Raw genomic sequence first — 250,000 nt, 5'->3', positions numbered from 1 at the left:
CAGTGATGTACTGGGCCGTACGCAGTACCCTCTGAAGTGCCTTGCAGTCGGAGGCCGAGCAATTGCCGTACCAGGCAGTGATGCAACCAGTCAGGATGCTCTCGATGTTGCAGCTCTAGAACCTTTTGAGGATCTCAGGACCCATGCCAAATCTTTTTAGTTTCCTGAGGGGGAGTAGGCTTTGTCGTGCCCCTCTTCACGACTGTCTTGTTGTATTTGGACCATTCTAATTTGTTGTTGATGTGAACACCAAGGAATTTGAAGCTCTCAACCTGCTCCACTACAGCCCCGTCGATGAGAATGGGGACGTGCTCAGTGCTCCTTTTCCTGTAGTCCACAATCATCTCCTTAGTCTTGGTTACATTGAGGGATAGGTTGTTATTCTGGCACCACCTGGCCAGGTCTCTGACCTCCTCCCCTATAGGCTGTCTTGTCGTTGTCGTTGATCAGGCCTACCACTGTTGTGTCGTCAGCAAACTTAATGATGGTGTTGGAGTCGTGCCTGGCCATGCAGTAGTGGGTGAACAGGGAGTACAGGAGGGGACTGAGCACGCACCCCTGGGGAGCTCCACTGTTGAGGATCAGCATGGCAGATGTGTTGCTACCTACCCTCACCACCTGGGGGCGGCCCGTAAGGAAGTCCAGGATCCAGTTGCAGAGGGAGGTGTTTAGTCCCAGGTTCCTTAGCTTAGTGATGAGCTTTGAGGGTACTATGGTGTTGAATGCTGCGCTGTAGTCAATGAATAGCATTCTCACATAGGTGTTCCTTTTGGCCAGGTGGGAAAGGGCAGTGTGGAGTGCAATAGAGATTGCATCATCTGTGGATCTGTTTGGGCGGTATGCAAATTGGAGTGGGTCTAGGGTTTCTGGAATAATGGTGTTGATGTGAGCCATTACCAGCCTTTCAAAGCACTTCATGGCTACGGACGTGAGTGCTATGGGTCTGTAGTCATTTAGCCAGGTTGCCTTTGTGTTCTTGGCACAGGGACTATGGTGGTCTGCTTGAAGCATGTTGGTATTACAGACTCAATCAGGGACATGTTGAAAATGTCAGTGAAGACACTTGCCAGTTGGTCAGCACATGCCCGGAGCACACGTCCTGGTAATCCATCTGGCCCTGCAGCCTTGTGAATGTTGACCTGTTTAAAGGTCTTACTCACGTCGGCTATGGAGAGCGTGATCACACGGTCGTCCGGAACAGCTGATGCTCTCATGCATGCCTCAGTGTTGCTTGCATAGAAGTGATTTAGCTCGTCTGGTATGCTAGTGTCACTGGGCAGCTCGCGGCTGTGCTTCCCTTTGTAGTCTGTAATAGTTTGCGAACCCTGCCACATCCGACGAGCGTCGGAGCCGGTGTAGTATGATTCAATCTTAGCCCTGTATTGACGCTTTGCCTGTTTGATGGTTCGTCGCAGGGCATAGCGGGATTTCTTGTAAGCGGCAGCTCTACACTTTAGTTCAGTGCGAATGTTGCCTGTAATCCACGGCTTCTGGATGGGGTATGTATGTACAGTCACTGTGGGGACAACGTCCTCAATGCATTTATTGATAAAGCCAGTGACTGATGTGGTGTATTCCTCAATGCCATCGGAAGAATCCCGGAACATGTTCCAGTCTGTGATAGCAAAACAGTCCTGTAGTTTAGCATCTGCTTCATCTGACCATTTTGTTATAGACCGAGTCACTGGTGCTTCCTGCTTTAATTTTTGCTTGTAAGCAGGAATCAGGAGGATAGAGTTTATGCTATAAGAGTATGTTGAAGGCTAGCTGTACTGTGTGCAGATGAATGAACTGCTCACTTTTGTGTCTGCAGGTATACAGACGAGAGGGCATGCAAAGTTATGTCAATTGGTATTGGTATGTTATGCAGATGACATGTACCATCCTCCTCCCTTACCTCTTCAGTGAAAATATGAAACGATAGATGGTATCATCATCAAACAATATAAACTTAGATCATACAAGGGACAAACCTTATCTTAAATTGAGTAGGTCTTTACATTTTTCAGTTGACTGCCTGGACCTGCACCAGCTGTGCTTTGAAATTCAAATGTTTCAATTGGGCAGTTAGGTTCCTGCAAGAACCACCACCAATTAAGGAGGTTCCTTGATGAACCCCACCTCCTATGGGGTTCTTGGAAGAACCTTTTGTGGGCAATGTTCAGTGCCAAGAACACTAAGGTTCTTCGAAGATATTTGAGGATTTTAGAAGAACCCTTGTTGAAGCCCTAATTTTTTAGAGTGATTGGAAGTACTTGGCCTGCTACTCGGAAATGTAGCAAAGTGTTTTCTTTCTTTACATCCGTTGCGAATGATAACATATTCAAACTTTAGTTCCTCACAGTAAGCTACAGTATTTTAAAAGTATTTTCAACAATCGGCCCCTCGATAATCACCAATCCTTGGTGTGAAAGAGCAATGGAAGTTATTGGCTTACTGCTGCATTGGCCTATAAGGTTATAAGTTCCATGCGCTCATTTCTTTAGTCGCCAATGGATCACGGTGTATCAATGTGTCCATGTGGCGCATTTACATTTTGATTAAGATTTTTATGATTAATCACGTGAAAATGATTTTGAGAAACGAAACCGTTATTATTGAAATGAAACTGTTCCATGAAAATTTGCATATGAAAGTGATGACTTGCATGCAGAACGGTAGAAATGATTTGATAAATTGTAAGCTTCCACAAACTTGACACTCCTGTGCTGCCTATGAAGTCTTTTATAATAAAATAATTGCCTCCACGTTTCCATGGTCGGATTTTACCTATAGGCTACTTTGAAGCAAGGTACGACATGCCTCAATATGAAATAAAACATTCGGGTTTCAACCAATTAAGTATGTTTTCAAAATGCATCAAGCCCCCTGGCTCACTTTGTAAAGTGGTGGGTGATGCGCTGATAGCCTGTTCCCTGCACTTGAATTGTGAATGGGAGGTGCGCTTCAGTTACCATTTGAGAAAATACACACATAGGCCAATTTAATTCCATTGAATTATGCAAATTAACCTATAGACTGATAAGCATGACGGTCAAATGTATTTACATCGATTTGGTGTTTCAATCAATTATTTAACAATGAAATAATTTTTCTCCTGGTTGTTTTGGCGGCAACAGGCCCAATTGCCTGCTTACAGAAACCCTGGTGTATGTGAAGCCTGTGTTTGTGTGTGTCTAAGTATACACAACACATAATCAGTGTGTGTGTATTGGTGTTATGCGCTTAACGGCACATACCTTAATATATGTAATGCGCCAGAGTGTGTGTGTGTGTTCTCTGACTGTGTGTGTCTAAGTAAACATATGGAGGTGTGCTGGCTGAGCTGAGCAGAAAGCGCCGATTCAGCACAGCTCCTCCGTCTTGCAGCAGCAGCCTGGCGGGTGGTGTTCTCAGAGACACTCTCATCATGGAGCTTGTCAACCACTGTTTGCCTGCCTGCCTCCACGTCTCCCTAGATGTACCTGCGCTTATTTTGTTAAAGCCCTTTTATCGCTGGCCTGCCTTGTAGTAATCCTTAATCCTGCACCATCATTACACCTGCTGCTGATGCTGTGTGTGTGTGTGTGTGTGTGTGTGTGTGTGTGTGTGTGTGTGTGCTGAGACTCCTCTACACAGCCTGGGGATAACACACTATGTATGTGTCATCCAGTGTTTCTCTGCCAGTGTGTCTGTCAGCATGTCTGTAGAAGCAGCAACGTGATAATTCTAGTTTATTATGAAACAGGGAGGGCTGGGAACAATCAAACAGTTTCTATCAACAACAGCTATCAGCTGTAACACCTCCCTGAACTACAGTACAGTACTGTCGTCCTCTAGGACTGGAACTACAGTACTGTCGTCCTCTAGGACTGGAACTACAGTACTGTCATCCTCTAGGACTGGAACTACAGTACCATCATCCTCTAGGACTGGAACTACAGTACAGTACTGTCATCCTCTAGGACTGGAACTACAGTGCAGTACTGTCGTCCTCTAGGACTGGAACTACAGTACTGTCATCCTCTAGGACTGGAACTACAGTACAGTACTGTCATCCTCTAGGACTGGAACTACAGTGCAGTACTGTAATCCTCTAGGACTGGAACTACAGTGCAGTACTGTAATCCTCTAGGACTGGAACTACAGTGCAGTACTGTAATCCTCTAGGACTGGAACTACAGTACAGTACTGTCATCCTCTAGGACTGGAACTACAGTGCAGTACTGTCATCCTCTAGGACTGGAACTACAGTGTAGTACTGTCATCCTCTAGGACTGGAATTACAGTACGGTACTGTCATCCTCTAGGACTAGAACTACAGTGGAACTACAGTACTGTCATCCTCTAGGACTGGAACTACAGTACAGTACTGTCATCCTCTAGGACTAGAACTACAGTGGAACTACAGTACTGTCATCCTCTAGGACTGGAACTACAGTACAGTACTGTCATCCTCTAGGACTGGAACTACAGTACAGTACTGTCATCCTCTAGGACTGGAACTACAGTACAGTACTGTCATCCTCTAGGACTGGAACTACAGTACAGTACTGTCATCCTCTAGGACTGAAAGTACAGTACAGTACTGTCATCCTCTAGGACTAGAACTACAGTGGAACTACAGTACTGTCATCCTCTAGGACTGGAACTACAGTACTGTCATCCTCTAGGACTGGAACTACAGTACTGCCATCCTCTAGGACTGGAACTACAGTACTGTCATCCTCTAGGACTGGAACTACAGTACCGTCATCCTCTAGGACTGGAACTACAGTACCGTCATCCTCTAGGACTGGAACTACAGTACCGTCATCCTCTAGGACTGGAACTACAGTACCGTCATCCTCTAGGACTGGAACTACAGTACCGTCATCCTCTAGGACTGGAACTACAGTGCAGTACTGTCATTCTCTAGGACTGGAACTACAGTGCAGTACTGTCATCCTCTAGGACTGGAACTACAGTGCAGTACTGTCATCCTCTAGGACTGGAACTACAGTGCAGTACTGTCATCCTCTAGGACTGGAACTACAGTACAGTACTGTCATCCTCTAGGACTGGAACTACAGTACAGTACTGTCATCCTCTAGGACTGGAACTACAGTACAGTCATCCTCTAGGACTGGAACTACAGTACAGTACTGTCATCCTCTAGGACTGGAACTACAGTACAGTACTGTCATCCTCTAGGACTGGAACTACAGTACAGTACTGTCATCCTCTAGGACTGGAACTACAGTACAGTACTGTCATCCTCTAGGACTGGAACTACAGTACAGTACTGTCATCCTCTAGGACTGGAACTACAGTACAGTACTGTCATCCTCTAGGACTGGAACTACAGTACTGTCATCCTCTAGGACTGGAACTACAGTACAGTACTGTCATCCTCTAGGACTGGAACTACAGTACAGTACTGTAATCCTCTAGGACTGGAACTACAGTACAGTACTGTCATCCTCTAGGACTGGAACTACAGTACTGTCATCCTCTAGGACCTGGAACTACAGTGCAGTACTGTCATCCTCTAGGACTGGAACTAGCTAGCTATCTGTTCGTCCAGGTTCAGGGCCTTTTAGAGTAAGTAGTAGGAGTGCTGATCTGGGATCCCTGTCCATGCAATCATATTCATTTTGATCTATAAAGCGAAACTGATCCTAGATCAGCACTCCTCCTCTGAGACACTTTATGAATAGGGGCCCAGAAGAGCTTCTGAGCTTCTATGTTTTTGGAATGTGCTTTAATGTGAATTCCTCTTGGATACCATACCATGTAATTCATGGATGTCATTCCCATTCAATGGAGTTTGGCCCTGCAGTGTCCTTGAGTACTGATTCAGATGTGGAGGACTCAAGTGGGGGAGAAGAGAAGCATCCTTCCTGTCCATCAAGGGAAGATGTGGCCTTGTTTAGAAATATGATCTTCCACAAAAAGCTTTAGATACCAGGGGAGGCTGGTGGAAGGAGCTATAGGAGGATTACAATGAGCCCGCCCTCACAAAGCTCTTCCCACCAGCCTCCTCTGTTAGATACGCTGAGTTTACACAAGCAGCCCAATTATATTTGTTTTTACTAATTGGTCTTTTGACAATAATTTGCCAATGTATCCATAAAGACGTTACCATTCCAAGTAAATAGGCCTGTATTCAATGTATCTGTTCCTATTGGTAGGTGTTATGTCACCATTATAGCTGATGGCACTGGTGTGTGTGTGTGTGTGTGTGTGTGTGTGTGTGTGTGTGTGTGTGTGTGTGTGTGTGTGTGCTCACATGTCTGTCAGTGCCTATAGGTTGGTTTGGACCACAACAGAACAGTAAGTGTTTGATTCCTCTAGCCTTGAGGCCCTGAGACACCTGCTGACAAACTAGCATTGTACCCCCTCCTCTACGCCTGGTGCCAAATGAACACTGCCACCACCCATCCTCCACATACACACACACACAGTCCTCCCAGCCCCATCACCCCTGACATTGAGCTCTGTGTGACTGTCCTGGGAGGACGACAGATCTCCTGGGACTACCACGCCATCTCTGGGCAGATGACACCACAGCCTCTCTTTCTCTTCCTCCCCCCAATAGCACTTATACCTAGAATGACGCTGTATATCCATTCACATCGTTCTAAGGATTCTAATCCGATACAACGTAGCACAAAGCGCTGTTAACCATCTGCTTCCAACAGATATGTTTACTTGCATTGTCATGCATTGATGTTATAATGTTGATATTATGACGGTAATGCATTGATATTATATTATGGCCTTTCTCTTGCATTTCAAAGATGATTAAAATAGAAAACGCATGCTTTTTTGTTTTGTATTATCTTTTATCAGATCTAATGTGTTATATTCTCCTACATTAAGTTCACATTTCCACAAACTTCAAAGTGTTTCCTTTCAAATGGTATCAAGAATATGCATATCCTTGCTTTAGATCCTGAGTTACAGGCAGTTAGATTTGGGTATGTCATTTTAGGAGAACATTTAAAAAAAGGGTCCGATCGCAAAACTTTTAAGTAACACTGACAGTAAGGCTGTGTTTACACAGCCACCCTAAGAACGCAAATCAGATTTTCTTTCTATATCCAATCTTTTTTTTTCTGACTGTCAGTCAATGACTCAATCAAATGTATTTATAAAGCCCTTTTTCCAACAGCAGTTGTCACAAAGTGCTTATACAGAAACCGATCCTAAAACCCCAGAGAGCAAGCAATGCAGATGTAGAAAGGCAGGAACCTAGGAAGAAACCTAGAGAGGAACCTGGCTCTGAGGGGTGGCCAGTCCTCTTCTGGCTGGAGATTATAAGAATGCATGACCTTTAAGGCCAGAATGCTCTGCAAGATGTTCAAATGTTCATAAATAATAATAATCAGTGGTTGTAGATTGTGCAAGCGGTCAGCACCTTGGGAGTTAATGTCAGTTGGCTTTTCATAGCTGAGCATTTAGAGGTCAAGACAGCAGGGTGGTCTGGTGAACAGGTAAGGCTTCCATAGCCCCATGCAGAAACTGTCAGCTGCATGACCAGTTGGACTAGGGATGGGGACAGCCAGGAGTCGTCAGGCCAGGTACTCCTGAGGCGAGGGAGAGAGTGTGGCCCTGTCCTAAGTTACCCCCAGACAGGGACAACCAGGCAGGATACAACGCCACCCACTTTGGCAAAGCACAGCCCCCACACCCCTAAAAGGATATCAACAGGCCACTAACTTATTACCCTGAGACAAGACCGAGTATAGCCCACAAAGATCTCCCCACCACACGAGCCCGAGGACAGGAAGGATGGAAGAGCGCGAGCAAGCCATTGACTTAGCCTCGTAATAGGGTCAGAAGCAAGGAATCCCACTGGAGATAGGGGAGCTGGTCAAGCAGAGACAGCAAGGGTGGTTCGTCACTCCAGTGCCTTGCCATTCTCCTTCGCACCCCTAGGCCAGAAGGAAGGAAGAGCGAGTGCTAGCAAGCCAGTGACTCAGCCCCTGTAATAGGGTCAGAGGCAGAGAATCCCAGTTAAGGTCAATCATAGGACTTACTGAAGAGATGAGTCTTCAGTAAAGACCTAAAGGTTGAGAACGAGTCTGCGTCTCACATGTATCAGCAGACCATTCCACAAAAATGTAGCTCTATAGGAGAAGGCCTTGCCTCCAGCTGTTTGCTCAGAAATTCTAGGGGAAAAAAGGAGGCCTGGGTCTTGTGACCATAGCGTACGTGTAGTTATGTACAGCAGAACCAAATTGACGAGATAGGTAGGAGCAAGTCCATGTACTGCTTTGTAGGTTAGCAGTAAAACCTCAGTCCAAGCCTTAACAGGAAGCCAGTGTAGGGAGGCTAGCACTGGGGTAATATGATACTTTTGGGGGATTCTAGTCAAGATTCTAGCAGCAGTATTTGGCACTAGCTGAAGTTTATTTAGTCCCTTATCCGCGTATCCGGAGAGTAGAGCATTGCAGTAGTCCAATCTTGAAGTGACAAAAGCATGGATTAGCTTTTCTGCATCAAATTTGGACAAGTTTAAGATTTTTGCAATGTAAAGAAGATGAATAAAGTCTCCTTTTAAAATATTTTTAATATGGTCGTCGAAGGAGTAACACCGAGGTCCTTCACAATTTTACTTCTGACGACTGTACAACCATCGAGATTCATTGTCAGATCTGACATCTTTGTGTCCTGGGACCTAGAACTAGCGTCTGTTTTGTCTGAGTTTAAAAGTTAAACAAATTATGGCATCCACTTCCTTATGTCTGAAACACAGGCTTCCAGGGTAGGCACTTTTGGGGCTTCACCATGTTTCATCAATGTATAGCTGTGTGTCGTCTGCATAGCAGTAAAAGTTGACATTGTGTTTCCAAATGACATTACTAAGAGGTAGAATATATAGCGAAAACAATAGTACTCCTAGAATGGAACCTTGAGGTACACCAAAATGTACCATTGATTTGTCAGATGACAAACCATCCACAGAGACTGATTCCTTTGCAACAGATAAGATCTAAACCAGGCAAAAACCAATTACGGTTTCCAATCTTTCCAAAATAATGTGGTGATTGATAGTGTTGAAAGCGGCACTAAGGTCTAGTAGCATGAGAATAGACGCAGAGCCTTGGTCTGAGGCCATTAAAGGTCATTTACTGTCTTCACGAGTGCGGTTTCAGTACTATGATGCGGTTTAAAATCAGACTGCCGAGCAACAGGTTTTTCAAAAAAGATTGAGAGGAATGGGAGATTTGATATAGGACGATTTTCCGGGTCAAGGTTTGGCTTTTTCAGGAAAGGTTTTACTGCCACTTTAAGTGAGTTTGGTACACATCTGGAGGATAGGGAGTAGTTTTATTATGTTCAACATAGCAGGGCCAAGCTCTTTCAGTAGTTTAGTTGGAGACGGCTTGAATGTTTAGAGGCCATTACAGTTTTCATTAATATTTTGAGGGATACATCATTAAAAAACTTGTTTACATTTATGCGAGATCCTGGCAGTTCTGTGCAGACTTAGGACAACTGCGTTTTGGAGAAATAGCCATATTCAAGGAGGAGTCTGTAATTTGTTTTCTAATGATCGTGATCTTTTCGTCAAAGAAGTTCATGAATTAATCACTGCTGAAGTGAAAGCCGACCTCATTTGGGGAATGCTGTTTTTATTTAGCTTCGCGACAGTGTCTCAAAATGTATTTTTGATTTGTTTTTATTCACCTCAATCAGGATGAAAAAAATAGGCTGATTGGGTAGAAGTGAGTTATTTTCGACATTGCACGGTACTGTATTTCAATGCTAGTTGGAAGACTTCCAATTTGGTGGAGCGCCATTTCCGTTCCAAATTTCTGGAAACTTTCTTCAGGGCTCTGTATACCAGGAAGTTTGTTTCTTGTGGTACATTTTTGTTTTTAGCGGTGCGACTGCATCTAGGGTATTACGCAAGTTAAGTTTAGATCCTCGGTTAACCAATTTTTATACATGGACGTCCTTCGGTAGGTGGAGGGATTCTGGAAGGGCATCAAGGAATCTTTGGGTTGTTTGAGGATTTATAACGCTTTTTGATAATCCTTGGTTGGGGTCTAAGTAAATTATTTGTTGCGATTGCAAAAGTAATAAGATGGTGGTCCGATAGTCCAAAAACTAAATCCAGGTTATGATTGTGGCAATGCGTAGGTCCCAAGACATGTTGGAAAAAACTCCAAAAGCCTTTTGGAATGGGTCTTTTTCACTTCTCCATGTGAATATTGAGGTCACCAAAAATGTGAATATTATCTGCCATGACTATAAGATCTGATTGGGAATTCAGGGAACGCTGTATATGAACAAGGAGGCCTGTAAACAGTAGCTATAAAAAAAGTGATTGGGTAGGCTACGTGACTAGAGCCTCAAAAGACAAACATTTTTTCATAAATTGACATTTGGTATCAAATAAATGTGCAACACCTCTGAATTTGCAGGATGCGCAGGTGATATGGTCACTAATGTAACCAGGAGGAGAGGCCTCATTTAACTCTGAAAATTCATCAGGCTTAATTAAGCCATGTTTCACTCAGGACAATCACATCAAGTTTATGATCAGTGGTTAGTTAATTGACTATGACTGCCTTGGAAGTGAGGGATCAAACATTAAGTAGTCCTATTCTGTGTTGTGAGGTATTATCACGGTCTCTTTTAAAAATGACAGGGGTGGAGGTCGTCTTTGTTCCAGTGAGATTGCTAAGGCGAACACCGCCATTTTTAGATTTTCCCGACCTAGATCAAGGCACAGACACGGTCTCAATGGGGACACTAAGCTGACTACACTGACTGTGCTATTGGCAGACTCCACTAAGCTGGCAAGCTGGCTAACAGCCTGCTGCCTGACCTGCACCATATCTCATTGTGGAGCTAGAGGAGTTAGACAGGGATCTATGTTGATAGATAAGATAAGCGCACCCCTCCAGCAAGGATGCAGTCCGTCACTCCTCAGCAGGCCAGGCTTGGTCCTGTTTGTGTGTGAGTCCCAGAAAGAGGGCCAACTATCTACAAAATCAATCTTTTGGGAGGGGCAGAAAACACTTTTCAACTCTGCTGTAGAGCTCATCACTCCCCCTAACTGGGAGGGGGCCAGAGACAATTACTCGATGCCGACACATCTTTCTGGCTAATTTACACGCTGAAGCTATGTTGCGCTTGGTGACCTCTGACTGTTTCATCCTAACATCGTTGGTGCTGTCGTGTCTTTGGCTATGCCAGATTAAATGATAGGACATGCTATTCTATAAAATCCTTTCTCTGTAATTAATATTACCTGATTAAGCTAATCATGTAAATGTAATTAACTAGAAAGTCGGGGCACCACGGAAGAACGTTTATAGAGCCGTTATCTTCCGAATAAACTCTTAAAATACTTAATAATATTTTACATTGATAGCCGTCATCTTAATCATCTTATTTTCAGTCTCATAATGAAAGTTGTAAATTCTTGGTTATCTTCACGAACCCTGGCTAACAAGTTGAATCAGCAATACAAAATTGGGTTTAATTATTTATTTACTTAATACCTAAACTAATCACACAAAATTACATATACACAAAAGACAAATGATGTCATACAGAAAACGTCCCTGGTGGACGGAGCCGACATTTGTTACACAAAGGAAGGGGGTTGGCTTAAATGAAAGAGCGGGAAGACTTAGGAAGAAAGAAACAGCAGCTATGCTATCGTAAATACATTATCTTATGCATTCTAAATTACCGCCCATTTGGAAAAGGAAAATGCAATAAATATTTACTCTGAGCTGTGCTTCGGTAGATTGGTCGTAGATGCTGGCCGGGTTGGCCAACAGATCTTCCTGTCCTCGGAAGAATGTCAATGGTGGTAAAGTGGATACGTGGTGGTATCTTCGTCTGTGGTTGTTAGACTGAATCCGTCGTCCGTCCTTTCCTAGCCCACGTCTACAGCGGCCGCTGCTAACTCAACGGCTAGGAAGTATCACTTCTGTAGTGAATAAGCTCAAAGTTCATACCATTCGCCACCAAAGCTCACACCGAGGTTGGCTTAGTTCTGTACTTGACATGTGTGTCCTTCTAACATAGAGGCTGCAGACCTCACGTACTGGAACATGTGGTTATCTTTTCGTCAAAGGCTTATATAGTGGAGAGGGGGAAGGATGTGTTTCATCGTTTATAACCCCTGTCTCTTCACAGGGGCGGGCCACTGATCAAGCAGGGCACTTTCCTTATGAAAACCCAATTCTCTCATTTGGAAGCTAAAATGACATTTAATCTCCTAACAAACAATTTCAATATCTAACATTTCAATTGCATAACAATTCCATGTGACTCTGATAACTAGAGGGTGTATACTTTCCCAGGTACAGTTTATGTTGTCCTGTCATCAGTCATAATGTCTCAGATGACAACCAAACTGACATCCATACTCATTACGTTCCAAAGCATATTTCCAACTGATTTTATTACCAAAATATGGTTCCTTTTCCCCATTTGTTTGATGTTCCCAGACTCTCTATATTTAACACAGGCTATTCAACAGTCCTTCAGTAGGGTCAGAAAGAGAGGGGAAGGGAGATAGGTATTTATGGGGGGGTCATAAACATTACCCACAGGCCAACGTCATGACAGTGCCGATGTACATAACAATATCCCTATACTCTCTACACTCGGCAGTTTTTGCTTCACCCAGCACCATCTTCAGATCAGCCTTTACGTCGGTAGCTCTGCACCCTGGTAAACAGCGTATGATCGCTGGATGATTATTTTTTTTAAGTCTAATATTGCGGGTAATGGAGTCGCCAATGACTAGGGTTTTCAATTTGTCAGAGCTAATGGTGGGAAGCTTCAGCGACTCAGACCCTGTAACGGGTGGAGGAGAGACCTGAGAAGGCTCCACCTCTGGCTCCAACTCATTGGTTAGTAGGGAAAACCGGTTGAAAGTTTCTGTCAGCTGAATGACACTGGTTGAGCATGCCAACAGCATTTCTTTCCAGAAGCCTTGAGAAAATTGTCTGGCTGCATGGACTGTGCGTGGGGGATTAATAGTACTATCTGTACTTACTGGTGGCAGAGACACTGAATCATCCTTTCCTACACTTAAATTGCCCTTGCCTAACGATTGCGTCTAAAGTTTGGCTTGCAACTCGGCTATCCTCACCATAAGGCGATAGTTCTCCTGTATATTATGAGTACAGCGACTGCAATTAGATGGCATAATGTTACTACTTAGCTTTTTTGGTTGGTGGAGGTCCCATAGAACCATGTCCAGATATAATGTCTGGGGTGAAATAGTTGAATGACAGAAGTTGAGAAAGGACAAAACTAAGACCTTGGTCAATTTTGATTTAAACGTTATTAAAAGTCAAAAACGCAAAATCTGGCATGTAGCCAAGTTACAACAATCAGCTCAGCAGCACGGAGGCAACATGGAATTGAAGTTCGTCACACTCAGTTTTACATGTGAACCAGATCAGGTTTGCGCTGTCACACTGATGTAGCCTCTGAAGTACAGTAGCACACAGATGCAATGCTCATTTCCTGTCACTGTTCCTTTAGATTTTGGGTGGTTGTCATGGTAACAGCAGGTCATGTGCATTAAAAACACTTGGAGGATCGGGTTTGTATCAGGATTCAGATCCACATGGAGGTGGTATTAACTGGAAATTCCAGGTGTTTTTTTGCTGTAAATGTTTTGGGAAAAGCTCAGATAGGTATCAGATATGCAAATAATTGGGAAAAGATCTGAATTGGACTGCCTGTGTAAACGTAGCCTAACAATGTCTCAGTCGTCTTAGGCTGCGTTTACACAGGCAGCCCAATTCTGATATTTTTTTCACAAATTGGTCTTTTGGCCAATCAGATCTGCTCTGAAAAAGATATGATGTGAAAAGATATGTGATTGGTCAAAATCCAAATTAGTGGAAAAAGATCAGAATTGAGCTGCCTGTGTAAACAAAGCCATTATGGTATTGGTTGGTGGTTGTTGTTTGTGATGATGCATTTATTCAGCCCCCTGCTGAAACGCCAGATTGAATCTTAGCAAGGTGTTCTGGTCTCCATTCCTTCTCTCAAACCACCCCTCTCTTCCGCTATCTCTCTCTTCCTCCCTCTCTCCATCCTCATTAGAAGGATTTTAGAGCGAGACAGATGAGCCAGCTGAGTCCTGCCCTATCTGTTAGCCTCTTAAGATAACCATTATCATCTCTCTCTTTCAATTACATTTAATTTAAAATGCTTTATTGCCATAACAAAGATACTTGTGTTGCCAAAGCAATCATTTCACACGATATGTGTGTTGCCAAAGCAACAAGGTTATACAATTCAAGATAAAATACATTTCAGTCTTGGTTTCTTTCTCTCTCTTACATTTTAGTCATTTAGCAAGACACTCTTATCCAGAGCGATTTAGTGAGTGCATACATTTTTGGATTTTTCCATGCTAGTCCCCTGTGGGAATCGAACCAACAACCCTGTTGCAAGCATCATGCTCTACCAACTGAGCCACACACTACCTCTAACTATCTCGACCTCGATCTCTCTTTCTCCCTCTCTCCATAGCATTAATATTGTCTGTCTTGTTTTCACTGCGCTTTCACCTGACATGTTCATCCCTGGAGTTACAATAACACATTCATGATTACCTCTTATACCTCAAAGTTTTTATAGTTTACTTTTCTCCTTTTGATATTAATGTGTTGTATCTCTCATATTCTACACATGTTCTCCTGAAGCGACGTTTGGCAACTCAAATCAAACATCCACTACTTCAAGAGGAATTCACAATTTCCTCCCTCAGACTTTCTCAGACAGAAGCCCCCTAAGAGGCTTTAGTTGTGGAGCTCAGCTGAAGGAGAGAATTAACAGAAAAGAGAGAGGGAGAGTGGTAGAAGTGGAGAAAGAGAGAAGGGTGACTGAATGAAAGAGAGGAAGAGGGAAAAGAAGAGAGGGAGCAAAAGAGGAAGGGAGAAATAGAGGAGTGAAGGTCTGTCTGTTTTCAGCACCAGACCAGACTTGAACCTTTTAGACTGCTTCTTTGTGCACTGGGGTCATGGCTATGCCCTCACTTGTATGACTTGACTGGGAAGGCAACGTGTGTGTGTGTGTGTGTGTGTGTGTGTGTGTGTGTGTGTGTGTGTGTGTGTGTGTGTGTGTGTGTGTGTGTGTGTGTGTGTGTGTGTGTGTGTGTGTGCGTGCATGTGTTTGTTTGAATTGTACGTGTGTGTGTGTGGGCCATCACGTTTGCACATGAGTGTGTGAACTAGCAATGCTCTGCAGGTATAAATCTGCCCTTGCAGTGACCTGAGCATGTTTCATATACAGGGATGAAACGATGAATGCTCTGAAAGAGGAAAGGGAGAGGAGAGAAACAGTTCTTTCCACTGTGAGGGTAATGGGAAAAGTTTGCACACAGAATACACAGTAGTACAGCTAACTCTATTCTTCTGGTTGGATGTTGCACACACACGTATGCACACACAAACACACACACACTAAATGTGTATGCTAAACCATAACCTTGTACCTCAAATTGATTTCCCAGTGGAATGCGGTTACTCGCGGGTGGACTTACCATTAGGTAGAAGAGGCAATTGCCTCAGGCCTTACATCATCAAGGGGCTTCATGAGCTGGGCATTAAAAAAATATATCTAAAAAAATGTCTGCTTGAGGCCTCCCCATGCTCCACTCAAGGCATAATAAATAATAAAAAAATCCCCATCAAAATGTGTCAGTTTAAGCTAGAGATATCTGTTTGTTTGCATGGGCTGCATCTCAATCCACCACATTCGCCAATGTCGGATTTCCTCATCTGCGGTGGAAGGTGGCCGAGCTACAGCAGTGTTTGTCAGAACAGGAGACATCCCAAAAATGTCACGGGACTCATCTGAAGGTTACCTGTTACTGGGCCAAAACATGTATGGAAGTGAATAGATAATTTCCAAGTACGGGTAATTCCACAGGAAAAAAGAACACTCAAAGAGTCCAGCATTTTCTCAAAAGGAAGTATATCTGTTTTTCCATGTAGTGAATCTGTTATTCAATGCATTTCTATGGGCTAATGGCAGTAATGCCAAATTCAATGTTTCATCAAATACATTTTGTATGTTTTTTGTAATACCTAGAGGGGTCCTAAAATTCTAAAACAACTGGCTAAATGATGCTTGAAATGACCATCTTAAAAATCCATATGTTTGCTTAGTAGAAACACTTCCCTGGCTCTTAGACTCTAGAGGAAGACAATGCACATTTCTTTAGTAAAAACACAGGTGCGTTGATTATACTGACATCGTCTTTGAGGCAGAGGACATGTATGTGTAGCCAATGTATCTGATGCTGTCTGGCCAAAAAGATGATGGCATGTCATACTCTTTTTGGCCAGACAGCATCAGATACATGGGCTACATACAGTAAGAAAGAGTGGCGCTGTTTCGCTCGCTTGTATGCTTTCTCCGGTGATTACCTAGTTTTTTAAAGGGATTTGTTTGACAATCAGATTAAAACCACATGACTCCTTGTGTTCATGGCATAATAACAAATTTTTCAACAGGAAAATGACCCAACACACCTCCAGGCTGTGTAAGGGCTATTTGACCATGAAGGAGAGTGATGGAGTGCTACATCAGATCACCTGGCCTCCACAATCACCGGACTTCAACCCAATTGAGATGGTTTGGGATGAGTTGGACTGCATAGTGAAGGAAAAGTAGCCAACAAGTGCTCAGTATATGTGGGAACTCTTACAAGACTGTTGAAAAGCATTCCAGGTGAAGCTGGTTGAGAGAATGCCAGGAGTGTGCAAAGGGTAGCTACTTTGAAGAAGCTAATATATCTTGAGTTTAACTATTTTTTTGGTTACTACATGATTCTATTTGTGTTATTTCATAGTTTTGATGTCTTCACTAGTCAAAATAAAGAAAAACTCTTGAACGAGTAGGCGTGTCCAAACTTTTGATTGTTACTGTACACACACAAATAGGATCAATGTGTAGACTACGTTATCAATACAAAATGGGTCACCCTCAGTAGGTACAAAATGTAAGAAAAATATTTTCTAACGTGTTATACAGTATTGGATCTACTATAATAAGGACGCTTGTCCAACGTGTCTTCTAAGAGCTTGTCATCACTAGTTTCGCACTGCTTGTTAGCACTTTTCCCTCATCTGTTTACATCACGTACTGTATACTGATGGATATTGGTTATTGATGTTACGACTGTTCTGGAGGATTCCCAGTTTGTTGACTATCAGACGACCAAAGACAGGAGAAAAACGTACCGAGATAATATGCAGGGTTATGAGGTAATTGAGGTAGATATGTAGATTTAATTAGAAATAAAGTGACTGATAATGAACAGTAGTAGCAGCGTGTGTGATGAGACCAACAAGTTAGTACAAAAAGGTTCAATGCAGATAGTCCGGGTAGCTATTTATTTGGTTAACTATTTAACTAACTATTTAGCAGTCTTTTGGCTTTGGAGTAGAAGCTGTTCAGGGTCTAGTTGGTTCCAGACTTGGTGCATCAGTACCGTTGCCGTGCGGTAGCAGAGAGAACAGTCTATGACTTGGGTGGTTGGAGTCTGACTATTTTTAGGGCTGGAGTCTTTTTAGGGCCTTCCTCTGTCACCGCTTGGTCCCAATGATGTACTGGGCTGTACACTCTACCCTCTGTAGCGCCTTCCGATCGGATGCCAGGCAGTTGCCAAACCAAGCGCTGATGTAGCCAGTCAAGATGCTCTTAATGGTGCAGCTGTAGAACTTTTTGAGGATCTAAGGACCCATGATAAATCTTTTCAGCCTCCTGAGGGGGAAGAGGAATTGTCGTGCCCTCTTCACGATTGGGTTTGTGTGAGTGGGCCATGATAGATCCTTAGTGATGAGGACACAGGAACTTGAAGCTCTCGACCCGCTCCACTACAGCTCTGTCAATGTGAATGGGGGCTTGCTTGGCCCTCCGTTTCCTGTAGTCCACGATCAGCTCCTTTGTCTTGCTGACATTGAGGGTTAGTTTGTTGTTCTGGCACCACTCTGACAGGACTCTAACCACCTCCCTATAGGCTGTCTAATCGTCATCGGTGTTCAGGCCTACCACCGTTGTGTCGTCGGCAAACTTAATGATGGTGGAGTTGTGCGCGGCCACGCGGTTGTGGTTGAACAAGAAGTACAGGAGGGGATTAGGCACACACCCCTGAGGGGCCCACGTGTTGAGGGTCAGTGTGGCGGATGTATTGTTGCCTATCCTCACCACCCGGGGCAGCCTGTCAGGAAGTCCAGAATCCAGTTGCATAGGGAGGGTCCCAGGGTTGTTAGCTTAGTGATGAGCTTGGATGGCACTATGGTGTTGAACGCTGAGCTGTACTCAATAAACAGCATTTGCACATAGGTGTTCCTCTTGTCCAGGTGTTAAAAGGGCAGTGTGGAGTGCATTAGAGGTTGCGTAGTCTGTGGATCTGTTGGGGCGGTATGCGAATTGGAGTAGGTCCAGGGTGTGTGGGATGATGGTGTTGATGTGAGAGATGACCATCCTTTCAAAGCATTTCATGGATAAAGATGTGAGTGTTACGAGGCGATAGTCATTTAGACAGGCTACCTTGGCGTTCTTGGGACTATGGTGGTCTGCTTGAAACATGTAGGTATTACAGACTGGGTCAGGGAGAGGTTGAAAATGTCAGTGAAGACACTTGTCAGCTGGTCAGCGCATGTTCTGAGTATGCATCCTGGTAATCCGTTTGACCCTGCGGCCTTGTGAATGTTAACCTGTTTAAAATTCTTATTCACATCGGCGACGGAGAGTGAGATCACACAGTTGTCCAGAACAGCTGGTGATATCATGCAAGGTTCTGTGTTGCTTGCCTCGATGACAGCATAGAAGGCATTTAGCTTGTCTGGTAGGCTCATGTCACTGGGCAGCTTACGGCTGGTTTTCCCTTTGTAATCCGTGATTGTTTGCGAGCGTCAGGGCGGTGTAGTAGGATTCGATCTTACTCCTGTATTGACGCTTTGCCTGTTTGATGGTTCGTTGGAGGGTGTAGCGTGATTTCTTATAAGTGGCCAGATTAGTGTCAATGTACTCGTTAATAAAGCTGGTGACTGATGTGGTAAACTCCTCAATGCCATCTGATGAATCCCGGGAACATATTCCAGTCTGCGCTAGCGAAACAGTCCTGTACCCTAGCAGCCGCTTCATTGGACCACTTCTGCATTGAGCGCGTCATTAGTACTTCCTGTTTTTGCTTGTAAGGAGAAATCAGAAGGATAGAGTTATGGTCAGATTTTCCAAATGGAGAGCGAGGGAGAGCTTTGTATGCGTTTCTGTCTGTGGAGTAAAGGTGATCTAGAGTTTTCTTGCCTCTAGTTGCACATGTGACATGCTGGTAGAAATGAGCAAAGACAGATTTCAGTTTTCCTGCATTAAATTCGCCGGCTACTAGGAGCGCCACCTCTGGATGAGCTTTTTCTTGTTTTCTTAAAGGCCTTTACAGCTTGTTTAGTGCAGTTTTAGTGCCAGCATCGGTTTGTGGTGGTAAATAGACAGCTATGAAAATATAGATGGAAACTCTCTTGGTAAATAGTATGGTCTACAGCTTATCATGAGGTATTCTAACTCAGGCGAGCAGAACCCTCAAGACTTCCTTAACATTAGAGATTGCGCACCAGCTGTGGTTAACAAAGAGACACACACCTCCTCCCTTTGAGCTTACCTGACGCTGCCGTTCTTTCCTGCCGATGCATAGAAAAACCAGCTAGATGTACAGTATGTTATACATGTCCTTGTTCAGCCGCGAGTCTGTGAAACAGAACAGTTCTTCAGGTCCCGTTGATAGGATATTCACAAACGGAGCTCGTCCAGTTTGTTCTCCAGTGATTGTACGTTTGCCGATAGAACGGAGGGTAGAGGCGGTTTATGTATTCGCCGACGTAGTTTCGTCAGGGTTCCCGCACATCGGTCTCTCATACGCCGCCGCCTTCTTTTCTGTGTCTCGAGGATAGAAAGGAGCGATCAGGAGAGGGATGTAAAGACATGAGATGGAGAGGGAATAAAAGGGAAAGGTGAAAAGTGCGAGACGTTGAGAAAGGACAAACATTGAGAGTGAGAGGAAGAGGGGAAGTGTTACAGAAAGGAAAATAAAGGAAGTGAGGGATTAGGGCAGTTGAGAGAGAACTCTTCATTCAGACAGCTTTGGCTCACAATGAGCTGATGTCAGCAGGAAAGTGGAACCTGTGTGTGTGACCAGGATGGACTAGGTGGCTGGTGCCCAGTCTGCCCCCCCCTCCCCAAATCAGGCTGATTTATCTGTGATTGGCTGTAATGACATTCTGAGGGTTGTCCATCATTAGGTGCTGGAGATTAGACAGCTAGTCACCCCTCAATCAGTGTGTGTGGTGGAGTTGGGGGAGGGATGGGGTTATGTACAGTATATTTGTATAGGTGTGTGGGGTTGTGTGGTTGCATAGAGGCCTACAGTACATTTCAATTAATCATTACACTTCCATTCAACTAAGGTTAGGAATGAGCGCTGGTGATTGACAAAGTTAAAAACGACTGTGAATGTCTTACCTTGACTTATCTTGTTCTCTCTCTGTCTCTCTCTCTCTTCCTCTCCCTTTCCCTCCCTCTCTCCTCCAGTCACTGATGGTCGACCAGGGGGGTCCAACAATGATAAGCCTATAGGCAGTAACCCAGGAGGTCGTGCTCCCCCGGTGGTGAGGGTGAGGGGTGCAGGGTGCCCCCCTGCCTGCCTGTCTCTACCCATGGCCCTCACCTTGCTCCTGGCCATTCTGGCTCTACAGTGGACCCTGCTCTGAAAACACAGCATAATGCCCCTACTGGCCTGGCCCCCTCTACACACACAGTACAGTCTAGTCTGGTGGGGGGGGGGGGGGGGGGGGGGGGCAGTGTGGATAAGGACATTTGTGGGGGCGGAAAGGGATTGTGTTTCCCCATAGAGACGTGAGTGTGTGACACACACTCATGCACAGGCAGATTGTGCTGGTACTCTGCCTGCTGCTTCCTGTGTGTGTATGCTGTGGACTGGAGTGTGTGTGTCCAGGCACTAGCCTCCCTCCACAGCTCTATTGCTCTCTGCTTTAACAATGCACTCATATCTCTATCAGAGGATGGACTACCACGCAGGACTTCTGGGCCTCAATATACAACACACTCATGCGCATGCTTGCACACACAAACACTAACACAGGCAAGCATGTATACACACACACACACACACACACACACACACACACACACACACACACACACACACAAAAGACACACACACAAAAGACACGCTGGCACCCTTTAACACACACACACAACTTTAACCTTTCTGCTGCTGGTTTTTATGTGGTCAGCTACAGAACTTGCCTCTGTAGACACTTTGCCTCTTTAGCCAATCTTGTCCTGGGTTTTAAAGTCATTGGGCAGAGTTCACTTAATTTTAAAACTCTCAACTGTTTATTTGAATACATTTAACGAATGCATGTTAGTTTATTTTAATACATTTAAGCAATGCATGCTGGATTAATAAAACAATCACCTTTTACCAGGCCAGCATATCTGATTGGATACGCTCTAATGATCATACAAGTGCCTTCAGAAAATATTCACACCCCTTTACTTTTTACACATGTTGTGTTACAACCTGAATTTAAAGTTGATTAAATTGAGATGTTGTGTCACTGGTCTACACACAATACCCCATAATGTCAAAGTGGAATGATGTTTTTAGACATTTTTACAAATTCATAAAAAATGAAAAGCTGAAATTTCTTGAGTCAATAAGTATTCAAACCCTTTTGTTATGCAAGTCTAAATAAGTTCAGGAGTAAACATTTTCTTAACAAGTCACATAAGTTGCATGGACACTAATAGTGTTTAACATGATTTTGTACTGACTACCTCATATCTGTACCCCACGCATACAATTATCTGTAAGGTCCCTCAGTCGAGCAGTGAATTTCAAATACAGATTCAACCACAAATACCAGGGAGGTTTTCCAATGCCTCGCAATGAAGGGTAGATCGCAAAAAAAGCAGACATTGAATATCACTTTGAGAAAACTGAGGAAGGATTAACAACATTGTAGTTACTCCACAATACTAATCTAAATAACAGAGTGAAAAGAAGGAAGCCTGTACAGAATAAACATTTTCCAAAACATACATCCTGTTTTCAATAAGGCACTAAAGTAAAACTTTAGTCCTGAATACAAAGTGTTGGATTTAGGGCAAATCTGACACCACACATCACTGAGTACCACTCTTCATATTTTCAATCATGGTGGTGGCTGCATCATGTTATGGGTGTGCTTGTCATTGGCAAGGACAAGGGATTTTAAAAAAAGAAAAATGGAATAGAGCTAAGCACAGGCATAATCCTAGAGGAAAACCTAGTTCAGTCTGATTTCCAACAGACAACCTTTAGACAAATTCACCTTTCAGCAGGACAATAACCTAACACACAAGGCCAAATATACACTGGAGTTGCTTACCAAGACACCGTTGAATGTTGCTGAGTGTCCTAGTTACAGTTTTGACTTAAATCGTCTTGAAAACCTATGACAACACTTGTACAATCCAGATGTGCAAAGCTCTTGGAGACTTACCCAGAAAGAGACACAGCTGTGAACGTTGCAAAAGTTGATTCTAACATGTATTGACTCGGGTGTGAATACTTATGTAAATTATATATTTCTGTATTTCATTATTAATGTATGTGCAAAAATATCTAAAAACATGTTTTCACTTTGTCATTATGGGGTATTGTGTGTAGATGGGTGAGAAAAAAGTATAATTTAACAAATTTTGAATTCGGGTTGTAACAACAAAATGTGGAATAAGTCAAGGGGTATGAATACTTTCTGATGGCACTATGTCTATGCAACCCTAGAATATATGGATTTCTTAGGTAGAGAAGGACACACAAACACACACGTTCATCAAACGAGGTGTGTGTGGTATGTACAGTATATAGATTGACTGATTTGAGTATATTTAGATATCGTTATATTAAACTCTCCCAACAGAAGCCCTTTATCGATAGAGTTGAATGGATGAACTGTGCTTGTCACCCTATTGTATGAAAAGCAATGCAATAATATCAGAGATGTATTTTGTATAACGACTATAGCAGGAATGTACGAGCATCTTTTTATAATGCTATATGAAGTGTTAACTTTTTTTCACCAGAAATCATTGGTCAAAGCCTGTTTGTACGTTGTTGATTTACTATTGTTTATCATTTTGTCCAGTTTTGTGTGATTTGCTCTTTTGAATTGCGCATTTGCATGCATAGCCATGATAGTCATCGTTGTTTTGTTACGTTAGTAACTTGAGAATGTATTATTATACTGTATTACATTACGACATTCTGTTACATCTTAATGCTTTTACCCTGAATCTCTCTTTCTCTCTTGCTCTCTCGCTCGGTCTATCGCTCTCTTTTCTATAACCCAATCAATCACTTTATTCCTGTTTTGACAATGTGATCAAAGGATGTTCTAGACTAGAATTCTGGGCCTAAACATGAGCAACCAACAGCACAGCTAACTATCTGAAGAAAAAGCAACAACGATGTAATCAGCTTATTCTACAGTTATCATATTAACCCATATTAAGCATAATAACTGTTTAGCTCTACATTATATCACTAATTAAGAAATATACACAATATGGTTACATACATGGCAGTGCATTTCTCTCAGTTCTTCAAAACATAGGCCATCACAAAAATAGCTATGTTGTGTGTGTGTGTGTGTATATCTGTGTAAGATGGATGTATTTTTGGTTTGTAGAACAGAATGTTTCTTTGGTTTGTACGGTAGAGGTGTGTACAGTTGTAGTAAGTTAAATGAGGAGAATGAATGTATAAAAACACATATGTATACTGCAGAAGATGCTGGTGGGAGAAGCTATAGGAGGACAGGCTAATTGTAAAGACTAATGGAATAAATTAAATGGAGTCAAACGTGGTTTCCATATGTATGATGGGTTCCATACCATTCCATTTATTCCATTAGACTTTACAATTAGCCTGTCCTCCTATAGCTCATCCCACCAGCCTACTCTGGTAAACTGTTTATGCCTATAGGCCCAGGAGTATTTCCTGGTCACAGGATCTGACCAGGAACAAGTAGGGCCTGAAGTATTCTGGGTAATACGATGTAACTAAGGTCCAGAGTTTTTACTGGTCACGAAACATGGTAAGAAAAAACTCCTGGCCAATTATGCTTACACATAACTCCCTCTTTCTGCTGAAAAGGACTTTTCCTACATGGGGCGATACACTAGAAGACCATAATCACCATCACCTGCACAGACTGGGAAGGCACAACTAGTCTACAAGGGTCATACTAACTACCAGTTGTCTTCTCTCCATGGCACTTGATCAACTAGTCTTAGACTATAGTCCATTGACCTAAATGGCTTTTGGATACATGAAGTGGCCTTTGACCTAATTCAGGAAGTGAAATGCGATAAAGCTTGCATTTGCTGTGGCTCTGGACTTGGATATGCCCACCGGAGTTGTTCAATGGTTCCACAGTTTCTGTATTGAACTGAGTTGGCCTACTATAGAGTTGAACTCCAGACATGTTGATCTCTGACCACGTTAAGAACTGTACTGTCTACGTCGCCTGGCCACTGTCCTCCCTCTTGCCTTTCTCATGTATCAAGTTCTGTGTATAAATGTACATATTTTAAGTCACTCTCTGTTTTAGTGTTTTATTTCCTTTATTTTTATTGGAAACATCACAGTGCAGGTAATGTGATGTAGTAAAGGTATATTAGTATTCTCCTATAATCCTGTACTGAAAATTGGCCCTATCAGAAAGATTAGTGTCATAATAACCTTTTGATTCTCCATGCCTCATTCTCAGAACGTTTTAGAGAAGAAGGCCAGAGAGGGGCGTTGGACCTTCTCTTCCAATACGGTTGAGAAGAAGGTGAGGAATCACGGAAAGACTCATTCAAATAAAGCCATTGTTTTCATCCAATATGGCTTCCTCCCTATAAAAGGGCTCCCACATTGTCCAAGCTTCAAAGTCAAGTGTCACCTGTAAAATATCATGAACACCAGGAGTCATTTCCAGGTGTGTGTGTACATCTGCGTGCGTGTGTGTGTGTGTGTGTGTGTGTCTACACTGTCTGAAAATGTAAGCATGCATACAACTATTCCCCCATAACCGATGCAGGTTTTTAATTGTAAATGAATGAAATTAGGCCAGGGTAGGCGGTGTGTCACCCATGGCAGCTGGGGGGTGTTGAGACTTGTTGGATTGTGTGTTAGTAAGGACTCTCTCCTCATCACTCACACGCATGCATGGTTATGCGCGCACACACACACACACACACAGAACATCCTCACACTGTTTACCTTCCCTCTGCCAGCACACAGCATGATGGGAAATAGAACTGACAAGTGAGACATTTTAGCCAATCAGTGAAGTGAAAAGAAAGGGAAGATGTCAGAAAAGGAGGAGAGTTTCCTCTGAGACTGTTTCAATGACAAAGTGTCACAATATTATGTAGGCATTTCCAGACATAATGAGACTTAGTGAAGCTTTCTGTCTGAGATTAGTATGATTTGCCATTTTTGCATAATTCCCATTGCACAGAGGACGCAGATACACTGTACAGGGAAGCACAGAAACCTAAGAGACATTCAGGTCAGGAGAGTTGTGGATGTGTGTGGGGACCCTGTAAAGGAAACACCATTGCTGGCACCCACCTAATTTCTTCAGACAACGTTAGGTTGGTTATCCCCCCGGGTAACTCTCAGATAGGGTTATACTATCTGAGACTGTCTTTTTCCACTGCTGTGGACCTGAGCCCTCCGCTTCCTCTCTGAAGAGTCTACCAAGAAGAGGACTGCTTGAGTCCACTGACTTGTTGACCTGATCTTATTTCACAGACATTTCCAGTTCTCCCCGTCTCTTGATCCCCCTTTCTCTTTCTCTGCAACCCCTTTCCCCATCCGTTTGGTAGTGGAAGAGTACAGTCTTTCATTGCGTGTATACTTTGCGTGTGTGTAACCAGGCCACAGGCTAATATAACTGGTGCCATTGAAGCGCTGCTGTGGGCTGGAGTTTAAATTGACCAGACAGACCAGGCAGGGAGCAGCTGTGACCCTGGATCCCCCACATGCTGTACCTGTATATACTGTGTGTGTGGGGGGGTCTTTTGTTTTCACTCTATTGGTTCAGGCCTGAAGAGTCAGCACTGCAGAAACCCAGCAGGTCAACAAATAATGTCTTTAATTTCATTATACTTTGATCATCTCACAGACTAACTGAACTGTTTATGTACACATAATGCATTCACTTGCGTCAGTATCAAGCTCAACCCTCATAGAAAGCCAGTCTCTAGTCTCTCAATCCTGTCAGAGACCAGTCTGAGTACTCATCCAGATATCTAATACTCATCCTTACAGATCATCATCCTTGTGCATCAGTGTGGCACTCTGGACTAATTAAGTCTGTTCTCATCCTTTTTTCAATCTCCCTATCTCCCCCCTCTTTCTCTCGTTCTCTCTCTCCTTCACTCTCCCTCTCTCTTTCTCCAGAGATAAGTATTCATGCACACACACACACACACAGACACACACAAATCAGCTATTCATCCGTCAGTGCGTCAGTGCGTTAGTGTAGCTGATATGACAGACGTCTGTGCAGGCTCAATTCCCGACGTCTGTGCAGGCTCAATTCCCGACGTCTGTGCAGGCTCAATTCCCAACGTCTGTGCAGGCTCAATTCCTGACGTCTGTGCAGGCTCAATTCCTGACGTCTGTGCAGGCTCAATTCCTGACGTCTGTGCAGGCTCAATTCCCAATGTCTGTCCAGGCTCAATTCCCAACATCTGTGCAGGCTCAATTCCCAACGTCTGTCCAGGCTCAATTCCCAACATCTGTGCAGGCTCAATTCCCAACGTCTGTGCAGGCTCAATTCCCAACGTCTGTGCAGGCTCAATTCCCAACGTCTGTCCAGGCTCAATTCCCAACGTCTGTGCAGGCTCAATTCCCAACGTCTGTGCAGGCTCAATTCCCAACGTCTGTGCAGGCTCAATTCCCAACGTCTGTGCAGGCTCAATTCCCAACGTCTGTGCAGGCTCAATTCCCAACATCTGTGCAGGCTCAATTCCCAACGTCTGTGCAGGCTCAATTCCAAATGTCTGTGCAGATGTTCCCAGACACAATGTAGTCCAATGAATGTTGAGGCAGAGAAGTGTCAGAACGTGGCCTTGGGCTGTAGACTACTCTCTCTCTCCTCTCTTCATTCCTAGCCAGACACTGACTCACTGTCTCTCAGTAAGAACCGTGAAATAGAGGCCAGGGCTGAAATAGAGTTGGTGTGTGTGTGCGTCTGTGTGTGTCTTGTCTCAGTGCAGGCCAGAAAACTACCATTAGGGATCTTTTCCCACCCTGATGGTTTTAACAGTGGGACGTGTGGTCAGAGTAGTGTTGCTGGACCATCTAAATGCTTTCACAGTTACAGTGGAACGTTGATGATCACTGACATTACCAATTTCTTTGTTTCATTCAAGGGTAGTTATGTACAGTGCATTTGTAAAGTATTCAGACCCCTTGGCCTTTTCCACATTTGTTACATTACAGCTTTATTCTAAAATGGATGAAATAAAACATGTTCTCCATCAATCTACACACAATATCCCATAATGACAAGTGAAATAACATAACTTATATACAAACTCTTTGCTATGACACACGAAATTGAGCTCAGGTGCGTCCTGTTTCCATTGATCATCCCTTGAGATGTTTCTACAATGTGATTGGCGTCCACCTGTGGTAAATTCAATTAATTGGCCATGATTTGGAAAGGCACACATCTGTCCATATAAGGTCCCACAGTTGACCGTGCATGTCAGAGCAAAAACCAAACCATTAGGTCAAAGGAATTGTCCGTAGACCTCCTAGACAGGAATGTGTCGAGCCACAAATCTGGGGAAGGGTATCAAAACATTTCTGCAGCATTGAAGGTCCCCAAGAACACAGTGGCCTCCATCATTCTTAAATGGAAGAAATTTGGAACCACCAAGACTCTTCCTAGTGCTTGCCGCCCGGCCAAACTGAGCAATCTACTGCAGAGATAGTCTGCAGAGTTCTGTCCTACTATCCAGGTCTGTACCCAAACAATTTGAACTTCTACTTTTAAAAATGCACCTCTCTAAAAAAAAGTCTCTCACCGTTGCCGTTTGCTATAGAACACCCTCTGCCCCCAGCTGTGCTCTGGACACCATATGTGAACTGATTGCCCCCCATCTATCTTCAGAGCTCGTGCTGCTAGGTGACCTAAACTGGGACATGCTTAACACCCCGGCCATCCTACAATCTAAGCTTGATGCCCTCAATCTCACACAAATTATCAATGCCCCTACCAGGTACAACCCCAAAGCCGTAAACACGGGCACCCTCATAGATATCATCCTAACCAACTTGCCCTCTAAATACACCTCTGCTGTTTTCAACCAAGATCTCAGCGATCACTGCCTCATTGTCTGCATCGGTAATGGGTCAGCGGTCAAACGACCTCCACTCATCACTGTCAAACGCTCCCTGAAACACTTCAGCGAGCAAGCCTTTCTAATCAACCTGGCCCGAGTATCCTGGAAGAATATTGACCTCATCCCGTCAGTAGAGGATGCCTGGTTATTTTTTTTAAATGCCTTCATCGGCATCTTAAATAAGCGTGCCCCATTCAAGAAATTTAGAACCAGGAACAGATATTGCTCTTGGTTCTCTCCAGACCTGACTGCCCTTAACCAACACAAAAGCATCCTGTGGCGTTCTGCATTAGCATCAAACAGCCCCCGTGATATGCAACTTTTCAGGGAAGTTAGAAACCAATATACACAGGCAGTTAGAAAAGCCAAGGCTAGCTTTTTCAAGCAGAAATTTGCTTCCTGCAACACAAACTCAAAAAAGTTCTGGGACACTAAAGTCCATGGAGAATAAGAGCACCTCCTCCCAGCTGCCCACTGCACTGAGGATAGGAAACTCTGCCACCACCAATAAATCCACTATAATTGAGAATTTCAATAAGCATTTTTCTACGGCTGGCCATGCTTTCCGCCTGGCTACCCCTACCCCGGTCAACAGCACTGCACCCCCCACAGCAACCCGCCCAAGCCTTCCCCATTTCTCCGTCTCCCAAATCCAGTCAGCTGCTGTTCTGAAAGAGCTGCAAAATCTGGACCCCTATAAATCAGCCGAGCTAGACAATCTGGACCCTTTCTTTCTAAAATTATCTGTCGAAATTGTTGCAACCCCTATTACTAGCCTGTTCAACCTCTCTTTCGTGTCGTCTGAAATTCCCAAAGATTGGAAAGCAGCTGCGTTCATCCCCCTCTTCAAAGGGGGGGGGACACTCTTGACCCAAACTGCTACAGATCTATATCTATCCTACCCTGCCTTTCTAAGGTCTTCGAAAGCCAAGTTAACAAACAGATTACCGACCATTTCGAATCCCACCGTACCTTCTCCACTATGCAATCTGGTTTCAGAGCTGGTCATGGGTGCACCTCAGCCACGCTCAAGGTCCTAAACGATATCTTAACCGCCATCGATAAGAAACAATACTGTGCAGCCGTATTCATTGACCTGGCCAAGGCTTTCGACTCTGTCAATCACCACATCCTCATCGGCAGACTCAACAGCCTTGGTTTCTCAAATGATTGCCTCGCCTGGTTCACCAACTACTTCTCTGATAGAGTTCAGTGTGTCAAATCGGAGGGCCTGTTGTCCGGGCCTCTGGCAGTCTCTATGGGGGTGCCACAGGGTTCAATTCTTGGGCCGACTTTCTTCTCTGTATACATCAATGATGTCGCTCTTGCTGCTGGTGAGTCTCTGACCCACCTCTACGCAGACGACACCATTATGTATACTTCTGGCCCTTCTTTGGACACTGTGTTATTAACAACCCTCCAGGCGAGTTTCAATGCCATACAACTCTCCTTCCGTGGCCTCCAACTGCTCTTAAATACAAGTAAAACTAAATGCATGCACTTCAACCGATCGCTGCCTGCACCTGCTCACCCGTCCAGCATCACTACTCTGGACGGTTCTGACTTAGAATATGTGGACGACTACAAATACTTAGGTGTCTGGTTAGACTGTAAACTCTCCTTCCAGACTCATATCAAACATCTCCAATCCAAAGTTAAATCTAGAATTGGCTTCCTATTTCACAACAAAGCATCCTTCACTCATGCTGCCAAACATACCCTCGTAAAACTGACCATCCTACCTATCCTCGACTTCGGCGATGTCATTTACAAAATAGCCTCCAATACCCTACTCAATAAATTGGATGCAGTCTATCACAGTGCCATCTGTTTTTACCTGTACGCTTTCATTGGCTGGCCCTCGCGTCATACTCGTCGCCAAACCCACTGGCTCCAGGTCATCTACAAGACCCTGCTAGGTAAAGTCCCCCCTTATCTCAGCTCGCTGGTCACCATAGCAGCACCCACCTGTAGCACACGCTCCAGCAGGTATATCTCACTGGTCACCCCCAAAGCCAATTCCTCCTTCGGCCACCTCTCCTTCCGGTTCTCTGCTGCCAATGACTGGAACGAACTATAAAAATCTCAAACTGGAAACACATATCTCCCTCACTAGCTTTAAGCACCAGCTGTCAGAGCAGCTCACAGATCACTGCACCTGTACATAGCCCATCTTTAAATAGCCCAAACAACTACCCCTTCCCCTACTGTATTTATTTATTTTGCTCCTTCGCACCCCAGTATTTCTACTTTGCACATTCATCTAGTGCAAATCTACCATTCCAGTGTTTTACTTGCTATATTGTATTTACTTTACCACCATGGCCTATTTATTGCCTTTACCTCCCTTATCTCACCTCATTTGCTCACATTGTATATAGACTTATTTTTGTACTGTATTATTGACTGTATGTTTGTTTTACTCCATGTGTAACTCTGTGTTGTTGTATGTGTCGAACTGCTTTGCTTTGTATTGGCCAGGTCACAGTTGTAAATGAGAACTTGTTCTCAACTTGCCTACCTGGTTAAATAAAGGTGAAATAAAAACAAAGAAATAAAAATTGGGGGAGAAGGGCCTTGGTCAGGGAGGTGACCAAGAACCTGATGGTCAATTTGATAGAGCTCCAGAGTTCCTCTGTGGAGATGGGAGAACCTTCCAGAAGTACAACCATCTCTTTGCCAAAAGGCACCTAATGGACTCACAGACCATGAGAAACAAGATTGTCTGGTCTGATGAAACCAAGATTGAACTCTATGGCCTGAATGCCAAGCGTCACGTCTAGAGGAAACCTTGCACCAACCCTACGGTGAAGCATGGTGGTAGCAGCATCATGGTGTGGGGATGTTTTTCAGCGGCAGGGAATGTGAGACTAGTCAGGATCGAGGGAAAGATGAACGGAGCAAAGTACAAAGAGATCCTTGATGAAAACCTGCTCCAGAGAGCTGAGGACCTCAGACTGGGGCGAAGGTTTACCTTCCAACATGATAACGACCCTAAGCACACAGCCAAGACAACGCAGGAGTGGCATCGGGACAAGTCTCTGTATGTCCTTGAGTGGCCCAACCAGAGCCCAGACTTGAATCCGATTGATCATCTGCGGAGAGACCTGAAAATAGCTGTGCAGCGACACTCCCCATCCAACCTGACAGAGCTTGAGACGATCTGCAGAGAAAAAAGGGAGAAACTCCCAAATACAGGTGTGCCAAGCTTGTAGCGTCATACCCAAGAAGACACGAGGCTGTAATTGCTGCAAAAGGTGCTCCAACATAGTAATGAGTAAAGGGTCTGAATACTTATGTAAATGTGCTATTTCCGTGTTTTTTATAAATGTTGAAATATTTTTAAAAACCTGTTTGTCATTAAGGTTTATTGTGTGTAGATTGATAAGGGAAATAAGCTGTTTAATCCATTGTAGAATAAGGCTGTAATTTAACAAACTGTGGAAAAAGTCAAGGGGTCTGAATACTTTCTGAATGCACTGTATGTATTGTATGTACAGGATGTAACTAGAGGTGTGGGATCTTAATTTGATCACCCTGTTGCAGGAGAACGTTCGTTAATTGCAGGAAATGTAAAACTTGGAGTGTATTGAGGTTTAAAAAGGCTTTTGAATTTCAACTTTGAAATTTCAGACTTGATTTTCCCTTACGAAAATTGCATCAACCACTACACAAATGTTGATTCATTATAATCCACATAATCATTCAAATTTCCTGTTGCAGAAGGATTATTGTGTGGTTGCGTGTAAAGCGAACACTACTGGCTAATTCTGGGCAATTATCTTCCATAAATAGCTACATTTCCTCCATCCGAACTTCCAGTCAGCCAACCAGTCAGTCAGTCACCCTAGAGTCATACAGTCTGAACCAGTCAGCCAGTTAGCCACACATCACTTGAGAGAGCTACTGTAGCTGTCACCATCGAAGGCACTACTACTAAGTTGTGACTGTCCTTCCAGCAGTAGCAGTGACTGTCCCAGCCAGCAGTGTCTCTAAACTATTCCTGGTGCTGTTGACAAAAGTGGCATTCTGCTCTGTTGTCACACAGATAAGTTTAACCAGAGGCTCCCTGGATGCAAATAGAGAGAAGGTCAGACTCTACAACTCTGCCCTTCTCCAAAGTCCTCTTAGTGTCATAACCTTCGTCGTCTGAAGAGGAGAAATCATCGGACCAATATGCAGCGGTTATATTGCTCATCTTCTTTTTATTAGAAGGAAAAAAACAACTCATACAAAAACAAACGACGAAAACAGTCCTGTAAGGTGCTCAGACTATACACGGAAACAACCACCCACAAACACAAGAGAAAACTACCCCACTTAAATATGGCCTCCAATTAGAGGCAACGACAACCAGCTTCCTCTAATTGGAGGACGTTCCAAAACCCCAACATAGAAATAGAAAAACTAGATAAACACATAGAAATTGAAAATATAGAACATAAACCAAAAACCCCGAAACACACAAAACAAACACCCCCTGCCACGCCCTGACCACACTACAATAACAAACAACCCCTTTTACTGGTCAGGACGTGACACTTAGGTCCCCCTTAGATGGAGGAAACAGGGCTGGGACTTGAGCATTGAGAGTTACTGCTACACTATCTAGGACATAAAAGGATTCTCCAGCTGTCCCCGTGGGAGAACCCTTGTTGGTTCCAGGTAGAACCCTTTTGGTTACAAGTAGAACTGTTTTGGGTTCCATGTAGAATCCTTTCGACAGAGGGTTCTACATGTAACCAAAAAGGGTTTTACTTGGAACCAAAAAGGGTTCTCTTATGGGGCAGCCAAATAACCTTTTTGGAATCCTTACTGCTCAAGACCAAACAACCAATTTCCTCAAACTAGCGTACTGTGACATTCTCCAAACATTCCCTTTTCTCAGTATATAAAGAAAAAGATCATACATATGTATTAAGAACGCTACAATGAATTCATGGGCTTTGTAGTCAAAGGTGGCATTGCCAAAAGGAGATGGGAACAGGAAAGAGAACAGGTCACCTTGTATATGTGCCTTTCTTTCTTGAGGCACACACAGAAACACACACACAGGCCATTTTTAATACCACAGAATCCAAAAGGCACCTTGGTCCAATACCCAGCAGAGCCCTTTGGCTAGTCATTGGAATGCATGTTCAGGAGGACAAACAGAGATGAATATGAACACAAAAAGGCAGAGCTACACACACACACTTAGGCATGCACACACAGACACACTCCGCTCCACAATAAAGCAAGATCCCAAAGGAATCCACAGTTATACTGTAGGTTATTAAAGAAAAATAGAGAGGCACAAGCAGCTCTGAAACCAAAAGGCTAGAGTCTGTGGACAGGTGACTGACAGACCGAGGCAAGGACTGAGAGGGAACAGAGCGGTGAGGAGGTCCCCACTTCAGGGCCTACGGGTGGGTCAAGGCAAGGGGACAGAGGAGCATAAGAGTAGAGGGGGAGGTTGGGGCATCAGGTAGCCTAGCGGTTAAGAGCATTGGACCAGTAATCAAAAGGTTGCTGGTTCAAGTCCCTGAGCCAACTAGGTGAAGAATCTGTTGATGTGCCCTTGAGCAATGCACTTAACCCTAACTTCTCCTGTAAGTCACTCTGGATAAGAGTTTAACAATGACTCAAATTCAACATAAGGTTTAAATCACTTGCCATTAATTGTGTGTGCATGCACGTATGTACACACACACCCCAACCCACCTAATGCACACACATTACATCCCAATGCTCCTCTCCTAGTGGAGTGTAAAGTGAGCTAGTTGTCATTAGAATGTATTGTGTCTTAATAAGGTGGAGAGCAGTAGGCCAGGGGTATTACTCACAGTGAAAGGCTGGCTGACCCGTTAGGGAAACAGATTAGTCGTATTCCCCCGATGACAACGGCCCTACCGCAGAGATACGTGGCGTGCTTACCCATTCCAATTAAACAGTAGACTACATTAGTTAAAGGTCCAATGCAGACATTTTTATCTCAATATCAAATAATTTCTGGGTAAACAATTATTTATTATTAACAGCCTTATATTCAATTAAAATGGTTAAAAAACAAATGTTTAAATAGCTTTTTATCAAAGAGCAATTTCTCAAGCAAGAATTTTGCTAGGACTGCCTGGAAGAGGTCTGAGTGGGGAGGGGAAAACTAAAAAGTAGTTGTTGGCAGAGAGATTTGAAACTCTTTCTTATTGGTTTAAATTAATAGCTAATTTACCACCTGGTGATGTCACCAGGGTGGCCAAAAGTCCATCCCACCAAAACAGGCTGAAATTCCAGGCAGTCTTTTCAAACCAGCTCTGACACTGAAAGGCCAGTATTATTATTTTCACAATTTCACATTTTTATTCCAATTTCATAGTGTTGAAATATATATAAAGCACAGGATAATCATATTTTTGACTGCACTGGGCCTTTAAAGGAGGGTGGTGGTGTGTGTGTGTGTGTGTGTGTGTGTGTGTGTGTGTGTGTGTGTGTGTGTGTGTGTGTGTGTGTGTGTGTGTGAGGATGGGGGATGGGGGGGTCTGCTGGGGTCTTGGCATCGAGTATTACTCTAGCCCACCATCCCCATCGTGAGCTGAATCACTGAGGAAATGGTCCAAGGTTATTTTTCAGTGTCTCTTCATTAAAACGTCTCGTCTCGTGAGACACCATGTTTTAAGTCAAGGAAACATTTAGTTGCATAGTTGTAAATGAAGAACTTGTTGTTTATACATATGAGACTCCTGTTGGTACTCATTTCTGAACCAACCAGCGCAAGTAATCCACAAAATATGCAGGCATTAGGCTGTATGCAGCACAAGGGAAGGAACAGAAGTCTGCAGTACACGGTCGCCAAAATAGGGCAAGTAAGTTCTTCTTGTCACTAAATCACCAGCCTTAGCGGTGTTGGCAGAAAACTGACGTTTCTGATTCTCGGCGATAGACTTTTCAACCTAACTTCAGTTTCCCATGAAAAACGGAAGTGGGGACTCCGCTCAGGCGTCTTTCTTACGCCTGCTACATTAGGTTAATAAATCACAAAGGATACTACCGGTCCATACAAAGACCAACAAAACAACAACCAGTAGATCGGCCGTACAGATGAAGTGATGGTTGTTTCTCATCTTCTATCCATCCTCTCTCAGACAGAACAGACATGCTCTGTCTGGCATTCTGCCCGTCCTTCCTCCTCCATGTCCAAAATCCATGGATGCTCCTGTGAATGTTCCTCCCTCGCTCCTGCCTTGCTCCTTTGGGTGCTATTCCTTCGCCTAGATCACTCTTTCTGTCTCTTCCACCTTTTATTAGGGTGTATTCTATCTATTCTGTCTATCAGGTTGTATAGTTGTGTGGTCTCCCCCTTGTTCTGTTAGCTGTATCAACACATTTCCCCAGTATAAAAAGAGTTAATACATTTACATGTGTCCAGCCCCATTGGCACCATTGTGCGTCTCTCTACCTTTCACTCCATCTTTCCCACTCTCACCCTCGTCCTCTCTCTCTCTCTCTCTCGCTCACCCTCTCTCTCTCACCCTCGTCCTCTCTCTCCCTCACCCTTGTCCCCTCTCTCTCTCTTACCCTCGTCCTCTCTTTCCCTCGTCCTCTCTCTCTCTCTCTCGCTCACCCTCTCTCTCTCTTACCCTCGTCCTCTCTTTCCCTCGTCCTCTCTTTCTTGCTCTCACCCTCATCCTCTCTCTCTCACCCTCATCCTCTCTCTCCCTCACCCGTGTCCCCTCTCTCTCTCTTACCCTCGTCCTCTCTCTCTCTCCCTCACCCTTGTCCTCGCTTACCCTCGTCCTCTCTCTCTCTCACACATACACACCTTCTCTCCCTCTCCTCACCCCCTCCCTCTTTTTTCTCTCTTGACTCTCATCTCAAAGGGTAGAGATCAAAGGGGTGTGTCAGAACCTTGATAGATGTGTTTGTGTGGACGTGTGTATTTGTATATGTGTGTGTGTGTGTGTGCAGTGTGTGGGGGGTCATTGATCCAGTGTGTGACCGTCCCATGCTGCATGACCAGTGAGGAGATTGATGCTGCTGTGGCTCTCACCTCTGACTCATAGCAAGGGCCAGGAGCTTTATCCTGATTACTTGACTTGATCTGGAAAAACTCTGGGCCCTATAGGTAAAGCATCAATAGCCATAGTAGGACAAGGATAAAGAGGGGAATATGGATTGACGTGCTAAGCCACAGCCGAGATTTGGGCAGTGGTCAGTTTTAGATCTGTCTACATAAAGTCTCTCCAATGCCCATGCAGAACATCTACAGAAAAAAACATGTATTGCTGGTATGAAGAATAACTCAGTGTTATAGACATCCAGGTTCCATGTAATTGCCCATAGCTGCATTACTAAATATAGCTCCAGTCAAGTGTTCCCTCTTGTAAAGTTATTTGTTTATTATTTAACATGTCGAGTACCAAAACATTGATACACTGATAGACAAGGACAGTCACACACATTTAAAACACAACAATATACAAACAATGCATCAAAACAATTATACAAACAAAACAAAAAATGATGTGTGTGTTAGAGTGGTTATCAAAAAGGCTACTACTGGTCCATACAAAGATACATCCGTATCCAGTCCTCCCCTGCCTGCAGGAAATGTACCCATGAATTACAGCTTCATTCGAAACTCCACCAAAAGACAGACTGTTTTCCCTCTAGACAGCTTTACAAGATAGATTTGTTTTACAATGAAGTTTACAACACCATGTGAGGAGTGTGCTAAAACGACCATTAATCCAAATGCCAAATCACCATTAGCCAGGCCCTGCTGTGATCACAGAGGAGGCTGGTGGCAGAGTTGACTGTATGCCAGGCCCCATGCCCAGATTACTGACACCACTGGAACTAAGAAGGGGGGAGGGGGGAGGCTCAAATTAAGAGAGAGGACTAAAAGAAAGCAAGTCAGAGAGAGAAATGTCCATTTGTTAAATGAAGAGAGAGAGAGAGATGAAAGAGACACTACCCCTACCACTAACAGGGGAGGTAGGGAGAAAGAGACACTACCCCTACCACTAACAGGGGAGGTAGGGAGAAAGAGACACTACCCCTACCACTAACAGGGGAGGTAGGGAGAAAGAGACACTACCCCTACCACTAACAGGGGAGGTAGGGAGAAAGAGACACTACCCCTACCACTAACAGGGGAGACGGGGAGAAAGAGACACTACCCCTACCACTAACAGGGGAGGTAGGGAGAAAGAGACACTACCCCTACCCAGGGGCGGAAATCCCGGGGGGGACGGGGGGACGACGACCCCCCATCCTTGGAAAAATATGATTTGTCCCCCCCAATATATCACTGAAACATAACTATGTAATTTAAATAATATGAATAATACGCAATGAAAGCAATTGTGCTGATTATAGACACTTAATAGCGCGTTTTTAAGTTTCAAAAGATTGCGACTTCCCCACCCTTTGCCTCACAATGTTTTGATCCACTGCCAGTTCCTTAGTTGGCAAGGTAACAGAGGGGTCGTATCTACTGTCTGAAAGGCACTCAATGAACGTAACTGAAGTGAGGTTAATCCAGTCAATCGCGCACACACACTAGCTGAATATGCAGAGCTAGCGTGCAAATATTAACTATTAAGCTAGCTAGTACCTATTCCATTTATGTGGCCTCGTCAAAGATGGAATCTTTGCTATCGTCAATTTATTCCAAGATCAGCATGCAGATGATGTAAGTTAGTGCTTCAAAGTCCCTGCGATAAGGTTAGCGATAAACTGAAGTCCAAACTGAACAGAACTACACTCTCTTCTACCATTGTCTAAAATATATTTAATGGTCTCGTTGCAAAAGCTAAATTGTCGCAAGGGAACTTTTATTTATTTATTTTATTTCACCTTTATTTAACCCGGATAGCAAAGATTATAGCAAACACCACTGAAACGGAATTGGTGCTCGCTAGCTTTGCAAATTCAGCTATTGTTGGAAGCCAGCCAATATGAAACAAACTATTAAAATTACAAGTTGGTTGCAGCATATGTTGTGTAAATGGTGAACTCATACAGCTGTCAACTCTTGTCATTTTAATCCGTTTCACATTTGCTAGCTACCTTCTAGATCGAAGCCCAAATAGAATGATAAAAGATAAGATGATAGAAGCCCATCTCCTACTGTAAATAACCTACACACTGTGTGTGTGTGTAGCCAGCCAGGTAGAAAAATGGCAGAAAAATAAAAGACGGACATCAGAGTATTTTTCAGTACACCAAAACGCAAAGTAAGAACCCTAGTAGCCTAATATCTCAAAGACTAGTTGATAAAATGTTCATAAGAAAGAAATGAAATTCTATTGGAAATGTTTCACAATGATGTCATTAGGCAGAGCAGGCAACAGATGGCACACAGACAGCAGAGTTGGGGACAGATATGCAGGGACAGACTGGCAGAGACAGGGAGTCTCAGGTAAGTTTGTTGAGTCTTTGTTTGGCAACATTATGAAAGGTTCTCCATTTTTTTCACTTGTAAAATAGGAACATAATTGGAAAATGCCATGGATGCCCCCAATCTCAACTTAAACTGGTGACTGAACTAAGATTTGTTAAAGGCAATGGTATTGTTGTTGTGATTAGTTGTGTAGTTTTGGGTACCGGTAGTTAGGAGTACGGCAAACACCTTATTTCTTTGGTTCCTCAATATACATTTACCATATTACAATGTAGGCTATGTGTTACAGCACTACTTTTGGTGTCCCCCTCAGGAATTGCTCTTGAGAAAATATAATGTAATTGTCCCCTCCAAAGTTGATATCAGATTTTCGCCCCTGCCCCTACCACTAACAGGGGAGGTAGGGAGAAAGAGACACTACCCCTACCACTAACAGGGGAGGTAGGGAGAAAGAGACACTACCCCTACCACTAACAGGGGAGGTTTGAGAAAGAGACACTACCCCTACCACTAACAGGGGAGGTAGGGAGAAAGAGACACTACCCCTACCACTAACAGGGGAGGTAGGGAGAAAGAGACACTACCCCTACCACTAACAGGGGAGGTAGGGAGAAAGAGACACTACCCCTACCACTAACAGGGGAGGAAGGGAGAAAGAGACACTACCCCTACCACTAACAGGGGAGGTAGGGAGAAAGAGACACTACCCCTACCACTAACAGGGGAGGTAGGGAGAAAGAGACACTACCCCTACCACTAACAGGGAGGTAGGGAGAAAGAGACACTACCCCTACCACTAACAGGGGAGGTAGGGAGAAAGAGACACTACCCCTACCACTAACAGGGGAGGTAGGGAGAAAGAGACACTACCCCTACCACTAACAGGGGAGGTAGGGAGAAAGAGACACTACCCCTACCACTAACAGGGAGTTAGGGAGAAAGAGCACTACCCCTACCACTAACAGGGGAGGTAGGGAGAAAGAGACACTACCCCTACCACTAACAGGGGAGGTAGGGAGTAAGAGACACTACCCCTACCATTAACAGGGGAGGTAGGGAGAAAGAGACACTACCCCTACCACTAACAGGGGAGGCAGGGAGTAAGAGACACTACCCCTACCACTAACAGGGGAGGAAGGGAGAAAGAGACACTACCCCTACCACTAACAGGGGAGGTAGGGAGAAAGAGACACTACCCCTACCACTAACAGGGGAGGTAGGGAGAAAGAGACACTACCCCTACCACTAACAGGGGAGGTAGGGAGTAAGAGACACTACCCCTACCACTAACAGGGGAGGTAGGGAGAAAGAGACACTACCCCTACCACTAACAGGGGAGGTAGGGAGAAAGAGACACTACCCTTACCACTAACAGGGGAGGTAGGGAGAAAGAGACACTACCCCTACCACTAACAGGGGAGGAAGGGAGAAAGAGACACTACCCCTACCACTAACAGGGGAGGTAGGGAGACAGAGACACTACCCCTACCACTAACAGGGGAGGTAGGGAGAAAGAGACACTACCCCTACCACTAACAGGGGAGGTAGGGAGAAAGAGACACTACCCCTACCACTAACAGGGGAGGTAGGGAGAAAGAGACACTACCCCTACCACTAACAGGGGAGGTAGGGAGACAGAGACACTACCCCTACCACTAACAGGGGAGGTAGGGAGAAAGAGACACTACCCCTACCACTAACAGGGGAAGTAGGGAGAAAGAGACACTACCCCTACCACTAACAGGGGAGGTAGGGAGAAAGAGACACTACCCCTACCACTAACAGGGGAGGTTGGAGAAAGAGCCACTACCCCTACCACTAACAGGGGAGTTAGGGAGAAAGAGACACTACCCCTACCACTAACAGGGGAGGTAGGGAGAAAGAGACACTACCCCTACCACTAACAGGGGAGGTAGGGAGAAAGAGACACTACCCCTACCACTAACAGGGGAGGTAGGGAGAAAGAGACACTACCCCTACCACTAACAGGGGAGGTAGGGAGAAAGAGACACTACCCTTACCACTAACAGGGGAGACGGGGAGAAAGAGACACTACCCCTACCACTAACAGGGGAGACGGGGAGAAAGAGACACTACCCCTACCACTAACAGGGGAGGTAGGGAGAAAGAGACACTACCCCTACCACTAACAGGGGAGGTAGGGAGAAAGAGACACTACCCCTACCACTAACAGGGGAGGAAGGGAGAAAGAGACACTACCCCTACCACTAACAGGGGAGGTAGGGAGAAAGAGACACTACCCCTACCACTAACAGGGGAGGTAGGGAGAAAGAGACACTACCCCTACCACTAACAGGGGAGGTAGGGAGAAAGAGACACTACCCCTACCACTAACAGGGGAGGTAGGGAGTAAGAGACACTACCCCTACCATTAACAGGGGAGGTAGGGAGAAAGAGACACTACCCCTACCACTAACAGGGGAGGTAGGGAGAAAGAGACACTACCCCTACCACTAACAGGGGAGGTAGGGAGAAAGAGACACTACCCCTACCACTAACAGGGGAGGCAGGGAGAAAGAGACACTACCCCTACCACTAACAGGGGAGGTAGGGAGAAAGAGACACTACCCCTACCACTAACAGGGGAGGTAGGGAGAAAGAGACACTACCCCTACCACTAACAGGGGAGGTAGGGAGAAAGAGACACTACCCCTACCACTAACAGGGGAGGCAGGGAGTAAGAGACACTACCCCTACCACTAACAGGGGAGGTAGGGAGAAAGAGACACTACCCCTACCACTAACAGGGGAGGTAGGGAGAAAGAGACACTACCCCTACCACTAACAGGGGAGGTAGGGAGAAAGAGACACTACCCTTACCACTAACAGGGGGCTCAAATGAAGACGATCTCTCCTAGATGGTAAATTCATCATGAAAACAAAGCGACAGAGACAGAGGAGAGGAAGAGCAATTTGGTAAATGTTTTTCTATGAAGTGTAAGGGAATTTTGTAGAACTGTTCTGGCGTTCCTTGGAGTCTGCGGGAACATAATTAGGAGTTCCACACAGGGGTCTGAGAAGCTCCCAGTGATGTGAACCCCCCACAGTGTCCAGAACTCGGTTAGATGGTGCCAATCTAACCCATTAGTTTAGGATTGAGGACTGGAGGTTACTCCTAATATTTATAGCTGAACACAACAGATGGCATGGGATATGGACCTGGAGCATGACTTTACATCTCTTTGGAGGTATGGAAATGTATGAGAAGGTTTGAATTTAGGGTGAAATACCCCTCTAACCTATCTCTATAGTGAAGACATGCAGGCACAGAACCTTTGTAATGGCAATAGGTTATTACACATTAACAAGCACTTCATTGCAGCTTCTTAAGCTCTGCATTAACGTTCATAAACGCTCCTGTCAACAAGGCAGGATGGCAAAACGGTGTCATTACCCACCTGACATCAACCTGCAGTTTTTCTCCTCAGCATTCATTGTAATCTTGTTGTTCCTATTCATGCTGTATGTTGTCCCAAAGCTGTTGTTACCAACAGGTTACAAGAAGCTTGTAATGAGAAGACCCAGAGGGTGGTGTATTTCCCATGACTCCCCAGCCTGCTGTACCCTCCACACTACCTTCCCAGGACTTTATGAGTTCTCAGTAATTATCACGACTCTGAGGCAGCCAACAAGAGAGGTTAATTTATCCACTAAGACACATGACAAATGGAGGAGCCAAAATATTTAAATGGGAACAGCATGGAAGCCAATGAAAAGACTAATTGGATGAAGGTGTCGGAGAAGAGAAGTGTAGAGCCAGATAGTGTCTGTACGTTAATGTATAAGGAAAGACAAAGGAAGAGTGAGAGTGGGGTATACTATCAATGGGAGATAGACGCCAGTGCTTTACAGGGCATTGTATTTCCTGTACTAGTCCATCACCTCTCTCTAACCAAACAGCTTACCTCCATACATTCTCACCCATTCCTAACCTCTTTCATTCCATCCTCTCTGTCATCCCTCCTCTCTGTCTCTCAGCAACCTCTCTCCATCCATTACTTTAGTCTTGTTCCTTACCTGCATTAATTTCTCCGCTCTTTGTCTCATAGACTCTAGCTTCCAACACAGGAAGACCTAGTAGAGCTGATGATGTGAATGATTGAAATATTTATAGCCTGGAAGCCGGTGTAATGGGATGTGTGGAGTGTGTTCAGATTGGTATTTGCCTATAGGAGACGTGGTGGTGCCAGACTACCAGGCTACCCACAGGGATAGGGAATGGTAAACAGACCTCTAGCCCCCCCCCCCCCCCCCCCCAACGAGAGATCGCTCAGCCCCAACAATGGCCCTCCCACTAGGACGATGGCAGAATATCTTGGAAAGGAGTATTGGTTGGTATTGGCTTCTACTCCTCTCCTTTCCCTCTTCTCTCCTCCCGCTGTTTTTTTCTCCCTCTTCTGTCTCTCTTTCTTCTTTCTCACCCTCTCTGTCATACCTCTTTCTCTCCTTTTCTCTGCCTTCTATTTCTTCTCCCTCCTCTTTCATCGAGATTTCGCCCTTTCTGTCTCTCTCAGGACTCTGTGTGGAGGATAATTCAGACGTGGTATTAGTGTAGACGCTGTGTTTGCACAGACAGACACTGTGCAAATGGTATCAGCAAGTGATATAGTGAGAGAGGGAGAGAGAGAGAGAGGTTGAGAGAGAGAGTTAGAGAGAGAGAGAGAGAGTTCTCTTTAGGGTGAAAGAACCAGTCATTAGGCACCTGTCAGCCTTTGTCTCTGGGGTATGTGGAGCTAAGCCATTGCTTCACTGAAGGAGAGAGTGACTCTATCTCTCACTCTGCTGCACACACACACACAGAGCAGCAGGTATGGCCAACTGACAGCGCCTACCACAGTGCCTCAGTGGGGTTTCTATGTAAATACCTGTGTGCTGCCTTAACAGATCCAAACAGCCTTAGTACAGAGTGAAAACAGTGTGTGTGTGTGTGTGTGTGTGTGTGTGTGTGTGTGTGTGTGTGTGTGTGTGTGTGTGTGTGTGTGTGTGTGTGTGTGCGCACTCATCTGTGTGCATGTGTGTCTGACTAACTCTATGATTTGAGTTCAATAGAACAGTATCATTTTCCTATTCACAGCAGTATCACGCCCTGAAAATGCCTGTCATGTAATAGCAGTATGGTGTGGAAGATGAGTTCCCTCTCACCCTCTCACCCCCTCAGCTTCTCTCTCCTCCCCCTCTTCCCCCTCACCTCACCTCTCCCTCAAACCAAACACACACACATACACACACACACACTCACATACTTCCTGCAGCCTGCTACTCGTTAGGAAAGCTTTCATGGTCAGGCCCAATAAAACTTAAATGGTGGAGCCTGCAGACAAAATGGCAGCGTTGTGGCTTTAGCCCGCGTTAATTGCATAATCTCCATACCAGACACCGGAGAGCTTGCCCATCAGGCTACCCTTATATACCACAACCAAGGGCCAACATAGAGCCACATGTGTTTAAATATACACAGACACTCACACACATGCATGCAAGGATGTACAAAAGTGAGGGAAAGGGAAAAAAGAAAGAATTTCACATTTTTCTCTGTCTACTGCATGTGGTAGGAGGAGGAGTCTGTAAGGCTGTGCCCTTGTGACACAGAACATCTAACTGCGCTACTAAAGTATAACAATACAATTAGCCGCAAGAATGCAGAACAGTTAATAGTACAGTACTGTAGCAATGTTGTAAAATATCCACTATTCATTTCTTCTCAGAATAACTATTATGTGTGATAAGAGAGGGTGTGAGCGGGTGGGTGTGTCTATATAGTTGAGGGTGTACTGTGTGATAGGTGAGAGGACAGTAGCTAATGTTAGGAATGATCTAGTCACATGGATCAGCTAATACGAATAGAGTGACAGTAGCTAATGCATTCATGAACAATATTGTGTGATTACAAATAGATGCATGAAGCAGGATGATATGACCATTTATGGCGTAGAGCACACTTTTTCTTTCTCTCTTGTTCTTTTTCTCTCTTTCTCTACCTCACTCACCCTCTCTCAATCTTTCCGTTCTTCCCTTAGTCTCCATCTTTCTCCTCCCTCCCTCCCTCCCTCCCTCCCTCCCTCCCTCCCTCCCTCCCTCCCTCCCTCCCTCCCTCCCTCCCTCCCTCCCTCCCTCCCTCCCTCCCTCCCTCCGTCGTTTGTCCCTACTCCTCTTTATCTGGCCCCCCTTCCTCTGTCTCTTGTCCCCTGCTCTCTCTCTCTCTCTCTCTCCCTCCCTCTCTCTCTGAGCGAGGGCCAGTTTTCAGAATAGAAAACTTCAATGACACATCTCCATCAGGAATTCTGAGATCAAACAAGGAAAAGCATCTTCACGTTCACTGATAGACATACACATCACTATACAGTGTGCGTCACATTACGGTTTTATGCCAGTAAGTCAGTAGAGGTGCATTTTGTATGTAGTCCTGCACTGACATTGAGTTTGTTAAAAAATATAAAACCCAGAAAGAGATGTAGGGTTGCTTGAGTACAGACAGGCTTTAGAGAGGAAGGTGTGAGAGGAACGAAGGACAGTTAAAGAACTGAAGTGTGTGAATACACAGCGGGCTGGTGAGAAAACCAGTGGGACGCTCTGTCACTGACGCATTCGCTCAAATGCGTAGGAAACCATAGCCCATAAAATACAAGGACCCCACACTTACAGTACGAGAGAGAGAGAGAATTGGAAACAAGTACAAATCTGTGAAACCCAAATGCACAAGACTCTTCTGTCAGGTGAGTATACACAACTGGCAATGTTCCAATGTTTCCCCCCACCCCAAGACACACACAGCAAAGACAAGGGAGACAGTCAGAAGGGTACAGAACAGATAGACAGTGTTTGGGCAGGTAGCAGCATGCTCCCAGTCTGTAATTGCACCTTGAGGAGTGATGACACAGATAGGCGCATGCACAAGGACGCTAGCTGATGATTGGTGGACTGGTACCTGAGGGCAGCTGCTGATCCACCTGTGACACCTGAGGCCTTCAAGCTGTCAAGACACATTGTACACATTCCTTTAGAAATAAGTATGGATAAGTCTACATGTGCACGGTAGCCTTAAGGTATTTTCAGTGATGCATTAAATCATTCAAAAGATCATATACTGTGTAAACATCTCTAAAAACAAACGTTATATATCTAATTAACCAAATTAAACTAGACAGGTGAGTAAGATTAGTGTCCCAAGGAACAGCTATATTCTCTCTCTCTCTCTCTCATCTTTCTCTTTCTCTGCCCATTTGTTCTTGTCTCTTACATTCTGTCCACCCCCTTCTCTCTCTGGCGCTCTCTCTCTCCGCCTCCTCCTCATTCGACCGAGTAGCAGCGCTGGGAGAGCATCATTACCTTTACCGCCGTTTTACCGCTCACTCATCTGCTGACAGCTGCCATATCCGGTAATACCATACAGAGACGTTCTTTTTCATTAATGTTCACCTGTCCATTTTCTGGAATTTTGTAGATTCATGATTTTTCTGCTAAATATGTTTATATTGCCTTTCCTCAGGTGACTGCACAGTGTTTACCGACTTGTCTTCCCAGAGGTGCAGATAAATTGTGTGAAATTGATACAGTGGTTGATGTATCTACATTGAAACCAAAAAGCCCCTCGAGGTGCCCTGAGAAGAAACCGGACTGCTCTCCCCCTCCACACACACGCTTCCCGTGCAGCACTGCGCAGAAACGGGGCGCAGCGAACCAACAGGAGAGCGACAGTAGCGAAGCCCAACGTAACAGAGGAGTTTGGACAAACGGCTGGCAATAGATGAATCCCGTTATTTAGGACTTAGCTCAATCACACGACACCCCTCTTTCGGATTTGCACTTGGCCGTGTGACGGTAATAGAGTAGGATGGATTTCCCCGTGTTTATGGCTCTGTTGATTTGCGCGCTGACTATCCCGGGATTCGGGGATATGGGGAGCGGAAAAGCTCAGAGTTGTTCGGATATCCGACAGTTCTACAATGGCAAGGGATTCAGTCTGAACGGAGTGCCTCAATCAGAAATATCAGGTAGGGTACTGTGTCTATCACTATAATGCTGCTTTGTGCATCCAATTGACTTTGCGTTCACGGAGATCATAACTTTATTTGTGTATGAAATAAATTGTTACTGTAACACCTGAGTCCTTGATAATAGGCTAAGCAACTGTAGATTGTTTACAGTTCTGAGAATAAGATAGGTTGGCTTGTAAGTAGTCTACCTATCAGATTAAAAGTATGTTCCAATAACATGTTCTTTGCAGCACGAACTCTGCTTCCCCTGCAAATAGACTAGACTACTTAGGTTTTCAGGTTCAACTGATATATATATATATATATATTGTGCTTCAGCATTACTTGGCATCCCCTCAGAAACTAGGCTATATTAAACATGCCATATCTGGTCCTTTACAATTTGTAACCTACTGAAAATATTTTGTAGTGAAACAGAAAATCTCACTTTCAAGTGGAACCTTGGATTTCAAAAACACTAAGTCAAAATAACCCATTATTGACTTCTTATTGTAATCTGTTTCATCAGCGTGTAGGCTACTTCTAGCCAGTAGTGATCATGCATATCCTTCGTGTCTGAGTGTCCCACGCTGCTCTGCCTTTCCACCAGTCTAATAATTATCCTTGCAGTGAAACCTCAGACCGCCCCCCCCTCCTCTCTCTCTCTCTCTCTCTTGCTCTCTCTCTCTCTCATTTTCTTCTCTCTCCCATTCTCTTTCATTCTCTCTCTCTCTCACCCATTCTCTCCCTGGTCATTCGCTAGAAACTCCTGCTAGCCAGACGATCACTTTACCAGCATAACCATGCAAAGATGATACTGCACACAGGCGCGTACACTCACACATTACCCCCCCCCCACCCCAAGCACTCACACACACTGACTGTGTTCTTCCAGCTCTTTTCATAGAAACGGTTCAAATCAGAAATCAGCATGCCCAGAATACAGCACAGTAGAGCACAGCTGATTATATGTATGCCTTCCCAGGAATTCACCATGCTGGTCAAAAGTAGTGTACTATATAGGGAATAAGGTGCCATTGGGTATGTAACCATGGTGGTTAGTTCAGCTTTAACAAGCCTTGAGACTACATGATGATTGTTGATAGAAAATTGGCGTGTTGTTTTAATAATTTTGTTGTAGCCCTTTACTGCTATCAAATGACCAAATCGCCCTCTAGTGGCCTCTTCGGTGGAATGTTATTAATATTATTCAGCATTTTTTAATGAATAAACAGATCTTTTTTAAATGGTTTTGTTATATTTCAGTCTTCTGTGATGTATATAGTGTAATATTGGGATGCAAACTCAAAATTGAATACATTTCAACTCTATATATGATATGGTACAGGTGTCTTTGTGTGTTAGGTATATACTTTTGTTTCAAAGTAGATTTGTTTAAGACTACCAAGAAACACTCTGTGTGACCCTGATTTAGCCCACTGTAGTAAGACTAAGCCTTCCCAAAACCGTAGCCCTAACCTTAACCACTCAGAATTAATGCCTCAACTTAACCCTTTGAGTTGTTTCTGTTTTAACCCTGTAACCACGCAGAAATTGAGGTTCATCCATAATACATCACATTTTGAAGGGAAACTATGAGATCTTGTTACCACACTATGCTGGTTCCCAGTCTACACTCCAGCACAGTGAGAAAGCAATCACATAGTTACAGTATATAGGCCAGCCAGGTCCCGAAGACATCGAGAGATGTCTTCAAAACCCTCCTGTAGGGGCAACAGTGAGCACTATTACCATCAAGTAGGCTGCAGTAAGCATTGAGCTCTGTCTCCGAGGGTTGCGGGTTTACTCCCAGTGCTAGATATTTGTTTTTTATTTTAACCCTATCCCAAACCTTGACCCTTAACTTAATGCCTAAACTTAATTTAACCCTATCCCAAACCTTAACCCTTAACTTAATGACTAAACTTAATTTAACCCTATCCCAAACCTTAACCCTTAATTTAATGCCTAAACTTAATTTAACCCTATCCCAAACCTTAACCCTTAACTTAATGCCTAAACTTAATTTAAACCTATCCCAAACTTTAACCCTTAACTTAATGCCTAAACTTAATTTAATCTTATCCCAAACCTTAACCCTTAACTTAACCATTCGTAATTAAAGCCTACTTTTAACCAGCCGTGAGGCGCCTTGCCAGGAGGCTCAACCCTGGCAACTCAGGGTGTCAAAAACAACTTCGAAATTTGACATTTGGAGTAACTTCGAAATGTGACTTTAGGAGAAATGTGGATAAATGTCAGAATGTGAAGTCAAATTTGTCCAACCGTCAGCAAAAAAAGAAACGTCCCTTTTCAGGACCCTGTCTTTCAAAGAAAATTCGTAAAAATCCAAATTACTTCACAGATCTTCATTGTAAAGGGTTTAAACACTCTTTCCCATGCTTGTTCAATGAACCGTAAACAATTAATGAACATGCACCTGTGGAACGGTCATTAAGACACTAACGGCTTACAGACGGTAGGCAATTAAGGTCACAGTTATGAAAACTTAGGACACTAGAGAGGCATTTCTACTGACTCTGAAAAACACCAAAAGAAAGATGCCCAGGGACCCTGCTCATCTGTGTGCTGCAAGGAGGCATGAGGACTGCAGATGTGGCCAGGGTAATAAATTGCAATGTTCGTACTGTGAGCCATCTAAGACAGCGCTACAGGGAGACAGGACAGACAGCTGATCATCCTCGCAGTGGCAGATCACGTGTAACAACACCTGCACAGGATCGGTACATCTGAACATCACACCTGCGGGACAGGTACAGGATGGCAACAACAACTCCCCGAGTTACACCAGGAACGCACAATCCCTCCATCAGTGCTCAGACTGTCCGCAATAGGCTGGACTGAGGGCTTGTAGGCCTGTTGTAAGGCAGGTCCTCACCAGACATCACCGGCAACAACGTCGCCTATGGGCACAAACCCACCGTCGCTGAACCAGACAGGACTGGCAAAAAGTGCTCTTCACTGACGAGTTGCGGTTTTGTCTCACCAGGGGTGATGGTCGGATTTGCGTTTATTGTTGAAGGAATGAGCGTTACACTGAGGCCTGTACTCTGGAGCAGGATCGATTTGGAGGTGGAGGGTCCGTCATGGTCTGGGGCGGTGTGTCACAGCATCATCGGACTGAGCTTGTTGTCATTGCAGGCAATCTCAACGCTGTGCGTTACAGGGAAGACATCCTCCTCCCTCATGTGGTACCCTTCCTGCTGGCTCATCCTGACATGACCCTCCAGCATGACAATGCCACCAGCCATACTGCTCGTTCTGTGCGTGATTTCCTGCAAGACAGGAATGTCAGTGTTCTGCCATGGCCAGCGAAGAGCCCGGATCTCAATCCCATTGAGCTCGTCTGGGACCTGTTGGATCGGAGGGTGAGGGCTAGGGCCATTCCCCCCAGAAATGTCCGGGAACTTGCAGGTGCCTTGGTGGAAGAATGGAGTAACATCTCACAGCAAGAACTGGCAAATCTGGTGCAGTCCATAAGGAGGAGATGCACTGCAGTACTTAATGCAGCTAGTGGCCACACCAGATACTGACTGCTACTTTTGATTTTGACCCCCCCTTTGTTCAGGCACACATTATTCCATTTCTGTTAGTCACATGTCTGTGGAACTTGTTCAGTTTATGTCTCAGTTGTTGAATCTTGTTATGTTCATACAAATATTTACACATGTTAAGTTTGCTGAAAATAAACGCAGTTGACAGTGAGAGGACATTTCTTTTTCTGCTGAGTTTACTATAGTCAGCTCCCGGAGGGAGCAATACATTCGTTTTATGTACAGACCTACTATTTACTACTATTGGGGGCTCCCGAGTGGCGCAGTGGTCTAAGGCACTGAATCTCAGTGCTAGAGGCGTCACTACAGACACCCTGGTTTGAATCCAAGCTGTATCACAGCCGGCCGTGATTTGGAGTCCAATAGGGCGGCGCACAATTGGCCCAGCGTCATCCGGGTTTGGCCGGAGTAGGCCGTCATTGTAAGTAAGAATTTGTTCTTAACTGACTTGCCTCGTTAAATAAATGTTAAATAAATAAAATACTAATTTACAATGATATAAGGGCAGAAGAATGGCCATGCAATATGGCACTTTACATCAGTAAGGTGCAGGAGACTTGAGTGACTCATTGTTCTGTTAACTGTGTTTAAATGCAACACTGTTCAAGCTACTACAGATACAGTACTGTATATTCAAGAAACAATGTGGTGTAATGCAGGACAATTGCAATAATAATGTAGGCTATTGGCACATACAGTATACAATATACACTGATACCCATAGTTTACAGTAGTATTAGTATTATAGAAGTAATAGTACAGTATGTACTTTCTTCCCATACTACTATGTGTTCAAGCACTTCTTTTCCCAAAGACGTCTTTACCACTATGCTTAATCCATAGCCTACTACTAAAGTGAATCACTATGTGATTGTGATTGCTAAAATGAGTCATGATGTGATTACAAAAACAAGTCATGTGACTGCTAAAATGTGACAGACAACCTCGATTCGGTCTTGTGTTTTTTCCATTGGATAAAAGTAGAGCTACAAAATTGTATTTCATACACTGCAGTTGAGGAACCATGGGAAAGTAATTCTGCTTTGATAGTAATTCTGCTTGTAACTCCACTTTTGAGATCTTCTATGTCTACACCTATTCAGCATCATTCACACCCTCTTAAAATACATGTGATTTAGTCCTTGGCTGATATCCTAATCCAGGGTTCCCCAATTGATGGCCCACAGGCCGAATTTGGCCCGTGGGTGGTTTTATTTACCTCCCAAGTTTTCTGAGCCCTCCCACATTTTTTTTTCATTTTTTAAAATATTTTTTATTGTTGGACACATTTGACTAAAAAGACCAGGAAATCATCTCCAAGTGATTTTAATTCCCAAATATTCGCATGCATAATAGAGAGAAACATGATCATATCCAAATGTAAGCATGGTTTGAAATTATTATGTTTTAGTCAAACATTATATCTGCAGTCTACAAATGATTTGTAATTATATTCCGGCCCCCGACCATCCACTTAAGAAAAAAATCGGCCCGCGTCTGAATCTAGTTGATGATCCTTGTCCTAATCTGACTTTGGTGCAGGTCATGTTGTTCTTCACGTTACTGTTTCTGGTAAACACAAATTATTTCAAATAAAATCGAAGTTTATTGTCACATGCACAGGACACAGGATGTGTAAACGGTACAGAGAAATGGTTATTTGCACATTTGCATAGTAGCAATTTAAAAAATTGAAAGTGTCCAAAAAAATGATATTTATATATGTTATAATTATTAGATGATGCTTACCCAGACACACTTGTCTAAATTGAATGGTCACGTGAAAGAAATGCTATAACCACCCCCCCAGCCACATCTAGCTAAGTAGATGGGTCACTATTGTCTAGACATGTACACATGTTCATGAAATACAATAGATGGCTGTAATCACCCCCAGACACATCTAGCTAAGTGGATGGGTCACTATTGTCTAGACATGTACACATGTTCATGAAATACAATAGATGGCTGTAATCACCCCCAGACACACCTGGCTAGCTTAATGGGTCATGTAATCATCTGGTGAAATCATCATTGTTTAGCTAGCAATCTAGCTACATGTTTAGACATGTAGCTAGATTGCTAGCTAAACAATGAACCATAATCCCAACCCATACAGTATTAATACAAACGGATTGTCATAGCTAGCCACCATGCATTAAATTCTGTAGTATGAATCTGCAGGTAGCTAAAACTAACCAAATAAGTTCAATGTTAGCTAGCTAGCTAACATTAGGTTATAACTAGCAACGCACATGTATCTCTGAGTTATGAATAATATTACTACACAGACCATACATGTAACTTTAGCTAGCGAGCCAGCAAGCTAACGTTCGCAAGCTAGCTAACAGTACGTTTTCACTTGCAATGAAAACGACTTTCTGACAATATTAGAAACGTATAATATCTGAAAATGTAGCTAGACTCTTAACCATATACATGGATGAACACTTCATGGCAGACTAGAACCCCTTCAGCTAACTAAGTAAGACGTCCTGTGTCATTTCCATTTTCTTTGTACAGCTTGTTTGGCCCGTGTTGTGTCAGGTCACTCCGGTTCACACTGACCGTGTGTAGAAAGTAGTCCACAACTTTTTCCCACTCATCTTTGTCGATAGCGCCTGCTATATTCAGGGCAGCAATGTTGTTGAGAGCTGTAGCAACACTTTTGCATTTCTCCATGGCTAACGTTATATCTTTCAAATATCTTTGGATTATCTACACCTACTGGACAGCTCATGTCATAGACAGACGCATGATACATGGCAGACAAATCCAAACTCATCTCTCGGCATGTCCAGCCGATCTATTATCTCAGCCAATCATCGCTAGTGGGAAGGTTCCTGCCTTTTTCCGTGGCTAAACCACCTAGGCTTGTAATTTAACAATTTTATTCGTATTTACAGATGGCATAGAAGTTTGTTATTAAGGCACATTTCTAACAACAACAACATTTTGATAAAAAAAACAGTACATTCAAATTCCTCTCCTGCGAAGTAGTGATGTGCGACATACGCCTAGCTTCCTGAAACAGGTCACAAATGTGATTGTGAAGTGATTGAAAAGTACCTGTATTAACATGAGTAGAAGGGGATGTAAATGTGATAAAAGTGTCAGGGTCACTAAGCCATACATCATAAACTTGGGAGGTCCCTGTGCTAATGGGACAGTCCTTATCAAATTGATTATCCTGCTGTGGACCTTAGAAATGTGCAGGGCTCATTTCTAAAAGAGACAGTCTCAATATGACTTCCCTGTTGAAATAAAGGTAAATAAATAATAACGAGAGAGAGAGAGAGAGAGAGAGAGAGAGAGAGAGAGAGAGAGAGAGAGAGAGAGAGAGAGTGTCTGTGTGTGTGTGTGAGAGAGAGAGAGAGAGAGAGAGAGTGTCTGTGTGTGTGAGAGAGAGAGAGAGAGAGAGAGTGTCTGTGTGTGAGAGAGAGAGAGAGAGAGAGAGAGAGAGAGAGAGTGTCTGTGTGTGTGAGAGAGAGAGAGAGAGAGAGAGAGAGAGACAGAGAGAGAGAGAGAGAGAGAGAGAGAGAGAGAGACAGAGAGAGAGACAGACAGAGAGAGAGAGCGAGAGAGAGAGAGAGATTATATCAGTCATATCTCTGTACCCTCTATGCTAACATAAATAACATCTTGGTCTGGCATATTAAACAGCTCAGTAATGTAGCCACCATTTAGATTTACAGTATGTCTCCCAATTATGAGACAGCTGAATGTTGCATCTGACCTGTGACATTTCTTCCCGATCATTCTTTCTTCCCCTGGAGGGACTTTAAGGACTGTGGGCTTGATCAGACTAATGTATTGGCTAAGACTGGCTCAAGGTCTTATGCCCAGTCCATCATTGTGATTCACTCTGGGAGAGAGAGAGGAGAGTTGGAAGAGTGGTTAGATGAGCTGGTGGCTGCATCTCAATACTTTTAATGGGCGCCTTTGCTTTCATAGTATTTTTGTTTGTCATCATCAGGGCCTTGTGTTTTTCCTAGTCAGGTCAGGGTGTGGGGACAGGGAACACAGCCACTCGCTTCTTAGTTTTGATTGGAAGGGGCATCGTCAGAAGATAGGATAGGCAGATTAGTCATTAGCAGCGGGCTAGCAGAGCTCTTATGGATTTCACTTTCCATTACATACCTAGTAAAAACACATATCAATAAATCATACTTAAGTGGGTATTTCCAGTGTTACTAGCCTACTGTGTAAGATTTATGTAATGTAAAGTGCACCTTGTCATGCCTGATAATCATCACACGTTTCCACTGTGTTTACTGTGAGTGGAGGAAATGATTTTGTTTGCATCATTCCACGTCACATGCGCCCGCCCGCTTGCACATATGCGTGCGCACACACACACACACACACACACACACACACACACACACACACACACACACACACACACACACACACACACACACACACACACACACACACACACACACACACACACACACACACACACAGTGCCTCTTCAACCTCAGGAGGCTGAAGAAATTTGGCTTGTCACCAAAATCACTCACAAACTTTTACAGATGCACAATCGAGAGCATCCTGTCGGGCTGTATCACCGCTTGGTACGGCAACTGCTCCGCCCATAACCGTAAGGCTCTCCAGAGGGTGGTGAGGTCTGCACAACACATCACCGGGGGCAAACTACCTGCCCTCCAGGACACCTACAGCACCCGATGTCACAGGAAGGCCAAAAAGATCAAGGACAACAACCACCCGAGCCACTGCCTGTTCACCCTGCTATCATCCAGAAGGCGAGGTCAGTACAGGTGGATCAAAGCTGGGACCGAGAGATTGAAAAACAGCTTCTATTTCAAAGCTAAACAGCAATCACTAACTCAGAGAGGCTGCTGCCTACATAGAGATTCAAATCACTGGCCACTTTAATAAATGGATCACTCGTCACTTTAAACAAATCTACTTTAGTAATTTTAACATATCTTACATTACTCATCTCATATGTACATACTATACCTTATACTATACCTTGTAGGCTACTTTTTAAAAATGTATGTAGTTCTGTTCTTGTCTAATGATGTTCTGTATTATGTCATTCTGTATTATGTAAAACATTTTGTGTGGACCCCTGGAAGAGTAGCTGCTGCTTTTGCAACAGCTAATGGGGATCCTAATAAAATACCAAATACCATCTACTGCACCTTGCCTATGCTGCTCGGCCATCGCTCAGCCATATATTTATATGTCCATATTCTTATTCCACCCCTTTAGATTAGTGTGTATTAGGGAGTTGTTGGGGAATTGTTCGATTACTTGTTAGATATTACTGCACTGTCAGAACCAGAAGCACAAGCATTTCGCTACACTTGCATTAACATCTGCTAATCATGTGTATGCGACCAATAAAATGTGATTTGATCTGATTTGAACTACATACACTCTCAGTGGCTCAATGTCACCTCTTACTGGGACTAATGACATGCTAATAGTGACTGTGTATATGCTGCCCTACACACTGCTCTCAGCCCAGAGGTTAAATGCAGACAGATACTTTGTCCCTCCATTGGAACACTGGCACAACACTGTGGACCAGCTGACAACTCAGAGATAGTCAACTATCACGTGCTTTGAGGCTAAGCTATATGACATTGTTTGTAGAAAGTCATACCAAGGATCATTTAGCCGTTTGATTTAAAATTTGAAGACCCATTGAAGTATCCTCAAATAACATTTATTAGCCCATACAAACGCATTGAACAAAAGATATTATAAGAAAGATCAGGAAATGTTTTTAGATCTTTTTTTACACACATTTAACCCCTTGTTTTTGGAAGTAAACAGTCTCCATATACAGTGCCTTCGGGAAATTATTCAGACCCCTTGACTTTCACATTTTGTTACGTTACAGCCTTATTTTAAAATGTATTAAATTGTTTTTTCCCCTCATCAATCTACACACAATGCCTCATAATGTCAAAGCAAATAGGGTATTCAGCCCCTTTACTCAGTACTTTGTTGAAGCACGTTTGGCAGTGATTACAGAACCGAGTCTTCTTGGGTATGACGCTACAAGCTTGGCGTACCTGTATTTGGGGAGTTTCTCCCATTCTTCTCTGCAGATCCTCTCAAGCTCTGTCAGGTTGGATGGGGAGTGTTGCTGCACAGCTATTTTCAGGTCTCTCCAGACATGTTAGATCGGGTTCAAGTCCGGGCTCAAGGACATTCAGAGACTTGTCCCAAAGACACTCCTGCGTTGTCTTGGCTGTGTGCTTAGGGTCTTGTCTTATTGGAAGGTGAACGTTGGCCCCAGTCTGAGGTCCTGAGTGCTCTGGATCAGGTTTAAATCAAGGATCTCTCTGTACTTTGCTCCGTTCATCTTTGCCTTGATCCTGATTAATCTCCCAGTCCCTGCCACTGGAAAACATCTCCACAGCATGATGCTGCCACCATGTTTCACCGTAGGGATGGTGCCCGGTTTCCTCTAGATGTGACGCTTGGCATTCAGGCCAGAGAGTTCAATCTTGGTTTCATCAGACCAGAGAATCTTGTTTCTCATGGTCTGAGAGGCTTTAGGTGACTTTTGGCAAACTCCAAGCGGGCTGTCATGTGCCTTTTACTGAGGAGTGTCTTCCGTCGGGCCGCTCTACCATAAAGGCCTGATTGGTGGAGTGCTGCAGAGATGGTTGACGTTGTCTGCCAGATCAGAGGCAGTAGGGATGACCAGGGATGTTTTCTTGATAAGTGTGTGAATTGGAGAATTTTCCTGTCAAAGTGTAATGAATACTTTTGCCTGTCAGGGAAAATGTATGGCGTAAAAAGTACATTATTTTCTTTAGGAATGTAGTGAAGTAAAAGTAAAAGTTGTCAAAAATATAAATAGTGAAGTAAAGTACAGATACCCCAAAAAATGATTTTTGCTTAAGTACTTTACACCACTGGACAATGCCCCCGTGCACATAGCAAGGTCCATACAGAAATGGTTTGTCGAGATCTGTGTGGAAGAACTTGACTGGCCTGCACAAGCCCTGACCTCAACTCCATCAAACACCTTTGGGATGAATTGGAACGCCAACTGCGAGCCAGGCCTAATCGCCCAACAGCATTGCCCAACCTCATTAATGCTCTTTTGGCTGAATGGAAGCAAATCCCCGCTACAATGTTCCAACATCTAGTGGAAAACCTTCCCAGAAGAGTTGAGGCTGTTATAGCAGCAAAGGGGGGACCAACTCCATATGAATATCACATTTCGAGAATGAGCTCTCTGGAACTTTTAGTGATATGTGATATGACCCATTTTATATGTAGAAATTGACATTCTAGGTCTTCATAGCCCTCCTTTAGCATTGCACAGTCAGCAAATCACCAGCAGAGGGAGTTTCCTTAGAATCAATTTCCTCTTCACTGTATTGATTGATGGTGCTCATAAAATGTATCATATCTTCATTTCTAGTAGAGAGCCAACTCTGGAAATGTGATGTACTTGTATAGTGTATTGTTCAAAACATGTCTTAAAATAAACAAAACCAAAAAGGGTAGTTTTGGTTGCTAAAATTCTAATAGTTCACCTAATTTCAGTTTATGTGACAAAACAAGCAAGTATAGTGTAGATAATCATTGCACCATCTAAACTGCTGGGAAATATATTTTCCATAACCAAAAAGATTGTATTTTCTGCTGTTTGAAGCTGGTGTACAAAACCGAAAGACGCAAAAACGAAACTTAAGAATAGGACGCATAGAAATATTGCACATAGAACAGATCTATCGCTTCTTAGACTTGCTTTCAACGAGAAAACAGATCTATAACACACATTTCTTTGTGAATTTTGTTGGGTCACCCAACAGGTTAAATATTGCAGCTTTAATATCTTTAATGTTGAATAGATTAATGTGGCTTTTTTTCCCTTCAGAATCTGGACATACTCCATATTTTAGTGCACAAAATAGAGAGTATAAAGACACCAAGATGTCTGTATAGTGTACGGTTCACAGATCATAGGGTCTTACATGTATCGTTATAAAAAGGGCCTAAAATGGCCACTTTCATCATGATTTTCCCCCTCAAAAATGTGATGCATATGTAAAAGCATGCTAAACATCCTTCCCCCCAATGAAGTTCCTAAGTGAGAATTGCCACATAAATCTGAGAAACAGCTGGAGGGGAATTGCCCTGGCAGTTGAAAGTCTGTGAGCTGTGCATTGATGTGTGTGTGTGTGTGTGTGTGTGTGTGTGTGTGTGTGTGTGTGTGTGTGTGTGTGTGTGTGTGTGTGTTTGTTTGTGTGTCTGTGTGTGTGTTGGCCTACACAAGTGGACATGTTTAACTATACTTTTGGGGATCACAAGTCCCCACAAGAATATTAAACTAACAAAAATTTGACCAACTCGGGATTAGTCCCCACAAGGAAAAAGGCTATTTGTAGGGGGTTTGGGGTTAAAGTTAGAATTAGTGTTAGGGTTAGAATTAGGGTTAGGGGTTAAAGGGTTAGGTTAGGAGATAGATCGTGTAGGGTTGGGTTAGGCTTTAGGTTAGGTTTTAAAGTTAAGGTTAGAGTTAGGGTTAGGGGTTAGGGAAAATAGGATTTTGAATGGGAATCAATTGTGTATCCCCACATGATTAGTTAAAAAAGACTGTGTGTGTGTGCATGTGCGAGTGTGTGGGTGTTTGTCTTTTCTAGGGAGTTTTTCCTAGCCACCGTGCTTCTTCATCTGCATTGCTTGCTGTTTGGGGTTTTAGGCTGGGTTTCTGTACAGCACTTTGTGACATCAACTGATGTAAGAAGGGCTTTATAAATACATTTGATTGATTGATTGATTGATTGATTGATTGTCTGTCTCATAATTCATCCTCAGCAGTTGAAAGTCAGCGTGCTGCTGTGAATTGGTTTGTGTTTATGTGGTGGATGTGCAGGCGTTGTTATAATGCTGATGTCAGTCTGTTGAAGCATTAAACTGTGATGGTGTCCTGGGAGCATGAAACAGACCACTGTGTGTTTGGTCTTCTCCAGGGGGGAACAGAGGAGGCAGGGAGCTGTGCTCGGCCCTGCAGGTTGGGCAGGCTCTGGCCTGCATATTGAGGAAGAAAAGACAGGAGGAAGAGAGGATGAAGGGGGGATGGAGGAGGGTGAAGGATGGAGGAGGAGGAGGACGATCCTTGATTGTTCCTGCTCTATGTTCCACATTGGGAAAGAGAGAGGATAGGGGGATAGATAAAGTCGAGGGGGGAAGAAATGCTGTTTGCCGTTATTCTCAGCCAGGTCACCCGAGTGCTGTTACGTACCGTTAATGTCTAAACTTAATTCTAAACTTAAAAATTCTGAGATAATGCCTAAACTTAACCTTAAACACTTCAAATTGTTGACGTTTGCAGCAACTTTGAAATTTGTTGTTTGAGAATCATGGATGAACGTCTAATTTTGATGTGAGAGTGTGAGACTGGTTACTTTGTGGGTTCTTTGACAAAAGAGACACTGAATCTGGACATTTATCCTGCACTGTTCAAATGAAGTGCTTTGTAACACTAAAACTAGTGGAATCTGAGCTGCCACCAACTTTAAGGAGACCAAACCTTGACTATGCTGTTCCGTGCCGGGTAACTGTACCAGGCGGGTAACTGTGTATTTTCTGACGACTGTCAATTCCTTCTCACCCTATTTATTTTGTCTTCTTTTTCCTTCATTGTTGCTTTTCAGATGTGAGAGTGGCAGTTCACAGATTCGGTTATCCCCCCTGCAGATGCAGATACAGACACAAACAAGCACACACACACACACACACACACACACACACACACACACACACACACACACACACACACACACACACACACACACACACACACACACACACAGCAGCATTGCAGTGACATTGACCATGGTGACCCAGCACAGATCAGCCTCCTGGAGGGCCACAGCAGTTCAGAGGAGAGCTGCCCAGCATGGTTCACTTTGTGTGTGGGTGTCAGTGTGTGTGTGTGTGTATGTGTGTACGTGTGACTGTGTGTGTGTGTCTGCAGGGTTGGCAATGTGTCTCAGTTTTTGTTTTCAGAGGAATGGATTCTGTCAAATGCAGAATTGCACACTCAGAGTGTGTGTGTGTGTGTGTGTGTGTGTGTGTGTGTGTGTGTGTATGTGTGTGTGTGTGTGTGTGTGTGTGTGTGTGTGTGTGTGTGTGTGTGTGTGTGTGTGTGTGTGTGTGTGTGTGTGTGTGTGTGTGTGTGTGTGTATGCGTGTGCGTGTGTGCTTGCGTGTGTGACTGTAAGCCAGCCAAGGCAATCTTTTTTGGATCATGTCCTTGCTAGCAATATTCTCAGTAGAATAGCTGAAAATCTAAAGTGACAAGAAGTAATATTACTTTTCTTTATGACAGAATTACTTTTCTCTATGACAGAATTACTTTTCTCTATGACAGAATTACTTTTCTTTATGACAGAATTACTTTTCTCTATGACAGAATTACTTTTCTCTATGATAGAATTACTTTTATTTTACTAGTCTGGCATCTGGCAGTCCACGAACGTCATTCACTTCTAAACCCTACCTGATCAACCTTCACCTAGTTACTGCTTCCCCCATGTCTAAACCACATGGCAGCAAGTCTTTCCATGGAAAATGTCAGCCCTGAAGGTTGCCTTGGAGCACGTGGCGCCCCGCCTTAAACAGTGCTCTAGCGGAAACACTGAGAGCAAAGTAGGTCCACTGAGAAGGTGTGTAATTTATGCTCACACACACACACACACACAAACACGCACACACACACACGAACACACACACACAAACACACACACACACACACACACACACACACACACACACACACACACACACACACACACACACACACACACACACACACACACACACACACAGCAGCAGTGTAGTGACATTGACCATGGTGAACCAGCATGGCTCAACCCCTCACATGTGTGATGTTTGACGGATCTCCTCCGGATTGTGACAGCCTTCAGGCCCTAAGTTTCACTGGAGATAGAGAGGGAGGGAGAGGGAGAGAGAGGGGTTGAAAGAGAGAGAGAGAGGGAGGATGAGGTTAGAGATAGAGGGAGAAAGAGGGTGGAGATACAGTAAGAGAGATTCAGAGAGAGAGAGAGAGGGGGAGAAAGAGGGTGGAGATAAGGACCCTGGGACTAAACACCTCCCCCTGCAACTGGATCCTGGACTTCCTGACGGGCCGCCCCCAGGTGTTAAGGGTAGGTAACAACACATCTGCCACGCTGATCCTCAACACGGGGGCCCCTCAGGGCTGCGTGCTCAGTCCCCTCCTGTACTCCCTGTTCACCTATGACTGCATGGCCAAGCATGACTCCAACACCATCATTAAGTTTGCCGACGACACAACAGTGATAGGCCTGATCCCAATGAGACAGCCTATAGGGAGGAGGTAAAAAGATCTGGCAGTGTGGTGCTAGGAAAACAACCTCTCCCTCAACGTGATCAAGACAAAAGAGATGATTGTGGACTACAGGAAAAGGAGGACCGAGCACGCCCCCATTCTCATCAACGGGGCTGTAGTGGATCAGGTTGAGAGCTTCAAGTTCCTTGGTGTCCACATCACCAACAAGCTAACATGGTCCAAACACACCAAGACAGTCATGAAGAGGGCACAACAATGCCTATTCCCCCTCAGAAGATTTGGCATGGGTCCTCAGACCCTCAAAAAGCTCTACAGCTGCACCATCGAGAGCATCCTGACTGGTTGCATCACCGCCTAGGAATGGTAACTGCTCGGCCTCCGACCGCAAGGCACTACAGATGGTAGTGCGTACGGACCAGTACATCACTAGGGCCAAGCTTCCTGACATCCAGGACCTCAATACCAGGCGGTGTCAGAGGAAGGCCCTAAAAATTGCCAAAGACTCCAGCCACCCTAGTCATAGACTGTTCTCTCTGCTACCGAACGGCAAGTGGTACCAAAGCGCCAAGTCTAGGTCCAAAAGGAATCTTCACAGCTTCTACCCCCAAGTCATAAGACTCCTAAACAGCTAATCAAATGGCTACCTGGACTATTTGCTGCTGCTACTCTCTGTTTATTATCTATGCGTAGTCACTTTACCTACATGTACATATTACCTCAATTACCTCGACTAACCTCTGCCCCCGCACATTGACTCTGTACCAGTACCCCATGTATATAGCCTCCACATTGACTCTGTACCAGTACCCCATGTATATAGCCTCCACATTGACTCTGTACCAGTACCCCATGTATATAGCCTCCACATTGACTCTGTAAAAGTACCCCATGTATATAGCCTCCACATTGACTCTGTACCAGTACCCCATGTATATAGCCTCCACATTGACTCTGTACCAGTACCCCATGTATATAGCCTCCACATTGACTCTGTACCAGTACCCCATGTATATAGCCTCCACATTGACTCTGTACCGGTACCCCATGTATATAGCCTCCACATTGACTCTGTACCAGTACCCCATGTATATAGCCTCCACATTGACTCTGTACCAGTACCCCATGTATATAGCCTCCACATTGACTCTGTACCAGTACCCCATGTATATAGCCTCGCTACTGTTATTTTATTGTTGCTCTATTTTTCTTCTTTATTTACATTTTTTGCTTCAGGTTATTTTAGTAAATACTTTCTTAAAACGTATTTTTCTTAAAACTGCATTGTTAGTGGCTTGTAAGTAAGCGCTTCACTGTATTCGGCGCGTGTGACAAACAACATTTGATTTGATTTGATTTCATACAGAGAGAGAGAGATACAGAGAGAATGGGAGAAAGAGGGTGGAGATACAGAAAGAGAGATACAGACAGAGAGAGAGTGAGAGGGTGGAGATACAGAAAGAGAGATACAGAGGGAGAGAGAGAGAGAGAGGGTAGAGATACAGAGAGAGAGAGAGATAAAGAGGGTGGAGATACAGAGAGAGAGAGAGAGAGATAAAGAGGGGGGAGATACAGAGAGAGAGATACAGAGAGAGAGAGAGAGATAAAGAGGGTGGAGATACAGAGAGAGAGAGAGAGATAAAGAGGGGGGAGATACAGAGAGAGAGATACAGAGAGAGAGAGAGATAAAGAGGGTGGAGATACAGAGAGAGAGAGATACAGAGAGAGAGAGAGAGAGATAAAGAGGGTGGAGATACAGAGAGAAAGAGATACAGAGAGAGAGATACAGAGAGAGCACACAAAAAAATATACATACATACATCCACAGCTGTGAACGATTTGAGAGACGAGGCAAGAAGGGCATTCTATGCCATCAAAAGGAACATAAAATTTCACATACCAATTAGGATTGGGTGAAAAATACTTGAATCAGTTATAGAAGCCATTGCTCCCAGGACAGCAACACAATTAGACCCAACCAAATCATGAGAAAGCAAAAATATAATTACTTGACACATTGGGAAGAATTTACCAAAAAAATAGAATACCTGACCACTGTGATTTACCAAACATTAAGGAAATATTTGACTGTGTACAGACTCAGTGAATATAGCCTTGCTATTGAGAAAGGCTGCCATAGGCAGACCTGGCTCTCAAGAGAAGACAGGCTATGTGCACACTGCCCACAAAATGAGGTGGAAACGGAGCTGCACTTCCTAACCTCCTGCCAAATGTATGACCATATTAGAGACACATATTTCCCTCACATTACACAGACCCACAAAGAATTCAAAAACAAATCCAATTTTGATGAACTCCCATATCTATTGGGTGAAATACCACAGTGTTCCATCACCGCAGCAATATTTGGGACCTGCTGCCACAAGAAAAGGGCAACCAGTGAAGAACAAACACCACTGTAAATATAACCTATATTTATGTTTATTTATTTTCCCTTTTGTACTTTAACTATTTGCACATCATTGTATATATACATAATATGACATTTGAAATGTCTTTATTCTTTTGAAACTTTTGTAAGTGTAATGTTTACTGTTTTTATTGTTTATTTCACTTTAGTTTATTATCTGTTTCACCTGCTTTGGCAATGTAAACATATGTTTCCCATACCAATAAAGCCCCTTAAATTGAAATCAAATTGAATTGAGCGAGAGGGAGAAAGAGGGTGGAGATACAAAAAGAGAGATACTGTACAGAGAGAGAGAGATACTGTACAGAGAGAGAGAGAGATGCTGTACAGAGAGAGAGAGAGATACTGTACAGAGAGAGAGAGAGAGAGAGAGAGAGAGAGAGAGAGAGAGAGAGAGAGAGAGAGAGAGAGAGAGAGAGAGAGAGAGAGGGTGTAAGGAGAATGAGATGGAGAGAAAAAGCAAAGGAGAGATAAAATACAGGGTGGGAAAGAGAATAAAAACAGAATGATGGAGAGACAAAGGTAGAGAGAGTGGGAGATAGAAGAAGGAAAAATAAACAGTGGCAGATAGCTAGAGGTGGAGACCTGTACATCAGACTGCATGGTGTCTGTGGTTGTATTAGGGTTTGGTCTGTGCTATGTGATCTGATTTGCTAACTGACAGGATGATTGAGTGTGTCGGCCAAATCCCCCCTCTGTGAATATATACGCACTCCTGCTTAGCCCTACAGACCTCCTTTAGGTCTCTCTCTCTCTCTCTCTCTCTCTCTCTGTCTCTCTCTCTCTCGCTCTCTTTCTGTCTCTCTGTCTCTCTGTCTCTCTCTGTCTCTCTCTCTCTCTCTCTGTCTCTCTCTCTCTCTGTCTGTCTGTCTCTCTCTCTCTATTTGCATTGCCCTAGATCTCCTTAGCTCACTCTCACTGACTCTCCGCTTTCCCCTCTACTTCACTATCCCCCTGCTCTCTCTCTCTCTCTCCGTCCCGCTCTCTCTCCCCTCCTCTCTCTGTCCCTCTTCAGTGCAGACTGATTAAATTGAATCAGATTCTAGTTCATTGTTCTGGGGACAATAATGATGCCTGTGTGAATGATGATCTAATGGATCCCCTCTCTTCTTATTCTGTTCTACCTGTATTGAACACCTTAGGTTGTAGCTACATGAATGAAAACAGGGCTGTTTGATGGCCTACTACATTTAATGTGTAGACTACTCGCCAGAGTGAAAGTGCTGATCAAGGATCACTTCAGATCATAATATATGGACAGGGGGAACCTGATCAGCACTCCTAATTTACTTTACCCAACCCCTGATCCCATAGTCTAGAGGTGTATATTTTACCAAGTAAGTTGACTGAGAACACATTCTCATTTACCACAATGACCTGGGGAATAGTTAGTGATGAATGCTGAGGTGACCGTGATGTATGAGGGCCAGATTGGGAATTTAGCCAGGATACCGGGGTTAACATCCCTACTCTTACAATAAGTGCCATGGGATCTTTAATGACCTCAGAGAGTCAGGACACCCATTTATCATCCCATCGGAAAGACAGCACCCTACACAGGGCAATATTTTTTTAGACCAGAGGAAAGGGTGCCTCCTACTGGCCCTCCAACACCACACCACTGGCCCTCCAATACCACTGGCCCTCCAACACCAAAAGAGGAGGGAAAACAAACTCAATCTACTTTAAAATTACTAAAGCCAAATGGAAACTGTGTAGGAATGTTAATGGACTTATATTCATACAGTTTCAGCTCGCTAATAATCACTAGTATCGAAAATTCCAAAAAACGGATCTTGTTGAAGACTGAATACGCCACCGGGGCAAAATTAGTTTGACACCCCTGGTCTAGACAGAGCATGTATACTGTTCAATATATAGCGAAGACCCTGTCTCCACAGATTACATCACACACACACACACACACACACACACACACACACGCACACACACACACACACACACACACACACACACACACACACACGCACACACACACACACACACACACACACACACACACACACACACACACACACACATACACACACACCATCTCTTCTTTCCTCTAATGGTTTCACAAACTCTCTTAATTAGGCCTCTTCAGACATGCAGATGTTCTCCCTCTGTCGTTAGGGAGACACTGGGGAACGTGTGTGTGTGTGTGTGTGTGTGTGTGTTGCGACGGCTGACGAGGCACCTACAGTACCAGTTGTCTCAAGGGAAGCTCAGTATGAGGAGGCAGTATGAAACAACAAGGTGTTTAACCCCACCTTTATAGAAAAGCAAACCTTTCTGGGTCACAGTAGCCTACTGGGTCATATCACTTGAATTCTTAGTCACAAGGGTTACATAAGGCTACAAATGGCTAATACTGTTATAATAGTGATACAATTGGTGAATATGTAATGAACGTTTCCTCACACACACACACACACGCATGCATGTACACGCGCGCGCACACACACTTCTTTATGTTTACCAGTAAGGCCCTGGCTTCATTTCCTTCTCAATGCCTCATTTCTACCATCTATATGTAACCTAATGAAGTGAACACTACAGCAGAGCTACAGTACCTCAGGCTGTAGGGACTGTCCCTGGCCTGGAGGGGTTGTACTGTATGGCTGAGATGGGAATGTGTTGAAGGTTTGGAAGTGTCAGTTTGTAGTTTGTTTTCAACGACCAGTACCCCCTCTATAACCTTGGGAGACTGGTGCGCACACACTCTCATTCATTCACATACACACAAATGCATGCAATTGCACACACATACACGCACACACCATCATTACAGGAGTAAGTTCCTAACTAGTACTCCCTCCCCTCTAGGAAGACCAAGGTCACCCCCCAGTCTGAGTCTCCTCACTTCGTTTAGTGAGGTTGTGTATGCCATACCAACCAGCTCTACTCATTTGATTGAGTGCAGTCAATGTGATCTACTCTCCATCTCTCTCTCTCTCTCTCTCTCTCTCTCTCTCTCTCTATCTCTCTCTGTCTCTCTCTCTGTCTCTCTCTGTCTCTCTCTCGCTCTCTGTCTCTCTCTCGCTCTCTGTCTCTCTCTCTCTGTCTCTCTCTCTCTGTCGCTCTCTCTCTCTGTCTCTCTCTCTCTGTCTCTCTCTCTCTGTTGCTCTGTCTCTCTCTCTCTCTGTCTCTCTCTCTCTGTCTCTCTGTCTCTCTCTCTCTCTCAGATATGGGAGTTTATCAACGTTTGATTTATTTTCAAATTCTTTGTGGCTCTGTGTAATCTGAGGGAAATATGTGTCTCTAATATGGTCATACATTTGGTCGGAGGTTAGGAAGTGCAGCTCAGTTTCCACCTCATTTTGTGGGCAGTGTGCACATAGCCTGTCTTCTCTTGAGAGCCAGGTTTGCCTATGGCGGCCTCTCAATAGAAGGCTATGCTCACTGAGTCTGTACACAGTCAAGGATTTTCTTAATCCCCTCCCTCCTTCCCCATCTCTATTTTCATCTCCTCTTCCCTCTCCTGCAGAGTTGTCTCTCATACATATTTTACATATCTAAAATAAACATGCTCAACTCAAGCTTTGTGCACAGCTGGATGGCCCGTGTGATTTTGGTATCACTGTGTGCGTGCGTGTGTGCTTTCGATGTGAATGTGTTCATTTCTACTTCATTTATTTGTATGCCTGTGGGTGCATGTAGTTTGTGTTTGCCCTGTATGTATCTATGTGCCACTTCACATTTGTGTATGCAGTGTGTATGCCATAGGAGTAGTGGTAGAGCATCCAGGGAATGTGTGCGTGCGTTTGTGTGCATGTGAGCGCGCATGTACAGTATACTGTATGTGTGTCCATGTGTGTGCAGTCATGTGACCCTCACCTCTCTCAGTTCATGAGTATCTCCTCAGTGACTAGGTCTTTATTTGGGGGGGGGGGGGGTTCCAGCAGTGTGTTATCAAGAGTTTAGCACTCTGTCTCTCAGCCAGCCCTGCCCTTTGTGTGTGTCAGTGTATTAGAGGCCTTAATTCATAAAAACCTGTCTCTGTAAATCTCTCATGCTCTCGCTGCCTCCCTCCTGAGACACATGGAGCGAGGGAGGGATGGAGGGAGAGAGAGATAGAGTGTTGCAGCTTGCGTTCCTAAGCTTTCTCTCTTTCATGCTCTCGAACTTTCCCTATTTTTTCCCCTATTTTTTTCTTTCTTTCTTTCCCTTGTTTTTGTCTGTCACATTCTGTTCATTCTTCCTCTCACAACCCCTCCTCAACCTAGAGCATGGGTGTCAAACTAATTTTGCCACAGGGGCCGCATCCGGTCATCAATGAGGTCCAGAGGGCTGCACTGAAAATGTGTTATATTTCCTCACATTCAAAATGTGCAAAAGATACTCCTCCATCCATCGTTTTTTGGATTCTCCTGGACTGTCTGGCTTTCATTTTGGTGATTATTAGCATTTCTACAGGGTTTCGTTTAGTGTATTGAAGTATATTAAAATATATATATTTTTTTTGGTTTATCTGTCGGGCCTAGCCCCGAACTCAGGCCCTGTGTGTAGTTAACCGACCCTCTCTGCCCATTCATCGCCATTTTACCTGTTGTTGTTGTCTTAGCTGATTAGCTGTTGCTGTCTTACCCGTTGTTGTCTTAGCTAGCTCTCCCAATCAACACCTGTGATTGCTTTATGCCTCGCTTTATGTCTCTCTCTAATGTCAATATGCCTTGTATACTGTTGTTTAGGGTAGTTATCATTGTTTTAGTTTACAGTGAAGCCCCTAGTACCACTCTACATGCCTGATTCCTCCTTTGTCCCACCCCCCACACATGCGGTGACCTCACCCAGTATAACCAGCACGTCCAGAGATACAACCTCTCTTATCATCACTCAGTGCCTGGGCTTACCTCCACTGTACCCGCACCCCACCATACCCCTGTCTGCACATTATGCCATGAATCTATTCTACCACGCCCAGAAATCTGCTCCTTTTATTCTTTGTCCCCAACGCTCTAGGCGACCAGTTTTGATAGCCTTTAGTCGTGCCCTCATCCTACTCCTCCTCTGTTCCATGTGATGTGGAGGTAAACCCAGGCCCTGCGTTCCCCCAGGCACTCTCATTTGTTGACTTCTGTAATCTAAAAAGCCTTGGTTTCATGCACGTCAACATCAGAAGCCTCCTCCCTAAGTTTGCTTTATTCACTGCTTTAGCACACTCCGCCATCACTGATGTCCTTGCCATGTCTGAATCCTGGCTTAGGAAGGCCACCAAAAATTCTGAGATTTCCATGCCCAACTACAACATTTTACGTCAAGATAAAACTGCCAAAGGGGGAAGAGTTGCAATCTACTGCAGAGATAGCCTGCAAAGTTCTGTCATTCTTTCCAGGTATTTGCCCAAACAGTTCAAACTTCTAATTTTAAAAGTTGTTCTCTCCAGAAATAAGTCTCTCACTGTTGCCGCCTGTTATAGTCCCCCCTCAGCTCCCAGCTGTGCCCTGGACACCATATGTGTATTGACTGCCCCTCATCTATCTTCAGAGTACGTTCTTTTAGGTGACCTAAACTGGGATATGCTTAACACGCCGGCAGTCCTACAATCTAAGCTAGATGCCCTCAATCTCACACAAATCATCAAGGAACCCACCAGGTACAACCCTAAATCTGTAAACATGGGCACCCTCATAGCTATTATCCTGACCAACTTGCCCTCCAAATATACCTCTGCTGTTTTCAATCAGCATCTCAGCGATCACTGCCTGATTGCCTGCATCCGCTATGGGTCTGCGGTCAAACGACCACCCCTCATCACTGTCAAACGCTCCCTAAAACACTTCTGCGAGCAGGCCTTTCTAATCGGCCTGGCCCAGGTATCCTGGAAGGATTTTGACCTCATCCCGTCAGTCGAGGATGCCTGGTCGTTCTTTAAAAGTAATTTCCTCACCATCTTAAATAAGCATGCCCCTTTCAAAAAATGTAGAACTAAGAACAGATATAGCCCTTGGTTCACTCCAGACCTGACTGCCCTTGACCAGCACAAAAACATCCTGTGGCGGACTGCAATAGCATCGAATAGTCCCCGCGATATGCAACTGTTCAGGGAAGTCGGGAACCAATACACGCAGTCAGTCAGGAAAGCAAAGGCTAGCTTTTTCAAGCAAAGGCTAGCTTTTTTTTTTTTATCAGTCACCACTGATAAATCCATGATAATTGCACATTTCAATAAGCATTTCTCTATGGCTGGCCATGCTTTCCTCCTGGCTACTTCAACCCCGGCCAACAGCTACCCCCCCCGCAGCTACTTGCCCAAGCCTCCCCAGCTTCTCCTTCACCCTGATGTTCTGAAAGCGCTGCAAAACCTGGACCCATACAAATCAGCTGGGCTAGACAATCTAGACCCTCTCTTTCTAAAACTATCCGCCTCCATTGTTGCAACCCCTATTACCAGTCTATTCAACCTCTCTTTCGTATCGTCCGAGATCCCTAAAGATTGGCAAGCTGCCGCAGTCATCCCCCTCTTCAAAGGGGGTGACACTCTAGACCCAAACTGTTATAGACCTATTTCCATCCTGACCTGCTTCTCTAAAGTCTTCGAAAGCCAAGTTAATAAATGGATCACTGACCATTTCGAATCCCACCGTACCTTCTCCGCTGTGCAATCCGGTTTCCGAGCTGGTCACGAGTGCACCTCAGCCACGCTCAAGGTACTAAATGATATCATAACCGCCATCGACAAAAGACAGTACTGTGCAGCCGTCTTCATCAACCTGGCCAAGGCTTTCGACTCTGTCAATCACCGTATTCTTATCGGCAGACTCAATAGCCTTGGTTTCTCAAATGACTGGAACGAATTGCAAAAATTGCTGAAGCTAGAGACTTATATTTCCCTCACTAACTTTATACATCAACTATCTGGGCAGCTAACTGATCGCTGCAGCTGTACACAGCCCATCTGTAAAAAGCCCACCCAATCTACCTATCTCATCCCCATATTGTTTTTATTTACTTTCTGCTCTTTCGCACACCAGTATCTCTACTTGCACATCATCATCTGCTCATTTATCACTCCAGTGTTAATCTGCTAAATTGTAATTACTTCGCTACTATGGCCTATTTATTGCCCACCTCCTCACGCCATTTGCACACACTGTATATAGACTTTCTTTTTTTCTATTGTGTTATTGACTGTACGCTTCTTTATTCCATGAGTAACTCTGTGTTGTTGTTTGTGTCGCACTGCTTTATCTTGGCCAGGTCGCAGTTGTAAATGAGAACTTGTTCTCAACTAGCTTACCTGTTTAAATAAAGGTGAAATAAAAAAAATAAATAAATAAAATAAATTGAGTATATTACTCAGGTAATTTTTTTTATTTCACTTCACCAATTTGTACTGTTTTGTGTATGTCCATTGCATGAAATCCAAATAAAAATCAATTTAAATTACAGGTTGTAATGCAACAAAATAGGACAAATGCCAAGGGGGATGAATACTTTTGCAAGGCTCTGTATGTGTGTTTGTCTACCTCGTGTGTGCGTTTGTGCATTTGTAGCGAGTGTGTATAAATCTCCCCTCCTCCTCTTCCTCTGACTATAAACCAGTGCTGTCCCACAACCCAACCCAGCAGCCCAACACCACAACCCAACCCAGCAGCCCAACACCACAACCCAACCCAGCAGCCCAACACCACAACCCAACCCAGCAGTCCCACCCAACAACCCAACCCAGCAGCCCAACACCACAACCCAACCCAGCAGCCCAACACCACAACCCAACCCAGCAGCCCAACACCACAACCCAACCCAGCAGTCCCACCCAACAACCCAACCCAGCAGTCCAACACCACAACCCAACCCAGCAGTCCCACCCAACAACCCAACCCAGCAGCCCAACACCACAACCCAACCCAGCAGTCCCACCCAACAACCCAACCCAGCAGCCCAACACCACAACCCAACCCAGCAGCCCAACACCACAACCCAACCCAGCAGTCCCACCCAACAACCCAACCCAGCAGCCCAACACCACAACCCAACCCAGCAGTCCCACCCAACAACCCAGGCCTGATGACATCACTCAGATAATTGATTCTGGTCTCACTGTCTGACGGATGGCTGGGTCTGGAAGATCATCTCCTTGTCTTTTTTACTTCCTCCCACCCTGTTCTTATCAACAGTTTGAAGAGGGTTCTCTCCACCAATGGCTGATATCTCATCAAGAAGAGAAGCCTCTTCAAACTTTTTTATCCTCTCTCTATCCTTCTCCCTCTCTCTCACCCCCTTCCATCTCTCACTCTCTATTGTTCTCTATCTCTCTCTCTCACTTTCGCTCCCTCTATTTCTCTCTCGCGTGCGCATGCACGCTCTCTCTACTGTTCTCTCTCTCTCTCTCTCTCTCTCTCTCTCTCTCTCTCTCCCTCTCTCTCTCTCTCTCTCTCTCTCTCTCGCTCTCTCTCTCGGTCTCTCCCTCTCTTGGCTTTGTTCACTTGATTAAGCCCAGCTGTCACACTCATCCCGACCCATTCTTGTTGCATTCTTACATAAATAGTCTGTGGTTCTTATGCTCCTAGAACTTGATTTGGCCTGATATCACTCTCTCTTTTTTATGCATTGGACACACAGCTCATTTCCTCTCCAATGACCGCGCCGCAGGGCCAGCCAATGTGTGTGTGTTTGTGTGTGTGTGTGTGTGTGTGTGTGTGTGTGTGTGTGTGTGTGTGTGTGTGTGTGTGTGTGTGTGTGTGTGTGTGTGTGTGTGTGTGTGTGAGAGAGTATGTGTTGGGTACTCCAGCTGTTAAACTCAAATCAAGCACATCCTCTTTTTTCAAACACATCTCCTCCCTCCATTGCTTCTCCCTGAGTTGATTATTATCTTTCAGATTTTGGCAGTCCAGTAAAATCAAACACTTATTAAAGGATCGGTATGGGTGGCGCTTCTGCTGCTAGCGCAGTGTTCTGCCTGTCTCAGATCTTTTAGGCAGTTAGGTGTGTGTGTGTCTGTGTTTGTGTGTGTGCAATATCCTGTCTCTCCCTCTTCTCTCTCTCCACTTTCCCACCTCTACAGAGGATATTGAAGCATAGATATGCATCAATGGTGTTGGCATATACAGTGCATTCAGAAAGTATTCAGACACTTTCACTTTTCCCACATCTTGTTACGTTACAGCCTTATTCTAAAATGGATTACATGTATTTTTAAACTCATCAATCTACACACAATACCCCATAATGACAAAGGGAAAACAGGTTTTTAGAAATGTTTGCATCCTTGAGATGTTTCTACAACTTGATTGGAGTTCAACTGAGGTAAATTAAATTGATTGGACATGATTTAGAAAGGCAAACACCTGTCTATATTAGGTCCCACAGATGACAGTGCATGTCAGAGTAAAAACCAAGCCATGAGGTTGAAGGAATTGTCTGTAGCGCTCCGAGACAGGATTGTGTTGAGGCACAGATCTGAGGAAGGGTACCAAAAAATGTCTGCAGCATTGAAGGTCCCTAGGAAACACAGTGGCCTCCATCATTCTTAAATGGAAGAAGTTTGGAACCACCAAGACTCTTCCTAGAGCTGGCCGCCCGGCCAAACTGAGCAATTGGGGAAGAAGGGCTTTGGTCAGGGAGGTGACTAAGAACCCGATGGTCAATCTGACAGAGCTCCAGAGTTCCTCTGTGGAGATGGGAGAAGCTTCCAGAAGGACAACCATCTCTGTAGCACTCCACCAATCAGGTCTTTATGGTATATTGGCCAGACGGAAGCCACTCCTCAGTAAAAGGCCCAAGACAGCCTGCTTGGAGTTTGCCAAAAGCCACCTAAAGGACTCTCAGACCATGAAAACAAGATTCTCTGGTCTGATGAAACCAAGATCTTTGGCCTGAATGCCAAGCGTTACGTCTAGAGGAAACCAGGCACTGCTCATCCATCCCTACGGTGAAGCATGGTGGTGGCAGCAACATGCTGTGAGGATGTCTTTCAGCGGCAAGGACTGGGAGACAAGTCAGGATTGAGGGAAAAATGAACGAAGCAAATTACAGAGAGATCCTTGATGAAAATCTGCTCCAGAGCGCTCAGGACCTCAGACTGGGGCGAAGGTTCACCTTCCAACAGGAAAACAACCCTAAGTACACAGCCAAGACAACGCAGGAGTGGCTTTGGGACAAGTCCCTGAATGTCCTTGAGTGGCCCAGCCAGAGCCCGGACTTGAACCCGATCAAACACCTCTGGAGAGACCTGAAAATAGCTGTGCAGTGATGCTCCCCATCCAACCTGACAGAGCTTGAGAGGATCTGCAGAGAAGAATGGGAGAAACTCCCCAAATTCAGGTGTGCCAAGGTTGTAGCGTCATACCCAAGAAGACTCGAGGTTGTAATTGCTCAAGGTTGTAAAGGTGCTTCAACAAAGTACTGAGTAAAGGGTCTGAATACTTATGTAAATGTTATATTTCCATTTATTATTTTTTTAATTTGCAAACATTCAAAAAAAATGGATTCAATTGTTTTTTCCCCTCATCAATCTACACACAATACCCCATAATGACAAAGCAAAAAAAACGATTGAATCCATTTTAGAATAAGGCTGTAATGAAACAAAATGTGGAAATGTGAAGGGGTCTGAATACTTTCCGAATGCACTGTAAGTCAATACATCGCATTCATGGAAAAATAGTTGGTGATAGAGCTGCAATGGGTAAATTGGTGAAAACTCAGACAGACAGACAGACAGGCAGACAGGCAGGCAGGCAGGCAGGCAGGCAGGCAGGCAGGCAGGCAGGCAGGCAGGCAGGCAGGCAGGCAGGCAGGCAGGCAGGCTAAACTCTAACCCTAACCCTAGCTTCATGTTCACATCCCGGCTCAACCCTAACACTAGCCATTATTCTAACCCTAGCCCTCCATATCTTCGCTCAGCTCTAGGAGTTAGGGTTGAGCTGGGGGATGTGGGCAAGAAGTTAGGGTTTATGCAAGATGTAGAGATGAAGCGAGGGTTAGGGTTGAGCCGGGAGTTGATATGAAGCTAGGTTTAGGCTTGAGCTGGAATGTGGACATGAAGCTAGGGTTGGGATTGAGGCTAGGTTTAGGGTTGAGCTGGAATGTGGACATGAAGCTAGGGTTAGTATTGAGGCTAGATTTAGGGTTGAGCTGGAATGTGGACATGAAGCTAGGGTTAGTATTGAGGCTAGATTTAGGGTTGAGCTGGAATGTGGACATGAAGCTAGGGTTGGGATTGAGGCTAGGTTTAGGGTTGAGCTGGAATGTGGACATGAAGCTAGGGTTAATATTGAGTCTAGGTTTAGGGTTGAGCTGGGAGGAGACATGAAGCTAGGTTTAGGGGTAGAGCCTCAAACCTAGACATAAGCCTAACCTTAATCCAATGAACAATTCATAAATCTGCCCCTCCTCCCACTACATGTCTGTCTGTCTGCATGTCTGTCTGTCTGTCTGTCTGTCTGTCTGTCTGTCTGTCTGTCTGTCTGTCTGTCTGTCTGTCTGTCTGTCTGTCTGTCTGTTGGCTTGTTGGTGGGAGAGAGGAGGGAGAGAAAGGGAGGTTGAGAGGAGGGAGAGAGAGGGAGAGAGAGAGATGTGAGGAGGGGGGGCAAGGAAAGAAGGAGAGAGAGAATGGAGGGAGAGTAGGGAGAGAGAACGGAGAGAGTGAGGGAAGAGGAGAGAGGGAGAGGGAGAGTTTGAAGGAGGGATGGGGAGAGAGGAGGCAGAGAGAGATGAGAGGAGGTGGAGGGAGGGAAAGAAGGAGAGAATGGCGGGGACAGATGGAGAGAGAGAGAAGGGGGATAGTGAGGGAGGGAGGGGAGGAGGGGGGAGAGAGAGCTGGTGAAAGAGTGGAACGAGGGTGGAGGGGGTGAAAAAAGGGGGAGGGAGAGAGAGAAAGAGATAGATGTGATAAAGGAGAAAAACATCAACCCTGTGACTGTGAACAGTCCATAGAGCCTGAACCTAAACCATTGGCTGCTGTCTTTACAATACAGTGATTGGTGATGATTACTGTTTGCTGCTTTATCCCATAGTGACTGCTTCTCATTGAGTCTCTGGGTGGGTGTGATCAGCATACGAATGCCGCAGTGTTGTAGACTAGAGCGTGAGGCTGATAACTCAAAGAGAGCCCTTCAATAAGTAGGACACTGCTGTAAAGTGATGCCAAACCAAACCACTCCAGACATCTACTGAAGGTACTGTCAACGATGAACAAGAAAACCTCTTTTACCTCTCTCTCTCTCTCTCCCTACGTCTTTTCACCACTCTGTCCACTCTGGTTTCTTAACCGTTTTTTAACAGACACAAGTGCTTATTCTATATGATGGCCTCAGAGTCTCTGTCGACTGCGTCTGACAAAAGACACGCCACATCCGCTGTTAGGAGCAAGAGTGTTGAACGCCACCCTAGTGCTGCCTCTTCTCACTGTAGGCTTCAATGTGAAGAGACGTCTCGTGGGAACACAGAGCCTAATGCATTATTATGAACTATAAATATAGATACAGCCCCTAGACGACGCTTAGACACTCTCCGCTGTATGCTGCTGCCTGTAGATAATGATTATTTCACAGCCCAGACCGATGTTCAATGCTCTTCAGTGCTGTCATGGGCCCACTTTGGCTACTTCCCTCTGTCTGTGTGTGTGTGTGTGTGTGTGTGTGTGTGTGTGTGTGTGTGTGTGTGTGTGTGTGTGTGTGTGTGTGTGTGTGTGTGTGTGTGTGTGTGTGTGTGTGTGTGTGTGTGTGTGTGTGTGTGTGTGTGTGTGTGTGTGTGTGTGAGAGAGAGAGAGAGCGATAAAGGGAGAGAGAAAGAGGGAGAGAGAGAGAGAGAGAGGGAGAGTCTGATTATTCTCAAAGTTGGATGGGAATTGAAATTGGTTAGTGTTTTTCTTAACTGCCCCAAGGGGATGTATAAAGTAGTATACAGTAGTACTATACACTGAGTATACAAAACATTAAGGACAACTGCTATTTCCATGACAGAGACGGACCAGGTGAATCCAGGTGAAAGCTACAGTATGATGCTTATTGATGTCACTTTTTTCAATTTCCGCCTAAAATGACATACCCAAATCTAACTGCCTGTAACTCAGGATCTGAAGCAAGGATATGCATATTCTTGATACCATTTGAATGGAAACACTGAAATTTGTGGAAACTTTGAAGTGTTTTGTACATTCAGTGTATAATGAATGTGATTATATGTGATTTGAGTTATGTTGTTGTAGTACATATTTGACAGGAAGTAAAGGGTCCTCAGGGTCATTCCCATCCCAGTAGCTAATTCTACTTAAGGAGAGGAAACAAGGAAAGAAAACACACACACACATAAACAAACACACAGTGGGTCAGTGAAACAGCCAGACTCAGTCCATCCAGTGTTTACCAACGGATTAGACGCTCCATTTCCTAATTGAATTTTCCTGGGAACGCCACGGCTATTATCTGTCTCTAAACACAAACTATACCCCCCGTAGACAGACAGACAGATGCGAATACACACACACACATGCACACACACACCCTTCCACACACACACACTATCCCACTCCCCACGCCGGTCTTCCTACCTCATCTAGTGGGAAGCAGCAACATTCATTTAGATGGCTAAGTGTCCTTTTATTGGGGCTTGTGGACACAAATTGATGGCTTGTTGGGTTGTAATGAGGTTTTAATGAGACAATCCTGTTTGTGTGCGTATGTGTTTGTTTGTGTATGTGTGTGGATGGGTTCGGGGGTCAAGAGTGACTCATCCTCTCTGTGCTCCTAGAGGTCCTGAGGTAGAGATGAGCTGTCGTGTCACATGGTTGTATAACAAACAGACCCTGTCATGTTTTAAAACCTTTTTATCCATCCATCCATCCATCGCTCTCTCTTTCTCTCTCTATGTTTCTCTCTCTCTATGGATCCTGCGCGCGTGTGTGTCTGTGTGTGCATGAGTATCCGTGTGTGTATTGTAAGCACATACTGTGCTCTCCCTTCTTTGACTCCACCTTCCTACTGAGTACATCATGTCTACTCTCTAATGAAATGTGTCCTTTCTGTAAAGAGACAGTCAGTGCTGCTGTAAAGGAACTGTGCCTCCTCCACAGGAGGAGCCAAGCCATCTGTCTTGGCTTGGATGGTGTAGTAGTTAAAGGACTAGTGCTGTTACAGTGATACAGTGGTGTAGAGCTGCTGGGGAAAAAAGGAACAAGTCCCTGTGATGGCTGTACTGTTAATGAGACTGTCCATGGGTTCTGAACGTTAAAGGAAGCTGTGTTCTTTTTAGTGAGGGAGTCTGTGAAGATCTTTCTCTCTCTCCTTTTTGTCTCTCTCTTTCCCCCCTCCCCCCCATCCTGTCTCCTCTCTCCCTCTCTCAGTCTGATCTCCAGCCCTTCTCTCAGCGCCTCTGCTTCACCACTGTGAAAAAAAAACCTCTTTATTTTATAAGCTTACTGCAGGTGGGAACAGATCTGCTCTTTATTGCTGGCCTTCTTGTCATACGAGCACTGCTCACTGCTGTGTTATGGTGCTCTTGGTGGTACTTTGTGCCCCCAGTGAGTTTTGTACCCTCATTATTTCTGGGCTGCTGGAGAAAAATATACATAATACTCTGTAGTAGTTATGATTTTGCTAAAACTTTTAAGGGAAAACATCTGTTGTAACGCAAGAGGGAAAAGTCATGCAAAGCCAATTTGTCTTTATTACAACTTATCTCTTCTCGCATGACTCAAATACTGTTAAGTTCAACACCTAGGCTGCCTTACAAGGAGACACATTTGAACCAACACAAATTCTCATGTGTTAGTCTTTGTTATAACTCATGTGTTAGTCTTTGTTATAACTCATGTGTTAGTCTTTGTTATAACTCATGTGTTAGTCTTTGTTATAACTCATGTGTTAGTCTTTGCTTGACACATGGCCAGACCTTCCTACTGAATGAATGAATTGAATTGAATAAATAAATGTAAATACCCAGAATCCTCTCTGTGTTGTTGTGGATGACTGTGGTGGGCAATGTCCAGGACCTGTAATTGGTGTGTGTGCAGACATGCAGGTGTGTCTGTTTCTCAGTTGAAACACAACTGAGCTTTCCTCACTTCAAATGATCTGCATTTAGTTATTTGATGTAGCCTACCGTAAAGATGTGGATGGCATTGATAAAAAGTCTGGCTAGTTAGAAACAAAACATCATTGAAGTCAGGGTTATGCAATCCAGTTTGGACATGTAGAGAGAGGCTGCAGTTTGAAAAGATGATCATTACTGTAGACACGTACAGAAGCATTACTACAAAGAGAAACAGATAAACACACACACAAACACACACACACACACACACACACAAAAACACAAACACACATACGCAGACACACACACACACACACACACACACACACACACACACACACACACACACACACACACACACACACACACACACACATCCTTGTGGATTTCCTGCTTGACTTTCGAATCACCATCCCATCCTGCTCTCCCATAGACTCCCAAAGAAAAAATACCCTTTAAAGATCAAATGTTGCATGCCCTGCCATGCTCCCTCTGGCATGGTTCGGTTGTGTCTGACAGATTAGGAGTTCATTAAAAGTGTTCTTTTGTCCATTCAATGGCATTCACTGATGCCAGTGTGGCATGATCGCAGGGAGCGACTGGTGAGCCACAGGAGCAGAGCTTGACACATAATGGACGGCTTTGTGGCATCCTGTGAGACAGATGAAAGGGTGCGATGATGTCAGAGGGAAATTGGCTACTGTGCAGCTACACGCAACGACTCTCACGCCCACTCACACACACCCAGACACACACACTCTGCCTCTCAGGGTGGGGAGGATGATGATGACAAGGATTAACAAGAGAAAGAGTAGAATACTAATGATGATGATGATGAGTATGAGAATGATGGTGCTGGTGCTATCACTTTGACAATGATTAAGAAGAGTAGATGTTGTTGATGATGATGATGATGACCAGGAAAATAGAATAATGACCATGCTTACAATAATAGTAGGCTTACAGTAATGATGCAAATGTTTTTGATGATGAAGATACCATAGACTACCGCTACTACTGTTGCCTCTACTATTTCCCCTGATGCTGCTGACCCCTCTAGTGCTCTCCGGTCCTCTGTGATCTGACCCTGACTGGCGTCAGGTCTGGAGATAAGACCCTGAGTCACAGACAAGAAGAGAACAGAGATAACACCACAAACCCTTCGGTTATTCTCTTCTTTCTCTCTCTCTCTCTCTCTCTCTCTCTCTCTCTCTCTAGGAAGGGATAACATCTACCCTTTCAGCAAAGGCCAACTCACACTCTTTCATACTTTCTCTCCTTTATCCCCTCCCTCTCGCTCTCTCTCTCTTCCTCCATCTCTTTCTCTCTAGGGAGAGAGATGGATAACCATCTATATATAGACAATATCACCTTTGTCTGTAACGTATCAGGAAAGGGGAGGTCCTTTTCTGATGAATATTTGGACAGCATTGAGATAAGGATGTCTAATTTTAATGTCTTGGATAGATGAGAAGGTGTGCTGTATTAACAAGGCTGATTGGTCTATAGAATAGTGTTTCATGTAGTAATTGTACAGGTCATATAGCTAATCATTTTCAGAGGACAGGCTAACATTGTTAGCATTGCTGGCAGGGTTTTGCAGCAAATATAGGCAGTTATGCAAGCTTATGTAGCTAATGGCTAATGCTCCAGATTTGACATTTGGGATGTTATTTAGTCCATATGTATGATCATCTGCCATCGATATCAGGTCATTTAAGTAAATAGTCATATTTTTCATGAGTCTTACAGGATTTGTTCCTGGTCAGGTCAAATGCCAGGAAAAACTCCTGGCCATAGTCATGTGAAACAAACATAACAGTGGCACATAGATGCTTCTATTAGCTAGCTAGCTTGCTTCCCACAGTTTTCATTGGGGAGCTATTTTCATATGTAGTTCTATTGGGATCAGTATGTGAGTCAGAAAGAAAACCAGAGACTTTGACACTGCAGGCGCGTCCTGTGCTTCTGTCTGAACTAGCATCTACTCTGCAGGGGAAGGCAGCCACCTGGCTGTCAAAGTGCTAGATCAGACAGCTTGACAAGTACAATGAGGAAGGGGGAGGGAGGGAACGAGGGGGTTAGAGAATGCAAAACCAAAGAAACCCACAACAAAGGCACAGACATGGAGAATTCTATGTTTGGGAAAGATTGACATGAAACATCTGGAATAAAGGTATACAGAAAGAGAAAGGAGAGAAAGAAATGAAGGTTTGGAGACAAACACACAACAGGACTAAAAGACAACTAGAAAGAGAGAAAAAGAGAACTAGAAAGAGAGAGAACTAGTAAGAGAGAAAGAGAGAGAACTACAAAGAGAGAAAGAGAGAGAACTAGTAAGAGAGAAAGAGAGAGAACTACAAAGAGAGAAAGAGAGAGAACTAGAAAGAAAGAAAGAGAGAGAACTAGTAAGAGAGAAAGAGAGAGAACTACAAAGAGAGAAAGAGAGAGAACTAGAAAGAGAGAAAGAGTGAGAACAGTAAGAGAGAAAGAGAGAGCACGAGAAAGAGAGTGAAGAAGGGAATGAAAGGAATTGTGAACAAGGGAGAAAGAGGGAGAGGAACAAGACAGCAATGGAGAGAGGGAAGAAAGAGAGAGGGAAAGAGCTGTGTTGAGTTCCAGGTTCAGAACGACAGCAGATTTGACAGCAGCCTTTTTCCCCTCCTCTTTTTTCCTCCTCCTTTTCCCAAAGAGAGCTCTATGAAAAGCTTCCTTTCAGAACGGGGCTGAAAAGGCTTATTAGCAAGAGACCTGGCCAAAGAAAGAGACAAACATTCTTCTGCACACAATGTGCTTTTACCTGTCAGGTCGTCTCAATGAAGTAGGATTCGCGTGGGCAGAGAATCCAACTCCACAGACTTTTTCAGAGTCTGTTTTTCTATGGTTTGTTTTGAACACGTCTTTCTTTCTGAAGCTTCAGTCTGCTTCTCCCAGTCTCCAAGTTGATGCAGAGGGGTTTTGGTCCATGACCCTCGGGAATGTGCGTGTGTTTGTGTTTGTGTGTGTGTGAACGGATGTGTGTGTTCTCCTGAATATGAACTAAATGTGTCTTCCCGAGGTTTGGTCCTTTGGTCCTGTGGTTCTGTGGATGACGAGGCCCATGTGGACATCATGCAGAATGATTAGTTGTGGTTACAGCTGATAAATGTGTGAAGATTGTTAGGATTTCACTGCGCAGAACATAAATTGTCAAAACGTACATACACTGCAACTGTCTCTGCCAGCGGGATGGTAACTAATTGCCATTCCTGTGTGCGTGTGGTTGTGTGTGTTTGTATGTGTGTGTGTGTGTGTGTGTGTGTGTGTGTGTGTGTGTGTGTGTGTGTGTGTGTGTGTGTGTGTGTGTGTGTGTGTGTGTATAATTCTGTAGGTGTGTGAGGGGTATTTGCTTGCTGTGGAGTTATTTTGTGTTCTATCCAGCACTGTATTGTGGTGCATGGAGGCATCAGGCCTTGACAAATGGTTGAGTGGTCAGGGCTCGGGGCTCAGGGGGATTTTCCCTGTGGAATGTGTGCAGGTCTTTTCTTCCAGGCAGGGCACTCTGGTCTGGCTCTGACAGGTTAAAAGAAAGATGAACCACCCCAGTTTGACCTGGTTCTGCTGGGCTGGCCTGCTGCTGCTTCCAGGGAGGTGGTTGGAGCTTAGTTTCACTCAAATATAATTACAACACCACAAAAAGCATTTGGGAGGAGGACTTATGGTCACTGAAGAGATTTCCAAGCAAACAACTGCACTGTATGTTCAGACTTGAGCTATGTAGGCCCAAACCTAAGTTAGATGAACCATTAAACAAACAAAAGTGACAGTAATGTAACACTGAGTGGACAAAACATTAAGAACACTCTTTCCATGACATCATCGACTGACCAGGTGAATCCAGGTGAAAGCTATGATCCCTTATTGATGTCACTTATTAAATCAACTTCAGTCAGTGTCGATGAAAGGAAGAAGACAATTGAAATAATGATTTTTAAGCCTTGAGACAATTGAGACATGAAATGTGTGTGTGTGCCATTCAGAAGGTGAATGGGCAAGACAAAAGACTTAAGTGCCTTTGCATGGGGTATGGTAGTAGGTACCAGGCGCACCGGTGTGTATTAAGAACTGCAACGGTTTCTCGTATGTATCAAGAATGGTCCACCACCCAAAGGACATCCAGCCAACTTGACACAACTGTGGGAAGCATTGGAGTCAACATGGGCCAGCATCCCTGTGGAACGCTTTCAACACCACCGTCATCTGTGTGCATCGTGTGATTTAACCAATTATGAGTAGGCATTGCCTACTAATTGAGTAATTGTCTACTAATTGGCTTACAATGTCATTGGAAACACTTATCTTCCGCTATCATTTTACTACAAAACTTAGAAACGCACCATTTTCACATATGTGCCCCACCTCCTTGATTCTGTCTTATGTAACAACATTTAAAATTGTGTTTTTTTACATTGGATAAAGTAGAGACTCAGAGCTACAAAATGGTATGCCATACACAGCACTTGAGGAGCAATGGAAAAGTAATTTTGCTTTGAAACTGGATAAACTTGTAACCCCAGTTTTGAGAACACCTTGTAGAGTCCATTTTTGAGAAAATGGCACTTGAATGTTTTGGTATACCTACTGGAGAGCTCTTCTTTGTCTACACCCATTCAGCATTGTTCACATCCTTTTAAGCCTTAGCCCCAACCATCTCTTTAAGGATTCACATGCGAGGCCATGTTCTAAACAGACGGAGTAAGGTGGTGTAGTAAACAACCAAAGATTTCAAGACTAAAAGGGACAAAAATAGTGGCCTACAATAAGGGAAAACTCAGGTAAAAATACACTTTATCTAGTCCTTGGCCTATATGTGACCGACCGGCTTGATTCGGTCTTATGTAGCAAAATGTGAAATTGCATTATTTACTTTGGATAAAAGTAGCGACATAGCTAGAAATGGTATATCATGCATTACAGTTGAGAAACAATGGGAAAGTCATTCTGCTTTGAAAGTTGATCAACTTCTAACCCCACTTTTGAGAAAATGGCCTTGAATGTTTTGATACATCTACTGGAGAGCCTTTCCTTGTCTACACCCCTTCATCATCGTTCACACCCTCTTAAGCCTTAACCCCACTCATCTCTTTAAGGATTCACATGTGAGGCCATGTGCTAAACAGAGTGTACTAAACAACCAAAGATTTCAAGGCTAAAGGCTGGTTTATTCTACAGTGGTTGTTCCTTTAAACGTTGCATCGTACAGCAGCACAGATTCTATGGCACGTTATTTAAGTGTCAGCCATTGTTGCCATTAATTGTAGTTGGTGCTAGTTTGCCCACCAGAGGGCATCTTTGAGAAGCTAAGTTATGGAAATGACATGGAGCTGTAGGCCTAAGAGTCAAAAGGAGCCTTGAATAGAACAGAATATATGGGATTGATATTTAGAAATGTAGCTTAATTAATTTGATGAACATTATGGTTTTACTATTCCAAGAAAAACGAAAATGCATTTCTTGCTCTAGCTGTTTTAGCCTAACTTACTTATTGGCATAAAGGACTAATTCAATATACAGTACATCAATCAACCATTCATTCATTTGTGCATGTCAACACACAGCATACAAGTCATCCATGTCTTTAAATACAGTCAAGCATTTTAGTTATAAAACGAAATAACAAAGGGAGCCTTGATTCATTTTACAATCACGGCTAAAGCGATAGAATTCATGAATGCATTTGACCGTTTTTAATATTGGCTGTACTAGAGACTTTAAACACGTTTTTTGTTAGAAGAGACTATATGAGATAGATTTTTCGAAATGTAACTTAATTCATTTGATTAATATTATGGTGTTTCTATTCCAATAAAAACGAAAGTGCGAGTGAAGAGCAAAATAATTGTCACGACTTCCACCGAAGTCGGTCCCTCTCCTTGTTTGGGCGGCGTTCGGCGGTCGACGTCACCGGCCTTCTAGCCATCGCCGATCCACTTTTCATTTTCCATTTGTTTTGTCCTTGTCTTACACACCTGGTTTCAATTCCCCAATTACTTGTTCATTATTTAACCCTCTGTTCCCCCATGTTTGTTTGTGAGTGATTGTTTATCTGTTCATGAATGCGCACGTTAGGCTGGATACACTGCGTTATGTTAACCCCTTATTTGTATTTCGTGTTAGTTTGTTCCGTGTGCTTTTGGTTCTCCAAATAAAAGGCTCCGTTTTGCTATCAACTATCTGCTCTCCTGCGCCTGACTTCCTACAGCCCTTCACGCATACCATTACAATAATCCTTACGTTTCCACATAAAAATCTGATTGATTTATAAAGACCAGTCCCCATGCTCTGTCATTCAGTGATATTTATTCCCATAGGAATTCGTTATGGATCCATCCAGATGTGGTTAGAAAACAGTGCATGTGGTGGGCTATGCAAAGACATGCCTCGCAAACACCATTAATACATTTAAAGTCCCTAAACTCTGCAATAGTCTATTGTCCTGCTAATAGCCCATCAATGGTGGGTGGCATCTAGCCTATCAAGAACATGTTGTTTGGAAGAGTTCACAAACACTTGTTATGGTCTCATGTGGCTCAGTTGGTAGAGCATGGTGTTTGCAACACCAGGTTTGTGGGTTCAAATCCCACGGGGGACCACTACGGGGGAAGAAATGAATGAAATTTATGCATTCACTACTGTAAGTTGCTCTGGATAAGAGCGTCTGCTAAATGACTAAAATGTGAAAACATGTCTTCAAAATCCCTCAAGCTGTACGTAACTACTATAAATAAAAACCCAGCATCTAAAGTGGTACTAATATATTATTGAATTTGATAAAGAAAAACTGTTTTAAAATGTATATATTTATTAAGATAAGTAAACATAGCCTACAGTACATAGTAAACATGGTAAAGTGCCTAATTCCTTACATAAGGGAAAGCAGACCATGTCCAGAATTTCTCAGTGACCTAATGCTTTTTCGGGTCGCATCAGTCACTAGTGAGACTCATGTCGTCTACGGTAGGCCTACAGTATATCGAAAAAAATGTAATCTCTACATGTAGGTCTCCTGATTTTTAAACCCGATTGAACTTGTTTGGCATCAACTGAAAACATTCATCCGTAACTCTGCCAAGCCTACAAGCAAAGATGAACTAGTGAAGGCCATCAAGACGTTTTGGCTTGAGAATCCGGTCGTGGAGATTGGGGGAAGTGAAACTAAAATGTAGATGAGATGTACAGTAGTTGAAATAAACATCTGCATTTTGAAAGAGTATTTTTATCATTATTTTATTAACAAAAGCATAAAGATGTTGATGAACAAATACTGTACAGTACATGCTTTATCTGACATTTTGCAGTTAGAAATGTCAAACTTTAGAGTACTTAATACATAGTGAGTTGGGGGGATTTTTTTTCACACCTAGCCGAGCTATTAGACTATCCTTTTGTAAATAAATAGAGGTATGAAGAGTCTATTGTCCTTCTAATAGCCCATCATGGAAGCATTGTTTGCAGAATTCACAGCCTGCTACACTTGTGAAAAACAAAATGCCTCCAGCTGTCCAACACTACTGTAAATAAAAGCATAGCATCGACAGTGGTACAAATAAATTATTGAATTAGTTAAAAAAAATATATAAACGCACATCATTTTCAATTTTATACTAACAAGTGGTTGCCATGGTGACTAATCCAATAATAATTGGTATGACACGGCTCTCGGAACCCATTAAGAGGCGGCTTCTAAATGAAAATACTTGCAGATCAATAAAATGTCCCTTTAGATCTAATTACATTTAGAGGATTGGAGGATTCTAAATGTATATCTAAGGGGCTTTTATACAATTATAATGCAGGGTTAATAGAGTGATGGGGGTGCTGGAGATGGGGGTGTGAGCAGGTGGTTCTGGGCAGGTGTGATGCAGTTGTCGTATGTGTAGGTGCCAAGGCTATATGACTGCGCCATCAACTTGATTATTTAGCAGACGTCACTTGCTGCTTATATTCAGTCAACACATATATCTAAAGAAAATCATTGAATAAAATTGAACATTTTCGTTTCTCTTAGAATAAAAAACTTAGTGTAACAACAGTTTAAGTAAGTAATATGCTACAGTGAGGGAAAAAAGTATTTGATCCCCTGCTGATTTTGTACGTTTGCCCACTGACAAAGAAATGATCAGTCTATAATTTTAATGGTAGGTTTATTTGAACAGTGAGAGACAGAATAACAACAACAAAAAATCCAGAAAAACGCACGTCAAAAATTTTATAAATTAATTTGCATTTTAATGAGGGAAATAAGTATTTGACCCCCTCTCAATCAGAAAGATTTCTGTCTCCCAGGTGTCTTTTATACAGGTAACGAGCTGAGATTAGGAGCACACTCTTGACTTCTATGGGATGGGTGGCACGTCACCGTCCCACTCTATTCCACAGACAGTGGAAGAGCGTGGCGCGAAATACAAAACCTAAAACATTCGATTATGTTAGGAGAGTACATAGCCACAAATAATCACACAGCCATTTTCCAAGCAAGCATATATGTCACATAAACCCAAAACACAGCTAAATGAAGCACTAACCTTTGATGATCTTCATCAGATGACACTCCTAGGACATTATGTTATACAATACATGCATGTTTTGTTCAATCAAGTTCATATTTATATCCAAAAACAGCTTTTTACATTGGCATGTGATGTTCAGAACATGCATTCCCACCCAAAACTTCCAGTGAATTTATTAAATTACTCACCATAAACGTTGACAAAATACATAACAATTATTTTAAGAATTATAGATACAGAACTCCTTTATGTAATCGCTACGTCAGATTTTAAAATAGCTTTTCGGTGAAAGCACATTTTGCAATATTCTGAGTACATGGCTAGCTATTTTGACACCCGCCAACTTCAGGGCTCACTAAACTCAGAATTACTATTAGAAAAATTGTATTACCTTTGCTGATCTTCGTCAGAATGCACTCCCAGGACTGCTACTTCCACAAGAAATGTTGTTTTTGTTCCAAATAATCCATAGTTATGTCCAAATACCTCCGTTTTGTTCATGCGTTTAGGTCACTATCCAAAGGGTAACGCGCGAGCACATTTCGAGACAAAAAAATTCTAAATGTTCCTTTACCGTACTTAGAAGCATGTCAAACGCTGTTTAAAATAAATTTTTATGGTATTTTTCTCGTAAAATAGCGATAATATTCCAACCGGACAATAGTGTATTCATTCAAAGAGGAAAATAAAAAATGACCGCGCATCTCCAATCTCTTTATCACTAGGCAGACCACTGACAAACTGTGCTAGTATACTCTGCCCAGAGACAGGAGACGCCTCAATCCGCTTTCTGAAGGCTTTAGAGAGCCAATGGAAGCCTTAGAAAGTGCAACGTAACCCCAGAGATACTGTAGTTTCGAAAGGGACTAGAAAGAAGAACTACAATTTCTCAGACAGGCCACTTCCTGCTTGGAATTTTGGAGTTCTGTTATACTCACAGACACCATTCAAACAGTTTTAGAAACTTCAGCGTGCTTTCTATCCAAATCTACTAATAATATGCATATTCTCGTTTCTGGGAAAGAGTAGTAACCAGTTTAAATCAGGTACGTTTTTTATCCGGCCGTGAAAATACTGCCCCTAGCACAGACAGGTTAAAGGGAGTGCTCCTAATCTCAGTTTGTTACCTGTATAAAAGACATCTGTCCACAGAAGCAATCAATCAATCATATTCCAAACTCTCCACCATGGCCAAGACCAAAGAGCTCCCCAAGGATGTCAGGGACAAGATTGTAGACCTACACAAGGCTGGAATGGGCTACAAGACCATCGCCATGCAGCTTGGTGACAAGGTGACAATGGTGAAATTATTCGCAAATGGAAGAAACACAAAAGAACTGTCAATCTCCCTCGGCCTGGGGCTCTATGCAAGATCTCACCTCGTGGACTTGCAATGATCATAAGAAAGGTGAGGAATCAGCCCAGAACTACACGGGAGGATTTTGTCAATGATCTCAAGGCAGCTGGGACCATAGTCACCAAGAAAACAATTGGTAACACACTATGCCGTGAAGGACTGAAATCCTGCAGCGCCCGCTAGGTCCCCCTGCTCAAGAAAGCACATATACTGAAGTTTGCCAATGAACATCTGAATGATTCAGAGGACAACTTGGTGAAAGTGTTGTGGTCAGATGAGACCAAAATGGAGCTCTTTGGCATCAACTCAACTCGCCGTGTTTGGAGAAGGAGGAATGCTGCCTATGACCCCAAGAACACCATTCCCACCGTCAAACATAGAGGTGGAAACATTATGCTTTGGGGGTGTTTTTCTGCTAAGGGGACAATGGACGGGGCCATGTACCGTCAAATCTTGGGTGAGAACCTCCATCCCTCAGCCAGGGCATTGAAAAGGGGTCGTGGATGGGTATTCCAGCATGACAATGACCCAAAACACACCGCCAAGGAAACAAAGGAGTGGCTCAAGAAGAAGCACATTAAGGTCCAGGAGTGGCCTAGCCAGTCTTCAGACCTTAATCCCATAGAAAATCTGTGGAGGGAGCTGAAGATTCGAGTTACCAAACATCAGCCTCAAAACCTTAATGACTTGGAGAAGATCTGCAAAGAGGAGTAGGACAAAATCCCTCCTGAGATGTGTGCAAACCTGGTGGCCAAAACACACCGCCAAGGAAACAAAGGAGTGGCTCAAGAAGAAGCACATTAAGGTCCAGGAGTGGCCTAGCCAGTCTTCAGACCTTAATCCCATAGAAAATCTGTGGAGGGAGCTGAAGATTCGAGTTACCAAACATCAGCCTCAAAACCTTAATGACTTGGAGAAGATCTGCAAAGAGGAGTAGGACAAAATCCCTCCTGAGATGTGTGCAAACCTGGTGGCCAACTACAAGAAACGTCTGACCTCTGTGATTGCCAACAAGGGTTTTGCCACCAAGTACTAAGTCATGTTTTGCAGAGGGGTCAAATACTTATTTCCCTCATTAAAATGCAAATCAATGTATAACATTTTTGACATGCTTTTTTCTGGATTATTTTGTTGTTATTCTGTCTCACTGTTCAAATAAACCTACCATTAAAATTATAGACCGATCATTTCTTTGTCAGTGGACAAAGGTACAAAATCAGCAGGGGATCAAATACTTTTTTCCTTCACTGTACATTCCAGTTACAGCTTCTTCTGACCAAGTAGAAACAAAAAAGAATGTGCGTGCAGGACAGAGGAATAGCAATTCTTATTACTGTTCAATTACCTTCTTCATCCTCATCATTCAGTTCATTGAAATAAAATGTTGAAGTTGTGCACAATTATCAGTTTCTATTTGGTTTATATCACCCATTCATTGACAGCATTCATTCAGGTAGAGACACATTAGCGCCTTGGGACCCAAAAGCATAATCAGTGCTCTAACTCCCCCTTGCGGTGGTCTGGAGCAATGAAGCAGTGATGCAGGGTAATGTACTAAACCACAAATTACCTTTAAATCCTGCAGGATAATCTCAAAATGTTTAATTGAGCAACCACTGTATGTCTTTTGACATGTCTGTATATAGTTGTTTCAGAGACATCATGAACATTCTATTGTCGTTCGACATTGACTTGTCGTTGTTGTTATGAAAAAGTATAAACACAAACGACAGGCTACATGACATCAGCAGCCTGGCGGTCCAAAATAGCATAACTGGTGTATTTTAACACCAATAAACCCATCCGTTTAAAAGTGAACTAAGTATATGTCAATCTAGCAAACCAGGCAACTAAAAGCAACTTTCTAAATAATGTTTTGGTTTGTTTCTAGCTTGTCAGCTACCTAGCAAACGTTAAGTTAGCTGGCTAGCCAGTTCAAATAATGACCATATCATATAGCTGACAGTGTCTTAACTTCTCTAGGGCCAGTGGGACGATTCGTCCCACCTACGTAACAGCCAGTGGAATCCTGTGGCGCGTTATTCAAATACCTTAGAAATGCTATTACTTCAATTTCTATTTTACACCATTTTAAAGACAAGACTCTCGTTAATCTAACCACACTGTCCGATTTCAAAAAGGCTTTACAATGAAAGCAAAACATTAGATTATGTCAGCAGAGTACCCAGCCAGAAATAATCAGACACCCATTTTTCAAGGTAGCATATAATGTCACATAAACACAAAACACAGCTAAATGCAGCACTAACCTTTGATGATCTTCATCAGATGACAATCTTAGGACATTATGTTATACAATACATGCATGTTTTGTTCAATCAAGTTCATATTTATATCAAAAACCAGCTTTTTACATTAGCATGTGAAGTTCAGAACTAGCATACCCCCCGCAAACTTCCGGTGAATTTACTAAATTACTCACGATAAACGTTCACAAAAAACATAACAATTATTTTAAGAATTATAGATACAGAACTCCTCTATGCACTCGCTATTTCCGATTTTAAAATAGCTTTTCGGTGAAAGCACATTTTGCAATATTCTAAGTAGATAGCCCGGCATCACAGCGCTAGCTATTTAGACACCCAGCAAGTTTAGCACTCACCAAAGTCAGATTTACTATAAGAAAAATGTTATTACCTTTGCTGTTCTTCGTCAGAATGCACTCCCAGGACTTCTACTTCAATAACAAATGTTGGTTTGGTCCCAAATAATCCATATTTATATCCAAATAGCGGCGTTTTGTTTGTGCGTTCAAGACACTATCCGAAAGGGTAAATAAGGGTTACGCGCACGACACATTTCGTGACAAGAAAATTCTAAATATTCCATTACCGTACTTCGAAGCATGTCAACCGCTGTTTAAAATCAATTTTTATGCAATTTTTCTCGTAAAAAAGCGATAATATTCCGACCGGGAAAGCGGTATTTACATTCAAAGAGAGAGAAAATAAAAGCATGGTATCCCCTCGTGCACGAGCCTCAGTCTGATGGTCCTCTGACCGGCCACTATCCAAACGCGCTAAAGTTTTTCAGCCAGCGGCTGGAATTACATCATTCAGCTTTTTCCCGGGTTCTGAGAGCCTATGGGAGCCGTAGGAAGTGTCACGTTACAGCAAAGATCCTACATTTTCTTTAAATAGAGCCAAGAAGCCCAAGGAATGGTCAGAGAGGGTACTTCCTGTTTGGAATCTTCTCAGGTTTTTGCCTGCCATATGAGTTCTGTTGTACTCACAGACACCATTCAAACAGTTTTAGAAACTTTAGGGTGTTTTCTATCCAAAGCCAATAATTATATGCATATTCTAGTTTCTGGGCAGTAGTAATAACCAGATTAAATCGGGTACGTTTTTTATCCGGCCGTGCAAATACTGCCCCCTACCCCCAACAGGTTAACTTTAGCTAATTTGTATTCATTATTACAGGAAAATAACTCACAACAAGATCATTAATTACAAGTTAATGGCAAGCTAATTACAGAAAATATTTTACGGTTGTGAGTGTGACAAAATAAAAGCAGGGCATTCTACTAGAACATTTTTTAACTTGTACACAGTCTCGTTGGCCTAACGTTATATCCTAATTTGACTTTGGTGCAGGTCATGTTGTTCTTCACATTACCATCTCTGGTAAACACTGACTATACCAAATAAAATCAAAGTTCATTTGTAACATGTACGGGATACAGAAGGTGTAAACGGTACAGTGAAATGGTTACTTGCATTGTGGAATCTTTTGTTTAGACATGTAGCTAGACAATAGCTAGCTAAACAATGAACCATAATCCCAACTCATAACATTACTACCCTGCATGAATCTACAGGTAGCTAAAACTAACCAACTATGTTCAATGTTAGCTAGCTAGTTAACATTAGGCTATAACTGGCAATGCAAATGGCTCTGAGATACAAATAATATTACTACACAGATCATACACGTAGCATTAGCTAGCGAGCCAGCCAACCAGCCAGCTAACGTTAGCTAGCTAGCTAACAGTATGCTTTAACTTGCAATGAAAACGACTTTCTGACAAAATTTGAAACGTATAATATCTGAAAATGTAGCTAGCAACACTCTCTTACCCGTATAAATGGATGAACGCTTCTCCCTCTCTGTCAAAGATGCCATGGTTGCCCTTAGTTTGCAGATGTAATCTGAAGAGAGGTATTTTATATAACAGCCTTCTGTGTGTTCTCTTTTCGACTCCCTCCGCATATTTGCAATAAAACACCAGAATTTTCTCCATCTCGTTAGCTGTCATACTCTGCTTCCACTGGGCATTCCATTGATTTCAAAACTTGGTCCTCCAGAAAGTGGAGAGCATTAGCAACACTTTTGCAGTTCTTCGTGATATCATTCAACACCTGCACAGGATCGGTACATCCGAACATCACACCTGCCGGACAGGTACAGAATGGCAACAACAACTGCCCAAGTTACACCAGGAACGCACAATCCCTCCATCAGTGCTCAGACTGTCCGCAATAGGCTGAGAGAGGTTGGACTGAGGGCTTGTAGGCCTTTTGTAAGGCAGGTCCTCACCAGACATCACGGGCAACAACGTTGCCTATGGGCACAAATGCACCGTCGCTGGACCAGACAGGACTGGCAAAAAGTGCTCTTCACTGACGAGTCACAGTTTTTTTTCACCAGGGGTGATGGTCGGATTTGCGTTTATCGTTGAAGGAATGAGCGTTACACCGAGGTCTGGGCTCTGGAGCGGGATAGATTTGGAGGTGGAGGATCCGTCATGGTCTGGGACGGTGTGTCACAGCATCATCGGACTGAGCTTGTTGTCATTGCAGGCAATCTCAACGCTGTGCATTACAGGGAAGACATCCTTCTCCCTCATGTGGTACCCTTCCTGCAGGCTCATCCTGACATGACCCTCCAGCATGACAATGCCACCAGCCATACTGCTCGTTCTGTGTGTGATTTCCTGCCAGACAGGAATGTCAGTGTTCTGCCATGGCCAGCGAAGAGCCCGGATCTCAATCCCATTGAGCATGTCTGGGACCTGTTGGATCGGAGGGTGAGGGCTAGGGCCATTCCCCCCAGAAATGTCTGAGAACTTGCAGGTGCCTTGGTGGAAGAGTGGGGTAACATCTCACAGCAAGAACTGGTGAATCTGGTGCAGTCCATGAGGAAGAGATACATTGCAGTACTTAATGCAGCTGGTGGCCACACCAGATACTGACTGTTACTTTTGATTTTGACCCCCCCCCCCTTTGTTCAGGGACACATTATTCAATTTCTGTTAGTCACATGTCTGTGGAACTTGTTCAGTTTATGTCTCAGTTGTTGAATCTTGTTATGTTCATACAAATATTTACACATGTTAAGTTTGCTGAAAATAAACGCAGTTGACAGTGAGAGGACGTTTCTTTTTTAGGTTTAGGTAGCACATAGGAGGAAATGTTTCTCTGTTGAGATCATTTCCTTTCGAATTTCTAGCCAAAATGTTCCTATTTTTATTAATGTAATGGAGTGGGTTAAGTCTGATCAATACCAAATTAGAACACCCCTGAGTCTCTTCCCTGTGTAACACCTGGTAGTTTGGTGGATGGGACTACCGGCTCTCCTCTATACCATGTTTCTTGCAGGGTGACAAAGTCTGTATTTGGTCCATAAGTGTTATATGTGTGTGTGGTCTCTCTCTCTCTCTCTCTCTCTCTCTCTCTCTCTCTCTCTCGCTCTCTCTTTCCCCTCTTCCTGTCACCCCCTCTCTCTAACTACCCTTATCACTCCCCTTTCCCCCTCACCCCCCACCACTCTCCCCCTCCCTGTGGCTTGGCCTTGGGTGAAGTTACAACTCCAGGCCCAGGCCTGGTAGCTCTGACGGGCCCAGACAGCAGCAGCAACAGCAACCTCTGGTTCTCCCTCTGGTCTGTCAGCCTGTGGTGTATCTGCCCTACAGCTCACTTTGCAGACAGCTCACCTAGCAGACAGCTCACCTAGCAGACAGCTCACCTAGCAGATAGCTCACCTAGCAGATAGCTCACCCAGCAGACAGCTCACCCAGCAGACAGCACACCTAGCAGACAGCTCACCTAGCAGACAGCTCACCTAGCAGACAGCTCACCTAGCAGACAGCTCACCTAGCAGACAGCTCACCTAGCAGACAGCACACCTAGCAGACAGCTCACCTAGCAGACAGCTCACCTAGCAGAAAGCACACCTAGCAGATAGCTCACCTAGCAGACAGCTCACCTAGCAGACAGCTCACCTAGCAGAGCAGATGTTCTCTCTACTCAGCCAGACAGGACTTTCTGAGCACGAATGGGCTCAAGGAACCCACACACACGCACGTATGCACGCACAGAGATGTATACTGTCGTGTCTTTGGGCATCATTAAAACGGAAGACATGTTTATCAAATAACTCTCTGTAATTATTATTATGCGATTAAACTGATTAATCATGTAACTGTAATTAACTAGAAGGTCGGGGCACCAAGGAAAATATTCAGATTACAAAGTTATAATTTTCCTAATATAACTTCAGATATCATAGTATCTGATCTGAGTCTTCTGTTTTATGATGTATTCTTTACCTCATCAGTCTCATTCCAAACGTCGTAAATTGTTGTTATCTGCACGAACCCAGTCTTCACTAAGTCATCCATACATCAATTGTCTTAAAATCATTTATTTACTAAACTATGTAATTCACAGAAAGCATACAAAACAGTAGGTATCGTTACAAAGCAATGGTAGAGGAATGTGCCCTAGTGGGCTAAACCGGCATGGCGGCTTGTTAAACAAACAAGGGGGGTGGGGGCAGTGGAGAAGACACTATAGAGTTGATAAATATTAACAATTGATATGCTAATCCTTTGCACATGAACGCTCACTCATTCGGGAACAATTGTAATCAATATATATATTTATGCTCAGTGTCGGGATCCTTGTTGGAGAGTTTGGTTCTGTTGGAGAGTTCTCTCTCTCTCTCTCTCTCTCGCTCTCTCTCTCTCTCGGTTAGAATGGATCTTTCAAAGCGACATTCATTAATGTCGTTATAGAATGGATGTTTCGTCGGTCTTCGCGTTCAATGATACCGAATTTCTAGCTGCAGACTAGTAATTAATATCAAAGACTTGTTATTATTCTGTCGGTATCGATAGTCTAAAAGTTTAACCACGTGGTATGGTTAAAGTTCAGTAGAGGAATGCATGGTCAAACCTTGGCCCTCTCTTCTCGAGGTAAGCTGGTCACAAGAAGGAAACCCTGGGTGGGGGTTCATATACTGAACGTAGAAAAGACTGTCACATGACGCCTTGTCCTGTCTATGTCCCTGGGGGCGTGCCGGTGACTTAGTTAAGCTTTGAACAGAAATACAATTCTCTCACATTAACATCAGTACATAGCATCTCAACATATTCCAAATAGGTTTATCCTTATTCATCAATTTTATACAACCATTTAGATGTAAGTCCCATAGCTGAGGCTATTATATAAACATTATTATGGTAATATGGCAATATTGTCTCATGAGTTTCACAAAATTGTACCAAGCGGACCAGTTCGTAGCTGGATTCTTTACCGATCTTTTATACCTTCTCCAGAACATAAATGTCGTTCGGTTCCCCCGTCCGGTGAGGTGGAAGAATTCCTTTGTCTCTCTATGAAACCATTCTGTCTCAAAACTGTGGCCTGTGAGGCAGGACATTCCCTTTGGAATTTACGACCACCTTCTGACCACAGCAGCCTGGGTAGGGGGAGGTAGGTTGGGGGATGGTGCATAGAAAAGGCCTGGTGCAGAGGGAGGGGGTTCAACTGTGCTCGCTGTACCCAGAGAGAGGGCAACGTCATGACAATACGCACACACACATGCATTTATTTAATTTTACTTTTATTTAGACAGGGGAGCATAAGCTGGGGGCATAACAACTAAAATTCTGATAGTCAGAGACTCACAGCCAACAGAACTATACAAAATGTAATGAGTTGTATGAAATCTGTCCCCAGTGATAATGCAGTGCTGAGTGATAGACTGAGTCTGAAGGTTTAAAACAGAGCCTGCTGCTTACATGTAGATTATTTCACCATAATCAAGTACTGGGAGAAGCTTTGCTTGAACAACCTTCCTTCTACTTTCCAAAGTGAGGCAGGATTTATTTCCATTAAAGAAACCAATCTTAATTATCAGCTTTTTTGTCATATACACACACACACACACACACACACACACACACACACACACACACACACACACACACACACACACACACACACACACACACACACACACACACACACACTGTGACAGTGCTATGATTGTACTACTCTGGGACTGGGGCCGCCTGATGGTGATGTTCACGGTCCCACCGAATTCACTCATTGGTTATGAATTGAGTGACATTGCCACTGGGTTGTATGTGTGTCTGTCACTTGCCTGTCATGGAAGGCAGCCATGCATATGTCTGAGGGCTACAGCAACGTAATTACAAAACCTGTTGTAATCCATCATGTTCCTGATCATTCTTCCTCGTGTGTTTGAGCCAGTCCAGCACATCCTCTGTCTGTCTGTCTGTCTGTCTGTCTGTCTGTCTGTCTGTCTGTCTGTCTGTCTGTCTGTCTGTCTGTCTGTCTGTCTGTCTGTCTGTCTGTCTGTCTGTCTGTCTGTCTGTCTGTCTGTCTGTCTCAAAATGTTGGTGGTTATTTAACAGAAACATTTGAGGATGCTGTGGAAGTCTCAGCCCCTCAAATAGTTTGGTACCCAGTGGCAGGGCTCAGGGATGTGTGTGTGTTTTCCAGTAAGTGGTGGACGTGTTTAACTATTATTGTGGAACCAGACACAAATATGACCAACTGGGGACATTTTGTTAATCCCCATGAGGTCAAATGCTATTTCTAGGGGGTTTAAGGTTAAGGTTAGAATTAGTGTCAGGGTTAGAATTACGTTAAGGTTAGGGTTAGGAGCTAGGGTTAGTTTTAGGGTTAGGTTTATGAGCTAGGGTTAGGTTTAGGGTTAAGGTTAGGTATTTGGGTTAAGAGTATGGGTTAGGGTTAGGGTTATGGGTTAGGGAAAATATGATTTTGAATGGGACGGAATTGTCCCCTCAAGATTAGCTGTACAAGACTGTGTGTGTGTGTGTTCAAGTAAGTAGTGTGTGTGTGTATCTGTGTGTGTGTGTTCCAGTAAGTGGTGTGTGTGTGCCCTGTGAGGAGGTGGATAGGTTTAGGAAGCATAACCCAGAGGCCAGCCAGCCAGCCACCAACCAGCTAGCCACCAGCAAGCCAACCAGCCCGCCCGCCCGCCCGCCAGCCACCAGCCAGCCAGCCAGTCTCCCACCAGCCAGCCAGCCAGCCAGCCACCAGCCAACCAGCCAGCCACCAGTAGTAATGTGTAATGCTCTGCTGCTCTAACTGCTGGAGGGAGGAAGCTATTTATGTTGCCAACCTCTAGATCACATTTCATGACCAGCCTGATGATCAGACCACGCACCAAGGGGCTATTATTACGGCGGCCTGGGTGGGCCGTAGTCGGAGGGGTGTGTGTGTGTGTGTGTGTGTGTGTGTGTGTGTGAGAGAGAGAGAGAGAGAGACCGAGAACAAAATAAATAAATACATCAAGAGAAAGTCCCCTAACCTCTACTGTATCCTGGTGATATCCCACAATTGTAACTCTGAATCCACTTATGGGTGACAGCCAGTCTCTCTTGGGCCGCGACTAAGGACTGGGTTGTGGTTAGTATTTCTATTCACTGGGTCACAGCCACAGAATTATTGGACAGTCTTTAGGTAGGTCACAGGATTATTGGACCGTCTTTAGGTAAATCCCAGTATTATTGGAGATAATAAATGCTAAAAGTTTAGTAACCACTGCTTTAGTTTTTGCCTGGTTTGTTTTCTAATCCTCAGTAGGACAATTGTGACGTTGTCATCATCTCCTCCCTGGTGATTTGGGTAGTTCCCTTAGCACTGACGTCAATCTGTCCAGCTGTGGAATATACACAGTCTGGCACAACTCCCTGGATTAGGATTAGAATCCATGAGGGCATCAATGCCCCCACGCACACACCACTGTAATCTGAAAGTTATTGATGCAATAGCAATCTGAGATTACCAGAGACAATCAGACCAGTGATCAGTGAGGGTTACTTGTTAGAGATAAGGAAATATATGATCACAATGTTAACAGGTGTGTTCTGTGGTATACATTTTAGTCGTCCTCAGAAACCTCGCTGACACGGATTACTTGACCCTGTTTTAAATCACTATTATGCCTTCTTAACCATATACCAAACAGTTACAAACACATTATAGAACCATATATGTCAGTGACTCAGTTTATGAACCCTGATTTATCATGATGCATCTGTTTTTAGACTTAGTCAAGCCGGATCAACTAAGAGTGAACAGTGTGTTCCCATGGGGTTATTTGTACCCTGTATTGCATTTGTGACCTTTATAGTTGTGAGTATGGAGGCAAAACTTTCCCAGAATTCCCAGATTTTCCCGAAATCTTGTTTGGAGGATTCACAAATGTCCTGCTTTTCCCTTAACCTTCAAGTAATCTTCCAAACAATCTTCCAACCAATATTCCAGTCTTCTATTTCTGGAAAACCGGGGATTGTTTTGGGAATGTTGCCGGAATTGTGCAATCCTATTTGTTGGTACAGTTCAGAGAGCTCAGAGAACTTATTCAGCTGTCCTTCAACGTAGCCAAAGCTTTTCTCCAGTAATCAGTATCTGTGACAGCCCGTTTCTATGGCAACAGGTTGTTATTTTGTAAATCTCAGAGTAATTTGTCATGATGGGGCATCAGAGATATGGCACACTGAAGGATAAATCCGACAGATTGCTTTTCCTGTTATTTGTAGCTTCTTTGTGAAAAGGTAGACAGATTCTTTGAAATGTTTGTCGAGAAGAGACATCCATTTTCAAATGTATGGGCAATAGCCTTCAGCTATTCAGTGTCTGGAGGTTACAATAATGTAGGCAATTTGCATAATTGGTTAAATATTGTAGCACTATATTTACAATTGCTGTTAAAATAGTTTTTAGACAGCCTACTTGACTGGCTGTCTTAGGTGGTCCTTTCAAATATCAACTGGTCATTACTTCATTGTGCAGTTCTCTTGGGCACTGCCCCCTCTCTTTTCTCTCTATCCCCTTCTCTTCTGTCCCTCCCTCTCTTTTCCCCCCTGACTCTTGTGTTAACCTCTGTCACAACGGCCCAGACCGATAATTGAGAGAATCCGGCAATGAACCCCTTTGAGTCTCTTTTTTTCCTGTCTTTTATTTCTCCCCACATCCTCCCTTTCTTTAAAAGCCTTGTCTGTCTGTTTCTGGACAGGGTTTATCTGAGTGTGCGCAACATTATTTAGCTTCCCCCTATTGGCTTTTAATAGGAGTCTTCCTCCTGGTGGCCTGTGATAAATTAATGGCCTGAGAATTGCTATATTGGCCATGCTCACACCTCCCAAGCTTCCATCAAGGATACATCCCAAGTAGCTAACAGAGGTTTTAGTAGTCAGCACCTCGCCCCCTAATTCCACACTGATTTCAGAGGACCTATTCAATTTAGGTCTGGATCCAAAAATAATTGCCTCAGTTTTCCCTAAGTGCAGAGATAGCTTATTATCTCCAAGCCATTTTCTAATGTTAGTAAGTTCTGTGCTAAGTATGCTCTCCAACATAGTTTTACTTTTGTGAGACACCAGAAGTGTAGTCATCCGCATAAAGAAAAAGATGGCAAGAACAAGCATCTTTCATATCGTTAATATACAATAAAAACAGCAGAGGCCCAAGCACGCTCCCCTATGGAACACCACAACTCATTGGTTTTGCCTGAGACGGTGAACCATTAAACTCTACTACTTGCTCCCTTCCTGATAAATAGGACTTTACCCAGCCTAGAGGGATACTGCTTAACCCCAGTGCCTCCAGTTTGGAGATTAGGAGACAGTGGTTAACTGTATCAAAGGTCTTCTGTATGTCAAGCAGTACCATTCCACACAGATTTCCCTCATCGATCTCTTTCCTGATGAAGTTAGTAAAGTAAAGTTGACATGAATCAGTGGAGGATGTTTTTATAAAACACGACTGAAAATCAGACATTAGACCCTGTTTGTTAACATATTCATACATTGTACATGTACAATTCTCTCCAGGATCTTTGATGTTACACAGAGCATAGATACAGGCCTATAATTCCCAGGTTCAGACCTTTTCCCCTTCTTATACAGAGGTATAACTTTAGCTTGTTTCATGTCCCTGGGAAAGGTGCCTTGTTCAAGAGAGAGATTAACGATATGCGTAATACAAAGGCCAATTTGCTCAGCAGAATCTATTAGAAACCTTGCAGGAATATTATCCAGGCCTGTGGCTTTGGAGCATTTAAGCTCTGCCAGCATACTGACTATTTTGGCTGTTGCTACCTTTACAAAAGAAAAAGAGTTTGGCTGAACCCCTAACTCTACATAATACTTCTTAACTTGGTTGTTTCCATACAAACCAGAACTGGTGGGCAGCTTGCTAACCAGTTTGCTGGCAACAGAAGTAAAAAAAAGAGTGTAATTCATTGGCAACCTCTGCTTTTTCATATACCATCTCCCCCTGATGTTCAGTCCAATACTGTTTAGTTTGTTTTTGGTAGTACTACTACAGCCTTGTTCCTTAAATGATATCCAAAGCTTTTTAGGGTCATTTTTGTTCTGAATTATTTTCTCAGCGAAGTAACCCCTCTTAGCTTCATCCATCCTGCTTTGTGCTTCATTTCTGTGATGTTTATATAGGACAAAATTATGCTGCTCTTGAGAGTTCTTACATTTTTTAAAGGCCTTTGCTTGGATAGATTCTAAAATCTCATGATTAAACCAATGGCTAGATCTCTACTTTACCCTGACCCGTCTAATGGGAGCCATCACATTCACCACATCAAGGAATCTACATTTAAAGACTTCCCAGGCTCTGTCTACCCCCCCACTATCTAGCACAGGTGACCAGTCAATTTTACCCACTTCCTCCCAAAACTTTTCAACACAGTATTTTTTGAGTCCTCTGATTCTAACGGTTTGTGACACGTAAATATATCTTTAAAAATCCTCCTTGTGCAAAATGTAATAAAATGATCACTGATTCCATATACTATTACTCCACTCTGCGATATTTTAGATTTATCAGACACCAATATTTAGTCATTGACCCCATGTCCAAAGCTAGAATCGTCCCATTTTAGATGAATCCACTGCGCGCATTCCAAACATACCAAAGCTTTGCTGTTACTCTTTATCAAACATTCCCAAGAGGAGCATGGGTGCATAGGCCGTTTGATGGGGTTCGTGATAAAGTGAGGTCCAGGGCACTGATGTATATCACCTGATAAGAGAAGGCATAGAGTTATTATAAGATCTCCACCATTAATTAGCGATTTCAGACTGGCTTTCGATGATCGTTTTGGTTTGTGCCAAGGTTCTATGAAAGTTTGGTATATAACATTGCTTCCAAATCCAAAGTGCTGGGTGCCATCAAAAGTGTTTGCATGACTGAGAAGTTGTTGAAAATGTACTATTCATCTAGATTGCAGACGCAATTATTTCCAGTGACATTTTAAACAAACACATAAAGTAAAAGTGCTGCCACCATGCCGAACTTGCTGGTAACAGCGCTCACTGTTGCCCCCTGGTGGCCAGTTTCCACGTCATCTCTCGACGTTCTCAGACATGCACGGACGTGGAATACGGATTTGTTTCATGGGTGACCTGGCTGGAGCTGCAGCCTCTCAGCAGTGTGTGTGTGTGTGTTTTGTTGTTGTTGTTACTCGAAACATAAATAATGTACACATGTGGCACAACATCTTTGTGATTATTCCTCCAAATCTATAAATAATTAAGAAGGAAAGTCCGTTCCTTTGGAACTCTCCTTTATAGATTCATACCATATGCCCTTTTCTAATTTCCTCATTTCCCCTGTGCTTTCTGAAGACTAATACCGCAGCCTCCAAAATAACATGACCTACCCACTAACAGAGAGCTCTACCAATACCTCCAACTCTCAATTTGCTCTGAAAGGTAATAATGTCCATAGGATAATATTACAAGAGAGTAGACTATCGATACCTCTCAATACCATCTGAAAGGTGTTTCCACTAGACTAATATTATGTGTTCTTCAGTTAGAAGACGGTTGTGATTGCCAGTGTTCTCTGTGAAGGAAATGGGGTGTGAGTGATGACTGGCGAGGAGGGGACAGAGAGGACCGTTAAAGAACGCTGCTCCCTCAATCTGCTCTATTGTCTGATTGAAAGTGTTTTGGCTGGCTCACACACACACACGCACACACACACGCACACGCACACACACACACACACACACACACACACACACACACACACACACACACACACACACACACACACACACACACACACACACACACACACACACTCACGGACCCACACACATTGATTGATGCAGTGCACACACAGACACAACTGTACAAACACCCACACCACACACAGACACAACTGTACAAACACCCACACACACACATATCGATTAATGGCAGGCTCCAGTTAAAGGAGGGCAAAATGTTTGGCTTTAACAGTTAAGGTCCAGCACAGCAGATTAATATCTTTGATCAGTAAAACTGTTGGGCTGTTATTCTCCTCCACATTCCCCTCAGTGGGTAAACATACACACCCTTCTGAAGACACACCATGTGATTCTAAATGGACACTATTGGACGCCTGAAAGAAAATCACTATAACTAACGCTCTGTGTGTTCACTAAGTCATACTCACTGTGTGACATTGTGTGATAGACTATCATTGATCAGTGTGCAGCCAGGTGTTACTCAATCGACAAGCAGTCTCTGCTTATCAGACCCAGTGTGCGTGTGCATGTGTGTGTGTATTTGTGTTCCAACTTACTTAGCTCTGCTGTATGAAGCTTGTCCTTCATACAGCAGGCAGCAGGCACACTGAGCTGGAAGAGATGGCTGGCCCAGGCAGGTATTTAGACAGACTGTCACAGAGGCTGACAGATTGCAGCCAGCCAAGCACCCCCCCCCCCCCCTCCCCACCACCACACACACACACACACACAACTTTCCCTTCACACACTCATGTGTCAGAGAGATGAGTGTATGAGTCCGTTGTGGTCTTGATGTAATTGCGATGACATGGTAAGATGAGGGTTGCTCAATGTCCCTGTACCATCCACATTGACCTGTTCTCCTCTCCCTCAAATTGACAAGCCTGGCTAGTAGACACACTGACATAGGATTGATGAGTCACTTCAGCACTATTTACACACACACACACACACACACACACACACACACACACACACACACACACACACACACACACACACACACACACACACACACACTCACGGACCCACACACATTGATTGATGCAGTGCACACACAGATACAACTGTACAAACACCCACACCACACACAGACACAACTGTACAAACACCCACACCACACACAGACAAAATGTACAAACACCCACACCACACACAGACACAACTGTACAAACACCCACACCACACACAGACAAAATGTACAAACACCCACACCACACACAGACACAACTGTACAAACACCCACAACACACACAGACAAAATGTACAAACACCCACACCACACACAGACACAACTGTACAAACACCCACACCACACACAGACACAACTGTACAAACACCCACACCACACACAGACAAAATGTACAAACACCCACACCACACACAGACACAACTGTACAAACACCCACAACACACACAGACAAAATGTACAAACACCCACACCACACACAGACACAACTGTACAAACACCCACACCACACACAGACAAAATGTACAAACACCCACACCACACACAGACACAACTGTACAAACACCCACAACACACACAGACAAAATGTACAAACACCCACACACACACATATCGATTAATGGCAGGCTACAGTTAAAGGAGGGCAAAATGTTTGGCTTTAACAGTTAAGGTCCAGCACAGCAGATTAATATCTTTGATCAGTAAAACTGTTGGGCTGTTATTCTCCTCCACATTCCCCTCAGTGGGTAAACATACACACCCTTCTGAAGACACACCATGTGCATTATAATGAGCACTACATCCTATTCACTGTGTAACATTGTGTAATAGACTATCATTGATCACTGTGCAGCCAGTTGGTACGCAATCGACAAGTAGTCTCTATCCTATTCCCGGAGCAGTACAATCATAGTACTGTCACTGTGTGTGTGTGTGTGTGTGTGTGTGTGTGTGTGTGTGTGTGTGTGTGTGTGTGTGTGTGTGTGTGTGTCTGTGCGTGTGTGTGTGTGTACGTGTGTATAGCGTTCTTTCTACACTCTGAGTTCTAGAACATTCCCTTTTGATAGAACATTGCATAAGATGTCCAGTAATTTAAGAGTTGGTCAGTCTGCAGTCAGACCTCTCTCTCCCCTAGAGTGAACGCAGCAATATGATCTAAATACAAATGTTTTTCTTTATTAGTTACAGCCCACGCTCTCCATCTCACCGTGGCAAGGATAGAGCAGCCATCAAAGTGTGTGTGTGCGAGAGCGAGAGAGAGAGCGAGAGAGATAGTGTGTGTGTGTGTGTGTGTCAGAAGCTTAATACTGCCTCTTAAAAAGGGGAATGTAATTAAACAGTGTAAGGATGTTGGCATGCTCCATCTGACTCTACGCTTGTGTGTGTGTGGGTAGACGTGAAGATGTTCGGAATGCGGTAAAGGATCTCTTCAGAATCTATTCGGTTGAATCGTTAAAATATTCACTTGATTTTTAATTGGCTGATAACTGTTCCCCATCTCCACACTGTGTGAGGCCTATGTGTGAATGTTTGCAGAAGGTTTATTGCCTAATGCCAAATAGCAACAAGGTGTATAATTAAGCAACAAGGCATGAGGAGGTGTGGTATATGGCCAATATACCACAGCTAAGGACTGTTCTTAGCACGACGCAACGCGGAGTGCCTGGATACAGCCCTTTAGCCATGGTATATTGGCCATCGTATATACATATATAGCCATCGTATATACATATATTTTTACTACTTTAATTAAAATGGTAACCAGTTTATAATAGCAATAAGGCACCTCGGGGGTTTGAAGCATATGGCCAATATACCACAGCTAAGGACTGTTCTTAGCACGACACAACGCGGAGTGCCTGGATACAGTCCTTAGCCATCGTATATTGGCCATATACTTCAAACCCCCGAGGTGCCTTATTGCTATTATAAACTGGTTACCATTTTAATTAAAGTAGTAATAATATATGTTTTGTCATACCTGTGGTATACGGTCTGATATACCACGGCTGTCAGGTAATCAGTATTCAGGGCTCGAACCACCCAGTTAATAATACCTCATCTACGTCCATAACTAGTTCAGATAAAGAACAATGCTTTCATTTCAAGGCTATAGTTAAGGTTTTTCCTAAACGACTCTCTCCTGTCTCTCCCTCCTCTAGGAGAGCACCTGAGGATCTGTCCCCAAGGCTACACGTGTTGCACCAGTGTCATGGAGGACAGCCTATCCAATCTGAGTCGCACAGAGATGGAGGGCCTGATCAGAGACGCTGGACGGGCCCTGCAAGCCTCCCTCAATGGACAGTACAAGGTCTTCGATGGTGAGTGGGGGATTGAGGAAGGGAGGGAGGGGGAGGGATAGAGGGGGAAGGAAGAGAAGGGAGACAGAGAGAGAGAGAGATGGACGGTCTGGTCATAGAGGCTGGATGAGCCCCGCAAGCCTCCCTCAATGGACAGTACAAGGTTTTTGATGGTGAGTACTGCAGGACACAGGGAGGAATGAAGGGAGGAAGGCAGGCAGAGAGGCAGAGGGAGGACTGGAGAGAGACAGGCAGGCAGGCAGGCAGGGAGACAGAGGGAGGAACGGAGGGAGGCATGCAGGGAGACAGAGGGAGGGAGGCAGGCAGGGAGACAGGGAGTGAGGGAGGCAGGCAGGGAGACAGAGGAAGGGAGGGAGGCAGGGAGGGATACAGAGGGAGAAATGGAGGGAGGCAGGCAGAGAGACAGAGGGAGGGAGAGAGGGAGGGAGGCAGGCAGGGAGACAGAGGGAGGAATGGAGGGAGGCAGGGAGACAGAGGGAGGGAGAGAGGGAGGCAGGCAGGGATACAGAGGGAGGAATGGAGGGAGGCAGGCAGGGAGACAGAGGGAGGAAGAGAGGGAGGGACAGACAGACAGAGATTGAGAGGAAGAGGAAACCCTCTGTCTCTTTCCCTCCCTCCTCATCTCAGTTATGTCTAACAGTCCTGTGTAAACTCTGCTCTGATCAGTGCGTGTTGGTTAGCCAAGAAGAGGTCGTAAGGTGTGTGTGTGTGTGTGTGTGTGTGTGTGTGTGTGTGTGTGTGTGTGTGTGTGTGTGTGTGTGTGTGTGTGATAGTAATAGAGAGAAGAGAGAGGATTGTTGGGGGTGTTTGAAGGCATATATATGTGTGCATGTGTATGCACGTATGTGTGTGTGAGAGTGTGTGTGTATTAGCTTGCATTCATGTGCCTGTACGTCTGCGTACATGTCTGTATACAAATACAATGAGTTTATCACTGTGAGCTATTTACTGCCGAACCATAGTGTCAGAAGTCACTTTATTTCAGGGAGAGTGTTTTTCGTTGCGCACGCTGTAAGTAGTCCAGACAGAACAGCTGGGCTGTCTCCAACTCCACTCCCCCTATCCCTCCGTTCCAACCATCTCTCTGTACACAACACACTCGACACATCATCCCTTGCTTTTCCTCTCCTCCACCTACTCAAGTCTCTCTGAACCATCAGTCTCAAGTCCCAGAGTATGTCATAATCTGCTTGTGTCCTTTGGAGGGGAATCCATGTTTCTACGATGTGAAGGATCACAAGTGCACACACACACACACACTCCAGAGTTCACCACAGCTTCAGAGTGTGTGTGAGAAGATAATATTTCTTTAATCCTTCTTGATTGATGAGGAATCTCACACACATATAGTGTAGAGTATAGAGGTTACCTAACCTTAAGCTCCCTAAGTTACACACCGTATAGAGAGCGCGAGGGCAGTATCAATATACTGTACTTTAATGTCATAACCACTCACAATTTATGTTTGAGAAGTGGGGGTCTATTTGTGTAGCATGTACAGTAGACATACCAATGTATGATATCATGCCATTAGAATATTTACTGCATTGATATCATACCATGACTACTGTATGTTTAATTTACAGTTGTGTATTTATTTTTAGTGAGGGTGAAAGGTAAGCTGTTCTGTGACTCAGAACATAGGGGTAAGACTGATCCCAGATTGAAGTGATTAGAATGTGCAGTGATTGGAACATTGATGATTATTTACGTTTAATGATACAATACAGTCTGTTCAAGTCGATATGGGGTGACTAAGCATCTGTCTCTGTGCTCTACTAGTTCCCCTGGCTGATTGGGATTGAGCTGTCATCTGGATCTGTGATCTGTTTGTCAGCCTGACCTTTCTGGCCTCATACTGATTAGAGACTGAGTGACGTCTGTTTACTGTACAATCTACTATCATTCTCTCTCTCCCGTTCTCTCTCGGCCCGCTCTGCCCAGGGCGTTGAAGCAATGCCAGAGCAGCATTGGGCTCATTTCACAGACAACCTGTCCAAAACATACAAATACACACACACACACACACACACGCATGCACGCACGCACGCACACACACACTGAAACACACACACACGGCCCATCCAAGACACACAAACACTTTCGCTGTGTGTTTATGTGCTTTAGAAGTATCTGGAAGGCACAGCTCATTCACAGTCACACAGTGGTGATTAACAACAGAGAGCACACAGAAACGCTCCGTCAAGCATCACTCACTCAGCTATGTAAACACACTAACGATGCGCTTCAAACAGACACACACACCCAAGCATGGATGCACACTCACACACACGCCCAAACAGGATTGCATACATGGAAACACAGGTAAGTGTGCACACACACAGGCACACACTCAAAAATTATGCATCACAATTGTTATATTTTAAGATGCACTATGCAGAAATCGCGCCGCCATTTCCTGGTTGCTTAAATTCTAATATTTCACCTAATTTCAGTTTATGTCAGAAAACAAGCAGTCATTGTATACAGAATCATTGTACCGCTGTGAAATATATTTTCCATAAGCAAAAATATAGGTAAAATATATATTTTTTTATTATTCTTATCTTAATACTACTTCTACTAAAACATCAGAGATTTTCATCTCTGCAGCCGACTCCAACACCACTGGAATGGAATCCAGTTTCTTCATCTCTTCATCAGAAAAGAGCTACTGGTCCCCCGAGCTCACATGCTGCTTGTAGAACCCTCTCCTCACTTTCCTGTAAAACTCCACCTTGTAGAACTCTCTCCTCACTTTCCTGTAAAACTCCACCTTGTAGAACTCTCTCCTCACTTTCCTGTAAAACTCCACCTTGCGCCTCATGTCCATGTGCTTGTGGAACAGACGCTGTTCCTCCTGCTCAGGCAGGTGCTGGTTGTGGTAGCTAGATCTCTGAGAAACTCGGGAGGACCTGACCTAAAGTCACACATAAACCCAGTTCTACTGTAGATGTGCCTAAATGTATTCTAAACATGGATTCTTGAGACTACACCAAATTAAGCAATTAACTGTTTGATTCTTACCATTGATGACGACAGGAAGCTACTGATGTGGCAGTGCCATCCATGGTAGAGACTGGTGAAATTGCTTGAAGCTGCTCATTGTTGAAAAATGTACAATCTTGGATAGCAGAAGCACAAGTCATAGAACTAGTGTTGGAGTTGTTCCCCCAAAACTAAGTTTCAAATCAGTGTTGTCTACAGTGACTATCAACCAAACATTCTAACTTTCAACATTCTATTAGAGTTGCTATTCTCAATTAAGATGTCATCATATTCAAATGTAAGTGTATTATTACGAATTTTATTGAAAAAGAACGGGTTTTAATTCAATGTTGTCTTATCAACCCAAAATTCTAAATTCTAACATTCTACAAACTTTTGCTTTGGTTGATTTTGTATTTGTGTGATTCAGAATTACCATGACAACGAAAAAGAGTGAAATCCACCATATAAATATTTAGAATTCAAATGTTATGGTAGCCACTAACACATTAACACACACACACACACACACACACACACACACACACACACACACACACACACACACACACACACACACACACACACACACACACACACACACACACACACACAAACACACACATTAAATCTGAGCTCTATTTAAAGTCCACTCAAGCAATCAGTACGTCAAAGCAGCAGCATTAAGTCAGTGTAGTTGAGGTTGATTTCATATGGGAATTGCAGTCTATACACCAGATGAATGATGGATGTCAGAATTTGGTTGTTTGTTGTGGTCTGCGTGTCAAATGAACGTTGTTTTCTTTGAATTTATTGTATTTGTGTTGTGTTCTTTCAAAGTTCATGTTTGTTAGCATGTCTGGAACCCCCCTGTGTACAGACCTGTCCATTCTCTCTTGTGACCTCCAGTCATGCCTTCTCTCACTATCTGTGTCCTCTCCTTTTCTCTGCCAAAGTGCTTTTTCCGTCCGTGGATTGTGTGTGCGTGTCACTATTTTCAACATTCCAATGCATCATTCCTAGACATCCTCAACCTCCCTCACCTTTCTCCTCTCTCCTTCCTTCATTCCTAACCACCATACTTCTCCCCTTCTGTAAAAACAAGTGTTTAACCCCATCTGATCCTGAACATTGATCAGTCATCCCTATCTCCTCCCTACCTTCCTTCACCTCACATCACTGAGCATCAGATGGAGACAGCAGGATAAGAGACAGAGGGATGAGAGAGAGGGGGAGCGAGGGAGATGTGTGAGACGGTCAGATGTAAACCATCTGTAAATGAGCATCTGTTCTTAAGACGGGAGAAGTGGAGCGATGGAGGGCTGTTAATTGAAGGGTGATACGCCACATTAAACACAGTATCCCAGCTCACCATAGTTACCACTGTGGACATATTCGACTGTGTGGATGGACATGTCCAGACTTGTCCAGCTGTACCCTCCCATTATTGGACTGTCTATTGGAATGGACAGAGTGGTAGCTGTGCCTTCCAATTACAACTAAAGACGTATTTGGATGTGCAAAGGGTATGAATTATCCTGTTCCCAGAACTCCTATGATCATAGTCATGTTGTTGAATGTATTGTGAAATGCATACATTTAGTGGGTTTCAGGGATTTTCACTTGTGGGCGTTTTGTATAGCTTGTAGTAGAGTTTATCACTGCTTGCTGTGGTGATGGTTATGTGGTTAAAGGGATACTGCGATATTCTGCAGTTGTGCCGTTGTTCTACTTACCCATGAGGCAGTTGAAGTCGTGAACATACAAATGGTCTCCACGAGTTCAACTGACTCTGGGTGATCTTGCAGTATCCTTTTCAGTTGCAGGAGTGTTGATGGAGAAGTGTACAAGTGCGTAAGTGTTCAAGTGTCCTAGTCAGTGTCTATGTGACTTGTGCCCTACTAGTCCCCTCAGCTGGAGTCTCTCCCATCTACTTCTGGGTGTGTTTAGCTGGGTGTGTTTAGCTGGGTGTGTTTAGCTGGGTGTGGGCCTGTACCATGTGGCTAAGTGTAGGGTGTTACTGTCCCAACCGGGAAAGGCAGGCAGGCCTTTATAGACCCAGGGACTGTGGAAGCTGTAACTCACAGTTAAGAGTGGGCTAAGAGTATTAACACATCCATCCCTGTTTTTTATCTCTATCAACACAAATCGAGAGACATAGGATTTGTCAGGCCAGGACACAGATATCTGTTGAATAGATCTGCACTGAAGCCTGAGCTTAGCCAAACCTCTAGATTTTCATAAATGAGGGGTTTATCATATTTTCCCTTTACAACCCTCCATGACTCCTCATATTTTCTACTGGATAAAACATATTTTCTGCCTGGTCTGATGGGGGAAAAAAGATTGTGAAGACGTGGAGAACAAAGGAGTGTGTGTGGACTGAGGAGTCGGCACTACCAGCTGCCAGCTGCTAACAGGGAGAAGGAAAGGACGGTACGGGTCAGCTTCCACTGCCCACTGAAAGAGGTGGAGCTATGGGAGGAAAGATAGGAAGACAAGGAGAGAGAAAGAAAGAGAGAACTAGATTATGAAAGAGTGCGTGTGAGAAAATGAGACAGAGTCAGAGTGACAGTGACAGTGAAGGCTATATGACAAACACCGGAAGAATAGATAAGAGTTTGAGAGGAGAGAGAGACAGGGATAAAAGAGAGCAAGAGAGAGAGAGAATTAGAGAGAAAGGGAGAGAGAGAGGGAAAGAGAGAGCGAGGGAAAGAGAGAGAAAGAATGAGAAAAAGAAAGGGAGAGAGAGAGAGAGGTGGAAGGGTAGAGGTCAAAGAGAATGTAAAGTAATGACAGCTGAGGTAGAAGTGTTGGATGGCTGGCAGGTGTGCCAGACAGAAGGTGAGGTAGAAGTGTTGGATGGCTGGCAGGTGTGCCAGACAGAAGGTGCCATTATCCTGGTAGGTGGTGCAAGGGCTAATGGTGTCATACCTGCCCACTGGGCACAGACGTCAATTCAACATCTATTCCACATTGGTTTAACTTCAAAATGACGTGGAAACAATGTTGATTCAACCAGTGTGTGGCATCTAGACGGCACCATGTGTGTGTGTGAGACAGAGAGAAAGTGCGCATGCATGTGAACCTGGCACTCTGAACAGAAGCACTTCACACACACACACACACACACACACACACACACACACACACACACACACACACACACACACACACACACACACACACACACACACACACACACACACACACACACACACTCCAGTATCACTAGCCGGTGGGTTATTGCCTTGTGTATGTCAGCCTATTTTTGTCTGTGAGGCAAATTACTCCTCATAGACTTTAATTAGATTTGAACACTGACGGGCACATTCAGTTCTAGATGACCAAGCAACACAGTCTTATTTATTCATTGAAGTAGACTTTTTATTTTTTAAATTACCCAGCTGGTCTGTTAAAGGGATACTGCGGGATTCTGTCATATGTGTGTTTACAGCACATGTCCATCTCCCTATTTATCTCTATGAACACAAATCAAGAGACCAACGATTTGTCATGCCAGGGTACAGATACAGGTAACTGCCAAAATAAAGGAAACACTTGAGTAAATGAGAGATACAAAGTATATTGAAAGCAGGTGCTTCCACACAGATGTGGTTCCTGAGTTAATTAAGCAATTAGCATTCCATCAGGCTTAGGGTCATGTATAAAAATGGCCATTATTTTGGCTACCATGGCTAGAAGAGAAGGAAAAACAGAAGAGAGAGAAAAACATATTATGAAAGAGTGTGTGTGAGAGAATGAGTGAGTCGGAGAGTGGCAGTATGACAAACACCAGAAGAGTAGATAATAGTTTGAGAGAAATAGAGAGAGAGATTCTATCATTCTACTTACCCAGAGTCAGATGAACATGTGGATAACATTTTGATGTTTGTGCGTGCAGTTTGAAGGAAGTTTTGCGAACCAATGCTACTAGCGTTAGCGCAATGACAAAGTCTACAGGTAAGTTAGCATTATGCTAACGTCAGTTAGCATTGGCTTGCGAAACTATTGCTAACTTCCACTAACTTCATTCAGAATCTCACAGTATCCCTTTAAGTAACGCCATTTCAAACTGAGTTGGCTGGGATTGAATGTCCCTAAGAAGAAGTTGTTTTCAAAGTTGTCTGAATAAAGTAGTAGGCTTTCGTCTAATAACAGAATTATTATACAGCGTTAGGCTTATACTACCTGAAACCAGAAAGTATCATATCATACTGTATCTTAATCTGTTATGATGTACACTCTTAGAAAAAAGGTTTCCAAAAGGGTTCTTCGGCTGTTCCCAAAGGAGAACCCTTTTCCAGGTAGAACCCTTTTGGGTTCCATGTAGAACCCTCTGTAGGAAGGGTTCTACATGTAACCCAAAAGGGTTCTTGAAAGGTTTCTTCTATGGGGACAGCTGAAGAACACTTTAAGGTTCTAGATAGCACCCTTTTTTCTAAGAGTGTATAAGCAGTTGAATTCATGCATTAAACCTCATTGAAGTATCTTGGGACCATCAGTAAACATTAGGATTTTCCACATAACATTAAAGCGTTTTCCAATTAGACCCAACATACACCCAGCATGGCGTTCATTTTGTCGCTAACTCTTCCCAATTATAGACCACATATTTGATTCATTCTGAGAATAATTTCCTGTTTTCAGGGTCACCTCTGTTGATGTCAGAAATGCCAAGGACATCTGCTCCATTGTGCCGCCTGATTGGCTCGTGGTCTTGGCATGCAAATCATGTTGGGCGGGAGCCAGAGTTACAGCATCCTAAACGCCAAACACATTACTCACTGTGAAGAGAGGGTGGAGGGAGAAAGAGAAGGAGACAGAGAGGGAACGATGGAGAGAGATGGAGGAAGAGTAGAGAGAGGGAAGGGAGCGGGGTGGAAGGAGAAGAGGGAACGATGGAGAGAGATGGAGGAAGAGTAGAGAGAGGGAAGGGAGCGAGGTGGAAGGAGAAGAAGGAACGATGGAGAGAGATGGAGGAAGAGTAGAGAGAGGGAAGGGAGCGAGGTGGAAGGAGAAGAGGGAACGATTGAGAGAGATGGAGGAAGAGTAGAGAGAGGGAAGGGAGCGAGGTGGAAGGAGAAGAGGGAACGATGGAGAGAGATGGAGGAAGAGTAGAGAGAGGGTAGGGAGCGGGGTGGAAGGAGAAGAGGGAAGGATGGAGAGAGGGAGAGGAGGGGGACCTACAAGCAACAGGGAGAGGGGAAGAAGAAACAGATGGAAACTGATGGAGAGAAAGAGGAGAGAATAAATAGTGCATGAGACAGAGAAAAACAGAAAATAGATAGAGATAGAGAGAGACTGAGAGAGAAACACAGATAGAGAAAGAGAGAGAGAGAGGTATCGGAGTGCTTGTGTGTCAGAGCACAAACACTCTCCATCCATCACAACACTTATCAGCTGTGTGGTTAGTGCCGTTAGCCCGCGGAGCGCCACGGCCCCTTAGGAAGCATTTAGATGCCATTAAAAGACCACTATATTAAACAGACACACACACACACACGCTGAAAGACACCATTCATCAACTCTCTCTCTCTCTCTCTCTCTGACCACGACATCCTCTCCCAATGTCTGACTATGGCCTTGGGAATGTGGTCCATTGTTTGGGCAATGGGCATATACAGCTGGAGGTAGTTGAGACTCATTGAGATGTATGATTTGTCCGATTTTTTTTTGCATTGAAGTATCAATTGTCATTATGGTTTAAATCAAATCTAAATTGTTTTCGTCACGTACGTAGTTTACAGCAGGTAAACGTGCGGAGAAAGGTGACGGAGTTGTGTGTAACAGAATAGGTTACTGTTGGACTCTTTTTGGCCCTCATCAGTGAAGACTGAGAGGCAAGGAGAGAAAGAGAAAAAGAGAGAGGAAAGGGAAGGACAGCCATAGAGGAAAGGCAGAGAACCATCTGCTGTTGAGTGGACTGGGGCTGGTTCATTCATGAATGGCCAAGATAGCCAGGTCTAAAACAACCACATCAGCACAATGCATCCCTTCTAACTCTTCCTCCTTCTCTTCCTCTTCTCTCTCTCCTCGCTGACTCACTCACTCCGTCTCCCTCTCTTTCCTCCTCACTCTCCCAAGGAGCGTTCTGTTAACCCGATCATTCACCACTTGTCAAACTGGACAAATACAATTAGGAGGATCAGATACATTGGCACCGAAGCAACCACGGTTCACTCCTCCCCCCCTCCTCCTCCCCCCCTCCTCCTCCTCCCCATCTCTCTCTCTGTGTCTCTCCATCTCCCACCTCACCACAAATTAATACACAGGCTATTTGTGTCCAGAACAATACAGAGCTATTACAGTGTGTGTGTTACTGTGTGTGTATGTGTGTGTGTGTGTGTGTGTGTGTGTGTGTGCGTGCGTGCGTGCGTGTCCAACTGCGTTTATGTGAGAGTGGTGTTTGAGGAAGAACAGAAGGTGAAGGAGAGGTGTCAGATTACCAAGGTGTCAGGCCGTGCCTTCATTAGTGGTGTGAGGGAGGGCCTTGCCTTCATTAGTGGTGTGAGGGAGGGCCGTGCCTTCATTAGGGGTGTGAGGGAGGGCCGTGCCTTCATTAGTGGTGTGAGGGAGGGCCGTGCCTTCATTAGTTGTGTGAGGGAGGGCCGTGCCTTCATTAGTGGTGTGAGGGAGGGCCGTGCCTTCATTAGTGGTGTGAGGGAGGGCCGGGCCTTCATTAGTGGTGTGAGGGAGGGCCGGGCCTTCATTAGTGGTGTGAGGGAGGGCCGTGCCTTCATTAGTGGTGTGAGGGAAGGCCGTGCCTTCATTAGTGGTGTGAGGGAGGGCCATGCCTTCATTAGTGGTGTGAGGGAGGGCCGTGCCTTCATTAGTGGTGTGAGGGAGGGCCGGGCCTTCATTAGTGGTGTGAGGGAGGGCCGTGCCTTCATTAGGGGTGTGAGGGAGGGCCGTGCCTTCATTAGTGGTGTGAGGGAGGGCCGTGCCTTCATTAGTGGTGTGAGGGAGGGCCGTGCCTTCATTAGGGGTGTGAGGGAGGGCCGTGCCTTCATTAGTGGTGTGAGGGAGGGCCGTGCCTTCATTAGTGGTGTGAGGGAGGGCCGTGCCTTCATTAGTGGTGTGAGGGAGGGCCGTGCCTTCATTAGTGGTGTGAGGGAGGGCCGTGCCTTCATTAGGGGTGTGAGGGAGGGCCGTGCCTTCATTAGTGGTGTGAGGGAGGGCCGTGCCTTCATTCGGGGTGTGAGGGAGGGCCGTGCCTTCATTAGTGGTGTGACGGAGGGCCGTGCCTTCATTAGTGGTGTTAGGGAGGGCCGTGCCTTCATTAGGGGTGTGAGGGAGGGCCGTGCCTTCATTAGGGGTGTGACGGAGGGCCGTGCCTTCATTAGGGGTGTGAGGGAGGGCCGTGCCTTCATTAGGGGTGTGACGGAGGGCCGTGCCTTCATTAGGGGTGTGAGGGAGGGCCGTGCCTTCATTAGTGGTGTGAGGGAGGGCCGTGCCTTCATTAGTGGTGTGAGGGAGGGCCGTGCCTTCATTAGTGGTGTGAGGGAGGGCCGTGCCTTCATTAGTGGTGTGAGGGAGGGAGGGCCGTGCCTTCATTAGTGGTGTGAGGGAGGGCCGTGCCTTCATTAGGGGTGTGAGGGAGGGCCATGCCTTCATTAGTGGTGTGAGGGAGGGCCGTGTCTTCATTAGTGGTGTGAGGGAGGCCTAACAACAGATACAACTAGTCTGTCTTTTACCCTGCTCTGACCTGGGAAGGACCCAAGAGGATAGCATGCCTTGTCCTGTCCTCCTTTGACTCGAGATTACACACACATGCACGCATGCATGCATACAGGCACACAAATGCACGTGCACACACAAAAACACACAAACCTCTCTGGATTCAGCTCAGTGTTAACAATGTCCATAATGTGTAGTCTATACAAATGTTAGAGTGATCAGATAGGCCACACCAAGTGGCCTATCTAATATTTTGTACACTCAGTGTTTATGGGGCACTCTGAGCCCTCTGTGTCATAAACTGATTCAAGATCAGTTGTTTGTAGCCAGAAACACAGTAAGCCCTATGAGGGAAAAACTGATTCAGGATCAGCATGTAATGAGTGTCAGTGGTACATCCCCCACTGTTAGAGACTGGATCAGGATCAGGGAATAATGAACAGAGGTGGTACAGGGTAGACCCAGTAAGCCTCCAGTTGGAGTTATTGGCAGTGGGAGGAGGATCAACGTTAACTCCTAAACACAGAGGCACAGAATCCCACAACAATGCCAGGGCTTATCAGAGATAGAGGAGGGAGAGAGAGAAAGAGAGAGGGGTGAGCAGAGGTAGGGAGAGAGAGAGAGGGGTGAGCAGAGGTAGGGAGAGAGAGAGAGGGGTGAGCGGCGGTAGGGAGAGAGAGAGGCATGGAGGAGTAAAAAAGAGAACCAACAGCATTATTGAGAAATACTGAGAAAAGTGTGTGTGTGTGTGTGTGTGTGTGTGTGTGTGTGTGTGTGTGTGTGTGTGTGTGTGTGTGTGTGTGTGCGTGCGTGCGTGCGTGCGTGCGTGCGTGCGTGTTTGTGGATTGAGAAAAGGATGGGAGTGTATGGATTTCAGCAGGCATGTATGAAGGGTGAATATTTCAAAGACAGAAAGGAAATGAGAGAGTCAGAATAAGCCAGAGACACGTCAAGCTGTTCTGCTAGTTCAACTCCATACCATTACAAATGGTACCATTCATTCTTCTCCTCTTGCTGCTGGAGAAAGTCATTAGACCACAGACACCAGGCTGATCACAGGTTCACTGTGGGTATGTGTGTGTGAGAAAGAGAGAGAGAGATGGTATTTTATTTAACCTTTATTTTGACAGGAATTCATGTTGAAACCAACGTCTCTTTCACAAATGAGCCCTGTGATTCAAATCAAATCAAATCAACGTTTATTTGTCATGTGCACCGAATACAACAGGTGTAGACCTTACAGTGAAATGCTTACTTACAAGCTCTAACCAACAGTGCAATTTTTAAGTAAAAAATAGGTATTAGGTAAACAATAGATCAGTAAAAAATACAAAATAAAAAAAAAACAGTAAATTGACAGTGAAAATAACAGTAGTGAGGCTATATACAGGTGGTACTGGTACAGAGTCAATGTGGAGGCTATATACAGGGGGTACCGGTACAGAGTCAATGTGGAGGCTATATACAGGGGGTACCGGTACAGAGTCAATGTGGAGGCTATATACAGGGGGTACCGGTACAGAGTCAATGTGGAGGCTATATACAGGGGGTACCGGTACAGAGTCAATGTGGAGGCTATATACATGGGGTACCGGTATAGAGTCAATGTGGAGGCTATATACAGGGGGTACCGGTACAGAGTCAATGTGGAGGCTATATACAGGGGGTACCGGTACAGAGTCAATGTGGAGGCTATATACAGGGGGTACCGGTACAGAGTCAATGTGGAGGCTATATACAGGGGGTACCGGTACAGAGTCAATGTGGAGGCTATATACAGGGGGTACTGGTACAGAGTCAATGTGGAGGCTATATACAGGGGGTACCGGTACAGAGTCAATGTGGAGGCTATATACAGGGGGTACCGGTACAGAGTCAATGTGGAGGCTATATACAGGGGGTACCGGTACAGAGTCAATGTGGAGGCTATATACAGGGGGTACCGGTACAGAGTCAATGTGGAGGCTATATACATGGGGTACTGGTACAGAGTCAATGTGGAGGCTATATACATGGGGTACCGGTACAGAGTCAATGTGGAGGCTATATACATGGGGTACCGGTACAGAGTCAATGTGGAGGCTATATACAGGGGGTACCGGTACAGAGTCAATGTGGAGGCTATATACAGGGGGTACCGGTACAGAGTCAATGTGCGGGGGCACCGGTTAGTTGGGCTAATTGAGGTAATATGTACATGTAGGTATAGTTAAAGTGACTATGCATAGATGATAAACAGAGAGTAGCAGCAGCGTAAAAGAGGGGGTTAGCGGGTGGGGGAGTGGCGGGACACAATGTAAATAGTCCAGTGGCCATTTGATTAATTGTTCAGCCTTTTGGACCTAGACTTGGTGCTCCGGTACCGCTTGTCGTGCGGTAGCAGAGAAAACAGTCTATGACTGGGGTTACAAAGATACACATCAAATACGAAGTGAAAAACAGGATCATAGAAAACAAACACATTCTTCATCAAAAAGGTCCTGAAATCAGCAGTCTGAATTGGCCTAGATGTACCAAAACGGATTACGTAGAAGTCTGTGTTATTAATTGCATGTGAAAGATTATTACTAATTTAACATTATGTCTGGGTTATCGTGTTAGCATATGCTCAGTATAGAGTAGTCTATAGCCCTAGTGTGCATATCCCCCAGGATACCCCAACCTGAAGCTCTGTCACTGGGGATGCTCAGCCCTCAACCCCCGCTCCACCTGGAGGTCATGGTGCTGATGAGGGGATGGGGATGAGGGGGAGAAGGGGATGAAGGGAGGTTGGAGGGTTAGATTGTGGTCCCTCTGGGGCCCCTGAGAGACAAAATTGAAGAGTAAGGACATACACACATTTGCACACACGCACCCACACACACACACACACACACACACACACACACACACACACACACACACACACACACACACACACACACACACACACACACACGTGTCATGTTAATGATCACCATTAGTCACCAGAGCATAGAGGGGACTGGCTGCCCTATGGCACAGTAAGAGATTACTAAACACTCACCCACTCACCCTGTTGTAAATCTTTAGGATTTTCAACATGTACGAATCTTATCAAAGGATAACAAGCATTATCTGACTGCAATTCACGCTGTTGTACTGTATGTTTAAAAATATGCCTGACTATTAACCAAAGCATGAATTTTCCTACTCTTTCCGACTCTACTTTAGACAATTTTAGGCTGGGATTCAATTCAATCATCCTTTTTTGGCTATGCACCATTAAAAGACAAGGTTACCGGAGATCGCAAGTCAACGCTGCTGATGTCGGCTCAATGGTAAAATTGCCTTTAAATGTCAACCGCGCTACATTGTTTCCTGACCTGTCTTGCAACCCAGCTAAGACACCAGTATAGCCACAGCATCAGTCTGCTCCTGTCATTGGCTGTCAACCCAGCTCTTAGTCTATTAGTGAAATTAGTATAAATGTGAAATGATTTATACTTTTCTTTTTGATACAATTACATTTAATTTTGATACTTAAGTATATTTATACTTTTACTCAAGTAGTATTTTCCGAGATGACTTTCACTTTTATTTTAGTCATTTTTTATTAGGGTGTTTTTACTTTTACTCAAGTATGACAATTAGGTACTTTTTCCACCACTGCTCACAGAACGGGACCGCCGAGTGCTGAAGCGCATAGTGAGTAAAAATCACATGTCCTCAGTTGCAACACTCACTCCCGAGTTCCAAACTGCCTCTAGAAGAAACGTCCTCACAAGAACTGTTCGTTGGGAGCTTCATGAATGCCAAGTGTCGGCTGGAGTGGTGTAAAGCTTGTCGCCATTGGACTCTGGAGCAGTGGAAACGTGCTCTCTGGAGTGATGAATCACGCTACACCGTCTAGCAGTCTGACAGATTAATCTGGGTTTGGCGGATGCCAGGAACACGCTACCTACCCCAATGCATAGTGCCAACTGTAAAGTTTGGTGGAGGAGGAATAATGGTCCGGGGCTGTTTTTCATGGTTCAGGCTAGGCCCGTTAGGTCAAGTGAAGGGAAATCTTAACGCTACAGCATACAATGACATTCTAGATGATTCTGTGCTTCCAACTTTGTGGCAACAGTTTGGGGAAGGACTCTTTCCTGTTTCAGCATGACAATCCCCCCATATACAAAGTGAGGTCCAGACAGAAATGGTTTGTCGAGATCGTTGTGGAAGAAATTGACTGGCCTGCACAGAGCCCTGACCTCAACCCCTTCAAACTCCCAAGTGGCGCAGCAGTCTAAGGCACTGCATCTCAGTGCTAGAGGCATCACTACAGACCCTGGTTCGATTCCAGGCTGTATCACAACCGGCCGTGATTGGGAGTACCATAAGGCGGTGCACAATTGGCCCAGCGTCGTTAGGGTTTGGCTGGGGTAGGACTAGCCTTGTTAAATAAAAAATAAAACGCCTTTGGGATAAATTGGAATGCCGATTGTGAGGCAGGCCTTATTTCCCAACATTGGTGCCTGACCTCACTAATGCTCATGGCTGAATGGAAGCAAGTCCCTGTAGCAATGTTCCAACATCTATTGGAAAACCTTCCCAGAAGACTGGAGGATGGTATAGAAGTAAAGGGGGACCAACTCTGTATTAATACCCATTATTTTGGAATGAGATGTTCGATGAGCAGGTGTCCACATACATTTGGCCATGTAGTGTATGAGTGTGTCTGCCTGCGTGCCTGCCTCCCTGTCTACGTGCGCTTGCGTGTGTGCACGTAGGCAGTGCATGTGTGTGTGTGTGACAGCAGAGCGTCACTCCCGGCTAATCCTAACAGGCACAGAGGTCTGGATAAGTCTGTCTGACTGGCATCTGGTCAGGTGGCAGGGGAATGATCTGTCATCCAGTCAGAAGCACACCGACCAAGCACTGCTCTGCTCGGAAAGGCCTGGAATATAACTGGATGTTTCTGTGTTTGTTTGGCCCTGAGCTTTCATGTAGTTGCCAGGGATGAAGGTGTTATTGGCCCTAGGGCTTCTCACTGTGTCTGTGTCTCTGGTTCTGGCTTGCCCTCAGTCGCCCAGCTGTCCACTGCGTAGGCATTTGGAATTCAAATTTTTTGAGCAATGCTAATTGCTAACTTAGCCATATGATACACATTAGTTGCTTATACATACTCTCTTGTGGACAGACTACGTAAACATCAATGGTACCGTAGATCTGTCATGATACAATGGGATAAGTGAAATAGTTAGTTCCGGTGCTTGGGTTTTTCGTCACCGGTTATTTGGACAAATCACGATTTCACAGATGTTAGCATCTTTCGTATTTCCTGTTCCGATCCTCATTCTTTATTTTTTCTTAATTAGGGACCATCAGTAAATTACACAATGTACATGGGACAATATTTTGAAATGTCAATAGCTACAAATTGTAAAACTCTAACCAAATATTTTAAGCATTTGATGAGTAAACTAAAAGATGTGCAACATCAAAATATTGTCCCATGTAAATGTTATAATTTATTGACGGTCCCTAACGAGCCCAGAGATACGCTTTCCAATGTCAAACCAACTTTGCCACGGTCACACACCAGCCGGCTAAAGCTAATTGACAAAATAAGTTGGCTTGCTTGCTAGTTAGTCTAGGCTACTTACAGACACAATACCTGGTTAGATGGTTTCAAGTTATCTAGAAGGGTGAGTGACTGTAACTGTGTACTGTTTTGGCCGAGTGAAAGTACAAATGCTTCCCATGTTCGAACACACACACACACACAACAGACACCCACATAAAGCACGCCTCCAAGACCCAAATCTCGTTCTCAGTCGCATTTCCTAATGAGGAGAATTGAAACCAAGACTAAATCAGAAAGTTCTTACCCCCTTTAATCGAGCACCTGACTAATTACACCAGACTTTAGTTCTGGGTTAACTGAGATTATTTAAACACTTAGTCTCCCAGTTAGTCCTAGACTGAAACTTCACCATAACAAAGACCATTATCAGTAAAGGCTTTCTGTGATTCACTACTTTCATGAAACACTCGCTTCCTTCGCCTCTAGTCATTATTTCTGGTAGCGTTGGCTTTAACTAGGAGTCTTTCTTTCTGTAATGTTTCACAATCAGACCCCAGCAACACAGCAGATATTCCTGTCTGATAAGAATTTGATGGTTCGTTATTATCATTTTTGAATTCATTTGTTTTAGAATAGTGACATCATCAGACAAGGCCCTGCTTAGATAATGCAGTGCGGTTGGGTCAGTGTGAGCTTTAACATTATATTACGTAACATATTCAACACTGTTGGATCGTCTTCAGGCAGTGTGTCTGCATGTCTGGGTGTACTGGATGTGTGTGGTGAATGTGGAGAATGTTTGCTGGGTGTGTTTATGTGTGTGGTTGAGTGTGTTCAAATCCATTTTCAAGTCTGTGTTTGTGTGTGTGTGAGAGCGAGAGAGAGAGAGAGAGAGAGAGAGAGAGAGAGAGAGCGAGCGAGAGAGAGAGAGAGAGAGAGCGAGAGAGAGAGAGAGAGAGAGAGAGAGACATTAGTGCTGAGCTAAGGGAATTCTCATAGAGGCTCAGTGATTCCTCTCCCCATCTGGGGTGCATGGCGGCAGGAAGGAGATAAGAACGTCTTCAAAGAAAACACTGCACACGCACACACCCATTAAAGACGACGCCGTAAGAATGTATTCTTAAACGGTGCAGTCGCAGCCCAGTCTGTTATTGTGTGGTGTGTTTTTGACCAGAGCCATGGTACTGACTGACTGAGAGTCCCATTCCAGCAGGACTGGGTTTGTCTGCTGTTTATGTTGCTCTCTGTGTTTGTGTGTGTGTGTCTCTGCAGGCCTGTGTCTGTTTGCGTTAGGGTTTAAGTGTGTGTGTCTGCACAATGTAAGTGTATGTTAGAGAATCTCTCTATATCCCACTCAATGCGTTTTATGTGGATGGCAACATTATCTTCCACTGCACATCCTATCCTGCCTCAGAATACATTTAAACACTTCCTCTCTGGGTTCATTTCTGTGGCATATTTCATATGCAGTACAAAGCAATGAGACAGAGCCCCAGTCCTCACAGCTAAGCTACACTAAACGGCATTATAGGCAACAGCTCTGCTGTTGTTTGTCGCCAGAAAAAAAACTAAAAACATTAAAGGGAAATTATACCCTTTCATTCTTGCATTTTGTTTTCTTCCCCCTGGAAATGTATCCATATTATAATAACAATTACATTAAAAAAAACATAGAATTGACCTAAATTCAACTGTTTAACACTGTTTAACATGTCCTGTTTCCTGTCTCATTCCAGGTTACCTCCTGGAGCTGCTGAACCGTTCCGAGGGTTTCCTGCAGCAGTCCTATCCTCCGGCGCTGGGTTCCCTGTACACCCAGAACACCCGCGTGTTCTCTGACCTGTACACGGAGCTGAGACGGTACTACCGTGGGTCCAACGTTAACATCGAGGAGGCGCTCAACGAGTTCTGGGCCCGCCTGCTGGAGAGGATGTTCAAAGGAGCCAATGGACGGTATCTCATCGGTACGTAAACATTACACATTGAACTTAAATATGTTCTTTGAAATGTTCAACTTTTAAAATCTCCATTGAAAATAAATGCTGCTTTTTCCAAACTCTTGCATTGAGATTGAATTCACCCCAATCCTGGTAAATATTTTCATGAATTTCATCTTGTATGATTTCAACTTTTATTCTTAACTATGTGAGGCCGTTATATTGCTTTAGCTATCACTTGTGTATTGTATGAAGAGCGTTTTACTAATAAAGTTATTATGATTGCAGGCGATGACTACCTGGAGTGTGTGTCCAAGCAGTCGGAGACGCTGCGACCCTTTGGTGACACCCCCCGAGACCTCAAGTTGAAAGTGACACGTACATTTGTGGCGGCACGCTCCTTTGTCCAGGGACTGGTGATCAGCGGGGAGGTGGTTCGCAAGGTGTCACAGGTAAGATTGACCCATCTTTCTCCGTCTATCTTTGTCAGTGTTGTTTATCTCCTCGCTCTACTCAATTTTCTCTCTCTCTTCCCCTCTCTCTCTCTCTTCAATTTTTTTTCTCATCCTGTCAATCAAACCTGCTGTACATCAATCTGGCACTTCGACCACCATGAAACTTTAAAACGTATTTGGAGCTTTGAGATACAAGCATTCTATCAAACTAATGTTACAGCATGAGAGAAGAATCCCTGGTGCCTCTTTTTCTAAAAGCACCTACAGTATAAGCAGCTAAATGGATGGCTGAAATGTTCCACGGATCCTACAGCATCCAGCATTTATTTTGTCTTGTCGTCTCTGGCTCCAGACAGTTCTTTATAGCGTTGTGTGTCACACTGTGTACAGTAGTCCTCCAGCTGCTCTATACTTCTTCGCTAGAACAGTGTGTGGTCAACACTGGGCCAAATAGCAGGCTATAAACAGTGCTGGGCATCTCATTGCAGGCCAATCAATCTCTAATGGAGTAACAGAGGAACAGAAGAGGGAGAAATCTAGGACCATAACACCAGGTTGTTTACACATACAGTGTGTACAGGAGAGGGACAGAGTGAGCCACAGCTCTGGACAATGTCGATGTGATCTGAGAGAAAGGGAAGGAGAGGAGAGCGGAAAGGTGAGGATAGTGGAGGAATGGAGGAGAGAGATAAAGAGGAAGAAAAGAGGAGATAAGGAGGAATGGAGTGGAGAGAGGAGGAGAGGAAGGTATAAGAGGGTAAATAGAGGAATTGAGGAGAGAGGGGAGATGTATGCCTCCTGTGGAGTCTGGAGTCTGATTGGACCAGCCAGGGGGGCAGAGGGCTGAGTGGAATGCCAGAAGGCATGCTGGGATATGGGTACCCTCTCTCCCTCCCTGCCTTCTCCCTGTGGTTCTAATCACTGTAATAGGGATTGTGGTGGATTGTGTTGTTAGGAGAAAGTGAAATGAGTGAGAGAGAGAGACAGAGGGAGAAAGTACAGTAGAGGGTTTGGGAGAGAGAGCATCGAGAGAGTGGAAGTGAGAGAAAGGAGTGAGGGGAAGCGACACTCGTGTACACACATGTTGACCTTGACAAGAGATGTACACCTACACCTCGCCCCACCCCTGCCAATCAAATCATACTGTACCACATAAAGTAGACCCACGACAGCTTTATCATTTGTGTGTGTGCATATGTGAATGTGCCCAAGAGTACACCCTGACCTCATTGAGAATGGCAGCGGCTGCCAGCGCCCTGGCATTAGTGCAGGGATGACATTTTGTAATTTTGTAAAAGCCGCACTAATTACTTACACATTTTCCCCAGCCGACCTCATTTAATGAACATATCGCTCAATGTCCTTCAGCAGCAGCAAAACGGCTACAGTCAGGAATTATGGATCAGATCAAGTTGCTCTGGGGAGACAAGGGAGGATGGGGGGAGAGGGGAAAAAGGGAAGAGAAGGGAAGAGAACGGAAGGGACCGTTTCCACTGCTCCAGGAGAAGGGAGGAGAAGGGAGGAAAGAGAGGAGAAGGGAGAGAAGGGAGGAGAAGGGAGGAGAAGGAAGAGAAGGGAGGAGAACGGAAGGGACCGTTTCCACTGCTCCAGGAGAAGGGAGGAGAAGGGAGGAGAGAGAGGAGAAGGGAGAGAAGGGAGGAGAAGGGAGGAGAAGGGAGGAGAGAGAGGAGAAGGGAGAGAAGGGAAGGGAGAGGAAGGAAGGGAAGGGAAGGGAGGAGAAGGGAGGAGAAGGGAGGAGAAGGGAGAGAAGGGAAGGGAGAGGAAGGAAGGGAAGGGAAGGGAGGAGAAGGGAGACAAGGGAGTAGAAGGGGAGAAAAGAGAAGGTAGGATAAGGGAGTAGAAGGGAGACAAGAGAGGAGAAGGGAGTAGAGGGGAGTCAAGGGAGGAGAGGGAAGGGAGGAGAAGGGAGAAGAAGGGAGGGAAAAGGTAGGAGAAGGGAAAGAAGGGAGAAGAAAGTAGGGGAAGGTAGGAGAAGGGAGGGGGAAGGGAGACAAGAGAGGAGAAGGGAGTAGAGGGGAGACAAGGGAGGAGAGGGAAGGGAGGAGAAGGGAGAAGAAGGGAGGGGAAGGTAGGAGAAGGGAAAGAAGGGAGAAGAAAGTAGGGGAAGGTAGGAGAAGGGAGGGGGAAGGGAGACAAGAGAGGAGAAGGGAGTAGAGGGGAGACAAGGGAGGAGAGGGAAGGGAGGAGATGGGAGAAGAAGGGAGGGGGAGGTAGGAGAAGGGAAAGAAGGGAGAAGAAAGTAGGGGAAGGTAGGAGAAGGGAGGGGGAAGGGAGACAAGAGAGGAGAAGGGAAGAGAAGGGAAGGTAGGATAAGGGAGGGGGAGGGAGAGAAGGGAGGAGAGGGAGAAGAAGGGAGGAGGTGGGAGGGCAAGGGAGACAAGGGAGGAGAAGGGAGACATTAGAGGAGAAGGGAGACATTAGAGGAGAAGGGAGACAAGGGAGGAGAAGGGTACAGAAGGGAAGGGAGGAGAAGGGAGGGGGATGGAGAGAAGGGAGGAGAAGGGATCGGAAGGAGGAGAAGGTAGGAGAAGGGATCGGAAGGAGGAGAAGGTAGGAGAAGGGATCGGAAGGAGGAGAAGGTAGGAGAAGGGATCGGAAGGAGGAGATGGTAGGAGAAGGGATCGGAAGGAGGAGAAGGTAGGAGAAGGGAGGGAAAGGCTGAAGGGAGGAGAAGGGATGAGAAGGGAGGGAGAGGGAAGGGAGGGGAGATGAAAAGGGATGAGGAGAGAGACAAGGAAGTAGAAGGAAGACAAGGGAGGAGAAGGGAGTAGAGGGAGACAAGGGAGTAGAAGGGGAGAAAAGAGAAGGGAGGGGAAGGGAGTAGAAGGGAGGGGAGGTTGAAGGGAGAGGAAGGGAGGGGAAGGGAGGGGAAGGGAAGGGATAAGATGGGAGGGGAAGGGATGAGAATGGAAGGGAGGGAAGGGAGGTAGAAGAAGGGAGGGATATAAGTGGTGTGTGTCTGAGATAGCTAGCAACTGCTTATCAGCATGGCACCGCATAGGCTGGCAGTGCTCTGCAGTCCTGTAAGCCAATCTGGCTGGTCTGGAGGGCAGACCCAGAGGGCATACGTCATGAATGGAAATGCCAGCTAACCGTGTCAACCCATGCTAATACTCCTCCTTGTTCCCCTTCTACAGTATGCCTGCGGCTAGGCTATGCTAACTGTTGCCATGCTAATGCCTGGCTTTATTCCCGTACCACCATGCTAATTCTAATGCTTGTTCCCCTGTCACAGAAGTCTATGCCTGTGGCTAGGCTAGCTAGGCTACGCTAACTGTTTCCATCCTAATGATTTGCCTTATGCTCGCGGCTACACTTGGCTTTGCTACCTTTGGTATTGGTAATTCTAGACTTTATTCCCTTATTCTTGCAGCTACACTACGTTATGCTACGCTGCGTGTGCTTAATTGAGCCATCCCAAGGTCCTTCTGTGTGGGCTGCATGTCTTGTCTCCTCTACAGGGACACACAGAGAGACTGAGGCTGGGATAGATGCATCACGCTAACATTCTAACGTCACATCAGCACAATATTGTTAACCCTTACCTTGCCTTACAGAGAGACTATTTCTGGGGTGTACACATTGTTAGTATACTTTCACTCATGGCTAATAGAAAAACGTGGGTACTAATAGTTGATATTAACCCTTTGATTTCCTTTTTTCATAAAGGATAGTGTGAACAGTATTTTTCTCTATTTTGACAATATCAATCTTTCCCCAGAGAGTAAGGGAAAATATCTCAAAATATCTGGTGCGCTGATTTGAACACTCCCCTTGCCCTGTGTGTGACTGGGGACATTTTTCACCAGTTCACCAATATTGACCCCCTACAGAGTAGCGGATATTTCTCAGTAGTAGTGATCTGATTTTAACCTTACCCTTGTGTGGAGGGGGGCATTTCTCATGGGTGCACTGATATTAACAATCCCCACAGCCAGGGGGGACATTTTTCAGAGTCGCACTGACATTAACTGCTATAGCAGGAGCTGATTGCCTGAGCCCCTGGCTGTGCTTTATGGTGCCGTTTCCTTTCCAAAAGCTTCAATCTGGTAACAACGCCTTTTTACTGCCCAGCTCCACACACTCCTTCCTGCAGATGTGTGTGTGTATGTGTGTGTGTGTGTGTGTGTGTGTGTGTGTGTGTGTGTGTGTGTGCGTGCGTGCGTGCGTGCGTGCGTGCGAGCCTCAAAGTAGAGGTCTGTGCAGTCCGATTTCTTCATCCTACCCACACCCGCAGCTCCTGCTGGTTTTCTGTCCAATTCCCACCCACTCCCGCAAGAACTGGTCCTGCACCCAACCCTAAGAAATTGGTTAAATTACCAGAGATTCTCACATGGCCCATTATATTAGGCTAGCGATATTACTGGGATATATAAGCCAATAGGCTAGACATAGTTTGTAGAGTTGGAGAGAGAGCAGACATTTGCGCTCTCTCTTGAGCTACATTTTGCATATACCCTACCCTTTAGGAGTGGGATGATTTACAGACAGAGATAAATATGGGTGTTCAATATTTATTTATAGGCAATGTAGTAAACTATAGCTTAATCATATATAGGAAGGGAATTTCCTTGGAAAGATAACTGCCCTTCTCAAACACATGCATAGGCTATAGCCTTCTCTATTTAATTGAGACCACACATGCACCTGATCTCGCATGCCCAGAGAGGTATGGCTACTGAACTTGAAGCAGCAAGAATGATGAGAGAGGACACTTGCACTTTGTCTTGAGCTACGTTTTGCTTATAAGATATAGCCTACCTTTTAGGAGTGGGACGAATTGCCGGCAGAACTTGAATGTGTGCTTTTCTGGGTCTGGGGATCAGTAGTATAAGTCACAGGTGGGCAGTTGTATACTGAGTACAGAGAGCATGAATACAAATGGAAAAAATATGAATACAAATTAAAATGTTGCGAGAGATAAGTAAGAGGGGGTGAAGAGAGTGATAAAACAAATGAAAAGAACAAGAGATAGAGATGAACAATTCCAGAGAAATATAAACCAGAGAGAGTGACTTGAATTCCATGAAAGTAGGATTAGGAATAGGACTAGGATATAGGACTAGTAATAGAACTAGAAATATGACTAGGATATAGGACTAGTAATAGGACTAGGATATATGACTAGTAATATGACTAGTAATAGGACTAGGATATAGGACTAGTAACAGAACTAGGATATAGGACTAGGATATTGGACTATTAATATGATTAGGATATAGGACTAGGATATAGGACTAGTAATAGAACTAGTATATGACTAGTAATATAGGACTAGGCTATAGGACTAGTAATATGACTAGTAATAGGACTAGGATATAGGACTAGGATATAGGACTAGGATATAGGATGAGTAATAGGACTAATAATAGGATTAGGATATAGGACTGGTAATGGGACTAGGAAATAGGACTAGTAATAGGACTAGGATATAGGACTAGTAATGGGACTAGGAAATAGGACTAGTAATAGGACTAGGATATAGGACTAGAAATAGTACTAGGAAATGTAGTGATGGCGCCGGAGGGGAAGGCTGCCGTCTATTCGACTCTTAATCTTAACCTCTATGGGACCGGCGGGACGAATTCGTCCCACCTATGTAACAGCCAGTTGAATCCTGTGGCGCGATTTTTAAAACGTTTGAAATGCTATTACTTCAATTTCTCAAACATATGACTATTTTACAGCTATTTAAAGACAAGACTCTCGTTAATCTAACCACACTGTCCGATTTCAAAAAGGCTTTACAACTAAAGCAAAACATTAGATTATGTCAGCAGAGTACCCAGCCAGAAATAATCAGACACCCATTTTTCAAGCTAGCATATAATGTCACAAAAACCCAGAAGACAGCTAAATGCAGCACTAACCTTTGATGATCTTCATCAGATGACACACCTAGGACATTATGTTATACAATACATGCATGTCTGTTCAATCAAGTTCATATTTATATCAAAAAACAGCTTTTTACATTAGCATGTGACGTTCAGAAAAAGCATACCCCCCGCAAACTTCCGGGGAATTTACTAACAATTTACTAAATTACTCACGATAAACGTTCACAAAAAGCATAACAATTATTTTAAGAATTATAGATACAGAACTCCTCTATGCACTCGATATATCCGATTTTAAAATAGCTTTTCGGATGAAGCACATTTTGCAATATTCTAAGTACATAGCCCAGCCATCACGGGCTAGCTATTTAGACACCCAACCAGTTTAGCCTTCACCAAAATCACATTTCCTATAAGAAAAATGTTCTTACCTTGCTTGTTCTTCGTCAGAATACACTGCCAGGACTTCTACTTCAATAACAAATGTAGGTTTGGTCCCAAATAATCCATCGTTATGTTCCATCAAGACGTTTTGTTCGTGCGTTCTAGACACTATCCCAACGCTAAATCTCGGCCACGAGCATGACGCAGAATTTGACAAAAAATTTCTAAATATTCCATTACCGTACTTCGAAGCATGTCAACCGCTGTTTAAAACCAATTTTTATGCAATTTATCTCGTAGAAAAGCGATAATATTCCGACCGGGAATCTGCCTGTCTGTATACTGAGGGAAAAACCGAAAGCCAGGGGCGGGGCGGGTCGCGAGCGTAAGGCTTAGTCCACTGAGTGACCACTTAGCTTTTGCTCTCCTTTGTTTCAGCCAGGGCTTTGAATTACGTCATTCCTGTTTTTCCCGGGCTCTGAGACTTCATTGGAGACGTGGGAAGTGTCACGTAACAGCAGAGATCCCTTGTAATAGATAGAGAGAATCAACAAGGGCAAGAAATGTTCAAACAGGGTACTTCCTGAACAGAAGCATCTCAGGTTTTTGCCTGCCATAGGAGTTCTGTTATACTCACAGACACCATTCAAACAGTTTCAGAAACTGTGGAGTGTTTTCTCTCCAAAGCTAATAATTATATGCATATTCTAGTTTCTGGGCAGGACTAATAATCAGATTAAATCGGGTACGTTTTTTATCCAGCCGTGAAAATACTGCCCCCTAGCCATAAGAGGTTAAGTTAATGTAGGAGAATATAACACATTAGATCTGGTAAAAGATAATACAAAGAATAAACTATTAGTTTTCTTTTTTTTGTACCAAATGCAAGAGAAAGGCCAATATATGACTAAGCGCCAACTAAACAGACTTTTTGGAATATAAAGAAAGATTTTATCTAACCATGCATGTTGTAGCTGGGACTCTTGGGATTGCAAACAGAGGAAGATTTTCAAAAAGTAAGTTATTATTTAATCGCTATTTGTGATTTTATGAAGCATGTGCTGGTTGAAAAATATGTTGATGTGGGGTGCCGTCCTCAAACAATCGCATGGTATGCTTTCGCTGTAAAGCCTATTGTAAATTGGACAATGCAGTTAGATTAACAAGAATGTAAGCTTTTAACCGATATAAGATACTTGTATGTTCATAAATGTTTAATACTACGATTATTTATTTGAATTGCGCGCCTTCCAATTTCACAGGATGTTGTCGACAGGTGTCCCGCTGACGGGATGCCTAGCCCTAAAAATGTTGATATCTTATGTTTCACTGAGTCGTGGCTGAACGACGACATTAAGAACATACAGCTGTCGAATTATACACTATCGTCAGGATAGAACAGCAGCCTCTGATAAACCAAATCTGACCATAATTCTATCCTCCTGATTCCAGTTTACAAGCAAAAATTAAAGCAGGAAGCACCAATGACTAGATCAATAAAAAAGTGGTCAGATGAAGCAGATGCTAAACTACAGGACTGTTTTGCTATCACAGACTGGAACATGTTCCGGGATTCTTCCGATGGCATTGAGGAGTACACCACATCAGTCACTGGCTTACTCAATAAGTGCATCGAGGACGTCTTCCCCACAGTGACTCTACGTACATACCCCATCCAGAAGCCATGGATTACAGGCAACATTCACATTGAGCTGAAGGGTAGAGCTGCCGCTTTCAAGGAGCGGAACTCTAACCCGGAAGCTTATAAGAAATCCCGCTATGCCCTCCGACGAACCATCAAACAGGCAAAGCATCAATACAGGACTAAGATCGAATCGTACTACACCGGCTCCGACGCTCTTCGGATGTGGCAGGGTCTGCAAACTATTCCAGACTACAAAGCGAAGCACAGCCGAGGGCTGCGCAGTGACACGAGCCTACCAGACGAGCTAAATAAATTCAATGCTCGCTTCGAGGCAAGTAACACTGAAACATGCATGAGAGCATCAGCTGTTCTGGACGAATGTGTGAACACGCTCTCCGCAGCCGATGTGAGTAAGACCTTTAAACAGGTCGACATTCACAAGGACGCAGGGCCAGACGGATTACCAGGACATGTACTCCGAGCATGCGCTGACCAACTGGCAAGTGTCTTCACTGACATTTTCAACCTCTCCCTGTCTGAGTCTGTAATACCAACATGATTCAAGCAGACCACCATAGTCCCTGTGCCCAAGAACACCAAGGTAACCTGCCTAAATGACTATCGACACATAACACTCATGTCTGTAGCCATGAAATGCTTTGAATGGCTGCTCATGGCTCACATCAACACCATTATCCCAGAAACCCTAGACCCACTCCAATTTGCATACCGCACCAATAGATCCATAGATGATGCAATCTCTATTGTACTCCATAGTGCCCTTTCACACCTGGACAAAATGAACACCGATGTGAGAGTACTATTCATTGACTACAGCTCAGCATTCAACACCATAGTGCCCTCAAAGCTCATCAATAAGCTAAGGACGCTGGGACTAAATGCCTCCCTCTGCAACTGGATCCTGGACTTCCTGATGGGCCGCCCCCAGGTGGTAAGGATAGGTAACAACACATCCGCCACGCTGATCCTCAACACAGGTTCCCTCAGGGGTGCGTTCTCAGTCCCCTCCTGTACTCCCTGTTCACTCATGACTGCACTGCCAGGCACGACTCCAACACCATCATTAAGTTTGCTGATGACACAAAAGTGGTAGGCCTGATCAACGACAATAATGAGACAGCCTATAGGGAGGAGGTCAGAGACCTGACCGTGTGGTGCAAGGACAACAACCTCTCCCTCGATGTGATCAAGACAAAGGAGATGATTGTGGACTACAGGGAAAGAAGGACCGAGCACGCCCCCATTCTCGTCGACGGTGCTGCAGTGGAGCAGGTTGAGAGCTTCAAGTTCCTTGGCGTCCACATCACCAACAAACTAACATGGTTCAAGCACACCAAGACAGTTGTGAAGAGGCTACAACAAAACCTATTCCCCTCAGGATACTAAAAGATTTGGCATGGGTCCTCAGATCCTCAAAAGGTTTTATAGCTGCACCATCGAGAGCATCCTGACTGGTTGCATCACTGCCTGGTATGGCAACTGCTCGGCCTCCGACCGCAAGGCACTACAAAGGGCAGTGCATATGACCCAGTACATCACTTGGCCCAAACTTCCTGCCATCCAGGACCTCTATACCAGGTGGTCAGAGGAAGGCCCTAAATATTGTCAAAGACTACAGCCTCTCTAGTCATAGACTGTTCTCTCTGCTACTGCACGGCAACCGATACCGGAGTGCCAAGTCTAGGTCCAAGAGGCTCCTAAATAGCTTCTACCCCCAAGCCGTAAGTCTCTGAACAGGAGAAATGAGCCAAAATTCACCCAACTTATTGTGGGAAGCTTGTGGAAGGCTACCTGAAAGGTTTGACCCAAGTTAAACAATTTAAAGGCAATGCTACCAAATACTAATTGAGTGTATGTACAGTTCTGACCCACTGGGAATGTGATGAAAGAAATAAAAGCTGAAATAAATAATTCTCTCTACTATTATTCTGACATTTCACATTGTTAAAATAAAGTGGTGGTCCTAACTGACCTAAGACAGGGAATTTTTACAAGGATTAAATGTCAGGAATTGTGAAAAACTGATTTAAATGTATTTGGCTAAGGAGTATGTAACCTTCCGACTTCCGACAGAGCTGTAGGAGTTGTGACCCATTTTTGTTGGTTATGTTGTCATAGTTGTGTCTAGGGGGCATGTGGGGGAGGGAATGCTGTCACCTCCAGGTTGGTGTTTGTCCCCCTGTGTGCTGAGGGTGTCAGGATCTTCTCCAGTTCTGGCATTTAGGTAACCACAGACTAGTACATGTCCCTGGGCCTGGAAATTGTTGATCTCCCCGTCTCGGAAGGAGAAGTTGTCATCGTTAAAGTATGGGGATTTCGGTAGCACATATGAGGACATTTTTTCTCTGTTGAGATATTTTCCTCATGAATTTCTAGCCAGATGAAAAAGGTTCCTGTTTTGACTAATTTAATAGTGGGTTAGGTCTGCTTTATTCCAAATTAGCATACCCCTGTTGTCTCTTCCCTTTTTCACACCTGGTAGTTTGGTGGATGGGACTACTAGCTCTCTGTAACCTAGAGGGCAACCAGTGGGTCCGTTTCCTTTATACCACGTTTCTTGTAGGATGACAATTTCTGTATTCCAATTTCTTTGATGAAGTCTGGGTTCCTGGTCTTTATACCAAAGGCAGATGACGTCAGACCTTGTATATTCCAGGATGAGATTGTAAAATGTTGTGTTCCATAGTGTCTACTGTTGTTTTTGTGTGGTTTAGGCCCGGACCATCACAGTAGGTGTGAGCAGAGCATGTTGAGCATCTGATACATACCTCTTAGGTCGCAGGATGTGGCTTGGGCTGGTGTAATAGTCGGGGTTGGGCCTGTTGCTCTTCTCACGACCTGGGCATATGTCCTGCTGTCATGTTGAGGTCGTTGCCGAAGGGGCGGGGGGCATAGGGTGGGCAGAAGGGTCATAGTTCTGATATGGGTGGGCCTATATAGGGTGTGGCCAGGGTTTGCTTGGGGTGGTCTTAGCTGGTTGGGGTGTGGCTGGTGATGCTGTGGTCTGGGTGTAGGTCCTCTTGGCATGGGTTCTCTTGGTGCAGGTCCGTCAGGAGGGGTTCTGGGAGGGTGTCTCCCTGGTCTGGGCGGGATGTCCGTTGCTCTGTTGCTCCTGGGGCTACGGTTGAGGGTGACGTCCTTCAGGGTCCCTCTCTTGCTCTCCTCTCTCTATCTCTCTCTCTATCTCTCTCTCTCTCTCTCTCTCTCTCTCTCTCTCTCTCTCTCTCTCTCTCTCTCTCTCTCTCTCTCTCTCTCTCTCTCTCTCTCTCTCTCTCTCTCTCTCTCTCTCTCTCTCTCTCTCTCTCTCTCTCGCAGTGCATCCCGGGAGTTTTTTGGAGTTTGAGTGTTTGGTGTGTAGGGCTCTGTCCTAACTTATTTTCTTGATTCTCTCCTTGGTCTTTTCTTTCCATTTTTATTTTCTATGGTGGAGGGTTAATGCACTGTTTGTTTTAGCGGTACCCACTGTTCTTTTCAAAGTTAGGGTGGAAGAGGACAGAATTTAGTTTCCAGGGGTTTGGAAAGTGTGGTGTGCATGATGTCTTCTCAGCCTAGCGCGGAGGAGGTGCTGTCGATACGGCATGGATTCAGGTGTGTTTCTGAGAATGGAGTTAAGATGGAGGAGGTTCTGCTCGCGGTCGGTGAACAGGTAGGAGCTGAATTTATACATTCTGCTTCCAGAATGAACAAAGCTGTGGTTGTTTTCATGAAAAGAGCAAATTTGGTGGGTGGACTCATTGCTAGTGGAATATTTGTTAGGGGTGTGATGGTGCCAATTTCTCCTTTTTCTACCCCTTCGACCAGGGTGGTATTTGCAAATTTGCCTCCATTTATTATGGATGATCAAATCAGGAAATAGCTGAGTTGTTTTGGTAAGTTTGCTAGCGGTTTTCGTGTACTGTCTGCAGGTTATCAGGCAGATGCCGTTAAGCATGTTGTTTCGTTCCGGAGGCAAGTGTTCATGTTTCTGAATAACAATGAGCAACAGCAAAATTTGCATTTTAAAGTGAGCCATGGGGAGGAGCTCTACGCAGGGTTTGCAAGTACAGATAGTCTACGGTGTTTTGAGTGTGGGGATTTGGGGCATAAGAGCTTTGCGTGCCCACATAAAGGCCGAGGTGAGAGTACAAGTGCCAGTTGGGGAAATCGAGATCAACGTGCAGGGGGCAATGAAACGCAGGCAGCAGAGGCTGGGCCTAGTCACGCCAGGGATGGTGTGTAGATGAGGCTGGGCCTAGTCATGCTACAGATGGTGGTGTAGCTGAGGCTGGGTCTAGTCATGCTATGGAGGGTGGTGTAGATGAGGCTGGGCCTAGTCATGCTATGGAGGGTGGTGTAGCTGAGGCTGGGTCTAGTCAGGCTACAGATGGTGGTGTAGCTGAGGCTGGGTCTAGTCAGGCTACAGATGGTGGTGTAGCTGAGGCTGGGTCTAGTCAGGCTACAGATGGTGGTGTAGACGAGGCTGGGTCTAGTCGTGTTACGGATGGTGGGGTAGATGAGGCTGGGCCTAGTCAGGTTATAGATGGTGGTGTAGATGAGGCTGGGCCTAGTCATGCTATGGATGGTGGGGTAGATGAGGCTGGGCCTAGTCAGGTTATAGATGGTGGTGTAGATGAGGCTGGGCCTAGTCAGGTTATAGATGGTGGGGTAGATGAGGCTGGGCCTAGTCAGGTTATAGATGGTGGTGTAGATGAGGCTGGGCCTAGTCATGCTATGGATGGTGGGGTAGATGAGGCTGGGCCTAGTCAGGTTATAGATGGTGGTGTAGATGAGACTGGGCCTAGTCAGGTTATAGATGGTGGTGTAGATGAGGCTGGGCCTAGTCATGCTATAGATGGTGGTGTAGATGAGGCTGGGCCTAGTCATGCTATGGATGGTGGGGTAGATGAGGCTGGGCCTAGTCAGGTTATAGATGGTGGGGTAGATGAGGCTGGGCCTAGTCAGGTTATAGATGGTGGTGTAGATGAGGCTGGGCCTAGTTCGGTTATAGATGGTGGTGTAGATGAGACTGGGCCTAGTCATGTTATGGATGGTGGTGTCGATGAGGTTGGGCCTAGTCAGGTTATGCTAGTGGATGAGGAGAGTATAGTGGGGAAGTGTAAGAGACTGGGGGGGATGGTGTCAAGCGGAAAAGGAAAAAGGGGGAGAAGAAAGGAGGTGGGATGGGAGAGGCTGGGGTGGTCAAAGGCACCAAGGAACCTTTGCCTGGTGCTGGGGGGAGGCCCTGGCCAGAGAGGAAGGGCAGGTGGTCAGCATGGGAGATGGAGATGAGGAGGAGGAAGGTGAGTCTGAGGAAGAGGATGAATAGGAGGATTTTTTTTCAGACTCCTACTCAATGGATCCGGAGCTGACAGCCAGTCAAGCAGAGGGGTCAAAGTACACGGTGAGGGATTTTTTTCTGATCCAAGAAAGTTTGTAAGATCAGTACAACATGCTATGAAAAATGAGGGGCATGGTGTCCTCTCACCCAGGAAACAGTTTAGGTTGAGGAAGTGGGTCACAACAGTGCGTAAAGGTCTACCTTCAGACGCTGTTTAGATGAAGAGTTTCTTTCTGGCACTGGGGCTTTTTGAGCTTTGCTATTGGTCACTTTCTTTGCTGTTTTTTCTCCCACTTCTTATGGAGACACTTTGGGTAGGCTCGCTTAATATAAATGGTGCCAGAGAAGCGGGAAAGAGTAGTGTGTTGGGTGAATATGTCAAACTAAAAAAAGTACCAATGTTGTTTCTTTGCTCAGGCAAAGTTGGCTATTTGGTTAACAAGGAGGAACAGGGTCAAAGGTGGGGGGATAAAAGACCCTTTACTATTATTTCATGGGATGGTCTCTGCGTGCCTTAGGGTGGAATTTGAGTTTTATAAAATGATAAAAGGTATGGAGATGTTTCAGGAGATATGGTGTGTTGGGTGGGCTGTCTATACAGCTGGGGAAGATGGGATGGATATACGGTTATAGAAGTGGTGAGATTTTGGTTATTGTGATGTTGTTTTTGTACCGGCGTGTAGAAGGCAAGGTGAGAATGATACATGTATGCAGTAGTGCAGTACAGGATATTTTCTGGTGTTTTGTTTTAAGGGGGGTGGGGGATTTTAATGAAATGAGAATGTTTCATTAAAGAAAGACAAAAAGTCAAAGTCTCTCTCCCCTCTCGCTCTCTCCCTCTCTCTCCCTCTTTCTCCTCTCTCTCTCCACTGTCTCTACACTCACTCTCTCTCTCTCCCATCTCTCCACTCTCTCTCTCCCTCCTCTCTCTCTCTCCCCTATCTCTCTCTCCCCCTCTCCCTCTCTCTCTCTCTCTCTCTCTCTATCTCTCTCATCAAAACATTGATCGTCTGACTTATTCTCTTGCCTATCAAGTGGAGCAGTAGGCGGAGGAGAGAAGGAGTAAAGGAGGAGAGGAGGGTGGACACGGGGCGTGCTGTAGAGTCATGACGATAGACGGACACTATTTCATGTACAATGTTCTTTTGTCTTTGACTGTATGTTTCTGCTAACTAGGCTTTGTCTGACTTTGGTATGACAAGGGTTGAAGATTCCAGGAAAAGCATCAGACTGCCCCAGTTTGGTTTAGAGGAGTTTTGTATACCAAGCTGAGCCCTCAGTCCCTCACACACACCACACACACACACACACACACACACACACACACACACACACACACACACACACACACACACACACACACACACACACACACACACACACACACACACACACACACACACACACACACACACACACTTATACTGTAGTTTCGTATGCGTAGCAGGGGGTCTCTTGTGAGCAGGGCGTACTGGTATTAACCCAGTTTCAGTTTTAACGGCCCAAGGCCCTTTCCTGAGGGAACAGCCCAGTGGGATAGAGAGAGAGAGAAGGAAAAGGAGAAGAAGGATGGAGGGATCGGAGAAAAGCGCAAATGGCGGTGTCATGGACCTTGTCGTGCACACAAAGCAAATTCTTTCAGACGATTGGTTTCCACGGTAACCGGGCAGAAAAAAAGCTAAAAGTGCGGCGCTAGCGTAAAAGAATGGCCATGGGAAGTGACCTCCCGCTGTATTCTGTGTGTCTCGTTTGTTCGCCCACCACCAAGGAAACTCACACATTCAAAGGATCTTAAGCTCTTTGGCCACACACAGCAATGGTGGGTTTCACATCGCAAAACGGAAGCATATGCAGAAAAGTACCTCATACCTACTGTAAAATATGGTGGTGGATATCTGATGTTACAGGGCTAGTTTCCTTCCACTGATCCTGGGCCCTTGTTGAGGTCAATGGTTTCCACTGATCCTGGGCCCTTGTTGAGGTCAATGGTTTCCACTGATCCTGGGCCCTTGTTGAGGTCAATGGTTTCCACTGATCCTGGGCCCTTGTTGAGGTCAATGGCATCATGCACTTTACAGGAAACTTTTGACCAAAACCTGATTGCCTCTGCCAGAAGGCTGATACTTGGCCGCAAGTGAATCTTCCAGCAAGACAATAACGCCAACCACACATCAAAATACACAAAGAAATGGTTAATTGACCCCAAAAAATCCACCTTTGGCAATGGCCATCTGTCTCTGGACTTGAACCCCTTTGAAAACCTGTGGTTTTAATTGAAGAGGGCAGTACATAAGCGCAGACAAAAGATATCACATGAAATTGTATTTGTCGAATACACATGTTTAGCAGATGATATTACGGGTATAGCAAAATACTTGTGTTCCTAGCTCCAACAGTGCATTAATATCTAACAAAATACAACAATACAAACAAATCTAAAAGTAAAAGAATGGAATGAAGAAATATAGAAATATTAGGACGAGCAATGTTGGAGTCCGGAGTATCAATATAAATATACAGTATATGGGTAAAGCAGTATGTAAACATTATTAAAATGAACAGTCTTCCATTACTAAAGTGACCAAGTTCCCATGTCTATGTACATAGGGCAGCAGCCTCTAAGGTGCAGGGATGAGTAATCGGGTGGTAGCCAGCAAGTGACAGTGACTAAGTTCAGAGCAGGGTACTGGGTGGAGGCCTGCTAATGATGGCTATTTAACAGTCTGCTGGCCTCAAAGCTGTTTTTCAGTCTCTCGGTCCCAGCTTTGATGCACCTGTACTGACATCGCCTTCTGGATGATAGCGGGATGAAAAGGCTGTGGCTTGGGTGGCTGAGGTACTTGATGATCTTCTTGGCCGTCCTGTGATGCTGGGTGCTGTAGGTGTTGTGGAGGGCAGGCAGTATGCTCCCGGTGATGCGTTGGGCTGACTGCACCACCCTCTGGAGAGCCTTGCTGTTGCGGATGGTGCAGTTGCCGTACCAGGCCGTGATACAGCCTGACAGAATGCTCTCATATCAAGATCCCTCCCAACGTGTTCTCCAATCTCATAAAACATTTTAGAAAAAGACTCAGAGTCCTTATTCTCGCCAGGGGAGGGTGCTGGATTTTGAATACAGGGGTGCCAATCATTTTGACCCCTCTCTTTTTTAGATTTTTCTATCACTCATTAAACAAAATCTCTTTCTCTGAGCAACTGTATTAGTATACAATTATATCATGTTCAATTATTTTAGCAAAAATATAAACGCAACATGCAACAATTTCAAAGATTTTAATGAGTTACAGTTCATATAAGGAAATCAGTTAATTGAAATAAATTCATTAGGCCCTAATCCATGGATTTCACATGACTGAGAATACAGATATACATCTGTTGGTCACAGATACCTAAAAAAAAGTAGGGGCATGGATGAGCAAACCTGTCAATGTCTGGTGTGACCAACATTTGCCTCATGCAGCATGACAAATCTCCTTCGCATAGAGTTGATCAGGTTGTTGATTGTGGCCTGTGGAATGTTGTTCCACTCCTCTTCAATGGCTGTGCGAAGTTGCTGGATATTGGTGAGAACTGGAACACGCTGTTGTACACATCAATCCAGAGCATCCCAAACATGCTCAATGGGTGACATGTTTTGTGAGAATGCAGGCCATGGAAGAACTGGGACTTTTTCAGCTTCAAGGAATTGTGTACAGATCCTTGCGACATAGGGCCGTGAATTATCATGCTGAAACATGAGGTGATGGCGGCGGATGAATGGCACGACATTGGGCCTCAGGATCTCATCACGGTATCTCTGTGCATTCAAATTGCCATTGATAAAATGCAATTGTGTTCGTTGTCCATAGCTTATGCCTGCCCATACCATAACCCCACCTCCGCCATTGGGCACTCTGTTCACAACGTTGCAAACTGCTCGCCCACACGACGCCACGGATTCTTCCATGTAGAGCACACTTAACCAGCGTGCCAGTGGCCATCGAAGGTGAGCATTTGCCCATTAAAGTTGGTTACAATGCCAAACTGCAGTCAGGTCAAGACACTGGATAGGACGACGAGCACACGGATGAGCTTCCCTGACAGTTTGTGCAGAAATTCTTCGGTTGTGCAAACCCACAGTTTCATCAGCTGTCCGAGTGGCTTGTCTCAGACCATCCCGCAAGTGAAGAAGCTGGATGTGGAGATCCTGGGATGTCATGGTTATACGTGGTCTGTGGTTGTGAGGCCGGTTGTACGTACTGCCACATTCTCTAAAACGACGTTGAAAGCGGCTTATAGTAGAGAAATTAAAATGCAATTCTGTGGCAACAGCTCTGGTGGACATTCCTGCAGTCAACATGTCAATTGCACACTCCCTCATCACTTTGTAAAGATCATGCTGTTTATTTAGCTTCTTGATATGCCACACCTGTCAGGTGGATGGATTATCTTGGCAAAGGACAAATGCCCACTAACAGGGTTGTAAACAAATTTGTGCACAGAATTTGAGAGAAATACGCTTTTTGTGTGTATGGAACATTTCTGGGATCTTTTATTTCAGCTCATGAAACAAGGGACCAACTCTTTACATGTTGAGTTTATATTTTTGTTCAGTGTATTTATTTTATACCGTCTTTTTTGCTCATCTTTATCAAGCGAGGCCAATAATTTTGGACCTGACTGTATATATTTATGATATATGATATTGATGTAAATGGAGGGGCAGGGATGTGAACCCAGGTCGCTGGCGTGAAAGGCACCCTACGCATCGCACCAATAGGATTAATCCACTTGGTGGGAGTTGTAATGTGGCTCATATAGTATCTCTATAATATTGTTGTATCTCCTCTCCCAGGTGCCCCTGAGCCCAGAGTGCATGCGTGCCATCATGAAGATGACGTACTGTCCCCACTGCCGTGGAGTGGCCTCTGCCAGGCCCTGTGCCAACTACTGTGCCAACGTACTGAAGGGCTGCCTCGCTAACCAGGCCGACCTGGACACAGAGTGGAGGAACTTGGCTGGTGAGACACATACACACACACACCCTAATTTCACACACACACGCACACATTTGCACACTCATTTCTTTTTATTTCCTACAGTGACTTCAGAAAGTATTCACACCCTTTGACTTTTTCCACATTTTGTTGTGTTACAGCCTGAATTGAATGTGTCACTGTGAGATTTTGTGTCACTGGCCTACACAAAGTACCCCATAATGTCAATATGAAATTATGTTCTTAGATTTAAAAATGTTTTTATATAAAATTAAAAGCTGAAATGTCTTAAGTCAATAAGTATTCAACCCCTTTGCCATGGCAAGCCTAAATAAGTTCAGGAGTAAAAATGTGCTTAACAGGTCACATGATAAGTTGCATGGACAATATTTGTGTTTAACATGATTTTTGAATGACTACCTCATCTCTGTACCCCACACATACAAGTATCTGTAAGTTCCCTCAGTTGTGCAGTGAATTTCAAACACAGATTCAATCACAAAAACCAGGGAGGTTTTCCAAAGAAGGGCACCTATTGGTAGATTTGGGGGAAAAAAGCAGACATTGAATGTCACTTTAAGCGTTGTGAAGTTATTAATTACACTTTGGATGGTGTGATACAGGTGTCCTTCCTAACTCAGATGCCTTAGAGGAAGGAAACCACTCAAAGAAATTAACTTCATGTCCTGAAAACAAAGCGTTATGTTTGGGGCAAATCCAATACATCACTGAGAAGCACTCTTCATATTTTCAAGCATGGTGGTGGCTGCATCATGTTATGGGTATGTTTGTGATTGGCAAGGACTAGGGAGTATTTTAGGATAGAGCTAAGCACAGGCAATATTCTATAGGAAAACCTGGTTCAATCTGCTTTCCAACATACCCTGGGAGACAAATTCACCTTTCAGCAGGAGAATAACCTAAAACACAAGCAAATATACACTGGAGTTGCTTACCAAGACAACATTGAATGTTCCTGAGTGGCCAAGTTACAGTTTTGACTTAAATCTACTTGAAAATCTATGGCACAACTTGAAAATGGTTGTCTAGCAATGACCAACAACCAATTTGACAGCGCTTGAAGAATAATGTGCAAGTATTGTACAATCCAGGGGTGCGAAGCTCTCCGAGACTTACCCTTGAAAGACTCATAGCTGTAATCGCTGCCAAAGGTGATTCTAACATGTCAGCGGTGTTAATACTTATCTAATAATTCTGTTCCATTTCAATACATTTGCAAAACAATTCTAAAACATGTTTTCACTTTGTCATCATGGGATATTGTGGGTAGATGGGTGAGAAAAAAATAATACATTTAATCCATTTTGAATTCAGGCTGTAACACAACAAAATGTGAAATAAGTCAAGGGGTATGAATACTTCCTGAAGGCACTGTATAAGCATGTATTCACATTTAAAATATTGCATCCCCCCTCTCTTTCTCTGCAGATGCCATGCTGCAGGTCTCTAACAGGTTTGAGGGTGTTTCCAGTGTGGATGTGGTGTTCCTCTCTCTCCCCACACACATCTCAGAGGCTATCACCACCATGATGGACAACATAGACACATTTAACAACAAGGTAAGAACAGCAGTCAGCACACACACACACACACACATGCATGCACACACAAGCACACATACTGAGGTACTTACCCATGCACGCACGCACACACACACACACACACACACACACACACACACACACACACACACACACACACACACACACACACACACACACACACACACACACACACACACACACACACACACACACACACACACACACACACACATACAGATATGCTACCGCCAGGTCACACATTCAAGTATTATTACTGATCACTGACACAGTGTTGATCAGGGCTCATAACACATATTCATAACCTGATGTTGATCCCTGCACTGGTTTAATGTAATATTGTTCCACATACCAGGGGCCATTTGTAAATCGTGCATATGTACAAGATATACCTCAAAATGTGCGTGCGCCAGTTCTCACGCAAATGTTGGCATTTATAAAAATGTCAATTGACATGGGAATGTGCTTAGCTTCCCGTAAACTTTAGGCCATGCGTGCGCACAGTTTATAGTGCTTGAAGTACTGCATTGCAAGCAGGCAAGTAGCCTAGTATTTTGTGCAAATGGGGGATATGATGACATGCTTATTTCCCCCTCCCCCAAAAAACAGGTAAATAGAATAACAAGATGCAATCATTTGCTGTTAGTGAGAAGAGCGAAGATACATTCTTTTTTTTGCATCTTTGCATTCTAAAATAGTTAGAAATATTAAATATTTCCTATTTCATTTCCATGATAATTGCAGAATAAACTCCTAATATTTTCTGACTGTGATGGTTTCATACTCTTGGATGTTGTTGACCTATAAGATACTTTATCTTATAGGTCAACAACATCCAATCTCTTATTTAACTGGACCCACTTTAAAGTAGTAAATATTGTAGATCAACTATATTGTATTCAAGTATTTTGCGCTATGGTAGAACAGACGGTTCACCTTTTCAATTTACGTTTTTTAGGATACTGTACGTCTAGCCTACTGTAATTTCAAATGTCTGAAATGAACAATATAAACATAATACATATTTTCATAACCATTGCAGAATAAATTCCTCACTTTCTTTTCTGGCCATGATGAGTTTATATTCCCGAAGAAGCTTAACCATCTAACAAATTACGATGGGCATCTCTCATTGAAGTTTGCCTATTATTTTTGCTCTATGCATCCGAAAGGGATGGTAGGTTTATAATATAGAACAATCTACAGTGGAATTGAACAGATGAACAGACAGTTGATATTTAGCTTATACTGCTACTGCTGTATAGGCTTACTGTGTTTTATTTTTATTTGTAGACATACTTTACAATGTTTCAGAATTCATTGGCAGTGCAGACTTTTTAGGTTAGGGAATAAGTAAACGCAAAACATTATTGAATTCAAACGATCTGTTTACAGGTCCACAACAATTTGCAATTGTTGTTTTCTTTCACAAACTTTCAGATACAGAAAATGTCATTCTAAAGTTTAAAACATTCTGCCAACACCTCCAGAGACATTTAATCAATTTATCATTGCTTTTTCCTTAAGAAAGTGCCTTAGCCTAATTCCAATACTTCCAAAGTATACATCAAATAGGGGTGTTATTGTCACCATAAAAGGTGAATGATGGGCATTTTTTAGGCATAGTTTTAATGCTCGTTCACGTGCACACAGTTTTAGGACGGGTCTGATTTATAATGGGAAACATGCGTGCGCCCAGTTTATAAATCTCCATATTTTATTTTTGTACGTGCGCAGTCTTTTCAGAAATTGTGAGCGCAGCTATATAGTGTGAAATGTACACAACTGTTATAAATGAGGCCACTGAAGAGGGACTGATAACACAGCCTCAAAGCCAACCATTAACTTCTCCTTTTAATGGTGTACGAGCACCACTTTGATGTGCCCTTTAAAAAGCGTAAGGAGCCATGAAATCTTAATTTTTTGTTTAGTGAAAGTGGAAAAGTATGCAAATAGTGTTGGGGAACAAAGGCTTCTCTGTGCTGTACTGGTGTCAAGGCCAAAGCTGGTCTGGAGCTCTGCAACAACCTGGCAAACCAGACTTCACAACACTAGCCACACTAGTCACGCTTTTGCCCCTTAGGTACTGATTTAAGATCAGATTACTTTGATCCGATATCCTAAGTTTTACCATAAAGTGAAACTGACCTGAGATCAGCCTCACCTGATCCATCATTGACAGTCTTCTATGACGTATAGGCCTAGTCCTACCAGGTTTAGGAAGTCAGTTTTACTCATAAACCGTTTCAACATGCAACTACTGCTAATGCAGCTTCTGTGGTTTCATTACTTTTCACAGAGTTACAGTTGAATGTTAACATTTAGAGTTGGAAATTGGACAAATATGTTCCAGATCTGTGGGTAGGGGCACCTTCTACCTCAGGTTGGTACAACGGGGAGCAGGTGGGAAACATGCGGTGTGTGTGTTTGTGTCAAATGTGTGTGTGTGTTAACTTGTTTTATAGAAAAGGTATTCATGCAGGAGAGGTAGATAGTTACAACACCTCAGAGCTATCCAAAACAGGTTAAACAAGATGGTAGTGTCTTTATCTCATACATTACATCTAGGTAAATGGTATGCCTGAAGGAGCATGGGACGTTTGTGTTCTTGGCATTGAAATGATCCTAGAATATTAAATTACTATATGTCACCTACAGTGCATTCGGAAAGTATTCAGACCATCCTGTCTCGGAGCTCTATGGACAATTCCTTTGACCTCATGGCTTGGTTTTTGCTGTGACATGCGCTGTCAACTGTGGGACATTTTATAGACAGTTGTGTGCCTTTCCAAATCATGTCCAATTGAATTTACCACAGGTGGACTCCAATCAAGTTGTAGAAACATCTCAAAGTTGATCATTGGAAACAGGATGCACCTGAGCTCAATTTCGAGTCTCATAGCAAATGGTCTGAATACTTATGTAAATAAGGTGATTCTATTTTTTATTTTGAATATATTTGCTAACATTCTAAAAACCTTGTTTTGCTTTGTCATTATGGGGTATTGTGTGTACATTTCTGAGGATTTTTATTTATTTAATCCATTTTAGAATTGGGGAGGCAGGTAGCCTAGTGGTTAGGGCCAGTAACCGAAATGTTGCAAGATCGAATCCCCGAGCTGACAAGGTACAAATTTGTCGTTCTGCCCCTGAACAAGGCAGTTAACCCACTGTTCCTAGGCCATCATTGAAAATATGAATTTGTCTCTTAACTGACTTGCCTAGTTGGTTTAGCCACAGAAAAAGCCAACAACCTTCCTGCTAGCCATGATTGGCTGAGATAATGAGTGGGCTGGACATGCAGAGAGATGAGTTTGGATTGGTCTGCCATATAGCACGCTTCTGTCTATTTGAGCTGGTTAGTATGTGTAGGTAATCCTGTTTAACGCAGCTTTTAAAAAATATATTGCTTAGTAGAACTGCATAAGTGTTGCTCTCCACTTTCTGGAGGACCGAGTTTTGAAATCAGTGGAATTAGAGTATGATAGCTAAGGAGATGGCGAAAACATCCGGATTACATCTTCAAACTAAGGGAAACCATAGCATCCGTGATAGGGAGAAGCATCCAACCATGATGTATACGGGTGAGATAGTCTATCTAGCTACATTTTCAGATATTACACATTTCTAATTTTGACAAAGTCATTTTCATTTCAAGTTAAAGTGTACTGTTAGCTAGCTAGCTAATGTTAGCTGGCTGGCTCACTAGCTAACGTTATATATATGATATTTTTATTCGTATCTCAGAGCCATTTGCTTTGCTTGTTATAGCCTAATGTTAGCTAGCTCACATTGAACCTGCTTGGTTAGCTACCTGCAGATTCATGCAGGGTAGTAACGTCATGAGTTGTGATTATGGTTCATTGTTTAGCTAGCTAGCTACATGTCTTAACAAATGACTCCACTATGCAAGTGACCATTTTAATAGAATGTCACTGCGACAACTGTTAGCCAGTTAGCTTGGGTGCTTGACTGCTGTTGTTCGGACAGAATGCTTGGATCAACCCTTAAAAACAGATCGGCGATGGCTAGAAGACCGGCGACGTTGACCGCCGAACACCGCCCGAACAAGGAGAGGCATCGACTTCGGCAGAAGTCGTGACAACTCATCACATACGCTGCTGCTACTTTTTATCTATCCTGTTGACTAGATACTTTATTCCTAGTTATATACACATACTGTATCTACCTCAATTACCTCGTGTACCCCTGCACATCAACTCGATACTGGTACCCTGTGTATATAGCCACGTTATCATTACTCATGGTGTATTTATGACTTTTATTATTATGTGTTATTACTTTTCTGTTATTTCTCAATTTTCTTTCGCTTTGCATTGTTTTTATTTTTTATATATTATAATAAAATAATACATGTATTTTTTTATTTTACCCCTTTTTCTCCCCAATTTCATGATATCCAATCAGTAGTTATAGTCTTGTCCCATCGCTGCAACTCCCGTACGGACTCGGGAGAGGCGAATGTCAAGAGCCATGCGCCCTCCGATACACGACCCTGTCAAGCCGCACTGCTTCTTGACACACTACTCGCTTAATAAGTAAGCTGCACCAATGTGTTAGTGGAAACACTGTACAGCTGGCGACCGAAGTCAGCGTGAATGCGCATGGCCGCCACAAGGATTCACTAGAGCGAGATAGGACAAGGACATCCAAGCCGGCCAAACCCTCCCCTAACACGGACGACGCTGGGCCAATTGTGCGCCACCTCAAATGAAATCAAACCATTTATCACATGTGCCAAATACAACAAGTGTAGACCTAACCGTGAAATGCTTACTTACAAGCCCTTAACCAACAGTGCAGTTCAAGAAGAATTAAGAAAATATTTACCAAATAAATTAAATTAAAAAATAATAAAAAGTCACACAATAAAATAACAATAATGAGGCTATATTCAGGGGGTACCGGTACCCCCGGTGTGCGGGGGTACAGGTTAGATGAGGTAATTTATACATGTAGGTAGGGGTGAAGTGACTATGCATAGATAATAAACAGTGAGTAGCAGCAGTGTACAAAACAAATGGAGGGGGAGGGGGGTCAATGTAATAGTCCTGTGGCCATTTGATTAATTGTTCAACAGTCTTATTGCTTGGGGGTAGAAGTTGTTAAGGAGCCTTTTGGTCCTAGACTTGGCTCTCTGGTACCGCTTGCTGTGCGGTAGCAGAGAAAGCAGTCTATGACTTGGGTGAGTGGAGTCTCTGACAGTTTTATGGGCTTTCCTCTGACACCGCCTATTACATCGGTCCTGGATGGCAGGAAGCTTGGCTCCAGTGATGTACTGGGCCGTACGCACTACCCTCTGTAGAGCCTTACGGTCAGATGCCGAGCAGTTGCCATACCAGGCTGTGATGCAACCCGTCAGGATGCTCTTGATGGTGCAGCTGTAGAACTTTCTGAGGATCTGGGAACTCATGCCAAATCTTTTCACTCTCCTGAGGGGGAAAAGGTTTTGTCGTGCCCTCTTCACAACTGTCTTGGTGTGTTTGGACCATGATAGTTTGTTGGTGATGTGGACACCAAGGAACTTGAAACTCTCGACCCGCTCCATTACAGCCCTGTAGTTGTTAATGGGGGCCTGTTCGGCCCGCCTTTTCCTGTTGTCCACGATCAGCTCCTTTGTCTTGCTCACATTGAGGGAGAGGTTGTTGTCCTGGCACCACACTGCCAGTTCTCTGACCTCCTCCCTATAGGCTGTCTCATCGTTGTCATGCGTCTCCCGGTCGCGACCGGCTGCAACACAGCCCGGGATCAGAACCAGATCTGTTGTGACACCTCTAGCACTGCACTGCAGTGCCTTAGACCACTGCGCCTCTCTGGAGGCCCTCTCTGCATTGTTGGGAAGGGTCCGTAAGTAAGCATTTCACTGTTAGTCTACACATGGTTTGTGGTAGTTGTTGATCCGATTGGGCAAGAGATTTCGTTTGAAATCCTCAAGACTCATATAAACCCCATGGAAAGTAGCTGCTAATTGTGATCCTAATAAAATACCAAATACCAAAATGAAGGTATTATTTTACAGATTGTCTCAAGAGTTGTAGCTTTTGCCCCTAAATAAATGCCTCTCAACTGAATCATTTGGTCACTTCCTCCCTCTAACTCCCCCTCTCTCTATTCTCAGGTGTTCCAGGCATGTGGGAATCCGAGGGAGGGAGGAACCAGCAGCACCGGGTTGGAGGAGGTGAAGAGGAGGGGGAAGGTTACAGTGGAGGACAGTCCAACCTCTGCGGCTAGGCTGGAGAAACTGGTCAGTGTTACTCTCTCTCTCTCTCTGTCTCTCTCTCTCTCTCTCTCGATATGATACGGTTTCTGTTTAGTCGTGTTTACTCTTACTCTGTGAAGAATGCAAAAATAGCAATGCTACAGTCAAGAATTAAATAAGTCAGATGAATATGAAATGTGAGGAAATGGAAACAACCATTGTCTCCCAAAAATTAACACACTGTTTTTGTTTGTTTATTGCTCATACCAAAGCTATTTGCAGAAGGTGTGAATGCTTGAACAAACATGATATTGAATAGCTTTTGATTGTAGTTTCCAGTACACAGGTTGTATTCATTAAGCACCAAACTAAAGAAATGGGACTGAAACATAGGGGGTACTACCTGAACTGGTCCAATAAGAAAGGCTTGTTTTCATTTTCCATTGCAAAACGCCCCCAGGTGTCTGATGTGTCGAGGAGGCTGAGGGACATGCAGCCCTACTGGGTCTCGTTACCCAGCACCCTCTGCAGTGACAGGGTGGCCACTAGGGCCCAAGCAGACAAGTGCTGGAACGGCATGGCCCGTGCCAGGTAGGACCCCTAAACCACGTCTGTCTGTGTGCATGCATGCTTTGTGTGTGTGTGTGTTCATGCTCGCATGCATACATATTTGTGTGGGTGCCTCTGCATGCGTGGATCATGCATGTGTGAGTATGTGTGTGTATTTGAGTTCTCCCCAGTCATCCTCTCTCCTTGTCTTCCAGGTACCTTCCAGGGGTGATGGGTGACGGCCTGGCTAGTCAGATCAACAACCCTGAGGTAGAGATTGACATCACCAAGCCAGACATGACTATACGCCAACAGATCATGCAGCTCAAGATCATGACCAACCGCCTCAAGAACGCTTTCAATGGCAACGATGTGGACTTTCAGGACACCAGTGAGTATAGATCTAGGATCAGCTCATCCTATGCGAATACTGACTCCAACCATAGAGGGAATATCGCAAAATGGACCTTACCTCAGCGTTTAGGTGCAATGTCATCCTACTCCTGAGGGCAAAAGCTGTGTGGACAACAGAGAGGTCTCCCTCATGGTCAAAACACTATGAAAGAGATTGTGCCATATGTTGACATTACATGACTACTGGAAATATTTTATATGTTGTTTTGATTGTCTCCTGTGTCGTTGCATGTCATTTCATCAAACCATGACACCCACCATCTCAGATTGTTCTGAAATCATTTCTGTAGTTAGAAACAAATAAGATAAGAATTCCGGAAGCATTATTTTATTTAAATATAATCAGATTAAGCTAATTGATTTATAGGATTAATATAATATTCAATAATTATAGTACCTAATATCCGATTTGGACCAAAATATTTCTAACAGTCAGTAAGACATGAGTAATCCGAAGAATTGGTCAAAAGCCATCCACAGACCCACCACACCAATCCCACCCCAACAACGATCAGTATCAGTTCTATATGTTTGACAAGTAGAATGGAGCTGCAGCTCAGAGTATTGTTTCTTCATCCTATGTAATGTATTCTCTGTGATTTTGGTGATGTTGTTTTCCCCAGTTCAGAAAAATGTGTCATTGAAGTCACTGGATTCATGTCCCATCCTACATCCTGATAGTACCAGTTTCTGACCACTAGATGGTGCTGTTCCTGCTATTAGGTTATTGTTTTTTTAATTATCTCCTCCCCCCATTGTTAAAGGGATAGTTCACCCAAATGACACAATTACGTATTGGTTGTCTTACCCCATAGCAGTTTATGGACCAGGTATGACAGCAACCCATGCTCTGGTTTTGTTTATCTGGCCACTGTTTCAAATGCTAACTTTTTAGCATCTATGGCACAAATCCAATGCATGCCAATTAAATTTGAAAAATTTGAATTTTCACACTTCATATCCAAGTCATCTATACGTAACATCATTGAGTTACACAATACATTTTTAGTTACTTTAAGATGATTTGGACAAGCGTGAAAATACTAATTTAGGTACCATTGAAAAGTTAGCATTTGAAACAATGGCTTGGTAAACAAAAACAAAACATGGGTTGCTGTCATACCAGAGGGGCAAGCTAGATTTACTCAGGGTTTTCTGAAGCTAAACAGCTTCATTTAGCTTCACATTCCAGCTCAGGTTTTATCCGTACTACGACGCTGGATATTGCTCGTACACCTGCCGCTAACTCTAGCAGGCTTATAACTGTGCATGCATGTTGCACATGGCTAGTTGAACGCCAAACTCTTCATTTAGGCGATGCTGATTCAGTGCCACATTTAATTTGTGCCAAAATCGAAATTAAAGATTAGTTATATTACAAGTTGCAAATTCAAGAGGCTGTGGTGTGAAATAGGCTTTTAGAAGTGCCGTCTTTTTTTTATATTACTTATCGTTATAACCGACTTTGGTGTGCTTTGGTGTGCTTATCAACCACAAGCGCCTTTTTCCCACTCCAATCGATAAAATAATTGTATTAAGTCATACAAAAGTGTTGCTGTGAATGAAGCTTAAAATGCATTCTGTCATTTCTAAATGTGTAATGTGATATATTTGATAATTGAAAAAATTTTGCACTCAAAAACTTTTGATTAATAAAATATTTTACAGTCTTCTTCTTCAAATGAAGGGGATGATGCCACAATCTTTGCAAGTGGGAGGGAATCTGATTTCATTGGTCCTCAACTTGTGGCTCAGTCATTTCGTTCAGGTTAAGTGGAGTTAGCTGTGAGTTAGCCTGCCCCAGAGCAGGTAAGTTCTGAATGATTCGTTGCCATAGAAATTTACCTGGATAAAAGGTGAGACATTTTCGTGTGACCGGTTAAACTCAGAGTTGACCAAAGTTACATTGCTAACTCCTCAAACCTGGATCTTAGGATGCCCCTCTGGACCACTGACAGCTTACAGTCTACATGTAATTTTGTAATTTGGTTAAACTATCCCTTTAATGATGAGGGGGGTGGGGGATTCAGAAAATAATAATTGGAGGAGGAACAGCACCATCTACTGGTCAGAACTTGGTAATATTAGGATGTGGGATGGGACATAAACAACTTCAATGACAAATTTCTCTGAACAGTGGAAAAAAACATCACCAAATTCACTGAGAATACATTACATAGAATGAATAAACACAACTCTGAACTACAGCTCCATACTACTTGTCAAACAGAGAATTGATACTATATAAACATTGTCTGGGTGTGATTGGCGTGGCGTGTGGGGTGTCTCATGGTGCCTTAGAAAAAAGTTTGATCCAAATGTTAGGGACTATATTTATTCAATATTATATGAATCTCATAAATAAACAATTGCCAATTTGTGTGCATTCAGTTACGTTAATTTATCAGAGATCAATTATATTTCAACAAAGTAAATGTTGCAGGAAGGCTAATTTCATCAGTTTCTAACAACAGAAACGATTTCAGAACAAACTGACATAGTGGGTGTCTAAATCTTCTTTCTTGTGCTTTTTGAGGTGGAACGACCCTCCATCCAGCTTGTTATGTGTGTTGCTAGCAAACCAAACCAATCCCTTTCAATCCCTTTCCAATCCCTTTCATAACATTTTTTGTTGTTGATAAAGTAGACCTAGAGAGAGAGAATATTTAAGAAGCCTATCATCAGTGAAGAGTTAGCTCACGTGATTTAAAAAGGCGTCGCTATTTCAGTGCTATTTTTATAGGATTGAGCTGGAATTAAGATACCGGCTAAAGAACTTGGCCTAAATTGTTATGCCATTTGTTATAACTGAGGTAAGATTATTATAATGCTTTATTTTATTGTGCTGCGTTATGTAAATCTCATTGTGTGAACACTGGCACAGAAACCCTAATCTGGGGCTTTAACCTGGGAGAGTATAAGGACACTGCTGACCTGCAAAACAATTAACCAAAATCTAAAACTGAGTCTTACTGGAAACTTTAACCCTAACCTTAACCCATGAAATGCCTGATTCAAACGCTGTTTGTAGTTTAAGAATTATAAAGGGATAAGATAATATAAAGCTTTAGGAGTAGTTTCATTGCCCTGATACTAGCTTGTGACCAGGTTGTGACACAGTAAACAGATGGGGGAGAATCATTGAGTGCATGTACAGTTTAGCAGCATCTGTTGACATTTGGTTTCTGATGAATTTGACATTTACCAGGTTGCATTTTGCTCTTCCATATACTTGTTTTATTTGTTTTTTGAAAGGTTAGAGTCAATAATTATTTCAAATGTGAAACCATCTCAATCTTCTGTCCCTTTTACAGTTTCCTCAGGTTGATGGGTCTCACTGTTCCTGATGGAGACAGTTTTAGTTGTGTTCAATGTTAGACATGAGTGGTCCAACCAGTCAGCTATTTTGGGAGAATGCTGATGATCCTATAATTGGCCACATCTCCAGCCTAGAAGATTGGTGTTATGACAGCAGATTTCCAGTCGTCAGGGAACACTGCTTGTTTAATTGACAGATTTACCAGATGAGTGACTGGAGAGCTCAGGGTGCTGGAGTTTTTCTTCAGGAGGGCGGAGTCATTTCCATACACATCCTGTGCCTTGGAGTTTTTAAGATTAGTTAGGATTTTAATTATCTCCTGCTCAGGCACTTCAGCTATGTTAAAAACAGGAGAGGTAGAGTCAGGGAAAGTGGTCACTTTATTTCTATGGCCAAATGTTACTGTCAGGTTCTCAACTGGGTCTTTAAAGACGTTGTTAAATGTTGAGGCTATTTCATCTTCATTTTAAAAATCATTGTATTTTCCTGCTATGCTTTTACAATTTTTGGGGATAATGTATTGAGATTGTCCCATAGATGTTTACTATTTCCTCTAGCAGGGTTGATAAGACCAATAAAAAAGTTGGCCTTGGCCTTTCTAAGCTTGTTGACAACTTTACTGCGCTGATCCTTAAAAATCCTAATCTCAGCACTTACACCTGTTTTCAGAGCAGTTTTGAGGACAAAGACTCAAAAGGTATGCTGTTGGAGACCTGCTTTTTGTCTTGTCTGTACATTAATCTCTTTTTGGTTAGCTTCCTGGTAATGAGAGTCAGATTATGATCTGATATTTGTTTATTTATTTTCCACTGGTGGAATTGCTTCAAAATGTTGATAGAATATGTTGTTTGATGATGGTGGGCAGTATACTGTATGCCAACAACAGTGAATGACATTTATAGTGACAGTGTTACGGTTACTGCAATACATTTGATTTCCATTGTGCGGGTGAATTCAAGTTGGGTGCATTTAATACTTTACATCAGTGGAGGCTCCTCAGAGGAGGAAGGGGAGGACCATTCTCCTCAGTGAATATCATTAAAAAAAATGTAACATTGAAAAAGTTATCCTTTTCAGATAAAACTATACTAAATATATTCACTTAACCAAATAATTGATTAAAACACGCTGTTTTGCAATGAAGGTCTACAGTAGCCTCAACAGCACTCTGTATGGTAGCACCATGGTGTAGCCGGAGGAGAGTGCATAGACTAGAGGCTAGAATGAATACAACGTGGCTGTCATGAAAATGAACTTTGCTTATGCATGATCAGAGGTGTATTCATTCTGCCGATTCTGTTGAAAAACGTTTCTTAAACGCGGAAGCAAACAAAACGGGAATAAAAATAGCTGAATTTGTCCAATAGAAACTTTCGTTTGCCACTGTTGGACTAATGATTATACCCTAGATGCAGGCAAGAGTGTGTAGGGCGGTATTGAATGTGTCACTGTCTGTCATCTAAAAATGTTATCTCAACCTGTGTGCACCTACGTTGTAAACTTTCATTCATAGGCTAGGTTGGAAAAACCTCATGATGGGTATAGGGAAAATGTTAGTATAATGCAGTAGCCTAAACCTATCGATGTTACATTGAACTGGGTGAATGGAATATGAACGACAGTCATCCAACATGCTGTAATAGAAATAAGACCATGCTCATAGAAAATGTCCTCCCTCATCATAGACGGCACTGACCGCCACTGCTTTACATACACAAGCAGCCCCCCACCCATTTGTCTTTTCTGAAAACATTGTACCCTGGCATAGCATAAGCAGCCTCAGGTGATGTTTTGGTTAGCCATGTTTCAGATAAACAAAGGTAATCCAAATTTGAATCAGCCAATAGTTTTTCAATCTGATCGGTTTTTGAGGTGATGCTTCTGATGTTCAAATGACCCACGAGCAATCATTTTGGTTTCTCCTGAGGATCCCAGAGAAATTTAGCTTGGTTTATTGTTTGAAAGAGGGTGAGATCATAGCCGGCTGCGACCAGGAGACCCATGGGGCTTCGCATAATTAGCCCAGCGTCGTCCGGGTTAGGGGAGGGTTTGGCTGGCAGGGATGTCCTTGTCCCATCGAGCACTAGCGACTCCTGTGGCGGGCCGGGCGCAATGCACGCTGACACGGTTGAAAGGTGTACAGTGTTTCCTCCGACACATTGGTGCGGCTAGCTTCCGGGTTAATTGAGCATTGTGTCAAGAAGCAGTGCGGCTTGGTTGGGTTGGGTTTCGGAGGACGCATGTCTTTTGACCTTCGCCTCTCCCGAGTACGTACGGGAGTTGCAGCGATGAGACAAGACATAACTAGCAACTGGATACCACGAAATAGGGGAGAAAAAGGGTTAAAAATAAATAAAATAAAAGGTAAAATGTAAACTGCAGACTAAAGAAACATCTTGGCCTTGTACTGTTATAATCTCCAACCGGCACAGCCAGAAGAGAACTGGCCACCCCTCAGAGCCTGGTTCCTCTCTAGGTTTCTTCCTAGGTTCCTGTCTTTCTACGGAGTTTTTCCTAGCCACCGTGCTTCTACATCTGCATTGCTTGCTGTTTGGGGTTTAAGGCTGGGTTTCTGTATAGCATTTTGTGACATCGGCTGATGTAAAAAGGGCTTTATAAATACATTTGATTTGAGTGTAATGTGTTTGGATTCAGTCTTGAGTCAGGTTAACTGTTGTGTCCTCATCTTCAGTATAATAAATTCCCCATAATCTCCAAATTGTTCCCTTTTCATTTCTACCATGGTTATTGATATGCTTTCCATACTTCTGTAAGAAACATTTCAATTTAGCCCTATCCATATAGGTCAATACCCACATGTATAAGGGGATAATCCTTTTTCTTTTTAAAACAAAACGTAGAAATGCGCCGTTTTCACATAGACTAAGGGATGGCGCTGATATAATGAATGAGGTTGAAAAGTGTTAGAATGTTAATCTTACAGGGCAATTCTAACTTACTTATTCTCTTCAACTTCGTTATAACTGGCATATAAGCCAGAGAAACTGTATTTTTTTTCTCAAAAAATGTATTTGTTTTTCTTCTCTGTCTTTGTCTTCAGGTGATGATATCAGTGGTTCAGGAAGTGGGATGTGCACAGAGGAAAACTGTCCTCGGGGCCCGCGCCTCATGGCCCCCAGCACAGACAGACCCAAAGTGTACGCCTACCCTCCGGAGAACAAGAAGGTTGTGAAAGCATCAGCTGACCACAACCTCCCATCCATCGCCCTCTACCTGCTCTCATTGGTTATGTTGCTGCTCCGGCGATAATTGACAGGGTATTCCACCAATCTAGACTGAGTTTGGGACATGGGGGGCAGGACGAGGGGTGGGAAGAGAAGAGAAGATGTCGTGGGGTTATTTACTTACTTTGCCAAAACAAAACAAAAATAACGAGAAAAAAACCGAATGGACTTCCTTTTGGTCTCAGATAAGAACAAAAGTTGTAATGAGTATTATATTATTCAGAGATTTTTTTGGTTCTCTTCTTGTCTTTAATTTTACGATATACGGCACCACTAGAGCTGGTCTTTTCACACTTTTATTTTGTTTTCTGGTGTTTGGGTTCTCTGAGATATCTGTACCTAAGACATGTTAAGAGTCAATCTATAGACTATAGAGATATACAGGATGTTAGTGTTGGTTGACGCTGTGCTGTGTAAGGGGGACTTTTCAGTCATGCTGAGCCTAACATTTGTGTTCCTAATCATGTAAACAGCCTTTATGTCTGAGGTGATGATTTATTTATTAAAAACAGAGGAATATAATCCCCACGGAGCGTCTTTGAGCTCCCCAATATTTATAGAAAAACTACTTCTACCCCAAACTCAAACAAAATAAACTATTGATGAGTTTTTATGAAAGATAATCTGGTTTCGGTAAGGCCCTAAAAACCTTAAACCCTTAAACCCACACATCACATGGCAACAGTGAGAAAATTAAAACGCTTCACATAAGCAGTTTTTTGATCTGCTTGATAATATAAGGCAGTAATAATAGTCGTGATCATATTCACACAGACATGATCCTTCCATCCCTCCACCCTTACTTCTGTCTTTCCCAGAGCAGATCTGTGTCTCTAGGCGTTGGTGGCTCTATAGGACCAGATGGGGAATGTTTTGGGAAACATAAAGAACATTAGTGTTAGTGTGACCACAGTAGTCCTCTGTATTGACACTATATTGGCAGAATATGGTAGCATATGGGCTGTGTGGGTGTGTACTGCCGTTTGTTCTGTCTTAGTGGAGGCCGGTGGGAGGAGCTTTAGGAGGACGGGCTCATTGTAATGGCTGGACTGGAATCATGGCTACGGAGTCAAACAAGTGGTTTTTATATGTTTGATGCTGTTCCAATTATTCCATTCCAGCCACTGCAATGAGCCTGTCCTCTTATAGCTCCTTTCACCAGCCTATTCTGTTCTGTCTTCAGATAATGGACCTTGGTCGACATAATAATGTGTTACTTTCTTGTTAATGGCTAAGGTTTTATGGTACCTATGATGAATACTTTTGGACAGAGCCAGCCAGCTACAGTGGAGGGGTTTTTACATACTGCACTATAACCACTTGTGGTAAAGCAGACTGTGTACATGTGTCTGACCGACCGTTTCTCTGTTTGGACTGGTTGACTTAGGGATTGGAATTTGTGATGATCACTCAAATAGCTTTTTCTCTCCCTCCTCTCATCTCATTCTTTCTTCTCACCTCCCACCTTCTTTCTCTCCCTTCTTCTCACACAGTGCCTCTCTTCCCACTCCCTCTCTCAGTTCTCTCTGCCTCCCAGGCTATTTTTCATGGTAAACTATTCATCTGTTATGAAGACCTGCAAATTGTTCTCCAATGCTTTTTTTTGGCATTATGGCAATGACAGAGCTTCATCATACTGCAACATGATTGGGATATTGTGGGAATGTTGTGGAAGGCCTTTGCTGATGAAAATCTTGCAGCCAGGGAGGAAGGATGTACTTCAACTTAGTTCAAATAATTGTCAAGGCTCTCAGTCTTAGACCACTGTGTGGGAGGGACGGAGGTAAGATACAGTGTGTGTGTGTGTGTGTGTGTGTGTGTGTGTGTGTGTGTGTGTGTGTGTGTGTGTGTGTGTGTGTGTGTGTGTGTGTGTGTGCGTGTGTGTGTGTGCATGCGCATGATAAAGAAGGTCTTCTTGGGCTTATTCAACAAGATGGAAACCGCTAGAAACATATTGTATAGAACCAATTCAATGCTTTACTCCACATGATATTAAAAACATTGTCTCTTGCACAGCAATATATTTCTATCCAGACTGAATAGGCCCCCTTAGGGACGAGTGGAGATGTTTTGATACGGTCTGCGCTCGACAATAGCCGACATCGAAAGTGCAATCAATGAGGAGATTGGAGAGATTTATGACTCCAGAGACAAGGTCATACACTAGAACTGAGGTCTTCAGCCTATGACTGTGCACTAGAACTGAGGTCTTCAGCCTATGACTGTGCACTAGAACTGAGGTCTTCAGCCTGTGACTGTGCACTAGAACTGAGGTCTTCAGCCTATGACTGTGCACTAGAACTGAGGTCTTCAGCCTATGACTGTACACTATAACTGAGGTAGCAAGGCAACACGTCCATTAGGCATGACCTTTTGGTTTCTGAGGCAGGAAATTTGGGAGGACACTCAAGTAGGAGGACTGCAGTAGTTATCAAAACCGGTCCTGGCGGATCCCTTTGTATCCAGGTTTTCCTTCCAACCTTCACACAATTATATTACTTTGATCTGATATGCACTACATTATTCAATTGATAGATTGGGTGAAAAACCTACAAGAGTCCTCTTGGACCGGTTATGAACCTTATGAACCTCTGTTAAATAGGTTACGTGTGAAAAGGCCAAGAAATATTTTGATACATTTTGTGACACAAGGTAGTGCTCTGATAAAGAGGGTACCATGTGAGCTTGTGTAGGGGTACCTGGTTTTAAACTGCCGTATCTGCCGGTGTGACTGCCCCGCAGTGACATTCCAATGCAAAAAGACAACTAACCACTTTTACTCACGACGACTTCACTCACTTTCAATGGACACGCTTTGCAATGCCACCGGACAAAATTTGCACAACCCCCCCCCTTCTCTCCTCCAACCACTCTCACGCTCTAATCTGAATAGTTCAAAGTCCACTGCCTCTTTTTAAACGCTGCACTTTTATGACATAAGAGGCCTAGGTAATCGATAGGATGGCAATCTGCACAAAGACAGATCACAAGATGGTGGATTGATAGGCGAGTCGACACTCCATATATGTCTACTGATTAGGATTATGCAGATAGAGATGGACCACTGAGATGGCTGCAGTCTGAGAAGGGTGAAATAGCAATGTCAGATTTGGGATTAAATAATACTGAAATCTTTAAAACACATTTGCTCTAGCATGCCTGGGGTTTTGCAGATGGGCGTGGTTTGCAGTTATGGCCCTATTATTTTGTCCATTAAGCCAGGCCAGCTCAATCAAGCACAGATAAAGTATTTGAAATTATTTCAAATATTATTTGAGCCTAGGTCTGATATAACCAGTGGCCCTGGACACTACTCTTTCCCCTTCACAAGTTGAATGTGACAGGCATTTCCGAAAGGTGACGATTTGAAAGAAAACCTTTTTTAATTTTTTTTTACACATTTGGAGAGTTTGTGTTCATGGTGATGGTAGATGCAAGAAAGAGTTTTGAGTCAATATGTGTAATTTGCTGTTGTTTGTTCCTGGAACCTTGTGTCAATTATATACGTTGTAAGATTTTCAAGATGTCCTGTGTTATGTTCATTTTGTGGTGGATTTTTGTGTCAGTGATATTCTATGAATGCATGGATGAATGGACTTTTTCGACCCTCAGAGGGGAAATTCCAAGACAAGAGGATGCTTTGACAAACCAACAGGAGAGTCGTAGAGAGAAAAGCAGGGTTCACACACACACAAAAATCGATAAGCTTGTTAGTCAACAATACATTTTATTCTTGGCCTTTTTCCAAGGGAGAAGGCCAGCCTCACTCTTACCTACATTTTCCATATCATTACAAAACAGCTATTATACACATTTTTGACAGTAAACTGGATTGGAACGCTGTGTATGTTACACTGGCTTGGGGTGGTAAACTAATAAAACTGATGCAGTCTGATTGAAATGCACTTTGCCATTTTGATAGCACTACAGTCCTCACCCATTACATATGTTGACATCCATAATAAGGATACAGACATGTATTTTCTTGTTTGAGTAGTTATGCAGTAGTTATGCAAACTGCAACAGTTTGCGGGACTTGAACTTCCAGTCATTGCACTAGCGCTAGTTAGCAACTTCCTTCAAACTGCACACAGAAATATTAAAATGGTATCCACAAGATCATCTGGGTGGGGGGGGGGCAGCCCTTTCCACCAAATGTGAAGAGAGAGAGAAAGAAAGGAACACAGGTCAACACAACATCCGCTCGACAGCTGATGTCAGAGCTAATATCTGCCATAAGGTCTGTCTGGTCAACAGGGACCAGCCGCTAGCTATGCCGTGTGTTAAGTGGTTTGTCTTGTCTGTGTGGATGGATGGACAGTCCACTAGCTACTTGCTTTCAGTTCATCTCCCATGGAAGTTTTGGCACATTTTACTCATCGATGATGCTCTGGGAGACTGACAAGTTCTAGTTCATAGAACATTTCCTCTCTGGATTCCTCCAAGAACCAAAGAGAAGAAGAACCTGTGCTGTTACTCAGTGTATCATTGAAAGAACTTCGATTCATAGGAACACTGAGTACGTTTGATGAACAAATGTCTGAGTGTGACCTAACCAGCTCTCTCTCCTAGTGAGAACCTGTCAATCCCAGGACAGAGCCACACTGACATTGCTCACAGCAAAGACATTGTTTGATGTCACAACACCAAAGGAATTGAAAAGAGCCAGACAGACACCAGCTGTGTCTCATTCTGTGGTGTAAATCGATCATTGTAAATGCTTTACACTTTGGTTATTTTTCTCCCAGATTCATGAGACAACTAATGTGTAACCCTGACCAGACCATGGGTGCATAATTGGTGTAACTTTCCAAAAATTCCCAGGTTTTCCAGAAATCCCGGTTGGAAGATTCCCCAATCAGAAAGGAATAAGCAACAACAAAAAAGGTCTTCCAATCAGAATTTCTGGAGAAGTTACCAGAACTTTGCAATCATGGACAAGAGTAACTTACAACAAATCTTCTGAAGTCTGCATAGATGATGTGATAGGAATACATGTGGGCTCAAACCACATTCTGCTACAAAACATGATTAACTGCAGGTTTGTTTATTAAAAGAAAATATTCAGTCAGGCCTACTGATCATAATACCTCCCCACTGATTCTGTCTAGCCATGTTTAACTGCATATTATGATGATTGGACATTTTGACAGGACTACGCATCCATAAACACACTGAGAACTTGTTCTCAACTGGCCTACCTGGTTAAATAAAGGTGAAATAAAATAAAAAACACGCACACACATACATAAAATGCACAACTAAGGCAGGCACATAAGTGTGTGTGTGTGTGTGCACGCACACGCACACACACACACACAAACACACACCCACCCCCCCTCACCCTCTCACACACTCTGCCGTGCTGAATTGACAACCTTGTTGACGCCTTGCCCTTTCGTTCAAAGCGCATTTATGAGTGACTACTGACTCACCGCAGTGGTACAGACTTCATATCTGAAATATCAGCCCTCCAGGCCAAAACACTCGTCAATAAAATCTCTCTCTCTCCAGTACACTCAAGTGTACTGGAACTCAAAGAGTGGATTATACCAGTGTACAAGAGGATGAAGGATTCTACCCCATTAAAGGAGATATTATGTTATGAAAAACAGGTCAACAAGGTCAATGATTGTTCCATTGTAAACATAATTGTTTCGCAACAGGTGCGTGGGGGTAAGGCTACAGCTGTGACCTACAGTATAGCAGATGATAAATCATACCATCATATCGCCAATTCTCTGATCAGTTTAACTTTTTAAAATCATTATACATAACATTACATGAGCAGGGGGGACCTGACCTGAAATCAGCACTCCTACTCTCAGAAGCTCTGTGAATACATGCCCAGAACAATAACCTACATTGTTTGTTATATAAATTATAAGCTCAATTAATTGTTTTAGCCCTTCATTCACATCTGTCTTTGAGAGAGGATTACAGTGTAACCAAGCAGCCTTCAACTGTAATACAAGAAATGCATTGCTGACTGAAAAATCCCCTTAAAGCTGCAATCAGCAGTTAAGATGGCGCCAAAGAGGATGGCTGACGTTTTACATGCCCGTAACCAATTATGCTATTTGGTTCATTTTTTTGCATTGTTTGTAACTTATTTTTTTCTTATTTTGTACATAATGTTTCTGCTACCATCTCTTATGACCAAAAATAACTTCTGGACATCAGAACTGGGATTACTCAACACGAACTGGAAGAAGATTTTTCCTTTAACGAGTCCGACGAGAAAGATATACTGCTCTCCCGGGAACAGGCCCAGATCCCCATCATTTGCGTGAAGTCAAGACGGAGGAAAAGAGGACGCAGATCGGGCTGCCTTTTGAGAATCCGTAGGCGAGCGAGTAAACTCCCACTGCCAACAATTCTACTTGCTAACATGCAATCATTGGAAAATACAATTGATGACCTATGATTATCCTACCAACGGGACATTAAGAACTGTAATAGCTTATGTTTCACCTAGTCGTGGTTGAACGACGACATGGATAATATAGAGCAGGAGGGATTTTCAATGCACCAGCAGAACAGAAATGCTACATCTGGTAAGACGAGGGGTGGGGGTATGTGTCTTTTTGTCAACAACAGCTGGTGTGCAATGTCTAATATTAAAGAAGTCTCAAGGTATTGCTCGCCTGAGGTAGACTACCTTATAATAAGTTGTAGACCACACTATCTACCGAGAGAGTTCTCATCTATATTATTTGTAGCCGTCTATTTACCACCACAGAATGATGCTGGCACTAAGACCGCACTCAACCAACTCTATAAGGCCATAAGCAAACAAGAAAATGCTAACACAGAAGCGGTGCTCCTAGTAGCCGGGGACTTTAATGCAGGCAAAATTAAATCAGTTTGACCAAATTTTGACCAGCATGTCACATGTGCAACCAGAGGAAAAACAACTCTAGACCACCTTTACTCCACACATTGAGATGCATACAAAGCTCTCCCCCGCCCTCCATTTAGCAAATCTAACCATAATTCTATCCTCTTGATTCCTGCTTACAAGCAAAAACTAAAGCGGTAAGTTCCAGTGACTCGCTCAATACGAAAGTGGTCAGATGACGCGGATGCGACGCTACAGAACTGTTTTGCTAGCACAGACTGGAATATGTTCCAGGATTCATCCAATGGCATTAAGGAGTATACCACCTCAGTCATCGGCTTCATCATTAAGTGCATCGACGATGTCGTCCCCACAGTGACCGTACGTACATATCCCAACCAGAAGTCATGGATTACAGGCAACATCCGCATCGAGCTAAAGGCTAGAGCTGACACTTTCAAGGAGCGGGACACTAATCCGGACGCCTATAAGAAATCCGTTATTCCCTCAGATGAACCATCAAACAAGCAAAGCGTCAATACAGGATTAAGATTGAATCCTAACACACCGGATGTGGCAGGGCATGAAAAATATTACGGACTACAAAGGGAAACCCAGTTGCGAGCTGCCAACTGACGTGAGCCTACCAGATGAGCTAAATTACTTTTATGATCGCTTCGAGGCAAGCAACATTGAAGCATGCAGGAGAGCACCAGCTGTTCTGGATAACTGTGTGATAACGCTCTCGGTAGCTGATGTGAGCAAGACCTTTAAACAGGTCAACATTCACAAAGCCGCGGGGCCAGATTGATTACCAGGATGTGTAGTCAAAGCATGTGCGGCGCAACTGGCAAGTGTCTTCACTGACAATTTCAGCCTCTCCCTGACTGAGTCTGTAATACCTACATGTTTCAAGCAGACCACCATAGTCCCTTTGCCCAAGGAAGCGAAGGTAACCTGCCTAAATGATTACCACCCGTAGCACTCACGTCGGTAGCCATGAAGTGCTTTGAAAGGCTGATCATGGCTCACATCAACAGCATCCTCCTGGATACACTCGACCCACTCCAATTGGCATACCGCCCCAACAGATCCACAGATGACAAAATATCATACGCACTCCACACTGCCCTTTCTCACCTGGACAAAAGGAACATCTACGTGAGAATGCTGTTCATTGACTACAGCTCAGCGTTCAACACCATAGTGCCCACTAAGCTAAGGACCCTGGGACTAAACACCTCCCTCTGCAACTGGATCCTGGACTTCCTGACAGGCCACCACCAGGTGGTAAGGGTAGGCAACAACACATCTGCCACACTGATCCTCAACACTGGGGCCCCTCAGGGGTGTGTACTTAGTCCCCTCCTGTACTCCATGTTCACCCACGACTGCGTGGCCAATCTCGACTCCAACACAATCATTAAGTTTGCTGATGACACAGCAGTGGTAGGCCTGATCACCGACAATGATGAGACAGCCTATAGGGAGGAGGTCAGAGAACTGGCAGTGTAGTGCCAGGACAACAACCTCTCCCTCAATGTGAGCAAGACAAAGGAGCTGATCGTGGACTACAGGAAAAGGCAGGCCGAACAGGCCCCCATTAACATCAACGGGGCAGTAGTGGAGCAGGTTGAGAGTTTCAAGTTCCTTGGTGCACATCCACATCACCAACGCTCTATCATGGTCCAAACACACCAAGGCAGTTGTGAAGAGGGCACAACAAAACATTTTCCCCCTCAGGAGACTGAAAAGATTTGGCATGGGTCCCCAGATCCTCAGAAAGTTACACAGCTGCACCATCGATAGCATCCTGACGGGTTGCATCACAGCCTGGTATGGCAACTGCTCGGCATCTGACCATAAGGCACTACTGAGGGTAGTACATCACTGGAGCCAAGTTTCCTGCAATCAAGGACCTATATAATAGGCGGTGTCAGAGGAAAGCCCATAAAATTGTCAGACTCCAGTCACCCAAGTCATAGACTGTTTTCTCTGCTACCTCACGGGAAGCTGTACCGGAGCGCCAAGTCTAGGACCAAAAGGCTCCTTAACAGCTTCTATCCCCAAGCCATAAGACTGCTGAACAATAAATAAAATGGCCGCCAGACTATTACATTGAACCCCCCTCCCCCTCCATTTGTTTTGTACACTGCTGCTACTCGCTGTTTATTATCTATGCATAGTCACTTCACCCATACCTACGTGTACAAATTACCTCTAACCTGTACCCCCGCTCACTGACTTGATACCGGTACTCCCTGTATATAGCCTCGTTATTGTTATTTTACTGTGTTACTTTTTATAATTTTTACTTTAGTTTATTTGGTAAATATTTTCTTAACTCTTCTTGAACTGCACTCTTACATCTAAATGTTCCGCTAGCGGAACGCCTCACCAATATCCAATGATAGAGCGTGACGCGAATTACAAACACCTCAAAAATGCAGAAACTTCCATTTTTCAAACATATGACTATTTTACACCATTTTAAAGACAAGACTCTCCTTTATCTAACCACATTGTCCGATTTCAAAAAGGCTTTACAACGAAAGCAAAACATTAGATTATGTCAGGCGAGTACCCAGCCAGAAATAATCACACACCCATTTTTCAAGCTAGCATATAATGTCACATAAACCAAAACCACAGCTAAATGCAGCACTAACCTTTGATGATCTTCTTCAGATGACACTCCTAGGACATTATGTTATACAATACATGCATGTTTTGTTCAATCAAGTTCATATTTATATTAAAAAACTGCTTTTTACATTAGCATGTGACGTTCAGAACTAGCATACCCACCGAAAACGTCCGGTGAATTTACTAAATTACTCACGATAAACGTTCACAAAAAACATAATTATTTTAAGAATTATAGATACAGAACTCCTTTATGCAATGGCGGTGTCCGATTTTAAAATAGCTTTTCGGGGAAAGCACATTTTGCAATATTCTGAGTAGATAGCCCGGCCATCATGGCTAGCTATTTTGACACCCACCAAGTTTGGCACTCACCAAACTCAGATTTACTATAAGAAAAATTGGATGACCTTTGCTGTTCTTCGCCAGAATGCACTCCCAGGACTTCTACTTCAACATCCAATGTTGTTTTGGTTCCAAATAATCCATAGTTATATCCAAATAGCTGCGTTTTGTTCTTGCGTTCAAGACACTATCCGAAAGGTGACGCGCCGGCACGAATCGTGACAAAAAAATTCAAAATATTCCATTACCGTACTTCGAAGCATGTCAAACGCTGTTTAAAATCAATTTTTATGCGATTTTTCTCGTAAAATAGCGATAATATTCCAACCGGGAGACGTTGTTTTTGTTCAAACACTGAAAATAGAAAATGGAGTCTTCACGTGCACACGCACCTCAGTGTCATTGTTCTCAGAACGACCACTTTCCAAAAGCCCTACTGTTTTTCGCCCAGGGACTGCAGAGTTATCATTCCCCGTTCTGGCGCCTATGGGAGCCTTAGAAAATGTCACGTTACAGCAGAGATCCTCTATTTTCGATAAAGAGGCTACAGAAGGCCAAGAAATCTTCATCCCTAACTACAACGTTTTCAGACAAGATAGAACGACCAAAGGGGGCGGTGTTGCAATCTACTGCAGAGATAGCTTGCAGAGTTCTGTCCTGCTATCCAGGTCTGTACCCAAACAATTTGAACTTCTACTTTTAAAAATCCACCTCTCCAAAAACAAGTCTCTCACCGTTGCCGCCTGCTATAGACCCCCCTCGGCCCCTAGCTGTGCTCTGGACACCATATGTGAACTGATTGCCCCCCATCTATCTTCAGAGCTCGTGCTACTAGGCGACCTAAACTGGGACATGCTTAACACCCCAGCCATTCTACAATCCAAGCTTGATGCCCTCAATCTCACACAAATTATTAATGAACCCACCAGGTACAACCCCAAAGCCGCAAACACTGGCACCCTCATAGATATCATCCTAACCAATGTGCCCTCTAATTACACCTCTGCTGTTTTCAACCAAGATCTCAGCGATCACTGCCTCATTGCCTGCACCCGTAATGGGTCAGCGGTCAAACGACCTCCATTCATCACTGTCAAACGCTCCCTGAAACATTTCAACGAGCAAGCCTTTCTAATCGACCTGGCCCTGGTATCCTGGAAGGATATTGACCTCATCCCGTCAGTAGAGGATGCCTGGTTATTTTAAAAAAATGCCTTCCTCTCCATCTTAAATAAGCATGCCCCTTTCAAGAAATTTAGAACCAGGAACAGATATAGCCCTTGGTTCTCCCCAGACCTGACTGCCCTTAACCAACACAAAAATATCCTGTGGCGTTCTGCATTAGCATCGAACTGCCCCCGCGATATGCAACTTTTTAGGGAAGTTAGAAACCAATACACACAGGCAGTTAGAAACGCCAAGGCTAGCTTTTTCAAACAGAAATTTGCTTCGTGCAACTCCAACTCTAAAAAGTTCTGGGACATTGTAAAGTCCATGGAGAATAAGAACACCTCCTCCCAACTGCCCACTGCACTGAGGATAGGAAACTCTGTCACCACCGATAAGCCCACTATAATTGAGAATTTCAATAAGCATTTTTCTACGGCTGGCCATGCTTTCCACCTAACTACCCCTACTGCATTCAACAGCACTGCACCCCCCACAGCTACTCGCCCAAGCCTCCCCCATTTCTCCTTCTCCCAAATCCATTCAGCTGATGTTCTGAAAGAGCTGCAAAATCTGGACCCCTACAAATCAGCTGGGCTTGACAATCTGGACCCTTTCTTTCTAAAATTATCTGCCGAAATTATTGCAACCCCTATTACTAGCCTGTTCAACCTCTCTTTCGTGTTGTCTGAGATTCCCATAGATTGGAAAGCAGCTGCTGTCATCCCCCTCTTCAAAGGAGGTGACACTCTTGACCCAAATTGCTACAGACCTATATCCATCCTACCCTGCCTTTCTAAGGTCTTCGAAAGCCAAGTCAACAAACAGATTACCGACTATTTTGAATCCCACCGCACCCTCTCCGCTATGCAATCTGGTTTCAGAGCTGGTCATGGGTGCACCTCAGCCACGCTCAAGGTCCTAAACGACATCGTAACCGCCATCGATAAGAAACATTACTGTGCTGCCGTATTCATTGACCTGGCCAAAGCTTTTGACTCTGTTAATCACCACATCCTCATCGGCAGACTTAGTAGCCTTGGTTTCTCAAACGATTGCGTCGCCTGGTTCACCAACTACTTCTCTGACAGAGTTCAGTGTGTCAAATCGGAGGGCCTACTGTCTGGACCTCTGGCAGTCTCTATGGGGGTACCACAGGGTTCAATTCTTGGGCCAACTCTTTTCTCTGTATACATAAATGATGTCGCTCTTGCTGCTGGTGAATCTCTGATCCACCTCTACGCAGACGACACCATTCTGTATACTTCTGGCCCTTCTTTGGACACTGTGTTAACAACCCTCCAGACGAGCTTCAATGCCATTCAACTCTCCTTCCGTGGTCTCCAACTGCTCCTAAACACAAGTAAAACTAAATGCATGCTCTTCAACCGATCGCTGCCTGCACCTGCCCGCCCATCCAGCATAACTTCTCTGGACGGTTCTAACTTAGAATTTGTGGACAACTACAAATACCTAGGTGTCTGGTTAGACTGTAAACTCTCCTTCCAGACTCACATCAATCATCTCCAATCCAAAGTGAAATCTAGAATTGGCTTCCTATTTCGCAACAAAGCATCCTTCACTCATGCTGCCAAACATACCCTCGTAAAACTGACCATCCTACCAATCCTCGACTTCGGCGATGTCATTTACAAAATAGCCTCCAATACCCTACTCAACAAGCTGGATGCAGTCTATCACAGTGCCATCCGTTTTGTCACCAAAGCCCCATATACAACCCACCACTGCGACCTGTATGCTCTCGTTGGCTGGCCTTCACTTCATAATCGTCGCCAAACACATTGGCTCCAGGTCATCTACAAGACCCTGCTAGGTAAAGTCCCCCCTTATCTCCGCTCACTGGTCACCATAGCAGCACCCACCTGTAGCACGCGCTCCAGCAGGTATATCTCTCTGGTCACCCCTAAAGCCAACTCCTCCTTTGGTCGTCTCTCCTTCCAGTTCTCAGCTGCCAATGACTGGAACGAACTACAAAAATCTCTAAAACTGGAAACACTTATCTCCCTCACTAGCTTTAAGCACCAGCTGTCAGAGCAGCTCACAGATCTCTGCATCTGTACATAGCCCATCTTTAATTGAGCCCAAACTACTACCTTTTCCCCTACTGTATTTATTTATTTTATTTATTTTGCTCCTTTGCACCATATTATTTATATTTTAACTTTCAACTTTCTTCAAACTACAAATCTACCTTTCCAGTGTTTTTCTTGCCATACTTTATTTACTCTGCCACCATGGCATTTCTTTTGCCTTTACCTCCATTATCTCACATCATTTGCTCACATTGTATATAGTCTTATTTTTTTTCTACTGCATCATTGATTGTATGTTGTTTTACTCCATGTGTAACTCTGTGTTTTTGTATGTTGTCGAACTGCTTTGCTTTATCTTGGCCAGGTCGCAATTGTAAATGAGAACTTGTTCTCAACTTGCCTACCTGGTTAAATAAAGGTGAAATAAAATAAAAAAATAAAAAAATAAAAAAATGGTCAGACAGGGCACTTCCCCTATAGAATCTTCTCAGGTTTTGGCCTGCCATATGAGTTCTGTTATACTCACAGACACCATTGAAACAGTTCTAGAAACTTTAGGGTGTCTTCTATCCAAATCAAATAATTATATGCATATTCTAGTTTCTGGGCAGGAGTAATAACCAGATTAAATCGGGTACGTTTTTTATCCGGCCGTGAAAATACTGCCCCCTATCCTAAACAGGTTAAGGGCTTGTAAGTAAGCATTTCATGTTAAGGTCTACACTTCTTGTATTCGGCGCATGTGACAAATGAAGTTTGATTTAAAACAATAACAAAGCGTTCTACACACCCGTTTCGGTAGAAAGCTGAGGGGTGGGGCTGGAGAAATATAAATACTCAAATCTATAGACATAGCTATGAATGCAAGGATTGACCATCCATGATATAAAAATTATAGTTTGGAGGCTATATATTATTTGTCTACATTTACTTTGTTTACAAAACAAGCTTATATTTTTGATTGTGATGGGTTACGACAGTTGAACTACAGTGGCAAGAAAAAGTTTGTGAACCCTTTGGAATTACCTGTATTTCTGCATAAATTGGTAATCAAATTTGATCTGATCTTCATCTAAGTCACAACAATAGACAAACATAGTGTTCTTAAATTAATAACACACAAATTATTGTATTTTCCTTGTCTATATTGAATACATCATTTAAACATTCACAGTGTAGGTTAGAAAAAGTATGTGAACCCCTAGGCTAATGACTTCTCCAAAAGCTAATTGGAGTCCAATCAATGAGACGAGATTGGAGATGTTGGTTAGAGCTGCCATGCCCTATAAAAAACATTCACAAAATGTCAGTTTGCTATTCACAAGAAGCATGGCCTGATGTGAATCATGCCTCGAACAAAAGAGATCTCAGAAGACCTAAGATTAAGAATAGTTGACTTGCAAAAGCTGGAAAGGGTTACAAAAGTATTTCTAAAAGCCTTGATGTTCATCAGTCCACAAGACAAATTGTCCATAAATGGAAAAAGTTCAACATTGTTTCTACTCTCCCTATTGAGATACTGTGGCATGACCTCAAGAGAGCAGTTCACACCAGACATCCCAAGAATATTGCTGAACTGAAACCAAGGGTTCACATACTTTTTCTACCCTGCACTGTGAATGTTTACATGGAGTGTTAAATAAAGACAAGAAAACGTGTATTTGTTTGTGTGTTATTAGTTTAAGCAGACTGGGTTTGTCTATTGTTGTGGCCTAGATGAAGATTAGATCAAATTTTATGACCAGTTTATGCGAAATCCAGGTATTTCCAAAGGGTTCACAAACTTTTCTTGCCACTGTAAGTTCATGAGACATTTATAAGTTATATTCTTCAAGAATCATTGGGTACATATCATTAATTTATAAGTGCAAAAATGTATGTGGCAACTGCAGATTGCCCCTTTAAAGTCCACTTTAAAACATCCACTTCAGAATAGCGAGATACGGCCAAAGATGCAGAAGCAAAGGAAGCAGTGTTGTTCAAACAAATCTCCTTAAATGGCCTGTGGACTCACCCTAGTGTGTCTCTTGGCTCGGAAGTGTGATATTTCTCCTTTTATGTCATGTAATAAATATTTTACGATAACATTCAGGGAATTCCAATGGCCGGCTGTCTGTCATTTGGTCTGTCAGTCTCTCTCTCTTTCTAGATGACACAGGCCAAATCACGCTGTTAACTAAGTGTTGTTGATCCAGCGCTCTGTTTGAGCTGGCATCAGAGAAAAGCAACGTAGTTTGTTTTCTTTATCAGAGATTTATATTTTATTCAGTAATTAATGTTGTTGTCCTGTTTCTTACCATGAGTCATCAATTGATCACCCTGTAATCAATCTACTGTGCTGTCTGTGCTCTCCTTTCCAAAAGCAATGCTGGTGACCTTGAGAGGTATCGTCTGGGAGGTCAGATAAATATTGTCTATCATAAAGCCAAGATCTCTGTCCAAAACCCCAACCTATCCATATTGGATGTTAGGTTTTACACTCTTTCAGTCTTTGTTTTTAATGATTACTCAGAGTCAACACCATTCAGACACTGGTATTTGTAGCCATGTATATACCGCCACATTGTGCCTGTGGTAGTTCATTACAGCATTCCTGCAGACAGTGTGTACCCTGAAGCGCCAAATATAATCAAAGCCAATACAGGTGAAGCATGTTTTTTAATGCATTTCCGATATGAGGGTAGTCAGGGTTCAGGTTCAGGGTTGAGGGGTCAAACCCGGGGGGTTAAGGGATCAGACTGTGGGGTCAGGGGTGACTTTGTCCAGCCCAGACACAGCAATTTCGAAGGCGTGCATGACCTCAGAGCTGGTCCTGGTGTCCTCTTCATTCTACAATAACAATGACAGAACTGTCACTAAAGGGGTATACAGCTACTGTACTTGTAGCTACTTTATAGCTTATCTACCTTCATTCTACAGTAGTGAGGGCCCTGCCGCCCATTACTGAAATTCATATAGATCAGGTTAAGCCATACTCTCTGTGGCACAACACAACAGCACCACCTTTAATACGACAATAGTGAGGACTCACAGGACAGTCATGTAGAACTTACGATGGTCTCTGGGACCAGTAGCTGGCACAGTCGTTTGGTAGTTGTCTTCTGTGACAGGATCTTTTTCTGTTTCCTGATTAAAAGAGAGAGAAAGGAGCGTCACCAATACAGGACAGAACCAAGCATGCTTTTGTTCACTTTATTATCTTTTGAAAAGACAAAAAAAGCAAAGATACATTCGGGCAGAGGGTAACATATGAAAATATTATAAACTGGGTGGTTTGAGCCCTGAATGCTGATTGGCTGACAGCCATGGTATATCGGACTGTATGCCACAGGTATGACAAAACATGTATTTTTACTGATCTAATTATGTTGGTAACCAGTTTATAATAGCAATAAGGCACCCTGGGGGTTGTGGTAAATGGCCAATATACCACGGCTAAGGACTGTATCCAGGCACTCCGCGTTGCGTCGTGTGTAAGAACAGCCCTTAGCCGTGGTATATTGGCCATATACCAAAGAACCCCATGCCTTATTGCTTAATTATACAACATAAAACACTTATTTACACAGGAGAAAAATTGCATGTGTATGGGCCAGGAAACATTGGTTGTGTGAGAGTAGGCCTAGAATCAGACAGTGAGAGCAGAGTAGACTCTCATTACCCCAAATAGGTGACAAGTATTAATAGGCCAACATAGACAGATCCAAAGCAGACATTACATGGAGCATCATTGACTTCCAACACCACCCGTGGCTCGCTCTGCAGGTCTACGCTAAGCTACATCAATATGGTATCTCTCTGTGTGGTTATTCAAATGATCAAACTGAGCCTACAGGAGGACAAAACCTTGTATGGCTGAGGAACAGTGGGCATGTTTGCGTGCCAGGTGGCACCTTGTTCCCTACATAGTGCACTACTTTTGACCAGAGTGGTTCAATATGTAGTGGGTAGGGTGCCATTTGGGGTGCATCTTACGCCTTATGTGGATGAGACAGCATTATTTTAAATATATATTTTCAACGTTGTTTTTGTATTGACAAGGAGGGACACCATTATGCTAATTGTACTAACATAAAACTGGATATGTTACACAGGGCATTATGGGTATTGTAGTATATAATGCTACAGTTATCAATCAGAAGACTTTGCCAGGTCTCAATAGAAGAGATACACTGAGTATACCAAACATTAAGAACCCCTTCCTAATATTGTGTTGGGGCATGGACTCTACAAGGTGTCGAAAGAGTTCCACAGTGATGCTGGCCCATGTTGACTCCAATGCTTTCCACAGTTGTGTCAAGTTGGCTGGATGTCCTTTGGGTGGTAGACCATTCTTGATACACATGGGAAACTGCTGAGCCTTTAAAACCCAGCAGCATTGCAGTTCTAGACACAAACTGTTGCGCCTGGTACCTACTAATATACCCAGTTCAAAGGCACTTACATCTTTTGCCTTGCTCATTCACCCTATGACTGGCACATATACACAAGCCATGTCTCAATTCTGTCAAGGCTTAGATATCATTATTTAACGTCTCTTCTCCCCCTTATCTACACTGATTGAAGTGGATTTAACAAGCATCAATAAGGGATCATAGCTTTCACCTGGATTCACCTGGTCAGTCTGTCATGGAAAGAGCAGGTGTTCTTAATTTTTTGTACACTCAGTGTATATCTTACAGTGTGTGTCATACTACAGTAAGATATACACTGTAGTGTTGAGCTGCGGTGTTGGGAATGTTAACTGTACCTGAAGTTTTCGTAGCGCTCGTCCAGCTTCCTCTGGTTGAGAACATAGAGTTCCTTGGAGTATTGGCCCCACATGGTCCTGAGGTCCCTGCGGTGGGCCACAGAACGCTCCTGGGCCTGACTCAGAATGTCCCTGTACGTCACTGATCCAGCCGTAACATCACCATGGGGTCAAGGAAGGAACACGGGCTGTGATGTCATGTACAGTGCCATCAGAAAGTATTCACACCCCTTGACTTTTTCAGCATTTTGTTGTGTTACAGCCTGAATTTAAATTGGAATATAGAAATATAATATAATATGGAATTTATATAGAATATAGAATATAAATCTAATGGAATTTAGATTTTTGGCAATAAGTATTCAACTCTTATGGCAAGTTTAAATAAGTTTAGGAGTAAAAAATGTGCTTAACAAGTCACATAATAAGTTGCAATAATACAGTTTAACATGATTTTTTAATGACTACCTCATCTCTGTACCCCACACACAATTATCTGTAAGGTCCCTCAGTAGAACAGTGAATTTCAAACACAGATTCAACCACAAAGACCCGGGAGCTTTTCCAATGCCTTGCAAAGAAAGGCACCTATTGGGTGATGGGTAAAAAAAGAAGAAGCAGACATTGAATATTCCTTTGAGCATGGGGAAGTTATTAAATACACTTTGGATGGAATATCAATACACCCAGTCACTACAAAGATTCAGGCGTCCTTTCTAACTGAGGAAGGAAACCGCTCAGGGATTTCACCAATGGTGAATTCAAAACAGTTACAGAGTTGAATGGTTGTGATAGAAGAAAACTGAGGATGGATCAACAACATTGTAGTTACTCCACAATACTAACCTAGTGAAAATAAGGAAGCCTGTACAGAATACAAATATTCCAAAACATGCATCCTGTTTGCAACAAGGCACTGAATTAATACTGCAAAAAATGTGGCAAAGCAATTCACTTTTTGTCCTGAAAACAAAGTGTTATGTTTGGGGCAAATCCAATACAACACATTACTGAGTGCTAATCTCCATATTTTCAATCAGTGGTGGCTGCACCATGTTATGGGCATGCTTGTAATTGTTAAGTACTGGGGAGGTTTTCAGGATAAAACAGATACAGAATGGAGCTAAGCACAGGCAAAAGGTTAGAGGAAAACCTGGTTCAGTCTGCTTTCCACCAGACACTGGGAGATTAATTCACCTTTCAGCAGGTCAATAACCTAAAACACAAGGCCAAAGTTGCTTACCAAGAATGTTCCTGAGTGGCCAAGATAGACTTAAATCTACTTGAAAATCTATGGCAATAGCTGAAAATGGTTGTCTAGCAATGATCAACAACCAATTTAAAAGAGCTTGCATCATTTTTAAAAGAATAATGGGCAAATGTTGCACAATCCAGGTGTGGAAATCTCTTAGAAACTTACCCAGAAAGACTCACAGCTGTAATCGCTGCCAAAGGTGTTTCTACAAAGTATTGACTCAAGGGTGTGAATACTTATGTAAATTAGATATTTCTGTATTTAATTTTCAATAAATCTGCAAACATTTCTAAAAACATGTTTTCACTTTGTCATTATGGGGCATTGTGTGTAGATGGATGACATTTTGAATTCAGGCTGTAATACAACAAATGTGGAATAAGTCAAGGGGTATGAATACTTTCTGAAGGCACTGTATGTGGATGAGGGCGGCAGAATGGCTAATACAGGAGTACCCTCTAACTTTATCAACAGAATAATCTGTGGGGTACATGGTTGGCGCCGGGACACACACATACACATTTACACATACACATTTACACATTTACACCCACGCAAGGACGCACACTCACATATGTACAGTACACACACACACACTCCATTATTATCATTGTGAGGATATGGAGGCAGCTTGCTGATCTCGGTCCGGGCCACCAGTACGTCTTGTCCCACCTTGGGGTCCATGTGGAGAACACGCATGTAGTACTGCACCAGAGGACTGTTGCCATACACGTTAAACACACTGCGCTTAAACACCACGCCCGGATAGGCTACATGGGACTGGGGGAGAGGGGGAGAAACAGTGGGAATGAGAGAGGGATATGAAGGAGAGCGGATGAGAGAGGGGGTGAGAAAAAAAAGAGTAAGGTGTGTGTTTGTTTGAGAGAGAAAGAGAGAGAAAGAAAGAAAAGATGAGGGGTAAATGAAACCATGTCAGCAGGGAGAGTAAGAGAGACAGAATGAGTGTGAAAGCTGGACTGTGTGAAGTGCCAGTCTGACCTCTCTGGCAGGTGTCTGGTTGGCCTGTCCGGTCAGGGCCTTCAGGTCTGTCCCTGTGATGTTCGCTGAGCCCATGGTCTTCCCTGGAACAACCAGAACATCACACACAGCCAACAACAGAGAGACAGGGGAGACAAGAAGAGCACACAAAGAGAACGTTGGCATTGAGTTGTGGTGAAGTCAATATCACTACCAAGGACCTATGCCATGAATCTCGAACTTGAATCAAGTCCATGCAGAGAAACCACTAAACACAGCCTACATTTAGACTACTTACACTTACCAAATTGAGACATAGAGGTTTACCTTCCGAGCCTGACGTAGTGCTGGTTGTGTCAACTGTGCTTTTAGATGGCTGGCCCTCCAGAGTGGTGTGATTACTACTGGTCAGCAATGAGCTCTGAGACACACACAGAAGGGCATCAGTTCTGATCAAAAGGTGTCTCACTGGCCACAGACTTCATTTCAATGTCTAGTTTTGATTTACATTTGGTTGAGTTGTCCACTAACATGAATTGAATGTCACCATGTCATTGGACTTATGTTAAATGTTCCCTTACGTTGAAGACTTTTTGCAAATCCAATTTGTTTTCCACGTTGATTCAATGTCATTCGATTTTGTGGTTGAAATTACGTGGAAACAACTTTGATTCAACCTGCTTTTGCCCATTGGGGTGTTTGTGTGTGTGACTGAGCGTGTGTGTGCGTGTGTGTGTGTGTGTGTGTGCTTGCATGCCTGCGTGAGTTTGAGAAAATGAAAAGACTAACCGGTTTCTTCCTCAGTAGAGTGGTGGCACTGCTGGTCAATTTACTATGAAAGGGCTCATCAACATAGGCACTGGAGAACATACTGTCCAGGAGAGACAGACATGAGTCACTCTCTTTCTCATTCCTCTTGTTCCCAGAAACAAACTGTACATGAGTGGCTTCCTCTGGCTCCAGAGCCTCAAAATCCCACTTCTTAAAAACATCAGGGGCAGGACAGATACCTGAGACAGACAGACAGACAGACAGACAGACAGACAGACAGACAGACAGACAGACAGACAGACAGACAGACAGACGTAAACAGTGTCAGCTGGGAGGGTAGAAAGGTAGAATTAATATGAAAGACTTTTCTCAGTGAGTGTGTGCAGTGTCACCTCCTGTCCACTGGTAGGCAGTAAAGCACAGTGGGATGAGGAAGGTGTCACTGCGCAGCGTTCTGCAGGACTGAGGGAAACAACAGCAGAAGCAACAGTACAGGGTCTGGGCCAGGGTACTGGGGAACTCCTATAGAGGAAAGAGATTAGGAAATAGTTTTGATTATACTCAGTGTGAGATATATGTAAAAGCTATACAGTTGAAGTCGGAAGTTTACATACACTTAGGTTGAAGTCATCAAAACTCATTTTTCAACCACTCCACAAATTTCTTATAGTTATAGTTATAGTTTTGGCAAGTCGGTTAGGACATCTACTTCGTGCATGACAAGTCATTTTTCCAACAATTGTTTACAGACAGATTATTTAACGTATTATTCACTGTATCACAATTCCAGTGGGTTAGAAGTTTACATACACTAAGTTGACTGTGCCTTTAAACAGCTTGGAAAATTCCAGAAAATTATGTCATGGCTTTGGAAGTCTCTGATAGGCTAGTTGACATCAATTGAGTCAATTAGAGGTGTACCTGTGGATGTATTTCAAGGCCTTCTTTCAAACTCTTTGCTTGATGTCATGGGAAAATCAAAAGAAATCAGCCAAGACCTCAGAAAAGGAATTGTAGAACTCACAAGTCTGATTCATCCTTGGGAGCAATTTCCAAACTCCTGTTAGTACCATGTTCATCTGTACAAACAATAGTACGCAAGTATAAACACCACGCAGCCATCATATCGCTCGTTCTGTCTCCTAGAGATGAAAGTACTTTGGTGCGAAAAGTGTAAATCAATCCCAGAACAACAGCAAAAGACCTTGTGAAGATGCTGGAGGAAACGGGTACAAAAGTGTCTATATCCACAGTAAAACGAGTCCTATATTGACATAACCTGAAAGGCCGCTCAGCAAGGAAGAAGCCACTGCTCCAAAACCACCATAAAAAAGCCAGACTACGGTTTGCAACTGCACATGGGGACAAAGATCGTACTTTTCGGAGAAATGCCCTCTGGTCTGATGAAACAAAAATAGAACTGTTTGGCCATAATGACCATCGTTATGTTTGGAGGAAGAAGGGGGAGGCTTGCAAGCCGAAGAACACCATCCCAACCGTGAAGCACGGGGGTGGCAGCATCATGTTGTGGGGGTGCTTTGCTGCAGGAGGGACTGGTGCACTTCACCAAATAGATGGCATCATGAGATAGGAAAATGTATATGGATATATTGAAGCAACATCTCAAGACATCAGTCAGGAAGTTAAAGCTTGGTCGCAAATGGGTCTTCCAAATGGACAATGACCCCAAGCATACTTCCAAAGTTGTGGCAAAATGGCTTAAGGACAACAAAGTCAAGGTATTGGAATGGCCATCACAAAGCCCTGAGCTCAATCCTATAGAAAATGTGTGAACAAACCTGACTCAGTTACACCAGCTCTGTCAGGAGGAATGGGCCAAAATTCACCCAACTTATTGTGGGAAGCTTGTGGAAGGCTACCTGAAATGTTTGACCCAAGTTAAACAATTTAAAAGCAATGCTACCAAATACTAAATGAGTGTATGTAAACTTCTGACCCACTGGGAATGTGATGAAAGAAATAAAAACTGAAATATATCACTCTCTCTAATATTATTCTGACATTTCACATTCTTAAAATAAAGTGGTGATCCTAACTGACCTAAGACAGGGAATTTTTACTAGGATTAAATCTCATGAATTGTGAAAAACTGAGTTTAAATGTATTTGGCTAAGGTGTATGTAAACTTCCGACTTGAACTGTACATTTTATCTGTGAGTGCTCAGTTGAATCTTATAATATTGTATGTTATGTGCATGATCAATCTATCAACCTGCACGGGAGTAGAGAAATAGAGGCATTACCCTGAGAAACCACTTGCCACTGCGTGATGTTAGACTCTGGATCAGGATTTGGATGTAATTCTCTGCGATTCGTGCAAACAGGCTGTCCTGTATGCGTGCGTCTGGCTGGAGAGAAAAACAAGGCAGCCTTTAATGTACCACCACTTGTGGTTTAAGTCTGTTGACAACTGCACTGCACTAGAGAATAAAAACATATGTGCATAAATGTGACTTTCTGTCAATCTCACCTGGAAGTGCTGTAGAAACAGCCACCAGAAGGAGTCGATGACAAAGTCCTCCATCATAGAAGAAGACAGGATGCTTTGGAACACTGCCTTGTACCTGGGCTACAGGACAGGATGGAGATGGAATGTTTCAAACATTAGTCAGATAATTATAATAGTTTGCTGACAATGTTTGAAATCATATTTCAAGATCATGTTTATGAGCCATACTCTGTTTCCTTAGCCTGGTCCCAGATCTGTTTAATTACACATTTGGCATGACAAAAACCATAGTAGTTAGTTACAAAGACCAAACAGATCTGCAACCAGGCCAATGTTGCCTTTCTTCAAAGTGACTAATGACAAAACAAAAACAAGGATCCCCTACCAAATGAAGAAGGCTACAGCATATGCCCTGTAGTCCAGCGGATAAGAACCAAATATACCCAAGAAGTAGCAAACTTGTTACACTGATACTAGTGTAACCGATGTGAAATGGCTAGTTAGTTAGCGGTGGTGCGCGCTAATAGCGTTTCAATCAGTGACGTCACTCGCTCTGAGACCTGAAGTGGTTGTTCCCCTTGCGTTGCAAGGGCCGTGGCTTTTGTGGCGTGATGGGTAACGATGCTTCGTGGGTGTCAGTTGTTGATGTGTGCAAGGGTCCCTGGTTCGAGCCCGGGTTGGGGCGAATAGAGGGACGGAACCTACACTGTTACATTGGTGCCGTGACCCGGATCATTGGTTGCTGCGGAAAAGGAGGAGGTCAAAAGGGGGGTGAGTGTAACCGATGTGAAATGGCTAGTTAGTTTGCGGTGGCACGCGCAAATAGCGTTTCAATCAGTGACGTCACTCGCTCTGAGACCTGAAGTGGTTGTTCCCCTTGCGTTGCAAGGGCCGCGGCTTTTGTGGCGCGATGGGTAACGATGCTTCGTGGGTGTCAGTTGTTGATGTGTGCAAGGGTCCCTGGTTCGAGCCCAGGTTGGGGTGAAGAGAGGGACGGAACCTACACTGTTACACTAGGTACATTTTGTACATGAGTGTCCTCCTCTGGCTCCAGAGCCTCAAAAGCTCACTTCTTAAAAACATCACCTTAAGGAACATTTTAAAGATTGGAGGCAGTCTGGGAAGCATGTCAGTCAACCAGAGCGGCCATTTTAATAAAATGGCTGCCATTCGGATTTCCTGTTAGAAGAAAATAGGGTAAAATCATTCCAAACAATATCAAAATGACTTTGTAATGTTACCCACCTACTAAATAAATCCCACAGAAAATATTGAGAATAATTCTGATCATAAAATACTTTTAACACCTTGATGGTGCTCCTATCGAGGTCATTTTGACAATAATCCAGTGGCTAAAAAACAATTTGAATATGACAAAGCCACCAAATTCCACAAACAGCTGGGGCATGTCTAAATAAGTATTTTTTGGCTATAGTGTCATCACAGACTTTTCAATATGGCCACCAACCAGCTGCATGGGGCCATATTGGACTAGATTCAGTTAGCCATATCTGCATAAATAATTGTCAGGGTTGTAATGTACTTAAGTAAAAATAATTTAAGTAGTTATTTGGGGGTATGTGTACTTTACTTTACTATTTATATTTTTTGCCAACTTTTACTTCACTACATTCCTAAAGAAAATATGTACTTTTACTCCATACATTTTCCCTGACACCAGAAAGTACTCGTTACATTTTAACAGGAAAATGGTCCAATTCACACACTTATCAAGAGAACATCCCTGGTCATCCCTGCTGCCTCTGATCTGGCGGACTCACTAAACACAAATGCTTCATTTGTAAATGATGTCTATGTTGGAGTGAGCCCATGCTATCGTCAAATAAAAAAATTAAATAAATAAATAAAATATATATATATATATATATATATATATATATTGTACCGTCTGGTTTGCTTAATATAACGAATTTGAAATGATTTATACTTTTACTTTTGATCTTTAAGTACATTTGAACAATTCCATTTACTTTTGATACTTAAGTATTTTTAAAACCAAATACTTTTAGACTTTTACTCAAGTAGTATTTTACTGAGTAACTTTCACTTTTATTTGAGTCCTTTTCTATTAAGGTATACTTTTACTCAACTGTGACAATTGAGTACTTTTTCCACCACTGATAATTGGTACATACAGCCAAATGATGGATTAAAATGTTTGACGGGAAAATGTAAAAAAGAAAAATCTAAAAGAAATTGTCTGGAAAACACAATAAAATTGCCAAAAAGTTCCATATATACAAATTCTTTAAACGTTTAGTAAAAAAGTGGTGAAATTCTGTTTTTTGTAATGTTTTCATGGCTAGTTCCAATACTTTATATACAAACACTCTAAAAAGTCATATGGGTCTTCCCTGAAGTCTACTTTTTGCAATGATATATAATATGATATTCTGTTTTGTGTACATTTTATGAAATGTGACAGGAAACCTGCCTAGTACACATCACTTTAGGAAAAATCACATAGGAATGTATTATGTCTAGCAGAGAGACAGGTAACCCATTTTAACAAAATCATTTTATGAGAAGACCTTTCGGCCTTCAAACAAAGTAAGTAAAAGTCTAAACAAAGATGTTTAGCTATAGTGCCACTGAGATTTAACCTATTATACACAGTGGTGTAGTGCTATTGTTTTAGGTGCCGGAGCGAAAAAAAGAAAATGACGTCATCATTTCTCAATCAACGTTTGCAGAGTAGCCTGTTGAATAATATAATTTTATATGCATGAAACACATCATTCAAATACAACCTATACCTGCCTATACCTACACACATTGACTTGAATAAATATTTGTATATTTAACATCTTCTTGAGTGATGTGAGTAAATGCATTTCAGAGCAGATGTAACAAGCTACAGACTAGCCTACCTGTAGTGTTTCCATTGGGTTTCTTAACCAATTTTTTAGCGGCCATACTGGGATTGATCGCCAGGGGGGTAATGGACAATCTGTGATGACAGTATAGCCACAAATACTTATTTAGATATGCCCTAGCTGTGTGTGAAATTTGGTCTTTATCACATTATCCACAATTTCCTCATGTAGCCGCTAGACTATGGTCACAATGACCTCAATATGACCACTATTAAGGTCTTAAGAGTACATTGTGATTATTGTCTATATTATCTGTGGGGTTTATTTAGTGGATAGATAACATTACAAAGTCATTCTGATATTGTTTGGAACGATTTTACCCTATTTTCTTCTAACAGGAAATCCGGATGGCAGCCATTTTATTAAAATGGTCGCCCTGGTTGACTGACAGGCTTCCCAGACTGCCTCCAATCTATAAAATGTTCCTTAAGGTATCTAGTATTGGTGTACCAAGGTTGATACTTGTATCATAAAATGGAACAATTATTTCACCTATCCGCTGGACTATTGATATAGTGCTGTTTAGTACCTTGTCGGTGAGGTGCGGCTGTGCCCTCACTACGTGGGTAATGATGGTAGAGAAGGTGTTGCTGTGTGGCAGGGGCATGGGCATGTCGTCTCTGAACCCTGGGTACTGATACAGCTCCACCAGCTTGGGCATGCCCACTTCACGCTGAGGGTAAGAGAGAGAAAGCAGATAGATACACATTAAACCATCTCAGCGGGAAAGAAATGTGATTTCCCATGTCTACTTCTTCTGCCTGCTGGGATAACACACATTTCTATTTGAACACACACAAATGACCAACATAAAATCCCATTAGAATTCTCAGTTTAAACTTGGTATGCAGTATTGTCTCTTAATTCAATCAGGAACAAGTCTGTTGAATATTTAATTTACACATGAGTTGAATGGGTCAGAAGAACCTATTACAGTAATTACATTATGTATACAGGATAACAATGTGACCAACCAGCTTCAGTGTTCTCAACGAGGACAGCTCTCACTGATTATGGATGATTATTGATCGAAATTACCATTGACATAATAGGTAGTTCACATTTGGGTTTCACAGGCGATACATCACACCTCTTCAACACCATCCACCTCCCTCCGTCAATTGTGAGCCCTGACCTTTTCAGCTGGCATGTTGCGCCGGCGATTCTGCAGCGACGTGGACGAGTCCTGCTGGGAGGACAGCCGAGTGAACTTTGACCCTGCCTTGTCTTGTCTATCTGGAGGGAGGAGAAATATCACATGATTACTTAACCCTGTATCAAACCATTAGACCATTGCTAAAATTCTGTTTCCCTTTTCCTTGAAACTATAAGAAGACATAAGCATGTCTGAAATGTCATGAACCCATAAGAAACCATGTGTCCGTACCTTTGCCCTCTGCGATAGCAGCTAGGTGAGTATGTAGCGTCTGTCCGCTGTCATAACACATCTGAAAAACACAGCTTCCAGGTCAGGATACAAAGACTATACTATGAGGTGTGTGTGTGTGTGCGTGTGTGCGTGCGTGCGTGGCCTTCACTCACAGAGCTGAAGAGGGGAGGCAAACGGGCAATCCTTGCACTGAGGGTCCCCATTGAACCCACCAAACAGGCTGTCACACCCCCGTTAAGGACAAACACAAATTCACATTGTATTATTTCAATATTTATCAGTCATATCATAACACAACAATGAGGTAATTGAAGAGAAGTGTGTGGGACAGTGAGGGACACTAATGTACATCACCATGATTGTGTAAACTATTTCCCTTAGGCCTACTGTATGGGGACACTGCATGTTTTGAATAGGCTAGGCTACTGCCTCCCTACCATTAGCCTTGTTTAGTCCATGATACGATACAGGGATCTAAACTAGAGCTACCCTAACATGTGAAAAGGATACAGGCTGGAGTGCGTGAGGACTCTTGTAGGCTCTCCTTCTTGCTTCGCGCAGTGACAGGGTTCTCGCTCACGTCCTCCTGGTACACCACGATGGGTGCGCACTGCTCACTAATGTCCGCCATTGTGGACCTCTGCCACTACCACATCTGCCGCTGCAGCAAAAAACCTAGGGACACGGCTGGTGCATGGCGTCATTTTAAGTTCTCAATAAATTCCAAAGCCTATCAAACACTCTCTATAAGCTTATAACAACACAGCAGGAAAAACAGCATGACATTGACATTTCTTACATTTTGATCACAGCAAAAGGAAGGTAACATTGCCACTACCTTGCTCTCCAACCAAGGAGCATGATTTGAGGAGCAAACTGAATCAGCCGAAAAGGAAATACATTGGAGGCTAGTGGGAATTAACAAAAGCGCTTCTTTATTGATATAACAAGCGCATTTTGGCCTTTCATCCTTCAGCCTTCATTGGTATTTACAGAAAGAATATGAAAGAGTATTTTATTTCAAATGACCTCCTACGGCTTCCAATAGGTCATTCTATGTCTATAAACAACTGGTCAGATTTTTGCAACCCAATCACATAGTTTTTTTTGTATTCCCATTGTGATTGATCCTTGAACCCATATGAGGCCATTTTGATATTAGTATTTTATGCATCAACCAATGGAGGTCATGTTTGTTATGGGTGTAAGATGGCACGTTGATGCTATCTGTTGGTAAATGTTCATTACTGCAACACCAGTGTTTTACCAGTGTACTGCATATACCCTTGCAATGTGCTGACACAACTGGTTACTTGCATCAGTGACACCGTCTCGTCATTTAACATCCAAACATGACCACCGCAAATCAGAGCGAACTGTTTGGGTTTACAAAAAATTCAACTGAGTAAAATATTGCCGGGAATTCACCTTAACTACAGTGAGTTTGCTAGTTAGCAATTAGCTTCAGTGTTGTTAGCATCAGATAGACTTGGCTGATAATATTCCCCCTCTCGCCATTATGAAGCTCAGCAGAGATAGGAGCACGAACTGGGATACGTCCAGAAGAGAATGGAAGGACTATGCACCAGCTACTGGACTTCTGGAAAAGGTTGATGATGCAGTGGCTGCCAGTTTGAGGACTATAATGGCCACTGAATGCTGACATCTATACAACCACAACCTGAACCTAACAGCAGCTCAGCAAGGTAACGCAACAGCTATTCTTGATGCTCTTGAACACAACTTTAAGAATGTTATCTAATAGTGTTATGTTTTTGGCTGTTGTGAACAGGAGGATGGGGAATCCATTTACAGCTTTGTCACCAGGCTAAGGGAAAAGGCAGCTACATGTGAATATGGTGCTTTAAGAGACAAACTGATCAGCAATAAGATCGTGCTCGGCATAGCTGATGAAGGCACGTGCAGACGTTTGCAGAGAGCACGGGACCTGACACTGGTCTCGGCATTGGATACATGCCGTGCGGCAAAGATTACTCTTATAAGGATGAGGTCCATGGTGTTCGAAAGGTAGCATATGGACAATGTCAATGCTACATTCAGGCAGCCAGCTAAGAAATTCCCCTTTGCCACAGCTAATGCTAATGCTACAGCCAAATCTGCAATAGACAGCCCCTATACGTGCAGATATTGTGTCATTTCTCACGGATGTGGAAAAGAACACTGCACAACCATATATGAAAATGTGTAAAATCCTGTGGCACAGCTAATCACTTCGAAAGGGTCTGCATGAAGAGCAAGAGAAAGGAGGTTAAAGTGCATTCCATTGAAACAGACACAGATGAAGGGAACATCAGCACTGAGAACCACAACAATGCCAGCTAGATTCTGAGGCCACATGCCTTAAAGACAAAAGGAGGCTTGCGCCCAGAGACAAACAAACACAGAGTAGCACCAAGCTGAAACTGTATTCAGGCGAGCTGATGACCTGTTTAGGCCTGTGTGTGACAGAGTGTGTTGTGCTTGGCCAGAAACACACCCTTAAGTTTGAAATAGTTGAGGCTAGTCAACAGCCATTACTATCAGGGTCAACATGTAAGCACCTCGGGCTTATTAACTTCACCATTCCAGCAGACTTTAACACTATAGACAAAGTCCAGGCTGGGCCTCTGAGCAAAGAGACACTCCAAAGCAAATACCATAATGTCTTCAATGCACCGGTCTAGTCAGTTCCCGGCAAAGTCCACTTTGAGTTGGATGCAGCAAACTAGCCAGTTCAGTGTGCACCTCGCAATGTACCAGTGGCCCTGAAAGCAGCTGTGAAGGCTCAGCTCGACAAATATGAAGCAGATGGCCACATCACATCTGTCCTACATGGCCTACAGACTGGATTAGTAATATGGTTATCTTCAAGAAACCAGACAAGCTACAGCTATGCATTGATCCTTAACACGTCAACCGGGCTCTGCGATGTTCACATAACATTATGCCCACGTTGGAGGATGTTCTTTACAAGCTCCCGAAGGCCAGAGTCTTCACGCTCATGGACGCCAGAGTTGCCTTCCTGCAGTGCAAACTCGACGAGCCCAGCACCTATATCACCACCTTTTGGACACCCTGGGGTAGGAAGTGGTGGTTGAAGCTCCCGTTTTGGGTCTCCTTGGATCCAGATGTGTATCAGTGGAAAACGCACAAGCTGCTGGTTGGACTCAGTGGCGTGGAACCCATAGTAGATGACATCATCGTAGTGGGCTGTGGGGACAGAGCTGAGGAGGCAGACCATGACCATGACTCCAAGCTGCTGGCCCTGATGGACAGATGCAGACAGGTCAAGCTAAGGCGAAGCATAAGAAATCTTCAGTTAAAAGTGCTAGAGGTCCGCTTTCACAGACACATCTTGTCCTCCATCTGATTGATTCAGAGAATGTGAAGGCTGTCTTGGACATGCCACCCCACCCATCTGATGTGAAGTCAGTGCAGCACTTCGTCGGATTCGTCACCTACCTGGTCAAGTTTCTGCCATGGCTCTCTGAGATGTCTGAGCAACTAAGGAGGATCATGGACAAGGACACCATCGGCATTGGCTTCCAAAACACAACACAGAGGTGAGGAAAATAAATTAACTGATCACCCAGACACCTGTCCTGCGATACTATGATGTGTAAAAACCTGTCACGATTCAGAGTGACTCGAGCCAGTATGGACTGGGCTGTTGCGACAGGTAGCCTAGCAGTTAAGAGCATTGGGCCAGTAACCGAAAGGTCACTGGATTGAATTCCTGAGATGGCAAGGCGGAAAAATCTGCAGTTCTGCCCTTGAGCAAGGCAGTTTACCCCCAAAACCAACTGCTCCCCGGGTGCCGATGATGAGGATGTGGATTAACGCAGCCCCGCACACGTGTCTGATTCAGAGGGGTTGGGTTAAATGAGGAAGACATATTTCGGTTGAATGCATTCAGTTGTGCAACTGATTAGGTATCCCCCCATTCCCTTTCCCTTCATGCAGGAGGGCCAGCCTGTGCCATTTGCCTCTAGGGCACTCACTGCGGTCATCCCCCTCTTCAAAGGGGGATACACTCTAGACCCAAACTGCTACAGACCTATATCTATCCTACCCTACCTTTCTAAGGTCTTCGAAAGCCAAGTTAACAAACAGATCACTGACCATTTCGAATCCCACCGTACTTTCTCTGCTATGCAATCTGGTTTCCGAGCTGGTCATGGGTGCACCTCAGCCACGCTCAAGGTCCTAAACGATATCATAATCGCCATCGATAAGAGACAATACTGTGCAGCTGTATTCATCGAACTGGCAAAGGCTTTCGACTCTGTCAATCACCACATTCTTATCGGCAGACTCAACAGCCTTGGTTTCTCAAATGACTGCCTCGCCTGGTTCACCAACTATTTCTCAGACAGAGTTCTGTGTGTTAAATCGGAGGGCCTGTTGTCCGGACTTCTGGCAGTCTCTATGGGGGTGCCCCAGGGTTCAATTCTTGGGCTGACTCTTTTCTCTGTATACATCAATGATGTCGCTCTTGCTGCTGGTGATTCTCTGATCCACCTCTACACAGACGACACCATTCTGTATACTTCTGGCCCTTCTTTGGACACTGAGTTAACTAACCTCCAGACGAGCTTCAATGCCATACAACTCTCCTTCCGTGGCCTCCAACTGCTCTTAAATGCAAGTAAAACTAAATGCATGCTCTTCAACCGATCGCTGCCCACACCTGCCCGCCCGTCCAGCATCACTACTAATCTGGACGGTTCTGACCTAGAATATGTGGACAACTAGAAATACCTAGATGTCTGGTTAGACTGTAAACTCTCCTTCCAGACTCACATTAAGTATCTCCAATCCAAAATTAAATTTAGAATCGGTTTCCTATTTCGCAACAAAGCATCCTTCACTCATGCTGCCAAACATACCCTCGTAAAACTAACCATACTACCGACTTCGGCGATGTCATCTATAAAATAGCCTCCAACACTCTACTAAACAAATTGGATGCAGTCTATCACAGTGCCATCCGTTTTGTCACCAAAGCCCCATACACTACCCACCACTGCGACCTGTACGCTCTCGTTGGTTGGCCCTCGCTTCATACTTGTCGCCAAACCCACTGGCTACAGGTTATCTACAAGTCTTTGCTAGGTAAAGCCCCGCCTTATCTCAGCTCACTGGTCACCATAGCAGCACCCACCCGTAGCACGCGCTCCAGCAGGTATATTTCACTGGTCACCCCCAAAGCCAATTCCTCCTTCGGCCGCCTTTCCTTCCAGTTCTCTGCTGCCAATGACTGGAATGAACTGCAAAAATCACTGAAGCTGGACAGTCATATCTCCCTCACTAACTTTAAGCACCAGCTGTCAGAGCAGCTCACAGATCACTGCACCTGTACATAGCCCATCCAACTACCTCATCCCCATACTGTAATTTATTTTGCTCCTTTGCACCCCAGTATCTCTACTTGCAAACTCATCTTCTGCACATCTCTCTCTCCAGTGTTTAATTGCTATATTGTAATTATTTCGCCACTATGGCATATTTATTGCCTTACCTCCTTTATCCTACCTCATTTGCACACACTGCATATAGACTTTTTCTATTTTATTATTGACTATGTTTGTTTATTCCATGTGTAACTCTGTGTTGTTTGTGTTGCACTACTTTGCTGTCACGGCTGTTCGAAGGAGCGGACCAAAATGCAGCGTGTTCGTAGTTCCACATATTTATTAAAAGTGAAACTGAATGCAATACACTTAAATATACAAAAACAACAAACCGTGACGCAGAGAGGACAACACACTCCTAAAAAGATAATAACCCACAAATAACAATGAGAAAAACCCCAACTTAAATATGATCTCTAATCAGAGGCAATGAGGATCAGCTGCCTCCAATTAGAGGTCAACTCAAACAATCCCAACATAGAAATAGAAAACTAGAACTTAAACATAGAACAACCCAAAACACCCCGCCATGCCCTGCCCTACTCTACTATAGAAAATTACATCTTACTAAGGTCAGGACGTGACAGTACCCCCCCCCCCCCCCAAAGGTGCAGACTCCGAATGCAAACAGACAAAACACAAAGGGAGGGTAGGGTGGGTGACTAATGTCTATGGCGGCGGCTCTGGTTCTGGGCGTAGTACCCCTACCGCCCGCTGATCCCCCCCGCTTCTGTATGTCCGGAGGAACCAGACCATGGATCATCGCCGGAGGCTTCGGACCGCCAACCGCCGCTGAAGTCTCTGGGGTAAAGGCCGCCGTAGAAGACTCTGGGCTGCAGACCGCCGTTGAAGGCTCTGGGTTGCAGACCGCCGCTGAAGGCTCTGGGTTGCAGACCGCCACTGAGGGCTCCGGAGCGTCGCAGGAGGCTCCGGGCTGAGGAGCGTCGCTGGAGGCTCCGGGCTGAGGAGCGTCGCTGGAGGCTCCGGGCTGAGGAGCGTCGCTGGAGGCTCCGGGCTGAGGAGCGTCGCTGGAGGCTCCGGACTAGGGATGCACACTGGAGGTCCGATGCGTGGGACTGGCATAGGTGGCGCCAGACTGGTAACACGCACCTCAGGTCGAGTGCGGGGAGCAGGCACAGGACGTACTGGGCTATGGAGGCGCACTGGAGGGAGAGTGCGAGGAGCAGGGATCGGTCTCACCGGACTGGGGAGACGCTCTAAGGGCCGAGTGCTCACAGCAGGCACTGGCTGTACCGGGTTATGGATGCGCACTGAAAGGAGAGTGCGAGGAGCAGGCACAGGACGTACTGGACTATGGAGGCGCACTGGAGGGAGAGTGCGAGGAGCAGGCACAGGACGTACTGGGCCGCGGATGCGCACTGGAGGTCTGGAGCGTATGGCTTGCACAACCCGCCCTGGCTGGATGCACAACTCAGCTTGACAACTGCAGGGTGCGGGCACAGATCGCACCGGCCTGTGAATGCGCCCTGACGACACAGTGCGCATCACCGCACAACACGGTGCCTGCCCCGTCACTTGCTCCCCGCAGTAAGCACGGGAAGTTGGCTCAGGACTCCACCCTGACTCTGCCCAACTCCCCGTGTGCCCCCCCAAAAAATTTTTTGGGGGGGCTGCCTCTCGCACTTGCCTCTGGGTGGATATAGTGCCTCATAGTATCGCCGCTCCGCTCTCGCTGCCTCGATTTCCTCCTTCGGCGGCGATACTCCCCAGGCTGCTTCCAGGGTCCTTTCCCGTCCAATATCTCCTCCCAAGTCCATTTGTCCTGCTGCTCCATTCCACGCTGCTTGGTCCTTTTATGTTGAGTTATTCTGTCACGGCTGTTCGAAGGAGCGGACCAAAATGCAGCGTGTTCGTAGTTCCACATATTTATTAAAAGTGAAACTGAATGCAATACACTTAAATACTTGAATATACAACAACAAACCGTGACGCAGAGAGGACAACACACTACTCAAAAGATAATAACCCACAAACAACAATGAGGAAAACCCCAACTTAAATATGATCTCTAATCAGAGGCAATGAGGATCAGCTGCCTCCAATTAGAGATCAACCCCAAACAATCCCAACATAGAAATAGAAAACTAGAACTTAAACATAGAAATAGAAAACATAGAACAACCCAAAACACCCCCTGTCACGCCCTGCCCTACTCTACTATAGAAAATGACATCTTACTAGGGTCAGGGCGTAACATTTGCTTTATCTTGGCCAGGTCACAGTTCTCAACTAGCCTACCTGGTTAAATAAAGGTGAAATAAAAAAATTAAAAATTAAAAATCTCCAACACAGCAGAACTACGCTCAGATAGAGGAGTGCCTCAGCATTTTGTTTTTATGCCAACGCTTCCACCACTACCTGTACGGGTGCGACAACATTACAGCAGAGACAGATCACAAGCACCTTATCGCTATATTCAGCAAGGCTCTCCTGAACGCCCCAAAATGACTGCAGAACATGCTACTGGCTCTACAAAGCTACAACCTCAAGGTGGTGTATAAGCCAGGGCCGGAGATGTATGCGAGTGACAGGCTCATCAGGGCTACTGCATCAGACACACACACACGCTCCATGCATGAACAACATGCAGTGTGCAGCTTACAAACAGAGCAAGTGGATGATGAACTCATCAACCAGGCTGACTACCTCAATGTTACGGACCAGCGCCTTATTCAAATCAGACAGCACACAGACAGGGAAGAGCACCTCCAGACATTGAGGTCTGTGATTCTGATGGGCTGGCCAGACTGCAAGGAAGAAACTGCTCTAGCCATCAGAGAATATTGGCCAGTCAGAGAAGAGCTCATTGTTCAAAATGAGGTGCTATTCAAAGGTCAGAGAGTCGATATCCCTGGTCCCTGCGCCCTGGGATGATGGCGTGTGTGCACTCAAGTCACATTGGGGTAAGGCCTGTTACAAACAAGCACGTGACACCCTGTATTGGCCAGGAATGCAGAGTGAAATAAAGGACTATGTCAACAAATGCACCATCTGCAATGTATACCCTATTGAGCAACAGAGAGAGACAATGATATCCCACGAGCTACCGATGCAACCCTGGCAGATAGTAAGTCTAGATCTCTTTCAGCACAGCGGCAAAGACTTCCCTGTTAGTCGATCATTACTCAGCAAAGTCAACGATCAAACGCTCAGTTTGCCCACTATGCCCAGGCAGATGAGGTCATCTCAGATAATGGAACCCAATTTGCTTGCTTTGTGTTCTGGAAATTTGCTGCAGAATGGGAATTCAAGCACCTCCTTGCAACGACACCCAAAAGCTCAAGGGAAGGCCGAGTCGGTGGTCAAAATCGCAAAGAACCTCTGCAAAAAATCTCTGTGAGAGGTCAAGGATGCCTGAAAAGTGGTTATACAGTGACGCAATACCCCAACGGAAGGCATGGATAGCCAACCTGATCTCATAGTTTCACATCAGAATTTGCCTTAATTGGATGAATGTTGATTTTTGACCCATTAATTTCACGTGGCTATAGGGTTAATTCCGCGTGGCTACAGGGTTAATTCCGTGTGGTTACAGGGTTAAAACAGAAACAACTCAAAGGGTTAAGTTGAGGTATTAATTCTGAGTGGTTAACGTTAGGGCTATGGTTTGGTGAAGGCTTAAAACAAAATAATTAAAAACAATGCGCTGTTTCAATTAAGCATCATCATGCTTGCTAGAGAATTGTGAACTGCCTTGTGAGTTTGAGCCCATATATTGACGGCTCTTTCTTGTGACCAGCCTGGGATAGCAGGCCGGCTGAGCGCTTAAAAGCAGCTCTACCAGGGGACCGGACAGGCCTCTGGAGACTCGGAAAGTTGCACCACACTTCTACTTGGTCACTGTACCGTCATAACAGGGTTAATCTCTTGGTTGCTGAGCTAACACCTACTCAGAACCCTGACGGTCATAGGGGTCGCATGACAAATGACGGACACCCAGCAAGTCACATGGGGCCTGAGGCACTGGGCGAAGAACCAGCGGATCACAGGGCGGCAGCTTCCTCTCCCATCAACACTCCCCTCAGACTGTCAGGTGACACGCCTGTGCATGATCCCCAGAGTCCTGACTGAAAAGCCCCCAGTCTTTTCATGCTGTGGATGGCTGTCGCAGCCATCTAAGATACTTAGTCTGTAGGTTTTCTATATGGACTGTTGACAGAGTAAAAAAAAAAAAAACAAGACAAAAAGACAGAATGCACTGAGTATTTTTTCTGAAGACTTGACTATCATTTTTAAAAAAAGGGAAAAGTGAAGAGACTGAGACAAATGGACTCAATATCATAATTTGTTGTTAATTTTATATCTGAAAAAGTCCAAACCTTTCATGTTGGATATTATTACTAGGTTTGTTGTGTTAGTGAATAGACAATCCCCTGTCCTTTTTTCTGAAAGGGAAGACGTTATGGGTGTAAGATGGCACGTTGATGCCATCTGTTGGTAAATGTTCATCACTGCAACACCCAGTGTTTTACCAGTGTAATTCATATACCTGGATGTATTGAAATGTGCTGAACAAGACTGGTTACTCGCATCCACGGCCGGCCTGCTCATTAGGCGGGACTAGGCAGCCGCCTATGGTGGAAAATTGACGAAGGCGGCATTTTCTGAGCTAAACTGACCTAGACGCACCTCCAAAAACAACTCATAAAACCTAATAATTCTGCCCCTAAACAATGACAATTTTTAGGTGAGCGTTAATGCCGCCATGTGATAAACTGTGCCCACTTTATCAAAGGCAGGGGCGCAAAATATTTTGCTTGTTCATTCCCAGCGTGCCTCTCCAGGGTGCTGGGAGAGACGCATCGCTGCGGCACTCGACCAACATTCCGTCCAAAAATTATCTAATATAAATCATGTAGCAGATATGGGATATGGTAGAAAGAGTATGTGGCCTTTTATGAAGCCTACAGGCTGGAGATAAAATATATGACAATGTAATGAGATGGGACACTTTCTACATCATGCAGGTTTCTTCGATCAACTAGCCTAACCTAAATGACGTCAAATCAAATAAAAACATGTAATGTTAACAAACAACATATCCTAAAAACACGACAGGTCAAATTAAAATGGTCAATATGGAATGGCCAATCACAAATGTTCTCCAGGAGTTTCACCCCATTGTCATGATCAGTGGTTTCAAGTTTCTATCTGTCAATTTTTGACAAGCTGCATTTCCCGCTGTGTAAACACATTGCAAATAGGGTCACGATAACTCCTGATGAAGTTGGGTAGCTGATATTCAGAGCTTAAATAGCGAAATTGATTAATAACAGAAATCAGGATTAATAAATCCAATGACACTGCCAGTTTTACAAATGGTGGGACTACCACATGGATCGGCATTCATAAAATTCCATTGCAGGCTGACATGGTAGGCTACACACCAGTAAGCACAAGCTGACGTCTTTATTAGTGTTTTACTAACGGTAGGCTACCACATAGATGGGCATTCATAACATGTTATTTCAGGCAACACTGTAGGCTACACCTCAGCAAGCACATACCAACACCAACGCATGTATTTTTTATGCAATCCGGACCGGCCTTGATTTCCACATCCACGGAAAAAAAGAACGGAAAGGACCAGCCCTGCTCTGGTCATTTAATGCTGCATTCAAAACAACTGGGAACTAAGAAATCTCGACTTCTGACTTCAGCGTATTCAAGACAACTGGGAACTCTATTTTTTTTTTAAGATCATGCACCTCGGAATTCTAAATCGGAAACTCTGGCATCTTTCTAGATGCGGTAGTGTTCTAGTGCCCTCTTAAGAGTTTTGGAATTTCCTCTTCCTTTTTTTGTTACCACGCAATGTGCAACTTTTTCTATTAAAGTTTAATGGACGTCTATTTTGGAGAGCAAATCTGTGAAGAAAAACTACTGTCTAATCACATGCGGTGCTAAAAGCCGTATATCTCTCCATTGACGAAGTGTTTGATTAGAAGTTACCTACGTCAATTTGCCTGGCTGTAAAACCCCTGTCCAGTCGTCCTGTCCCCTCGTACTGAAATTCACGCAGCTCTGTGTGTGGAATTCAAGAGCGCGTTACCGAGGAAACCCTGTGACGCCATCCAAGAAATATTGCAGATAAAGACAGGCCTACTAGTCTAAATACTCTACTAACATAAAAGCTGTTAGAATTATAAGTGTATGTATGTCCTTGTGTAATGTGATATTGTACCCCCTAGCCCAATTGTCCATTGTATATTATTCATATATACTTGTGTTCCCACATGTACTTCCTGTATTGATTTGTTGTTAATAAATTCTTTTTTAAAAACTTAACTTAAAAAAAGACAGGCCTGTTAGCTCCTCATTAAAATTACATGGGAATAATTTTTTTAAATACTATAAAACGGAATGTCTAGACTGAGCATTATGATGTATTTACAAGACACTAACTACAACAACCTATGGTAGCCATGTTAGCTTCCCATTAACACAATAGATGTGGTAAAGAGTTCAATAGAACGTGACCAAAACAAAGAAAATACCATGGAAACCCGTGGGGGAAAGGGCTGTGGGGGAAAGATCCCGAGTCTCCTCATTGGCTCCCAGCAAAACTAGCCTACATATAGCCTATATATATAGAATCCAGGTTAAAGCCATGATCCCTTACTGATGTCACCTGTTAAATCCAGTTTAGTCACTGTAGATCAGGGTTCTCCAACCTTTTCTAACACGAGAGCAAATTTTTTAAAAATGAAACATGTTGCCAGCTATATATATTTTTTTTATATAGCACTCAAATAAAATCAAATCAAATTGTATTAGTCAAATGCGCAGAATACAGAATACAACCTTACAGTGAAATGCTTACTTACGAGCCCCTAACCAACAGTGCAGTTTCAAAAAATACGGATAAGAATAAGAGATAAAAGTAACAAGTAACTAAAGAGCAGCAGTAAAAAATAACAATATATACAAGGGGGTGCTGGTACAGAGTCAATGTGCAGGGGCACCGGTTAGTTGAGGTAGTATGTACATGTAGGTAGAGTTATTAAAGTGATTATGCATAGATTACAACAGAGAGTGGCAGTGGTGTGGCGAGGGGAGGGGGGCAATGCAAATAGCCTGGGTAGCCATTTGACTAGATGTTCTAAAGTCTTATGGCTTGGGGGTAGAAGCTGTTTAGAAGCCTCTTGGACCTAGACTTGGAGCTCCAGTACCACTTACCGTGCGGTAGCAGAGAGAACAGTCTATGACTACGGTGGCTGGAGTCTTTGACAATTTTTAGGGCCTTCCTCTGACACTGCCTGGTATAGAGGTCCTGGATGGCAGGAATCTTGGCCCAAGTGATGTACTGGGCCGTTCGCACTAGTCTCTGTAGTGCCTTGCGGGCGGATGGCCGAGCAGTTGCCATACCAGGCAGTGATGCAACCAGTCAGGATGCTCTCGATGGTGCAGCTGTAGAACCTCTGAGGACCCATGCCAAATCTTTTCAGTCTCCTGAGGGGAATAGGTTTTGTCGTGCCCGCTTCACGACTGTCTTGGTGTGCTTGGACCATGTTATTTTCTTGGTGATGTGGACACCAAGGAACTTGAAGCTCTCAACCTGCTCCACTGCAGCCCTGTTGATGAGAATGGGGGTGTGCTCAGTTCTCTTTTTCCTGTAGTCCACAATCATCTCCTTTGTCTTGATCACGTTGAGGGAGAGGTTGTTGTCCTGGCACCACACGGCCAGGTCTCTGACCTCCTCCCTATAAGCTGTCTCGTCATTGTCGGTGATCAGGCCTACCACTGTTGTGTCATCAGCAAATTTAATGATGGTGTTGGAGTCGTGCCTGGCCGTGCAGTCATGAGTGAACAGGGAGTACAGGAGGGGGCTGAGCACGCACCCCTGAGGGGCCCTTGTGTTGTTGATCAGCGTGGTGGATGTGTTGTTACCTACCCTTACCACCTGGGGGCGGCCCATCAGGAAGTCCAGGATCCAGTTGCAGAGGGAGGTGTTTAGTCCCAGGGTTTTTAGCTTATTGATGAGCTTTGAGGGCACTATGGTGTTGAATGCTGAGCTGCAGTCAATGAATAGCATTCTCACATAGGTGTTCCTTTTGTCCAGGTGGGAAAGGGCAGTGTGGAGTGCAATAGAGACGGCATCATCTGTGGATCTGTTGGGGTGGTATGCAAACTGGAGGGTTTCTGGGATGATGTCGTTGATGTGAGCCATGACCAGCTTTTCAAAGCACTTTATGGCTACAGACATGAGTGCTACGGGCCGGTAGTCATTTAGGCAGGTTACCTTGGTGTTCTTGGGCACAGAGACTATGGTGGTCTGCTTGAAACATGTTGGTATTACAGACTCAGTCAGGGAGAGGTTGAAAATGTCAGTGAAGACACTTGCCAGTTGGTCAGCGCAGGCTCGCAGTATACGTCCTGGTAATCCGTCTGGCCCCGCGGCCTTGTGAATGTTGACCTGTCTAAAGGTCTTACTCACATCGGCTGCGGAGAGCATGATCACACAGTCTCCGGTACAGCTGGTGCTCTCATGCATGTTTCAGTGTTATTTGCCTCGAAGCGAGAATAGAAGTAGTTTAGCTCACTTGGTAGACTCGTGTCACTGGGCAGCTCTCGGCTGTGCTTCCCTTTGTAGTCTGTAATGGTTTGCAAGCCCTGCAATAATAGGCACATTCTTCTCTTCTCTACCCTGCAACTCATCCCCAGGTCCTTGGTGTACAAGATATGTGTTTTCTGTTAATATACCTGGTAAAATAATGGTTAATAAACAGTATTTGGCATGGCAGGCCCTTAAAAATATATTTTCTTTGTTTTATTTTCATGTTTTTTTTCTTCAGATTTTTTTTACTCTCAATATTACACTTATTCATAAAGAAACATCTAAAGGGGGTGTTCTGAGACAATGTCAATTCTTTAATCACAAAAGAAGACAATTGTATAGGTCTGAAAAAAACAGAACACATTATTTTTGGGGTGTATTTCCCCTTTAATTGCACATCTAGTATTAGAGGAATGTGTCAGTCTAGCAATGTTTCTGCTTAGGCCTACTGCTGAAGCACATGTCATGGCAGAGTTCACAAAACAATGGGCCCCCTATGGATACAAATGATTGAGATCAGGTAAGACTACTTTACAGTTAACATTTAGTTGAGAAGGTTTTTGGGGAAAGTCTTAGACTACCCCACATGTGTCAAATACAAGGCCCATTTGGCCTGCTACACAATTCTATCTGGTCTGTGCAATGATTTGGGTTGTCAATTCATTTTGGCCAGCTTTCAAACACCCGCGATGTACTGCACTACAAGTCACAGCTCAACGTGCTGCACGCCAAACTGCAGTTCATTGCCACACACACACACACACACACACACACACACACACACACACACACACACACACACACACACACACACACACACACACACACACACACACACACACACACACACACACACACACACACACACACACACACACACACACACACACACACACCTCTTCCCAGACCCACACATGAGCCAGCCAGTGCTCTATATCATATCATCACTTATGGCACTGAGCGAATCCTCTACCGAACCGAAGTTTAAACGGGTCATTGCTGTAGCCTCACGAAAATGTCATCTTGGTTGTCAAAAAGTTATAAGATAAAGCATTCACATACAGGTATAAATTACTACTAAAAAACAATAGGACACACAAGCAAGTATAAATGAGTCATCTACTTTATGAAATTACAGCCTGATGGCTTGAGTTGGTGAATTCAGCATCAACTGCGCTGCTTTCCTGTGTCTTGTTTACCATGCGCAGCTGAGGGACAATGTACTGACACATGCCACAGTCCTAGCTAGGCTACTACAATGTTGAGTCTGGCTTCGCTTTTTAAAGCTTGACAGTGAATAACCAAAAAAGACAACACCATGCAAAGGAAAAACATGTAGGCCTATTACAGCTGTTTGAGCAGTAGCCTAGGCTGGTTACTCAACTAGGCCTAAAAGTGTACATCATGCAGCAATGCTGAATTCAGCCGCACCGGTAATCCATGCAATGCAAAAAAAATGTAAAACATGTTTTAAGTTTACATTTTTTTAACTAGGCAAGTCAGTTAAGAACAAATTGTTATTTTAAATGACAGCCTAGGAACAGTGGGTTAACTGCCTTGTTCAGGGGCAAAATGACAGATTTTTTCCTAGTCAGCTCAGGGATTTGATCTTACAACCTTCTGGTTACTAGTCCAATGCTCTAACCACCTAGCTATCTGCTACCCCATGTCTTGGTTGTTCACTGTTAGTGTTACAACAACCTAGCCAGGTTTTTGTTATTTGGAGTTGTTAACCACTTTTTGACTAGAGTCACATAATTTTATGCATATCTGCAAGCATAGCATCAAAGGCTGGACAAATATTATTTATCTCTTCTTTTGTTTTAATATGTTAAGAATGCTATATATAGCATCCTATGTACATAAGGGGCCATTATAAAGGGCCATATGTTTTCAAATAAAACAATGGCCAGCTGGGGCCAGGTATATGCAAGATGTTTTGTAAAAATAGGCTGTCTGGCCCGAGACTTCATTGTGTTTTTTCAGTATGGCCCTTGTGCTGATTGAGTTTGACAACCCTGGTCTACCCACAAGACGGTTATCATTAGCATCGCTAACTGGCTGCGCACGAGGTGATAAACAGACGCACGCACCCCACAGACAGACAGATGGGGGAAATATTGCTGGAAATATTATGTTTATTTTTTATTTTTGTAAGCCAATAGTGGCTAACCAGTGTTTGGATAATGTGAACGTGGCTTTGATTGGATAGTAGCTGGGAGCTTTATGTTTATGACAGTTTGCAATGGAACACATGAAAAAATGCATGTACTTTCAGAATTGATTGGCGAGCTGTGGGCTGCGAGCTACTGGTAGATTGCGATTTACTTGTTGGAGACCCCCTGTGTAAATGAAGAGGAGGAGACAGGTTAAATATGGATTTCTAAGCCTAGAAACAATTGAGAAATGGATTGTGTATGTTTGCCATTCAGGGGGTGAATGGGCAAGACAAAAGATGTAAATGCCTTTGAATGGGGTACGGTAGTAGGTGCCAGGCGCAACAGTTTGAGTGTGTCAAGAACTGCAACGCTGCTGGGTTTTTCATGCTCAACAGTTTTCTGTGTGTATCAAGAACGGTCCACCACCCAAAGGACATCCAGCCAACTTAACACAACTGTGGGAAGCATTGGAGTCAACATGGGCCAACGTCTGTGGAATGCTTTCGACACCTTGTAGTTCATGCACCAACGAATTGAGGCTGTTCTGAGGGCAAACGGTGTTCCTAATATTTTGTACACTCAGTGTATGTGTATTTCCTCCTATGTTGAATTCATTAGGCCCTAATCTATGGAGCTCACATGACTGGGTAGGGGCATAGCCATGGGTGGGCCTTGGAGGGCATAGGCCCACCCACTGGGTAGCCAGGCCCAGCCAATCAGAATTCATTTTTCCACACAAAGGGCCTTTATTACAGACAGAAATATTCCTCAGTTTCATCAGCTGTCCCGGTGGCTGGTCTCAAATGGTCCTGCAGGTGAAGAAGTCGGATGTGGAGGTCATGGGCTGGCATGATTACTCGTGGCCTGCGGTTGTGAGGCCTGTTGGACGTACTGACAAATTCTCTAAAATAACGTTGGAGGCGGCTTATGGTAGAGAAATTAACATTCTATTATCTGGCAACAGCTCTTGTGGACATTCCTGCAATCAACATGTCAATTGCACGCTCCCTCAAACTTCTCCATGCATCGTGCCGACAGAGATAAACACCTCTATGGGAAGAGGAAGGGCAGGGGGTATGCTTTAGGATTAACAACCCATGGTGCGATCATAACAACACACAGGAACTCGAGTCCTTCTGCTCACCCGACCTAGAATTCATTACAATCAAATGCCGGCCATTCTACCTACCAAGAGAATTCTCGTCAGTTATAGTCACAGCTGTGCACATCCCCCCTCAAGTGAACACCAAGACGACCCTCAAGGAACTTCACTGGACTCTATGTAAACTATGTAGAATGCATTTATTGTAGCTGTGGATTTTAACAAAGCAAATTTGAGATCAATGTTACCTACATTTTATCAGCATATTGATTGCACAACATGTAGGGCTAATACTCTTGACCACTGCTACTCTAACTTCCGCGATGCATACAAAGCCCTCCCCCGCCCTCCCTTCGGCAAATCCAACCACGATGCCATTTTGCCCGTCCCGGCTTATAGGCAGAAACTCAAACAGGATGTACCAGTGACGAGAACCATTCAATGCTGGACTGACCAATCAGAAGCCACGCTCCAAGATTGTTTTGATCACGCAGACTGGAATATGTTCCAGTCAGCCTCAGAGAATGACATTGCTCTATATGCTGACTCGGTGAGTGCGTTTACAAATAAGTGCATTGGCGATGTCGTAACCACTGTGACTATTAAAACCTACCCTAACCAGAAACTATGGATATATAGCGGCATTCACGAAAAACTGAATGCACGATCCACCGTCATTTAACCATGGAAAGAGGTCTGGCGATATGGCTGAATATAAACAGTGTAGTTATTCCCTCCGCAAGGAAATCAACAAGCGAAATCCCGGTACAGGGACAAGGTGGAGTCGCAATTCAACGGCTCAGACACAAAACGTATGTGGCAGGGTCTACAGGAAATCATGGACTACAAAAATAAAAACAGCCACGTCACAGACACCGACGTCACGCTACCAGACAAACTAAACACCTCCGTTGCTCACTTTGAGGATAATACAGTGCCACCGTCGACTGTCACTAACAAAGTCTGCGGCCTCTCCTTCTCAGTGGCTGACGTGAGTAAAACATTTAAACATGTTAACCCTCGTAAGGCTGCTGGCCCAGACGGCATCCCTAGCGGCTGTAATATTCGTATGTGTAAACATACTGAATTATAATTGGATGCATTTTACCGCCGTATCATACTGTGCTATGATTGGTTAAGACCACCCAGAGGGTTAAGTCATGGTCAGTTGGTCATGGTTGGAAATCAGTGAACATGCAAGTTGTAGCTAGCTAATAAAGAGCTACGTTAAGAAATATCCTGTAGTACTGCATTTTATTATTTTGTACAAAGCGTGCAAAACAAGACAGCCGCGTCCTCAGAGCATGCGCAGACCAGCTGGCTGGTGTGTTTACGGACATATTTAATCACTCCCTATCCGAGTCTGTTGTCCCCAGATGCTTCAAGACGGCTACCATTGTTCTTGTACCCAAGAAGGCAAAGATAACTGAACTAAATTACTACCTCCCCATTAGCACTCACTTCTGTCATCATGAAGTGCTTTGAGAGGCTAGTCAAGGATCATATTACCTCCACCTTACCGGCCACCCTAGACCCACTTCAGTTTGCATACCGCCCCAACAGGTCCACAGATGACGCAATTGCCATTGCACTGCACACTGCCCTATCCCATCTGGACAAAAAAATACCTATGTAAGAATGCTCTTCATTGACTACAGCTCAGCATTCAACACCACAGTACCCTCCAAGCTTATCATCAAGCTGGAGGCCCTGGGTCTCAACCCCGCCCTGTGCTACTGGGTCCTGGACATTATGATGGGCCGCCCCCAGGTGGTGAAGGTAGGAAGCAACATCTCCACTTCAGTGACCATCAACACTGGGGCCCCACAAGGGTGTGTGCTCAGCCCTCTCCTGTACTTCCTGTTCACCCACGACTGCGTGGCCATGCACGCCTCCAACTCAATCATCAAGTTTGCAGACGACACAACAGTAGTGGGCTTGATCACCAACAACGACGAGACAGCCTACAGGGAAGAGGTGAGGGCAGTCGGAGTGTGGTGTCAGGAAAACAACCTCTCACTCAATGTCAACAAAACAAAGGATATGATTGTGGACTTCAGGAAACAACAGGAAACCCCCTTATCCACATCGCAGCATCAGCAGTGGAGAAGGTGGAAAGTTATAAGTTCCTGGGCATACATATCCCAGACCAACTGAAATGGTCCACCCACACAGACAGTGTTCTGAAGAAGGCGCAACAGCGTCTCTTCAACCTCAGGAGGCTGAAGAAATTTGGCTTGTCACCCAAAACCCTGAAAAACTTTTACAGATTGTGGCGGATGAATCAGAATTAGTTGAGTAACATAGATAGTTAAGATGTTTTATTTGCATAATATGCTTATGTGAGATACTTGTCATATGTGAATGTATCTGTTAAACCATGTGAAGGGATGGCGTGATTAATGGGGAACCACTTACTTGTCTCCACAACGTTTGTGCGTAAGTCACTCCCTCCTTTGGCATTGGGGGAAGGTGTATGGCCGTGTCTGGACCATTGTATGTCCTCTTTGATGTTGCACTTATCCTGGGTTGTGTATGACCTAGAGGCTCACTCCCCTCAGTGAGCTTGTCCAGGAGTGGAGTCAAGAGGGGCTTTACTTGAGATGGGAGTATCTAGAGTTGTCAATTGATTTATGCCATTGGATGAGCTAATGGTTCTGTTCTACACCGTACCAGGGAGAGACGGTTCCAGTTTGGGTAGGAGGCCCAGATACTGGTCTATACAATGAACACTGTTGATACAGCAGTTGCTGTCTGCTATGTTTTATAGATATCTTTCATACAAAACTTAACCTTTGTGAACTGTTCCTAAGATCTGTGGTTCGTCATGTACGTTGAAGGGGTGCATCTTGGCTATTAAAGCTCTTTGTACTTTTGTGTAGTCACTTTTCAATGGTTCATTAGAGATAGCGCATCATTGAAGGTCAAGTGCATTTTGCAAAAGCATCTTATTTATTCAAGTTTTAAGTATAACTCTGACTGGTGTGTGAAGTTTGTAACTCTCCTCATTTGGTAATGCAGAAATTAGCCACCACAAGACGCACAATCGAGAGCATTCTGTCGGGCTGTATCACAGCCTGGTACGGCAACTGCACCACCCTCAACTGCAATGTTCTCCAGAGGGTGGTGCGGTCTGCACAACGCATCACTAGGGGCAAACTACCTGCCCTCCATGACACCTACAGCACCCGATGTCACAGGAAAGCCAAAAAGATTATCAAGGACATCAACCACCCGAGCCACTGCCTGTTCACACCGTTATCATCCAGAAGGCGAGGTCAGTACAGGTGTATCAAAACTGGGACCGAGAGATTGAGAAACAGCTTCTATCTCAAGGCCATCAGACTGCTAAACAGCAATCATTAACTCAGAGAGGCTGTTGCCGACATTGTGACCCGATCACTGGACACTTCGATAAATGGATCACTAGTCACTTTAAACAATGCCACTCTAAATAATGCCACTTTAATACTGTTTATATATCTTACATTACTCATATCACATGTATATACCATATTAAGACCCAATCACTGGACACTTTGATAAATACAATCACTAGTCACTTTCAACAATGCCACTTTAAATAATGCCACTTTTATCTACTGCACCTTGCCTATGCCGCTCGGCCATTGCTCATCCATATATTTAAATGTACATATTCTCATTTACCCCTTTAGATTTGTGTGTATTAGGTAGTTGTTGGGAATTGTTAAATTATTTGTTAGATATTACTGCACTGTTGGAACTAGAAGCACAAGCATTTCTCTACACTCGCATTCACATCTGCTAACCATGTGTATGTGACCAATAAAATGAGATTATATTTGATTTGACATCTGTGGCATTGTGCTGTGTGACAAAATTGCACATTTTAGAGTGGCCTTTTATTGTCCCCAGTACAAGGTGCACCTGTGTAGTGATCATGATGTTTAATCAGCTTCTGGATATGCCACACCTGTCAGGTGGATGGATTATCTTGGCAATTGAGAAATGCTCACTAACCGGGATGTCAACAAATTTGTGCACAACATTTTAGAGAAATAAGCTTCTGTGCGCATGGAACATTTCTGTGATCTTTTATATTAGGTCATGAAACATGGGACCAACACGTTACATGTTGCATTTATATTTTTGCTCAGTATACATTTCTGTTTCTCAATTCGAAATGGAACCTGGTCCTGCTAGATACATTTTGTTCCCTCTGCAGCCAGTGGTTTCCTTGGCAACCCAAATTAATTTACCATGGCCCCTGACTGTCTGGTGTTTTAGACAGCTATTGTCTCCAGACAACTTAAATGTGGTCCTGCAGGGTATTGTACAGTGACCGTGTGGAGCCTACAATCTTTCACCTGTGCAGGGACAGTTCAAACTACAAGTTGTCATCTGTGGTAGAAATGGTAATTATAATTGTTGGAACTGAGTGGTGACTGAGCTTGTGTCTCACACACACACACACACACACACACACACACACACACACACCGTTTTCTATTGCTATCCTTGTGGAGACCAAATAATTGATTTCCATCCAAAATCCTATTTTCCCTAACACTAACCTTAACTCTTAACCTAACCTTAACCCTAACCTTAACCATTAACCCTAACCCAAATCTATACCTAACCCTAACTCCTAAACCTAACCGTAACCCCTAACCCTAACTCCAACCTTAATTCGAACCCTAATTGTAACCCTAACCCTAAACCTAACCCCTAAGCCTAAAATAGCATTTTTCCTCTTGGGGACTGGTAAAATGTCCCCACTTGTCAGCATTTTCCTTGTTTTACTATCCTTATGAGGAATTCTGGTACCTACAATGATAGTAAAACAAACACACAAACACTCACCACAGGCAGCTGGTGGCACCTTATTTGGGAGGAAATGGAATGTTATCGAACACGTGTGAAACCATGTGTTTGATACCGTTCCATTGACTCCACTGCAGTCAGTATATTATGAGCCGTCCTCCCCTCAGCAGCCTCCTGTGACACACAAACCTATAATCTCCCCTTGTTCCATTAGAGGTGTTTGACAGGTGAAAGAGGGAGCTTGTCTTCAGTGGCAGTATTTTTCATCTAACAATACACCTGTACTGCAGCTGTCAGAAAATAATATTAGGAAGTAACAGGGAGTGCAGGAAATCAAGTGTTGCGCACTTGGAAGTGTAGGGAAGTTTTAATGTAGTATTTTGCAAATCTGGGGACCCCCCCCCCCACCGGAAGTAGTTTTGTAGGATACATTTGTGGTTTGTAGTGACAGCATTTGCGATTCCAAAAATGCATTAAAGAAGGAACCGAAATGCAGATTATTTAGGCCTGTGTGGTTGTGGAAGTTATTTTTGAAATAATCAATACTTTTGAGATGACATATTGTAAATCTCCATCTGCAAACAGAATTGTATGGCTTGCATAACAATCTTTCTCAAATAAAAATGGTAAGAGAAGAATACTACTAAAAAGACCACCTGTTGAGATCTTAGATGAGTGCACATCCTCAGACGTCACCACTAGTAATCTGTCTTTCCATGGATCACCGTTCTGACATTTATAGTTTGACAGGGATGGGGATCAGTGGTGGTTCTATGACGTTTATTTTTTTTTTTATGAACATGGCCTTATTTCTATTTTAGCATATTGGATGACTGTCATTCATAATTCATTCACCCAGCTCAATGTAACATCAATAGGTTTAGGCTACTACGTGATACTCACATTTTCCCTATACCCATCATGATGTTGCTACAACCTAGCCTATGAATGAAAGTTTACAACTTAGGTAATGAAAAGTTTACAACGTAAACTTTACAACGTAAACTAGCCAGCTACATTTTCAAACAAAGTCAACAACGCAGCCACTGCTAGCTAGCCAACTTTACCAGCTAGCAGTACTGTATCATTTTAGTCAATAAGATTTTTGCAACGTAAGCTTAACTTACAGAACATTCGAGATGTGTAGTCCAGTTGTGTAGCTAGCAGGACTGACTTTGTGTTACCTAGCCAACGTTTAATTACTTCTGCGTTATGAAAGGAACTAGACACGGACACAAATGATCCATTGGTAGTTTGTTGTAACCAAGTATTGGTGCTAACCGTGTGTTATTGGATGCTAGCATGCTAGTTAGCTACGGCGTCATAGGATATGGTGCACTGGGTGGGTTTCACGGAAGAATACTGTATCATAATCATCATAGCTACTAGAACTAACGCGTTAGTAAACCCGCTACAATCATGCAGTACAGTGACATTGAACAGTCAGCAGCAAACAGTTTAGCAGTTACACTTTGACTTGGAAGAGTTCCACAGTCAGCTTCCTAACATAGCATCCCTCTATGTTTGAGCAGGGTGTTTGAGGAGGCTAAACTAGCTAGATGCATTTGATGCTACCTACTGTAAGTAAGGGAAAGTGAAAAATAATATACTATGAAATATCGCTGTCTCTCTCTCTCTCTGTCTCTTGCACTTCCTTAATTTGAAATAATTTTTTGTTCAAAACTGTTCAACTTGTTTTTCTCTCTCTTTGAGACATAACCACATGTTATGCACTTCAGTACTAGCTAGCTGTAGCTTATGCTTCCAGTACTAGATTAATTCTCTGATCCTTTAATTGGGTGGACAGCATGTCAATTCATGCTGCAAGAGCTCTGATAGGTTGGAGGATGTCCTCCGGAAGTTGTCATAATTACTGTGTAAGTCTATGGAAGGGGGTGAGAACCATGAGCCCCCTACTGTAGGTTTTGTACTGAAGTCAATGTAACCAGAGGAGGACAGAAGCTAGCTGGTGACATTAATATTTTTTGTATAGTTTTATCTAAAAAGGATCACTTTCTAAACATTTCACTATTTATATTTTTATGAAATTCACTGAAGAGGATGCTCAGGGCCTGCTGTGTGTGTGTGTGTGTGTGTGTGTGTGTGTGTGTGTGTGTGTGTGTGTGTGTGTGTGTGTGTGTGTGTGTGTGTGTATGCTGTCAGGTAGACTGTGACACACCGATAATGGCTTGAGCCATGTCCGAAGGCAATGTTTATTGATGTGATGATGCATGCTGAGAGAGAAGATCACTCTTAAAGGTCACAGTTAATATCTGAAGGTCAGGGTGTGTGTGTGTGTGTGTGTGTGTGTGTGTGTGTGTGTGTGTGTGTGTGTGTGTGTGTGTGTGTGTGTGTGTGTGTGTGTGCGTGCGTGCGTGTGCATGTGTAAGTGTGAACTGAATATTACCTTTAATCTTACCTTTAATCCCTCATGACCACATCCTTACCCTTAACCATCGAAGAGCAATAATCAAATATGTCAAATGATCCATTTCCTAAACACACAAATACCACAATACCCCAGTCAGTCAATGCAGCTGTCGATGGATACTCAAGCTCTTTGCAGTCAGTCAGGTTCAAGGTGTTTTGAATTCAAATCCTGTCCGGATGTTTCATTTGCAGGGGTCTGTTCAGGCCAGCCCATGACAGGAGATCAGTGACAAGCAGAGTGAAAGGCCAGAGTGACTTGACCTCAGTTTCTCTCTTTCGGTCTGTTTCTCGCTCTCTGCCACTAGAGACTTTTATCCCATCTATGTGACTGGGATAGGGTTGGAGTTTTCTCCACAATGCAGGTTGACTGGCAGGAGACTAGGGGTGTGTCCTAAATGGCACCCTTTTCCCTATGGGCCCTGGTCAAAAGTAATGCACTATATAGGGAATAGGATGTCATTTGGGATACAGCCTAGGAGTGAAATGTCACAGGATACAGAGGACATATCAGACTGGATCAGAAAGAAGGGATGGAGCTAGATCATGTTTAGGGATAAATGGGTAAAGGAGAGAGATCATAGAAGATGAGATGTCGGAGGAGTTTAGTATAATGTTGAAATGCTTTCGATGTTGCTTTATTATTTCTTACTCACCTGTTCACCTATTTGTTTTTATCTTAGAGGTTTATCACTGAGGGAGTTCACTTTAGTGCTCTGTGCTATGGCCCGTGACGTTAACGTCAAAATCGGTGAGGGAAGAGCCCCCTCTGAAATCGAACAGTATTCTGCGCCGCTCAGAAATCGTTCAGAAACATACATATTTTTCCATAAAATATAGTTTTCATCAGGAAGGCAGATAAAGCCTTTTTATCAAAAGCAATCACTTCAGCATGTGAAAACACAGAATCCTACTCGTTCTCCTGATGAATGTGTGATGTCTCCGCTGCCCAGGGTTGCTAGCATTGTTTCTGCTTGGAGATGATGTGTGTGTGTGCGTGTGCACGTGCATGTGTGTTAGTAGTGTATTCTCTGTCATAACAAACCCCATGGCAGCTGAGTAGGGCTTGACAGAAGAGAAGAGTGCACATATTAACAGTCAATCATTCTGCAGTGGAGCGAGACACGCACACTGCAGCCAGCTAATGATGCTCTTACTCAGTGTTGAGGAGAGAAGCTTCTCTGTGTTAGTAGGTTGATTTATGGTAATTAGCTGTGGAATCTTGAAACAAATGAAAATGGGCCAATTACTTATTAACCAAACTGTGATACTACAGCAAATAATGGTGCCTCAGCCTCTGTGCAAGCATTACATTACATTAATAGTTGTGAGGAGCAATGGGGGATATCATCTCTCTGTCTCCTTCTCTCTCTCTCTGTCTCTTTCTCTGTGTCTCTCTAACTCTTTCTCTCTTTCTCTCTCTCTCACACACACACACTCGCGCACACACACATACACACACACACACACACGCACACACGCACACACGCACCTTCCAATAGGTCCTTCCAACCCTCCATTTTGTAGACATTGCTCTAGCCTTAGACCCCATCCACATCTGTATTCAGCCCTGTCTCTAATATGATAGCATTTCACTGAATATAAATGAACAGGCCGAACAGAGCCTAATAACGATTCCGTCCCCCCAGGGGCCTGGATACAAGAGAGGGACCATCCTCCATTCTCCGTCATCTGAGTGTGTATATTTATTGAGTTGGACGTTTAATTTTCATGCATTCATAATGGTTCTATCATCACCAGCCCTTGACTTCGACCCAGCCCCCTCTCACTCACACCAGTTCTGGTGCCTTTGTTTTCTCTCCTACCACACCAGTAGAGGTCAACCTAGACGGAGAACAGAACTGGTGGATTGAATGAAGAGGAATACAAAGGTCACAGAACATTGTTTTATTTCATGGTCATGTGGACCAACCATGCTGATGTTTACGGGTCAAAAGCATGATAAATGTACAGACATCTCACAAAAACACACATCTCACAGAGATTTGAACACGCAACAAACACCAGAACACACACAACACACAGAGATCTGAACACGCAACAAACACCAGAACACACACAACACACACAACACACAGAGATCTGAACACGCAACAAACACCAGAACACACACAACACACAGAGATCTGAACACGCAACAAACACCAGAACACACACAACACACAGAGATCTGAACACGCAACAAACACCAGAACACACACAACACACAGAGATCTGAACACGCAACAAACACCAGAACACACATAAGACTGAATCAACCCAGACCACCGATCACACATCAAGTAAAAGTGAGGGATCTGATTTTGTGTTCTAAGCATTTTTCAATTTAGATGATAGCAATGACCATGAGCTAATCATATTTACAGTATGCATTCCACTGGGCACAGATGTCAATTCAACTTCTATTCCACATTCATTCAACATCATTTCATTAAAATGACGTAGCAACAACGTTGATTCAACCAGTGTGTGCCCAGTAGGACGTGACAGTTTATTTTACATGTAATATTGCAGGAGCAAGTCTACATCTAGTAAGAGTAATGCCTTTCCTTTAAAAACCAACAACTCAATTGCCCATTATTCTATAGGCACAGTGTCTCCACAGCGCCTTGTGAAAGTATTGAACTAGAGCAGACAAAGCCATGCTCTCTCTGCTGTAGCAGGGCATTGGAAACTAAAACCTTCACAACGGGATATGTGTTTTATGAGCGGCTACATGTGTATGTGTGTTTGTGTGTGAGTACTTGTGTGTGTGAGCCTGTATGCATCTTTGCTTCAGGGCTAGTGCTGATCTGCTGACCTATAATGCTGTGTGAAGGAGAATGCAATTCTACACTTTCCATATGCTGCAGCATCTATAGTGCTCTGGCTCAGTTGGTAGAGCATGGTGTGTGCAACGCCAGGGTTGTGGGTTTGATTCCCACGGGGGGCCAGTACTAAAAAATATTTTTTTTTTTAAATGTATGAAATGTATACATTCACTACGGTAAGTTGCTCTGGATAAGAGTGTCTGCTAAATGACTAAAATGTAAAAAATTTACACTTCTGGCCTGTGTTGTGAGCCGAGTGGTATATAGGTGTCACATTCTTCTTTGTCAGATGATAAAGAAAAATCATTGTCGGACCAAAACGCAGCGGGGTTATGTGCACTCATCTTCTTTTATTGAATTGGCAAAGAAGGAAAAAACAAAATAAACACGTACACAAAACACAATGACGAATAACAGGCCGGTAAGGCATTAAGGCTATACCTATAGGACTCTCAATCAGAGGCAACTAGGAAACACCTGCCTCCAATTGAGAGTCCAACACCCAATGACCTAAACAAAGAAATACTAATACTAGAATGAACATAGAAATACAAAACATAACATAGCCCAAAACCCCGGAAATAATAAATCAAACACCCTTATAAACAACCAACCACCCCGAACCACATAAAACAAATACCGCCTGCCACGTCCTGACCAAACTACAATACAAATAACCCATATTACTGGTCAGGACGTGACAATAGGGCTATTGTAAACTGGGTGGTTCAAGCCCTGAATGCTGATTGGCTGACAGATGGGGTATATCAGACCATATAAGGTCTAAGCAATGTTGTCCTGCTATTTTTATTGACTTGGCCAAAGCTTTTGATATGGTAGACCATTCCATTCTTGTGGGCCGGGTAAGGAGTATTGGTGTCTCTGAGGGGTCTTTGGCCTGGTTTGCTAACTATCTCTCTCAAAGAGTGAAGTGTAAATCTGCTTTCTCAGCCACTGCATGTCACCAAGGGAGTACCCCAAGGCTCAATCCTAGGCCCCACACTCTTTTCAATTTACATCAACAACATAGCTCAGGCAGTAGGAAGCTCTCTCATCCATTTATATGCAGATGATGCAGTCTTACACTCAGCTAGCCCCTCCCTGGATTTTGTGTTAAATGCTCTAACAACAAAGCTTTCTTGGTGTCCAACAAGCCTTCTCTACCCTTAACCTTGTTCTGAACACCTCCAAAACAAAGGTCATGTGGTTTGGTAAGAATGCCCCTCCCCCCACAGGTGTGATTACTACCTCTGAGGGTTTAGAGCTTGAGGTAGTCACCTCATACAAGTACTTGGGAGTATGGCTAGTCGGTACACTGTCCTTCTCTCAGCACATCTCAAAGCTGCAAGCTAAAGTTAAATCGAGACTTGGTTTCATTTATCGAATCGCTCCTCTTTCACCCCAGTTGCCAAACTAACCCTGATTCAGATGACCATCCTACCCATGCTAGATTATGAAGAAATCATTTATAGATCGGCAGGTTACATGGAACCCAAAGCATTAAACATTTATGGCAAGTTAGCTAGCTAGCTTGCACTTGCTAGCTAATTTGTCCTATTTAGCTAGCTTGCTGTCGCTAGCTAATTTGTCCTGGGATGTAAACATTGAGTTGTTATTTTACCTGAAATGCACAAGGTCCTCTACTCCGACAATTAATCCACACATAAAACGGTCAACCAAATTGTTTCTAGTCATCTCTCCTCCTTCCAGGCTTTTTCTTCTCTGGACTTTATATTGCGATTGGCAACTTTCATAAATTAGGTGCGTTACTGCATCTGACCTTGATCGTCTTCCAGTCACCCACGTGGGTATAACCAATGAGGAGATGGCACGTGGGTACCTGCTTCTATAAACCAATTAGGAGATGGGAGAGGCAGGACTTGCACTGAGATCTGGGTAACAAATAGAACTGACTTCTATTTTAGCCCTTGGCAAAGCAGACGCTCGTTGGCGCGTGCGGTCAATGTGGGTACAATAATTGAATAATATAGATTTCTAAATTTATTTTGCAATGCTCGCGCAAGCGACGAGAGCGGTGTAGTCAGGGTATAAGGGTGCTCTCGAGTGGCTAGATGTTCTTTACCATTCGGCCATCAGATTTGCCACCAATGCTCCTTATAGGACACATCACTGCACTCTATACTCCTCTGTAAACTGGTCATCTCTGTATACCCGTTGCAAGACCCACTGGTTGATGCTTATTTATAAAACCCTCTTAGGCCTCACTGCCCCCTATATGAGATATCTACTGCAGCCCTCATCCTACACATGCAACACCCGTTCTGCCAGTCACATTCTGTTAAAGGTCCCCAAAGCACACACCCTGGGTCGCTCCTCTTTTCAGTTCGCTGCAGCTAGCGACTGGAACAAGCTGCAACAAACACTCAAACTGGACAGTTTTATCTCAACCTCTTCATTTAAAGACTCAATCATGGACACTCTTACTGACAGTTGTGGCTGCTTTGCAAGATGTATTGTTGTCTCTACCTTCTTGCCCTTTGTGCTGTTGTCTGTGCCCAATAATGTTTGTACCATGTTTTGTTCTGCTACCATGTTGTGTTTCTACCATGCTGTGTTGTCATGTGTTGCTGCCATGCTATGTTGTTGTCTTAGGTCTCTCTTTATGTAGTGTTGTCTCTCTTGTCGTGATGTGTGTTTTGTCCTATATTTAAAAAATTTTATTTGTCTTATTTTTAATCCCAGCCCCGGTACCCGCAGGAGGCCTTTTGCCTTTTGGTAGGCCGTCATTCAAAATAAGAATTTGTTCTTAATTGACTTACCTAGTTAAATTAAGGTAAATAAATTACAAAATTATACCACACGTATGACAAAACATTTATTTTTACATCTCTAATTACGTTGGTAACCAGTTTATAATAGCAATAAGGCACCTCGGGGGTTTGTGATATATGGCCAATATACCACGGCTAAGGGCTGTATCCAGGCGTCGTGTCTAAGACCAACCCTTAGCTGTGGTATATTGGCCATATACCACACCCCCTCGGTCCTTATTGCTTAATTATACCTCACACACACACACACACACACACACACACACACACACACACACACACAGTCTTATACAACTAAGCTTGTGGGGACACACAATTCAGTCCCGTTCAAAAACCTATTTTCCCTAACCCCTAACCCTAACCTGTACCCTTTCCCTAACCTTAACCCGTACCCTAACCCTAACCTTAACCCAAAAACCTACCTTTGACCCTAAACCTAACCCTAGCTCCTAACCATAACCCCAAAACGAACCATAGTTCCTAACCCTAAACAAAGTTCTAACTCTAACACTAATTCTAACCTTAACCCTAAACCCCTTAGAAATAGCATTTGACCTCGTGGGGACTAACAAAATGTTCCCAGTTGGTCAAAGTTTTGATTGTTTACTATTCTTGCGGGGATTTCGGGTCCCCACAAGTATAGTTAAACACACACACACACACAGTCTAGACTGGCACATTACTTTAGAATTACTTTTGTGTAAACCAATGTGCTTTTGCAGTATTGGACTCAAGCTCTTGGAGTGGGTGAGGGCTTGTGCTGCTGAATTGTGAATCATTATCACAATACGTTGTGTAGATGTCTTAGTGTGTGTGTTGGTGTTTTGTGTGTGTGTAACATAAACTGTCTGTATAAGTGTGTGTGTAGTTGTGTTTATAAATCACATCAAATGTTATGCTTCATAAACAACAGGTGTAGACTAACAGTGAAATGCTTAGTTACGGGCCCTTCCAACAACGCAGAGAGATAAAGTTAAAGAAATACTAGAATAATAGAAAAATAAAAACAGGAGGAATAAATACACAATGAGTAACGATAACTTGGCTATACTGTATATACTGGGTACCAGTACCGAGTTGATGTGCTGAGGTAATTGAGGTAGATATATATACTGTAGGTAGGGAAAAAATGACTAGGCAACGGGATAGATAATGAACAGTAACAGCAGTGTGTGTGATGAGACAAAAGAGTTAATGCAAAAAGGGTCAATGCAGACAGTTAAATAGTTAACCAATAGCTACCTGGATTTTTGAAGTCTTATGGCTTGGGGGTAGAATCTGTTCAGGGCCCTGATGGTTCTAAACTTGGTGCATCGGTACCGCTTGTTGTGCAGTAGCAGAGTTAACAGTCTACGACTTCGGTGGCTGGAGTCTTTGACAATTTTTAGGGCCTTCCTCTGACACCACCTGGTATACAAGTCCTGGATGGCAGGGAGCTTGGCTCCAGTGATGTGCTGGGCCATACGCACTACCCTCTGTAGCGCCTTCGAGTCGGATGCCAAGCAGTTGCCATACCAGGGGGTGATGCAGCCAGTCAAGATGTTTTCAATGGTGCAGCTGTATAACTTTTTGAGGATCTGAGGGCCCATGCCAAATCTTTTCAGCCTCCTGAGGGGGAGAGGCGTTGTTGTGCTTTGTTCACGACTGTGTTGGTGTGTGGACCATGATAATTCCTTAGTGATGTGGACACCGAGGAACTCGACCGCTCCACTACAGCCCCGTCAATGTGGATGCTTGGCCTTCCGTTTCCTGTAGTCCACGATCAGCTCCTTTGTCTTGATGACGTTGAGGGAGAGGTTGTTGTCTCTGACCTCCTCCCTGTAGGCTGTCTCATCATTGTCGGTGATCAGGCCTACCACCATCGTATCGTCGGAAAACTTAATGATGGTGTTGGAATCGTGCACGACCACACAGTCGTGGGTGAAAAGGGATACAGGAGGGGACAAAGTATGCACCCATGAGGGGCCATCGTGTTGAGGGTCAGCGTGGTGGATAGGTTGTTGCCTACCCTTACCACCTGGGGGCGGCCCGTCAGGAAGTCCAGGATCCAGTTGCAGAGGGAGGTGTTTAGTCCCAGGGTCCTTAGCTTACTGATGAGCTTGGAGGGCACTATGGTGTTCAACGCTGAGCTGTAGTCAAGGAACAGAATTTTCACATAGGTGTTCCTCTTGTCCAGGTGGGAGAGGGCAATGTGGAGTACAGTAGAGATTGCGTTATCAGTGGGTCTGTTGGGGCGGAATACAAATTGGAGTGGGCCCAGGGTGTCCGGGAGGATAGTGTTGATGTGAGCCATGACCAGCCTTTCAAAGCATTTCATATAGTGTGAATCTTTGTATGTGTGTGTGTGTGTGTGTGTGTGTGTGTGTGTGTGTGTGTGTGTGTGTGTGTGTGTGTGTGTGTGTGTGATTGTGTGTGTGATTTGTGTGTGATTTGTGTGTACGTGCAAAAGGTGTGTGTGTGTCTACCTATGTATCGGCATGTTTATAGTGTGAGGGTCTGGGGGAGGATGTGCTCCTGCTCCAGCATTATTGTTACCTCCTCTCCTCTCTTCCTTCCCCAGGGTGAGGACAGTAAACAAGGATAAATTGGCTTGGGCGGCAGCCCTCCTCTGGAGCTGGCCCTGGGGGTCAGAGGTGACAGTACTGGTACTGGGGACCGAGGCATGACAAATAAGAGCTAGGTGGACCTCGTAAATCCACTGTGGCGCACTGCGGCCAAGCAGGGTCGAGAGCTTAAAACACTGTCCCCATCCACACCACACCATTAAAAATGACAAATGGATCTCTGGTTAACTCAGGTTCGAGAGTCGTTGTACGTTGCCATTATGTTTTAAAAGGGTTTCTGCAATGTTTGCTGTGTTGTACTGACCTAGTTCATTGGACGCAGAGGGAAAGGGAGGTTTTGTGCAGTCATGTCCCTTTATTATTTTGTTTCTGTTCGATAAACAGTAGAGTAGAAACATAGGAGGGAAGGTGAAGGGAAGGGGGGATGGAAGAAGGGGGAGAATGGAGGGAGGCCCAAATCCAAGATATAGAGGGATGAAGTTGGAAGGCAGAGGTTGAAATAGAATGAACCAGGCCATCCATAGAAGACTCAGTTCCAGGAGAGTAAGATGGACCAACCTGCCCCAGACAGGTGTTGGGGTTTGGGGGTTATTGGTTATCATAACCTCCCTCCTCTTCCAGATCCTGGTCCCCCAGCACATCCCTGGGGAAACCACCCTTTGTGTCCCCCGTCTGTTGCAGCATGTACACTCATGATCTCACAATAGGACGAGGCGGTGAGGAGAGGCAAGGTTGAAGGTAAACGGTTAAGACGAGCATTCTAATATCCCCAAACGTTGAATAAATGAGGAAGAATTCTAAACTTATTTTATATTTAACCAGGTAAGTCAATTGAGAACCAATTCTCCTTTACAATGACGACCTGGCCAAAAGGCATAGCATTGCAACAGTGAACAGGACAACACACAATACCACAAAAAAAACACTATGTACAGAGGAAAGGTACAAATTCATCAAATATACAACAATGACACACATTACTACACTAGATGACCGATAGGTCACCTTGCCTCCATCTTGGCACTACCCCCAGCATTGTAAAAAATATTTTGGAAGCTGTAGAAATCAATTTAATGATGTCTACATTAGTTTTTACCACATGTATTATATTATAGACATCTTAATGCATACTTTTAAATTATATTATGTGAGTTAATTATATTATGTGAGATTTTTTGGCACCTAAAACCCTGACAAACTTTACAGATGCACAATCGAGAGCATCCTGTCGGGTTGTATCACAGCCTGGTAGGGCAACTGCACCGCCCTCAACCGTAAGGCTCTCCAGAGGGTGGTGTGGTCTGCACAACGCATCACCGGGGCAAACTACCTGCCCTCCATGACACCTACAGCACCCGATGTCACAGGAAGGACAAAAAGATCATCAAGGATAACAACCACCCGAGCCACTGCCTGTTCACACCGCAACCATCAAGAAGGCGAGGTCAGTACAGGTGCATCAAAGCTGGGACCGAGAGATTGAAAACAGCTTCTATCTCAAGGCCATCAGACTGCTAAACAGCAATCACTAACTCTGAGAGGCTGCTGCCTACATTGAGACCCAATCACTGGACTCTTTAATAAATGGATCACTAGTCACTTTAAACAATGTCACAACAAATAATGCCACTTTAATAATGTTTACATATCTTACATTACTAATATCACATGTAAATACTGTATTTTATACCATCTATTGCACCTTGCCTTTGCCGCTTGGCCATCGCTCATCCATATACTTATAAGTACATATTCTCATTCACCCCTTTAGATCTGAGTGTATTAGGTAGTTGTTGGGAGTTGTTAAATTACTTGTTAGATATTACTGCACTGTCGAAACTAGAAGCAGACGCATTTCACTACACTCGCATTAACATCTGCTAACCATGTGTACGTGACCAATAAAATAAAATAAAACATTTTATTTTTTATTTTTTAAATGAACAAACAAATATAAAAACATTTTCCTTAAAGTATAATTTTTAGAGATTACTGATGCTAGTGTCCCCACTACAACAAAACCATGTACTTTTGTCCTTGAAACATGTAATTGAAATACTGTATCAATCCATGAATTACTACGGAGTATGGCTCCTTCTGGGGATTGCCAATATTAACTTCCATTAGGAGATGCCTGTGGATCTATTGCCACGGCTATTAAAGAGTAATATGAATGCAAATGGTGCTTGGGACTCTGATTTAAGATAATAGGGGAGGGAGACTGCCAAGTGATACGCCAGCCATGAGACACTGGAGTGGGAAGGTAAGGGAGGGGGAAGTCTGTGAGTGAGAGGAACAGTAGACCAATTCTGTTTTCTCCCTTCTTCCTGAAATGTGCATTTTGCACTTAACCCCCCCCCATATATGTTTAGGGATTGGACTGGTGTAATGAATGTGGTGGGAATTCCCTTCAGCAAAATGCAATCACCAATCCAATGCGTTTTAATCGTTGAATTAAATGAGTGAATGGGAGTGAATAATCAAATAAAATCAACGTTTATTGGTCACATGCACATGGTTAGCAGATGTTGATGCGAGTGTAGCGAAATGCTTGTGCGCCTAGTTCCGACAGTGCAGTAATATTTATCAAGTAATCTAACAATTTATGTGTACACTTTCATGGGAAAAAAGGGGGTAAAAGCAATTGGGTTAGAGATGGGGTGACGGGAGAGAGAGAGAGCGAGAGATGAGAAATGAGAAATGTAGGTCTTCTATTACATTTTTGGGGACCATCTAATAATGTAATACCCAAACGGACCAATTGGTGGTGCTATTCTCCTTCGCTGACGCGGTCGGCTGTCGTTTCAAATAGGTCAGGGAAAAGTTTTGTGTTTTCACAATGCAGCTGGGAGGAGCAGACCATTGGCGATTGGTTAGCGATTTTCACTTTTAAATCTGTGATTGGCCCTGCCGCTTTAGCGGGGTGTAAAGAAGCTGTCTTGCCCACTTCTCACTCTCGCCTCCATCCCATACATTCGGCAGGGTCCTACACTGGTTGTCACGCACTGTTTTAGTACGGCTGGAAATGTGACTCTCATAACACGGGCTTACTGACTGGAATGAATACACCGCTCTGTGACAACCGAAGGGATTTGTTTGTGTGCGTGTCCTGCGTGGTTCTCAGTGGATAGGCCTCTAGACTGTGTGGACTATACATTTCTGCAATGACTGTGGATTTGTTTGCAGTTTTATGTGTCATCATCACCACCACGGTTTCTGCGATGGAAGGTAAATTATGGGAATGATCATTGCTGTGTTTTGATGGTTTGGAATGACTGCTCCGCTCCGGAACTCACACTGGCTCTCTCGCGCGGCTCTCCAATGGAATGGCACATGCACATTGTAACGGTGAGAGCGTGCGCTCTGTGATGTCAGTTGAATACAGGGGATGGAATGCACGTTGGTCATGGCAAGCCGGTTCCCGTTATTTTATTCCGAATAGCACGGAGCAGTGGTCTCTCTGTGTCAGTGGGTCTGGCAATAGCCTTCAACGCACTGGTTCTATAAATACTATAAACTTCTCTTTGAATTGGTTTTCGTTACACAATTAAAATATAGCCAACATGTGGGAGGCTCTTTTTATTTGTTTTGTTGGGGTGGCTTATTATTCCATGAGATAATTGTGTGGTGATCTATAGCCTACATCGGGTTTGGAACACTATCTGTGACATAACAGGGAGAGATGCTCTTTTCCCTGCGAGTGTCGTCCTCAGCGCCTGGGTGTAGGCTAGCCCTCTCCGCCTCGCAGGCTCCGTATGTTATTCGGGTCACGTCCTGACATAGGCTTATCATTTGTTTTTAGCGCCAACATCCGAGCAGCAGTAGGATAAATATCGGGCGATTTTATAGATGGCTGCTGGAACTGTTTAGCGACAGTAATGACTCCGCCAGATCAAACCATGGTGATGAGGCACCTCCAGATCAGAACTCTGTGGCTACATGTACGTACAATAGGACCCTTTTCCCTGTCTGTTTTCTGGTCTGTCTGGCTGGTCCTCTTTGGCACCCACCCACACGCACAGACAGATACACAAGCACACACTGTGTAAGGGAAATCAACAGACAAGTGTGCCATCAGCATCCTTGGCTAATAGCCCTTCTTAGAGCTTTAACATGTTCTTCATTTCCTGTGTAGGAGCCGAGGGACTAGGGCACTAGACATAATGTATGTGCGGCATGCATATCATGCTTCAGCCTCTTGACTACGGAAGAGTTCTCAAACTTCACTTTCTATGCTCACACACTCTCCAAAGCAGATGGTCTCTCGTGGTTCTCTGCTTAGCATAAACAAGTGGAATGAATTAAAGACTAGCAAGTGCAGTGGGCGTTACATGATCGTAGTATCTCTGTTTCATCTTTTTATTCTCATAATGATTACAACGTTCATGCTGCCTGGGTAGCTGTGTTGCTATGTAATTCAGTAAAGCGCTGCTTGCTTGTTTATATTCATCGTATTCTATCACACACACACGTGACCCATTGAACAGCTTCCCGAAATCCCTGACTGTAGCTTTAACGGTCTGTCCAGAAAGACAACGCTGGATATTGGGTTGAACAGATGTGTCGGGGAGACACATTGGTTTACCCAGGCAACACCAGCGATGAGAGTGATTTCCTTGTTTAGGCTGGTTAATTGAAAGGAGATTGTCTCACGGGCAGGTTAAGATGTTAGCTGATATGATTTACAATCTGTTGGCCTCACTCTCTCTCTCTCTTTCTGTGTGTGTTACTGTGTGTGTGTGTGTGTGTGTGCGTGTGTGTGTGTGTGTGTGTGTGTGTGTGTGTGTGTGTGTGTGTGTGTGTGTGTGAGAGAGAGAGAGAGAGAGAGAGAGACAGAGAGAGAGAGAGACAGAGAGAGAGACAGAGACAGAGAGAGAGAGAGAGAGAGAGAGGGGGTGAGACAGAGAGAGAGAGACAGAGAGACAGAGAGAGAGAGAGAGAGAGAGAGCCCTTGCCACATTATCCCTCCCCAGATCTGTGTCCCTGTTAATCTGATTATCTGTCCCTAATCACCACATCAGCCCCATAATCACAGACACAGTGTCAGAGATCACCCTGTGTGTATATATGAGACGTGTTTGTGTATGAGTCTACGTGTGTCTGGGGGGGCACCACTGACCATATGGACAGATTGGTGATGAATAGAGAGTAGCCCCTCCACTAGGCTGATATGTGGTGGATGGACTGGTAGACACACAGAGACACACGTCTGTCTGACTGATGGCAGACGTCTGTCCGTGTGAGGGCAGCCATGGCTTCAATGAAAGGTCATGATGTTAGAAAGACCGGGTCAGAAAACCCTGATCCTATCAACTGTTTATGGGACATTAGAAATGACTGGCTGTGGCTCTGGTTACGTGTGAGGGATAGTTTGGGGGCTGGAGGCAAGCACCCACACATTGACACAGGCAGGCAGGCAAGGACGCGCGCGCACACACACACACACACACACACACACACACACACACACACACACACACACACACACACACACACACACACTGGCAGAGGAGAGGAAAAGCACAGAGACATACAGTCGGTAAATCATCATGGGCTGGGCCAAGAGAGGGAGGATAGAGAGGACAGAGAGAAGAGGTATTTGCATGCCATTAGAGGAAAAATGCATGTGCAGTGCCCCATCTCTCTCTTTATCTCTCTCTCTCCAGCTCTCTCTCTTACTCCCTCTCTCTCTGTGCAAGTGTGTATCATTATTCACAACAATAGTGGTCATTCTCCACTACTTATAGAGCCATTGCTTATTTCTGTTTGCCCTTAAACCAATTAAGGCTGCTTAGCTGACTGGGAGAGAGAAATGGATGTATGGATGGAGGAGGAGAGAGAGGGGTATATAGATGGAGGGGTAGTGAGAGAAGGAGGAAGAGGAGGGGAAGAGAAAGTGGCGAGGGACAGAGAGGACATAGAGATGGAGGGAGAAAGAGAGAGAGAGAGAGAGAACAACCAAATCCTCCATTAACTAGCTGGGGACTGACTGTTCTGGTACAAGACACATTCATCAACTACAGCAGGAACCAGAGAGAAGAGAGAGAGTGAGGGAAAGAGAGAGAGAGGCCAGAAGAATGAGAGAGGGCAGGAGGGAGAGACAGCGGGTGAGAGAGAGAGAGAGAGAGAGAGAGTGAGGGAAAGAGAGAGGGCAGGAGAAAGAGAGAGGGCAGGAGAGAGAGAAAGGGCTGGAGAAAGAGTGAGGGTGGGAGAGAGAGAAAGGGCTGGAGAAAAGGGAGTTAGATGAAAAAAGTAAAGATTGTGTTTGGCAAAGAACAGCCATGATCATGAAGTCATCCGTTGCTAAATAGGTACAAATTGATGCTGATGATAGCAAATCCAACAGCCTTTGTGCGTGTGTGTGGGAGAGAGAGAGAGAGAGAGAGAGAGAGAGACATGTCCAACCCAGAAGACAACAGGTGTGTGTATAGTAACCAGTCCCATAGGAGGAGGTATTGAATACCAGCGATACTGTAATAACACCTACCCAGTGGCATGATGGATTAACAATAATAAGACTAGTACATGTTCATGCATGAGCTTCAACCACCAAGTCATCTTCCAGTCAAACCAACACATTCTCTGTCATATCAGTTCCTAGTATAATAACACAGACCCAATTCTCTCTAGGCAGTATCAATATTATGTCTGAATAAGAAGAGAGCAGCGTTACAGTAGATTCAGCAAACAAAAGTACTTTTTTTGTAATAAAATTGACTGTGTTTGTGTTTGATAGAGAGGGAGAGAGAGAGACCTTGACCCCATCTGTGATGAAGAGAGAGAAGTCACTAATGGAGGTTTAGAAGACCAGTCCTCACCTCTCACTCCCTCTCTCCAAATGGAGAAAGAGAAAAAACAGCCCTATTCTGTATGGGAAGGAGGGGTGAAACAGTCATACGTGTGTGTGTTTGTGTGTGAGTACTTGTGTGTGTGAACCTGTATGCATCTTTGCTTCAGGGCTAGTGCTGATCTGCTGACCTATAATGCTGTGTGAAGTAGAACACAATTCTACACTTTCCATATCCTGCAGCATCTATAGTGTACACTTCTGGCCTGTGTTGTGAGCCGAGTGGTATGTAGGGCTATTATAATCTGGGTGGTTCGAGCCCTGAATGCTGATTGGCTGACAGCCGTGGTATATCAGACCGCATACCATGGGTATGACAAAACATTTATTTTTACTAATCTAATTACCAGTAACCAGTTTATAATAGCAATAAGGTACCTCAGGGGTTTGTGGTATATGGCCAATATACCACGGCTAAGGGCTGTATCCAGGCACTCTGCGTTGCGTCGTGTTATTAACCTGTAATGGGTACATTAGAGTGCTTGGAGAGAAAATAGTTCTACTTTGCTGCTGGCCTGGCACCTGCCTTCATAACACTTATGAAATCTAACACTTACCCAAAGCATTTCTAAACCCAGAGGCCCAACATCACGATACCTCCGGGAATGCTTCGCGAAGCAGACTCAGCAGACCAGACCGCGGTTTGGAGTTGGAGAAGTGAACAATTCTTCCTTAGCTGTTCATTTTCTCGATTTCGAAAGGCACAACTCAGATTAGACCCAATGTCTTAAGTAGTTGAACATGTTATTACTCCAACCTCGTGAGAGTGACAAACTGACTGTAGTGCAATGTGTACTGGCGGCAGAGAAGTCAGGTGCAGGAGAGCGGAAACTGATTTACAACGGTGTCGTTTAATATCCATAAACCACCGTCAACAGAACAATACAATAATTGGGTCAAACAAAACCCGGTAAATACCAGGATACCGTGCATAAGCACTACAAGAAACAATTACCGACAAGGACATGAGGGGAACAGAGGGTTAAATACACAACATGTAATTGATGGAATTGGAACCAGGTGTGATAGAAGACAAGACAAAACCAATGGAAAATGAAAAGTGGATCAGCGATGGCTAGAAGGTCAGTGACTTCGACCGCCAAACGCCGCCCGAACAAGGAGAGGGACCAACTTCGGCGGAAGTCGTGACAGTACCCCCCCCCTTAACGCGCGGCTCCAGCAGCGAGTTGACACCGGCCTCGGGGACGACCCGGAGGGCGAGGCGCAGGGCGATCCAGGCGAAGACGGTGGAACTCCTGCAGCATTGAAGGGTTCAACACGTCCTCGACCGGAACCCAGCACCTCTCCTCCGGACCGTACCCCTCCCACTCCACGAGATACTGAAGGCCCCTCGCCCGATGCCTCGAATCCAGTATGGAGCGAACGGAGTACGCCGTTCTATAGGGGGCGGAGGAACCTCACGCACCTAAGACTCCTGGAGCGGGCCAGCCACCACCGGCCTGAGGAGAGACATATGGAACGAGGGGTTAATACGGTAATCGGGTGGAAGCTGTAACCAATAACAAACCTCGTTCACTCTCCTCAGGACTTTAAATGGCCCCACAAACCGCGGACCCAGCTTCCGGCAGGGCAGGCGGAGGGGCAGGTTTTGGGTCGAGTGCCAGACCCGGTCCCCCGGTGTGAACACCGGGGCCTCTCTGCGGTGGCGATCTGCGTTCACCTTTCGGCCTGCTGAAGGTGAACACGGACAGCTTCCCATGTCTCCTGTGTGCGCCTGAACCAGTCGTCCACCGCAGGAACCTCGGTTGGACTCTGATGCCAAGGTGCCAGAACCGGCTGACACCCCAGTACGCACTGGAAGGGAGAGAGGTTAGTGGAGGAGTGGCGACGTGAGTTCTGTGCCATCTCGGCCCAGGGCACGAGCTTACCTCTGGGCTTGTGCCTAGGAGCCTTACACTGGGTGCACACCGAGCAGGAGGAAACATAAACCCTCATGTCCTTAGCCAAGGTAGGCCACCAGTACCTCCCGCTCAAACAGCGCACTGTCCGACCGATCCCATGATGACCAGAGGAGGGTGACGTGTGGGCCCAATAGATCAACCGGTTACGAACAGCAGACGGGACGTACAGACGCCCAGCGGGACACTGGACAGGAGCGGGCTCTGCACGTAATGCCTGCTCAATGTCCGTGTCCAGCTCCCACATTACCGGCGCCACCAGGCAGGAGGCGGGGAGTATGGGAGTGGGATCCATGGGCCGCTCCTCTGTGTCATACAGCCGGGACAATGCGTCTGCCTTCACGTTCTGGGAGCCTGATCTGTAGGAAAGGGTAAACATAAAATGGGTGAAAAACATGGCCCACCTTGCCTGGCGAGGGTTCAGTCTCCTCGCCGCCCGGATGTACTCCAGATTGTGGTGGTCAGTCCAGATGAGAAAAGGGTGTTTAGCCCCCTCAAGCCAATGTCTCCACACCTTCAAGGCCTTGACGACAGCCAACAGCTCCCGGTCCCCCACGTCATAGTTTTGCTCTGCCGGGCTGAGCTTCTTCGAGAAGAAGGCACAGGGGCGGAGCTTCGGTGGCGTACCCGAGTGCTGAGAAAGCACAGCTCCTATCCCAGCCTCGGACGCGTCCACCTCCACTATGAACGCCAAAGAGGGATCCGGATGGGCCAGCACGGGAGCTGAGGTAAACAGAGCCCTCAGGTGACTAAAAGCCCTGTCCGCCTCAGCTGACCACTGCAAATGTACCGGGCCCCCCTTCAGCAGTGAGGTAATGGGAGCCGCTACCTGACCAAAACCTCCGGTAGTATTTGGCAAACCCTAAGAACCGCTGCACCTCCTTTACCGTGGTGGGAGTCGGTCAATTACGCATGGCTGAAATGCGGTCACTCTCCATCTCCCCCCCTGAGGTGGAAATGCGATACCCTAGGAAGGAGATGGACTGTTGGAAGAACAGGCATTTCTCAGCCTTGACGTACAGGTCATGCTCCAACAGGCGACCAAGCACCCTGCGCATCAGGGACACATGCTCGGCGCGTGTAACGGAGTATATCAAAATGTCATCAATATACACCACTACACCCTGCCCGTTCAGGTCCCTGAAAATCTTGTCTACAAAGGCTTGGAAGACTGATGGCGCATTCATCAACCCGTACGGCATGACGAGGTACTCATAGTGCCCTGAGGTTGTACTGAAAGCCGTCTTCCACTCGTCTCCCTCCCGGACACGCACCAGGTTGTAAGCACTCCTGAGATCTAGTTTGGTGAAGAAGCGCGCCCCGTGCATTGACTCAATCGCTGTGGCTATGAGTGGTAGCAGGTAACTATACCTCACAGTGATGTGATTCAGACCCCGATAGTCAATACACGGGCGCAGGCTTCCCTCCTTCTTCTTCACAAAAAATAAACTTGAGGAGGTGGGTGAAGTGGAGGACCGAATGTACCCCTGACGCAGGGATTCGGAGACATATGTTTCCATAGCCTCCGTTTCTGCCTGTGAGAGGGGAAACGCGTGACTCCTGGGAAGTGCAGCGTCTACCAGGAGATTTATCACACAATCGCCCAGTCGATGGGGTGGTAATTGAGTCGCCTTCTTTTTGGGGAAGGCGAGAGCCAAATTGGCATATTCAGGGGGAATGCGCACGGTGGAGACCTGGTCTGGACTCTCCACCGTAGTGGCGCCAACGGAAACCCCTAAACACCTACCTGAGCCCTCTCGCGACCACCCCGTGAGAGCCCTCTGTGTCCAAGAAACAGTGGGGTTATGACAAGCTAACCAGGTTAGGCCCAGCACCACGGGAAACGCAGGAGAGTCAATAAGGAAGAGACTAATTCTCTCCTTATGACCCCCCTGAGTCACCATGCCCAAAGGAGCGGCGACCTCCCTAATCAACCCTGACCCTAATGGTCGACTATCTAAGGCGTGAACGGGGAAGGGCACATCCACGGGAACAATGGGGATCCCTAAACTATGGGCTAACGCTCTATCAATAAAATTCCCAGCCGCGCCTGAATCGACGAGCGCTTTATGCTGGGAATCTGGGGAAAACTCAGGGAAAGTGACACACACAAACATATGTGCAACTGAGGGCTCTGGGTGAGAATGGTGACGGCTTACCTGGGGTGACGTCAGAGCGCCCTGCCTGCTGCCTCGATCCCCAGAGGAACCAACCCGGCACCGACCGGCAGTGTGACCTCTGCGGCCACAGATGGTGCACGAGCTGGAACCCCCTCCAGTCTCCCTGTGCACCCCCTCTCCCAGTTCCATGGGTAGAGGAGAGGGGGTGCGGGGGGATGGAACCACCAGACCCCGATCTGGACGTCCGCGAGTAGCCAGCAGATTGTCCAGCCGGATGGACAGGTCCACCAGCTGGTCGAACGTGAGGGTGGTGTTTCTGCAGGCCAACTCCCGTCGGACGTTCTCGCACAGACTGCAGCGGTAATGGTCGATCAGGGCCCTGTCGTTCCATCCCACGCCGGCAGCCAGGGTCCTAAACTCCAGGGCGAACTCCTGGGCACTCCTCGTCTCCTGCCTCAGATGGAAGAAGCGTTCACCCACTGCTCTACCCTCGGGCGGGTGGTCGAAGACAGCCCGGAAACGGCGGGTGAACTGCTCAAACTGGTCTAACGCCGCATCTCCCTCTCTCCACACGGCGTTGGCCAACTCCAGGGCTTTCCTGGTGAGGCACGAGACGAGGGCGGACACCCTCTCATGGCCCGACGGAGCCGGGTGGACGATGGCCAGGTATAGGTCTAGTTGTAAAAGGAACCCCTGGCAGTTCGCAGCCTTTCCGTCTTATTCCTGGGGCAGGGAGAGACGAATCCCACTGGGACCAGGAGGAAGAGGGGCGCTCAGGGGAGACTCCGGTTGTGCTGGTGGAGGCGCTTGAAGAACTCCCTGTCTCTCCTAGCGGTCCATTGTCTGGACAACGCGGTCCATGGCGGTGCCAAGATGGTGGAGCATTGCTGCGTGCTCCAGGACGCGCTCCTCTACCCCTATACCCGGGGTACCTGCTCCTGCTGACTCCATAGTTTGGTCGGTAATTCTGTAGTGCAATGCCGACAAGGACATGAGGGGGAACAGAGGGTTAAATACACAACGTGTAATTGATGGAATTGGAACCAGGTGTGATGGAAGACAAGACAAAACCAATGGAAAATGAAAAGTGGATCAGCGATGGCTAGAAGATCGGTGACTTCGACCGCCGAATGCCACCCGAACAGGGAGAGGGACCAACTTCGCCGGAAGTTGTGACACTGACACGTTTTCATTTTGATCAAAACAACTTTATATTGATGGAGTGCCTTTGTTTTGACGGCCTGCACATGCACAGTTCGGCGCAACGCGACCATTAGACCCAATGACGTGTTTCTGCACATGAGCTTTTCTAGCCCACGTCGCCATGACATCGCCTACGAATTACTACAACAGGTTCTCATTTATCGACAGATATATGCAGTATACTCAAGTTAATTGATTTCAATTCAATATTGATGTGAGTGATTAATTTGCCCTTGCTTTTGATCACAGTAGAACAAGCTAATCAATTCCAGTCTTGAGTGACCGCTTGGTAAATACTGGTGCGTGTGCTGTTTATAAGGTACTAATTTAGCTAAATACAAAAATCTGAACTCAAGTGTGACGTGTGTCTAGAGAGTAACTTTTATGTATTGGTCTTCAAAATATCACAACTTTTTTCAGCATATTGATGATGAATTTAAAACCGGTGTTTTGACACTGGGCCATAAATCAAAAAGTCATGACAACAGGAAGCATTAAAATTCTTATGGTCAATGTATCTTTTTGGAATATAAATTATACTTTTAACATAATTTTTCAACAGGGTTCTACTTAATCAGGTAAAAACTACTGAATGAGCCAAAAAACGATTTATTGATTTGATGATATTAGTGAAATCGTGAATATATGTTTCTTCTGGCTACAATAAGCTCTAAAGGCTTTGTGATAGTGGTGATCCCCAGCCTGCCTCCAGCCCTGCCACTGTTTGACGCCTGACTGAGGAAGATGGCCCATCCGCCATTCTGATGCCTGAGACCATGATGCCTGAGTCCATGATGCCTGAGACCATGATGCCTGAGACCATGATGCCAAGGACCATTACAGAGAACTGAGGGGCATTAGGGCTGTTACAGCTCAGTGGAGCCAGTCTTCCATGGCTTTCACCACCCACAGGACGCACACACACAATCCCCCTCAGAGCTCACCTTACCCCAGAGACACATGAGCCTCAAAACAGCCAGATGGTGGATAGGAGGTGGTGTTGGGGGGAGATGGAGTGGAATGTGATTTGTGTGTGTGTTGTCAGTGAGAGAGAGTGTGTGTGTGTGTGTGTGCATGTGTGTGTGCATGTGTGTCTGTGTGTTTCTGTTTGTGTGACTGCCTGTGTGTGTGTGTTTGTGCACAGTCCACTTTGTGTTTGTCTATACGTGTGTGTGTGTCTGTGTGTGTCCATTTGCGTATCTGTGTATTCATGTGTGCACTTGCATGGGAATAGACACCCTCGTCTTCACTAGCATTACATGTTGGTGGTCTAGTCCTGACTGTCACAGGCTCCTGTGTTCTGATTCGCTGTAGAGACGCTATCTCTGTGGAATGTTGTGTTTTACTGGTCTCGCTTCACACTCTCCTGCTATCACCATGCAGCACAGGTGGATAGACTGCCTTATCTAACCAATCACATGTCCAAACACTGGCTAGACTGCCTTATCTAACCAATCACACGTCCAAACACTGGATAGATCAGTTTATATAACCAATCACTCTAGAGCTGGGTGATAAATCGAATTACAATTTTCTTGATTGCTTGAGCACATTTGTCCAAACAATTAACACATAGCCCCAAACTGAAACACGTTGGCCAAAATTACATATTTAATTTGCAAAATGCATTAAAACTTTCAAAACATGAAATGCTGTACATGACACAAAATCAGCTACCTCCATCTAAACATACAACTTGTTATCTAATGAAAAGTTACTTCAATCAATCGTTACACAATCAAATCAAATCACATTTTATTTGTCACATGCGCCGAATACGACAGTGAAATGCATACTTACAAGCAATTAACCAACAATGCAGTTTTAAGAAAATACCTAAAAAGTAAGAGATAAAAGTAACAAATAATTAAAGAGCAGCAGTAAAATAACAATAGCGAGGCTATATACAGGGGGTATATGTACAGAGTCAATGTGGAGGCTATATACAGGGGTACCGGTACAGAGTCAATGTGCGGGGGCACCGGTGTCGAGGTAATTGAGGTAATAAACTCAAGCAAAAAAAGAAACGTCCCTATTTAAGGACCCTGTCTTTCAAAGATAATTCGTAAAAATCCAAACAACTTCACAGATCTTCATTGTAAAGGGTTTAAACTCTGTTTCCCATGCTTGTTCAATGAACCATAAACAATTAATGAAAATGCACCTGTGGAACGGTCGTGAAGACACTAACAGCTTACAGACGGTAGGCAATTAAGAGGTCTTTCTACTGACTCTGAAAAACACCAAAAGAAAGATACCCAGGGTCCCAGCTCATCTGTGTGAACGTGCCTTCGGCATGCTGCAAGGAGGCATGAGAACTGCAGATGTGGCCAGAGCAATAAATTGCAATTTCCGTCCTGTGAGACGCCTAAAACAGAGCTACAGGGAGACAAGACGGACAGTTGATCGTCCTCGCAGTGGCAGACCACGTGTAACAAAACCTGCACAGGATCGGTACATCCGAACATCACACCTGCAGGACAGGTACATGATGGCAACAACAACTGCCCGAGTTACACCAGGAACGCACAATCCCTCCGTCAGTGCTCAGACTGTCCGCAATAGGTTGAGAGAGGCTGGACTGAGGGCTTGTAGGCCTGTTGTAAGTCAGGTCCTCACCAGACATCACCGGCAACAACGTCACCTATGGGCACATACCCACCGTCGCTGGAACAGACAGGACTGGCAAAAAGTGCTCTTCACTGACGAGTCGCGGTTTTGTCTCACCAGCGGTGATGGTCGGATTTACGTTTATCATCTAAAGAATGAGCGTTACACCGAGGCCTGTACTCTGGAGTGGGATCGATTTGGAGGTGGAGAGTCCATCAAGGTCTGGGGTGGTATGTCACAGCATCATCGGACTGAGCCTGTTGTCATTGCAGGAAATCTCAACGCTGTGTGTTACAGGGAAGACATTCTCCTCCCTCATGTGGTACCCTTCCTGCAGGCTCATCCTGACATGACCCTCCAGCATGACAATGCCACCAGCCGTACTGCTTGTTCTGTGTGTGATTTCCTGCAAGACAGAAATGTCAGTGTTCTGCCATGGCCAGCGAAAAGCCCGGATCTCAATCCCATTGAGCACGTCTGGGACCTGCTGGATCGGAGGGTGAGGGCTAGCGCCATTCCCCCCAGAAATATCCGGGAACTTGCAGGTGCCTTGGTGGAAGAGTGGGGTAACATCTCACAGCAAATCTGGTGCTGTCCATGAGGAGGAGATGAACTGCAGTACTTAATGCAGCTGGTGGCCACACCAGATACTGACTGTTACTTTTGATTTTGACCCCCCCCTTTCTTCGGAGACACATTATTCAATTTCTGTCATATGTCTGTGGAACTTCAGTTTAAGTCTCAGTTGTTGAATCTTGTTATGTTCATACAAATTTTTACACATGTTAAGTTTGCTGAAAATAAACGCAGTTGACAGTGAGAGGACCTTTCTTTTTTTGCTGAGTTTATGTACATGTGCAGTCGGTAGAGTTATTAAAGTGACTATGCATAAATAAAAACAGAGAGTAGCAGCAGCGTAAAATAAGGGGGGGGGCAATGCAAATAGTCTGGGCAGCCATTTCATTAGATGTTTAGGAGTCTTATGGCTTGGGGGTTGAAGCTGTTTAGAAGCCTCTTGGACCTAGACTTGGCGCTCTGGTACCGCTTGCCGTGCGGCAGCAGAGAGAATAATCTATGACTAGGGGAGCTGGAGTCTTTGACATTTTTAGGGCCTTCCTCTGACACCGCCTGGTATAGAGGTCCTGGATGGCAGGAAGCTTGGCCCCGGTGATGTACTGGGCCGTACCCACTACCCTCTGTAGTGCCTTGCGGTCGGAGGCCGAGCAGTTGCCATACCAGGCAGTGATGCAACCCACCAGGATGCTCTCGATGGTGCAACTGTAAAACCTTTTGAGGATCTGAGGACCCATGCCAAATATTTTCTGTCTCCTGAGGGGGAATAGGTTTTGTCATGCCCTCTTCACGACTGTCTTGGTGTGCTTGGACCATGTTAGTTTGTTGGTGATGTGGACGCCAAGAAACTTGAAGCTCTCAACCCGGGGGGTGCTCAGTCCTCCTTTTCCTGTAGTACACAATCATCTCCTTTGTCTTGACCACGTTGAGGGAGAGGTTTGTGTCCTTGCTCCACATGGTCAGGTCTCTGACCTCCTCCCTATAGACTGTCACATCGTTGCCTGTGATCAGGCCTACCACTGTTGTGTCATCGGCAAACTTAATGATGGTGTTGGAGTCGTGCCTGGTCGTGCAGTCATGAGTGAACAGGGAGTACATGAGGGGACTGAGCATGCACCCCTGAGAAGCCCCTGTGTTGAAGATCAGCGATGTATTGTTACCTACCCTTACCACCTGGGGGCGGCTTGTCAGGAAGTCCAGGATCCAGTTGCAGAGGGAGGCGTTTAGTCCCAGGGTCCTTAGCTTAGTGATGAGCTTGGAGGGCACTATGGTGTTGAACGCTGAGCTGCAGTCAATGATTAGCATTCTAACATAATGTTCCTTTTGTCCAGGTGTGAAAGGGCAATGTGGAGTGCAATAGAGATTGCATCATCTTTGGATCTGTTGGGGTGGTATGCAAATTGGAGTGGGTCTAGGGTTTCTGGGATAATGGTGTTGATGTGAGCCATGACCAGCCTTTCAAAGCACTTTATGGCTACAGACGTGAGTGCTACGGGCCGGTAGTCATTTAGGCAGGTTACCTTAGTATTCTTGGGCACAGGGACTATGATGGTCTGCTTGAAACATGTTGGTATTACAGACTCAGACAGGGACAGGTTGAAAATGTCAGTGAAGACACTTGCCAGTTGGTCAGCACATGCTCGGAGTACACGTCCTGGTAATCCGTCTGGCCCTGTGGCCTTGTAAATGTAGACCTGTTTAAAGGTCTTACTCATATTGGCTGCAGAGAGCGTGATCACACAGTCGTCCGGAACAGCTGATGCTCTCATGCAGGTTTCAGTGTTACTTGCCTTGAAGCAAGCATAGAAGTTATTTATCTCGTCTGGTAGGCTTGTGTCACTGGGCAGCTCTCGGCTGTGCTTTCCTTTGTAGTCTGTAATAGTTTGCAAGCCCTGCCACATTTGAAGAGCATCCTGGTTGGGTTGTCTACGTACAGTCACTGTGGGGACGACGTCATCGATGCACTTATTGATGAAACCAATGACTGTTGTGGTGTACTCCTCAATGCCATCGGAAAAATCCCGGAACATATTCTAGTCTGTGCTAGCAAAACAGCCCCGTAGTTTAGCATCTGCTTCATCTGACCACATTTTATAGACCGAGCCACTGGTGCTTCCTGCTGAATGAGGAGGATAGAATTATGGTCAGATTTGCCAAATGGAGGGCGAGGGAGAGCTTTGTATGCATCTCTGTGTGTGGAGTAAAGGTGGTCTAGAGTTTTTTTCCCTATGGTTGCACATTTAACATGCTGATAGAAATTAGGTAAAACTGATTTAAGTTTTCCTGCATTAAAGTCCACGGCCACTCGGAGCGCCGCCTCTGGATGAGCGTTTTCCTGTTTGCTTATGACGGTTTACAGCTTATTGAGTGCGGTCTTAGATCCAGCATCGGTCTGTGGTGGTATTTAGACAGCTACAGATGAAAACTCTCTAGGTAGATAGTGTGGTCTACAGCTTATCATGAGATACTCTAACTCAGGTGAGCAAAACCTTGAGACTTCCTTAGATATCGTGCACCAGCTGTTGTTTACCAGAGGCTGCTCTTCTATCCTGCCGATAGAGTGTGTAACCCACCAGCTGTATGTTATTAATGTCGTCGTTCAGTCATGACTCGGTGAAACATAAAATATTACAGTTTTTATTGTCCCGTTGGTAGGATATATATGTACTTTTAGTTCGTCCCATTTGTTTTCCAGCCATTGAACGTTGGCTATCGGTACGGATGGCAAAGGCAGATTAGCTATTTGTCGCCTGATCCTCACAAGGCACCCCGATCTCTTTCCACTAAATCTCTGTTTCTTTCTCCTGCGAATGACGGGATGAGGGCCTATTCGGGTGTCTGGTGTATATCCTTCCCGTCTGACTCATTAAAGAAAAAATATTTGTCCAAGTCGAGGTGAGTAATTGCTGTTCTGATGTCCAGAAGCTATTTTCGGTCATAAGAGATGGTAGCAGCAACATTATGTACAAAAGGAGTTTCAAACAATGCGAGAAAACTAACAAAATAGCACGGCTGGTTAAGAGCCAATAAAACAGCAGCCATCCTTTCTGGCGCCATCATACAGATATCCCAATAAATACTAAGTAGGCCTACAATTATCATAATACCCTAACATGTTTAACCCTCTTTTATATTTTTTTCTAGGCCATCTGTTGATACTATAATAGGAAAGAAAACATATTAGCACAGCATGGGCTGTATTATTTTTTCCTAAAATGATTTTACCAAAGCTGACTAATGCAGAAATGTCACTCGAGCATGAATATCCCGAAACAAAAGGCTTTATTTGACCTTTTTCCATTTTAACTGAGAGCTGAACTATCTTCCTCTATGGGCCCCTCTACCTCTCCTTTGTCCTTGCCTTCGGCCTCTTACTTGATCCATTCATGCAAACAGCAACTCAGAGAATACCTCTTTTATACATGAATAAGGGCTGATTGCTGATTGAACAATTGTGCAAAGACGTTTTGCACACATGCAGAAGAGGTTGACATTCATGGGAGTAATTTGTATCAGCTGTGAGCTAATGTTTTAATTTTGTTTGTCATGATTTACTCAACTGAGTTTTGCTTCTTTTGCAGAGAGTTGCAAAAAATGTGCTTAGCATTTGCATTGTGTGTGAAAGCAATGAGAAATGACTTAGTTTTACAAAAAATAATGCTGTTGTGCTAATTAGGTTATGATGGACATCAAGTCGACACCAGTTTCATTAAAAGTGTCTTAGCAATCTAGAAAAACTGTAATTCAGATATTTTTCTGCGACACTCCAAATGCCTGTCTCGCAAGACTCAATAGTTTTTTGTTGTTGTTGTTAATGTTCTATATTGCCTGCTACAAGAAGTTAGTCAATATTAGTGAATGTGCATTATGCATGTTTCTGTTTAAATTTGTAACAGAAAGGACATTTTCATAGACTGACTTGAAAGCCAGATCAGTGATTATTGCATAAACACAAGTTCAACTATTTTGATAAAATAAGGAAATGATTAATGGGTCTTCATGTGGAAGGCTTATATTTAGCCTAGGTATAATTTTACAAGCCCTGAATTCATTAGATTATTGCTGACTGTTTGAAATGAAGTGTATTTGACCTTTAATTGTACAACAACCCTTACTTAGGGAAAAATATATAATTAAACTCTCTATATATTGTGAATCGTCCATAAGTTTGAAAAAATGTAGATATTGTTTTAAGGCCATATCGCCCAGCCCAAAATCACACGCCTAAGCACTGAATAGACCAGCTTGTCTAACCAATCACACTTCATAACATTCATTTGATGCTGGACCAGACCTGTATGACTCAACCCAAACACTCTGAATCACCGTTTTCCTTCGTGAATCTGTTTCTCAGAACACAAACACATAAAATGTGAAAATGCGTGATGTGGAAATGTGAGTTATTGACATTAGCAATTACCTGTCTTTCTCTGAAATGGGTTAGCAATGTGAAAAGAGGGCATGATTTCTGCCATTACCTGTTCTGACTCGGGGGGAATAGGGTTACAAACAGCCAGTCAGCATTAAAGGGGAGCCTCTTCGATATTAGCCGAGGAGAGATTGGAGAGAAGAAAGAAGAGAGAGATTGGAGAGAAAGATTGAAAGACACAGAGAGAGAGGGGGGACAGAGAGAGAGAGAGAAAAGCAAAGCAGAAAGTATTCATTATTGAGTCCTGTTTCTCCTGAGTCCTAGTGTCCCTACTTCTGGGGCCTCTACTCTTACAGACCAACCAGATACAGCAAGCTTCCCAACACCGCAATTTGCATCGCTAGCTCAACAATGCCCACGCTATTGACTTGGGCTGGCTTTTTCTTTTCTTTTTTCAGAGGAGGAAATGAAAATTTTAATTAAAACTTGAAACAGCAGCCGAACCAGCAGCAGAGGCAGACTTTTTCTCCTCTCTCAACCTCCAACCTTGGAATAATTGGTTGTGTACCTCCTCCCTTCCTCCTTCCCTCCATCCCCTGTTCTCTTTCTTTCAGTTAAATTTATATTTTACATTTTAGTCATTTAGCAGACACTCTTATCCAGAGCGACTTACAGTTTATCTTAAGATAGCCAGGTGGGACAAACACATTTCTCAGTCATTGTAATACATTTTTTTGAGGATAGCCTAAAAGGAAGGGAAGGTTCTGGATAAATTGCAGGGGTTTGATGGCAAAAGCGGGGAGCCCAGCCAACAGCGAGGTCTTGGAGCGGTCAGGTCTTCCCCGGGAGGGAGAGCAGCTCCGTCTTGTTGAGCTTGAGGTAGTGGGCCGACATCCAAGCTGAGATATCTGCCAGGGACACAGAGATGCGTGTCGCCACCTGGTTGTCAGAAGGGTGGAAGGAAAAAAGTAGTTGAGTGTCATCTGCATAGCATTGATAGGAGAGACCATGTGAGGATATGATGGAACCGAGTGACTTGGTGTATCGAGAGAAGAGGAGAGGGCCTAGAACCATGTCCTGGGGGACACCAGTAGTGAGAGTACATGGTGCAGACACAGATCCTCTCCACGTCATCTGGTAGGAGCGGTTTGCCAGGTAGGATGCAATCCAAGAGTGTGCAGAGTTTGAGATGCCCAGCCCTGAGAGGGTGGAGAGGAGGATCTGATAGTTCATTGAAGGAAGTGGATAGATCTAGGAGAATGAGAACAGAGGAGAGAGAATCAGCTTTGGCAGTGCAGAGAGCCTTCGTGACACAGAGGCGAGCAGTCTCGGTTGAGTGACCCATCTTGAAGCCTGACTGGTTAGGGTCAAGAAGATCGTTCTGAGAGAGATAGCGAGAGAGTTTGTCAGAGACAGCACGCTCAAGTTTATTGGAAATAAAAGAAAGAAGGAATACCGGTCTTATATAAAAAAAATACCCCCCTTTTTCGATCTTGTCTCATCGCTGCAACTCCCAACGTGCTCGGGAGAGGCGAAGGTGGAGTCATGCGTCCTCCAAAACATGATCCGCCTAACCACGCTCCTTAACACCTGCCAGCTTAACCCGGAAGCCAGCCACACCAGTGTGCGGAGGAAACACCATTCAACTGGCAACTGGCAACTGGGGTCAACTGGGATCAGCCTGCAGGCCCCTGGCCCATCACAAGGAGTCGCTAGAGCACAATGAGGGGAGGGGGTCGAGCAGACAGGTTGTCAGGCAGCTGGACCTCACTAGACGCAGGATTTCATCTGGAGAGAAAAGATGCAGTTGTGAACTTTTAAATGTTGTGTACCCCTCCTGGAGCTGGGTGAAGTTTTAAACGTTGTGTACCCCTCCTGGGGCTGGGTGAAGTTTTAAACGTTGTGTACCCCTCCTGGGGCTGGGTGAAGTTTTAAATGTTGTGTACCCCTCCTGGGGCTGGGTGAAGTTTTAAATGTTGTGTACCCCTCCTGGGGCTGGGTGAAGTTTTAAATGTTGTGTACCCCTCCTAGGGCTGAGGGAAGTTTTAAACGTTGTGTACCTCTCCTGGGGCTGGGTGAAGTTTTAAATGTTGTGTACCCCTCCTGGGGCTGGGTGAAGTTTTAAACGATGTGTACCCCTCCTGGGGCTGAGTGAAGTTTTAAATGTTGTGTACCCCTCCTAGGGCTGAGGGAAGTTTTAAACGTTGTGTACCCCTCCTGGGGCTGGGTGAAGTTTTAAATGTTGTGTACCCCTCCTAGGGCTGGGTGAAGTTTTAAATGTTGTGTACCCCTCCTGGGGCTGGGTGAAGTTTTAAATGTTGTGTACCCCTCCTGGGGCTGAGTGAAGTTTTAAACGTTGTGTACCCCTCCTGGGGCTGAGGGAAGTTTTAAACGTTGTGTACCCCTCCTAGGGCAAAGGGAAGTTTTAAACATTGTGTACCCCTCCTAGGGCTGGGTGAAGTTTTAAATGTTGTGTACCCCTCCTGGGGCTGGGTGAAGTTTTAAATGTTGTGTACCCCTCCTGGGGCTGGGTGAAGTTTTAAATGTTGTGTACCCCTCCTAGGGCTGAGGGAAGTTTTAAACGTTGTGTACCTCTCCTGGGGCTGGGTGAAGTTTTAAACGTTGTGTACCCCTCCTGGGGCTGGGTGAAGTTTTAAACGATGTGTACCCCTCCTGGGGCTGAGTGAAGTTTTAAATGTTGTGTACCCCTCCTAGGGCTGAGGGAAGTTTTAAACGTTGTGTACCCCTCCTGGGGCTGGGTGAAGTTTTAAATGTTGTGTACCCCTCCTAGGGCTGGGTGAAGTTTTAAATGTTGTGTACCCCTCCTGGGGCTGGGTGAAGTTTTAAATGTTGTGTACCCCTCCTGGGGCTGAGTGAAGTTTTAAACGTTGTGTACCCCTCCTGGGGCTGAGGGAAGTTTTAAACGTTGTGTACCCCTCCTAGGGCAAAGGGAAGTTTTAAACATTGTGTACCCCTCCTAGGGCTGGGTGAAGTTTTAAATGTTGTGTACCCCTCCTGGGGCTGGGTGAAGTTTTAAATGTTGTGTACCCCTCCTGGGGCTGGGTGAAGTTTTAAATGTTGTGTATCCCTCCTGGGGCTGGGTGAAGTTTAAAACGTTGTGTACCCCTCCTGGGGCTGGGTGAAGTTTTAAACGTTGTGTACCCCTCCTGGGGCTGGGTGAAGTTTTAAATGTTGTGTACCCCTCCTAGGGCTGAGGGAAGTTTTAAACGTTGTGTACCTCTCCTGGGGCTGGGTGAAGTTTTAAATGTTGTGTACCCCTCCTGGGGCTGGGTGAAGTTTTAAACGTTGTGTACCCCTCCTGGGGCTGAGTGAAGTTTTAAACGTTGTGTACCCCTCCTGGGGCTGGGTGAAGTTTTAAATGTTGTGTACCCCTCCTAGGGCTGAGGGAAGTTTTAAACGTTGTGTACCCCTCCTGGGGCTGGGTGAAGTTTTAAATGTTGTGTACCCCTCCTAGGGCTGGGTGAAGTTTTAAATGTTGTGTACCCCTCCTGGGGCTGGGTGAAGTTTTAAATGTTGTGTACCCCTCCTGGGGCTGAGTGAAGTTTTAAACGTTGTGTACCCCTCCTGGGGCTGAGGGAAGTTTTAAACGTTGTGTACCCCTCCTAGGGCAAAGGGAAGTTTTAAACGTTGTGTACCCCTCCTAGGGCTGGGTGAAGTTTTAAATGTTGTGTACCCCTCCTGGGGCTGGGTGAAGTTTTAAATGTTGTGTACCCCTCCTGGGGCTGGGTGAAGTTTTAAATGTTGTGTATCCCTCCTGGGGCTGGGGGAAGTTTAAAACGTTGTGTACCCCTCCTAGGGCTGAGGGAAGTTTTAAACGTTGTGTACCTCTCCTGGGGCTGGGTGAAGTTTTAAAAGTTGTGTACCCCTCCTAGGGCTGAGGGAAGTTTTAAACGTTGTGTACCCCACCTAGGGCTGAGGGAAGTTTTAAACATTGTGTACCCCTCCTAGGGCTGAGGGATGTTTTAAACATTGTGTACCCCTCCTGGGGCTGAGGGAAGTTTTAAACGTTGTGTACCCCTCCTAGGGCTGAAGGAAGTTTTAATCGTTGTGTACCTCTCCTGGTGCTGAGGGAAGTTTTAAACATTGTGTACCCCCTCCTAGGGCTGAGGGATGTTTTAAACATTGTGTACCCCCTCCTAGGGCTGAGGGAAGTTTTAAATGTTGTGTACCCCACCTAGGGCTGAGGGAAGTTTTAAACATTGTGTACCTCTCCTAGGGCTGGGTGAAGTTTTAAACGTTGTGTACCCCTCCTAGGGCTGAGGGAAGTTTTAAACGTTGTGTACCCCTCCTGGGGCTGAGGGAAGTTTTAAAAGTTGTGTACCCCTCCTAGGGCTGAGGGAAGTTTTAAACGTTGTGTACCTCTCCTGGGGCTGAGGGAAGTTTTAAACGTTGTGTACCTCTCCTGGGGCTGAGGGAAGTTTTAAACGTTGTGTACCCCTCCTAGGGCTGGGTGAAGTTTTAAACGTTGTGTACCCCTCCTGGGTCTGGGTGAAGTTTTAAACGTTGTGTACCCCCTCCTAGGGCTGGGTGAAGTTTTAAACGTTGTGTACCCCTCCTAGGTCTGGGTGAAGTTTTAAATGTTGTGTACCTCTCCTGGGGCTGGGTGAAGTTTTAAACATTGTGTACCCCTCCTAGGGCTGGGTGAAGTTTTAAATGTTATGTACCCCACCTAGGGCTGAGGGAAGTTTTAAACGTTGTGTACCCCTCCTGGGGCTGAGGGAAGTTTTAAATGTTGTGTACCCCTCCTGGGGCTGGGTGAAGTTTTAAATGTTGTGTACCCCTCCTGGGGCTGGGTGAAGTTTTAAATGTTGTGTACCCCTCCTGGGGCTGGGTGAAGTTTTAAATGTTGTGTACCCCTCCTAGGGCTGGGTGAAGTTTAAAACGTTGTGTACCCCTCCTAGGGCTGAGGGAAGTTTTAAACGTTGTGTACCCCCTCCTAGGGCTGAGGGAAGTTTTAAACGTTGTGTACCTCTCTTGGGGCTGGGTGAAGTTTTAAAAGTTGTTTACCCCTCCTAGGGCTGAGGGAAGTTTTAAACGTTGTGTACCCCACCTAGGGCTGAGGGAAGTTTTAAACATTGTGTACCCCTCCTAGGGCTGAGGGATGTTTTAAACATTGTGTACCCCCTCCTAGGGCTGAGGGAAGTTTTAAACGTTGTGTACCCCCTCCTAGGGCTGAGGGAAGTTTTAAACATTGTGTACCCCTCCTAGGGCTGAGGGAGTTTTAAACGTTGTGTACCCCTCCTAGGGCTGAGGGAAGTTTTAAACGTTGTGTACCCCCTCCTAGGGCTGGGGGAAGTTTTTAACATTGTGTACCTCTCCTGGGGCTGAGATAAGTTTTAAACGTTGTGTACCCCCTCCTAGGGCTGGGGGAAGTTTTAAACGTTGTGTACCCCTCCTAGGTCTGGGTGAAGTTTTAAATGTTGTGTACCCCTCCTGGGGCTGGGTGAAGTTTTAAACATTGTGTACCCCTCCTAGGGCTGGGTGAAGTTTTAAATGTTGTGTACCCCTCCTAGGGCTGAGGGAAGTTTTAAACGTTGTGTACCCCTCCTGGGGCTGAGGGAAGTTTTAAATGTTGTGTACCCCTCCTGGGGCTGGGTGAAGTTTTAAATGTTGTGTACCCCTCCTAGGGCTGGGTGAAGTTTAAAACGTTGTGTACCACTCCTAGGGCTGAGGGAAGTTTTAAACGTTGTGTACCCCCTCCTAGGGCTGGGGGAAGTTTTTAACATTGTGTACCTCTCCTGGGGCTGAGATAAGTTTTAAACGTTGTGTACCCCTCCTAGGGCTGGGGGAAGTTTTTAACATTGTGTAACCCCTCATAGGGCTGGGTGAAAATTTACATTTTTGTATAATTAAAATGTATGTTTTTGCGCAATATTCCAAATACCTGTATTGCAAGAATCAAGGTTTTCTTATTTTATGTACGCTTGTTCTCATGTTTCTGGCAGGCGACAAGCTTAGGTTCAAAATAAGGCCATAGAAGCGCATTGGCCTTATTTTGGACATACTGTAACTTAGCGAGAGTGATAACTCTCGCTTTGCCTCTTCCACTATGGTTTACACACATACCAAGTCCCTCCCCCTGCCTCTCAAGCCAACAAAGTTGAGAGATCACATCTAGATCTCAGACAAGCGGTTTCAACTCACTATTTGCATTTGAGGTTTGGTCCCACAGAATCGTTCATATGGACACAAACACATTGAGACATTATTTTACTGTAATAGAGGAGGTTAACTATTCTAACGATATCATTTTTATGTCTCAACTACTCAAATAGAGCACAGAGCAGACACTACTTAAACGAGAATATCAATCAACATTGATTCTGGAAAATGAATGCTCTGATTGTACCGTTAGCAGCATTTTAGTCAAAGACTGTTATACTAGCTGTCTAGTCTGTGTTTTATAAACGTGCAGTAAGCATAACACAATTATATAAGGAATTGGCAACTCGTTCTCAATCTGAGAAATAAGGAACTGCACTTGAGTTCAACATGTGAACAAAGTGGACAGGCTAACATGCTGTTCAAACAGTTGGAGACACACTGAAGGGTGTGTTCATAGCAATTCAACTGTTCAACCTTGTTAACTAGGAAATAGATCCAAGTTGGCTAAACTTGAGATATAAAGATTAGTTGGCTACTTACTAGCACGTGGGCTAGTGCTCGAGAAATCATTGATGGGACCTGTGTTAATGTTCTATAATTCCTGTTACAAGAAGTTAGTCATTATTAGTGAATGTGTATTGTGCATGTTTCTGGTTAAATTTGAAACAAAAAGAGCGTTTTCATAGACAGACTTGAAAACTATTTTGATAAAATAAATTATTTTGATAAAATGAAATTATTAATGGGTCTTCTTGTGGAAGGCTTATATTTAGCCTAGGTATAATTTAACAAGCTCTGAATTCATTAGATTATTGCTGACTGTTTGAAATGCAGTGTATTTGACCTTTAATTGTACAACAACGCTTATTTAGAGAAAACAAACAAAAATAGATATCCAGCATTATCGTGAATTGCTCCTAATTTTGAAAAACACAAGATATTATTTTTAGGCCATATCACCTAGCCCTACGCTTCCATCCCTCCGTCCTTTCCTTCCCTCTATCCCTTGTTCGCTCTCTCTTTCCCTCAAAATTCTATTTTGCTTCTCCCGCAAAAGTGAAATATGAATCCGTTTGGGTATTGACACAGGCAGTGGACACAGGCTTGGCAGGGACAGAACAGATGAAAAAAAATGAGGAAAGGAACAAAGGAGTGCATTTATTTTTCTGTTAATGAAATGGTGGTTGAAGGCAAGGCCATAATGATTTGATTTGACAGCTAAGCCCCAAGGCTTAGTCCTGGGGGTCCAGGAAAGGGGGAGGGGGTTGGTCTGGTTAGGGGGTATTGAGCAGAGTTACTTTTTGTGATAAAATGTGGGATTTTGAGTGAAGATATTGTCTGCTTACATTTACAAAGTGTCCATTCCTTATTCGACCTTAGTGCAGAGGACAATTTATGTCCCATCTCCTCCCCTAACTGTGTTTGTGTGCATTCAAGTCCACTTCAATACAGGTTACTTTTGCAGTCTCTAGTTAATGTTACCTTCCAGTATTCCATGTCCCTTAGCAGCCCCCAAAAATGCTATTTTCCCAGCACTCAGTGAAATGAAAGTCTGTCCATTAATGTTACTGCAATTAAACCCCAGGCCTAGGAGCACACTGCTCACCATTTGATGAAATAACGTTTCATTGGGAAATGCAGTCTTGGCCTGTATCCCAAATGTCTTATTGCTGTCCTTTAGTTATAGTTTCTTTGCAGCAATTCGACCATGAAGGCCTGATTCACGCAGTCTCCTCTGAACAGTTGATGTTGAGATGTGTCTGTTACTTGAACTCTGTGATGCATTTTTTGGCTGCAATTTCTGAGGGCGGTAACTCTAATGAACTTATCCTCTGCAGCAGAGGTAACTCTGGGTCTTCATTTCCTGTGGAGGTCCTCATGAAAGCCAGTTTCATCATAGCGCTTGATGGTTTTTGCGACTGCACTTGAAGAAACTTTCAAAGTTCTTGACATTTTTTGGATTGACTGACCTTCATGTCTTAATGTAATGATGGACTGTCATTTCTCTTTGCTTATTTGAGCTGTTCATGACATAATATGGACTTGGTCTGTCACGCCCTGACCATAGAGAGCCCTTGGTTCTCTATGGTGTAGTAGGTCAGGGTTGTGACTAGGGGGTGATCTAGTATATCTATTTCTATGTTGCTTCTAATGTGGTTCCCAATTAGAGGCAGCTGTTTATCGTTGCCTCTGATTGGGAACCATATTTAGGTAACTATTTCCCCGCCTGTGTTTTGTGGGATATTGATTGTTTGTTAGTGTGTTTGGGCACTACGTCCTCACGGTCTTTGTAAGTTTTGTTATTTTGTTTGGTTAGTGTCACTTAAATAAATATGTGGAACTATACTCACGCTGCGTCTTGGTCTGCTCATTTCCAAGACCGTGACAGAATATCCCACCAACAAAGGACCAAGCAGCGTGAAAATGAAGTAAGGGAGTTTTGGACTTGGGAGGACATGAGAGGATACGAGACCCTTCCTTGGCGGGAGTCGCCAAGGAGCATAGGGGGACAGCGACGACGCCGGGGACCGCAGCCACAGAAACCCCAAGATTTTTTTTTGGGTGGGGGGGTGGGCACATGGAGCTGGCGGCTGAGCAGAGGGAAGAGCCTGAGACCGTCAGGGAGGTGATAGAAAAGTGGTCGGTCGACCCAAGGAGAGTGCCAGAGCCCGCCTGGGAATCGATGGAACAGTGTGAGGAAGGATACCGGAGAATGGAGTTAGCTAGGAGTATGCAGCAACGCAGGCGTTTGGAGGAGCGTGTCATCAGTCCGGTGAAACCTGTGCCGGCTCCACACATCAGATCTCCAGTGCGCCTCTCCAGCCACGGTACGTCCTGTGCCTGCTCCCTGCACTTGCCCTGAAGAGCCAGAGACCGTCAGGGAGGCAATGGGGAAGTTGGGAAAGATGAGAGAGATGTTGTGCAAGTGTGTTCTGCTCAACATCCGACCAGAGGATCCGGTTAGCAGTCTGGTGCAACTTAGGCCGTCTCCACGCTTCTAGCTCCCAGTGCGCCTCCCCAGTCCGGTACGTCCTGTGTTTCCTCCTCGCACTCGCCCTGAAGTGCGTGTCCCCAGTCCGGTACGTCATGTGCCTGCTCCCCACACTCGCCCTGAAGAGCGTGTCACCAGTCCGGTGCAACCTGTACCGGCCCCACGCATCAGGCCTCCAGTGCGCCTCCCCAGTTCGGTACATCCTGTGCCTGCTCCTCGCACTCGCCCTGAAGAGCGTGTCACCAGTTCGGTGCAACCTGTGCCGGCCCCACGCATCAGGTCTCCAGTGCGCCTCCCCAGTTCGGTACATCCTGTGCCTGCTCCTCGCACTCGCCCTGAAGAGCGTGTCACCAGTTCGGTGCAACCTGTGCCGGCCCCACGCATCAGGCCTCCAGTGCGCCTCCCCAGTCCGGTACATCCTGTGCCTGCTCCTCGCACTCACCCTGAAGTGATTGTCACCAGTCCGGTGCCACCTGTACCGGCTCCATGCACTAGGCCTCCAGTGCACATTCACAGTCCAGAGCTTCTGGTGACGGTTCACAGTCCAGAGCTTCTGGCGATTGTTCACAGTCCAGAGCTTCTGGCGACGGTTCACAGTCCGGAACCTCCTGCGACGGTTCACGGTCTGGAACTTCCTGCGACGGTTCACAGTCCGGAATCTCCTGCGACGGTTCACGGTCCGGAACCTCCTGCAACGGTCCACGGTCCGGAACCTCCTGCCAACGGTCCACGGTCCGGAACCTCCTGCGACGGTCCACGGTCCGGAGCTTCCTGGGACGCTCAACGGCCCAGAGCTTCCAGTGACGGTCAACGGTCCGGAGAGTCCAGGTACGGTGTCCAGTCCCACTCCATGGCAGGAGCCTTCCTCTGCGCCGGTGCCCAGTCCAGGCACGGCGTCCAGTCCAGCTCCAAGGCCGGAGCCTTCCTCTGCGCTGGTGCCCAGTCGCATGGCGTCCAGTCCCGCTCCATGGCCGGAGCCTTCTTCTGCGCCGGTGCCCAGTCCAGGCACGGCGTCCAGTCCAGCTCCAAGGCTGGAGCCTTCCTCTGCGTCGGTGCCCAGTCCAGGCACGGCGTCCAGTCCCGTTCCATGGCCGGAGCCTTCTTCTGCGCCGGTGCCCAGTCCAGGCACGGCGTCCAGTCCAGCTCCAAGGCCAGAGCCTTCCTCTGCGCCGGTGCCCAGTCCAGGCACGGCGTCCAGTCCAGCTCCAGGGCAGGAGCCTTCCTCTGCATAGGTGGCCAGTCCAGGCACGGCGTCCAGTCCAGCTCCATGTCCGGAGCCCTCCTTCGCGCCGGTGCCCAGTCCAGGCACGGCGTCCAACCCAGCTCCATGGCCGGAGCCCTCCTTTGCACCGATGTCCAGGCACGGCGTTCAGCACAGCGCGATAGCCGGATCCGGGGTCTGGGCGGGGGCTACGACCTGCACCGGAGCCGCCACCAACACTAATCACCCCCCCTACCCTCCCCATTTGGTTTCAGGTTTTGCGGCCGGAGTCTGCACCTTTGGGGGGGGGGGGTACTGTCACGCTGTGACAGGGCGTGACTAGGGGGTTAGCTAGTATATCTATTTCTATGTTGGTGCTAATGTGGTTCCAATAAGATGCAGTTGTTTATCGTTGCCTTTGATTGGGAACCATATTTAGGTAGCTATTTCCCCACCTGTGTTTTGTGGGATATTGATTGTTTGTTAGTGTTTTTGGGCACTACGTCCTCACGGTCTTTGTAAGTTTTGTTATTTTGTTTGGCTAGTGTCACTTAAATAAATATGTGGAACTATAGTCACGCTGCGCCCTTGGTCTGCTCATTTCCAAGACCGTGACATGGTCTTTTACCAAATAGGGCTCTTTTCTGTATACCACCCCTACCTTGTCACAGCACAACTGATTGGCTCAAAGCATTGTGAAGGAAACACATTTCACAAAGGAACTTTTAACAAGGCACACCTGTTAATTGAAATGCGTTCCAGGTTGGTAGAATGCCAAGAGTGTGCAAAGCTGTCATCAAGGCAAAGTGTCGCTACTTTGAAGAATCTCAAATATTGGATTTGTTTAACACTTTTATGGTTACTACATGATTCAATATGTGCTATTTCATAGTTTGAATGTTTTCACTATTATTCTACAATGTAGAAAATAGTAAAAATAAAGAAAATCCCTTGAATGAGTAGGTGTGTCCAAACTTTTGACTGGTACTGTAC

At 44.3% G+C, this 250,000-nt stretch overlaps 4 protein-coding genes across 12 annotated transcripts in view; 3 read left to right on the top strand and 1 right to left on the bottom strand.

Moving 5' to 3' along the window:
- LOC115169192 (glypican-5-like) overlaps window positions 1-20,790 on the top strand; it is a 177,453-nt gene extending 156,663 nt beyond the window's left edge. Inside the window, exon 11 of the mRNA XM_029724678.1 lies at window positions 20,560-20,790. Within this exon, the coding sequence (XP_029580538.1) occupies window positions 20,560-20,738 (179 nt within the window). The 3' untranslated portion in view covers window positions 20,739-20,790. The remainder of the gene's footprint in view (window positions 1-20,559) is intronic.
- A 25,342-nt stretch (window positions 20,791-46,132) lies between these two features.
- LOC115169841 (glypican-1) lies at window positions 46,133-162,332 on the top strand. Its single transcript, XM_029725859.1, has 11 exons — window positions 46,133-46,230; window positions 46,341-46,845; window positions 106,528-106,686; window positions 124,621-124,848; window positions 125,110-125,273; window positions 143,339-143,504; window positions 144,930-145,060; window positions 151,203-151,328; window positions 151,744-151,874; window positions 152,048-152,223; window positions 158,627-162,332. The coding sequence occupies exons 2-11, from the start codon at window positions 46,686-46,688 to the stop codon at window positions 158,833-158,835; spliced, it is 1,650 nt and encodes a 549-aa protein (XP_029581719.1). The 5' UTR covers window positions 46,133-46,230; window positions 46,341-46,685; the 3' UTR covers window positions 158,836-162,332.
- An 11,768-nt stretch (window positions 162,333-174,100) lies between these two features.
- LOC115169839 (protein FAM227A) lies at window positions 174,101-197,875 on the bottom strand. Of its 5 annotated transcripts, none has more exons than XM_029725854.1 (16): window positions 197,762-197,875; window positions 186,885-187,061; window positions 186,527-186,594; window positions 186,372-186,432; window positions 186,120-186,220; window positions 185,514-185,657; window positions 182,109-182,207; window positions 181,882-181,986; window positions 180,010-180,139; window positions 179,636-179,856; window positions 179,174-179,267; window positions 178,868-178,950; window positions 178,491-178,648; window positions 176,614-176,766; window positions 174,917-174,989; window positions 174,101-174,692 (listed from the first exon to the last, which is right to left on the bottom strand). In XM_029725854.1, the coding sequence occupies exons 2-16, from the start codon at window positions 187,003-187,005 to the stop codon at window positions 174,597-174,599; spliced, it is 1,707 nt and encodes a 568-aa protein (XP_029581714.1). In that variant the 5' UTR covers window positions 187,006-187,061; window positions 197,762-197,875; the 3' UTR covers window positions 174,101-174,596. The 5 variants fall into 5 exon arrangements, with proteins under 5 accessions (XP_029581714.1, XP_029581717.1, XP_029581715.1 ...); XM_029725857.1 differs by having other exon boundaries at window positions 179,636-179,721; window positions 197,766-197,875; XM_029725855.1 differs by having other exon boundaries at window positions 186,885-187,049; window positions 197,766-197,875.
- A 24,098-nt stretch (window positions 197,876-221,973) lies between these two features.
- Window positions 221,974-250,000, top strand: part of LOC115169838 (ephrin type-B receptor 1) — a 394,957-nt gene continuing 366,930 nt past the window's right edge. For 3 of the 5 annotated variants that reach the window (XM_029725852.1, XM_029725850.1, XM_029725847.1), the window contains exon 1: window positions 221,975-222,275. In XM_029725852.1, the coding sequence (XP_029581712.1) occupies window positions 222,212-222,275 (64 nt within the window). In that variant the 5' untranslated portion in view covers window positions 221,975-222,211. Of the gene's footprint in view, window positions 222,396-250,000 lie in introns of all 5 variants that reach the window. The other 2 variants (XM_029725851.1, XM_029725849.1) reach the window with 2 other exon arrangements.

The sequence above is a fragment of the Salmo trutta genome, chromosome 31, assembly GCF_901001165.1.
Source record: "Salmo trutta chromosome 31, fSalTru1.1, whole genome shotgun sequence".
Classification (NCBI taxonomy): domain Eukaryota; kingdom Metazoa; phylum Chordata; class Actinopteri; order Salmoniformes; family Salmonidae; genus Salmo; species Salmo trutta.
The sequence above is the reverse complement of the archived record's forward strand: the minus strand, read 5'-3'. Positions and strand labels throughout refer to the sequence as shown.

What these genes read in the sequence shown, in the direction of transcription:
- LOC115169841 (XM_029725859.1), top strand. Translation starts at nt 46,686, where the DNA reads ATGGATTTCCCCGTGTTTATGGCTCTGTTGATTTGCGCGCTGACTATC. An exon ending in TGGTTCGCAAGGTGTCACAG is followed by an intron (nt 125,274 to 143,338) that starts GTAAGATTGACC and finishes CTCCTCTCCCAG; the next exon opens with GTGCCCCTGAGCCCAGAGTG. An exon ending in CGGCTAGGCTGGAGAAACTG is followed by an intron (nt 151,329 to 151,743) that starts GTCAGTGTTACT and finishes AAACGCCCCCAG; the next exon opens with GTGTCTGATGTGTCGAGGAG.
- LOC115169839 (XM_029725854.1), bottom strand. Translation starts at nt 187,005, where the DNA reads ATGGCGGACATTAGTGAGCAGTGCGCACCCATCGTGGTGTACCAGGAG. An exon ending in TGCTATCGCAGAGGGCAAAG is followed by an intron (nt 186,221 to 186,371) that starts GTACGGACACAT and finishes TCCTCCCTCCAG; the next exon opens with ATAGACAAGACAAGGCAGGG. An exon ending in TACTGGTCCCAGAGACCATC is followed by an intron (nt 174,693 to 174,916) that starts GTAAGTTCTACA and finishes TTGTTATTGTAG; the next exon opens with AATGAAGAGGACACCAGGAC.